Source organism: Pelophylax lessonae, assembly GCF_965119305.1.
Source record: "Pelophylax lessonae genome assembly, chromosome: 2".
NCBI classification, from domain to species: domain Eukaryota; kingdom Metazoa; phylum Chordata; class Amphibia; order Anura; family Ranidae; genus Pelophylax; species Pelophylax lessonae.
The window spans coordinates 629,637,091-629,925,448 of record NC_138769.1 but is presented as its reverse complement, the minus strand read 5'-3'; the positions used below and the strand labels follow the sequence as shown (position 1 = coordinate 629,925,448).

General features: G+C 43.5%; 1 protein-coding gene across 3 annotated transcripts; it reads left to right on the top strand.

Annotated features, from left to right (window-relative positions):
- Positions 1 to 56,170: 56,170 nt before the first annotated feature.
- LNX2 (ligand of numb-protein X 2) lies at positions 56,171 to 281,307 on the top strand. Of its 3 annotated transcripts, none has more exons than XM_082248497.1 (10): positions 56,171 to 56,332; positions 192,247 to 192,733; positions 223,540 to 223,781; positions 253,604 to 253,803; positions 257,361 to 257,729; positions 263,834 to 263,971; positions 271,228 to 271,405; positions 273,354 to 273,582; positions 277,619 to 277,777; positions 279,627 to 281,307. In XM_082248497.1, exons 2-10 carry the CDS (start codon positions 192,333 to 192,335, stop codon positions 279,760 to 279,762), a joined length of 2,052 nt encoding a protein of 683 aa, XP_082104623.1. In that variant the 5' UTR covers positions 56,171 to 56,332; positions 192,247 to 192,332; the 3' UTR covers positions 279,763 to 281,307. The 3 variants fall into 3 exon arrangements, with proteins under 3 accessions (XP_082104623.1, XP_082104622.1, XP_082104624.1); XM_082248496.1 differs by having other exon boundaries at positions 192,243 to 192,733; XM_082248498.1 differs by lacking the exon at positions 263,834 to 263,971 and having other exon boundaries at positions 192,243 to 192,733.
- The last annotated feature ends 7,051 nt before the right edge of the window (positions 281,308 to 288,358 follow it).

The window sequence follows — 288,358 nt, the reverse complement described above, 5'->3', positions numbered from 1 at the left end:
ACCCAAAAGTTTATCGCAGTATTCTGTTTGGGGAAGGTCATTTCTCTTAACCACTTCCCGCCCGCCCTATAGGTAAATGACGGCGGGAAGGTGGTTGCAATATCCTGACCGGACGTCAATGACGGCGGCAGCAGGATAATGTGCTCGGGAGGCGCGCAGAGCGGCGATCAGTGCTGCGGTGTGTCACTCTGACACACCGCATCTCCGATCTCGGTAAAGAGCCTACTGACATAGGCTCTTTACCATGTGACCAGCTGTGTCCAATCACAGCTGGTCACATAGTAAATAGGTAGTGCCGTTGATCGGCTTTCCTCAGTTCGTGCCTGACAGGCACGAGTAGAGGGGAGCCGATCTGCGGCTCTCCTGACAGGCGGGGGTCTGCACTGGTAATCAGAGCATTGATTACCAGTGCACACCCTTGGGGGGTGCCACTAGAACCACCAGGGATGCCCACCCATGACCCCAGGGATGCCCACCATGGCCACCAGGGCTGGCAATCAGGGCTCAGGGAGCCTGCCAGTGCCCTCCCCATCAGTGCTGCCCACCAGTGCCCTCCCTATCAGTGCTGCCCACCAGTGTCCATCATTGCCATCTATCAGTGCCGCCCACCAGTGCCCGTTATTGCCCACCAGTGCCGCCTATCAGTGCCCATTAGTGCCCATCAATGCCGCCTATCAGTTGCCTAGCACTGCTGCCTTTTAGTGCCCACCAATGCTGCATATCAGTGCTTCCTATCAGTGCCACATATCAGTGCCCATCAGTGCTGCATATTAGTGCCTCCCCATCAGTGCCACCCATCAGTGCCTCCTCATTAGTGCCTGTCAGTGCAGCCTTATCAGTGCAGGAAAAAACATCTATTTACAAAATTGTATAACATAAACAAAAAACTTTTTTCCTGATAGACTCCATGGCAGCATACGTTCGGGTAGGCCCCGCCTCCTCTCCTACCTCATAGGACCCCACTCCCATTCAGCATCAGTGTTCCTTTTTTGTCCTCCTCATTCATGCAATGTGATGTTCCTACAAATACGGTCCTATATACACGGAAGCAGGATTGGGTCTTGGAGCCTCCGCTAAGCCCTGGCTATTAGCAGGGTATGGAGGGGGCAATAGAAGAGACCCTTTGCAAGGAGCTCTGTGGTCTGGCCGAGAGAGCCCAGCTGCGGTGGGTGGCCCATCATTGCCCGAAGATTCAGCTGGTGGTGCGTCTCTGGACCCGTCTCTGCTCCGGGCAGGGTGGTAAGCCCTGTTATGGGACCCTTTTCTATCTTTCTTATATGTTTTTACTTTCCTGTTGTGTTTTATCATAGCCCTCCTTCCCCTGATAGCCATTTTTATCTTGTCACCCTATACTGATATGTATGGTTATGGTTTTGGCTTGTGTATGTGGTCTTTCCCTTAATCGTTATCCGCCGGGAGTGTACTGTTGTTATCTCATTTTCATCCAGTATCGGTCCGCGGCCGCTATCCCGGACGTTTCTTCCGGGTTGCGCCGTTGTCTGCGCATGCGCAGTAGCCGCCGGTGAGGTTAGGATGGTGCGCTTGCGCGGGATGACGCGTGACGTCACTCGCGCATGCACAGTACCGCTAACGGACCGCAGAGCGGTCTATTTAAACTGCCGATGTGTCAGAAACTGGTGGGACGGTCGGTTCGTGTTATAGCCTCCCCCAGTTTCTGGCTTTGTCTTTTAAGGTAAGATGCCATACAAAAAATGATTTTTGATCCTGTTTCTGCTAGATGTTGTATCCGATAGCCTGCCTTTCTCTTTTACATGCCAGCTGATAAAACTCTGTTTATTGAAGAGTATGGATGCTTCTCCGCCCCCTAGTGGCCAGCCCGCTCATACAAGGTATGTGCTGGGCAATTTTTGGGGGTAGGGAAGCTGCAGGTTCTTTTAGCTGATGTCTTTCCCTGTCCTATATGTCTGTCTCCAGCTCTTCTAGGTCTGACCAGCAGCCCCACGCACGCACTGAAGACAGACATTCTAAACCGCACCACCGGCGCTCCTCGTCTAGGTCCAGACGCAGCTCTCCCCACGATAAGGGACGCAGTGGTCAGTCTTCTTCCAAGCATCATGGCCACTCAGAGCGTCCGCATGGGAAGAAGTGCTGGGGGTGTAGTACCCTAGTAACAGATGGATCCTCTTTGTGTAAACCCTGCTATGCCCAAGCTACGGGTGAACGGGAAAAGTCGGACCAAAATATCGAGGAAGTTGTGCGTAGAGTCCTCAAAGACACAGACCAAGTACTGCTGCAGGACCATCCCGCCCTCCTGAAAGAGATTTTTTGTTTCAGGATCCGTCTGAATCTCAACCCAACCATCCTTCCATTCTTCCTTCGGATTCTGAATCTGATTCGGATGACTCCGGTACTGGGTTTGAGTTCAACCTTGTCTCTCCTTTAGTCAAGGCGTGAGAGAAGCCCTTGAAAGGGAAGATCCGGCTGTCTCCTCCCCGAAGCAGAAAAAATTCTTTAAACAGTTGTGCAAAGAACGTTTGAACTTTCCCTTTTTAGGGGAACTGGGAGATATAATCTCCGAAGAGTGGAGCAAGGTGGAGAAGAAAAATTCCTTGACCACGAAAATGGCAAAACTGTGTGGTACTTTGACGTAGTGGTGGGCTTGAGCACGATATGGCCATATGGTGGGAACAAAACCCCATTTTTATTTATTCATTGATTGCCTTATATTTGATAGTCATTTCTTTTGCATGTGTGCGCTTTTTTGTAAATATGCATGTCTCTTGGTCTATAGCTGCACCAGCTTTAGAAATGCATGTTCAGGGTGTGCTCCCCCAACCTCTTTTTTGTTTGTAATGTATTCGGTCTGACCAGACTCTGAGGTGAGCACCCCACCCTCCCACACCTGTACTCCATTAGTGTCCATTGACTAGCAGATATTGGATGAGTTCCACATAGTGCAGTCGCACATCTCTCCCAGTTAGGAGTAAGTATCTCCAAGGGTTTGAGAAGTTGGATTCATCCTTTTTTACATGGATAGTGTAGGACCCACTGATAATGGGGTACTTTGAAATAGTGGTGGGCTTGAGCACGATATGGCCATATGGTGGGACCAAAACCCCATTTTTATTTATTCATTGATTGCCTTATATTTGATAGTCATTTCTTTTGCATGTGTGCGCTTTTTTGTAAATATGCATGTCAGCGAGCTGTTGTGCCAGTTCCCGATGCAGAACGAGGTCTGGGAGTCTATTCACCTCTGTTCCTCGTCCAGAAGAAGAACGGCTCCTGGCACCCGGTAATAGACCTTACATATCTCAACAGGTCTATACATCAAGAAAGGTTCAAAATGGAGTCCCTAGTCACAATACAGCACTCGATTCTCCCAGGAGATTGGTTGGCATCGATCGATCTAAAAGACGCGTACTTCCACGTTCCTGTGGCAAGAGAGTACCATCAGTTCCTCCGGTTTGCTGTAGGTCCTGCTCACATGCAATTTACGTGTCTTTCCTTCGGGCTCTCAACTTCGCCTCGCACGTTCTCCAAGACCTTGCTGGCAGTTGTGGCCCTCATCAGGACCAGAGGCGTCAGATTGCATCATTATCTGGACGATCTCCTCCTTCTGTCTCAAGACAGACGTCAGTTAATCTTGCATCTAGAACTAGTGATCTCTACACTTCAGGAATTCGGTTGGATTCTGAATCTAGAAAAGAGCCATCTGGTACCTACGCAGTCGCTGGTGTTTCTTGGGGCACTGTTCAACACGGTGAAGTGCACCATTTCCCTGCCAGAAGAGAAAATTCCAGTAGTCCAGAGCAGGGTGGCTTGCGCTCTCGCTGCCTCTCGTCTCTCTGCTCGTCAGTGTCTAAAGGTAGTAGGGACGCTCGTAGCCACCTCTCCCATGGTGAAGTGGGCTATGTGGAAGCTGAGACCCTTCCAGAAGGGGTTTCTCCAACAGTGGACGACGGAGAACTTGTCACAAGTTATTCACCTGACCCCATTCATGAAGGGATGCCTTCCCTGGTGGTTACGCCGTACAAATCTGACCAACTGCCACTCAATCGCTCCAATTTCCTGGATTACGATAACCTCCGATGCCAGCAGTACCGGTTGGGGAGCCCACTGTCTGTCCGAAGTGGCACAAGGCAGATGGAACTTTCCTGGTCACGGAGTGGTGTCCAACATTCTAGAACTACGAGCTGCCTTCAAAGCCCTTCAGGCGTTTCACCATCTAACGCAAGGGGCCTCAGTCCTGCTAAGGATGGACAACACCACGGCAGTGGCTTATGTCAAGAGGCAGGGAGGAACACGCAGCATGTCTCTCCTCCAAGGAACAGAGCCGATTATGACATGGGCCCAGCATTATCTGGCCAATCTTTCAGCGGTCTTTGTTCCGGGAGTGTTGAATGTGGAAGCAGACTTCCTATCCCGTTTCCAACTAGACAACAACGAGTGGTCCCTCCATCAGGAGGTGTTCGACTGGGTCCTGTCCCTGGGGATTTTACCAGAAGTGGATCTGTTTGCGAGTCCACACAACAAGAAACTTCGGAAGTACTACACGAGGTTCAGAGATCCTCGAGCCTTCGGAGTGGATGCCCTCACGGACAGATGGAACTTCCAGTCTGCTTATGCTTTTCCACCAGTACCAATAGTACTCCAATTCCTGCGGAGACTGAAGATGGAGGAAGTAGAGATCGTGGCAATAATCCCCTTCTGGCCCAACAGGCCATGGTTTCCCTTGCTGACCCTTCTCAGCTTCAGGGATCCAATCCCTCTACCTCTCAGGCCGGACCTTCTATCTCAGGGTCCTACTCTGCACCCATGCCCTGCACGTCTGCACCTCAGGGCTTGGTTCTTGAGAGGGGGAGGTTGGAAGCTCTCGGATGTCCAGAAGAGGTGATCCTGACTCTCATGAGTTCAAGAAGACCTAGCACCAACAGGGTATATGAAAGGATATGGACCAGGTTCATGAGTCATCAGGCCCAGAGGTCAGGTCCAGTAGATACACCTAATATTCAGCAGATTCTAAGTTTCTTGCAATCTGGTCTGGATCTGTCCCTCTCAGTTAGTTCTCTCCGGGTGCAAGTCTCCGCCATTTCAGCCTTCACCGGAATTCAGTAGGCAAGTCATCATCTGGTTCAGCAATTTTTTAAGGGTGCAGTCAGGCTCAGGCCTCAGAGAAGGCCGAGATTTCCAAAATGGGATCTTCCATCAGTTTTGGACTTTTTTTCTTCGAAGGAAGTTGCCTCCATGTCAATCAAGGAGCTTACGTTGAAGACAGCATTTTTGGTGGCCATTACCTCCGCTAAGAGGGTTTCTGAGATACACAATTTAGGTTGCAAAGAGCCTTTTCTGACCTTCTTTCAAGACAGAGTGGTCCTAATCCCTATGCTAGGGTCAAATCCAAAAGTGACCTCTGTCTTTCACGAAAATGCTGAGATAGTTCTGCCCACCTTCAGAACTGATGAGGAATCTCCAGTCCATCCTCTAGACGTGGGCAACACTCTAAGTCAATATTTGGAAGCCACATCCTCCTTCCGCCAATCGGATTTCCTTTTCGTTCTTCTCCATGGCAAAAAGAAGGGTATGCGTGCCTTTCTAGAGCAGTGGCTGCGTGGATTGTTCAGGCTATCCAATGGGCGTATAGAGCAAAGGGCTTGGCTCCTCCAGAGGCGATTACAGCTCATTCTACAAGAAGCGTCACTACGTCTTGGGCAGCTTCCAAACACGTCGCGCCTGATGTGATCTGCAAGGCAGCATCCTGGTCATCTGTCAATACCTTCCTTTCCCATTATTGTATTGAACCTGCTGCTTTATCTTCCTTTAATTTTGGCGTTCAAGTCTTGTCAGTTGACAGTGCCAATTAAAGTTTTCTTTGTTCAGCATCTTCCCACCCGGGAGTGTATAGCGAGTTATTTCCCGAACGTATGCTGCCATGGAGTCTGTCAGGAAAACAGAAAATTGTTATCAAATACTTACCGTAATTTTCCTTTCCTGATGGACTCCATGGCAGCAGGAGTCCCCTCCCAATTCCTGAGTAGGCTAGTTACAGAACACTGATGCTGAAAGGGAGCAAAGATTTATGGGAGTGGGGTCCTATGAGGTAGGAGAGGAGGCGGGGCCTACCCGAACGCATGCTGCCATGGAGTCCATCAGGAAAGGAAAATTACGGTAAGTATTTGATAACAATTTTCCGTTTTTTTTTCAAACTTTTCGGTGTTTTTTTATTTGTTTAGCAAAAAAGAAAAAACCTTGCGGTGATCAAATACCACCAAAAGAAAGCTCTATTTGTGGGAAGAAAAATGACATAAATTTGGTTTAGGTACAGTCTTGAATGACCGAGCAATTGTCATTCAAAATGCAACAGCGCTAAAAGCTGAAAATTGGCCTGGGCAGGAAGGGGGTGAAAGTGCCCTGTATTGAAGTGGTTTGAAGTGGGATTCAGGTGTCATACACAAAATCATTAGAAAGGAAAACAGGTAAAACAAATTAAACATTTGAGCTATAGCATAACATGTACCAGCAAGCAAAAGGAATAAAAAACACACAACAATCTGATATCGATATATGAAAACCAGATAGTACAAGTGTAAAGTATAAATAAGCCAAATCAAATAGGAAAAAAAATATTCACAAATCAGAAAAGCTGAGAACAAAACTTTACACAAAACACCATGCTATACAGTTGTTTATAACTTCTTATAAAGACAAAGAATCTTGTACTAAAAAAAAACATTTAAAGGATAAGTCTAGTCAAAACCTAACTAATGCTAAACCTGCTCTTTGCCCCATTCTGAAACTATTCTATCTAACCCTGTAAAGCAAAAATCGCTGTACTTACCTTTTCTACACCCGATCCGGTCAGATCACCAGTGACAGAAGCTCTGTGCAGGAGAGGACTGGCAACGGCTGTGAATTGCTTGGGAAATGATATCACCAATAGACTTACTATGGGGCTTCCATTGTAAAGTGCCTCTCCTGCATCCGCCTCCACCCTGATGCTGCTGCTGACAGCTCAGCATGGGACCTGACCGGATTGGGTGTAGAAAATGTAAGTACAGTGATTTTTGCTTTACAGGGTTAGATAGAATAGTCTTAGAATGTGGCACAGAGGAAGTTTAGCATTAGTTAGGTTTTGACTGGACTTATCCTTTAATATTTATCCACAGCACATTAGAAGAGCTGATTTCCCGTATAGTGCTATTAATCCAGACAGCAGACAAGCCAAATTACAAGTTATTAATAAAAACAGTGATTACCCATGTCTGAGTTTACAGATGCTCACTGCAAAGGTTCTGCAGGCTGCTTTGCATGTCAGAAAGGAATATTTTTTTGGGTTTTTAGGGCAACCAAAATGTAAATCATTTAAATGATGAATCAAACCTCTTTTTAGGCAAGGGAGTGAATATTACAAAATGTATTTTGCTTGTTTTTTTTTAAGAATGTTAAATTCAATATTTATTAATATTTAAAGAGTGTTATATTTATTAGTATTTATATTTATGTTAGATTTTCTAAAAACACAATATTTTTATTTTTTTAGTCAAGTAAATATAAAATATTGCATATGAATATACAGTATTATATTTACTATTTTAAGTCAGGCATAACATCAACTGCTCTGCTAAAAAAAAGTTTATTATTTTCAGATCTAAATAGTGTTTAGATTCCCATATACGTAGAGAGAGATGGTAATAACAGACAAGTTCATTTTTTGTGGATTTTTCCTTTATTAAATGCCCCCAAAACCTTAAATGCAGACTGCCATGCCATTCAAGCAATCTTCACTATGCAGCCCTGCCTGACACCGCACAGCCCTTCTTCTGAAAACATGCCTGAAAAACATCTGTAATACAGCTTTCATAGAAATGAATAGGGCTACGGAATGCACGTGCCCTCTGAAGAAGAGAAGTTTTCGCAAGAAAGGTTGTACAGCGCTGGACAGTGCCACACAGTGAGGCTTGCTGGAAAATGGAAAAATGTAAGCATTTTTAACAAAACAAAAAAAAGCACAAAAATGTCTCTGCGCTGTGGTAAAGTGGTCGCTGTCACATACAAGCAGTATACACAACTTAAAAAGATAATAAAAAAATATGCGTAGCGCCAAAAATATTATTAGAAAAATAATTATAGTAATAAAAAGACCTTAAAGGGTAACTCCACTTTCATGGGGAAAAACATAGCAAATAAAGTAAAAAACAATATAGCGTATATATATTCGCGACACAAATCAGTTGATTGGAAAAAAGCCAATGTGGTACCAATATTTAAAAAAGGGCCGAGATATATCCAGGGGAACTACAGGCCGGTTAGCCTAACATCAATATTCTGTAAGATATTGGAGGGGATGATAAGGGACTGTATACAAGACTTTAGTAATGAAAACGGTATTATTGGTAGTAATCAGCATGGATTCATGAAAAATCGCTCATGCCAGACCAATCTAATAACCTTCTATGAAGAAGAGAGCTACCATCTAGATAAAGGAAGGCCTGTGGATGTGGTGTATCTGGACTTTGCAAAGGCATTTGATACAGTTCCCCACAAACGCTTACTGTACAAACTAAGGTACGTAGGTATGAAGTGAGTACCTGGATTAAAAGCTTGCTGCAGGGGCGAGTCCAAAGGTGGTGAAAATGGGGAGTACTCGGAATGGTCTGGTGTGGAAAGTGGGGTCCCCCAAGGATGGGTCCTGGGACCAATCCTATTTAATTTATTCATAAACGACCTAGAGGATGGGATAAATAGCTCAATCTCTGTATTTGCGGACGATACTACATTAAGCAGGGCAATAACTTCTACGCAGGATATGGTAATCTTACAGGATGACCTAAACAAAATAATGGGGTGGGTATCTACATGGCAAATGAGGTTTAATGTTAGAAAATGTAAGATAATGCATTTGGGTGCCAGAAATACGAACGCAAGTTACTCCCTAGGGGGAGAGCCTTAGGGGAAATCAAAGATGGTAAAGGATCTGCGGGTCCTAGTAGATGACAAACTCAGCAATGGCATGCAATGTTAAGCCGCTGCAAGCAAAACCAGAATATTGGCATGTATTAAAAAGGGGATTTACTCCAGAGGCAGCGGCGGCCGGTGTGGGGGGCGCAGGGGCGCCGCCCCCCCTATCCATGCGTCTGGCCCCCTAATCTGCAATAGAAGAGAATAGAAGGGAGCAGTGTATAATGTCGCACAGCAGAGCGCAGTACAGAGGAGCAGGTGAAGTGACCCTGCAGAGCGCAGACTTCTTCCACTATTATTCTGTGCCAGCAGCAGGCGGGGGGGGGGGGGGGGGTTGCGGCCTCACGTTGTGATTAGTCGGCTGTAATCCGGGATCGGATCGTGCAGAGATAATCTGTGATCAGAGAGGGATCGGCAGAAGAGGAGCTGCCCGGAGAAGTCGGGGTGTCCAGTGTCGTCCCCTTATTGGCTGAACCTGCCCACAGCACAGCAGTCGGTCCGGTCAAGTGAGCCAGCCCAAGAGCAGGTAAGTGACATGACTGTGACATGCCTGTACCATGACCTGTGACATGCCTGTACCATTACCTGTGACATGCCTGTACCATGACCTGTGACATGACCTGTGACATGCCTGTATCATGACCTGTGCCATGCCTGTACCATGACCTGTGACATGCCTGTACCATGACCTGTGCCATGCCTGTACCATGACCTGTGACATGACCTGTGGCATGACCTGTGACATGACCAGTGCCATCCCTGTGACATGCCTGTACCATGACCTGTGACATGCCTGCACCATGACCTGTGACATGCCTGTGCCATGCCTGTACCATGCCTGTACCATGACCTGTGCCATGCCTGTACCATGACCTGTACCATGACCTGTGACATGCCTGTACCATGACCTGTGCCATGCCTGTACCATGACCTGTGACATGACCTGTGACATGCCTGTACAATGACCTGTGCCATGCCTGTGCTATGACTGTACCATGACCTGTGACATGCCTGTACCATGCCTGTACCATGACCTGTATCATGCCTGTACCATGACCTGTGACATGACTGTACCATGACCTGTGACATGCCTGTACCATGACCTGTACCATGACCAGTGCCATGCCTGTACCATGACCTGTGACATGCCTGTACCATAACCTGTGACATGCCTGTACCATGACCTGTGCCATGCCTGTACCATGACCTGTGACATGCCTATACCATAATCTGTGCCATGCCTATACCATCACCTGTGCCATGCCTATACCATCATCTGTGCCATGCCTGTACCATGACCTGTGCTATGCCTGTACCATGACCTGTGACATGCCTGTACCATGACCTGTGCCATGCCTGTACCATGACCTGTGACATGCCTGTACCATGACCTGTGACATGCCTATACCATAATCTGTGCCATGCCTATACCATCACCTGTGCCATGCCTATACCATCATCTGTGCCATGCCTGTACCATGACCTGTGCTATGCCTGTACCATGACCTGTGACATGACCTGTGCCATGCCTGTACCATGACCTGTGCCATGCCTGTACCATGACCTGTGACATGCCTGTACCATGACCTGTGACATGCCTGTACCATAACCTGTGACATGCTTGTACCATGACCTGTGACATGCCTGTACCATGACCTGTGCCATGCCTGTACCATGACCTGTGACATGCCTATACCATCATCTGTGCCATGCCTATACCATCACCTGTACCATGCCTATACCATCATCTGTGCCATGCCTGTACCATGACCTGTGACATGCCTGTACCATGACCTGTGCCATGCCTGTACCATGACCTGTGACATGCCTGTACCATGACCTGTGACATGCCTGTACCATCACCTGTGCCATGCCTATACCATCATCTGTGCCATGCCTATACCATCACCTGTGCCATGCCTGTACCATGACCTGTGACATGCCTGTACCATGACCTGTGACATGGCCTGTACCATGACCTGTGCCATGCCTGTACCATGACCTGTGACATGCCTGTACCATGACCTGTGACATGCCTATACCATAATCTGTGCCATGCCTATACTATCACCTGTGCCATGCCTATACCATCATCTGTGCCATGCCTGTACCATGACCTGTGCTATGCCTGTACCATGACCTGTGACATGACCTGTGACATGCCTGTACCATGCCTGTACCATGACCTGTGCCATGCCTGTACCATGACCTGTGACATGCCTGTACCATGACCTGTGACATGCCTGTACCGTCACCTGTGCCATGCCTATACCATCATCTGTGCCATGCCTATGCCATCACCTGTGCCATGCCTGTACCATGACCTGTGCCATGCCTGTACCATGACTTGTGACATGCCTGTACCATGACCTGTACCATGACCTGTGACATGCCTGGACCATGACCTGTGCCATGCCTGTACCATGACCTGTGACATGCCTGTACCATGACCTGTGACATGCCTGTACCATCACCTGTTCCATGCCTATATCATGACCTGTGCCATGCCTATACCATCATCTGTGCCATGCCTGTACCATGACCTCAAAGTCACACAATTTTTTACCACGTTTTTTGCCGCGAAGTAATACCTATTACATTTTTCTTTTTGCGACCCCCATAAAAAAAATTTGAGCACCAGCTGCCACTGTTCAGAGGTAAAACAATAATTATCCCACTCTACAAGACTCTGGCCTGGCCACATCTGGAGTATGCTGTCCAGTTCTGGGTGCCAGTCCTCAAGAAGGATGTGCTGGAACTGGAGAGAGTCCAGAGAAGGGCAACAAAGCTAATAAAGGGACTAGAGGATCTCAGCTACGAGGAAAGACTGCAAGTATTGAACTTATTCTCTCTGGAGAAGAGAAGCTTGAGCGGGGATATGATATCCATGTACAAATACCGTACTAGTGACCCTAGCATAGGGAATAAACTTTTCAGTGAACGGGAATACAAAAGGACTCGCGGCCATTTGCTAGAAATTAGAAGAAAATCGGTTTAACCTTAAACTGCGTAAAGGGTTCTATACCGTCAGAGAGGTAAGGATGCGGAACTCTCTTCCACAAGCAGTGGTATCAGCAAGGAGCATCGATAGTTTCAAAAAACTATTAGATGGGCACCCTAACGACCACAACATACAGGGGTATTCAAGGTACTATTGACATAAACACACACACACTCATCATAGCTTAAACTGGATAGACTGGTGTCCTTTTTCAGCCTCACTAACTATGTAAAAATCATATTGTAATTGAATGCTATTAAAAATTACCTTTCCTTTTCAATCTGCAGCTGTCGTAATTTTCTGCAAATGCAATATGGCTACCTGAAGCTGTTCTGTACACAAAATGTGTACTGACCACAGCCCAGAAACATAATTTCCTGCTTGTGTGATTGGCTCACCAATTTTCCAAGAAGTCTGCCTAAGATACAAGTCAGATTTCTGGCATTCTCTGCAACAAACAATGATTACTTCAGAATAACAAAAGGTAGGAATCTGCAACAAAGTTTGTTAAAATCCTTGTAATGTACATAGATCACTCAGAGGGGAACATTTTTTTTATCAACAAAAGTGGAATTACACTTTTAATCAAATCAAGTACTTTGTGATAAAAAAAACAAAAACAATTGAAAACAGTCCAGTGAGACAATGAAAACTTATGTGAAAGTCCAATGAGGTAGTGAAATGAAGAAAATTCCACCATCAAGGGGACCCCTTAATAACGTCCTATCGGATGAAACACGTTGGCCAGGAGTAACTAGTGCTGATGTCACGCCGCTGCTCGATCCCGAGTTGGCAGCAGCCCTATTTGTAAGGTTTTTATGCCTTTTATGGCTTTTTATGTGTACATATATCTAGAATAATAAATATTACACTATGAGGATTACCTCTGGCTCCTGGTGAGCTTTTATTTATTACAGCACAACCCCGAAGAGCACTGTTGCTGGATCGGCTTACTGGTACATTCCTCACTGGATGACAGACACAAAACCAATACGGGCATGCTGCTGTAATGGCAGCCATCATTTCTGCTGCGTGGTCACTTCACTGGGACGTGGTGGCTGTCTTCTGATCATTTGATTTGAACCCATTTGTTCACTTCAGCCAGTGGTGGAATTTGCTTCATTACACTACCTCGTTGGACTTATAATTGAGTCTTCATTGTCTCACTGGACTGTTTTCAATAATTTTTCAACTGATTTTGTTTTTTATCATGAAGGACTTTATTTGATAGCTGGATACACACTATACAATTGTCTTTAGATTTTTTCCTTTAGATTTACCAAAACCATATAATATGAGGTCAAATCTAAACACTTTCAATTTGTATGCAATCAGGAGGGCCCTTGAACTACATAATTGAAGGTAAATCTAAAGTAAATCTAACAACAAAAGTTGTATAGTGTGTATCCAGCTTAAGGTCTTTTTCACTATAATTATATTTAACAAAGCAACCTGCACGAGTGGAGAAGATGAGAGTGGAGAGATTTCTTAAAGAATATGATCTTTTATTTTAAAGTTGATCTCAAGGAAAATACTCTCTTTACCCTCTGTACCTTACAATATACTTTAAATCGCCAATGACATACCTGAAACTTCATTTAACAGGCTGGGCGTGCTAAGGCTGTACGCAGATATAAGCCAATCAGGTATATTGCAGTGCACATTTGCTGTCATTTCTTCTTTGTCCATTCACAGGCTTGCGTGGAGAAGGGACAAATCTGTATTGCTTAACTGCAGAAGAAAAATTTAGTTTACCAACTTTGATGTGTTATGTGGCAGGAATGTGTAAATCTCAGGACTGGATGGACAACAATAAAAATCGTCTGGTAGGTAAAACAGCTCCCACCTATGTATTTCAACTGTATATTGCACATGTCTGTAATTTACAGCGTATGGGCATACATAGTAATATATAGCTGTAGCTATGGTGTCCAGGAGCCACAGTTGCAGAATATTTTTGTAACATGAATGCAATAGAGAAAATGCCAGCACACTTATAAATTTCTAACTGCCAACTCCGGTGTTTGTTCACCCACACTTATGGGTGTAGTTATCAAAACCTAAAAATGTATATTTTGAAAAATATGCTCCTATGCGTGGGCAAGTAAATACCAGTGTAAAAACAATTCTCCTGCGGTCGAGTGATGTATGATGGGGGAAGAACAATGCTTCAGGTGGACTTAGGTAGGTATGACTAATGGTCTTGCTGCCCCCTCAGGATCAAGGGTATCCGAAACACACTGGAAGACAACAACAAAGAGAAGGGCGCACCCACCTAGTGCATTACCACTAAAAACGTTTATTAAAATTATAAAACGTATATATTATACTCACAAAACAGGTGTGGGTATTACACACACCAACATAATCAACATTGGATCTCCAAGGTAGCCAAGGCACTCTGCGATGCTGGATGGCATGCAATGTACCACATGAATCTGCTAGGGCTAGGCTGACGCATTTCAAGGGTGAACCCTCTTCCTCAGAGCCAAGAAGTACTTCACAAACTGAAGGATAGTAAACAAAGATTACTTTCCTTCAGTTATCAATGAACACAGTGAGTGAGCGTGTTCATTGTGTTCATTTAGAAAAGGAAGGGACTGGTAAATCACATATTTACTAGTCCCTTCCCCCACTCTCCAAATTGAAGCATCCCTCATAGCAGCCGGGAGGAGAGGAGGGAAGCCAGCAGTACTTCAGGGTGGGGGGCAACACGGGGGGAAGCCCAGGCACTAGGGGAAATCTGCACCACACATAGTGATTAGGGTGTGCCCACGCACCTGGCACACCCCCTGTGCATGCCTATAAGTATGTGAATGTTTATTTACAGTATATTGGCTGCCTGTAGTCCTTGGTACAGTAGCAATTATATTGAAAGAAGGAAGGCCAGCACTAGAAGCCAGTCAGGGCTCTATTGCTTTGACAATACTGTCAGTCTGACACTGTGACACTGTGTCACTCATCATCAGCAGGCTGGAGGTGGATTCCTGACCAGGCTGTATTGCTTACCCCTAGTACAGGACTCTTCAGATCTCCTAAACAAAGGGGGATTTTACTGTCCTTCAGACTTTAGGGGGGCAGAGTGTGGTAAGTGGGAGAAGACAATGTAAAGCAGATAAAACAAGTATGCATTTATTGTATACAAATCATTAAAATTACAAAATAAAAAGATTTTTCTTAAAATACAGCAGGACTTTTTCAAACACTGAAAGTAACCCAAAATATTGTGTCCCAATCAGTCTACACGTTTTGTGGTTTAGCCTCTTCTTCAGGACTGAGGACGTACTTTCTGTATGCCCACGTGCAAATAATATGATTTGCTTTAATTTATGACAAATATGTTGTTTGTTATTTTGGAGTAGAAAATGTCCTGGCATCAATTGCAGTAACCAATGCCCCATCTTCGGTATTAGTGGGAGGAATAGTGCCTCATCATTGGTGTCAGTGGGGAGAATAGTGCCCCACAGGGCTTTTTTTATCAGAAAATAGGTACAGGAACTCAATCACGAACCCCCTAAAAACCCCTACCCCCTGAATCCAAGGAGTGTATTACGTACAGAGTGCAAAGTTTGGGGGGTGGTTGCACACAGAGTGCAGAGTTTGGGAGTGCGCTTCGTACATAGTGCAGGGTTCAGGGGTGCACTCCATATAGAGTGCAGAGTTTAGGGGTGCACTACACACACAATACAGAGTTCAGTCTTCTCCACAGATGCTTACCTCTGCATTTTCATCCACATCTCATTTTCACCTCTCTTCAGCTCTGACCTCTGTATAAAACCCCCTCTCCACTGCCCCATCTTCTCCCCACCTCTTTAAAAGCTCCACTATCTTCAACATGTCTTACTTTTGTTGCTGTATTAAGCTGAAGAGCTGAAGCACCAAGTCGGCTTTAATACCTGTCCACACACTGTATTTGGCTCCGCCTCTCTCACTCTGAGATATTATCCAGTGAGGGTGTAGGCATCTACACTGCACCCCGGGCACTTGCATTTCCCCTGTCCCCATCCTGCATTCAGTGGGAGCCACTCTGAATATCAGATCTGGGGAGCCGTTGGGAGACAAGCTGTCACTTGTAAACACTGAAGCCGGACTTCTGTGTTTACAAGTGATAGTGGTGAGCAGGGAGCAGATGGCCTGAGCCAGAAGTGGTGGAACTGAGTTCCACCAAGTTCCAGCTGAAAAAAAGCCCTGGTACCCCATAATTGGCATCATTGGCAGGAATTATGCCCCATTGTTGGTGTCAGTGGAGGAATAATGCCCCACAGGCCAGATAGGGAAAGCAAAGGGCCACAACAGGCCCCCAGGCCACAGTTTGGAGACCACTGCTCTAGTAGATAAAAGGGAGGTCAAAAACATAATTATGCTGTCTGGCGACACCCCCTTCATCATAAGAGTGGCTGGACAGACTTGCATATCTTTTAGTAAGTATAACAGCTCCCATGTATGCATTCCTCCCAACTTTTTGAGATGGGAATGGGGGACACCTATTAGCTCAAGTATGTAGGCATAGGTCACACCCCCTGCCACACCTCCTTAAAGAAAAATTACACACACAAAAATGATTAGTTAAACCCACATGTGCTTTTTTTTTTAACCACTACAATAATTTTATACTGGCTTTTGAAAATTACAAATGCAGCAATTTAGAAATTGGATGAAAGGTTTAACATTCATAAACACTTTTTGAAAGGCAAATAGGGCATTTTATATATAACTATATAGATCAGAGCAAAATGAGTGACAAATGAGGAGGAAAGAGGGACAGAGGGGCTTTGTTCCAAATCAGGGACAGTCCCTTCGAAATCAGGGACAGTTGGGAGCTATGTGTATGTGATTCCACTATGTAGCTGGTTGCCTGTACAATATGTACAACAAAAATGAATATCTTGTGGGAAAGATATATATATATACTGTATACCATACATGTTTGAACTGCAGAAGCAAAGCACCTATAGGGAAACAGAACATAGTTTTGGTACCATCTCACAGACCTTATTCTTAAGTAGTTGATTTACAGACAGTAAATTAATGATTAATTGGCTGTGGCTCTCTCCTGTGAATACAAGTCTGTTAGTATTATTAGATTACTATTGAGTGAGCCAAGGCACAGTGGGTAAGGATTTTTCCTCGAATACACACAGAGACCTGTGTACCAAGTCTTCACGCTCGAGAAGACAGTGTATTGACCAGACTGAAGAAATGCAGGCAACAGAAGTATCATTTTACCTCTGAACATTGGTCATTTTTTAAATTGACAGCATTTTGTTTCTTTACAAGTGGAGTGTAATAGATGCCCAGAATAATTCCTTGATTAAAAAATACTATATAATTTATAAACAAAGGCCAGTTAACTACAATTTCCAGCAAGGTATGTAAATTAAGGCATTTTTATCCAGCTTATTTTGGTGCTCATTTCATAAAGTATTGTTTGTATGCACAAACATTTTTTTTGCCCACATATTGCATAACCTTAGAGTGCCAGTGAAAGTATTTATTGCCTTGGAAGTTTTCATGTTTTTTCATAAAGTATTGAATTAAAGTGGATCTAAAATGCATGTCCAGGCACTACCTGAGTTCATCACCAAAACCTCCCTCTCCCCTTCCCTCCTAGATCAGGGGTCTCCAAATGTTCTAAACAAAGGGCCAGTTTACTGTCCTTCATACTTAGAGGAACTGGACTGTGGCCATTGAGAGTAGAAATTGTCTTGGCAGTGGGAGTAAACAATGTAAACAATTCCTCCCCCTATTAAACTTAAAAATGTGTTAGGGGGAGGAATAGTGCCCCATCATTGGTGTCAGTGGGAGGAAAAGTCCCTTATCATTGGTATCAGTGGGAGGAATAGTGCCCTATCTTTGGTGTCAGTGGGAGGAATAGTGCCACAGATTTAGTTAGGACCACAGATAATGGGGTGCATTGTCGGGGCTCTGTGGCTTATGCATGTATTTGCAAATGTGTGCAACTAAATGCCTGTTTTTAACGCATACTGTTGGACAGGTCAATTTGGTTGGTCGCAGACTGGTCGGTAAGGAGAGCTTGGAATCTTTTTGAGTCATGTTATATGCGTTGCCCTTCCAATGCTCCTTGCTGCAGAGACCAGTTACAGGTGTAGGCAGTAACCATTTGTTTCTTGCGGAGGAATAGTGCCCCATTATGGGTGTCAGTTGAAGGAATAGTGCCCCATCATTGTTGGCATTGAGAGGAATAATGCCCCATCTTTGGTGTCAGTGGGAGGAGTAGTGCCCCATTATTGGTGTCAGTGGAAGGAATAGTGCCCTATCATTGATGGCAGTGGGAGGAATAGTGCCCCATCATTGGTGTCAATAAGAAAAATAGCGTGCCATTGTTGATGTACAGTAAGTAGCAGGTACAGTATTATGCCTCATTGTTGGTGTCAGTAGAAGAAATAGCGTCTTGTATCAGTGGGAGGAAAAGTGCCCCAAGGGCAGAATAAATTCAAGAAAAGGGCTGCATCTGACCACTGGGCCGCAGTTTGGAGACTACTGCTCGAGAGCATACTCCAGCATTATTTATTTTCTTTTACATTGTTTCTGTAGTAAATATACTGTAAGCTTTTTTAACTCTCTGTGACATCCTTACCAGGCATGTACAATTTCTGCTGTGGTAGCCCCTGGCAGATTTTTTCCTACTGACATCCACCAGAACTATATCTCCCATGAGCCCTTTCCCTGCACCCGATGTGTGGACAGGCTGTCATCAAGGTAGCAACATTGTTTTGCTGGAAAAACATTTTTCCACAAAAAAAAAAGAAGCTGCTCTTAAGACCTATGCAGTTCTCCGCTCCAGCTAGCAAGTGCTCACTCCTCCCAGGTCTGTTCCCCCGGACCCCCCACACACAATTCAGCAAAGTTCTGGAGCCGCACACCACTTACAGAGGGTAAAGTCAACTATATTGTTTGGCACAACTGCCTACTCTAAGGTTGAGGTTTAGGGTTAGGATAAGGATGATGATAAAAAAAAAAACTATAAATAATGAAACAGAGTTATTGAGCTCTAGCCACGTGACTCTGCATGAATACGGTTTCCTAATGTCTGTCCTAGAGGAGGAATCTGAGAAAATGGTGTCATCAGTCTGCTGCAGGCATGGTTAGCTCTTCCTCAGTATATCCTTTTAATAATAATTCAGAATATATTGATTTAAGTTTTTGACAACTCACAAGGTGCAGGGCAGTAAAAATGGAACTGATTTATATGTTTTTGTACAAAGCCATGAAAATAAAAGCTACCACACTGGCATTAAAAATGTGTCATTTTAGGAAGGCATCTACGTCCAGGAAGGAGATGCTAACCCTGGATGATGCCTGAACAAGAATGAAGAATGGCTCTAGCCATTTTTGTTTTGGCAAGGTGAAGGTCTTTTATGAAAGAATACAGTGTTCTCTGTGAAAGGTAATAAATATCTGTAAGGGCACAGACGCTGCATAAGAATAATGTTTATGGCTAGATTTTTGGATTTCCCTTGTGGTGTCATTGCCATCTTACTTGAAAGACGCTGAACATTTTTTAGCTTGATTGGAAACCATAAGATCATCTTCTGAATGCCTGCTGGCCAGTAGAGATATTGGCTCATTATACAGTATCTCACAAAAGCAAATACACCCCTCACATTTTTGTAAATATTTTATTATATCTTTTCATGTGACAACACTGAAGAAATGGCATTTTGCTACAATGTAAAGTAGTGTACAGCTTGTATTACGGTGTAAATTTGCTGACCCCTCCAAATAACGTAACACACAGCCCTTAATGTCTAAACCGCTGGCAACAAAAGTTGAGTACAACCCTAACTGAAAATGTCTAAATTGGGCCCAAAATGTCAATATTTTGTATGGCCACCATAATTTTCCAGCACTGCCTTAACCCTCTTGGGCATGGAGTTCACCAGTGCTTCATAGGTTGCCACTAGAATCCTCTTCCACTCCTCCATGACTACATCACGGAGCTGGTGGATGTTAGAGATCTTGCACTCCTCCACCTTCAGTTTGTGCTACCCCACAGACGCTCAATAGGGTTTAGGTCTGGAGCCATGAATGGCCAGTCCATCACCTTTACCCTCAGCTTCTTTAGCAAGGCAGTGGTCGTCTTGGAGGTGTGTTTGGGGTCGTTATCATGTTGGAATACTGCCCTGCGGCCCAGTCTTCAAAGGGAGGGGATCATGCTCTGCTTCAGTATGTCACAGTAAATGTTTACATTCATGGTTCCCTCAATAAACTGTAGCTCCCCAGTGCCGGCAGCACTCATGCAGCTCCAGACCATGACACTCCCACCACCATGCTTGACTCTAGGCAAGACACACTTGTCTTTGTACTCCTCACCATCTGAACCAAAAAAGTTTATCTTGATCTCATCAGACCACAGGACATAGTTTCAGTAATCCATGTCCTTATTCTACTTGTCTTCAGCAAACTGTTTGCGGGCTTTCTTGTGCATCATCTTTAGAAGAGGCTTCCTTCTGAGTGGACAGCCATGCAGACCAATTTGATGCAGTGTGCAGCATATGGTCTGAGGACTGACAGGTTGACCCCCCACCCCTTCAACCTTTGCAGCAATGCTGGCAGCACTCATACTTCTATTTCCCAAAGACAACCTCTGCATATGACGCTGAGCACGTGCACTCAACATCTTTGGTCGACCATGGCGAGGCCTGTTCTGTGTGGAACCTGTCCTGTGAAACTGCTGTATGGTCATGGCCACTGTGCTGCAGCTCGGTTTCAGGGTCTTGGCAATCTTTTTATAGCCTGGGCCATCTTTATGTAGAGCAAAAATTCTATTTTTCAGATCCTTAGAGACTTCTTTGCCGTGAGGGTCATGTTGAACTTCCCGTGACCAGTATGAGAGAGTGAGAGCAATAACACCAGATTTAACACATCTGCTTCCCATTCACACCTGAGACCTTGTAACACTAACGAGTCACATGACACCGGGGAGGAGAATGGCTAATTTGGCCCACTCAACGCTCATTAAAACACAGATTGGTGGGAAGCTCCGGCTATATAGACTTTACAGATTATCTGGCCACCAAATTAGCACGATTAACCACTTAAGCCCCGGAAGATTTTACCCCCTTCCTGACCAGGGGGTATTTTGCGATTCGGCACTGCGTGACTTTAACGGACAATTGCGCGGTCGTGCGACGCTGTACCTAAACTAATTTGACGTCCTTTTTTTCCCACAAACAGAGCTTTCTTTTGGCGGTATTTGATCACCTGTGCGATTTTTTGATCACGCGCTATAAACAAAAAAAGAGCGTCAATTTTGCAAAAATAACAATATTTTTCACATTTTTTTATATGAAATTCCCCCCAAAAAAAAGTAAAAATCAAAATTTTTTAAAATTTTCGGCCAATTTGTTTTATGCTACATATGTTTGGTAAAAAAAAATCGCATAAAGCGTATTTTGATTGGTTTGCGCAAAAGTTATCGCGTTTACTAACAAAGGGAAAGATTTTTGTCATTTTTGTTGGTTTCTTTTTAACGCGTAATGGCGGTGATCTACGATTTTTTTTGCGGTACTGCGACATTGCGGCGGACAGATCGGACCCTTGACTGACATTTTTGACACTTTTGGGGTTACCAGTGACATTTCTACAGTAATCAGTGCTATATATATGCACTGTTACTGTAAAAATACACTGGCAGTGAAGGGGTTAACTTTATTTGAGAGGGAGGGGCTGTGTGTGTCCCTAGGGGCGTGATTCTAACTGTGATTGGCTGTGGCTTGAGGTGTAGTTACACTGATCAACGGTTCTACATAGTAGAACCGTATGATAAGTGTTTCTACACAGGGAGGACTGACAGGCAGCTTGTTTACACAAGCTGCCTGCCTTTCTCCCTCTCCCCCGCCGATCGCCGAGTGACCAGCGGACATCGGGTCCGCCGGTCACACGCGCGGGGGGGTCCGTGACCGCGCGGGAGCGCGCCGCCAGCGGCGCGCGCTCACTCCCCAGACCCTCCCAGGCTAGTGACGTACCGATACATCACTCTGCCTGTGAGGGGCTGACCGCCGCAGTATATGTTTGTGCGGCGGTCGGCAAGCGGTTAAGGGACTAGTTTAGACCTTCCCCCTAGACCCTCTGGGAGCAAATAGAATCTTCCTGGTTGCTTGAGACGTCTGTAGGAGCTTCTATTCCAGCTGGCCTTCCTCCTACAATGAAAGTCTCAGCTCAGGCATGGAAAAAAAATAACAGATCCAGCATTACTGTCCTCACACTCCTACAATTTGATTTTCCCACTTCTGAATACTTTACTCATCTACGCGTGGCGTGACCCAATGTCTATCACTCTACCCAAACCCTTCTACTTGCTCCCCTCTAATGCCTTGCAATTTGAAAAGTTTATTTTTTGAGCTTAAAGTTAAAGTTCTACCCAAAAGTGGAAATTCCGCTTATCTGCTTTTTGACAGGTACCTGTCCCCACTTCCGTTAGACTCCGCCGCGGCCAAGTTCCTTGGAAGTTCAGCTGCCCTCCTCTATTCTCCCCTGCCGGGCCACTTAGAAAGCACAGCGTGTGTTGTGCATGCGCAGTAGAGTACCAGCTGTGAAGTTGAAAGGCTTCACTGCCGGTTTCCCTTACCACAAAATGCGGTGGTAGCACCCGAGAGCCGATCCAAAAATCGGCTGGGGTGCCGACATTTCAGGATCCCTGGACAGGTGATATTAAAAGTCAGCAGCTACAGTATTTGTAGCTGCTGACTTTTAATTTTTTCATGGGGGGGGGTGGAGTCCGCTTTAATGCTTCAAACTATTGGGTTTAACCTCAACTCCTCTCGGTCTTTTGTTGTTTTTTTGGATATTGAGATCTCTGTGGATCATGGTGGTAATATATCTTCTAATCCATATTCTGAACCCACTGATAGGAATAGAAACATAGAAGAGTGACGACAGAAAAACGACCAAGTCGTCCATCGAGTCAGCCTCATTTTTTGGATACTTTTTTTTTCTGACTATTGATCTGTTTGTCTTCGGCATGTCTGAATCTACTTACTCTTGACTGACTCACTACCTCTGCTGAAAGTCCATTTCAAGTGTCAACTACTCTTTCGGTAAATTAATATTCTCTAAGATTGAATTCTATCTTGCACTTCACTAGTGCAAAGTCCAAACATCTGCATGAGAATCTCCTGGTCTCACAATTTGTGAGAGTCCTCAAAATATGTTCTAAGCACACTGATAGTGAGTAGGGTTGAGCGGACACCTAGATGTCCGTGTTCGACGGGTTCGGCCGAACTTTAAAAAAAAGTCCGGGTCCGTGTCCCGGACTTTTACCGAACTTTTCCCGGACACCGAACCCCATTGAAGTCAATGGGGACCCGAACTTTAAGGCACTAAAATGGCTCTAAAACACCAAAGGAAAGGGCTAGAGTGCTGCAAATGGCAGCAAAACGTAATTAAGAGCATGGCAAGTGCTCTGCAAACAAATGTGGATAGGGAAATAACTTAAAACAACAAAAAAAAACAGAAAAATAAAACAATGTTCTCCTTCATCTCTGAAGGACGAGGCCCATATGGAGTAGGAGGGAGGTTGAGGTGGTGGTGGATGTGGCGGTGACATAGGCGTGCGCACAGGGTGTGCTGGGTGTGCCTGGGCACACCCTAATCACCTAGGGCACATAGCATTGCCAGTGAGGAGATGGGAAAGATCTCCCTGGGACCTGCTCTGCTCTATTTCTCCTTGCCTACAGGTACATGGCCCCGATACATTACTCTCCCTGCTGGCAAACACATGCATGTGTATTTCAACTTTGGGGTGCACACCTTAATGCAATAGGCTGCGCACACCTATGGGCGGTGTAGGTGGAAGCGGCGGTGGAGGAGGACCAGGGCCGGATTAACAGCATCATGGGCTTGGTGCTGAGGATTTTGAAGGGCCTTAAGGGCCGTGCCTTGCCATGCACCCAGAGGAGGAAGGGTGCAGCCATGCATGCCTAATTCAACATGGGATGCTGTCTCTGAAGCCCATAAACACATCCATGCATCGCCAACTGTCCCTCCTTGTCCGGCCTTCACGCTGTGTGGGGAGGTTCTGAGGGTGCTGCCTGGGGAAGCGAGCATAGAAGCCAGACTTCTGTGTTTACAAGTGACAGAAGAGCGGTAACAGTGAATATGGCCAACCCGGGGCCTATATAAAAGGTAGGGGCCTGGAGCTGCAGCTCCAATAGCCCCTACATTAATCTGGCCCTGAGGAGGAGGACGAGGTAGCCAACACTGCTTCTTTTCAAAAATTTTAAATGAGGGTACACCCCAAAAGAGTGAGAAAGAGCAAAAATGGAACAATGGGTGGGTAAGGTCGGTATCCATTGCTATTCTGCATAAGGTACGGAAAAGTCCCGTGGGATCCATGCCTGGTTCATTTTAATGAACGTGAGCTTGTCCACATTGTCTCTGGACAGGCGGCTGCGCTTGTCTGTTATAACGCCCCCAGCCGTGCTAAATACCCGTTCAGATAATACACTGGCTGCAGGGCACGCCAGCACCTCCAAGGCGTAAAGGGCAAGCTCAGGCCATGTGCCCAATTTGGAGACCCAGAAGTTGAAGGGGGCAGACCCGTCATTCACTACATGTAGGCGTGTGCACACATACTGCTCCACCATGTTGGTAAAATGCTGCCTCCTGCTAAGACGTTCCATCTGAGCTGCTGGTGCTGCTGTTTGTTGTGGCGTGCTGACAAAGCTTTTCCACATTTCGGCCATGCTAACCCTGCCTTCTGAGGTGCTGGCGGTGCCCTGGTTGCGTTGGCGACCTCCTCCTCCTCCTCCTCTGCCTTGTGCTTCCACTGTGGCCCCGCTGTCAGATGGGAATGCCAGCAGCATGGCGTCTACCAGCGTGCGCTTGTACTCGCGCATCTTGCGATCGCGCTCCAGTGAGTGAATTAAGGACGGTACGTTGTCCTTGTAACGGGGATCCAGCAGCGTGGCCACCCAGTAATCAGCACAAGTTAGAATGTGGGCAACTCGGCGGTCGTTGTGGAGACACTGCAGCATGTAATCGCTCATGTGTGCCAGGCTGCCCAGAGGCGACGAAAGGCTGTCCTCTGTGGGAGGTGTATCGTCCGTGTCCTCTGTATCCCCCCAGCCACGCACCAGTGATGGCCATGAGCTGGCCTGGGTGCCACCCTGCTGTGAACATGTTTCCATCTCCTCCTCCAGCTCCTCCTCCTCCTCATCCTCCTCATCCTCCAGAACTGTGCCCCTGCTGGACAATTGTGTCCCTGGCGTTTGTGTGTGCAGGAACCCACCCTCGGAGCCCCTTGCGAATGACTGCCCTGAAAGCCTTTGAAATGTTACCTCTTCATCCTCCTCCTCCTCCTCCTCATCCTGTGCCACATCCTCTTCCATCATCGCCCAAATTGTTTTTTCAAGGAGGCATAGAAGTGGGATAGTTAAGCTGAGAATGGCGTCATTGCCACTGGCCATGTTGGTGGAGTACCCAAAACAGCGCAACAAGGCACAATATATGCAAATGTCAAATATGCAAACTATGCCGCAATTTAATGTTTTTTACACCAAAAGGGTGTGTATTGAATAGCGGAATAGGATAAAAAACTGTGTATCTCACACGTACAAACACAGACTAGGCCCGATTAAATTTTTTCCTACCCTAAAGGGAGGATGAGGAAGAGGAGTATGGAACATGCAGCACCCTCAAATCTTCAGAAGTATGAGATGAACCCCAAAAACTTGGAAAGGTGGATCTCTCTCACACGTACCAACACAGACTATCCCCCAATTTAACTGATCCCCAAAGGTTTTTGATTAAATAGCGGAATAGAAAATATGATCCAAAAAAAGTGTATGTATATCACACGTACACAACCACACTAGGCCCCAATTACTATTGTTTGTACCCCTAAAAGGCTAGATGAGGAGTAGGGGGGGTATGGAACAGGCAGCACCCTCAAACCTTCAGAAGTATGAGATGAACCCCAACAACTTGGAAAGGTGGATCTCTCTCACACGTACCAACACAGACTATCCCCCAATTTAACTGATCCCCAAAGGTTTTTGATTAAATAGCGGAATAGAAAATATGATCCAAAAAAAGTGTATGTATATCACACGTACACAACCACACTAGGCCCCAATTACTATTGTTTGTACCCCTAAAAGGCTAGATGAGGAGTAGGGGGGGTATGGAACAGGCAGCACCCTCAAACCTTCAGAAGTATGAGATGAACCCCAACAACTTGGAAAGGTGGATCTCTCTCACACGTACCAACACAGACTATCCCCCAATTTAACTGATCCCCAAAGGTTTTTGATTAAATAGCGGAATAGAAAATATGATCCAAAAAAAGTGTATGTATATCACACGTACACAACCACACTAGGCCCCAATTACTATTGTTTGTACCCCTAAAAGGCTAGGAGTAGGGGGAGTATGGAACAGGCAGCACCCTCAAACCTTCAGAAGTATGAGATGAACCCCAACAACTTGGAAAGGTGGATCTCTCTCACACGTACCAACACAGACTATCCCCCAATTTAACTGATCCCCAAAGGTTTTTGATTAAATAGCGGAATAGAAAATATGATCCAAAAAAAGTGTATGTATATCACACGTACACAACCACACTAGGCCCCAATTACTATTGTTTGTACCCCTAAAAGGCTAGATGAGGAGTAGGGGGAGTATGGAACAGGCAGCACCCTCAAATCTTCAGAAGTATGAGATTGTGTTCACTGTACCCCACAAAGATTGAGTTCACTGCACCCCACAATGATTGTGTTCACTGCACCCCACAAAGATTGTGTTCACTGCACCTCACAAAGATTGTGTTCACTGTACCCCCCAAAGATTGTGTTCACTGCACCCCACAAAGATTCTGTTCACTGTACCCCACAAAGATTGTGTTCACTGCACCCTAAAAGGATGTTGTTCACTGCACCCCACAAAGATTGTGTTCACTGCACCCTAAAAGGATGTTGTTCACTGCACCCCAAAAAGATTGTGTTCACTGTACCCCCCCAAAGATTGTGTTCACTGCACCCCACAAAGATTGTGTTCACTGCACCCCAAAAAGATTGTGTTCACTGTACCCCCCAAAGATTGTGTTCACTGCACCCCAAAAAGATTGTGTTCACTGTACCCCCCAAAGATTGTGTTCACTGCACCCCACAAAGATTCTGTTCACTGTACCCCACAAAGATTGTGTTCACTGCACCCCAAAAAGATTGTGTTCACTGTACCCCCCCAAAGATTGTGTTCACTGCACCCCACAAAGATTCTGTTCACTGCACCCCACAAAGGATTTTGTTCACTGCACCCCAAAAAGATTGTGTTCACTGCACCCCAAAAAGGATTTTGATCACTGCACCCCAAAAAGGATGTTGTTCACTGCACCCCAAAAATGATTTTGTTCACTCCACCCCAAAAAGATTGTGTTCACTGCACCCCACAAAGATTGTGTTCACTGCACCCCAAAAAGATTGTGTTCACTGTACCCCCCAAAGATTGTGTTCACTGCACCCCACAAAGATTCTGTTCACTGTACCCCACAAAGATTGTGTTCACTGCACCCCAAAAAGATTGTGTTCACTGCACCCCAAAAAGGATGTTGTTCACTGCACCCCAAAAAGGATGTTGTTCACTCCACCCCAAAAAGATTGTGTTCACTGCACCCCACAAAGATTGTGTTCACTGCACCCCAAAAAGATTGTGTTCACTGCACCCCAAAAATGATTTTGTTCACTGCACCCCAAAAAGGATTTTGTTCACTGCACCCCAAAAAGGATGTTGTTCACTCCACCCCAAAAAGATTGTGTTCACTGCACCCCAAAAAGATTGTGTTCACTGCACCCCACAAAGGATTTTGTTCACTGCACCCCAAAAAGATTGTGTTCACTGCACCCCAAAAAGGATGTTGTTCACTGCACCCCAAAAAGGATTTTGTTCACTGCACCCCAAAAAGATTGTGTTCACTGCACCCCACAAAGGATTTTGTTCACTGCACCCCACAAAGATTGTGTTCACTGCACACCAAAAAGGATTGTGTTCACTGCACCCCAAAAAGATTTTGTTCACTGCACCCCAAAAAGATTGTGTTCACTGCAGCCCAAAAAGATTGTGTTCACTGCAGCCCAAAAAGATTGTGTTCACTGCAGCCCAAAAAGATTGTGTTCACTGCAGCCCAAAAAGATTGTGTTCACTGCAGCTCACACACAGAAAAATGGATGTGGATCACTGACACCTGCCTATCTCCAATCCCACACCACACAGCAATATCGATTGTAGTTTGTAGAACACAGTTTCCCTAAAATTCAGCAGACTCTGTCCCTAACAGGATTGAGAAGAGATCGTAGATCAGGATTGAGTGCAGATTCACCCCACCCCCCACACAGCAATATCGATTGTAGTTTGTAGAAGACACTGACCCTATAATTCAGCAGACTCTATCCCTAAAATGCCTACAACTCGCCCTGCCTAAACACTCCGACCTGTCCCTCAATTCTATCCGGACACAAATGGTTTTTTCCTGCCTATCTTTCCCTAATCAGCAGCCAGCACATTGATGTGTGCTCTGTCCCTTAGCTAAGCAGCAGAATGACGCTGCTGCGGCGGCTGCCTCGAACTTATAAAGACTTGGTCACATGCTTCAGACGGCCAATCACAGCTACTAAGACATTTGCAGGCATGGCTGGGATGGCTTAAGGCACACCAGTTAAACGATTGTTGATTGGCTGTTGAAAGCCCGCCATGAAAAGAGCGCCAAAGCATGCAAAACCCGGAAATAAAACGACCGAACACGGATTTTTACCCGAACATACAGTAAAGTGTCCGTGTCCGTGTTCGGGTAAAAAAAATCCAATTATTCGGTACGAACACGAATAATACAGTCCGTGTTCGCTCAACACTAATAGTGAGTTTTATAAGGGAGAAAATACTTTAGAGGGGTTATCCCCCACAGGTCCTTGATGAACTTTCTAAAATGCATTCTGGAGAGTCTCCTATTTACAGATATACAATTCCATGCCAGAATTAGTTAAGAAGATTACCAACAGGCATAGCGACAGGAAAACTGCATACATAGAAGATGGAAAAAATCTTTGTAATTTTTTTGTGACATTTCTACTTTCCTGCAAAGTTGCTCCAAGTGTTTTAATTGTAACATTTTCAGTGATCCTATATGTGGTCCTACATTCACGTATCCTCATACAGGTCAACCTTACCATATTCTGGAGTATTACAATAATTGTTTTAGCATAAAAAGCACAAAAAAGCATGTAAGGACAAAGGAAACAGTGCATGGTATCTTGTCGACATCATACATAGAACAGTTAAAATTTTTTGGTTGCCCATAAGTCATATAAAGAAATACAGAATGTATTCCTATTACATCTATTTAAATGTCCTTCTTCAATAGTTTTTTTCAGTAGAACTATAGGTTTCTTTACATGCAGATTTCAGAAGCAAAGGAGTGATTTTTAGGTTGACCTAAACATGCCCCTGGACAATGACATCACAAGGGGGTGGGGTCACTTGGTAATGTCATTGGGTGGCCCACCCCTTAGTTATTTAAGAACAGTCAGACGGCGGAGCTGTCAGACCATGGAAGCCTTCGTCGGATGCAAAGCTTTTTTTTTTTTTCGGGTCAGCAGATGGCTTTTATCGTGATTAACGTTGAATCTACTTCTGGGGACATTTATTTTTTACTTTTTTTTTTGCTGTTTTTTTAATAAAGGACTTGTCAAAAACTGTTGTATTTTTTTACTTTGCACTTTTTTGGAAATGAGTAAGGGTACATAGTGCCATACCAGACCTATGGGCCTGGTATGGATGGGGGGGACTCCCACGCAGTTTTTTTTTTTATTCAAATTTTTTCAATTGCCTCCAATTGTGCTAGAAGGAAAAGGAATTATGTTACACACTGGACTTTTTGATAATTTGCATTTATATTCTCGTGGGTGATTGTGTAGGCAGGGCCCCAGTGCACTACATTGCCCGGGGCCCTTTAATGGTCTTAAGATGGCACTGGTCCCAACACCAGATCCTTCACTCATGGTGATTGGTGGTGAGTCGTGTACCACAAACAAAGTGCATCACCGATCAGGGTAAAGAGCTGAAGACATAGGCTCTTTACCATGTGATCAGCTGTGTCCAATCACAGCTGATCACATGTAAACAAATGCCGGTTATCAGCATTTCCTTTCCTCAGCACTGTAAGTATCTGAGGAAAGGAAAGCCGAAAACTGGCTTACCAGTTACAGGGGACATTTACACTGATAATCAGGGCCCTGATGATCAGTGCAGCCCCATCAGTGCAGAATATCAGTGCCGCCTATCATTGCCCATCAGTGCCGCCTTATCAGTGCAGCCTCATCAGTGCCCATCACTGCCCATCAGTGCAGCTTATCAGTGCTCATCAATGCTGCCTCAACAGTGCCCATCAATGCCCCCTCCTCAGTGCCCATCAGTGCAGCCTCATCAATTTCCATGAGTGTAGCCTCATCAGTGCTTATTAGTGCAGCCTTATCAGTGCCCATCAATGCAGCCTATCAGTGCCCATCAGTGCAGCCTATCAGTGCAGCCTATCAGTGCCCCTAAGTGCAGCCTCATCAATGCACATCAGTGAAGAAGAAAAATTACTTATTTTCAAAATTGTATAACAGAAAATAAGAAAACGTTTTTTGTTTCTTTTTGCAAAATTTTCGGTCTTTTGATTTGTTTAGCAAAAAAAAAACAAGAGGTGAGTATAATAAAAAAACAAAAAATTCCTACGAGCTACCTTTCAAAATTAGATTTTTAAAATGCCGCAACCACTTCACTTCTCATAAAAAGTGTAAAAATCTAAAATTTGTAAAACTGTGTTGCGCAGAATAAAAATCTATTATTAAAATATCCTCAATAAATAAACTGATGCATATGCAAATACTAGTGGATGAATCCCTACTGTCCCTCTTCAATAAAAGTCTGGTGTGCAAATGATGATCAGTATAAAAATGTACACAGTGATCGGTGAATAAATTAGTATCATAAATAATATAATAAAATATAGTATACTCTCTATTAATCCAATAAAACAAATTTTTTTCAATAACAATTTCATATAAGTGTGTGGTGCAGATGCTGTGCAATATATATCAATATGCATATTGATATATATTGCACAGCATCTGCACCACGCACTTATATGACATTTTTATTGAAACATTTTTTTTATTGGATTAATAGAGAATATACTATATTTGGCAGGAAATGTCCATTGGTTTCTTTTCACCTAGAAACGATCCAAGACCTCACTTCAAGTAGTCTTCACACTTGTTACCCTCCTCAGCTTCAGATCGCTTTAGGAGATCTTCCCCATGCTCACACAGCTTTCAGGGGGCACACGTCTGTCTGTCCTCCTCTCCCAGCCCACACGGCGACAGGAGGCAGCAATCCTTAGACTTCCTTTGGACAAATTATAGGAGCCTTAACTTCCTCATTCCGAACAGCTGAAGGCCTTTCAACTTCCTTAAGCCAGTTCTGGCTACCTTTTCAGCCGACACCCTATAGTAATTGGTGAACTTTCCAATCCAGGTGGAAATATATTTCCTGTCTGTGACTACATTCACAGATTTACCTGACTTCCTGTCACATACCCCCCCCCCCTCTTGTTTCAACCCTAGGGTTGGGACACAGATTTCCAGACACGCATGTGTCAGGCACTTCTCTTGACTCTTACTGATAAGCCTCCTAGTATCCTCAAGCTTCCGGATGAAACTGTTTCTGTCATCTTCATTGACAGATTTCTCGTAAATGTCACACAGTTTGTCTCTTATCTCATATACATCTTCCTCAACTGCATTTTTAGCATCATTTTGCTCCTTCTCAAGTTTCTCTTGCATACAAGTTTGTCCTATCCGCCATGGAGGACCGTGATCCATAGGCAACTCAATTGGGCTAGTCTTAATGTCTTCAACATTCTTGAGCCGCCTCTCTCTGCAATCCATAAATGTTTTCCACAAAACTTTGAGAACCTCTGCTTCACTAAGCTTTGTTCCAAGTAGGGACTCTTGACGTCCCTCTGTGACTTGAGTTGCCTCTCCATACAGCTGTACACAATCATTGACTCTTTGTTTCTTGAGCTTAGCTTGCTCTAAGATGCTGTGCAGAGGGCCTTCCATTTGCCACAACAGGATGTCACACATTTCTTCAAAGTGACCCCTGTTCATTTTTCCAGCGACATCATCAACTTTCCTTCCACCAACATATGGGTCAATGGGTCAAAGGCAACAACACAGTTGAACCCAGCGATCTGGGTGGTATCCATTATAGACCTCCTCTCTGCATCAGTGAAGAAGCATGGAACTGCAACACATTCTTTTACAGATTTCTTCAATGCACTTTCTGCTGAACTATTTGACCGCTCAAGGTCCCCTAGTTCCTTTTCTCTATCTGAATTCCACATGGAATGCATCTCAAGATCACGATCAAACTTCTGCCACCTGTCTTTCACCAGTTCCATTTTGGAAATATTCCCTGAAAGGCACTTGAAATTCATTTGCTTCACGTTTTCACCAACAGCCTTAGTTTTCTCCACTAGGTGGTGTTTGCTTTTTTCTCCCAGATTTATATCACTTGCTTTAGGTTTCTCCGCTTTAGTTTTCTCCACTAGGTTTTCAGCCTGAACTGAGAAATCATCACATTTCTTACACAACTTCTTTGTTTGCTGAAGCTCTAATGATACATTTTCCAATGCTTGAAGTTTTTGAAGGAACGGTTTATTCCAAAGGGGTGATTCAAGCCACATGTCATCAAATTTCTGAGGCTCACTCAGGGCAGACCCCAAAACACTGATCCTTTTAAAAACTGCATCAGGCACACTATCCCCTCTTTGGGACAGATCCTCTGTTGCCTGTAATTCCTCTTCCAGTTCCTGCAACGGAATCTTCATCTCTTCTACTTGCTGTTCTAAGGCTCGCTTAGACTTTTCTAGCTCCTGAACGCTTTTCCCAACATCATCCTTGGAGCTGACCAAATCTTACATCTCTGTACACAGCTGTTTGTTAACTCTCTCTAGTTCAGCCTTAGCCTCTAGAGCTTCCTCCAAGGAGCGAGCCAAGAACAGGGCTTTGCTCTCGTTATCACGCGCCTCCGCTTCTGCACGGTCGCGTTCTTCTGCATATTTTGCAGACACAGTCTTCTCCTCACCAAGCATCTGATCCAACTTCTTTTTCACATTTTCAACACACTCTAATGAACCAACGCTTTCTTCCATGCGCTTTTTCATATCCGCTATCTGAGCTTGCAATGTTGCGACTTGCTCCGATAGGTTTTTCTTTGCTTCCTCCTCCTCTTTTAATTGTTCCAGGAAGCCATTTTTCTCAACTTCCATTTGTTTTAGTTTTGTGCTAAAACTCAGCCTTTGACACCTCTCTTAGAAAAGAAAGGAAGAGGAGGCGCAATCACCTAGTGCATTACCCGTGGTCAATGTTGCAAATATTTTAATAAAAATGCCAAATGCATACTCACAGACGTAAAGATAAAACCATGTTACAAAAATCCACCATGTGTGAACTGGAACAAGTCCTTCAGTCAGGACCGCTAACGCGTTTCGGGGGTCAGGCCCCCTTCCTCAGAGCCTGACCCCCGAAACGCGTTAGCGGTCCTGACTGAAGGACTTGTTCCAGTTCACACATGGTGGATTCTTGTAACATGATTTTATCTTTACGTCTGTGAGTATGCATTTGGCATTTTTATTAAAATATTTGCAACATTGACCACGGGTAATGCACTAGGTGTTTGCGCCTCCTCTTCCTTTCTTTTCTATGTACCCGTGTTGGAGTTCCCTGCCTGAGGAGAGCAGCACGCCAGTCTTCCCCTTCGGAGTGAGCGCTGGGCTGAATTTTTGTACTTTGACACCTCTCTTCCTGTAAGAGTTCCTGCGTGTCTTGTAGCTGCGATTCCAAGATAGAAAAATCTTCCGCAATTTCTCTAGATTTGCTGTCTGCTTGAGAAAGCTGTTTTGTGACATTGTCCAACTCAATCTGCAGTTGGTTTGCCTTCTCTGACAGCTTAGCACACAATCAGTCACCTTCTGACACCTTGACTTGCGATTCCTGCAGCTGTGCTTCTACTTTTTTTCTCTTGTGTTCAGAATCTCCTTTTCCCTGCATAAGAGCTTTCACCTCATTGGCTAGCTTCTGGGAATGAGACTGTAATTCTGCCACACAGGCTTCTTTCTCCTTTAACTGCTGCTGGACACGTTGGACTTCATCTTTCCAACTTTCACAGTCCGTACGTAATTCATCTACCACATTGCTCAAAGTGGTGAGCTCACACACAGTACTCAGTAATTTAGCCTCTCTTTCACTTTTCTCCTTGTTGCTGAGAGACAATGTCGTTTTCAGAGCGACATTCTGTTCCTGCACCCCCTGCAGGTCTATTTTTGTAGCTTCCAAAGACTGAAGACTTTTTTCCAGCTGATTACGCAACTCCAACATATCACACATACTTTGCTTCTGCAAAGTCTGAATTTCAATTTCCTTTTCCATGAGGATGGTATCTTTCACCATTGTAGTCTCTCCACGTTTTTGCAACTCGGAAAAAAGAAGAGCAGTGGATTCTTCCCACTGGAACACCTGGGCCTGCACGTTTCTATGCTCCATCCTAAGCAACTCCAGGGCTTGTTCCTTTCCTTCCATTTTCCGTTTCAAGGCATCCATCTCAGCCCTGCACACATACTCGGTTTGCTCCAAACCGATTGCCTCCATTGGCTGCTGGCGTCTCTGTTTCCAGCCTGCCATGCTCTCTTGGTGAGCCTTTTGTTGAGCTGCAAAGCTCCCCTGTTTCAGCATCTCCCCCATTTTAGGTTTACTTTTCATCTGAGAACACTGCGTCTCCATAGCAGTTTCATTTGCCCCAGTGTTGCTAGGGACAACAACCTTTCTCTTTAGCAGATTCTGTTCAGGCATGGATGGGGCTCGTTCAGACGGTAGCATCCCCTCCATCCATAGAATCCAGTCTCTCATTTCAGCTAGCTTTGCATCTTTCAGGCGTTTTGATCGCCCCATCTTCAATAACTCCACAATAAATTTTTCACAGTCCAGCAAAAAATTTTGAGACCACTGTCCCTTTAAAACTTAGTAGTTTTTCTCGCTCTTGCAGGATCTCCTTTCCTGCAGACACAGTTTGTGCAGTCTCATGCACCAGACACAGTTCATCAAAAATTTTGAGACCTCTGTCTCTTTAAAACACGTTTTTTTCTCTTTCAGGATCTTCTCTCCTGCACACATAGATTGTGCAATCTCATGCACCAGACAAAGTTCATAGAACATATGCACTTCTTTGCAGGGATCTCTGCTTCTGCCCACTGCATACCTCCACCATATGTAGGGATTCACTCAGTGGTAGGCGTGGATGACCCCTTTGGGGGGTGCGTTTACACAAGGAGATAGCCGAGAAGTGGTTTCAAACAGTTTGGTTTATTCATGCAATTTTATTCACCAGACTGCATGTCGCAAAAACATCCAAAATAAAATAAAACACCAAAATAAATCCTTGCCTCTGTGGGCGGCTACCTTCTCACACTGGAACCTACCTAAGAGTCTGTCCCCAACCTACTGTTGGGCAGACTTTCTTATCCTACAGCGGACACTCAATAGTCCATGTGTTATCTTCCCACAGCAAATGTCCATTGAACATGTCCCTGTACTCTTCACATTGAGCATGTCCCTTTGCTTGTCTCTTCACATGGCAAACATTCCTTTATTTCTTCCACATAGAAATAGTTCGTTTTCTCACCTTGAGAAGTCTTCACAACTGGTTAATTTCCCCTTCACACAGGAAATGTCCATTGGTTTCTTTTCACCTAGAAACGATCCAAGACCTCACTTCAAGTAGTCTTCACACTTGTTACCCTCCTCAGCTTCACATCACTTTAGGAGGTCTTCCCCATGCTCACACAGCTTTCAAGGGGCACACGTCTGTCTGTCCTCCTCTCCCAGCCCACACGGCGACAGGAGGCAGCAATCCTTAGACTTCCTTTGGACAAATTATAGGAGCCTTAACTTCCTCATTCCGAACAGCTGAAGGCCTTTCAACTTCCTTAAGCCAGTTCTGGCTACCTTTTCAGCCGACACCCTATAGTAATTGGTGAACTTCCCAATCCAGGTGGAAATGTATTTCCTGTCTGTGACTACATTCACAGATTTACCTGACTTCCTGTCACAACACATAGAAAATACAAACTTCATGATTATCCAACGGGCATGATGTAGGATAACTTTCTTGAAACGCTAAGTAATTTTGACCAGTTTCGCCAAAAAACAGGCTTCCTCAGAAAATTTAGCGCAAGACAATGATCCTTCTATCAGATACAAAAGAATATATGTCAAATACATGAGGTAAGCAAAGCAGCAAACACAGACTAGTTAGCATTATAAGTAGCAAACTAAGTATTTCTATACTCATGCAATATGGAGAGACCCCGTCCCATAGCCACCCAAAAAGGAAAAACTTGATCCAAACCTGCGGGGGCGACGCCTGGATCACGCAGGGCAAGGTAGCCATGGAGACCCAGGATGCCTCTGGCATCCGTACGGGGACCTGATGCAACCTATTGGACCAGTGTGAAACACTATCTAGACCCAATGAATCACACATTGAGCAGACCTAACTCACAGATCCTGCTCCATGGTAGGCAGGAAGCAATATAGATTTGCCTGCTGCTCCTCTGATAGGCAGGCAGAGTCAAAAACTATACTATCTCACTAGCACCTACCTAGGAGGGTGCTACAGAAACAATAAATCAAGATATTTGTATGCAGAAGTGTCATTTTAATAAGCATACATTAGCAAATGCATTTATGTCCTTTTAATATGGTCAAGTAATTGTCCCAATCATTTTACCCACTGTAGTGCACCACTTTTTGCACCACTACACAACTTTTGGAAACTCACTGCAACTACATTGCATGGTACTTCTGTACCATGCTATGTGGTGTGGGCATACACACCACGTTTGGGGTGTCATTAGCGTAATATTGACACCCTCTGCAGATTGCAACTGCACACAGAATGCTGGATTTCCCCACCACGTTCTAGTGTGAACTAGTCCTAAGACTGTAAACTAGTTCATATTACTTGCTATGGGTTACTGTACATTATTAATTTACCTAAAAACACTTGCTAAGCATTCTGGACACAAGGAAATCAACACTCCAATGTGTACTTCACAATGGTATTATTCATTTTGAATGACACCCCAACACATCAATATAGTAGTAGACAATGAACCCACACTGCAGGGCATCACATTCCTTACGATGTGCTTTGTGGTGAACAAAATGGTTGGCGTTTTTTTTTTTGCTGCAATGTGGTGTGTTGGCATCCATTAAGTGGTTTCCCCTAGCAAACAGAAGTGTGCTTTTTTTGCTAGCCCTCCAACACAAATCGCTTTAAAAAGCCATTTGAAAGCAAACCTATTCCATTGCAGTCCCACCACAAGACAAGGCAAAATGCTTTTTCTCTTACGTCCTCCGACAGTCGCCGCCCCTTCATAATCTTCACCAATGGGTTATTGACCTTTGCTCCGTAGGAGTAGCTAGGCAACAAGATTTGTTAATATCAAAGCTTTTAGCATATCACACCCTCTAGGGGGCAGTCCCCTCAGTCAATACCTCCCTGCTTCCAGCACTCTCAACTCCGTTTGAAATTGCCTAGCTTAGGAGTAGCTGGCTGTTCCTGTGCTGGGGCTTTCAGTCTCAGCCTTCTTTCCTTTTTTGATTTTATTTCAAGTATTTTTTCTCTTTCTTTTACTTAGCTGTTATTTTATCAGCCTTAGTTTAGGTTTCTTCGGATGAAGAGGTTTTTGCGGAGCTGGGTCTCGGACTGGCCTCCCTGGATCCCAGGGCTGAGAGCCAGGGGTTTTCCCAGCCTGCCATTGAGCGTTTAGCTTAGGTTTTACCCTGGCATATTGAATGACCCATCCCTGTTCGCTGCAGGGATGCTGCCTGTGAGGTGGCTACCTCACCGGACGCCATTTGCGGTTTCGCACCACAATCCACTGCGTCCTGGCTGCGACACTCCCTGTCCTCAGTACAGCGGTTTGGTCGCTGGAGAAGGCTCCCCACGCCATCCGGAATGGTAAGTAAATTTCTATGTGGGGACCTGTCTGTTTGGGTGTCAGTCTGTGACTGTGTGACCCACATGTCTGTGTTAGTGCGGGCTCCCTGTCAGATTCCTGTGTGGAATAGCTGCCTTTCTGTGGGCTGCAGGGGGGGGGGGGCTCTCCCGCTCTGCTATGTGTAATGTATGGGGCAGACTGGGCTGAGACATGCTGTGCGGCGGCCGCTAATGCGGCCCGCCATTTTTTCGGATAAAACTGTGGTAACCGGCCCTGTTTAATACAGCGGTGTGTTTTGGCGCCAAACGCCGCCATTTTAGCGGCGGTCGATCATACAAGCACATGTCGGCGCCATTTTCTTGTTGCCTTAATTCCTCAGCCGAGCGGCCATGTTTGTGAAGCCTCCAGAGGCTATATAGGTCGGTCAGTCATTGCATCACTTCCTTTTTTCACTGGAACAGCGATCGGTGGCAGCAGTCTGTGTGGTCTCTCCAGGTTTTTACCTTCCCTATCCTGTATTCCTTGCTCAGTGTTCCTTATCCCTGCGGGGGTCGGTACATTCAGTAGTGTGCGGTGGGCTGCGCTCGCCGCGGTGTTAAAGGGGCAGTTCCTTTATATCAGTTTAATACTGGGGCATGGATTCTCAGGATTGCAAGTTTCCTCCCGCCCTGGTGGGGGGCCAAGGGGCTGCTGCATCCCCCGAGGGGGCTGATCTGGCTGCTGTTGTAGTGAACTTGGCTTCTCAGGTGCAGATGCTCATGGCTGATCGATCCGCAAAACGGCCCAGATTATCCATTTCCTCTGATTCAGAGGGCGATGGGGCTGCTATGGCTGGAGTGCCCTTCTCAGGGTCTCGCTCATCTCTGGACCTTGTGGGGTCTGAGGGGGAGGCTGAGGTAGAAGGGGTTGATACTTCCCCCCCTGGCTCGCCTGAAGAGCTTGCACTCATGGATGAGTTGATTACTTCTATCAAGGAAACGCTGCGTCTACAGGATGAACCGAGTCCTCCTGCCTTACTGTCCTCTTATGGGACGCAAAGGAAACGCAAAACAGCGCAGGTTTTTCCCTGCCCTGCGGAATTTCAGCGCGCTGTGGATGAGCAATGGCGCAATTTAAAGAAGCCTTTTACTGTGCCATGTAGGTTCAAACTGCGTTATCCTTTTACACCCACCACTGATGAGTGTTGGTGTGTGCCGCCTCAAGTGGATCACGCGGTGGCAGTTTTGAATAAGTCTACTGCGATTCCTGCTGAGGATACCCCGGTGTTCCGGGACCCTACGGACAGGAGATTGGAGTCTCTTGCCCGTCATGCTTATACGGTTGCTGGTTCTATGCTGAAGCCTATTTTTGCTTCCATTATGGCAGCCCAAGCTATTGCAGATTGGACGCAGGTGCTCAGGCGCACCTGGTGGCTGGCTCTGCCCCGCCGACAACTTTGGCTATGGTGGATCAAATTCATCAGGGTGTTATGTATTTGTGTGATGCGGATTTGGTCCCTTTGGCTGCGCGCCTATCCAGTGTGGCGGTATTGAACCGTCGCCTGATATGGCTGAAGTGTTGGTCGGTTGACCAAACTTCTCGCAAGACTCTGGCTAATTTCCCCTACGCGGGATCTCGCCTTTTTGGCAAATCTTTGGATGCTCTGATAAAAGGAGTTTCCGGGGGTAAGAGCACTCTCTTGCCCCACACTCACAAGAATAAGTCTTTCCGCGGTAAGAGGAATTCCTCGTTTAAGCCCCCTCAGGGGTCCTTTCGTGCCTTTCGGTCGCAATACAAGGGCAAGCCCTTCAAGGGCCAAGGCTCCCAGAAGAAGCCGTGGGCGGGGAAACAGAAGTCCGGCCAGTCCGGGTCCGCTGCCCACGGCAATTCGGCCTGAAGGGGCGCCCTCACCCGTTTCTGGGGTGGGGGGACGTTTGCTCGGTTCTCTTCAACCCTGGCTGGCCCGTATTCGGGACAGATGGGTTCAGGAAACAAGATCGAGTTTCTCTCTCGGCCGGCGGGCAGATTTTTCCCCTCAAATCTTCAGCTATCTCCGGAGCGCTTGCAGGATCTGCACCTGGCGGTGCGGGACCTGCGGACTCAAGGAGTGGTGGTTCCGGTGCCTCATCGGGACAGATTTCGAGGGTTTTACTCCAATCTGTTCACTGTGCCCAGAAAGGAGGGCAAGGTACGTCCGATTCTGGACTTGAAAGCTCTGAACCGCTTTGTGCGGGTTCGCAAGTTCCGCATGGAATCTCTGCGATCAGTGGTGGCTGCCCTGGTTCCGGGGGAATTCATGGCCTCCATCGACTTGAAGGATGCGTATCTTCACATACTCATTTTCGAGGGTCACCAGAGGTACCTTCGATTTGCCATTGCGGAGGATCACTATCAATTCGTGGCGTTACCTTTTGGTCTCACTTAGGCTCTGCGGGTTTTCACCAAGGTGCTTGCGCCGGTCCTGGCTCTGTTGCGAGCCCAGGGCATCTCTGTCTTGGGGTATCTTGATGATATCCTGCTTCGATCTGCGACCAGTCAGGACCTGGTGACCGACCTGTCCACTACGATACAGACTCTGCAGGAGTTCGGTTGGACGATAAACTTTCCAAAGTCAACACTGTGTCCGTCGGTTCGTCTTCCCTACCTGGGGATGATCCTGGACTCTGTTCAAGCGAGGGTCTTCCTACCGGAAGACAAGCTCCGGACACTTCAGGACGAGGTCAGGTCCCTCAGGGACAACCCACACTCGTCTCTCCGGACATGCATGAGATGTCTAGGTTTAATGGTCTCGGCTTTCGAGGCGATCCCCTTTGCCCAGTTTCACACGCGGGGTCTCCAGGCGGAGATTCTTGCCGAGTGGGACGGGCGTCCGCAGTCCCTGGATCTGAGGATCTCATGGAGCCAATGCACCAGAAGGGATCTTCTGTGGTGGCTCCAGTCCCCGGCGGTGTCGGGGGGCAAATCTTTTCGTCCATTGTTGTGGACGGTGATCACCACGGATGCCAGTCTGTCGGGCTGGGGTGGTGTTCTGGGCGCTCTGTCCGCCCAGGGAACTTGGTCGGAGGAGGAGTCCTCCCTTCCGATCAACATTCTGGAATTGAGGGCGATAAGACTTTGCCTTCTGCGATGGACGGACCGGCTTCGGGGCCGTCCGGTTCGGGTTTAGACGGACAATGCCACCGCAGTGGCCTATGTCAACCATCAAGGGGGCACCAGGAGTGCCCGAGCGGCTCGGGAAGTGGCCGCCATTCTGTCATGGGCCGAAACGCACTTCCCGGCGATAACGGCAGTTCACATTCCGGGGGTGGAGAACTGGCAGGCGGATTATCTGAGTCGCCAGACCGTGGACCAGGGAGAATGGTCCCTCCACCCGGAAGTTTTCCGGATGCTGTGCGCGAAGTGGGGTCTTCCAGATGTGGACCTGTTCGCGTCTCGTCCAAACAACAAGGTGGAAAGGTTCGGACGCCTCGGACGCGTTGGTGGCGCCCTGGCATCAGTATCGCCTGATGTATGCCTTTCCTCCGATTCAGCTGCTGTCCAGGTTCCTTCGCAGGCTGACCTCGGAGTCACGTGCGGTGATTCTTGTGGCACCGGACTGGCCTCGCCGGTCTTGGTACGCGGACATCGTCAATCTGGCAGTCGACGCTCCGTGGCGTCTGCCGCTCCGAGAAGACCTTCTGTCTCAAGGGCCGATATTCCATCCTGCTTTACAGTCGCTGGCTTTAACGGCCTGGCTGTTGAGGGCCAGGTCCTGAAGGATAGGGGTCTCTCCCCTGAGGTCATCCCTACTTTGATTAAGGCTAGGAAGGCCTCTTCCAGTAAAATTTACTACCGTACTTGGAAAGCGTACTTTGCCTGGTGTGAGTCCAGGGGGTATTCCCCTCGCTCATATTCGGTGTCGAGAGTGTTGGCTTTCCTTCAAACTGGAGTGGACCAGCGTTTGGCGCTGGCCACGATTAAGGGTCAGATTTCTGCGCTGGCCGTTCTTTTTCAGCGCCCAGTGGCGTCTAATTCGTTGATTCGCACTTTTGTTCAGGGGGTGCGACACTTGGCCCCTCCTAGGAGGGAGCCTTTGCCTCCATGGGACTTGAACCTTGTTCTGTCCGTGTTGCAACATGCTCCTTTTGAAAAGATCAGGGAGATCTCATTGTCTCTGTTGTCCAAAAAGTTTGCCTTTTTGGTGGCTATAACTTCGGCTCGTAGGGTGTCGGAGCTGGCGGCTTTGTCCTGCAGCTCTCCCTATTTGGTGATTCACTTGGATAGGGTGGTCTTACGACCTAATCCTTCCTTTCTTCCGAAGAGGATCTCGGAATTTCACCTCAATGAGGACATTGTCTTGCCTTCGCTTTGCGCGAAGCCTAAGCATCCGAAGGAGGTGGCTTTGCATTCGTTGGATGTTGTTTGGGCGATAAGGGTTTACCTGTCATCGACTAAGTCCTTTCGCAAGTCGGATTCCCTATTCATCCTTCCAGAGGGACCTCGGAAGGGCATGGCGGCGTCGGCTGCTACCATCGCCAAATGGATCAGACAGACGATTGTGCAAGCCTATGCTTTGAGGGGGAAGGTTCCTCCTTTCCCTGTGAAGGCGCACTCTACCAGATCTCTGAGTACGTCTTGGGCCTATCGTCATCAGGCTTCTGTGGCCCAGGTGTGTAAGGCGGCGACTTGGTCGTCCGTTCACACCTTCTCCAAATTTTACAAAGTGGATGTTCAGGCATCGGCAGATGCTTCCTTTGGCCGTAAAGTTCTTAGTGCGGCAGTGCCTTAGGGTCCCTTGTTTGGGCCCTTGGCTGTTGGGGTGTTTTTTACCCCTGGGTTGCTTGTTCTTCCTGGGTTGTTGCTCCTGTTGAGCACGTTTTCCTGTTGCCAGGTTGGTTCTCCTACTTGATAAGGTTCCTTTCTCTGATGTGGGTACTGCGTTGCTTTATGCGCGGCTGCGTTTTTTCCCACCCTTCATGTCTACACTGCTCTGGGACGTCCCATTGGTGAAGATTATGAAGGGGCGGCGACTGTCGGAGGACGTAAGAGAAAATGGAATTTTTGTAAAATCTTACCGTAAAATTCCTTTCTCTGAGTCCTCCGACAGTCGCTGCCCCCGCCCCTCTTTTGGGGTTTGTTTATGTACTCTACTGCTATGCTACCAAACTGAGTTGAGAGTGCTGGAAGCAGGGAGGTATTGACTGAGGGGACCGCCCCTAGGGGGTGTGATATGCTAAAAGCTTTGATATTAACAAATCTTGTTGCCTAGCTACTCCTACGGAGCAAAGGTCAATAACCCATTGGTGAAGATTATGAAGGGGCGGCGACTCTCGGAGGACTCAGAGAAAGGAATTTTACGGTAAGATTTTACAAAAATTCTGTTATCTCCTACCTGGCCAGTTCATATTATTGCATTGCACTGGTGCATGCAGAAAAAAAGTACTGCATACTTACACAGTCTGGTTGAAAAAAGACACAAATCCAACTAGTTCAAATAATAGAAAAAAAAACCCACACAACAAGTAGCAAACCTCCATATACACAATCCTATACCCACAGTTTATTCAGAGGAAGACAAAAATAAACAGTGAATCCTGATCTAATGCATTACTTTTTTTTAGCACAGCGCAGTGCAATGCAATTCACTGCCTCACGCCATGCTGCAGCCTTCAGATAAATAAATGATCCTGTGTGACATCTTGCAATAAAGTTTGTTTTAAACAAAATATGAACAATGTGATGTGCTGCAATTGGTGCATTGGCACTGCTGTCATCCCGCCGCACAACTGCCACTGTGTTTTAAAGCAGTGGTCTCCAAACTGTGGCCCAGGGGCCAGATGTGACCCTTGGGGCACTATCCCCCCCCCTCATGATTGACCATGGTGACTAGCTAACCGAGATGTGGTTCCGTGACTGGGGAGTATAAGGGAATAAGGGAAAACTCCTACTGAGTAATACGACTGGCTGTGACACTTTCACAGCCCGCACTGCCTTTGGCCACCACTAGAGGGAGACTCCACTCCAATCCAGCTGGATGACCACACACAGGCAGATACAAATCTTACATACAATCTGGTGCACTCTAAGGGTTGGTGAGCAGTCTAGCAATTGTTACACACTACTAGGATTCCTCCAGCTATCCTACAAGCTAGAACTCCAGTGTTAATCACTCTTCCCACTGTCCCCACACCCACACACCATAAACGATAGCCTGCCACCACCCAACAGTTTGTCCGCAGACTGGTTTGCTGGGCCACCATACACACACAGATCTCCGTCTGGTTTACAATCTGCATGCAATCTGCCAACACGCAGTGCAATTGCATACAGATTGCCACGTAGCTTAGACCAAGCAATTAGGCACTAAAATGCAACAATCTCTCCAGAGATATGAGTCCTAGCTTAGTACACAGAAGTCACTTATTGATTTAATAATTTAATATCCCAAAAGTGGGCAGCGCATAAGAAATATATACAAAGCAAAAGGAGTTACAAAAATACAAAAAGATCAAAGACACACAATTGGCAATTTGCTATGAAAATAAAATGGAATAAAAACAGAAATAAACTTTACCGAAGCTTATCCCTTGGTAGAAGAATGCCGGAAACCGTGTGGGGACTCCCCAGTTTAGAACTGGCTTCATGGAAGAACCATGTCCATAGCTCAGGTTCCCCAATTTATTGGAATATGGATGTGGGCTGGACTTTAGCCCTTGGCCAATCAACCCCAGGGGGTTGTCCCCGTCCCAGCCCACAGGAGGTTTAGTGTTCTGAACTGACCAGAGTCGAATTAACCCAGAACGGCGCTGACCGCTGAGTCATGGATAGTAATTCTGACACCAGCGCATCGGTCTGATTGCGACAGTACCAAACACTGCTTGCCTGCCGCAATGAGGCGCCATATAACGCTTTTGTGCATTTCTCTAGGATTCTACACACGCTACAGACACAGATTTACATGTACATGTAGCCCAACACGTGAACCTTATGAAGGAATTATTTTCATCTCTCTGCCACTAATATTTCACCTATTATGAGAGATAAAATACATTCCTTTGATCTGATGATACCAATCAAAGCTTGCAGACTGTTTGGAGCCTATCGTCGCCCCCTGCGGATCCCCGGAGCCAAGATGACCAGCAGCTCTCTTTGAGGCTCCAGGAAGGTGACAACTTTTGTTCACTTGCATTGGACACTTTAATTGGCATCCAGGTGTCACCTCCATCCCAGAGACCAGTTCTGTCCTTTTCAAATGCTAATAAAAGGACATATGTGTATGACTGAGTACTAAATACTACAATTCTTAATAACCCAAAATGACACTACATCTACAATTATACTATTTCTACAGATCACTTCATATGTCGCTAAGGCAAAGCTACCCTACTCTTACATTTATGTTACACCCCCCCCCCCCCCACCACTGACACCAACGTAGGGGCGCAATTCCTTCCAATGCCACCAATGATGGGGCACAATTTTTCCCAATGACACCCAACGATGGCGCACCTTTCCTCTCAATGACACCAAAGATTCGGCACTTATCCTCCTAATGACACCAACGATGCGGCACAATTCCTCACCAATGGCATCAACAAATGGGCACAATTCCTCCCATTGACACCAACAATGAGGCAAAATTCCTTCCTGGGCCAACGATGATGGCACACCTTTCCTTACAATGACACCAAGGATGGAGTACCTTTCCTCCCAATGATACCAATGATGGGGCACTATTCCTCTGACACCAAAGATGGGGCATTTTTTTACTCCCGCTGGCCACAATCTGGCCCCCTTAGAGTCTGGGGCACAGTAAACTGGCCCTTTGTTTAGAAAGTTTGGAGACCCTTGTTCTAAAGTATGAAAAAGCTTTTAGTACAAAATAGGGTTGATTTACTATAACTGAAGAGTGTAAAATCTGGTGAAGATTTGCCTATAAACCAATCAGCTTCCAGTTTTTTTGTCAAAGCTTAACCACGTGCCTACCGCCAGCACTACATATACTGCGGCAGGTCGGCTCTGTCCCGCAAAACAACATAACTGTACATCGCTTCACGGGGCTGAGAGTGGGGGCGCATGCGCGTGCCCATTCACCACAGAGGGAGCCAATCAATGGGTCCGGTGTCCACGATTGCCGCCGGGCACCCGCGATCATTCCTTGTGGAGACGTCAGATGTCAGTAATGAATACAGGGATCCTCTGTTCCTCTTTTTTAGGAACACATTCCCCCCAGAGTTAGAAAGCATCCCCTAGGAACATATCTAACCCATTGATTGCCCCTGGTGTTAGCCCCTTCCCTGCCAGTGTCATTAGTACAGTAACAATGCATATTTTTAGCACTGATTACTGTTACTACTGATTAATGTCACTGGTCCCCCCAAAAGTGTCAAAAATGTCAGTTAGGTGTCCGATCTGTCCCCTGCAATATCACAGTCCTGCTAAAAATGGCAGATCGCCGCCATTACTAGTAAAAAAAATACATAAAAATGCCATAAATCTTTACCCTAGTTTGTAGACACGATAACTTTTGCACAAACCAATCAATATACTCTTGGTGGGAGATTTTTACCAAAAATATGTAGCAGAATACAAATTGGCCTAAAATGATGAAAAAAAACGATTTTTTCATTTTTTTTTTATTGGGAATGTTATATAGCAAAAAGTAAAAAATATTGTTTTTTTTTTTTTTTTTTTTCAGAATTGTCGCTCTTTTTTTGTTTATAGCGTAAAAAATAAAAATTGCACAGGTGATCAAATACCACCAAAATAAAGCTCTAATTGTGGGAAGTCTCATGACAAGTCACAGCCTGTTGATTTCAATGACACCCGTTCCCATCTATGCCACTTTGAAATTCAGTGACTTTGAAAAGGTGCCTGCACTACTTTGATGCGACTTTGATCCAGAGGGTGTAAAGTTGGATCAAAGCTGTGCTCAAAGTTGCACTCTAAATCGCACAACTTAAGAGTCGCATTCGTGAAAATGTAGCCACTAGGCTAGAGTGCAACTTTGGAGTGCGACTTTGAGTGCAGCTTTGATCCAACTTTACACTCTCTTGATAAAAGTCGCTTCAAAAGTTGCATCAAAGTAGTGCAGGTTCCTTTTCAAGGTCATTGATTTTCAAAGTTGCATAGATGTAGTGCAAGGGCCTGCCAGATTGCATACAAATTGAAAGTGTTTAGGTTTGACCTCATATTATATGGTTTTGGTAAGTCTAAAGGAAAAAGTCTTCAGAAAATCTTATAGTGTGTATGGCCCATTAGAATGTTGAGCATGCATTTTTTAACTTAGTTTTTTTTTTTGTGCGACAAGCGCACATTTTTTTTTTTTTTTGTGTTTGGGGTGCCAAAGTGAAACTAAACTTACCTTTCTTTTAATGGTCCCTTAATAGTATCTTTTTCTGGGTGCCAGTCTTTGGCCGCCTTCATTGGCTGGCGCAGGATGATGTCACACAGACACAATCCCGGCAAAGAAAACTGAACTGTGCATGCACAGCTCAGTTTACCTGCTGGCATAGGTGTGCACATCCTATTGCATTAGGGTGTGCACCCCAAAGCTCATGCGTATGTTTGTGTGTGTATGTATATATAAATACCGCTGTGGCCAAAATTTTTGAGAATGACACAAATATTACCTTTCAATAATGCCCCGTACACACGTGCAGATTATCTGAAGACTTTTGTCTGCAGATTTACCTTTTCTATGTAGTGCAAGGGCCTGCCGGATTGCATACAAATTGAAAGTGTTTAGGTTTGACCTCATATTATATGGTTTTGGTAAGTCTAAAGGAAAAAGTCTTCAGATAATCTGCACGTGTGTACGGGGCATAAGTCTGCTGCTTCAGTGTTTTTAGATCTTTTTGTCAGATGTTACTATGGTATACTGCAGTATAATTACAAGCATTTCATAAGTGTCAAAGACTTTTATTAACAATTACATTATTTCATGCAAAGAGTCAATATTTGCAGTGTTGACCCTTCTTTTTCAAGACCCCTGCAATTTACCCTGGCATGCTGTCAATCAACTTCTGGGCCACATCCTGACTGATAGCAGCCCATTCTTGCATAATCAATGCTTGGAGATTGTCAGAATTTTTCTTTTTTCACTCGCATCTTGAGGATTGACAACAAGTTCTCAATGGGATTAAGGTCTGGGGAGTTTCCTAGCCATGAACCCATAATTTTGATGATTTGTTCCCAAGCCACTTAGTTATAACTTTTGCTCTATCTAAAGGTGCTGCATCATGCTGGAAAATGACTTAACCCAGTCCTCAGCAGTCCAATCCCTGTACCTTTTGCAGTATATCAGTCTGTCCCTGATGTTTTTCCTGGAGAGAAGCAGATTCTTTGCAGCCCTTCTTGGCACCAGGCCATCCTCCAAAAGTCTTTACTTCACTGTGCGTGCACTGGTGGTGCCCAATCCCGCAGCTGAAACAACTGTAGGAGACGGCCCTGGCGCTTGCTGGACTTTCTTGGGTGCCCTTAAGCCTTCTTCACAAATGCAGTGGAAATGTTTTTAATGGCATTAAGTTCATTTTCATGGCAAATAGGGATAGCAATTATTTGCAATTCATCTGATCACGCTTCATAACATTCTGGAGTATATGCAAATTGTCATTGTGAAAACGGAGGCAGCAGACTTTGTAAAAATTAATATTTGTGTCATTCTCAATACTTTTGGCCAAGGCTGTATATACAGTTAGCACCCTTTAGTGAGTGCTAGATGTAGTATGGGTTTGTTAGTGTAGGAAAGTTTTTAGTTTGGCTCAGGGCTAAGCCTGAGCTATGAATCTGGGTCATGATTCAGTGAGTCAGGGCTGAATGACTCATCCTGACAGCTTCTCTGGTGCCTCCCCCTGGTCTAGAAGGTTGTAGAAACTTCTAGAGCTGGTGGGTGGAGGTGAAGAGGGGCTGGTTGGAATATTTATGAGAGCCTCAGCCAATCCCCAGTGAAGGGCTGGTCGGGGCCAAGGCTTACCTCATAAATAGGCATGAGCCATACCAGCAGGGGCAGTCAGGTAGAATATGGAGATATAGTGCTGTGGAGACTGTTGGTGGCCCTCTAGGGTGCCCCCTAGTCTGCGTGTGTGTGTGTGTGGGGGGGGGTGACTCTGGACTAGGACTCAGGTGCTGGAAGGATTCTGCCACAACACAGGGAGGAAGCACTTTCTGGAGGAACGAAAGCAAGGAGAGAGGACAATGTGAGTACTAGAGATGTATAGAACTGTTCGCCGGCGAACAGTTCCCGGCGAACTTAGCATGTTCGCGTTCGCCGCTGCCGGCGGACATATGCGATGTTCGGTCCGCCCCCCATAAGACATCATTGAGGCAAACTTTGACCCTGAACTTTACAGTCAGCAGACACATTTCCAGCCAATCAGCATACCTCCCTCCCACACCCTCCCACCTCCTATAAATAAGCAAGGGCAGCATCCATCTTAGATCATTCTGAAGCAGTGTGTGTAGTGAGAGTAGGGAGAGAGCTGCTGCTGCTGCTGCTGCTGCTGCTGCTGTTAAGCTAGGGACAGTTAGTCAGTGTTCCTGGTCTTGCAGTGTTCTTGGTCCACTACTGCTGTAATATCAGCACCCCAAAAAGCCCTTCTAAGGGCTGGTATTTGTGTTTTTTTTTTATATATATATATATATATATATATATATATATATACCTAGCGTCCCCAAAAGCCCTTTTAAGGGCTGGTAATTGAGTTGTTTCTTCTTATATATATATATATATATATATCTATATCTATCTAGTGTCCCCAAAAGCCCTTTTAAGGGCTGGTAATTGAGGATTTTTTTTATTTATATATATACATATATATATATATATATATATATAGTGTCCCCAAAAGCCCTTTTAAGGGCTGGTAAGGTAATAGAGTTTTTTCTTTATATATATATCTATATATATCTATTGTACACTGCAGTTGCCTGCCCGCTGTGTGTGAGAGGCCACAGACCTACCACAGACTGTACTGTGTGCACACCACACTCATTTCGGGTGGCACAGGCACAGTACCTTGCATTTTAAAAAATATTTTTTTTTTCCTCTGTCATAATTGCAGTGAGTGCTGTGTCAGGTCCACAGAGTGCACTGTACCCACTGCAGTGCACTGCCCACCACTGATATATATACGGTGGCACAGCATCTTGTTGCAATAAATTGAAAAAAAAAAATATTTTTTATTATTGCAGTTGCCTGGGCTGCCAGTTACTGTCAGGTCCACAGAGTGTACTGTGCCCACTGCAGTGCCACTGTGTGCCCACCCACCACTGATATATAAGGTGGCACAGCAGCTTGCAAAGTAAAAAAAATATATATATTTTTTAATTGCAGTTGCCTGGGTGCCAGTGACTGCTGTCAGGTCCACAGAGAGTGTACTGTGCCACTGCCCACCCACCACTGATATATAAGGTGGCACAGCAGCTTGCAAAGTAAAATAAAATATATTTTTTTTAAATTGCAGTTGCCTGGGTGCCAGTGACTGCTGTCAGGTCCACAGAGAGTGTACTGTGCCACTGCCCACCCACCACTGATATATAAGGTGGCACAGCAGCTTGCAAAGTAAAAAAATATATATATTTTTTTAAATTGCAGTTGCCTGGGTGCCAGTGACTGCTGTCAGGTCCACAGAGAGTGTACTGTGCCACTGCCCACCCACCACTGATATATAAGGTGGCACAGCAGCTTGCAAAGTAAAAAAATATATATATTTTTTTAAATTGCAGTTGCCTGGGTGCCAGTGACTGCTGTCAGGTCCACAGAGAGTGTACTGTGCCACTGCCCACACACCACTGATATATAAGGTGGCACAGCAGCTTGCAAAGTAAAAAAAAATATATATTTTTTTAAATTGCAGTTGCCTGGGTGCCAGTGACTGCTGTCAGGTCCACAGAGAGTGTACTGTGCCACTGCCCACCCACCACTGATATATATGCCTGCAAGAGAAAAAGCCAGCCGCAGAGAAGCCGTATTCCTGAAAATATAAGAAAAATGCTGTTTTTTAGGGGTTCTGGACATGCTACAGAGCTGAAACTTGACAGGTACACTTTTTAGACCCCCCAGACACTAAATACAAAAAATGACATGCCTGCCTAAAAAAATGCTCGATAAATGCCTGCAAGAGAAAAAGCCAGCCGCAGAGAAGCCGTATTCCTGAAAATATAAGAAAAATGCTGTTTTTTAGGGGTTCTGGACATGCTACAGAGCTGAAACTTGACAGGTACACCTTTTAGACCCCCCAGACACTAAATACAAAAAATGACATGCCTGCCTAAAAAAATGCCCGATAAATGCCTGCAAGAGAAAAAGCCAGCCGCAGAGAAGCCGTATTACTGAAAATATAATAAAAATGCTGTTTTTTAGGGGTTCTGGACATGCTACAGAGCTGAAACTTGACAGGTACACTTTTTAGACCCCCCAGACACTAAATACAAAAAATGACATGCCTGCCTAAAAAAATGCCCGCTAAATGCCTGCAAGAAAAAAAGCCAGCCGCAGAGAAGCCGTATTCCTGAAAATATAAGAAAAATGCTGTTTTTTAGGGGTTCTGGACATGCTACAGAGCTGAAACTTGACAGGTACACTTTTTAGACCCCCCAGACACTAAATACAAAAAATGACATGCCTGCCTAAAAAAATGCCCGCTAAATGCCTGCAAGAGAAAAAGCCAGCCGCAGAGAAGCCGTATTCCTGAAAATATAAGAAAAATGCTGTTTTTTAGGGGTTCTGGACATGCTACAGAGCTGAAACTTGACAGGTACACTTTTTAGACCCCCCAGACACTAAATACAAAAAATGACATGCCTGCCTAAAAAAATGCCCGCTAAATGCCTGCAAGAGAAAAAGCCAGCTGCAGAGAAGCCGTATTCCTGAAAATATAAGAAAAATGCTGTTTTTTAGGGGTTCTGGACATGCTACAGAGCTGAAACTTGACAGGTACACTTTTTAGACCCCCCAGACACTAAATACAAAAAATGACATGCCTGCCTAAAAAAATGCCCGATAAATGCCTGCAAGAGAAAAAGCCAGCCGCAGAGAAGCCGTATTCCTGAAAATATAATAAAAATGCTGTTTTTTAGGGGTTCTGGACATGCTACAGAGCTGAAACTTGACAGGTACACTTTTTAGACCCCCCAGACAATAAATACAAAAAATTACATGCCTGCCTAAAAAAATGCCCGCTAAATGCCTGCAAGAGAAAAAGCCAGCCGCAGAGAAGCCATATTCCTGAAAATATAAGAAAAATGCTGTTTTTTAGGGGTTCTGGACATGCTACAGAGCTGAAACTTGACAGGTACACTTTTTAGACCCCCCAGACACTAAATACAAAAAATGACATGCCTGCCTAAAAAAATGCCCGATAAATGCCTGCAAGAGAAAAAGCCAGCCGCAGAGAAGCCATATTCCTGAAAATATAAGACAAATGCTGTTTTTTAGGGGTTCTGGACATGCTACAGAGCTGAAACTTCACAGGTACACTTTTTAGACCCCCCAGATGCTAAATCCAAATAAATTTTTTATTTTTATTTTTTTTAATTTTTCCAATAATTGGCTCTCTATCAAAAAATTATAATTTTTAAGAACTTTTTTTTGCGTGATCCCTCTCCGGCATGCCACAGTCCAGGTGTTAGTCCCCTTGAAACAACTTTTCCATCACTATTGTGGCCAGAAAGAGTCCCTGTGTGTTTTAAAATTCGCCTGCCTATTGAAGTCTATGGCGGTTCGCCCGGTTCGCGAACATTTGCCGATGTTCGCGTTCGCCGTTCGCGAACGGCGAATTTTAGGTTCGCGACATCACTAGTGAGTACATCAGCACTACTGGGGACCTAAAAAAGGGGGGAGATTGTCATAGGTAGTCAGTCCTCCCTGAAGACCGCGTTGTGCCAAGTCTTCATCTTTTCCCTGGGAGATCTTCTGTGATTCAGCCGGGTGGGCTGGAGTGAGACAGTCTTGAGGAGTTGTTGCCAAGTTTTTTTGCTGAAGTCAAGTGGGCATCCCATAACTTCCCATCCCCATCCAAGTTATTAACCATCAATAATCCACAAAAACAAAGTCACTGACGTTTCTCTATCTCTGGTGTGCCTGCGAAAATTTGGTGTGCCTGTCTGTGCAGGGTGGGGGATCCCAGTTTACTTGCAGCTCTCTAGCGGGTGCACCACACAGACACATATAAGTAAATGTAAACAAAAATTGAAAAATGTATTAAAACATGAATGGTGTCAGTAGAGTAGTGGATGGTGTCAAACAGTAGAACAGTGGACCTTGTCAGTAGTTCAGTGGACTTTGTCAGAAGGGCAGAGGATGGTGTAAGTAGGGCAGAGATTGGTGTCAGTCAGTAGGGCAGTGGACGTCTTCAGTAGGCCAGTGGACAGTGTCAGTGTCAGTAGGGCAGAGGACAGTGTCAGTGGGGCAGTTGACTTTGTTATTAGGGCGGAGGTTGATGTCAGTATGGCAGAGGACAATGTAAGTAGGGCAGAGATTGGTGTCAGTCAGTAGAGCAGTGGACCTTGTCAGTAGTGCAGTTGATTTTGTCATTAAGGCAGAGGACAGTGTCAGTAGGGCAGAGGATGGTGTAAGTAGGGCAGAGATTGGTGTCAGTCAGTAGAGCAGTGGACCTTGTCAGTAGAGGATTGGACGGTGTCAGTAGTGCAGTGGATTTTCTCAGTAGGGCAGAGGACGGTGTAGGAAGGGCAGAGATTGGTGTCATTCAGTAGAGCAGTGGACCTTGTCAGCAGAGCAATGCACGGTGTCAGTAGGGCAGAGGATGGTGTCAGTAGGGAAATAGACTTTGTCATTAGGGCAGAGGACGGTGTCAGTAGGGCAGAGATTGGTGTCAGTCAGTAGAGCAGTGGACTTTGTCAGTAGGGCAGAGGACGGTGTAGGTAGGGCAGAGATTGGTGTCATTCAGTAGAGCAGTGGACCTTGTCAGCAGAGCAATGCACGGTGTCAGTAGGGCAGAGGATGGTGTCAGTAGGGAAATAGACTTTGTCATTAGGGCAGAGGACGGTGTCAGTAGGGCAGAGATTGGTGTCAGTCAGTACAGCAGTGGACCTTGTCAGGAGTGCAGTGGATTTTGTCAGTAGGGCAGAGGACAATGTAAGTAGGGCAGAGATTGGTGTCAGTTAGAAGAGCAGTGGACCTTGTCAGTAGAGCAGAGGACTGTGTCAGTAGGGCAGAGGACAGTGTAAGTAGGGCAGAGATTGGTGTCAGTCAGCACAGCAGTGGACCTTGTCAGTAGTGCAGTGGATTTTGTCAGTTGGGCAAAGGACAGTGTAAGTAGGGCAGAGATTGGTGTAAGTCAGTAGAGCAGTGGACCTTGTCAGTAGAGAAGTAGACGGTGTCAGTAGGGCAGAGGATGGTGTAGTATGGCAGAGATTGGTGTCAGTTAGTAAAGCAGTGGACCTTGTCAGAAGTGCAGTGGATTTTGTCAGTAGGGCAAAGGAAAGTGATAGTAGGGCAGAGGATGGTGTAAGTAGGGCAGAGATTGATGTCAGTCAGTAGTACACTGGATTTTGCCAGTAGGGCTGAGGACAGTGTCTGTAGGGCAGAAGACGGTGTCAGAAGGGCAGAGATTGGTGTCAGTCAGTAGAGCAATGGACCTTGTCAGTAGTGCAGAGGATTTTTTCAGTTGGGCAAAGGACAGTGTAAGTAGGGCAGAGATTGGTGTAAGTCAGTAGAGCAGTGGACCTTGTCAGTAGAGAAGTAGACGGTGCCAGTAGGGCAGAGGATGGTGTAAGTATGGCAGAGATTGGTGTCAGTCAGTAAAGCAGTGGACCTTGTCAGTAGTGCACTGGATTTTGTCTGTAGGACTGAGGACGGTGTCTGTAGGGCAGAGATTGGTGTTAGTCAATAGAGCAGTGGACCTTATCAGTAGGGCAGAGGACGGTATCAGTAGGGCAAAGGACGGTGTTAGTAGGGTAGAGATTGGTGTTAGTCAGTAGAGCAGTGGACCTTGTCAGTAGGGCAGAGGATGGTGTAAGTAGGGCAGAGATTGGTGTTAGTCAGGAGAACAGTGGACCTTATCAGTAGGGCAGAGGACGGTGTCAGTAGGGCAGAGGATGGTGTAAGTAGGGCAGAGATTGGTGTTAGTCAGGAGAACAGTGGACCTTATCAGTAGGGCAGAGGACGGTGTCAGTAGGGCAGAGGATGGTGTAAGTAGGGCAGAGATTGGTGTTAGTCAGGAGAACAGTGGACCTTATCAGTAGGGCAGAGGACGGTGTAAGTAGGGAAGAGATTGGTGTCAGTCAGTAGTGCAGTGGATTTTGTTAGAAAGGCAGAGATTGGTGTCAGTCAGTAGGGCAGTGGCTGATGTCAGTAGGGCAGAGGACAGTGTCAGTAGGGCAATAAACAGTGTCAGTAGGGCATATGATGGTGTCGGTAGGGAAGAGGATGGTGTAAGTAGGGCAGAGATTGGTGTCAGGAAGGGGGAATCTGCACCACACAGTTTGGTTAGGGCGTGCCCAGGCACATCCTGTGCGTACGCCAATGCATGCGAGCAGGCAGGTAAGTGTATTTTATTCTAGAGGAGACATTGTATGCCTCTTTTGCAACAAAGCGCCTGCCTGCTTGCAGCCGGTGACAATAAAACTCTAGTTCCCCTGTAACAATAATTAGCATCACAAGAGCAACTCATGTTTTTTGCGCAATTTTTAAAAGAGCACAAAATTGCAGAAATATTAATGAAATAAAATAATATCATGACATATTAAAGGAGACGATGGTAATAATAAAGCAGACATGTTAGCCTTTTCCATTCCCCATCCCCCATTACTAGCCCAATGGTCCTGCATGGCTGCCTACACCATCTAAGAAAAAAAAATCAATTTCATCCCATCTGTCATAGCTAAGCACTGAGTATTAGTGCACATAATGAATTGCTGGCTGTGTGCTACTCATGCCTATGAATGGATAGATGCTAGAAATGCTCAGCTTTGTAGGGTGTGAGCGATCTCTCCATAGGCTGCCCATTGTAACTATGCAATGTATATGTGATGAGTCCAATATTCAGGTAGAGGGAGGGAAGGCTTGCACCATAACAGATGACATCACATAAGTGCACACTCCTCAATGAGCCCTAACCTGTCACTTCACCAGGCTACAGTTACTGCAGGTGCAGCCCAAAGCGCCCAGGACACGCTGATTGGCTGCGGTCTGCTGTCAGTCAAAGCACATCGGCTTTGTAGAGTGTAAGGGGGCGGGTCTGTGGGTTTCCCCGGTAACCATAGTCTGGGCTGAGCTGCAGCGGAGCCCTGGCAGGAGAGTGTGAGCAGCAGCAGCAGCAGCAGTAATAGGAGAGGAAGGAGGGGGACAGTCACCTCTTGTATTAGGAGACCAGGACTCTGGACAGTGCTGCTAGGACATGCATTGAGCTATGAGGACAGCAGACATTGGGGTGAGTGAACTTTTCTGTGTGTGGTTGGGTGGGGGAGGGGGGTGTAGGGGGCTTATTGATGTCATGGAGGGGGGGGGGGGTGCTGTTTCTGTGACATTGGGCTGGGCTGCTGCTCATCAAATGGACAAAACAGTCACCTAGCTTCCTGTCTGTATCCACAGCTGGGCTTTGTTCCTCTAGAAGATGTGACAGTCCTGGATGTGGACTGTGCATGGTGTGAGTGAACTTTCAGATGGTAAAGTCAGAGCATACATGGAGCATACATTGTCATCAGCCTGGCTTGGTGCATTGCAAAGTTCCTCTCTGAATCTCCAGGACACAAGCATGCACTGGAGCCAGGCCTGCAGCACATAGAAGAAGCATCATTGCACTGGAGGTGTGCTGGACATGCATGGTGCTCCTATGGCAAAGTGTCCAGCTGATTGCATAAGATTGGCAGAGCCAGCCTGGGACACCCAGTGATGAATGGCCACCCCTCCATTGATTGGCACTGGATGTCACTGGGAAGCCTTCATGCCTAATTGAATTCTTTTGTTGTGGTCTCCAGGCGCTGTAGCCAGCATCCCCCTTTGATGCAGTGGGTACCTGCAACACATAGCTTGTGCAGTGTTCGGAAGCAGGGGGTGATGGGGGGGAATGTTGGTGCTGTATTAGCAGTATGATTAACAAGTGATAATCAAGTGAGAGGTGCTGATGAAATGAGTGGGAAAAGACACACGGCTGAGCCGGTTTGTTATCCCCCCCCCCCACCCTCCCTTCTGTTGGACTGACTTGACCCGCATCATGTGGCATAGGGATGCTGCAACGAAGGGGTTAAACCTTCGCCCCCATGTGTGAAAACCACTGAAAGGATTCGCTTTCTCCTCCTGTAAGATGAGATGTGGCAGCTGCTGGTCCCGGGGTGCTCACGAGGGACTTGCAGGATTGGTGGCTGAGGTGTATACCCTGCTGCAGATCAGGGGGAAGGCGGCTGCCAAAACTCAGCTGACTTACGGAAACATTTATGTTGGCTGACTCTGAGGGCGACGTCAAACTTTCTGTGCTGCATTGCCCAGTGTTTTCCGTCATAAAACTGAAGTTAAAGCTGAACTCCGGGCACAAAATTGTTCGTTTAAATAAATTCCTCAATACCCACAAAGGTTTCATTTGACTTTGTGTGCACAAAATAAGTTTGCAGATCTGGGTATTACCTTGTAAAAGTAGTGGGGACATCATCACTGTGCTGTACATAGCCTGTGCAAAGTGTAGAGCTCAGCAGGCTCCACCCACTACAGGCTGTCTGCAGAAAACTACAGGAGGGGGGCGGAGCAAGACCAGTCACCCTGCACAAGGGGAGAGAGCAGCAGTGACCGGTCCTTGTTACAATAAAGGATAGGTTCACCTTTTGAACATTTTACACCTACAGTAAAACCTTGGATTGCGAGCATAATTCGTTCTGGAAACATGCTTGTAATCCAAAGCACTCTTATATCAAAGCAAATTTCCCCATAAGAAATAATGGAAACTCAGATGATTCGTTCCACAAGTCCTTCAGTTTATAGTCTATATACAAAGATTATAGCAATGTGATAGGTTGTGTAACCATAAAATGTCCATCCACAATATGCAGCTTTCCCAAGGGGATTAGAAGCAAAATCTAGCAGAGCTACAGAATATAAGAGAGATGAGAGGTGCCTCTAAGTGTAGCAATATGGTTACATTTAATGAAGGTTCAACATTTAGCAACTCACATGGTTGATGATTAAAATAGGCGCATCTAAGTATGCAGGCATCCGGGGTAAAGCTGTCCACATAGACCATCTTCTGAACCACCGGCTCTCACCACTGTCAGTCTGCAATCGTGACCAGGAAGAATAGCCTGCAGTAGAGTGATCTGAAAGTGAGGCTTTGAATCACTCGTGGAGTGCAGTGGGGAAGAGATTATGAAGATGGCTGTGCAGAGGACGGTCTATGTGGACAGCTTTACAACAGATGCCAGCATTCTTAGATGTGCCTGTTTTAATCATCAACCATGTGAGTTGCCAAATATTGAACCTTCATTAAATGTAACCATATTGCAACACCTTAGAGGCTCCTCTCTTTTTTTTAATACATGACGCTACTTGTATATCAAGACATCGCTTGTATATCAAGTCAAAATTTATTTAAAAAATTTGCTTGTCTTCCAAAGCGCTCTCAAACCAAGTTACTCTCAAACCAAGGTTTTACTGTATATTTAAAGTGATTGTAAAGTTTTGTTTTGTTTAAAAAAACAAACATGTTATACTTACCTCCTCTGTTCGGTTGGTTTTGCACAGAGTGGCTCGCATCCTCCTTTTCTCAGGCCCCCTTTGCTCTTATGATCCCTCCCTCCTGTTGAGTGCCCCCACAGCAAGCAGCTTGCTGTGGGGGCACCTGAGCCAAGTCACAGCTCCCTGTGTCCATTCAGACACGGAGCCGTGATCCTGGCCCCACCCCCTCTCTCTCCTGATTGGCTAACTGACTTTGACAGCAGCGGGAGCCAATCGTGCCGCGCTGCTGTCTCAGCCAATGAGGAGGGGAGCAGCTGAGAAACTCCTGCAACGTCGTTGGATAAATATGGGCTCAGGTAAGTATTAGGGGGCTGCTGCACACATAAGAATTTTTTTATCTTAAAGCATAGATTGCATTAGAATAAAAAAACCTTCTGCCTTTACAATCTCTTTATGATATAACATGTCCAAACAAAACCCCCTTTCCCCCTTAGATTGCCCTTACCTATGACAGCGGGCAGGGGTTCCTCTTGAATTTGAAATTGGTGCGGCTGTGCGGGACTTCACCCACACAGCTGCATAATTAATTCACAGGAATCTGTGAATGAATAAACTACAAGTCCCATCTACCATCTCAACAGAGGAACTTGTAATTTCAGTGGACTTCCAATGTTCTGATTAGCGCGCTCGTAGTCCACTTACACTTCTACAGCTCTGTAACTGGCAGTCCATATAGAAGTATGGGCACAGAGCTGCAGGCAGTGTCTGCAGGCGCTTGACGTTGCACCTGCAATCCACTGATCGTGTGTGCAATGCTCTGCAGGTGCCTATGAAAAAAAAATGCACATTTTTTTCCTGCAAAAATCTCTGCATTTATTTATTTTCTCATAAAGGTAAACTTAACCCCTTGGAGCCGACGCCTGCTGGCCCTTTAAGAGGTTTAGAATGCCGGGAGGCGGGGCTTATGGTCACGTGACCACCGGAATTGGCTGTCACGGCGGTCACATGATCAGAAAGGTCTCAAACTCAAGCAGCGTTTGGGAGCTTTCGGTTATCCGCGGTTAATATGCACAGGGCACGCGCTCTTGGCACAGCTGTATTTGCATTAAAGCAAGCAAATATGCAGCCGCTCGGCGCCAAGGCCCACCCACCGAGAGGCTGTATATTTGCATGTGCTCGGCGCCAAGAGGTTAATCTTTCATGTGGTTGTGAACGTTATTTTTATAATAAACAGGTTATACTTACCTGCTCTGTGCAGTTGCATTGCACAGAGCTGCCCTGAACCTCCTCTTCTGGGGTCCCCCATAGGCACTCATGGCTCTTCTTCACTGTGTGCCCCCATAGGAAGCCACATCCTATGGTGGCAGACCTCCGAACTTCCTTCTGAGTGGGCGGTGTGTGTCCCTAGTGTTCTTGTGCAATTTACATGCGATCCGGGTGCAATGCGATTTCTGTCAATTTATTTACATGGGCTAAAATCGCACTGGACTGAACCAAAAGTAGTGCATGTACCATTTTACAAAATGCACAGGAACCGGATTGAATGGTATCATACGATCCGGTGCAGACAATGCACTGTTTGTGACCTGCGTTTGGGGTGTCGGTAGGTTAGGGCTGACACCCACAGAAGATCGTAAGTGCAGTGCATTTTGAACATGGCGAGGTAAAACACGAAAGGAATGGGAGAGAAATTTTTTTTCCCTTGCAGTGGGACCCCCCTTGCACTGCAAGGGTTAAATTGTCATTTATGCCTAGGGCACTGGTAACAAGTACTTTTACCTAACTTATCCCTGGAGCTCCCTGCTTGTACAGCAAACCGGTGCTCCCTTCTTCTCCCTGCCTTGTGGATTGTCCCATGGTGTCATCCTGTACAGTGCAGGGCTATGTGGCAGCTAGGGCAGGTGGTATTACATGGAGGGAGCCTGTGGGAGCAAGGGATAAGGTAAGTAAAAAGTAATTTTCTCTGGTACCCTAAGCATGAACAAGACTGTACACTGTTTAGTGTGAGGGAAGCCCTACTGCAAGGGGGACGGGTCTTAGCGCCTGTTTGAATGAGCCCTAAGATTAGTGGTCTCCAAACTGGCCCGGGGGCCAGATGCGGCCCTTTGCTTGCTTTTATCTGGCCCATGAGGCACTTTTTCATTCACTGACCCAATGAAGGGGCACCAAATCTCCCATTAACACCAAAGATGGAGCACAATTCCTCCCAATGACACCAACAATAGGGCACAATTCCTTTCAATGGCACCAACAATTGGACCCAATGACACCAATAATGGGGCACAATTCCTCCCACTAACACTAAGGATGGAGCACAATTCTCCCACTGACACCAACAATGGGGAAAAATTCCTTTCATTGACACCAACAATTGGGCCCAATGACACCAATAATGGGGCACAATTCCTCTCAATGACACCAATAATGGGGCACAATTCCTCCCACTAACACTAACTATGGAGCACAATTGCTCCCACTGACACCAATAATGGGGAACAATTCCTCCCAAGGACTCCATCAATGGGACACAATTTCTTTCAATGACACCAACAATTGGGCTCAAAAACACCAATGATGGGGCACAATTTCTTCCACTGACACCAAAGATGGGGCATTGTTTTTCCCACTCATGTCGGGATCTTTTCTCCTCTCAATGGCCACAGTCTGGAGCCCCTAAAGTCTGAAGAACAGTAAACTGGCCCTTTGTGTACAAAGTTTGGAGACCCGTGCGTTGGATGAACCTAGTAGAAGGAAAAGGGAGCTGCTCTCCTTTTAAAAGCCTTGTTCCAATTTACAGGCAGTCCCGGGGTTACAAACCAAATAGATTCTGTAGGTTTAATCTTAAGTTGAATTTGAATGTAAGTTGGAACAGGTACATTTTTGTTTTAAAGTATCCAATACACAGACTGTTACACCTGGTTCCTACAGGCTCTAACGCGTTTCACTCCATACGGAGCTTATTTGTAGACTCTACAAAGCTTGTAGGAACCAGGTGTAACAGTTTCTGCATTAGATACTTCAATAAAATGGAAAAGGGTTTTAAATGGAGAGCAGTTTGCTTTTCTTTTTTTTAGATTTATCTAAGGGCTTACTTATGTGGGCACTAAGACCCATCCTCTGTACTGAGCGGCTTTTTGCTGCTTGTGTATCCACCTCGGAGCTGCACACAGGCAGCCTATAGAAGTGGATACAGATGAAGCGGTTGCACAGACATAGTTGCATGTCAAATGTTGACGTGGGTAGGAGTGAGTGTACAGATCCAAAGGTCTAAGGACAGGTAGGTTGCAATATTTTTTGTTTTGTTGTTAATTTTAGATTTATATTTAAAATTATTCTAAGGCTGCATTCACATGTCAGCTTATAATCGCGGGCAGAACCGCCGCGGTTCCGCCCGCGATTCGGAGATTTATTGCAAATCACGGGACGCCTAGCGTTGCCCGTTGATTTGCAATAGCCCCCCAAACGCCGAGCGATGTTGCCGCGATTTACGCCCGCCGAATCGCGGCAACATCGCGCAAACAAAATCGCGGGACGCAATACGCTCCAAAAAAGTACAAGAGCTTCTTTGGAGCGTATTGCGTCCCGCGATTTTGTTTGCGCGATGTTGCCGCGATTCAGCGGGCGTAAATCGCGGCAACATCGCTTGGCGTTTGGGGGGCTATTGCAAATCAACGGGCAACGCTAGGCGTCCCGCGATTTGCAATAAATCTCCGAATCGCGGGCGGAACCGCGGCGGTTCTGCCCGCGATTATAAGCTGACATGTGAATGCAGCCTAAAGCCTTGTTGTTGTTTTTATTTTTTTAAATAATAAACATGTTATACTTACCTCCTCTGTGTAGTGGTTTTGCACAGAGCAACCCAGACCATCCTTTTCTCTCCTGGCCCCTCCCTCCTGCTGTGGGGGCACCCAAGCAGGTGCGCTCCTGACCCGCAGCTCTGTGTGTCCATTCACTCATGGAGCCGTGGTTTGGCCCAGCCCCCTCCATCTCCTGATCCTGCCAATGGCTCCCGCTTCTGCCAAAAGCCAATCAGGAGTGTGAGTCCCAGGAGAGGCAAAGCTCTCTTGAGATCGCTGGATCGAGAGGGTGCTCGGGTAAGTATTAGGGGGGTCTTGGGGGCTCCTGCACAGAGAAGGTTTTTTTACCTACATGCATAGAATGCATGAAGTTAAAAAACTTTCTGCCTTTACAACCACTTTAATCTAGCCTTGTTTAAAAATACATTTGAAGAAATAAGTACTGCCATTGCTGACCCTTTTTCTAAAAATACTGGTACCTGCCAGTATATGGATTTTGTATTCGGCCCCATTTACACGGACGGACTGATCGGGCCCGCCTGTCAGTTTTTTAGTTAGACCTGATCAGACCATCCATTGTCCTCTGAATCGTCTAAAAACAGATGGATGGGAATCTGTCCCCCCTCTGTCTAGCGCAGGGGTCTTCAAGCTATTGCCCCCCCAGTTGTTCAGGAACTACAATTCCCATCATGGCTAGTCATGTCTGTGAATGTCAGAGTTTTACAATGCCTCATGGGAAATGTAGTTCTGCAACAGCTGGAGGGCCGTAGTTTGAGGATCCCTGGTCTAGTGGATCGGATGGCCGTCAGGTGTAAATGGACAGGCGATCCGTTTACTTCCGACCACCCATAGAGGACAGCAGGCTGTGTCTGTATCTGCTCTGCATACGCAGGGCAGACAAGCCATCCGCCTGAGCAGCGGGGGTCAGAGGACAGATTGGGCAAACTTCCAAAGTTTACATGTCAGGTCAGGGTCCATAGTCTAAGGCGACTTTGGACCCTGAGCCATACCAAGCATGTAAACTTTTCCAGGTCTGTATTTAATAAAGTATTAAAGTCACTAGATCAGCATTACGGCAAGACAACCAGCATTTTCAGAAGGAGGATTCAGCAATGTCTACCTACATATTCTCTTAGAAACCAGTTTCCTTGAACCACTTCACTATCGGCGTATGTTTGAAACCAGCAGAGCAATGGCTGTGGTGTTCTGGAACACCACTTTAAAACGACACTTACTCTCCATTGTGTGTGTGCATGCTCTGCGTGTATACAATGCTTATGATCAAAAATTTGTGATAAAAGAATTAGATCACCTCGAGAAATGTACTTTCCAAAAGGGGTCATTTTGGGGGTGTTTTTGTACTGTACTAGCATTTATCTTTCATATTATTTAATAACAGAAAGTAAGAGAGTTTGTTTTCTAAACTTTTGGATATTTTTTTTCTTTATTCTTTTCTTCATAAGGTAAAAACAGTGTTTATTAAATACCACCAAAAGAAAGCAATGTCTGCCCCAACATAATATAAAATAGGGATCGACCGATTATCGGCAAAGACGATATATCGAGGGCCAATATGCACTTTCCCCGATATATATCGGAATCGGCCTTTTGATTTACCGATATTTAGTGAAAGTGCATGTACCGGGGTGATGCCTGCAGCTAGAGGCATCACCCCGGTACCGGTGTCCATAGCCGATGGTCGGCTGTCTTGTAATGACAACCAATGCGGCTGAGAAGCTGCTCGGCTGTCATTCCAAGGAGTGGGAGGGGACGTCCCCCCCCCCCTCCCGCCGCCTTCCGCGGCTTGCCCGGGTCTCCTGTCCCACCGGGAGACCCGGGCATCCTTCCTTCACCGCCGCCGTCTGACCGGGTCTCCATCTGCACCGCCGCTGTCTGACCGAGTCTCCGTTTCTTTGAATTCTGCGCCCACAAGTACCCAGAAGTGATGTCATGACATGACATCACTTCCGGGTACTGGCGGCGCTGAATTCAAAAACTTACAGCATTCAAAACAGCCAAACTTGGCGTTTTGAATGCTTTAAGTGCAGAGGAGGGGTTTGGGGTCTTTTAGACCCCCAGATCCCTCCACCACAGTACCTGTAGACATAAAAAAAAAAAAAAAATGTTAATGTCCGAAAATATCGTCAGATATCGGCCGATACCGATATCTGATGACCAAAATATCGGTATCAGTATCGGCGGTAAAAAAACTATATCGGACGATCACTAATATAAAATTCATTCTGCACAAATAATTGTCAGTCAAACTATCGCAGCACTGAAAATTGAAAAAAATGGCCTGGTAATTAAAGGGTTTTATAGGCTGGTACTCAGGTGAATTATTTTTCAGTGAACACATAACTGGATTAAATTATTTATCTACCTGGAATTGGCTATTGGTTGAGCAACTGTAGCATCAAAGCATGCATTGTCTGTGCCATGAAATGTATAAGTAGACCTGTTTGTATTGCTTGCACCTAGAAGCTAAGTTCCTGGCTGTGATATAGATTCTTTCCTCATAAGGTTCCTTGAATCCTGTTTTGTGGCTGCAGACGTGATGCTGCCTGCCTGTGCTGCTCTCCGGTTCCTCCTCCCCTCTCCATAGACCTAAACTTGCTAAGTTGGCAGAGCCGACCTTGCAAATTTATAGAGTGCTCTGCAATGCTTGGAAGATATGCTGCCCTGAGGCTCTACACGTCTGACTGCCCTCTAATGACTATGGACAGCCTGCGGGTGCTTTGAAGAATGCCAATGCTTGGCCCTCCTAAGTGGAACTCTTTCAGCCTAAAAGTTTATTTCATTTATTTATATAGACGCAGAGGTTCATTGTGCAATTCTTTCTCTGCTTCATCGTAGGAATGAGTGTTAGGTTTCAAATATTCTTCCTAAGATCATGCAAAATAATGGTTGGTTTTGTAACTTACATTTGGTAAGGTTGCGGAGTACCAAAGGAAATAGTGTACTCAACCGTTGTTTCAGCGCTTGTAGAGATAATTGACTGTCTCTACACAAAATCTTGGGTGATCTCTCTCGATGCAACAGGGTGCCCAATCCAAAGTCTACTTGAGTGACATGTGGATGATCAGGTTGATTGTGTGGAGTTCTGAAAAGAACACTAGTGATGTTAGTAGAGGTGGCCATAGGTCTAAGCGGTGTATGTTCTCTGGAGGTGTTGGATGTTTGTATGAAAGGTCCAGGACACTCATCCTTCCTTATGAAGTACATTTTATTGTAAGTTAAACACCTTATGACACGTTTTAGGCTGTCGGCTGTCACTTCTTCAGATATTGGGTGTCAACACAAATTTTTCCAGAGGTTTCAGTAGGTGATCAGCAGTGAAGATCTTCGGAAATCTCCATTGAGTTTACACCACTTGGACCCACGTGTGCCTCTGTAATATCATGACTGTTGAGAAGCATAGGCTCATTTATGATCAACTAATAAACTGATACCTTGCCCCCAAAAAGACACAGTAGCTGAATAAAGAGGTTGTAACCCCCAGGGAAACCAACCCCCCCCCCCCCCAAAAAAAACCTGTAAGACAAAGACATAATGAGCTAGTATGCATCGCTAGTATGCATGTGTCAGCTGTATGGTTTCCCTTAAAGGGCCAGTTGTTTCTGGAGTGTGCTACATACAGAGTGCAGGATTCAGGAGTGTTTTATGTACAGAATGCAGGGTTCAGGGGTGCGCTACGTACAGAGTAACAGGGTGTGCAACCTCAACCCCAACTCCTCCCCAACTGGCCTGGCTCTAGTACCTCCCTGTGTAGGTGGTCCTGCCTTGCTTTGCAGGAAGATCATTCTCTCCATCAGACTCTGGAGATATGTCCCCAATGTGAATGCGTGCAGGGATCTGTTAGATCCAGGGGGCCGCAGAGAACAAAGCTATCCCTTGTAAACACAGAAGGCTTCCAAGGTTTATAAGTGACAGAGGAGATCGGAAGCAGAGGGTGAGACCCAGAGGTGGCGGAATGGAGTTCCACCACATTCCAGCTGCAAAACTGGATGCAAGGGCCACATGACAAGGCCTGGAGGGCCTGATTCGGCCTGCGGGCCTTGTGTTTGACATATGTGCCTTAGAACAAAGCCCTCCAGCGGCACTTGCACACTGCTGAGACAGCTGACATCTTCCCTGCTGTTTCTTCTGGGCTCACGGCGACGTGAGTGGCGATGGCATCCCTTCTGCACATGCGTGCGGGAGCCACCAGTCACGGCAGAGGGCTCTGAAGAAATGGCACGGGCGGCTGTTCCTTCAGAGCACATGCGCCGATGACGTCATTGGCGGCGTATATAGTAAATATCTCCTAAACGGTGCAAGTTTAGGAGATATTTACAGTACCTCTAGGTAAGTCTTATCAGACATCCCAACCTGCAAAAACTAATTTCAATTTTTCTGAGAGTTATTAAAGGAACACTATAACCACCATGACTACTTCAATGATTTGAAGTGGTCATGGTGGTATGAGTCCGAAACACTGCACATGCTGGGATATTTACAATTATGTGCTGGGGGCTAGTTGAACCCCTAGCACATGTGACTTAGGCAGCCAAAAAATGTCATGTCCTTGTTCATACATGTATGAACAAGGACATGACATTTTATTATGACAGAACACAACTAGTTATTAAAAAACATATTGCAACAATTTACACACACAAATGCACAGACTGATCATGTGAAAGGGGCCTAAGGCTGCTTTCACATGGATGCACTGCGGTTTACCTGTACCTCAACCAACCTCAATCTTCACTTCAGAAGTGCTGCTGCTGTCCCCCAGATGAGTATAGCTGGTGGCTGCTGCTGGTTGTCCGCCAGGACTGGTACTCCTGTCTGATACTGTTGGCTGGTACTGTTGGCGGGTACTGCTGGCTGGTACTACTGGCTGGTACTGCTGGCTGGTACTGCTGGTTGGTACTGATGGTGGGTACTGCTGGTGGTTACTTCTGGCTCCTCTCAGACACAAATGGAGTGTGAGAGGAGCAGGGCGGGAGGAAGCATGCGGCTGCATATACAGAGATACAGAGCCAATGCTTCCTGTATCGCTCACAGGTGGAGTGCATGTGATATCACTCCGCCTGTGACAGGAGCTCGAACTATAAAGGAAGCATCAGCTCCGTTCTTCACAGTAAGGGCTGCTCCGGCTGACAGCCGGGATATCTCGCGGCACTTGCGGGTGTCAGGGAGCCGCAGCCCAAATGCAGGAGACTCCTGCACCTCGCAGGAGACTTGGAATGTCTGCCTTCTTATAGGCTTACCTATAGGTGCAACCAAACCAGGAAAGTTGACTTCCTCTTTAGGTTGGAAATAGGGCAAGGCCACAGCTTTATTGAACTTGGCACAAGTAACAACTTTCCAAATGTACCAAACAACAATGGCAGTCACAGTTCTACTGTGAGAATCCATAAAACATAAACTCACATAGTCTAAGAGGCCTGTCCTTACCATCAGTGCCAGACAGACATTAGACTGACCCCAGAATTTAACTTGAGGGCATAGCCCATAAAGCAACATCATTTGCTGGCAATGTCAAAAACGCCAATAAAGCTGTGACAAAACATCGCAGGGGGGCTCAACTCTTGTAACAGCTGAATCTCCTCAGAGCAGTTGGATGTGCCCCAGTGTAGTCTTTTCTAGAGTTCAGGTTCCACCCAGTCACCTCAGGTCTTTGTAGTCAATCCTAAGGGAGCTATTTAAAGCGGAGTTCCACCCAACAGTGGAACTTCCGCTTTAGGTGGTCCTACCCCCCTGACATGCCACATTTGGCATGTCATTTTTTTTGGGGGGGAGCGGGTACCTAGTTTTGACAGGTACCCGCTCCTACTTCTGCTCGGGAGCGCCGCGGCGCCCTGAGCGGAAGTTCTCCTCTCCCCCTCCCTCCCTGCAATCTTCTGGGACATGTCAGAGGTCCCAGAAGATTGCCGGCCAATTAGGACGCATAGCGCAACTCGCGCATTCGCAGTGCGTACCCGGCTGTGAAGCCGCAAACTGTCACAGCCGGGTGCCCACACCAGTGATGCCGGCGCCGCAGAGCAGAGTGGGAGAAGAGTGAGGCTTCGGGCGTCCGCATCGATGGACTGTGGGACAGTTGAGTGTGTGTTTAGGCTGGAACTCCGCTTTAACTTCTTTTTTAGGCTCACACCCACAGTGATGCCATGCTTCCAGCAGTCAAGGCTCCCTTTCCCTAAAGGAGGTTTAAGGGGCCTTCAGTAGTGGTATTTCCAAACTCTGTACATAGGAATTAGCAGACAGATATTTGAGGATATATTCCATTTTTTCCGTGTTTTAGAAGTACTGTCATTACTTTGGAATTAACCCCAGTTCCTCTTTCCTGTACAGTGACTCCACACCATTTCCTGCTCATTTTTATGGGTTTTTATGTGCGTTATCAACAATTGTGTGTTTTCATGTGTTGCCATTGTCATCAGTAGGCTCAACAATGCACGCTGGTGCAAAAAGACATCCACACAGATGTGATCTAGCACTATTTGAAACAATGAACAAACCTGTGTTAGTGCTGTGTGTAAAAAAAAAAAAAGCGTAGGTGTCAGTGGTCTGATTTGTGTAGAAAGAATTGCACTGCTCAATACTAAATATAATGCTGTAGCTTTTAAATCATACCTTGAAATAATTGCATTGTTGTTTTCAGATGCTAGCATAAGGACATATAGCATTGAAGAAAGAGCCAATGGGATTAATTTACTAAAGGCAAATAGACTGTGCGGTTTCACTCTGCAAGGACAGTTGCTCCAGAGCTTAGTAAATGAGGTAAAGCTCAACTTTGCAAAGAATACCCAATCACATGCAAGAAAAATAAGAAAACAACATTTTTGCTTGCACTTGATTGGATGATGAAAGTCAGCAGAGTTTCTGCTCATTTAATAAGTTCTGGGGCAACTGCTATTACAATGTGCAACTGCAGTTTGCAAAGTCTATTTGCCTTTAGTAAATCAACCCCTATGTGTTTTGTAATATCTGCTTTGGTTGTTTTTGACCATTGTGTGCATCTGCAAATGCGTCACTCTGCCTATTTAGGACTATTTCCCTCATTGACACTCACCTTCTCCATGTTCCCTGGCCCGCCATTTGTCTTAAAGTGGTTGATAAATAAGTAAGGTCTTTATATAATCCTCCTTGTCTCATAACGGTAGGTGCTCCTGTGTCTGTGTTTTTATTAAAAAAAAAAAATGCAGTATATACCTCATTTTAGAGTGCCAAGCGGCACTTACGTGACCAGCTCACTCTTTCCTCTTCCCATCTGACAGATGCAGAGGGCAGGGCCGGGGATTCCTGACTGACGTCAGTCGGAAGGAAAGGAAGAGAGAGCCTGCCGGGCACGTGAGCGCCTGTCGGCACTCTGAAATGAGGTATATACTGTAATTTTTGAATAAACACAGACACAGGAGCACCTATCGTTAGGAGACAAGGAGGATTATATATATATATATGATATAAAATGTTATTTCAGCATTAAGAGGGGAGGGCCCTGACATAGGAGCTGACAGGCTGGGAGGGAGGAGGAGAGGAGGACAGGAGAGCTGCAGATGACGGAGGCACGTAAACTGACCACAGTGTCATGACACGGCAGCCATGATACACCGTGGTCAGTTTTAACCACTTAAGCCCCGGAAGATTTTACCCCCTTCCTGAGGAGGGGGTATTTTGCGATTCGGCACTGTGTGACTTTAACGGACAATTGCGCGGTCGTGCGACGCTGTACCTAAACGAATTTGATGTCCTTTTTTCCCCACAAACAGAGCTTTCTTTTGGTGGTATTTGATCACCTGTGCGATTTTTTGATCAAGCGCTATAAACAAAAAAAGAGTGTCAATTTTGCAAAAATAACAATATTTTTCACATTTTATATATGAAATTCCCAAAAAAATGTAAAAATCAAAATTTTTTAACATTTTAGGCCAATTTGTTTTATGCTACATATTTTTGGTAAAGAAAATCGCAAAAAGCGTATTTTAATTGGTTTGCGCAAAAGATATTGAGTTTACTATCTAAGGGAAAGATTTTTGTCATTTTTGTTGTTTTTTTTTTAACGCGTAATGGAGGCAATTTGCGATTTTTTTTTTTGCGGGGCTGCGACATTGCGGCGGACAGATCGGACCCTTGACTGACATTTTTGACACTTTTGGGGTTACCAGTGACATTACTACAGTAATCAGTGCTATACATATGCACTGTTACTGTAAAATGACACTGGTAGTGAAGGGGTTAACTTTATTTGAGAGGGAGGGGTGGTGTGTGTCCCTAGGGGCGTGATTATTACTGTGATTGGCTGTGGCTTGAGGTGTAGGAACAGTGATCAACGGTCCTACATAGTAGAACCGTATGATCACTGTTCTTACACAGGGGAGTAAGAACAGTGATCATACGGAATGACAGGCGGCTTTGTTTACATCAGCCGCCTGCCTTTCTCCCGCTGTCACGGACGATCGCGAGTGCCCGGCGGACATCGGGTCCGCCGGGCACACGCGCGGGGGGTCCATGACCGAGCGGGAGCGCGCCTCCGGCGGCGCGCGCTCGCTCCCCAGAGCCTCACAGGCTAGTGACGTACCCATACGTCACTTTGCCTGTGAGGGGCTGACCGCCACAGTATATGTACTTGCAGCGGTCGGCAAGTGGTTAAGGAGGGGAGGGCATAGCCAGGCAGGATCAGCCAGGTATTTCAGGTGATACAGGGGGATAAATTACACAAAACAAACACTGTGCTGTATAACATGCTTTAGGGCCCTTTCACACGGGTTTTCCGATTAGGTCCGTTTTTCAGGCGGACCTGATCGGATGCTCCGTGCACCCCTATGGAGCAGCGGATGTCAGCGAGTACATCTCCGCTGACACCCGCTGCTATCCGTTCCGATCTTGTCCGTGAAATCCAGACGGATTGAAACCATATTTTCCATCCGTCTGAAGGATCGGATAGGATCGGATGAAAACGGACAGACAGTCTGTTTTCATCTGATCTCCCATAGAGGAAAGCGGGCATCTGACAGGTCTGTCTCTGCAAAGTAAGGACCTGTCATCGGCCTGCTCAGCGGGGATCGGCAGATCGATCCCCCGCTGAGCGAAATAGAGTCCGCCGGGCGGAAAGCCCATGTGATAGGACCCTTAGGGAACAGGATCCAATTATTTTTTTTTAGGTTAACAAACACTTTAAGCCCCCGTTCACATTGACTGTGGCTTTGAAATCGTGCAACTTCATCTGAAATCGCAACTTTGAAGACATCTGTGCAGCTTCATGCACAGATGTCTATTCAAGTCGCACCTGAAATCGCCAAAAGTAGTGCATTTACTACTTTTTAAAATCGGTGCGGCACCACAAAGTTAGCGTCAAGCTGATTTGAACAGTGCAATTGCCCACAAAAGGATGTGGCATCTTGCGACTTGACCTGTCAAATCGAATGACAAGTCGTTCCAATGTGAACGGGGGCTAACAGAGCGTATTGGAACGTGATTATCCATGGCTGAACTGGAATTTTCCCCTCATGTTTTTTTTTTTTTTTTTAGAGTATCACAAGAAGTAAGGCTCAGGGTTTTCGGACACCTGGGAGGGACAGGTACATTGTCCAGCCCCACTGCCAGCAGCCTGTTAAAATCTATGACGGGCTGAAATATTCAGGGGCAGGAAGTACTGACGTCCAGGGCCATATGCGTTCAGAGATGCATGCCCCAAGGCAGAATTCTTTATCAGGGCCAAAATCGTCAATAAAACCTGAAAGTGGGACTGTCACTTTCCCCATTTTATCTAAAATGAAAATATCTTGTCTGGAAATAACTTTAATTGGTGTCCAAATTGGTTAATTAACAAATAAAATAGAATGTATGAGCCAAGCAAATCTAGGAGTGAGCATATATTATACATTGCCCTTGGCAGCAGTAGAAAAGGCTATGAGATATTAGGTGACAGCTGAAATCATTTTATAGATAAATTGTGTGCATGGCCCTTAGGTTGAAACTGAACTTTAAATAATCAGCCAAGTCAGCAGCTGAGCAGCAAGGAGCTCCAAAGCTGAAATAGTGGTGTCACTTGGTGTCCCCTGCCTGGTTAAACAATGTAGGAGAAGGTTTGTGAGCCATAAGGCTGGCTAAACAGAGTTCCAAAAGATTTACCTAATAAAAGCATTCACATACTGTGTATGTCTTTTAACAATGTATTTCCTTTTGAAAAATGTTTTCCGCTTTGATATCTATATTACACTAACTGAATTAAACTCTATACTTTCTATAACCTGTCACTTCTTGCTCATGTGAATAAAAAATTGAGTGATTCTGCTGGTGATTGTCACTTCCTCTGACAGGCAGGGCCAGATCTAGCCTGTCTGATGTTGGGGTGCAGTAAAAAATGTCAGGGGGGCAGAGGAGGTGGGTCAGCAGGGCAGTATTCGGAAGTCAGTAGGGTAGTATACAGGGGGTCAGCAGAGCAGAGGACAGGGATCATCAGTTTGTATGGAGTGTACAGAGGCTAGTAGTCTATTGGGCAATGTACAGTGGGTTAACAGGGCAGTGTACAGGTGTCAGCAGGGCAAAAGACAGGAAGCAGCCAATAGTGTACAGTGGGTCAGCAGGGCAGTGTACAGAGGGTCAGCAGGGCAGAGGATAGAAGGTCAAAAGGGGTACATGAGTCATTAGGGCAGTGTACAGAAAGTCAGCAGGGCAGAGGACAGGGGTCACTGCTGGCAGATCACTCAGCAGAGCTTTTTCTCTATATTCCCTTACAGACACAACTCCAATCTGCACACTGTGTAGCTGGTTACTGCAGCTGCAATGCTGTACTGATCTGGGGATTTCACAAGTCAGAACTGCAACATAGCAGCCAGCTACACACTGCAGGCAGAGGCTGTGTCTGTTAAGAAATCTAATCTCAGCTATGTGGGGAGGAGGATCTCCGCTGCGTCCTGTGCTCAGATTTTTAGCAGTGCAGGGATTGGAGGAGGAGCTCAGTGGTCTGAGCACAGCATCTATGGGAGGCAGGTTTGGGGGGGGGGGGGTAATACACAACTGAAAACCTAGGGGGGTACACAACTGAAATCTGAGGGGAGCGTTGGCCACCCCAGCATCTCCTAGATCCAGCAATGCAGACAGGGTGACAACTCTAAGGTCTCATTTGTACTAGTGATTTTAGGTCCAGCAGCAGATTCCTGCAGCAAGAATCTGCAGATTCTTGTGACTGGAGTGAAAGGTGCTTCTGGACAGCTGCGGCTGCTCAGCATGTATCCACACATCTGGCAGTTAACTGCAGTAGGTACAGATGATCAGTCCTGTACACAGTCTGGCTGAGATTGAGTATAGCTAATTAAAGCCAATAGTGGAACTTACACTCATTTGCTTCCCCCCCCCCCCCCTCTAGTGCCACATTTTGCAATTTCAGGGGGAGGGGGAACGGGTACCTGTTTTTGACAGGCACCCTTCCCCACTTCCGGGAGACAGCACCTCGGCGCTGTCCACCGTAAGTTCGGTCCTCCTTCTCCTTCCCCCGCCGCCGACCCCATGAGAATGTGCAGCGCGCTTCGCGCATGCGCAGTAGGGCACCAACTGTGAAGCCGAAAGGCTTCATTTCCTGGTTTCCCTTAGAAAGAATGGCGGCGGCAGCATCCGGCAGCCGCTCCAAGAATCGGCTGGGGTGGTGACATTGCAGGCTCCCTGGACAGGTAAGTGTCTATATATTAAAAGTCAGTAGCTACAGTATTTGTAGCTGCTGACTTTTTAAATTTTTTTTCCTCCAGGCTGAACTTCTTTTTGAAGGTAAGAAAAAAAATCTTTGTTTAATCAGCAAAGAGGACAGAGAAGGCAGTAAAGGGAAAAAACTGGTCATAGATAGACTGAATTTCAGGCAGATATAAAATATGTGGTTCTGTAATCAGTAATGGAAAATTAAATGTATTTTTTATTTCAAGAAGTGCACATACTTGAATTTGATTTGCTAGTAGCTTTTTGCAGTCCCTCTACAGCAGAGCTCAGACAAACTGTTTAAAATTGGAATACAAGTGTAGCACTACTCCCTTGGGAGCTGCTGGTTATGGGTTCCCCTGGGTTACCCATAGCAACAGCATGACAGTTCAACATCTTCCCAAGTGTTTTAGCTCAGTCAGGAAACAGTCCAGTAGCTTTGGTTTTTGTGTTTTTATTGAGAACTTGGGTAGGAGAAGGGAATGACTGGGATACTCCAACTTGTATAACTATGCAAAATCTGCTGGGACGACTGAATATTGCTGAATGCGGCGAGGCCGCTGCTTCACCTTGTCAGTAGCAGTGAAGAAGTAGTTAATGAACTATCGAGATAAACTGGGCAGACCCTAAGGCAAATCTCCTGGTATTCATGGACACTGTTTTTCCCGAGAGACTCTGCCAGCAGCTCCACTGTCAGCACTTTGAATCCTCTGCAGCTCAGCTCCACACCCGGTTCATTAGGCCAACCGCCTAAGACCACTTTCCTCTCACACTGCAGGAGGAGAGACAGCCGTCCACCTCCTCCTGGGACTCTGCTTCCCGCCAAAGACACCCTGTCACATGTCCCCTCCGTATTTATGGTCAATCCCAGTTTGCATTGCAGGAATGCCCTCCCACTGGGACTGTCATAAAACCTGATGTGTCACTGGCTGGGTTTCTTCCACTATCCAACAAGCTCCCTCATTGGATACAATGGGGACATCCCTCAGACCCAGTGAATCACACCTGGAAACATTTGACAGGCAAATTAATAGATCAGACTCCCCTGATAAGCAGCAGGAGCAATAGATGCTTTTTCCTAGCACCTACCTAGGAGGGTGCTACACAAGTAAATTAACCGCTTGCCGACCGCCCTATGCAGATATAGAGCGGCTTGGCTGCGCGCGGTCTCGGCAGAGCACGCGCGCTGCCAGAACCACGCTCCCGCTGTGTTTAGACACAGCGGGAGGTGGGCGTGGGAGGACCGGTGGCGATCGCCGCCGGCCTCCCGCGGTCGTCAGAGAAACTGACAGAAGACCCGCTTGCTTATGTAAACAAAGCAGACGGATCTTCTGTCACACAGGCAGAGAGAGATCAGGAGTTTCAGCTAAGCTACAACCACAATCTCTCTGTGCCTGTCACATAGCCCTCCCCCCCCCCCCCCCCCCAGTGAGTAAGCACGGTTAGGCATACATTAACCCCTTTGGTCACCAACGCTATAACTTTTGTGCAAACCAATTAAAATATGCTTTTTGGGATTTCTTTTTACCAAATATATAGCAGAATACAAATTGGCTTAAAATGATAAAAACATTTGATTTTTTTTATTTTTTTTATTGGGAATGTTTTATAGCAGAAAGTAAAAAATATTTTTTTCCAAATTGTCTCTCTTTTTTTGTTTATAGCGAAAAATCTAAAAACTGCAGAGGTGATCAAATACCACCAAAATAAAGCTCTATTTGTGGGGATAGACATCAATTGTATTTGGGTATAGCGTCACGCGACCTCGCAATTGTCAGTTAAAGCAACGCAGTGCCGAATCGCAAAAAATGGCCTGGTCATTAAGGGGGTAAAATCTTCCGGAGCTGAAGTGGTTAAAATCAAATCTTTATTATTTTGTGGGAATATCATGGTGTGGGCAGATTTCTGCCAGTCACAGGCTGTGTCATGCCCCTCCAGCCTGTGTCTTATAATAACAGCAAGGTGAAGCCTCCATTAATTTACATGTAAATTCTTGCCCCCCATTGTGTTTAGCTGATTAGTGGGCATGGAGGAGGAGGGAGGAAGTGGGCTTTCATTGACCACTGTGTATGTGCCCACATGTGTGACCATGTATAGTCACATGGGCTGCTCAGATGTGATAGGGAGGAAATGCTCAGCATATAAACTGTGAGCATGTGCAGAGTTGTCACCACAGCTGCAGAATCCCTGGCTGAATTGGGGACATGGTGAGAAGGGGGAGGTAGAGAACAGCAAGATCAACCAGGTTTTTTGCAGAACACAGAAAACAAATCTCATTATGACTGAGTGAGTATGAACAGCATGTAATACACCATTTATTGATAGTTTTTTTATGATGTTGGTTTAGTGACACGTTAGAGCTTCACCATGTGAGTACAATCCAAACCTTCATTCAACAATCTAATTTCTAAATGTGTGCCAACCTCTTTTGACCACAATCTCCCTTTTCTACCCAGGATATGCTTTACATTTTCTACTTATCGCCTTTAACCGATGCCACCTCTTCTATGCTGTAATATCTGGTATTTATTGCAGCCTCAAACGTTTTTTTTTTTTTGATTGTAGGTTTCTGATAAAGTGAAATGAGATGAGGCTTATCATTTATAAATGGATTAATGCAACATAATGGAACCTTTTCTCTCAGTCTGTAGTATTGTGTATTTTCATATTTTCCCCAATAAAGTCAAGTCTACTACTAGCCATACACAGCCAGATTTCTTGTTCTACTTGAGGGCTAAATGATAGAAAATCAATCATGGCTAGTGTTTCTGGACTTCTGCTTAGGTTAGCATCTCTTGTCTTGTGTTCAGCCTCTGCATACAAATGTATTTACATTAAAACTTGGGATGCTTTATAGTACTTTAAAGCAGATTTTTCCCTTCTTATCAACTTTATATAAATCTCTGCTTGCCCTCCTACTAAAACAGAACTAGATATTTTTTTGGAGGGTGCAAGGGACTGAGGGTCTGGAACTTCCTTATTTCCAGCCAAGGCCAGAATGACATTGACTGTGCCTGCAGCCTCCTGGGTCACAAGAGACTTTAGGGTACTCGACTACAGCACATGCCCTGTATCAGGGGTTGGCTGTCTGTTCATAGTTTTTGAAGTCACCCCTCTGATGATGCGGCATGTGCTTTTCATTATAGGACTAGAAACCCCCTGGTCGAAATCTGTGTATCAGCCATGTTTCAAAGTGAAATTATAAGCTTGAGTTACAGTCCTTGCGCGAGGCCATCTCCCTTTGACACGTTTCACCCAGATTGGCCTTAATCTTAATCATACGATTAAGGCCAATCAGGGTGAGACGCATCAGTGGGAAATGGCCTGGGGATTTGTATTACTGTGGATGAACGGAGCGGGACGTGCTCCTTGAGGGACCAGCACCTAGCGTAGAGAAAGGGCCAGCAGGATGATATACAGAAGGCTTTGCATGGTGCCATATCTGTCATGCATCATTACACAACTGCTGTACAATCAGGGAAGGATAACCAGCACCCCTGGGGCAGAAGTTGGTGGCACAGGTCCAGGTGTGCTGTGGTAAAGAGGTGGATCCCTAGAGAGCACTGCTCGATCACCAGGCTTGTGAGTATACTTTTGGGCAACAACCCAGCTATATAGGTGAGACGAGAGAGGAAAAATAGGGAGGGGAGTCGTTTTGTAATGCGTTTACATGTGTTTGCAGTTTGTTTTCAGTGCATTTGCATTGGAATATTTTTTTTCAATCTATTTTTTTTTTTTTTTTTGCTATATTGCAGTAACACTCATTTGTGTCTGTTCATGTGCGTTTGCAGAACATTTGCTTGCATTTATGTGTGTTTGCAGTGCAGAAAAATGAAACATGCCCTGCAAAATTTTTTATTGAAAGAATTTAAATTCAAAACAAAAGTACATAGATAGAAATGACTACCACAGTGCAGTCACTAGTAAAGTAAAGTAAATCCGACTCAGATAAAACAGACAGTATGCATATAAGGATCCATAACATAATGAGATCAGACAAAAGTCTTCTGTCATCAAAATACTGTACAGAAATTAGAGGCAAAGATTGCCCAATCGCATCATACAACTTGATGTCAAACATTCCGTCCACAGCATATCCTCTACTCTTAAAGTGTTACTAAACCCACAACAGTATAAACAGTCTGTATATGCTGTAAGGCATGCTTGTTATACTCACTGTGGAACCCAAAGGGATTATCATCTGCATGGAACTTAAGGGGATAATCATCTGCATTGTGTAAAAAGGCTGTTTGATCCTGTCGCTCTCATCCACCTCATCTTTAACTGACTCCAACCCATCTACTGATAGAACAGAGCATTAGGAGTCAGGCTGCACATGCTCAGTTGGGTGTGTATTGCGAGAGAGTTTTTTTTCTTGGGCGAGTGCATGTGATCAGCATAGGGCCAATCAGCACTATCCAGACAGAGGGTTAGGGGAGAATGAAAACTCCTCCTACAAGCTTTAACCAGGCACTGATAGATGTCACAAAATTACTATATACTGTGGATGAGAAAAGATATTTAGCAGTTTATATTTACTAAAATAATTGCATTTCCATGTTCTGTGTACTGTGGAAGACCAGATATAGTGAACCTGGGTTTATTAACACTTTAAGGGAGGAGAAGAGTAAAATACAGAGAAGCAACACTACTTTTTTTAAATGTCCATGAAAGCACTGCAGTGGTGTAAACTAGGCTCACTGGAATACCTTCATTTTTCTTTCACATGCATTTGTACTGCATTTATGCTGCATTTAAAAATGCACCTGCCTGCATCTGGTGTATATTAACTCTAAATGATGGTTGATTGCATAACCAAGCCAAAGATCCCGGATGATCCTAAAATCTTCTATTTTAACGTGTAAAATAGCGGAGAGATTTTCAGTGATCATTATCATTCAAAGAAAATTGATTGTGAGTTCCATTACCTAGCAATTGTAATTTTGGCAGAAAGAATAATGCAAGAAAACAATATTGTGGACCATCTAGGAAGATGTGGAATCGAGTCGTTAAGGCTACGTTCACATGTAGGCGTTTTGGGGCGTTTTTGGGGAGTTTTTCTGCTCTAGGATCAGCTCTCAAAACGCCCAACAAGACAAATCCTATTCATTTCAATGGCCCCTGTTCACATCTGAGCGTTTTGACACTGTGAGCAAAACGCCCAACGCTCAAAAAAGTACTTGAGCTTGTTTTTGGGCAGATTATAGGCGTTTTCCATTGGTCTCTATTCAATCTAAAAACGCCTGCACAGAAAACGCCTGTAAAACGCCTGCAAAACACCTGAAAAAACGCCCATAAAAACGCCTGTAATAGCAATGCCAAGATGTGAACGGAGCCTAAGGCTCCGTTCACATCTAGGCATTTTGGGGCGTTTTTGGGGAGTTTTTCTGCTCTAGGATCAGCTCTCAAAACGCCCAACAAGACAAATCCTATTCATTTCAATGGCCCCTGTTCACATCTGAGCGTTTTGACACTGTAAGCAAAACGCCCAATGCTCAAAAAAGTACATGAGCTTCTTTTTGGGCAGATTACAGGCGTGTTCCATTGGTTTCTATTCAATCTAAAAACGCCTGCACAAAAAACGCCTGTAAAAACGCCTGTAAATCGCGGTAAAAATCGCTGTAAAAAACGCGCGAAAACGCTACGCTCAGGTGTGAATGTAGCCTTAGGAGAATTACAGAAGCAGATACAGATTATGATATTTTATTAAGGTAAGGCTTGACAAATTTGCTTTGAATCCACAAACCAGCTAAAAAAGTTAGGAGTCAGTTTTTTTAACTAACAAATCTTATGGGTGGACTGTGTAACATGTTCCTTGGGGTGAACTTCTCCTTTAACCCTTTTACTGCCAGAACCGTTTTTGCGTTTTTTTTGCACACGTTTAAAAAATCATTTTAGGTCTGAAGATTGCATAAAACCCCCCAAACATTATATCTTTTCTGAAAGCAGACACCCTAGAGAATAAAATAGTGGTAGTTCCAGTAGTAAATGGCCATTTATGATTACAGAGCCTGATGAAGGAAAAGTTGAATGTTTGAAATGCGTTGGAAGTTTTCCAGCTCTGCACAACATTTATTGTGCCTGGCTGTGCAACTATGATGTAATACCAACAACGAGTAGCTGGAATTACCACATTGGGCTACTTGCTACACATGCTTTAATGTTACAAACGGTGTTCCCCCCTTATTTCTATGAGGATTTTGTCTGTATATGTTTCAAGTGTTTTATGATGTATACCCCATTTTCTGGGGGGTTTTAGAACGTGGTTTAACAGCTTCCCGACCGCCTGCCGCACATTTACTGCAGCAGGCTGGATCCCCTGCACGAACCGACGTAGCTCTACATCGGTCCTTCGCGTGGTGCTGGGGGGCGAGCGCGCGCTGCCGCTGGCTTGCTTCCACCCCCAGTAGGTAGTGGGGATGCCGATGTGCGGGGCTGCGATCGCTCCCCGCTGAGAGAGGACGGTCAACTGTTGTAAACACAGCCGACCGTTCTTCTCTCTGAAATGATCTCAGAGTGCGGCTGGTGATCCTTTTATATAGGATCACAGGTCTCTGTGTTAATTTCACAAGCCCATCCCCCCACAGTTAGTAAACACTCCCCTAGGCTCACACTTAACCCTTTGATCACCCCTAGGTTAACCCCTTCCCTGCCAGTGTCATTATTGCAGTAACAGTGCATATTTCTAGCACTGATTACTGCAGTAATGTCACTGGTCCCCCCAAAAGTGTAAAAAATGTCAGTTAGGGGTCCGATCTGTCCGCCGCAGTGTCGCAGTCCCCCTTAACCACTTAAGCCCCGGAGGATTTTGCTGCTAAACGACCAGGGGGTATTTTGCGATTCGGCACTGCGTGACTTTAACGGACAATTGCGCGGTCGTGCAACGCTGTACCTAAACGAATTTGGCGTCCTTTTTTTCCCATAAACAGAGCTTTCTTTTGGCGGTATTTGATCACCTGTGCGATTTTTTGATCACGCGCTTTAAACAAAAAAAGAGCGTAAATTTTGCAAAAATAGCAATATTTTTCCCTTTTTTTTTTATATGAAATTCCCCCCCAAAAAAATGTAAAACATTAACATTTTCGGCCAATTTGTTTTATGCTACCTATGTTTGGTAAAAAAAATCACAAAAAGCGTATTTTGATTGGTTTGCGCAAAAGTTATTGCGTTTACTAACAAAGGGAAAGATTTTTGTCATTTTTGTTGTTTTTTTTTTAACGCGTAATGGCGGCGATCTGCGATTTTTTTTGCGGTACTGCGACATTTTGGCGGACAGATTGGACCCTTGACTGACATTTTTGACACTTTTGGGGTTACCAGTGACATTTCTACAGTAATCAGTGCTATATATATGCACTGTTACTGTAAAAATACACTGGTAGTGAAGGGGTTAACTTTATTTGAGAGGGAGGGGCTGTGTGTGTCCCTAGGGGCGTGATTCTAACTGTGATTGGCTGTGGCTTCAACTGTATGCAGAGTGATCAACGGATCTACATAGTAGATCCATGTGATCATCTCTCATACAAAGGGGAGAATGACAGGCAGCTTGTTTACACAAGCTGCCTGACTTTCTCCCTCTCCCCCGCCGATCGCAGAGTGGCCGGCGGACATCGGGTCCGCCGGTCACACGCGCGGGGGGGTCCGTGACCACGCAGGAGCGGGAGCGCGCCCCCGGAGGCGCGCGCTCGCTCCCTAGACCCTCACAAGCTAGTGACGTAGCCCTACGTCACTTTGCCTGTGAGGGGCTGACCGCCGACGTAGATAGTCGTGCGGCGGTCGGCAAGTGGTTAAAATCGCAGATCGCCGCCATTACTAGTAAAAAATAAAAATCTTTCCCCTAGTTTGTAGACGCGATAACTTTTGCGCGAACCAATCAAAATACGCTTATTGCAATTTTTTTTTACCAAAAATATGTAGCAGAATAAAAATTGGCCTAAAAGGATGAAAAATTTTGATTTTTTTATTTTTTTGGGGGGAATGTTATATAGCAGAATGTGAAACATATTGTTTTTTTTTTTTTTTTTTTTCAGAAATGTCGTTCTTTTTTTGTTTATAGCGCTAAGAATAAAAATCGCACAGGTGATCAAATACCACCAAAAGAAAGCTCTATTTGTGGGAAACAAATGGCATAAATTTTATTTAGGTACAGCGTCGCACGACCGTGCAATTTCCTGTTAAAATAACGCAGTGCTAAATCGCAAAAAAACGGCCTGGTCATTAAGGGGGCAAATCCTTCCAGTCCAGAACTGGAAAGAAATTAACAGAAAGGAAAGTAACAATAGTACTATTCATATTTAATGCTTAAGTAGTACAGTAAACCCCCCTCCATTGCGGGGGTTACGTTCCGGACCCAGCCGCGAAAAGTGAAATTCCGCGAAATAGAAAAACCCTATTAAAATGCATTGTAGGCATGTTTATTTTACTGTCACTGTACGTGTAAAAGCATTTTAAGGTCTTTAACCACTTTACCACTGAGTACTTGAATAGTACTGCGGCAAAGTGGTACGATCCCGTCTGACGACGTAGACCTACGTCGCCAGACTCCTCCCCTGTAAGCGGCGCTCCCGCTGTTTTCATTCACAGCGGGAGTCGGGCCAGGGGAGGAGCAGCGGCGATCGCCGCTGCTCTGCCCCGATCGTCGGGGATCTAGTGTGGAGATCCGCCCGCCTGTGTAAACACAAGCGGGCGGATCTCCTCAGTGACAGGGAGTGACCGATCGGAGTGTTCAGCATAGCTGGACATCCCATCTGTCCCTGTCTCACACAGTCACCTCCCCCCCCCACACGTCAGTAAGCACCAGGCATACATTAACCCCTCCCTCTCCAATAAAATTAACCCCTTCCCTGCCGGTGTCATTTTTACAGTAACAGTGCATATTTATAGCACTGATTACTGCAGTAATGTCACTGGTACCCCCAAAAGTGTCAAAAATGTCAGTCAAGGGTCCGATCTGTCCGCCGCAATGTCGCAGTCCCGCAAAAAAAATCGCAGATCGCCGCCATTACTCGTTAAAAAAAAAAACACCAAAAATGACATAAATCTTTCCCTTTGTTAGTAAACTCAAAACCTTTTGCGCAAACCAATCAAAATACGCTTATTGCGATTTTTTTTACCAAACATGGGTAGCAGAAAACAAATTGGCCAAAAATTTAAAAAAAAATTGGTTTTTACATCTTTTTTGGGGGGAATTTCATATAAAAAAATGTTAAAAATATTGTTATTTTTTCAAAATAAACGCTATTTTTTTGTTTATAGTGTAAAAAGTAAAAATCGCACAGGTGATCAAATACCACCAAAAGAAAGCTCTGTTTGTGGGAAAAAAAGGACGTCAATTTCGTTTGGGTACGGCGTCGCACGACCGCGCAATTGTCAGTTAAAGTCGCACAGCGCCGAATCGCAAAAAGTGGCCCAGACGTAAAATGCTCTAGTGGTAAAGTGGTTAAACACACTTTTAAAACAATAGAAACTCATTTAAACACATAAAAGATACTAAGAGACATAGCAAGAGCTATGGAAAACACAAAAATATTTCATTTTTAATGATTTATATAGTAAAATAACATTACAAAAAAAAACGCGAATTACCGGGACCACAAAAACTGAACCGCGATGGAGCGGGGGATTACTGTATAACTTAATTGCCCTTCACAATCCCACCAAATAGAGTCCAATTGGGAGTTAGACTTTAAGTACTGGATGTGTATGGATTATTGTTGAAGAATAAAGATATCGTTTAATGTCACTTTAGGTAATTGTACTCTGTGCATATTATTATTATAGACTATGAGTTGTATTTAATTTGAAAATCTATTTTAAGTATCTATTATAGAGCGTATATGACGGATAAGGATTACACAGAGCTCAGGCTATATTCATCTTTATATTCGCACTGTAAAATCTCTGCTCTGATTTTTTTTTTTTTCTAGAAATCCATCCTATTACAGTTAATTTCCCCAGACTGGGATCAATGTGATATAGTAGTATAAAGCGTGCTGACGTTTTAGCGTGGCGGAAAATGCTGTTATGTGATTAGGCTCTCGGTGAGCAGGTTTACCTGGACTGAACAAATGCTTATTGTGTCATTTTTCCACTGTCCAGCTCCTGTAAGTAGTCTCTTGTGAGCCGTAGGTGAAGATGTTTTCATACATATTCTCTGTTCCTTTTCTATGGATGGTGAGCGGGGGCTGTGATCTGTGCAATTGTTGCCTATTACCCTATGTAACACTTTACAAGATGATAGGTAGTGTAACTGTGGCCTCAATTCTTTCTCTCATTGTGCCAAAATACCCTCACGGGAGAAAAAATACATTTCTTCCCTAGCAACAAAGACTCCAGCCGCTAACACCTGAACAACTGCAATCTGGGACATCTCCTCTGTAATTCACACACCTTCTTCATGCTGATAGCGCTGGTGGTTTAGTCAGAGCGAAAGAAGAACAGCTGCACAGATCTTTTTTTTTTTTTTACAGGTTTATTTTACACCCACAATATTATGTGTTGGAGATGTTGAGTCACATTGCTGAGCATTTTTCTGGCTTCTGCAAAGCGTAGCTTTTTACCATCCTAACAGCTAGCTATAGACTGCAGATGCAGCACCGGCTACCGGCTAACTGACATTTTTTCAGACAATCTGCGAACTGACATTTGTGGTCATATCACCCCGGTGTTCTATCAGATCTCCCTACCCCATCAGAAATCCATACCTTCGTCATTTCCGGTTCAGATCAGCTGTGGATTCGTCATGCATCAGCTGTAGCCGCGTCACACGTCCTAGTGCGCATGCGGGTCGGGCAGCGGGCAGGGAGATCTCTTATAACAAATATCCATCCGATTTCCATGCTGCACACTGCACTGACCCGACAATGGGACAATCCGATCTCCATGCCCCACACTGCACCGACCCGACAGTGGGACAATATGCCCACTGTCCATTTGATGGCTATGTCCCATTGTCGGGTCGGTGCAGTGTGGGGCATGGAGATCGGATTGTCCCATTGTCGGGTCGGTGCAGTGTGGGGCATGGAGATCGGATTGTCCCATTGTCGGGTCGGTGCAGTGTGGGGCATGGAGATCGGATTGTCCCATTGTCGGGTCGGTGCAGTGTGGGGCATGGAGATCGGATTGTCCCATTGTCGGGCGGTGCAGTGTGGGGCATGGAGATAGGATTGTCCCATTGTCGGGTCGGTGCAGTGTGGGGCATGGAGATCAGGTGGCTATTTGTAAAAGAGCCTGGCTGCTGCCCGACCGTTGCGATATTATCAAATTTCCCTACCTATTGCGCGCATGCGCACTAAGACGTGACTCGGCTACAGCTGATGCATGACGAATCCACAGCTGATCTGAACCGGAAATGACGAGGGTATGGATTTCTGATGGGGTAGGGAGATCTGATAGAACACCGGCACTGGCATGACAATCAGCCACAAGTGATCTTATGTACAGTGGAAGTGTTTCGCTACATGAATGAGCATTTGTAAATAATGAAAGTCTAAATGTAAACAGATTCAGATGAGATGATAACACATGAAGAAACTCTTGCACTTTAACTACTTCCATACCGGGCCATTTCTGACACTTCATGTACATGTTCCTACATGTAAAAATCATCATTTTTTTTTGCGAGAAAATTACTCAGAACCCCCAAACAATATATATATATATATATATTTTTTAGCAGAGATCCTAGGGAATAAAATGGCGGTCATTGCAACTTTTTATGTCACACGGTATTTGCACAGAAATTTTTCAAACGCGCTTTTTTTGGAAAAAAAAACAGTTTTTTTAATTAAAAAAAAAAACACTAAAGTTAGCCCAATTTTTTTGTACAATGTCACTTCTGTTTTACTCGGCTGCCAATGGCGCCGATTTTAAAAAAGTGTCAGTAATCACGAATGCTGATTTTGACATTTTGAATACTTTTTAGTGCAGTGGAGGGGTTTGGGGTCTTTTATCTTGGGGACCCCAGATAACTCCATAAAGAGTACTTGCCACTGCCTATTACTGTCACAAGGGATATTTATACAGCAATAAAATGGATCAGAGTTTTTTTTTTTTTTTTTAACGGAACCGTGCAAAAAAATAAAATAAAATAAATAGGAAAAAATAAATAAAAAATGTAAAGCGTCCCCATCCTTGTATGCTTGCACCTCAAAGAAAACGCATAAGTAAGTCGTGCCCACAAACGTAAACGGTGTTCAAATCACATATGTGAGGTATCGCCGCGATCATCCGAAGCATCGTTTTTAAAGCGTCGCCTACGGAGATTTTTAAGTACTGTAATTTGTCGCCATTCCACCAGTGTGCACAATTTTAAACCGTAACATGTTAGGTATCTATTTCCTTAGCGTGACATCTTTCACAATATACAAAAAAATTAGTCTAACTTTACTGTTTTATTTTTTTTAAATTCAGTGAAGTGCATTTTTTCCAAAGAAATTGCATTTGAAAGACCTCTGCGCAAATACCCTTGTGCCAAAAAATATTGCAACAACCACCATTTTATTCTCCAGAGTCTTTGCTAAACAAATATATTCCATGTTTGGGGGTTCTTAGTAATTTTCTAGTGAAAAATACTGATTTTAAACAACATGTGTCAGAAATAGGCTTGGTCCTTAAGTGGTTAAAATCCAATTGTCATAGGTACAGAAAGTGAGGGGAAATCTTCTGACCAGGGGCACAGTCAGTAAAACAAATGTTACAGGGGTGTTCCCTATGCTATCCAAAAAATCTCAAAAATATTTTTTTGGGCTGGAGTTACACTTAAAAAAATTACCTGTTCTAAAATACATACAACTTCAACTTAGGAACAAACCTACAGAAACTATCTTGTTTGTAGCCCGGGGACCGTCTGTACTCGCTCCCTGAAAAAAATAAGGCATTTAGTCCTGTCCCTGTGATCACTCCGTGTCTCATCCGTGTCTGATTTTTCTTTCCATCATATTGGAAGTTTTTGGGCCTTTCTCCATGTTCCTTGCATGTTCTTCAATTCCCCTACAAAGTTTTATTGTTGCTATTGATTGTCATTAAAGTGTACATATCACATTAATATATTTTGGTGATTATAGTCAGCAGTGACACAGGCACCATATGTACATCTTTTGGGATACCTGGTTAGTGTACGAGACGTAAATAATGGATGCAATGACAGTTAATACTACTTAAAGAGGAACCCCAGGCACCTTTAAAAAAAAATAAAAGTCATCAGCTGCAAAAAGTGTAGCTGCTGACTTTTAAAAGCAGCCGATCACCTGTCCCATGATCCAGCAGTGAGCTCACTGCAGCCATCTTCTTCCTCCGTCCTTCTTCAGGGGCGCCGGCATCTTCACTATGGGCAACCGGCTGTGACAGCTTGCTGCTTCACAGCCGGGCACCCACTGCGCATGCGTAAGTCGCAGGGCGCTGCCTGTATTGGTGGATGCAGTCTTTTGGGACCTGTCAGTGGGGGAGGGAGGAAGAAGAACTTCCGGCGCTGGGAACGGAAGTGGGAGCAGGTACCTGTCAAAATCGGATACCTGCTCCCCTTCCCCCTCAAAAGTGCCAATTGTGCAAGAGAAGCAGGGAACGAGTCCTTAAAGCGGGAACTTCCCCTTTTGGGTGAAGTTCTGCTTTAAAGTGGAGTTTTAGTCAGGAAATTAAGTCCTGCTAGATCACTTTAGGTTGGCCCCTTTTGCAGGTATAGCTATGTAAAGCATTAAAAATAGGTGCCTTTCTGGTTTAAAATCCAGTTATACACTATTTCACCCCGCTCTGCACATGCTCAGTTGCTCTCCATTTTTAAGCACTTCTGAATTTGAAGAGGCTGTACTTCAGCGTTATCTCGAAATTAAACCCTCCTATCTTTTACAGCCAAGGAAGCTGCTTCTGTTTGATCTGCAACTGCCATGGTGCTGCACATGTGATCAGTGATGACACCAGCCATTGATGGTTTGACAGTTTGGTTGAGGACAGAAGCAAATGTGACAATTAGCAAACTGTTTTCTGAAACTGTTAAATCGATGAGTTTAGTTCCGCTTTATGGTTTACTTCTGTTCAGGGACTCTGGGCTTCAGCAAAATGGCCGCCTCCAGCAAGAAGACACAGGAGAATACTTGAGGCAATTTACAGCACACACTACTTTTTGTAGCATAACTATTAATGTGGATTATATGTTCCACCAGACCTGTTGATTGACAACCCGGCTAGCCAATCACGGTGTGATGGCACCTCCGATGGCACGATCTAGTGGCTATTGAGCGAAAAACGCGTACAGGTACGTCGTTTCGCACAATAGTGCCACTTTGCCGCAGTATATATGTGGCGGCCGGTCGGCAAGTGGTTAACAAATCTATTGGATAATGCACTAGGCCAGTGCGCCATCTTTTCTTTTTCTATTCTCACATTACCGTCGGGACGACCCCAGTCCTAGAGGGCAGCAAGGCATCTATGAGATTATCCACAATAAGACCAGGCGCCTGTGACACTACATAGTCAGCTGATACTAGCACAGGAGTGTGTTGTTCTTTAGGCCCCTTTCACACAGGCGGTGCACCTGGCAGACTCTGTTTTGCTCAGCGGGGATCGATCCACCGATCCCCACTGAGCAGGCAGATGACAGGTCCGTCTGCTCTGTGTGTGCAGAGACGGAGCTGTTAGAGCCCTAATCTCCTCTATAGGAGATCGGATGATAACGGACCACCTGTCCGTTTTCATCCAATCCGATCCTCCAGATGGATGGAAAATAGGGTTTCCATCCATCCGAATTTCACAGACAGGATCGGATCAGATAGCAGCGGACATTTCCGCTGACATTCGCTGCTCCATAGGGCTGCATGGAGCATCCGATCCAGTCCGCCTGAAACACTGACAGACGAACCGGATCGGAAAGTCTGTGTGAAAGGGGCCTTACTATTTACAGAAGACTAGAACAAGAAAAGGAAAAGATGTTTTGTGTTGAGTATCGAATTCAAAGTGCCCACAGTGCTCAGCAGTCATTTTATTTTTTTACGTAAAGCAGTATTAATCCCAGAAACAAAAGTTAATTGTATTGGAACTTATCAAGTCTTAGGTGTAGTGGCTGCATTTGTTTTCTTTTTTAGAATGTTTTCCTTTATTTTCACCAGTTGATCCAGTCAGTAAATCTGTTATTTTTCAACTTCCTTAACAAACCAAGCAAAAGTGCCAGAGGGTTGGGACAAACCATTTACCAATGAAAGGGGTGCTTACAATAGTCAGCTTTTACTCATTTATTCCAAAAGGAAAAAAAAACGATCCTGTAACTGCTTAACCACTTGCCGACCGCTCACATTGAGCGTACTGCGGCAAAGTGGTTTGTTATCGTCCAGCGACGTAGGTCTACGTCACTGAAGTCCTCCCCCCGGAGGCTCGCTCCCGCTGTATTCAGTCACAGCGGGAGTCGGGCCAGGGGAGGAGCGTTGGTGATCACCGCCTTTCTTCCCCGATCGTCTGGGATCGAGTGTGGAGATCCGCCCGCTTGTGTAAACAAAGCGGGCGGATCTCCTAAGTGACAGGCAGGGACAGATTGCAGGATTCAGCATAGCTGAACCTGCGATCTGTGCCTGTGTCACACAGTCCCCTCCCCCCACACACGTCAGTAAGCATGAGGCATACATTTAACCCCTTTATCACCAATAAAAGTTAACTCCTTCCCTGCCAGTGTCATTATTACAGTAACAGTGCATATTTATAGCACTGATTATTGTAGTAATGTCACTGGTACCCCTAAAAGTGTCAAAAATGTCAGTCAAGGGTCCTATCTGTTCGCCGCAATGTCGCAGTCCCGCAAAAAAAATTGCAGATCGCCGCCATTACTAGTTAAAAAAAAAAACCAATAAAAACGACATAAATTTCCCGTAGTTATTAGCTGCAATAACTTTTGCGCAAACCAATCAAAATACGCTTATTGCGATTTTTTTTTTTTACCAAAAATATGTAGCAGAAAACAAATTGGCCTAAAATGTTAAAAAATTTAGATTTTTACATTTGGGGGGGGGGGGGGTGGATTTCATATAAGAAAATGTGAAAAATATTGTTATTTTTTCAAAATTTATATAAATATATATTTCTTCTTGGGGTGTCAGTCGCACTTGAAGCTGCTGCTTTGCTTTTTTGAATTAGCGCAGTTGTTTTTTCTCCTTTATTTTTTCAAAATTGTCGCTCTTTTTTTGTTTATTGCGCAAAAAGTAAAAATCGCACAGGTGATCAAATACCACCAAATGAAATCTCTATTTGTGGGGAAAAAAAGGACATACATTTATTTTGGGTACAGCATCGCACGACCACGCAATTGTCCATTAAAATAACGCAGTGCCGAATCGCAAAATATAGCCTGGTCAGGAATGGGGTAAAATCTTACAGTCTTAAAGCGGTTAAAAATACGCTCATTGAGAATTTTTTCGTCAAAGACATGTAGCTAAATACAATTTGGCCTAAATATATGACAAAAATTGAATATATTGGATATTTTTTAACTGTCAAAGTAGAAAAATATATTTATTTTTTCAAAATTGACGCTTTTTTTTATTAATATCGCAAAAAATGAAAAGCGCAGAGGTGATCAAATACCACCAAAAGAAAGCTCTGTTTGTGGGAAAAAAGGGACGTAAATTTCGTTTGGGTACGGCGTTGCATGACTGCGCAATTGTCAGTTAAATTCGCACAGTGCCGAATCGCGAAAAGTGGCCTGGACGTAAAGCAGGAAAATCCTCCGGTCCTAAAGTGGTTAAAAAGTGTTAGCTGGAGTTCGGTTTTATTGTGGTAATCAAGTCCATCTAAATCTTACAATACCCTCTCCCCAGACTGACATCGCTGCTGCCCAAAGGTGTCTCAGTTGCTCCTCTATGTAGTGTGGAGACACCCTAAAGACAGGAAGTGTGTTACTGGCTGGATCACCAGGGGAAAATAAAGGAAAAAAAGGCTAAAAAAGAAAAGGAATGCAGCCACCACATTTATGGATTGGTGCTCTGCAATATGTAACATTTTTGTTATATAATTTCTAAAGTAAAACTGCTAAGAGCAGAAACCATAAGGGGCCTGCAGTTACCTTTGTTGGCCAGAAAATCATTTTCTGATTATGATCTTGTTACGCCAGGCATAGTTTTCCCACCTTCAGCACTAATGCCTGAACATTTATCATCCCCATTGCCAATCATGGCACCTTCTAATGGCTACTAAGGTGCTTTCATTGGCCGGGGGGGGGGGGGGGGGGGGTGATGGGTGCTTGGGTCTCAGCTTGTGGTACCTTCCCTTGTTCAGGACATTTACATGTAGTAAAATTGAACATTCCATCATAATGTAATAGCGTTTTAAACTAATGTTTAGTGACATTTAGGTCAGTAAGTATAACACAGCACTTGTAATCCTTTCCTTGCAGTAGGGGGGCTTTTAATCATTTTCTAGGAAGTAATACTCTTACACTGTGCATGTGCCTGCTGCCTGCAGTACGTTCCTGTAGATGTAGATATAGAGATGGAGGAGAAGAGCACACTTTGTACATGCATTTTGGGGGCGCAAACCATTTATTTCCAAGTGTTTATTAATCCATAACAGCACAGTAATCAACAAGGCTGATCCTTCAACACAACTCTTGTCAAGTCGCATTCAGGCACACATGCATCGCTGTAAATGGGTTGCAGCATTAAAATGTACCCCATTAGTAGGGCCTGCACACACCTTCCAATGGTTTCTGGATGCATCAGGTACCTGGGACCCAATGAGCTTGCCCATCACAGTGATGGACCAATAGAAAAATGTGGGAGGGAGCAAAGACTGATAAGTGTCAAAATTTGCATATCCAGTTGACCTCTGAAAGATTTACCCTCCTTTATGACCAGACCATTTTTTGCAATCTGGCACTGCGTTACTTTAAGGGCCCTTTCACACAGGCGGACCGTTCAGATCGTTTTTTGGTGGATCTGAATGGTCCCCCCATACATCCCTATGGGGCATCGGATGTCAGCAGAGACATGTCCACTGACATCCGATCCGTCAAATCTGGACAGATGGAAACCCTATTTTCCATCCATCCAGCGGATGGGATCGGATGGGATCGGATGAGAACAAACAGACCGTCCGTTTCCATCCGATTCCCCCATAGAGATGTATGGGGAACTGACAGCTGTGTCTCCGCACACAGTGCCGAGACACAGCTGTCATCCTCCTGCTCAGCGGGGGATCGGCGGATCAACAGATAAACAGAGTCCGTCCGACGGACGGACTGTGTGAAAGGGGCCTTACTGACAATTACGCAGTTATACAATGCCATGCCCAAAAGGCATTTATGACATTTTTTTCCCCACAAATAGAGCTTTCTTTTGGTGGTATTTGATCACCACTTTTATTTTTTATTTTTTGGGCTATAAAAAAAAATACCAACAATTTTGAAAAAACAAAAAACAATATTTTTTACTTTCTGCTATAAAACATATCTAATAAAAAGTTTAAAAATGTAATTTCTTTATACATTTAGCCCAATATCTAGTCTATCATAGCTCGGCGACTTGGGGTCACAGAGACCCCAAATTTGGGGGGGTAGGTATGGGGTTTGGTTGAGGTTTTTGTAAAAAAAAACCCCAGTGAGCGTATATTGATTGGTTTGCACAAAAGTTATAGCGTCTACAAACTATTGGATGTATACTGGTATTTTTTTATACTGGTAATGGCGGCGATCAACGATTTATAGCGGGACTGCAATATTGCGGCGAACAATCAGACACTAATTGGTTTGATTTACTAAAACAGGAGAGTGCAAAAGCTGGTGCAGCTTTGCATAGAAACCAATCCATTCCCAGTTTTTATTGTGAAAGCCTAACTGAACAAGCTGAAGTTAGAAGCGGATTGGCTACCATGCACAGCTGCACCAGATTTTGCACTCTCCCGTATTAGTAAATCAGAACCTAAATGACACTTTTGTCACATTGTGGGAACCAGTGACACTAATACAATGATCAGTTCTAAAAATATGCACTGTCCCTGTACCAATGACACTGGCTGGGAAGGGGTTAAACATCTAGGGCAATCAAAATGTTAAAAGTGTGCCTAGCCAGTGTTTTTGTGTAAACTGTGTGCTGCTTTTACTAAGGGAAGTGGTGGATTTTATTCCCTGCTTTTCAGGGACACAAAATTCATAATTTCCCCGTTAGAATGAAGCTCTGCCTTGTTTACATAGGCCGAGCTCTGTTCTGTGTCTCTGCCCGATGATCGGCGGGTGCCGGTGGACATGCATTGCCTGGCACCTGCAGATCGGCTTCCCCCCTAGGTGGAAGTGCATTTATACGTGATTCTGCACAGAACAGCCGCCCTGTAGCAAGTGGATATTATATTTTGGGGTTCAGGGCTTGGAACATGCATATGAGTACGCTCTTGAAAGCCAAATAGAGTAGTGAGGGATTAGAAGGAAGGAATGTATATGAGCAGAGCACACTCCGGTATGATTGCCAGTAAGCTATTGTAATTTTGTCACCAAAATATCACTTAGGTGGCCAAATATAGAAAGTTGTCATGCCGTTATGAAATGCTTTTCAGCACTTGATTACGGAGTTTCCTCAAAGAACTTCATTCCTCTGCAGAGCACATAAACAAACCATCCAGGTCATGTGGAACTTCCAAGTGAAACTTTCATATTTAGAATAATACACCCAATTCATACGAAGAATAATGCCACTTTTCATAGTGTTCCTAAGGAATGAAAGACATATTGTTTTATAAAGGCCAAGCCCGCCCAGAATTGGTACGAGACACCTGCCTATAGCATTCTGTGACGTTAATGGCAGTATCACACATTTCATGATCCATGATCCAGCTAAATGACTGGCTTGTAAGGGTAAAGACGTTGTCTTCAGATCCTAATGCAAGGATTGTGTTTACACAAGTGCAGACTTATTGGATAAGTAACTCACCCTCCCGAAACCTAAATGTATACCTACCTCTGCCCTGCGATGTCCTGCACTATTTACATCCTTTCATGAAAATCTGTGAGCGATCTGCACCTGTAGAGTAGATCTCCATAAACTTCAATGGGACCATCCCAAGTGTCTCCAATATGGTGACCAAAACTGATCTGCAGATTACAGGTTTGTATAGGGGCAAGATTATGAGGTCAATTCACTAAAGCAGGGGTCTTCTAACTATGGCCCTCCAGTTGTTCAGGAACTACAATTCCCATCATGCCTAGTCATGTCTGTGAATGTCAGTTTTACAATGCCTCATGGGATGTGTAGTTCCGCAACAGCTGGAGGGCCGTAGTTTGAGAATCCCAGCACTAAAGTATTCCGCATGCGATATTAACCGTGTGCATGACTAACTTTTTGGAAAGATTGCATGAGATAATAGGGGAGTGAACTCATCAAAGTAAAATAGCAAATGTGAGGTAATTACTGCAAACAAAAAAAAGGATAAGGCTCCTTTCACACGGGCTTTCCGATCCTGGCCGCCGGCCAGTTTTTCAGGCGGACCGGATCGGATGCTCCATGCAGTCATATGGAGCGGCGGATGTCACCAGTGATGTCTCCACTGACACCTGCTGCTATACGATCCGATTCTGTCCGTGAAATCCAGACGGATGGAAACCCTATTTTCCATCTGCCTGGAGGATCGGATGGGATTGGATGGAAACGGACAGGCGGTCCGTTCTCATGCGATCTCCCATAGAGGAGAGCGGGGATCTGACAGGTCTGTCTCTGCAAAGTAAGCGGAGACGGAGCTGTCATCCGCCTGAGCAAAACAGAATCCGCTGGGCGGAAAGCCCCTGTGAAATGGGCCTAAGTGCCGGTTCACAGTATTGTGATGTGGGAACACTGCGAATATACAGCGTGTTCCCGCATCGCATCCGCAAAACAGGCAGTTCACACTGCCATATGCGATACGCTGGGGGTGTCAATTCAAAGTTAACGACACCCCCAGATCAGATTGCATATCGCAGTGCGATCTGACAGTTCACACATGAATCGGATTGCACTGGTGTGAACCACCATGCGATCCGATTCCGCTGCGGACCAAATAAAGGGTCCTGTATGTGTTCAATGCGATTGCGGTGCGAATTCAGCCATACAAACTGTATGGCTGAATTTGCACCGCACAGACATTGCATGTGATTTTAGGAGCAGTGCGCTCCAAATCATATGCGATGTCTGTGATCGCATTAGTGTGAACCGGCACTAAATCAAAAAAAGTTGACTCTCTAAGGAACAGGAACATTCATTATTTATCACCTAGTAGTGGGCAATATTTTAGCAATGTACAAAATATCAGAGAGGAGCTTTGCAATGGCCAGGAAGGTAAAAGTATACAATGTATCAGTGTGGAAATGTTCTGCCCTTGGCTCAGTAATGAAAATAAATTGTAACATCTCACCAGAGGAAGATCATTGTGAATGAAAGCACACTAGAATGTTTTCAGTTTTATATTTCTGTGCATTTATTTACAGAACTATTTTCCTCTGGTGCAGTTTTAGTATGTAAAACAAAAAAAAAAATGCAAAAAAATAATGCAAAATTTGAGTGATATATATCGCAAAACATTCATATTTAATGCATTTGGTAAATAATGCATGTTTTTAGTGAATTGACTACTTTTGAGATAAATACTGCATGAGTTATTTAACTAAAAAATATATGCGGTATTTATCACTTAGTGAATTGACCCCTATGTGTCTCTCTTTTGAGTATCTTCCTATATAAATACATTAAAATGTTACTAAACCCACACCAGTAAAATCAGTCTGTGCATGCAGTCAAGCATGCTTGTTATACTCACTGAGAAACCAAAAGGGTTAATCCTCCTCTTCTTCCTTGTCCCCAGTACATCTCCTGATAAGACAGAGCCTTTGGAGTCACTCTGCACATGCTCAGTTTGGTGTGTATTGCTAGAGATTTTTTTTTTTTCTTGGGAGAGTGCATGTGATCAACACAGGGCCAATCAGCACTGTCCAGACAGAGGGTCAGGGGTCCTGCAGCCTCGTAGGACAGTCAGTGGAGAATGAAAACTCCTACAAGCTTTAACCAGACACGATGGAAGTCACAAGACTGCTGATGAGAAAAAGTATTTAGCAGTTTATATTTGCTAAACTAATTGCATTTCCGTGTTCTGTGTACTGTAGGAGACCAGTTATAGTGATTGCAGGGTCCTGGGTTTAGTAACACTTTAACTGGCATTGCTAGCTAAAGGGCTCTTTCACATGGGCGGTCCGATCAGATCTGCCAGTCAGTTTTTTAGGCGGATCTGATCGGATCCTCCATGCAGCTCTATGGGGCAGCGGGTGTCAGCAGAGACACCTCCGCTGACACCCGCTGACACCCGTATCCGTTCCTGTCCGTGAAATCTGGACGGATGGAAACCCTATTTTTCCATCCGTTCAGGTATCGGATCGGATGAGAGCGGACAGGCAGTCCGCTCTCATCCGATCCCCCATAGAGGGCAGCGGGGGCTGTGACACCTCCCTCTCCGCACTGCAAGCGGAGACGGAGCTGTCATCCGCCGGCTCAGCGGGGATTGCGGATTGATCCCCGCTGAGCAGCACGGATCCGCCTACGGAGGCGGACCGTGTGAAAGAGCCCAAAAGGTTGGCGTTTTATGTCATTTTTATTACTATAACAAAAGACAAACTAGTTTCCATTGTAATATGCGTGGGCATATTGCTGATGTGTAGTGTGCTTCCACTACTACTACTCCAGTACAGTCAGGAACTATGTTTTAGGGCTTGATTGCCCACTTTTATTAAAAATGAAGACAAAGTTCAGCACAAACAGTTGCCCTTGCAGGAGTTTATACAATCAGTTCAAATATAAAGGAAAAATGATACCACACCTCCTGGCTTCCTTTTGCAGCACCACTGCTGAAGCACCAAGCTATGGCCTTTGGCTGGTCCCTCAGACTGGTATGCAACGCCGATGTGCTCAGGTACAATTCTGTGGCTCGCACAACACTCTCTCTTTTTTGCATTTCTCACTGCTACACAGGCCCACGTGCTGACCTCTCGCTAGGGGAGACTCCCAGATGAAGCTCTCCTGTCTCCTAAATGGAGACCTCCTGGTTAGGGCCCTGAACTGTAGCTAAGCCCTAGATTATAAGGGCTGTCCAACACCTGCACATCCACCCTGCTGGTCTTCAGCAAGAGCCCGGCACAGGGTCTGAGGCTTCATCCAAGACTCTTTGAAACTTTTGAACTTCATAGCCCAATCCAGGATTGGCAGAAGCCAGAGAAAGCTGTGAAAACAACTTTCAGCACATACACTCTAGAGCACATGTGTTAAACACAAGGCCCATGAGCCGAATCCGACCTGCCAGGCCATTTCATGTGGCCCTCGCACCTCTCCTGCGACAGCGGCACCCACTTAACCACCTTGTCTCAGCAGAGAAGAGGACAGAACTCCTCCATCAGATCCTGCAGTTCTCTGAGTCTTGTCTTTGCCCACCCCCATCTTCTCAGCAATCGACAACAGAGAGCAGGACAGGCCTCCTCTTATAGATCCTGCAGCACCCGTTCATCTTTGTCTCCTCTGGTCTCAGCATTTAGCAGACTCTGGCAGCTGACTCCAGTCCTCCTCCAGACCATGCACTTTCTGCTTCTCAGCTCCACTTCTTCTGGGCAGCAGCACAAGGTAAGAGGGAGTGCACTGTGATGCGCCCATGATGAAATCGAGTTTGACACCCCTGCTCTAGAGCCTCTCACTCTGCATACGTGAGAACCTTGTGTCATATTTGCTTATTTTTATATGGTGGCAGAGCCCCGCACTTTCACACCATGTAGAGTTTGCAATATGTTTAGGGTAGCAGCTATATCGGCCTATTTTGAGACTAGGTAATGAATGAAAATAAGAAAATCTGTACTGTGCAATCACTTCTTATGTTACCACACCTTTACACAACATTGCCATTATCAGGCTGTGAGATGCTGGCCTTATTGTAGTGAATCATTTAGATACTCACCTTTTAAACCCATTGTTAAGTGCTCTGACATGCAGTGCCGTTCCATCAGTGAGCCATGTGTGTGCCATAGAAACATGTATAATTCATGGAAATGACAGCAAATGTGTGACCTGCATCATTGAATAAAATGGACCAGTCCCATCATGGTTTTATGCAAGCAGCTCCAAGGACTTAAACCCGTGCACAGACCATTCAGGGCAAAGTTAACATATTTTCCTTAAAGAGGAAGTAAAGTCTTCCTTTTTTTTTTCCTTCCCTGCAGAGTAAATGGTATTATGCATTGCATAATAGCACATTATGTGACACTTACCTGCAAAACAAAGCCCGCATTGTCCCCCCTGGCGGCCACATCCATCTTCACCGGTCTTCCTTCCGGGTTTACAGACTCCGGCTGTATTAATGGCCGGAGCCACGTGACATCACTCCCATGCATGCGTGCGGGAGCCGCCAGACACGGTACAGGTGGCCATTTCTTCAGAGCGCATTCGCCAAAGACGTCATTGGCTGCATGCAATGTAAATATCTCCTAAAAGGTGCAAGTTTAGGAGATATTTACAGTACCTATAGGTAAGGTAAAAAGGTGGGTTTACAACCACTTTAATCCCCCTATACCCAACAGCATATGCTTAGCTATCCTGGTGACTGAAGGAAAAAAGAAATTTGAACTGTGCCCAGTCTATGGACATTTAACTATTTACATATTGTGAACAGTGGTGGCCTGTCCATTGGGGGGCGCAGGGGCGCCGCCTCCCCTATTCAGCCCCCTAATCTACATGCAGGGCACCGCATGCATGGCTCCCAATAGAGGAATTTTTTTTTCTTTTAAGCACGTGATTAGAGCCAGAGCCTCTAATAGGCTTCAAAAAAGGGTGGGCTCGGGGTGCAGAGCACTGCGCCGTGAGCCCACCCAGTTGTATTACAATAGCGAATAAATATTCGCTATTATCACACTGATTTGTCTCCCAGCCAATCAGGAAGTGGGTCGTGAGACCCCTTTCCTGCTTGACTGAACAGAGAAGCGATTTTACTTGCCAATGGCCAGGAAGAGGGAGGAGCCTAACGGCCAGAGGAGACAGCCGCTCAGGGAAGGAGCAGGTAAGGATGCTGGCTGTCCGGCCGGGCAGCCAGCTATCCATCCCGGGGGGGGTCTTAGATTTGACGGACCGCCAGGGGGGGTGTTGGTTTTGCCGCCCCCCCCCCCCCAAAAAAAAAGATTTAATTCACCAGCTGCCAGAACAAGCAGTAAGTAAGCTCTGGGTAAAATCCAAAACCTTTACAGTGGTGCAACCCTACTCTGCAAGGGTCGAATCCTGAATTTGTCTGGGGGGGGTGGGGGGGGGCGACGACATTAAAAAGCAGTTTTATTAATCAGAGTGCTGGTTCACACTATGCGGTGCGGGAATCACAGGGGATTTTGAACAGGAATCGCACCACATTACTGTTCAAATCACATGGAATACTTCACCAGTGCGTTTTTAGCTATTATTCTGCATGGTTCAAATCGTACCGAATCCGCACCAAAATCGTGCAAGACCCTTTTTTTGACCGCACCAGAATCAGATTGCATGGGTGTACACACCCATGTGAATCGATTCTGCAAACCGCACTTCGTTTTGATGATTTTGGGGCTCAGAGACATGCAAAAATCCAGAATATTGCTGCACTTCTTGGTAACTTTATTGAAGCATTAAAATCGCATCACAGGTATGACAGGAACATAAAAGGTAACGCATTTCATGTTTCTTCGGTTTGAGTAAGCGCTGACTTTAGCGTGAAATGCGTTACCTTTTATGTTCTTGTCATACCTGTGATGCGATTTTAATGCTTCAATAAAGTTACCATGGAGTGCAGCAATATTCCGGATTTTTGCATGTCTCTGAATCTCACAGATGAGCTGTGCAGCACCCTGGGTTCCTGTTCACAACATGTGAGAGTCGGTCACTCACCTAGATCGGCATTTCTTTGATTTTGGGGCATCATTAACTTACCATACATGCGGTTCGCATTAACGGGGTGTGATTTAGGTGCAGAATCTGCACAGAATGAGGATTCACAGTGCACAAGTGTGAACCGGCACTTATTCTCCGTTACGCTAGCGGCCGATGCTCTCCTCTCTCCTCCTCTCTTCTCAGACGCTTTAGGTTGGCACTACTAGTTCTACATGCCATGGCATCAGAGTGCTTCCGAATGAAAGAGCGGAGAATGGCTGCAAGTGACATTGACGGAGTAGAGATTGTGATGTCACTGCCTTCCTATACACCTCCTTCATTTAGAGAACACATTAAATTCATTGAAAAAAATACAAGGTGCTAAAAGAATGGTGGTAGTGCCACATAAGCATCCTGAATTCATCTCTCTTGCTCTTCCCAATCCTATCGATCCACCACTGGGAATTCAAGACTTGTTGATATGTGGGTCCGTTTGAAATCCCTCCTTTCTCCCTATAATGAATTAATGAAAAGCACTCAGTCACCATGTCTGAGCTATGTTTATAGGCAGTGCTGCTGTTAGAAATCATGGGGCCCTGTAGAGCCTACCTGACAGGACCCCCAGAGCTTATCAAATTCATATTTTCACAAAGTATACACTATAATCATTATTAGCAGACAAAAACATAACATAACCTACAAAATTCCTGCTAAATGTAAAAGATAAAAATATATTGAGTTAATACAAACACTGAACATTGACAGTGTGCATTCAGGGCCACTTACCCACACCTTTAAACCTGTCAAATTAGGATCTGTGGCTGTGTTCATGCAGCCGCAGCATCCTCATAAAGTAACAAATGGCTCCTGCCGCACACACAGCTCATTCACACTGCAAGGCAGTGGTCGTCTTGGAGATGTGTTTGGGGTCATCATCATGTTGAAATACTGCCCTGTGACCCAGTCTGCGAAGGGGGGGGGGGGGAGGATCATGCTCTGCTTCAGTTTGTCACAATGCATGTTGGCATTCATGCTTCCCCCAAGGAACTGTAGCTCCCCAGTGCCAGCAGCACTCATGCAGCCCCAGACCATGACACTCCCACCACCATGCTTGACTGTTGACAAGACACACTTCTCTTTGTACTCCTCACCTGTTTGCCACCACACATGCTTGACACCATCTGAACCAAATAAGTTTATCTTGGTCTCATCAGACCACAGGACAGGGTTCCAGTAATCCATGTCCTTAGTCTGCTTGTCTTCAGCAAACTGTGGGCTTTTTTTGTGCATCATCTTTAGAGGAAGCTTCCTTTTGGGACGACAGCCATGCAGACCAATTTGATGCAGTGTGCAGCGTATGGTCTGAGCACTGACAGGCTGACCCCCACCCCTTCAACCTCTGCAGCAATGCTGGCAGCACTCATATGTCTATTTCCCAAAGACAACCTCTGGATATGATGCTGAGCATGTGCACTCAACTTCTTTGGTTTGATCGTGGCAAGGCCTGTTCTGAGTGGATCCTGTCCTGTTAAACCGCTGTACGAGATTACATCTACTTTACAGATTTTTGTATTCTATATAACTTCATGAATTGGTCTTTTTATTATCCGGCTTAAGTAAAGTGAAAATATTAATACAACTAATAGTGTGAGTCCATAATTCCCCATTGTGAAGAGTTCAGGCACATTATGTACACCGCCTATTCACTATACCCTATATATTCTATACAGAACCGGCACACTTATACCTGAACTGCATTGACATGAATGTGAATTCAGTGCAGTTGACGGCTGGTTGTACTTTGTATAAGCGACAAGCGTTCTTGAATACTACATTCATTATAAGACTCAGTAAGTGACTTGCTATGAAAGGCTTGTGTCAGTCTTCTGTAAAGCAGAATGTTCAAGCACAATACAATCGCTGTCAAACGTGTTCTCTGTGAAATGAGCTCTCTTCTCTCAATCAATCACCTGCTCCCCTGAGCACTGTCAATGGGAAATATTCCCAGACTCCACTTGTTTACAAGTCTAATGCTTTGTCAAATGTTTCACACAAATCAGCATCAGGTACCTTTCCTGCTAAGCTGCCATTCTGGAAATCTAAATTATCAATTAGATCTATCTGCTTATCCATTCTATCTAAACTGCTTGCTAAAAAAAAAAAAGCTCACTTAAAAAAAAAAAAAGTTTTTAAAAATATGTATACAGTATCTCACAAAAGTGAGTACACCCCTCACATTTTTGTAAATATTTTATCTTTTCATGTAACAACACTGAAGAAATGACACTTTACTACAATGTAAAGTAGTGAGTGTACAGCTTGTATAACATGTAAACAGAGATGTATAGTAACTAAGTAGAACTACTTCACTACTGTACTTAAGTACCGAAAGGCGGTTTCTGTACTTTCCTAGAGTAGAATTTTTTTCTCCTACTTCCACTTTTACTTCACTACATTTTTTCAATGATTTCAATACTTCTACTCCAATATTTTTTTTTTGTGCTGCATAGTTACTCGTTACAATTATAAATATTACCACTGCCAGAACAGTAGATGGCAGGTTTCATGAAGCTCAAAACATGTGTATTATCAGCGCATACGAAAATAAAAGCTACTGTATGTATAAATAAAAGCTGCATTTGAAATAATAAAAAACAATATGATGTTCAAACTTTTGACTTCTTTCTTTAATAACTACATAACACAGTACTTGTACTTTTACTTTCAGTACTTGAGTAGCAATTTTTTTTTCAAAACTACTGGTACTTTTACTTTCAGTACTTGAATAGCAAAATTTTTTAGAAAAACTACTTGCAATACTTAAGTAAAAAAATGTTGAATACTTTAGTACTTCTACTCAAGTCACTTTTTGATCGAGCACTTCCACTTCTACTCAAGTCACTTTTTGATCGAGCACTTGTACTTTTACTCAAGTATGAGTTTCGAGTACTTTATACAGCTCTGCATGTAAATGACATGTTACACATAACATGTGTAAATTTGCTGTCCCCTCAAATAACTCAACACACAGCCATTAATGTCTAAACCTCTGGCAACAAAAGTGAGTATACCCCTAAGTGAAAATGTCCAAATTGGGCCCAATTAGAAATTTTACCTGACCAAAGGAGTTGAGTGCACATGCTCAGCATCATATCCAAAGGTTGTCTTTGGGAAATGGACGTATGAGTGCTTCCAGCATTGCTGCCGAGGTTGAAAGGGTGAGGGGTTAACCTGTCAGTGCTCAGACCATACTCCGTACACTGCATCAAATTGGTCTGCATGGCTGTCGTCCCAGAAGGAAGCCTCTTCTAAGGATGATGCACAAGAGAGCCTGCAAACAGTTTGCTGAAGACAAGCAGACTAAGGACATGGATTACTAAACCATGTCCTGTAGTCTGATGAGACAAAGATAAACTTATTTGAGTCAGATGGTGTCAAGCGTGTGTGTTGGAAACCAGGTGAGGAGTGCAAAGACAAGTGTGGCTTGGCTACAGTCAAGCATAGTGGTGGGAGTGTCATGGTCTGAGGCTGCATGAGTGCTACCGGCACTGGGGAGCTACAATTCATTGAGGGAATGCCAACATTTAGTATGACATACTGAAGCAGAGCATGAACCCCTTCCTTTGGAGACTGGGCCACAGGGCAGTATTCCAACATGATTCTGACCCCAAACACACCTCCAAGACGACCACTGCCTTGCTAAAGAAGCCGAGGGTAAAGGTGATGGACTGGCCAAGCATTTCTCTAGGCCTAAACCCTATTGAGCATCTGTGGAGCATCCTCAAATGTAAGGTGGAGGAGCGCAAGGTCTCTAACATCCACCAGCTCTGTGATGTCGTCATGGAGGAGTGGAAGAGGATATCAGTGGCAGCCTGTGAAGCTCTGGTGAACTCCATGCCCAAGAGGATTTAGGCTCCATGTACACGGGACGTTGTTTAAAGTCCCTTTGAATGCTGGAATTTTTAGGACGTTTGAAACGTCCGTTCGGTTGCGTTTGTACCCGCGTTTAGCGGGCGCTTAGGGGCGTTTGCGTTTAGAAGCGTTCCTAGAGGTCAAAAAAAATTATTCCCCTTTAAAATGGAAAAACGCGAACGCTAAACGCGGGTCATCGTGTTCGGACGCGTTCGGACGCGTTTGTGCGTTTGAAACGCCGGGAAACACACATTCGAACGCAAATAATTGCGTTCTAAAAACAGTCCCTGAACGCAACTGCCTGCAAATGACTGTAAACGACCTGGTGTACATGGACAGATAAGATAAAATGTAGATGGGTTCAGGGGCTTCTGAAAAAAACGCCCAACAGCTCCTAAACGGCCATTTCCAGCGTCCCGTGTACATGGAGCCTAAGGCAGTGCTGGAAAATTATGGTGGCCACGCAAAATATTGACACTTTGGGCCCAATTTGGACATTCCCACTTAGGAGTGTACTCACTTTTGTTGCCAGCGGTTTAGACATTAATGGCTGTGTGTTGAGTTATTTTGAGGGGACTGCAAATTTACACTGATATACAAGCTGTACACTCACTACTTTACATTGTAGCAAAGTGTCATTTCTTCAGTGTTGTCACATGAAAAGATATAATAAAATATTTACAAAAATGTGAGGGGTGTAGTCACTTTTGTGAGATACTGTATATATATATAATGTTTGGGGGTTCTAAGTAATTTTCTAGCACAAAATACTGATTTTAACTTGTAAACAACATGTGTCAGAAATAGGCCTGGTCTTTAAGTGGTTAAGTAGAAAAACGCACATATTCATTAATTTCACATATATTCATAAAAGAATAAAACAAAGCATTCTAGATTCACCATACTCCTACATCTTTAAATATGCCTTAGGCTAAGGGGTTTAGATCTGCGATATGTCCAGCACCCTTGTGTACTCAGTCTATTGCAGATTTTTGTGTTTGATGGGCGTATCGCTGCTGGGTTGAGCAGTTCAAGTGACTGCAGTGTCAGCATTCACAGATGTTGCAGTCTCAGATCATTTTAATGTGAGGCAGAGCACCACTCAGCCAGGGCCTCACCAAGTACTTGTCTCTATTGAGCCATCAGGTTCAATGCTGAGCTTGTACACCATGACCCCTTTTATTGCTTCTGTGCCAAGCCTGAACGTGTAACCTTTTTTGATCATTTTTATCTTTTACAGTTGTGAAGAAATTACGTTAGATCGTTCACACTTGCAGGAATGCCTGACGTGGATCGCCTCTCAGGGGGCAGTATAGTGGCAACTCATAGGCATTCAGGAGGCACTGCAGCCACCTCCTGATGTCTGTTCTTTTTTTTTTCAACTTTTATCTTTTAACAATGCCAAATTTGCATTGTGGTGCAGCGCCGCAACTGTGAGCTGAATTCCAGGCTCGTGCTTGTGGTGTGGCCCCATTTAACTCAATAGGTGAGTTTGACAGGTGGTGGCTCCTGTCAGACTCTGCAGTCCAAGTTAAAAATACCATGGCTGCAAAGTAAAACATTGTGGCCAAGAAATGTGTACAGCCCTGTCCAGCTTTAATGTTACAATTTGGTTGGGCGGCTGAAGACTGTACAATTGTGACTCAACTGCTTGTTGTTACCACCCCCAGGCAACCCATAGGAAAGAGCTCTGAAAGCGGTAGTAAAGCACGCTTTGTGATTTATACCTACAGGTAAGCTTATAATAAGGCTTACCTGTAGGCAAAATGAATATCTCCTAAATGTGCACTGTTTAGGAGATATTCACTCTGGATACAGCCAGTGAAATCACCAGCCCATACACTCTGAAGGTCCGGCATACCTTGCAGGAACATCAGAGCTTTGTGCCGGAACCAAGGGCTCACGCACGCATGCACGGGAGTGACATCATCGCAGCTCTGGCCAATCACACAGCCGGATTGCACGAACCCGGAAGAAAGACTGGGGGAAGCTGTCAGCCCTCTCAGAGCCACTGGAGGGCTTCCTTCTAAGTTAAGTATTTAATAATATGCTAGTATGCAATGTATACCAGCACATTATGCAATTGTCTTACAGGTGTTTTTTTTTTTTTTTTTTTTTATAGCAGCAGCGGTTTACAACTGCTTTAAGGCTCAATTCTAAATAATAACTTAACAAGTGGGTCCACACTAATAAAAGCAGCTGCTATACTTCTGATATATCTGATCTCTGGGATTGTCCCTCATAGTCTCAGCAATGCAGCAATGCGCACCACTCCTTTTTCACATTGAATGATTCCCAAGCAGGGTTGGGTTGGTAACCAAGCTGTCATTTTTAAAGCGGTTCTAAAGGCGGAGGGTCCTAGGGTTCCAGGCTGAAGAAAGCACACAATGAGGATTAAGACCCCATTCACACTACCTCAACTTGGACCGCGACTTGTCAGCCTGACAAGTTGCGGTCCTCAGGCTCCCATAGTGTAGTACAGGAGCTGTTCTAATAGGAGCGACACAAGTCGCTCCGACTTAGAAAAAGGGTCCTGTACTACTTTGGGGCGACCTGGAGGCGACTTGCATTGACTTCCATTATGTGAAGTCCGTGCAGGTTGCGCCGAAGTCGCGCTGCACGCGACTTCACAGGTCGCCCCCGAAGTCGTGCACAAGTCGTGCCGCGGTAGTGTGAATGGAGACTTCCAGTCTTTATTGGCTAAACTCTGGGCTGCGGAGCTCAAAAATAAACGTAATACAGAGTCACCAATACAATTCATAATATTGATAATAATAATAATAAAAGGGGGACAGTCCATAGCTTGAAGTAATGTAAGAGAGAAAAGTAAAAGTCCACTTGTGGTCTGGTGACAAAACAATTAGTGTGACTTCCATGCTCGCAGCTTCCCACCACCAAGCATTATCTGCCTCTCACCTTAATAACGCGACCCTGCAGGGTCAAATCGCATAAATCTCTCAACTTATTCAAGGAACGCAGCTCCAAGCACTCAAACACCAGATACTGTAAAGCAGTTCTTTGTCACAGGATATATGTCAGTGATGAGCGACACACCAGGATATGAAATAAAAGAAAAGGGGATCTAGTGCTCTCTGTATGTAATGCCAAATTTATTAGCCCAAAGAAAAGTATCACACTTACATTGTATCCAAAGAGTAAAAGCATATAAAACTTTGCAGAGCCTGCAGCGTGCTGTGCCGAGCTGTGTTACTTCCTGATTCTGGCCGTGGATCAAATGGACCAATCCCCTGTACGCGCTACGTCCGAGGTGGACGTGGACTTCTTCAGCGGGGATATTGTTGTGTCTCTGATCCAGCTCTTTATAGTGGTAAACTCCGCCCTCGTCCTATCTCCGGCGTACGACGTCGCCATGGAGACTCACTCCTCCTCCCCCTGCGGCGGATATTAGACTGGCATCATCACGTTAATACTAAAGCATGGGTTCCTCTTGAGAAATTTTTGGCTGGTCATAATTTATCTCATGCCCTTTGGCTCTCCCGGGAATATCAAGGCATTTTAGATCTCGTGTCCCCTGTCACCACCCATGTACTGAGATTGTGGGATGCTTTAAATGCACAGGGGTTGCTGTCTCCACCTTCCATTGGTTCACTCCTGAGGAACACCTTTCCTTCTTTCGCTTATGGGCAAGGGATGGGGAGGTATGATGTGGAAAGTTTATACATGACCAGGGCCTAGTCTCTCTGAACTGGCTCTGTGATAAATTTGGCTGTTTCCCGATAGATGACTGGCGTTATAGACCGCTACACCATTTTGTTTGCAGTCTACCTCAAGCCATCAGACCCCCGTCCTCTTTGACTCCGTTTGAGAAACTATGTATGTTGGCTGCTCCTGTCCCTCAATCTATCTCATTCCTCTATGAGATGCTGCAGGCGGCTGAGTAAGGAGTAAGCCAATCTACATATGGGAGTGGGAGTGAGACTTGAAGCATACGTTCATGGAGGCCCAACTGGACCACCTATATAGCTTTACCAATAGGAGCTCTGTGGACACAAAGATGCAGGAGAATAGCTTTAAGTTTTTGACCACTCTGGCCAGGATTTTTCTGCAGGGGTTGTGGGCTTCAGGCTCTTATCTACATATTTGGTGGGAGTGCCCGACTCTCCATCCACGTTTCAGGATATTAGAGCACAGATTAAGGTTATACTGGATATTGAAATAAGTGATTTTCCGTTAGAATTCCTGCTTCACGTGCCATTCATCCCTCTAAGCCACTACCGTAAGTCGGTTCTGCCTCACCTCTTGAATGCAGCTAGGCGTCTGATCCCTATCTATTGGAAAACAGCTCATGTTCCTGGACGAAGTGACTGAATCCTCCTGGTCAATAATATTATGGCGGAGGAGGAATAGGTGACAACGGGTAAGGACAGACATGAGAGATTCTATTATATTTGGGCCACTTGGATACATTATACTTCTAGTGCTTCGTAGGCATCCCAGCCTACAGCTTCTAAGCCCTCTCTGTTTCCATTACAGGGGAATTGAATTGAACTGAATAGATTTAGTATAGCGCTGTCACAGATTTTCGAGGGGCTTTCTAAAGTTCCATGGAACACTTTTGATATCATTATTTCTGATTCCAGTTATAGTGCTGATTGTTTTTGTCTTATCTGATAGTTGTTATTGTTGTTTTCTCTTTAGTTCATTGACGGACACAGCTCCTGATTCTTCTTAACCATTGGGTTATACTGACCCCTACAGAAGTAGGACACTAGGCAGGAAAAAGCTTGACTACACCTATGGGCAGTCCCAGGGGGTATACTTCCACTCTCAGCTATAGTTTTTTTTGTGTCTAGTCAGTTCTAAGTTTCCTTGCTGGGATCTCTGGTCCTGGCGATTTTTTTTATTTTTTAAATGGATATTTTTGCTAGCTTTGTTATTTTGTTTCTGTAAGAATCTACAATTAATTGCCGGACTGGGCGGCGAACTGGATAATCTAGATCCAGAGGGTCCCCCCAGTCTGGTCAGCGAGCACCTCAGTTCATCACTAGGTCGGCCACGGCATAGCCCCACTGGATGGGGGCTGGCCTGTGAGTTAAACGTCTCATGAGGGCGCATACGCCCAGTCTCTGCCTGAGTCGCAGCGTTCCTCCTGGCTGACAGCCACCCACATTCCGATGAAGATGGTCTGTCCGGTGCGGTGCCCACTCTGTTCCTGGTATGGTAAGTAGCTGTCCCCTCTCTACTCCTCAAAGGGGTTTTGGGGTGGACGTGGGCCGCTCCCTGGGATGGTGGGGCCCCCTGGTTCCCCTCCCCCCTACTCCATGGGTGAGGCTTTAAACTGGCTTTTGCCACATACTCTAAAGGGGGGCTTGTTCTAGTTGCTGCTGACTGGGATTTTCCTGGTACGAAACAGGGGGGGTTAAGCAAGGTTCCCTGCCACCCAGGGGGTTTGTGACTAGGGTAGGGATGTCCTCTGGGGTCCCTGCAGCGGCTGCTGGGCTGGGGGAGCGGATAGTTTAGCATCTGCGTGTCTGAGCGTCACGTGGCCGGATCCGGCCCAAAATTTAGGCGGCGGCTTTGCCGCCTTCTGGTCGGAAACTTTGTGGGAAGGCCCCTGTGAGGGTGGCTGAAGCCACTGCCTCCTGTTTGTGCATCCCCCCTCCGCTGCCCCTGGGTGGACGGCTTAGCTGGGGCTCACGTCAAGACGGCTGGGCTCCCACAAAAATTTAGGCTGCGACTTGCGGCTTACTAGGCCATGCAGCCGAGTCCAGCTCCTCTGTTGGAAGGCGGCCTCAGTGAGTTTGGCTGAAGCCACCACTCTTTTGGACCGCGGCTTGCGGCCTGTTTGGGAATGCGGTTAGCTTGGCGCATCCCTTGGAAGGGGTAGCGCTGTGGGGCGATTCATTTTTTAATGACAGCCTTTCCGTCATTATTGTGTGGGGCACCTGCCCCTTTTAGCGCTGCGGGACCATCAGGGGGCTATTTCCTATTATGCGGGCCTCTATGGAGGGGCTCAGAGGGTGACCCCCTTGTCCCCTTTTTGCGGGGTCCAGTAGGTGGTCCATTGGTGGGTCCTCAGACGGCGTCCCCTTTGCGGGTTTGCAGTCAGCAGTCTGATTGTTACATCAGATCCTGAAATTGTTTCGGCCGCCTCGTACGCAAGTCACCCTGCTGGGTCTGTGTCCACGCACCCTGAGTGCTCAGATAGCGAGGATGATTCCTCTGCTCCTCTAGCTGCGCATGAAAAGGCGCTGGTGGATGCACTGTTAGTGTCAGTGCGTGAAATTTTAAAAATAGAGGCTGCGGCTGATGCTGCGTCGGAGGCACTGGTCCCTTTCAGAACCCACAGGCCCTCCAAAAAGCTACCTTCATTCCGGCTGAGGAGTCCCCGGCCTTTACAGATCCAGCTCATAGGAGGGCGGAGGCTTTGGCCCGCCATATGTTCGCGGTGGTTGGTTCGGCACTTAGGTCGCTATTTACTATTGCCCTGGTGTTGCAATCTCTGACCGAGTGGGCTAAACTGTTACGCCGGGACCTGGAGGGGAAACAGCTTCCCCCTGTCTTGCGGAGCTGGCAGATCAGTTGATCCAGGGGCTACAGTTTATCTGTGATGTTTCTTTGGATGCAGCTCCTTTGATTTCTAGGCTATCTGTATCAGCAGTGGTCCTTCAGCATATTATCTAGCTGAAATGCTGGTCTGCAGACCAGACTTCTAAGAAGGCCTTATCTGATCCTCTCCTCGTAGGGGATCGCCTGTTTGGAGCTTCCTTGGATGACATCGCTTAGGGTCTTTTAGGGGGTAGAGTACTCTTCTTCCGCTGGCTACCAAGGGCAAGGAGCCCCGTCATAAATGTGGGCCATTCTCCTCGGCTCATGAGAGGTTTTTTCGTCCTTCAGGGTCTCAAGCCAAGGGATCAAAAGTCAAGGCCTTCAACAAAGGTTCCAAGAGGACCTGGTCTGGCAAGCCACGAGCGGCTCTTCCAGACCTGCGGACAAGGCTGCCTCTGCATGAAAGGATGCCCTCACCTGAATCTGGAGTACAGGACGAGTGGGTCCACAAAATTATTCGGTCAGGCTACAAGATCGAGTTCAGTCTTATCCTCCGAAAATGTACTTCCCATCCAACCTGCACTTGTTCCCAAATCACTTACAGAGTCTCTTTGGGGCAGTACAAGACTTGTTACTTTGAGGAGTGATTGTTCCGGTCCCGACTTCGGAACTTTTTCAGGGGTTTTTTACTCAATCCTCTTTACAGTTCCCAGGAAGGAAGGCAAGGCATGTCCAATTCTGGACCTCATGGCGCTAAACTGCTTTGTGCGGGTATAGAAGTTCCCCATGAAGTCCATCCACGTGGTAGTGGCGTCCTTACATGAGGGGGGTTTTCTTCTCGCTTCTATCAAGATCAAGGACTCCTACCCGCACATTCTAATATGTGCCGGTCACAAGCGCTTCCTCCGTTTAGCCGTGGGCGAGATGCAGTATCAGTTTGTGGCATTGACCTTTGGTCTCGCCTCTGCTCCTCAGGTCTTCACAAAAGTGTTGGCCCCAGTGCTGGCATTGTTTGAGTCAGCAGGGGATTGCGGTACTAGGGTACCTGGGCGATCTTCTGTGAGCAGAGTCTCCGACTGCTCTGATGGACATCTGGAGAGGGAGATCGGTTGGATTCTAGACCTTCAGAAGTCGGCTTTGGTTCTGTTTTTAAAAACTGGATGATCTGGGTCTGACTCTGGACTCGGCCATCCGATCATTTTAGTGGCTCCAGACTGGCCTCGCCGGTCTTGGTACGCCGATCTGGTACGGCTGGTCGCCGATGCTCCTTGAGGACTTCCTCTCAGGGAGGATCTCCTGTCCCAAGGACCAATCTTCCATCCTGCTTTACAGTCGCTTGCTTTGACGGCTTGGCTGTTGAATGCCAGGTGCTGAAGGATAAAGGTTTGTCTGAGTCTGTGATTTCTACGCTTTTGAAAGCTAGGAAATCTACTTCTAGGAAGAGCTACCGTTGTACGTGGAAGACGTACATTGCATGATGTGAGTCTCTTGGGGCTCCTTCTTGGTGGATCGGATCTTTACCTTCCTTCAACGGGGGGTTGAACAGCAATTGGCCTTGAGTTCCATGAAGGGCCAAGTGTCCTACTCCTGTAAGGGGCAGTCTAACCCAATGGTTAAGAAGAATTAGGAGCTGTGTCCGTCAATGAACATCAGAGAAATGGATTTTACGGTAAGTCAAAAATCCCATTTTTCTTTGTGTCATTTATCCACCCCTTTATCCCCCCTCTTCTTATGCTCCTCTTCCTTCCCATTCCCCTTCCCAGTTCCCATACCCACTTCCATTCCAACCCCACATCACCTTCTCTTCATGACTTTGCACATAGACATTCAGCTCAGGTCTGGTACAACATCCCACAATTGCAACCCTCAGTGTTTTTTGGGGCATAAAATTGAGTAATCACATGTTATACGCAAATTAATGTACCAAATGTACTCATTGTACACTGTTTCCTTTTTTTGTCTCTCTTTGAAAATTAAAAATAAAGATTAAAAAAAAAAAGAAGCAGTGGAGTGTGCGCATGTGCTGGGCCTGGAACAAAAAAAAGTTGTTTTAACTTCATGGAAGTGTTGTACAGCTCTTAATAGAGTATTTGAATGCCATGTTATGAAGTAAAGTCCATTGAAAGCCTTAAAAGAGAAGTATGGGATTTGTGATAAAACATTACATTCGCCTAGGTGGATGCAGCATCAGTCCGATGCTGCAGCTGTCCCCCTCAAGAATGAGAACTGAGCAAACACTGCTGATCGCTCAGTTCTTGGTCTTCAGGCTTCAGAGAATTGGAAACTGTCAGCCACCGGCTCTCTGCTCTGCCCCTCCAGCAGAGGAGGGGTGGGAGCGACTGGCTCAGGCTCTCAGTGGCTCGCTGAGAGGCTGAAACAGCTGCTAGTCCAGGCAACTGGGTGAATCCCGACCATAGGATCATGATCTTTTCTGAGCCTGGACCGGCTCTGTGACATCAGCCATCAGGGCACTTAAGCCCGCTGTTGGCTGAAAAAGGGTCACAGGAGTGCAGAACGAACTGCACGCCTGTGATCCATAGGAGAAGCACAGCCAAAAAGCTTTGGCTATACTTCTCTTTTAAAGTATGCATAAAGTTAATAATTAAAGGAGTTGTAAAGGCAAGAAGGTTTTTTATCTTAAGGCATTCTGTGTGTTTTTTCTTTTTCTCTTTTTCTCTATGTCTCTTAAAAAATGAGGGGCACGCACGGGTTGGACGAGCAACCTGATGGTCTATTTTACTGCCAGCCCTGAACTATCACTGTTGTGATGCATATAATTTCATCTGGATTTTCACGCTTGGGCCTCCTGGAGTGGGCAGGCACGACGCTGCATACTTTATACGATTGTCTGGTTTGTACCCTCCTCTGTGTTCTAATAAAGTTATATTTGCAAAAAAAAAATATATATTTTGAAGCTTAAAGATGTAATGTAGTTTTTAAAACAGTTTCAATCATCTTAAATCTGCAACTTTCATTAAATGAATACCTGGCCGTAGAGGTCTATGTTCAGGCATATCTTGTTACAGGTGACCACGCTCTTTGGCATTCCAGTTTACATGTGTTAGAGAGGTGTCATTACCCTTTTAAAATCTTTTGTTGGTTATAAAGAGTAGCCTGATTTGAATATTTATTATTTTAGTAACCCCAATCCTCATAAGAGTACCTTATTCTTGACCGTCATCTTGGGTTCAGGTCGACATTGTAAGTCACATCAAATTTATTTTTTGCCTATGTAAGCAGGAATGCATGTTTTATTTTTTATTTTTATTGATGTTAATGTTTATCTTCGGCTCAGCAGTATATCTGTCAGTGATGTAGAAAACCGGCTATATGGATTATCAATTGCAAGTGTTCTGGAGGGGGAACCTGCCAAACTAAGAATTGATCTCTTTACTTAATGGAACCCAATAAAGAGCATTAGGACATGGACCTTGTGGCTTCTGCCTGTCATACTTGTGATTTTTCAGCCTTGGAAGGTTGCTGATCGTGTATTTTACCTTGTAGCGTACATATGTTCTGTGGGTTAAACTCCTCTCTTTGATTTACCAGTCAATTATTTAAGAGCCCAGAAACTACATACAGTGGATATAAAAAGTCTACACACCCCTGTAAATATTCACTGGTTTCTGTGATTTAAAAGAATGAGACAAAGATAAATTATTTCAGAACTTTTTCCACCTTTTAATATGACCTATAAACTATACAACTCAGTTGAACATCAAACTAAAATCTTTTAGGTGCAGAGAAGTAAAAAAAAAAATATGCTTGAATAAGGGTGCACATCCTTAAACTAATACTTTGTTGAAGCACCTTTTGATTTTATTACAGCACTCAGTCTATTTGGATATGAGTCTATCAGCATGGCACATCTTGACTTGGCAAAATTTGCCCACTGTTCTTTGCAAAACACTCCAAATCTGTCAGATTGCGAGGGCAACACAGCCCGCTTCAGATCACCCCACAGATTTTCAATTGGATTCAGGTCTTGGCTCTGGCTGGGCCATTTCAAAACTTTAATCTTCTTATAGTGAAGCCATTTCTTTGTTGATTTGGATGTATTCTTTGGATCGTTGTCATGCTGAAAAGATGAACTTCCTCTTCATGTTCAGCTTTCTAGCAGAAACCTGAAGGTTTTGTGCCAACATTGACTGGTATTTGGAACTGTTCATAAAGGCTTCCATCTTGCCACTCTACCTCATAGCCTAGACATATGAAGAATACCGGAGATTGCTGTCTCATGTACCACACAGCCAATACTTGTCAGATATTCCTGCAGCTCCTTTAATGTTGCTGTAGGCCTCTTGACAGCCCCCCCCCCCCCCCGACCAGTTTTCTTCTCCTCTTTTTATCAATTTTGGAGGGATGTCCAGTTCTTGGTAATGTCACTGTTGTGCCATATTTTCTCCACTTGATGATGACTGTCTTCACTGTGTTCCATGGCATATTTAATGCCTTGGAAATTCTTTTGTACCCTTCTCCTGACTGATACCTTAACAGAGATCTCTCTGATGCTTTGGAAGCTCTCTGCAGACCATGGCTTTTGCTGTAGGATGCGACTAAGAAAATGTCAGGAAAGACCTACTAGAACAGCAGGGGTGTACTGACTATTTAACCTGAGTTTGAATGTGATTGCTTAATTCTGAACACAGCTATATCTCCAGTTATAAAATAGTGTACACACTGTTGCAACCACATTATTTTTGTTTTTTATTTTTACTCCACCCCCCTAAAAGATTTCAGTTTTTCTTTCAATTGAGTTGCACAGTTTATAGGTCACATTAACCACTTTCCGACCGCCCCACGCAGATTTACTGCAGCAGGGCGGCTCGGCTGTGCATAATCACGTAGATCTACGAGATTATGTGCACGCGGTCTTGGTGGCGTGCCGCCGGAGCCACGCTCCCACTGTGATTAGACACAGCGGGAGCCAGACTGTGGGAGGAGCGGGCTCAATCGCCGCCGACCTCCCGTGATCTTCAGGGAAACTGACAGGAGAGCTGTATGCCTATGTAAACAAAGCAGGCAGGCGGCTAAGCTGAAACACCAATCTCTGTGTGCCTTTCACAGAAGCCCCCCCCCCCTACAGTTAGTAAGCACAATTAGGCTCACACTTAACCCCTTGATTACCCCCAGTATTAACCCCTTCCCTGCCAGTGTCATTTATACAGTAACAGTGCATATTATTTAGCACTGATCACTGTATTGGTGTCACTGGTCCCCAAAAAGTGTCACTTAGTGTCAGATTTGTCCGCCGCAATGTCACAGTCCCGCTAAAAATTGCTGATCGCCGCCATTACTAATAAAACAACAACAATAAAAGTCCAAAAATCTATAACATAGTTTGTAAACGCTATAACTTTTGCACAAACCAATTAATATATGTTTTTTTGGGATTTTTTTTTTACCAAAAATATGTAGCAGAATACAAATTGGCCTAAAGTGATAAAAAAGAAATAGATTTTTTTTTTTTTTGGGAATGTTTTATAGCAGAAAGTAAAAAATATTGCGTTTTTTTCAAAATTGTCACTCTTTTTTTGTTTATAGCGCAAAATCTATAAATTGCAGAGGTGATCAAATACCACCAAAAGAAAGCTCTATTTGTGAGAAAAAAAGGACATCAATTGTATTTGGGTAAAGCATCGCACGACCGCGCAATTTTTCCTTAAAGTAACGCAGTGCCAAATCGCAAAAAAATGGCCTGGTAAAACCTTTCGGAGCTGAAGTGGTGAAAGGTGGAAAGATTTCTGAAATGATTTATCTTTGTTTCTTTTTTTTACATTACAGAAACCTGACATTTTAACAGGGGTGTGTAGAGTTTTTATATCCACTGTACGTTGGTTCGTGTTTTGCAGAACTGGATTTTCATTGTCAATAAAGAGAAACCTCTGGATAAGTAAACCTGTGGCTAGGTTATGAACATTCAATTATTTACATATTTGTAACATGCTTTAAAACAAGCCTGACCTTTTTTATATTTCAATAATTTTTATTGAAGTAAAAAGACAATGCTGGATAAGTCAAAATATTTTAACAATAGTGCAAACAGGTAAAACATCAAATACAAGTACAGGAATGTGTTTCCTTCAATTATTTGTAAATATAGACTCTCCTAACAGTAAACGGGGAAATCCCAGCATTGAGTAATCTCGATAGAATTATCAGTGGTTAACAAGACCATATATAAAAGTATGAGAAGAAAAAAAAAAAGGTTTAGCAAAACCCCACTGTACATTCCTATATGTATCATCAATATAGAACTATATGTTCCATCAAAATAATTTGTTATTATTGAAGAAATCAGACAAGCAAAGAGAGGGAAAACTGTAAGAAAGAAAAATAGATAGGAGTAGATCAGGGAAAAGAAAATAAAGGAAGGAAGAGTCAGTCAAAATTTCATTAGGGTACAGATAAATATCGTATCCATGGATCCCATGTCGCATCGAATTTCTTGGTGGAATTGCGAACAATACAGGTAAGTCTATCATTAACCATTATACTTTAAACCATTACATTAAACATTACATTACATTAAACCATTTTATTCTTCACATACTCAAGGGGAACCATCGACTGCTTCCAGTATTTAGCAGTAGTTACTCTGGCTGCTAAAAATATATAGGTAATGAATTTTGTCAAATTTTTGGGAACCTCCTCAGGAAGTTTTAGAAAAATTGCTGGTTCCGGAGATCGTATGGGTACGTATATTAATCCCTATCACTGAGTATATCAGATTAAATACACAAATCCAGAATCTAGTGACTACCGGACATTGCCACCAGACATGATACATGATTGTACCCATCTGGCCACAACACCTGAAGCAAATGGGGGATGCAGATGGATGCATCTTTGCAATTCTGGTCTGGACCAGATACCAACGTAGGAGCGTTTTATAATTTGCTTCAATTATTGATGTGCTAATGGATATTTTCGGTCATGCATAGGCAATATCTTGCCAGTCAAATAATTCAAAAGTGGTATTCAAATCCTGTTCCCATTGAGACATATAAGGGAGTGCCATACACCGTAGATAACCATCCCCAAAGAAAGTTCTTCGTTTGACAAGGGATGCATGGGGGGGACCGTTCAGATCCGCCAAAAAAACAGACAGGCGGATCTGAACGTTCATATCCGCCAAAAAAACGGACAGGCGGATCTGAACGGTCCGCCTGTGTGAAAGAGCCCGTAAGAGTTTGAACGCTCTCCTTTTTTGAATAGTAGCTTGTGAGATGTTCACGAAAATCTGGATTTCATAGCCTTCAATTCCCAAATCAAGATGCTCCTTAGCATACCGCAGGATTGCTTCCTTGATTCTGAAGAAATGGGGCTTCACAATCATGTCTCTAGGGGGCCTGTCAGGTTTTAGGGGAACTAAGGCCCTGTGAATGTGGTCAATCTCCATATGGATTTCAACAATATCTGCTGGCAGATTGCATCAAGGAGTAAGTGATAGAGGTGAGATCTTTAACTGTTTCTGGCAATCCCCATATATGGAAATTATGCCGCCTGGCACGATTCTCAAGATCATCAATTTTAGCGTTCGCTTCTTCTAGGCGATCTTGAAGATCAAGGATCGTAGAGGAATTTTGCACCACTATGTAGACAGTATCATCAACTTTAGATTCAATGCTGTCCAGGCAATATCCCAATGCCTGTAAATCTTGTTTTAAATCTGAGGTTAATTTTAGTGGTAGCTTTCTTCAAATTCCCTCTGCAGCATGTCAGCAAAGCGGGCAAGAAGAATAGTGTCAGGGGAGTATGTAGTGGTGCAGGTAGAGGAGCTGGAGACCCCTCAGGGCTATCAGCATCTGTATCCTGTCCTCTAGTTTGGCTGAGGTAGATGTCTGCCATATCCTTGTCCAGAGCAGAGGAGGTGTGAGAGGCATGGCCTGGAGATTGCATAGAGGCCTGTTAGGGGGATCTGGCAGGGCTGAAAGGAGTGTAGGGAAGGTCCACTGGCTCACCTGAGGATGGATAGACTTTGGGGGGATCCGGGGGATCCTTGTGTGCCTCTGAGCCAGGGGGCTTCACTTTATCCCTCTGAGGCTGTGGCTGCAGCTGCCCCCTTCCTGCATTCCTGCATATGTGGAGCTGCTGCTGGTCACCATCTTGGGTCCTTTCCGGGGTGCACAAAATGGGTAGCGGGGGTTGGTCTGGGTCTTCCTTGCTGATCGGGATGACATAGAGCGGGTCTCCGTGTAGTCCACCCGCTGCTCCACCACTGTTCCGAAGCAAGCAGGGAAAGAGGGCAGCTAATGAAGGCTGTTTGTGCCAGGAATGTGCAGAGCGGTTCAGGCTTCCATCGTCTCCGGCCCCCTGCGCATGCGCTCTGCCAAGACTGATCTTTTTAGCTGCAGACACTGTAGAGCAATTCATTTCTAAAGTGCACAGAAAAAGTACTGAATTTTCTCAAGTTATTCTCTTAGCAGCTCAGCTCACCTCGCTCCCTCCTCCCAACAGACTTCTAATCTCTAATCACATAGCAGATGCTCTGAAAAGGGAGTACAATGAGCTGCTGAGAGTGACTTCATTGAATGGTTCCCATCTGTTGTGTTGCGGGGCTGTCTTCTACTGTCTGTGAACATCCTAAAGTGAGCCTGTGCTTTGCCCATGCAGGACAAAACATCAGGTTCTCTTAACTTCTACCCTCTGTAGCTGCACACTGTTATCTCCCCCATGTTTTCTATTTGGCCACAAGTGCAACTTGAAGCTTACACAAGACTTAGGCTGGCCATACATGGGTCGAATTCTGAAAGAATTTTCCTTTGAAAATCTTTTCTAAGAATTTTCGTTCCAATTTTGCACCAATAGTGGGCCGCAGCAACACATGTTTTTATGTCTGATCATTACTTTGTTTTGGTATAGCAAATGAGAAATACTTAAAAGTGACAAAGGAAATCTGTCATTATGTTATGCATCATTAAAAGCAGGGTAGTATGAGCTTTGTTCGATAAAACTGCAAAGATAATGGGCAAAATATTTTTCAACCAAGGCCATTGGCTTTCACAGAAGAATTTTAGCTGTAATTTTCCACCCAAAGTAAATCAATATTCACAGTTTTACTAGGAGGAAGAAACGTATCCAGCTTGTGGTGATATCAGGATGTACCTATTATTGATTAAAATGTATATGAAAACATTTTTATTCTTCTACAAGAATGCAGTAAACAACAAAGTGATGTATTTTCTTGGGTGTCATGGGGTTCTGTGGTGTATCATCTGTATAGAGAGTTGGCCAGCTGAAAATGCCATTCTTCTTGGGGTTCTAGGGCTTTTGTCTTTATAGAGCGCCAACATCAACAAGGCAGTTGACAGAGCATGTAGATCCATTCACATACATTTCCTGTTCCCAAAGAAGCTCACATTTGAATGTCCCTACCACAGGGAGACTTACCCAAGAGCCACTTTGGTAGGAAACAAATAACCTGTTGGAAGATTTTATGGATTGTTGGACAACACCAACTCAGACATGAGTAGAACATAAAACTCCATGCAGATAAAGTCCTTGTGACCATTGTAGAGCTTCCTCCAACCGGGATTCTTGAGTGCTTCAAATAACATAATTTCCCAATCAGTGTGAGAACTGTGAAGGAAGCGTTATGAAGGATACCTGCTTTTTTTTTATAAAGGCCTCTTGAAAACTTCCCGACCTTGACCTTAGCAACAAACCTTTCAGTCTCATACCTTGTTACTTGGTAATATTCAGCATGTAACTGTGTGTCCTGCCCATAATTGCAAGCAATAGTCCATTCTGTTCAGCATTTAAGCTGAGAACTCAATGCAGGATTAGGATTAGACCTGGAAATAAGAAAAGTCAAGGTCCACCAGGGACTCCTCTTTGTAAAGGATAAGGGCAAATAAAGTTTGTAATAGGTCCAATATAGATTTTTTTTATTATCCTATAGGTTAAAAACCTATAGGGTTTCCCCTATAGGGTACCCTGTACAATGTTGTGCTCTTTCTTTCAACTGGAGACCCCATCTGATTATTCTTACCTTTGGGTCCAGTGTTCCACCAAAACATTTTTTTGTACATTTTGAACAGAAGTTGGTTGCCACAGTTTTGTGCATGTGGTGTGGCCATTTTGAGGGGTTACCTTATTTCCCTGTTGGATTTTATAAAGTATATTACAGTGAATGTAAAAGGAAATGGAACCATAAAGAGTAGGAATGTGCTTGTGTTTGTTCTGAACCAGGTTTGGGTTAAAACCCAGAAGACATGTCTGGACCATTGAACTGCGGGCAGAGGATTCCAAACCCCACAGCTGACATAAACAAGGGGGTAGGGATGCTTTTAACATCATTGACCTAATATGGTCACATGGCCATATTAGGCCAGTTAGGTGAAGGACTGACAGATAACTTCTGGATTTGGACCTGAACCCCATTTGAAAAAAACACAAGCTCACGCCTAGTAAAGGCGGAATGGGAGCAACCAAATCTTTCAGGTGGAAAACAACAGAGTTGTGATTTAGGGGAGGGAAAGGTTGCATTTAGAGTATACAAGCCACATAGAAAGGGACTGACTCAGCCCATCAAGTTCCACATTTAACTATAAAATGACCCTTGAGTGGACAGGTTTTTTAAAGTGGACATGTCTACACAAATACATTCCTTACACGCCACAATATACAGAAACAGGACACGGATTTAAAAAAGGTACCACCTTTTGTCATTAAAAAGCAGTCCTTGGTGTTGAAGTGACTTTGCCTAGGATGATATCATATCATATTATCAGTCTGCTGCAGACAGGGGTAAATATTTCCACAGTCTCCTCTCCCCCACCTAGAATTCATCCCCACAGTCATACCACAAAGCACCCACAGCAGTTAGAATATAGAGACAGACAGAGGACTAAAGACGAACTCCTCTAATAAGGTTTCATTTGTTTCATTAGGTAGGGTATCTCATTCCATATTTTTGGGATTTTTGTGAAGAAAAATATAATGATAATACCATAGACTGTACTGTACATAATTAAGGTTCAAGGAATACTTGCAAACTGAGTTCAGTATTGTATATATTGTATAATATATAAACGAAAAAAACACTTTTTTTTCGCAGGAGGATTGTGTTGAAGTCACCCCTGTGATTGCGTAGGGTGAGGGCAAAAAAAAAACCCTTTACCCTCAACCCCTCAGGGGATGAATTGTGGAACATCTTGAAATGTTGGGCAATAGGGCCCTTTTCTGGGTTATTCTTATTTTAATGCTGCCTAGGTGTTCGCCGATGCGGATATGCAACTGACCCTTGGTCTTGCCAAAGTAGATTTTTTTGCACGGGCACTGAAGAAGGTAGAGGACCCCTGCAGTACTAAAATTAATGAATTGTCTAATATGTTATACCCTTTGCCCATTCGCATCGGAGAAACTGTTGGTGCGTTCCACATATCTGCAAATGCGGCAATGTGTGTCATCTTATGCCTGAACAAAAATGGTGCCTTCTTTCCGAAGAGAAAAACAAGAAGGTTTTTACCAGGGGGAGTACCGTGATCTTTTGAAGAGCTACTCTAACACATTATTTCTTGGTTGAACTAGGTAGACTTTTTTCAACCAGACTAACTATTTAACTATGTATCATTACTTACGTCGTATGCCATTACATTAGAAATATATCTAATGCTAGGTACATTTTGAGCTCCAGGTTGTGTTTTGGGAATGTGAACTGGCTTGATCCTAGTTCAGATTATACATTTTACCCTATACATGTATAATCGCAGCAACCTAAAGAATTTGTTGAGTTAGATAATCTTTTAGTTTGTATGCTCTGATGAGCTCTAATTCCTCCTGTATTGAATTGTATTGTAACTGTACTATTTTCCGTCACGTTGTAAAGCGATGCGCAAACAGTTGGCGCTATATAAATCCTGTATAATAATATTAATAATAATAAGCTCAGTACTACTGTCCCCATCGAATAGTAGAAGAGGTTGATTTAGTACACAGCTGAAATAGTAGTTTCGGCCCTACTGACATTTTGCTAAAAATAATTGATCATTTGACAGTCTACTGTTGTATGGTTCTGTCGTCTCTAAAGCATAACCCAAGACCTGTGTCATATTTCCATAACAGCTGTTTACATAGGCTGTAATTTCTTAGTTTGACCTCAGCGCTTACTGAGTGTTGACAGGTGGGGGAGGAGGGGGGCATCTCATTGAATCATTGACTGAGCCAAGAACACAACTGCCAAGTAAGCAGCTTCACTACCTGCTCTCTGTTACACTTCCATGTCTTCATGGTAAATGAATGAAATATCCATTCTTGTGGTGTTAATGACCAAAGATCCAGTCATTTAAAGCTGTACTCCAGGCAAATATAAAAGACACGAATGAATACAGTTCTATACGTGATCTGACACTTCCGGGTAGGGGGCATGCATGCACGCCAACGCCGGCTTGCTTCTGCTGTGATTACACACAGTGGAAGCCGATCGGTGGATGCAGGGTACTTGACGTCTGCCGGAACCCGCTGATCGTCAGCTAGAGACACAGAACTGCCATCTGCCTATGTAAACAAGGCAGATTGCCGTTCTGACCGGAGGGAAGGCATGGATTCTGTGTCTCTGCAAAGCAGGGACTAAGATCTGTGTTTTCCCCTAGTAAAAGCACCTTACATATTATAGTAAAACACTGGCTAGGCAGACAGATAACCCTTTGATTGCTTCTGATGTCTAACCCCTTCCCAGCCAGTGTCATTAGTACAGTGACCGTTTATAGCACTGATCACTGTATTAGTGACACTGGTTCCCACAAAGTGTCAGCTAGTGTCAGAATGTCTGCCGCAATATCGCAGTCTCGCTATAAGTCGCTGATCGCCACCATTACTAGTAAAAAAATAAATATGATCCTATAGTTTGTCCCATTGTATCCCATAACTTTTGCTCAAACCAATCAATCTACAGTCCGGTCCATATATATCAGGACATCGACACAATTCTAATCTTTTTGGCTCTATACGGCGCAGGCCCCTCCGTGGGACGGTCAGACTTGTGGGTTCCCTTCAGACCCCCCCTTGATTGTTGGTGGTGGGCTGGGATAGTGATGGGCTAGTGTGCTGCACTGGACTGGCGGGGGGGGCGGCCAGCAGCAGCTTAGCTTCTCGGCTGCTACTTTGGGCCTGTGCCTGATCCCCCTCTCCTTGCTGGTTAATGCCAGGGCTCCCCCCTGAGTCCCGTGGAGCCGCGTGGGGCGGCCTTTTTTCCGTAGCCTAAGTGTTTCAGCGGTCGGGGTCCATGACAGGGGAGCCTCTGGGCGGCGATTTCGGCTGTGGAAGCTCCTCCTTTTCCCCCGTTGTTGACTCTTGGGTTTTTCCTTCCCCTTGAATGCCGCATGTGGAGCAGTGCTATTCCTGGTGCAGACCAGTGCTACTCTGGTGGGGTGGTGAGTTTGGTGGGGTCCCTCTCTCTCCCTGCTGCAGGTTGTGGGGGAGCTCTGCTTGGTGACCCCGTGGTGCTACCAGCATGGTGGGGGTGTCCCATATCGGTGCTGTTTACTTTTTGTAGGGGTCCCCCTCTTTACTTTTGGAATCTCAGGAGCATGTTTCCCACCTGACCTCCTCTCAAAGGCTGCAGGTCCCTCAGGGTCTCAGCCCTCCATTGATGCACTGATGGCAGTCTGGAGTCCCGAGTGGAGGTGGCCTTTGGGTGGCGGGCTAGCAAAAAGCGTCCCCTATCTTCCCCTGCCTCATCTGTCTCATCAGATCCTGAATCTGACTCAACCACTGCAGACATGGCCCACCCTGTGGGGTCTGCAGCCACGCTCCCTGATTTATCAGACAGTGGGGATGATTCTTCCACACCTGTAGCTGCGCATGAGAAGGTGCTAGTTGATGCACTGATTGCATCTGTGTGGGAAACTTTAAAAATTGAGGATACAGCTGAGGCTGCGGCGGATGCGGCGGTTCCCTTTGGCATACACCAGCCATCTCACAGGGCAAAAGGGTTTCCTTATCCCTCCTATTTTGACAAATTTGTCTCCAAAGACTAGGAGCGTCCGAAACGCCCCTTTGTGGTTCCTAAACGCTTTGTGGTGAGGTACCCCTTTGAGGAGTCCATCCTCAAGAAGTGGACTGTCCCACCAGTGATGAACCCCCCTGTTTCCAGGTTGAACAAGGCAACTATGATTTGGGTAGAGAAATCTCCGGGCTTTAAAAGATCCAGCTGACGGGAATGCCAAGTCTGTGGCCCGTATTATGTTCATTGTTGCTGGTCCTGACCATTGCCTGGTGTCGCAAACTCTAACTGAGTGGGCTAATCATTTGTGCCGTGATCTAGAGGGTGAGCAGGTCAAGGGGCTGCAGTTTGTCTGCGATGCCTCTTTGGATGCGGCTCCCCTGATTTCCAGGCTGTCTGTTTCGTCAGACGGTGACTCAAGCCTATTCTATCAAGAGTCAGGTTCCTCCTTTCCCTGTAACGGCGCACTCTACTTGGGCACTTAGTGCTTCTTGGGCCTTCTGTCATCAGGCGTCAGTGGCGCAGGTTTGCAGGGTGGCCACTTGGTCATCGGTGCACACTTTCACTAAGTTCTACAAAGTGGATGTGTTGACATCTGCGGATGCTTCCTTTGGCAGCAACGTTTTGCAGGCTGCTGTTTAGAGGGTCTGTTCCCTCTTTGGGGGTGTATTGTTCAGGTTGGGCTCCAGTTGTTTTTTTTGTTGAGTTCCTGTTTACCTGGTTGTCTATAGTGTTTAGCCTTGAGATTTTTTTGTTGTCCCACCCCTCATGTTTGGCACTGCTCGGGGACGTCCCTGTGGTTCTGAATAATGAAGAGCTGTGTCCCTCAATGAACGAAAAGGAAAATGTGATTTTGTACTAACATTTCTCTGAGTTCATTGATGGACACAGCACCCATCCCTCTATGGAGTTTTGATACTTCTGACACTGCTTGTTGCTAAACTGAAGGCCTATAGCAGAGAGGGGGGAGTATACCACCTAGGACTGCCCATAGGCGTAGCCAAGTCTTTTTTCTGCCTAGTGTCCTACTCCTGTAGGGAGCATTTTTGACCCTGTGGTTCTGAATATGAAGAGAGCTGGGTCCGTCAATTAACTCAGAGAAATGGATTTTACGGTAAGTACAAAAATTGTCGGTATTTTTTTGTTTATAGCGCACAAAATAAATGCAGAGGTGATCTAATACAACAAAAGAAAGCTCTATTTGTGGGAAAAAAAGGCATAATTTTTATTTGGGCACAGCGTCGCATGACTGTGCAATTGTCAGTTAAAGTAACGCAGTGCCGTATCGCAATAAATGGCCAGGTCATGAAGGGGGGTAAATCTTCTGGAGGTCAAGTGCTTATTGTATTGTTAAATGTATTTAATAATATACAGTCAGTCCCTGAATTTGACTTGGTATCGGCCTCTTTCAGTCCCTGTGAAGTAGAGCATTGGAGAGAAAGAAGCATCACAAGGAGCCAATCAGTTAATGTCCTGACAAAGCATACTGATAGGAAAAAAGAGCAGAGTGACAGAGAGATGAGCTCATCACTGTGCTGCTTCTCCATTTACTGGGGGCGGGTCCATGGCATCTTGAGATCAGAAAAGGTGAGCTCAATGATGTTGGTTGATATTTTAAAGGGTTAGGTCACCTTTTCAGAAGAAGTGAAAAGGTGAACACCATACATGCTCCCCACTCCCAGTGCCTTCTATATTTACCTCCATAAGGGATGAGCTTCCAGTGCCCATGCAGCTGATGTAGCGGTTTCGGAATTTTAAATCCCCGCTCTTTATCTTCTTCTTTCTGAAGTGCTTTATTGAAAGATCAGAGCAATGCTCTGTGCTGGTGCTTACCAATCAGAATCACTCTAATCCATCATGGAAGCACTGCAGAAATGAAGAGGAAGAAAAGCGGAGATTTCATATCCCCAGACCGCTACACCAGCTGCGTGGGCACTGACAGCTCCTCCCCCATGGAGGTAAGTTGTAACGTTCATGCGTTTTTGTTTGTGGATGGATTTACAGCTGCAGAATTATTACACTCAGTAGCCTTGTAGAGAATCTGTTGAACAACATATCCAACTCTCAGGACTTCATCACCGTGTACAGCCTGTTATATACTATATATATATTAATAGATGTTTAATGGAGGGATAGAGTATATGAGGATATATAGATGAGAGACAGGCTATTGCATGGTGAGCACTAGAAGTAGTATAGGAGAGTTGCAGGTGATGGTAAGCAGATAGGTTCTGATGTCAAGTATAGTGCAGATGGTAAGAGGACACAGATGGAGTATACTTTAGACAGAGTAACCTAGTGCAAGGATAGTTCAAGGTAGTCCCAAGAGCTAACAGTCTTATGCAGATGATAGTGAATAGATAGATACAGATAGTCTTGGTAATTGCAGTAGATGACAGTAGGAGATTGGTTAGTAAGAATCCCCTGCGGGGTACTTATCACTTAGATAGGTTAGGAATAACAGTGTCCATTGGAGAGGGGTGATCCCGTAGCGGGATACGGATCACCAGCGAGGTTTCCGGCTTTAGTTCAGCAAGGAAAGTATGTCAGCAGCTCCGACTTCTCAGGCGTAGGTGCGATGAACATGTGGGTGAAGGTGAAGACAGCATGCCAGGGGTGATCGGGTGGCGAGACACAGGATCCGAAAACAGGTTCAGGTAGCGAGATACAGGAACGTGTCGAACTGGTATGCTGACTTCAGACAGCGGGACGCTCCAACCATGGCGGTTGAACGGGCGATGAGTGAGAGCAAACCGGCGATTGAAATAGCCGCTCATAGCGGCGCTCGGCAGTGATGTCATCCAGTCTTAAAGGTGTATGCGTCCTTTGTTATACAAGATGGGACGCAAAGAGAGGAGAAATATAGGAACAAGGGTACCATAGGTACCGGAACATTACAGTACCCCCCCCCCCCTTAAGGCCGGCTCCGGAAGGCCTCTAGAACTGGTTTTTCCGGATATTTCGAGTGGAAATTGCGAATCAGTCTAGGGGCATGGATATCGGAGGTATCCAGCCAGGTGTCATCTTGGGGCCCATAATTCTTCCATCGTACAAGATACTGGAGTCTTCTATTGAAACGGGAATCCAAAATTTCTTTTATCTCAAATTCTTCTCCACCCTCCACTTGTACAGGAGGTGGAGGTGAGATAGTAGGCCTTATTCCTTGGTTAGGAACATGGGGCTTCAGTAGAGACACATGGAAGACAGGATGTATCTTGAGGTCTACTGGCAATGTGAGTTGTACTGCAGCTTTTCCAATAAGCTTCTCTATTGGAAAAGGTCCCAGAAATAGAGGTCCAAGTTTTTTACTAGGGATCTTTAGTCTCAGATTTTTGTAGAAAGCCAAACAAGATCCCCAATGGCATATTGGGGAGAGGGTTTCCTACGGAGGTCGTAGTATTTTTTTTGTTGGCTATGAGCATGAGATATGGTATTGTTGAGTAATCCCAGAGAATCCTTTATCTGGGCAAGATAATCAGATGCTACTGGATTACTTGATGGTAAGATACGTGGAGGAAGGAGTGTGGGATGAAACCCATAATTCAGGTAAAACGGACTTTGCTTAGTAGTGCTATGAGTAGCGTTGTTATAGGCGAATTCCGCCAGTGGGAGGAGATCTGCCCAATCGTCCTGTAGATACGAAGTATAGCAACGCAGGTACTGTTCAATGCACTGGTTAACTCTCTCTGTCTGTCCGTTGGTCTGAGGGTGGTAGGCAGAAGTAAGGTTACGCTCTATTCGCAGTATCTGACATAGAGCTAGCCAAAACTTTGAGATGAATTGTGAACCACGGTCAGACAGCAGTGTTTTTGGAATACCATGTAACTTAAAGACATGTTTCACAAGTAATTCCGCTGTTTGTTTGGATGAAGGTAGTTTTCGGATAGGGGTGAAATGTGCCACCTTGGTCAGATGGTCCACTGATACCAAGATGGTGTTTAATCCTTTGGTAGGTGGTAGTTCCACTATGAAATCTAAGGATACCACTTCCCACGGAACCTGGGGTATCGGTAAACTACAAAGTAATCCTGATGGTTTCGTGTTGTCAATTTTAGACCTTGCACAGATATCACAAGATGAAACGAACTTTTTTACAGTTGTCTTCATGTCTGGCCACCAAAATTGCCTAGTGAGTAGATTGAGAGTTTTAGTCATACCCATATGTCCCGCCATAGGTACATCATGCGACAATTCTAAGATCTTGGTTCGCATAGTAGGGGGTATGTATAATTTATCGTTGTAGTAGAGGAAGCCTTCTGCGTCAGTAGTTAGTTGTGGTGGAGGTGAATCCAACCCTATGCTGTGCAAAATCTCCTCCTTCAGTGAGCGAACGACTCCGATAATACGTTCAAGTGGTATTATAGGAACTAAGGGAACCTCAGTGCAATCTTTCTCGGCTAGTCGTGAGAGTGCATCCGCTTTTTTATTTTTGTCTGCGGGCGTGTAAGTTACTAAAAAATTAAATCTCAGAAAGAATAACGACCACTGTACCTGCCGGTGGGAAAGAGTTCTATTAGTCTGAAGGTATTGGAGGTTTTTGTGATCAGTATATATCAGAATTGGCAATTGAGTGCCCTCAAGTAGATGTCTCCAATTCTCTAATGACAGTTTTATGGCTAATAACTCCTTCTCACCTACTGGGTAGTTCACCTCGGGGCTACTTAATGACTTTGAAAAGAAAGCAACTGGGTGAAGAGGTGAGGTGTTTGTTGGTCGTTGTGAGAGAACTGCTCCTACTGCCATATTAGACGCATCTACCTCCAAGATGTATTGAAGGGATGGGTCTGGATGGCATAGTATGGGGGCAGTAGTAAAGCTTGATTTCAGCAGAGAGAATGCTCCATTTGCTTCTTTTGACCAATTAAATGGTCTCTTCGTGCTTGTAAGTTGTGTGAGAGGTTTCACAATCGCAGAGAAGCTTTTAATGAATTTCCTATAGTAATTAGAGAATCCTAGGAACCTTTGTAATGCTTTGCGAGTGGTTGGCACAGGCCAATCCAGAATGCAGGATATTTTGCTCATGTCCATTTTGATTCCACTTTTAGATATAATATATCCTAGGAATAGTACCTCCTCTTTATGAAACAGACATTTCTTTGATTTAACATATAAGTTATGTGCAAGTAGTCTTGACAACACAAGTCTCACATGTTTTATGTGCTCAGGTAAGGAATGAGAATAGATAAGTATATCGTCCAAATATACTACCACACAAACATCAAGCAAGTCTCGGAATATCTTGTTTATAAAACGTTGGAAGGCTGCGGGGGCATTACATAGCCCAAATGGCATTACAAGGTACTCAAACAGTCCGTATCTGGTTCTGAATGCCGTCTTCCATTCATCCCCTTTACGGATTCGAATTAAATTGTATGCCCCTTTTAGGTCCAATTTTGAAAAGAAAGAAGCCCCACGCACCTGTTCGATAAGTTCAGGAATAAGAGGTAAAGGATAACGATCCTTTATTGTGATGGCATTTAATTGTCTGAAATCAATGATAGGCCTAAGGCTAGAGTCCTTATTGCGGACAAAGAAAAGCCCAGCAGCAGTGGAGGAAGTAGAAGGTCGGATGAATCCTTTTGCCAAGTTTTCATCCAGATACTCCTTAAGGTGAGAGAGTTCATCCTGTGAGAGAGGATATACATGTCCGTAAGGCAACTTGCTATTAGGGAGCAGATCGATACAACAATCATAGTCCCTATGAGGAGGTAGCATTTGAGCGTTTTTCTCGAGGAAAACCTCTGATAAATCTTGATAACACTTAGGAATAATGTCATCTGGCAGTACAGACAGGATCCTATCATGTGTGGGGAGGTTACACGTCGTCTCACAATAGTGAGAAGAGAAGGCTAATGTTCTTGTTTTCCAATCGATGATTGGTTGATGTATGTGTAACCAGGGAAGTCCCAAAATGATTGGAAAATGTGGCGAAGTTAATACATCAAAGGTGGTGGTCTCCACATGAGACTCGTCAGCAGTTACAAGAAGTGCCTGTGTCTGACTGGTGATAGGACCAGAGGATAAAGGGGTACCGTTAATAAAACTAACGGAGACAGGTTTGGGTTTTGAAACAATAGGTATTTTATTAAGGGAGACAAAACAAATGTCAATGTAGTTTCCACAAGATCCTGTGTCAATCATAGCCTTGGTGGTGATCCTAGTTTGGTCCCACTGCAATGTTAATTGAACAAAAAGATAAGGATTAGGAAAGGAAGTTGTGAGTCCCCCTAGCAAGACATTTGAACACTCACCCTCTTTTCTGCGGACAAGAGGACAGTCGTTTACCAGATGATTCGGGGATGCGCAGTACATGCAAAGATGTTCGGTTTTCCTCCTGGCACGTTCAGAAAGGGTCAGAGGTGGACGTATCATTCCTACTTCCATAGGAGTAGGGTCAGCAGGCAACATCCGAGAAGGACTGGAAAATGGTGAGCCCATCTTCTCAGCCTTTCTTTCTCGTAGTCGTCTGTCAATATTGATACTGGTCTGGATCAGTCCCTCTAGAGTGCCAGGTAAATCCGCTCGGGCGAGCTCGTCTTTAACGGCCTCAGATAGGCCGAGTCTAAACTGCGTTCGCAAAGATGTGTCGTTCCACCCTGAATCAGGGGACCATCTTTTAAAATTCGCCACAAAATCTTCAACAGGTCTCCTTCCTTGTTTTAGGGCCCCGTAACTGGGTGTCAGCGGTACTCTGCTTGTTGGGGTCTTCATATAAAGTAGCAAGTTGTGCTAGAAATAAGGGATAAGAATTAAGGAGTGGATCATCCTTTTCAAAGAGAGCATCTGCCCAGGCCCGGGGTTCACCCGTTAAATAGGAGATGATGGTACAAACCTTAATTTGGTCAGTGGTGTAGGTTAGAGGTTTTAACAAAAAAAACAATTGACATGCGTTTTTAAATTCACGGAATTTGCTCCGATCACCAGAAAACACTATAGGAGGGTTTATCTTAGGCTCACGGGGCTGAGCAGCAAGAGGCTGTGTGAGACGGCCAAGCTGCTGTCTCAAGGTTTGATTGTCATTTTTTACCTCTGTAAGCGCATGGATCAATGCATCTACTTGTTGTTTTAATTGTAGTACATGAGTGGATAATTCTGCTGAATCCATATTTTTTTTAAAGGCTCGTTCAATCTGTAACGTTCATGCATTTTTGTTTGTGGATGGATTTACAGCTGCAGAATTATTACACTCAGTAGCCTTGTAGAGAATCTGTTGAACAACATATCCAACTCTCAGGACTTCATCACCGTGTACAGCCTGTTATATACTATATATATATTAATAGATGTTTAATGGAGGGATAGAGTATATGAGGATATATAGATGAGAGACAGGCTATTGCATGGTGAGCACTAGAAGTAGTATAGTAGAGTTGCAGGTGATGGTAAGCAGATAGGTTCTGATGTCAAGTATAGTGCAGATGGTAAGAGGACACAGATGGAGTATACTTTAGACAGAGTAACCTAGTGACTCATATACTCTATCCCTCCATTAAACATCTATTATATATTAATAGATGTTTAATGGAGGGATAGAGTATATGAGGATATATAGATGAGAGACAGGCTATTGCATGGTGAGCACTAGAAGTAGTATAGTAGAGTTGCAGGTGATGGTAAGCAGGTTCTGATGTCAAGTATAGTGCAGATGGTAAGAGGACACAGATGGAGTATACTTTAGACAGAGTAACCTAGTGCAAGGATAGTTCAAGGTAGTCCCAAGAAATAACAGTCTTATGCAGATGATAGTGAATAGATAGATACAGATAGTCTTGGTAATTGCAGTAGATGACAGTAGGAGATTGGTTAGTAAGAATCCCCTGCGGGGTACTTATCACTTAGATAGGTTAGGAATAACAGTGTCCATTGGAGAGGGGTGATCCCGTAGCGGGATACGGATCACCAGCGAGGTTTCCGGCTTTAGTTCAGCAAGGAAAGTATGTCAGCAGCTCCGACTTCTCAGGCGTAGGTGCGATGAACATGTGGGTGAAGGTGAAGACAGCATGCCAGGGGTGATCGGGTGGCGAGACACAGAATCCGAAAACAGGTTCAGGTAGCGAGATACAGGAACGTGTCAAACTGGTATGCTGACTTCAGACAGCGGGACGCTCCAACCATGGCAGTTGAACGAGCGATGAGTGAGAGCAAACCGGCGATTGAAATAGCCGCTCATAGCGGCGCTCGGCAGTGATGTCATCCGGTCTTAAAGGTGTATGCGTCCTTTGTTATACAAGATGGGACGCAAAGAGAGGAGAAATATAGGAACAAGGGTACCATAGGTACCGGAACATTACATAAGTACAGTGAAGAGTAGGGGAGTGGGGAGGTTGTACAGTGTTGGTTAATTTTTTTGTCTGAAAAGGTGAATTAACCCTTTAAACTGGAGGACTGAGGACTAGTGATGAGTGAGTATTGAAACAAAAGCTTTTTTACTGGAGTTCTGCTTTGTCAGCATAAGTAACACAGTCCTTAAAAAAGATACAAAAAGTTTATGCACCATGAAAGTGAATGAAGAATAAACAATAAATTTATGCACCATAAGAGTCCATTCAGACTAGCACAACTTGTCAGGCGACTTGGTCGCCTGACAAGTCGCGGTCGGTCGATCGCCATTGAGTAGTACAGGACCCGTTCTAATAGGAGCGACACAAGTCGCTCCGACTTAGAAAAAGGGTCCTGTTCTACTTTGGGGCGACCTGGAGGCGACTTGCATTGACTTCAATTATATGAAGTCTGTGCAAGTCGCGCCAAAGTCGTGGTACACGCTGTGAACCGCGACTTCACAGGTCGCCCCACAAAGTCGTGTCGCGCCAGTCTGAATGGGCTGTAAAAGTGAATGAAGAATAAACAAATAGCTATAGTAGTCAGATTTTTACTTTCATCTCAGAGTTCTGCTGGTCTAAAATCAGAATTACTGAAAAAGGCAGCAGACAATGGCCTTCCTTTAGATGGGTCATGCATAGGGCTCATTTTATTTTATGGGGCTTCATTCAAGTTAAAGCGGAATCTTTTTTTTTTTTTCAAACTTACATTGGTCAGCTTGGCTTGATGTAGGTATCCATATCATATATCCGGAGGGTTGCTGAGTATGCTGAAAACTACTGTAGTATTCTAGACTACATTCAGTAATAGCCAGGATGTTTCGGGTCCTGCTCCAGTGGCTTTACCTCTACATGCTGACCACAGGCAATCGCTTGCTCGGTATTGCCAACATTGATAGAAAGATCCATGATAGAACAATAATGATAAACAATGATATAATTAAGGCAGTCTATTCATTTAAATGGGCTGCTTAACGCTCCAAAAAAAGTAACATGGACTAGTTTTAATAACACAGCGCACCACAATGCAATGTAATATGCTTCTGTGTGTTGCAGTTTACTGGTTGGAGTTGTTAAAGCATTTGTAAAGTCTTTTTTTTCCTTTCAAATAACAAACGTCATACTTAACCTGCTCTGTGCAGTGGTTTTGCACAGAGCAGCCCCAATCCACCTCTTTTCGGGTCCCTCCCTTCCTATAGTGGCACGCCTGCAGGCTCGATCTCGAGCCTGGCTATCTGCATCTATAGACACAGACTGTGAGGCTCAGCCCCGCCCCCACTCTCTCATCACTGGATTTGACTGACAGCTGTAGGAGCCAGTGGCTCTGGTTGCCTGTGAGAGCAAGGAGAAGAGAGAACTGCAGCAGACGGGCACGAGATCGGGCTCAGGTAAGTATAAGGGGGATGAGAGGGTAGTATACACACTAAAACATTTTTTGCCCTAATGCAAGGAATGCATTAAGGTAAAAAAATGTTTAAAGGAGAAGTACAGCCAAAGCTTGTTTGGCTGTACTTCTCCTGTGGAACACAGACATGCAATTCGTTTTGCACTCTTTGACCCATTTTTAGCAGACAGCAGGCTGAAGTCCGCTGTCTGCTGACGTCACAGAGCTGGTCCAGGCTGGGGCAAAATCCCGACCATGGAGTTGGGATCTGCCCACATGCCTGGAACTGTACGTGGCTCAGCCTCTGAGCGAGCGGCTGAGAGCCTAAGCCAACTGCTCCCGCCCCCTCCAGTGAGTGAGGAGTGGGTGGAGCAGAGATCCAGTGACTAACAGTCACCAGCTCTCTGTTCGGGAAGCTGTGATAATCGAGCGATCTACGGTATTAGATCACTCAGTTCTCAATGTCAGAGCCAGCGGGGGACAGATGCAGCATCCGCCTAGGTAAGTATGATTCTAAAAAAAAAAGTCCATACTTCTTTTTTAAGCTTTACAACCAATTTAGGGCCTATTCAAAATGAAGGACACAATAGCGCACCAATATGCGCGGTACTGCAACGCAACTGTGTAAATCCAGTCTAAAAACCTTTAATCAGCGTTTCAATACTTTTATCCCTTTTCTTATTCGAGCTGCTTGGTAAAGAACGTATTAATCAGCTGATAAGATTATATTGCAAGGACAGTGCTAAATAGGCAGCCAGGGGTAAAAAGACAGATCCGTTTTTATTAATTATCATGCAATGGAAAGCGGAGCAGCAGCTCCAGCTGTATTTAATAATGCTTTATAAAGTTAAGAACTCTAAACACAATTTCTGCTGGCAGACGCAGCACAGGAATAGAATAAATGACTTGCTGGCTGCCTGTCGCGAGGTTAGTGTAACACGGGAACATTTGATTACATCTATCCACACAAAATACAGCACCTTTGCTTCCTTGGCCAAGCTTTAATGTGCAAGCTTTAGTATGGTGCACCGAGAGACCGGTAAATAATATCAGAAAATATATTCTCCAACCATTCTTCTTTCCGCTATGGTTTTTGCTTTGTTTTCTTTTCTCTCCGACATCACACCATTGTTGAGCTCGTTCCTATTTTTATTCACTGTTAGGAGTCATTGTTAGTGCAGTTACAGAGGAAGTGCCTTCTGTTCTTGAACACGTACCAGTCCTTCTTTGGAGGTAAGGTCGTATGCATGTTTGACATCCTATTCTGGTCCTAGATCTTAAGTTTATCTAAAGAGAGAAAGCTGTATTCAGTTTAGCTGTGGAAGATTCTTTTAATTGCATGCCAACGGGGTATCCGCTAAAACCCAAACTCGGCTCTTCTCAAATTTCTTATACTGCCATGATGGATTTCTAATGTTTATCTTTGCTAATACTCTCCTTGGCCCAACCACCTACCATTCTCTATTGCTTCTTGGCTGCTTCTTCTGCGGAATCACATGCCTGAGAGCTTGGTTTAGACAGTTGTTTGCCAAGAGGTTTTACTGAGTACTAAAAAACCCTAAACATTCTAATTACAGGTCTAGGAACTCCTGAGCCAGATTAAGAGTAAACAGGGTCCTAGACAGGTTCACAGAGCCACCTCCACATTCTGTCTACAAACTGCACATATATTTTATAATACTTCTACAGAACATTATATACCCTAAGATGAAAGTGCTGCTAGTCAGAGGAGGTGAAGTGGTCTAGATATTGAGGTACACCCATGGATGGTCCAAACAAAGAATTCAAGTAAGACCTTACATCGACATCTACTGCAGCTTAATATAACCACTTGACCTCCAGAAGGTCCCCCCCTTCATGACCTGACCATATTTTGCAGTACGGCACTGTGTTACGGTAACTGACAATTGCACAGCTATGCGACGCTGTACCCAAATAAAATTCATTTCATTTTTGCGCTATAAACCAAAAAAAGACCGTCAATTTTGAAAAAAAAAAAACAATATTTTTTATTTTCTGCTATAAAACATATCCAATTTTATATATATTGTGACAGGAAGTCAGGTAAATCTGGGAATGTAGTCACTGAGAGGAGACACATTCCCACCTGCTTTGAAAAGTTCACTGATACTATAGGGTGTTGGCTGCAAAAAGAGCCAGCAGGAAGTTGAAAACCATTCAGCTGTTCAGAATGAGGAGATCAAGGCCTCTATAATTTGTCCAGAGAAAATCTATTGAGTGCTGCCTCCTGTCGCTGTGTGAGCTGGGAAGAGGAGGACAGACATACGTGTACCTCCCGACGCCGTGTGGGCATGGGAGAAGGACTGCTGCCGCCTGTCGCCGTGTGGGCTGGGAGAGGGGGACAGTCGGATGTGTGCCTCCCGACAAGCTGGTGAGCATGGGAGAAGACCCCCTACAGCGATGTGAAGCTAAGGAGGGTAACCACGAGTGAAGACGTCTCAAAGGTGAGAAGACAAAGTGTTCCATGTGAAGAGTGTGAAGAGTAAAGGATCCTGTTATAAATGAACATGTGCTGTGTGAAAGAAAACAAAGGGACATGTTCAATGGACAATGTTTGTGCTGTGTGAAAAGCAAACAAATGGACATTTGAGTGTCTGCTGTAGGATCAGCAGTGTCGGCCCAACAGTAGGTTGGAAAGACTTCTTAGGTAGGTTCCAGCTGTGAGAAGGTAGCCGCCCACAGAGGCAAGGATTTATTTTGTCTTTTATTTTATTTTGGCTGTTTTGATGCTTGCAATTGTGTTAAGTAAATTGCATGAATAAATCAGTCTTGTTTTTCAACCTCTAATCGGCTATCTCTGTGAAAACGCACCCCCAAAGGGGTCACCCATACGCCTACCACCGAGCTAATCCCTTACATATGGTGGAGGTATGCAGTGGGCATAAACAGAGATCCCTGCAAGGAAGTGCAAATGTTTGATGAACTTTATCTGGTGCATGAGATTGCACAATCTATGTGTGCAGGAGAGAAGATCCTGACAGAAAAAAAAAAAAAAAAAAAGTGTTTTAAAGAGACAGCGGTCTCAAAATTTTTTGATGAACTTTGTTGTGTCTGGTGCAAGTGACTGCACAAACTGTGTGCGCAGGAAAAGAGATCCTGCAAGAGAGAGAAAAACTACATGTGTTGAAGAGACAGTGGTCTGAAAATTGTTTGCTGGACTGTGAAAAATTTTGTTTGTGGAGTTATTGAAGATGGGGCGGTCCAAACGCCTGAAAAATGCAAAGATAGATGAAATGAGAGACCGGATTCTTTGGATGGAGGGGATGTTGCCGTCTGAACCAGCCCCATCCATGCCTAAAGAGAGTCTACTAAAGAGGAAGGTTGTTGTCCCTAGCAACACTGATGAAACTGCTATGGAGACGCAGTGTGCTCAGATGAAAAGTAAACTCAAAATGGAGGAGATGTTGAAACATCTGATTATATCAAATGCAGCTCAACAGCAAGCAAATGCAGCTCAACAGCAGGCAAATGCGGATTTTCAGCGGAGCTTTGCAGCTCAGCAAAAGGCTCACCAAGAGAGCATGGCAGGCTGGAAACAGAGACGCCAGCAGCCAATGGAGGCCATCGGTTTGGAAGAAACCGAGTATGTGTGCAGGGCTGAGTTGGATGCCTTGCAACGGAAAATGGAAGAAAAGGAACAAGCCTTGGAATTGCTTAAAATGGAGCATAGAAACTTGCAGGAAATGAATGAACTACTCAAGTCTCATGTGTTACAGTGGGAAGAATCCACTGCTCTTCTTTTGGTCGAGTTGCAAAAACGCAGAGAGACTATAATGGAGAAAGATACCATCCTCATGGAAAAGGAAAGTGAAATTCAGACTTTGCAGAAGCAAAGTATGGCTGATATGTTGGAGTTGCGTAATCAGCTGGAAAAAAGTCTACAGTGTTTGGAAGTTACAAAAATAGACCTGCAGGAGTCGCAGGAACAGAATGTTGCTCTGAAAGCGACATTGTCTCTCAACGACAAAGAGAAAAGTGAAAGAGAGGCTAAATTACTGAGTACTGTGTATGAGCTCACTACTTTAAGCAATGTGGTAAATGAATGGCGTGCGGACTGTGAAAGTTGGAAAGGGGAAGCCCAACGTGTCCAGCAGCAGTTAAAGGAGAAAGAAGCCTGTGTGGCAGAATTACATTCTTATTCCCAGATGCTAGCCAATGAGGTGAAGGCTCTTATGCAGGGAAAAGAAGATTGTGAACATAAGAGGGAAAAAGTAGAGGCACAGCTTCTGGAATCGCAAGTCAAGGTGTCAGAAGGTGACCGATTGTGTGCTAAGCTGTCAGAGAAGGCAAACCGACTGCAGGTTGAGTTGGACAATGTTACAAATCAGCTTTCTCAAGCAGACAGCAAATCTAGAGAAATTGCGGAAGATTTTTCTATCTTGGAATCGCAGCTGCAAGACACGCAGGAACTCTTACAGGAAGAGAGGTGTCAAAGGCTGAGTTTTAGCACAAAGCTCAAACAAATGGAAGATGAGAAAAATGGCTTCCTGGAACAATTAAAAAAGGAGGCGGAAGCAAAGAAAAACCTATCAGAGCAAGTCGCAACATTGCAAGCTCAGATAGCGGATATGAAAAAACGCATGGAAGAAAGCGTTGGTTCATTACAGTGTGTTGAAGATGTGAAAAAGAAGTTTGATCAGATGCTTGGTGAAGAGAAGACTGTGTCTGCAAAATATGCAGAAGAACGCGCCCGTGCAGAAACGGAGGTGCGTGATAACGAGAGCAAAGCCCTGTTCTTGGCTCGCTCTTTGGAGGAAGCTCTAGAGTGTAAGGCTGAACTAGAAAGTGTTAACAAACAGCTGCGTACAGAAATGGAAGAATTGGTCAGCTCCAAGGATGATGTTGTGAAAAGAGTTCAGGAGCTAGAAAAGTCTAAGCGAGCCTTAGAACAGCAAGTAGAAGAGATGAAGATTCCGTTGCAGGAACTGGAAGAGGAATTCCAGGCAACAGAGGATCTGTCCCAAAGAGGGGATAGTGTGCCTGATGCAGTTTTTAAAAGGATCAGTGTTTTGGGGTCTGTCCTGAGTGAGCCTCAGAAATGTGATGACATGTGGCTTGAATCACCCCTTTGGAATAAACCGTTCCTTCAAAAACTTCAAGCATTGGAAAATGTATCATTAGAGCTTCAGCAAACAAAGGAGCTGAGTAAGAAATGTGATGATTTCTCAGTTCAGGCTGAAAACCTAGTGGGGAAAACTAAGGCTGTTGGTGAAAACGTGAAGCAAATGAATAAGTGCCTTTCAGGGAGTGTTTCCAAAATGGAACTGGTGAAAGACGGGTGGCAGAAGTTTGATCGTGATCTTGAGATGCATTCCATGTGGAATTCAGATAGAGAAAAAGAACTAGGTGACCTTGAGCGGTCAAATAGTTCAGCAGAAAGTGCATTGAAGAAACCTGTAAAAGAATGTGTTGCAGTTCCATGCTTCTTCACTGATGCAGAGAGGAGGTCTATAATGGATACCACCCAGATCGCTGGGTTCAACTGTGTTGTTGCCTTTAACCCCTATGTTGGTGTAAGGAAAGTTGATGATGTTCTGGTTGACTACTTCTGTGAAGAGTTTGGCAAGAAATATAAACTGAATATCAAATCAAATAGTAGGCCTTTACTGCGACTCGCTCAGGAGGGCGAAAAGTTTAAGAAGTTGATGAGTGCAAATGCTTCCGATCTGCCTATGAATATGAAATGTTTGGTGAATGATATTGATATCTCTGGGAAAAGGAACAGGGGTCACTTTGAAGAAATGTGTGACAGCCTGTTGTCTCAATTGGAAAATCCTCTGCACAGCATCTTAGAGCAAGCAAAGCTCAAGAAGGAAGATCATTCCCTTTTACAACAAAAAGTCAATGATTGTGTACAGATGTATGGAGAGGCAACTCAAGTCACAGAGGGATGTCAAGAGTCCCTACTTGGAACAAAGCTTAGTGAAGCAAAGGTTCTCAAAGTTTTGTGGAAAACATTTATGGATTGCAGAGAGAGGCGTCTTAAGAATGTTGAAGACATTAAGACTAGCCCAATTGAGTTGCCTATGGATCACGGTCCTCCATGGTGGATTGGACAGACGGTTATGAGGGACAAGCTGTCTGACATTTATGAGAAAGCTGTCAATGAAGATGACAGAAACGAGAAGGAGCAAAATTATGCCAAAAATGCAGTTGAAGAATGTGTATATGAGATGAGAGACAAACTGTGTGGCATTTATGAGAAATCTGTCAGTGAAGATGACAGAAACAGTTTCATCCGGAAGCTTGAGGATAATAGGAGGCTTATCAGTGAGTCAGCAGTGCCTGACACATGCGTGCCTGGAAATATGTGTCCCAACCCTAGGGTTGAAACAAGAGGGGGGGGTATGTGACAGGAAGTCAGGTAAATCTGGGAATGTAGTCACTGAGAGGAGACACATTCCCACCTGCTTTGAAAAGTTCACTGATACTATAGGGTGTTGGCTGCAAAAAGAGCCAGCAGGAAGTTGAAAACCATTCAGCTGTTCAGAATGAGGAGATCAAGGCCTCTATAATTTGTCCAGAGAAAATCTATTGAGTGCTGCCTCCTGTCGCTGTGTGAGCTGGGAAGAGGAGGACAGACATACGTGTACCTCCCGACGCCGTGTGGGCATGGGAGAAGGACTGCTGCCGCCTGTCGCCGTGTGGGCTGGGAGAGGGGGACAGTCGGATGTGTGCCTCCCGACAAGCTGGTGAGCATGGGAGAAGACCCCCTACAGCGATGTGAAGCTAAGGAGGGTAACCACGAGTGAAGACGTCTCAAAGGTGAGAAGACAAAGTGTTCCATGTGAAGAGTGTGAAGAGTAAAGGATCCTGTTATAAATGAACATGTGCTGTGTGAAAGAAAACAAAGGGACATGTTCAATGGACAATGTTTGTGCTGTGTGAAAAGCAAACAAATGGACATTTGAGTGTCTGCTGTAGGATCAGCAGTGTCGGCCCAACAGTAGGTTGGAAAGACTTCTTAGGTAGGTTCCAGCTGTGAGAAGGTAGCCGCCCACAGAGGCAAGGATTTATTTTGTCTTTTATTTTATTTTGGCTGTTTTGATGCTTGCAATTGTGTTAAGTAAATTGCATGAATAAATCAGTCTTGTTTTTCAACCTCTAATCGGCTATCTCTGTGAAAACGCACCCCCAAAGGGGTCACCCATACGCCTACCACCGAGCTAATCCCTTACAATATATATATATATATATATATATATATATATATATATATATATATGAATTTAGACCAATATGTATACTGCTACATTTTTTTTTGGGTAAAAAAAAAAAAAATCCCAATAAGCACATATTGATTGGTTTACATGAACGTTATAGAGTCTACAAACTATGGGATATATTTATGGAATTTTTATTTATTTATTTATTTATACTAGCAATGGCAGTAATCAGCGACTTATAGCGTGACTGTGATATTGCAGCAGACATTCATACATTAACTGACACTTTTGACACTTTGCTGGAACCAGTGAAACTAATACAGTGAACAGTGCTAAAAATATGCACTGTCACTGTACTAATGACACTGGCTGGGAAGGGATTAACATCTAGGGCAATCAAGATGTTAACTGTGTGTCTAGCCAGTGTTTGTGTGTTAAAGCGTTTATTACCCCAACATTTCATATTCCTGATATGAGCCTGCTGTATTAGGTACTTGTATGAGAAGGTATCCTGTTCTCTTTGTATTGCCTCCTTTATGTGAAATCCCTGGTGTTCCTGTCTGTCCCTCTGCTTTCCTAATAAAAACTGACCACACTAAGCAGGAGAGCATATCGTGGTCAGTTCTCTTGCTATGCTGGGAACTCAGTGTGCTCTCTTCCAATGATCACACTTGTCCTGAAACGCCCTCACTGCACAGACATTCACTGGGAAGCTCAGTATGCTGCTGCTTCTCCCCCCCCCCCCCCCAGCTCTTATGCAGCTGAGAACAGAGGGAATTTGATCACTTTTAAAAAAGCAAAAAAAGGAATTTATAATTTTTTTTATATCTACAGAAAAATGTTTTGCTTTTCATTTCTATTTTAAACTGAATAGGTGGATTTACAAGGTGATCATTTACAATCACTTTAACTGTGTGCTGATTTTACTAGGGGAAGTAATGGATTCCTGTCCTTTCTTTGCAGGGACACAGAATCTGTTCCTCCCCCTCCCCACCAGAACTGAGATATGCTTTATCTACACTGGCAAATCTCAGTTCCCTATGTATTGGCAACGATCGGTGGGTGCCGGAGGACATTGAGTGCCTGGCACCTGCAGATCGGCTTCTGCTGTGAATTATCACCTTAGAAGTGGCTCGCCGATGATCCTTGCTGGTGAAAGTCCAGACTCACTTATATATGTGATCCCGCGCACAGCTGCCGCCCTGTAGCAATAAAACTGCTATAGGGCGGATGGCAAGCGGTTAATTAGCAACAAATTGCTAATTATCCTTTTTCAGTGTTGTCGAGAAACGACATACAGTGCCTTGCGACCTTTTGCCACATTTCAGGCTTCAAACGTAAAGATATAAAACTGTAATTTTTTGTGAAGAATCAACAAGTGGGACACAATCACGAAGTGGAACGAAATTTATTGGATATTTCAAACTTTTTTAACAAATAAAAAAACTGAAAATTGGGCGTGCAAAATTATTTAGCCCCCTTAAGTTAATACTTTGTAGCGCCACCTTTTGCTGCGATTACAGCTGTAAGTCGCTTGGGGTATGTCTCTATCAGTTTTGCACATCGAGAGACTGAAATTTTTGACCATTCCTCCTTGCAAAACAGCTCAAGCTCAGTGAGGTTGGATGGAGAGCATTTGTGAACAGCAGTTTTCAGTTCTTTCCACAGAATCTCGATTGGATTCAGGTCTGGACTTTGACTTGGCCATTCTAACACCTGAATATGTTTATTTGTGAACCATTCCATTGTAGATTTTGCTTTATGTTTTGGATCATTGTCTTGTTGGAAGACAAATCTCCATCTCAGTCTCAGGTCTTTTGCAGACTCCATCAGGTTTTCTTCCAGAATGGTCCTGTATTTGGCTCCATCCATCTTCCCATCAATTTTAACCATCTTCCCTGTCCCTGCTGAAGAAAAGCAGGCCCAAACCATGATGCTGCCACCACCATGTTTGACAGTGGGGATGGTGTGTGCAGGGTGATGAGCTGTGTTGCTTTTATGCCAAACATAACATTTTGCATTGTTGCCAAAAAGTTTGATTTTGGTTTCATCTGACCAGAGCACCTTCTTCCACATGTTTGGTGTGTCTCCCAGGTGGCTTGTGGCAAACTTTAAACGACACTTTTTATGGATATCTTTAAGAAATGGCTTTCTTCTTGCCACTCTTCCATAAAGGCCAGATTTGTGCAGTATACGACTGATTGTTGTCCTATGGACAGAGTCTCCCACCTCAGCTGTAGATCTCTGCAGTTCATCCAGAGTGATCATGGGCCTCTTGGCTGCATCTCTGATCAGTCTTCTCCTCGTATGAGCTGAAAGTTTAGAGGGACAGCCAGGCCTTCGTAGATTTGCAGCGGTCTGATACTCCTTCCATTTTAATATTATCGCTTGCACAGTGCTCCTTGGGATGTTTAAAGCTTGCGAAATCTCTTTGTATCCAAATCTGGCTTTAAACTTCTTCACAACAGTATCTCGGACCTGCCTGGTGTGTTCCTTGTTCTTCATGATGCTCTGCTTTAAACGGACCTCTGAGACTATCACAGTGCAGGTGCATTTATACGGAGACTTGATTACACACAGGTGGATTCTATTTATCATCATTAGTCATTTAGGTCAACATTGGATCATTCTGAGATCCTCACTGAACTTCTGGAGAGAGTTTGCTGCACTGAAAGTAAAGGGGCTGAATAATTTTGCACGCCCAATTTTTCAGTTTTTTATTTGGTAACAAAGTTTGAAATACCCAATACATTTTGTTCCACTTCATGATTGTGTCCCACTTGTTGATTCTTCACAAAAAATTACAGTTTTATATCTTTATGTTTGAAGCCTGAAATGTGGCAAAAGGTCGCAGAGTTCAAGGGGGCCGAATACTTTAGCAAGGCACTGTTTGATATAAACTGAAATTTCCATGTAACGGTAATCTTGTTCTTCTGAAATTATTTTAGAGACAAACAGCACATATTGCTAAGTTTAATATCTCTACATTTTCATTTTTCTCCAGTTAAAACTTCAATAGTCCTAACATTTGTAAAACCTTTTGCACAGTACTTACAATTACTGAAATCATAAAATAGTGAGGAACAGGAAAGCAGGACTCAGTAGTCGAATGTTCTGTGTCTTCAGAAAACAGTTCTTTTAAGTCTACCAGTGCCCAGTAGGCACAACGCAATTATCGACTTTCATTTTTAAGTAGGCCTTTTGTAGTTGCCATTTGTAGCTGAACCTAATAATTTGTGTGTTACTTTGCTATGAGCACACTTTTATAATTCTTTAAATGTATAATATAACTCTTACTGCGCTAACTGACATATACACAAAGCTTTCAGCACATCAACCGACATAAAGTTGTCCAAACAATTATACAAAAAAGTGCAGCGCTAAAATGACTGATACACTGATATAGTCCAGTGAGAGTGTATCGAAGGTGATAGAAAAGTGAAAAAAGTTGATAAATAATGGTGAGTCCCAAGTATTAAAGATTGAAGCATAGATGTGGAACCATCAAAACTCGTACACGTGATCAAAACCAGAAAGGATTCCCACACCAACAAAGTGAATATTGAATGCGCTCACCAGAGGGTATGGACCCAAATACCGTATAGCAAATGGGTCAATCAAGCTTGAAGTTATACATGGATCTCCCAAGAAATGGCTGTCCCAAAGGATATTTCTCAAAGGGTGGGGATATACTCTTGAACAGAGATTGCTATATCTCCCAGTGTAGTATCCATATGTGGAAGTAAGCCTGACAACACAAACATAGTGTAATACCGCTTACAATAAAATGTATTAAAAAAAGGATCAAAGCAACATCCATTTAAAACCACCAAGTAAGGATAGGAATGATGGCAGATAACATGGCACTGACGCGTTTCGTCATATATGACTTCCTCATAGGTTATTGCCTCACCATTATTTATCAATTTGTTTCATTTTTCTATCACCTTTGATACATTGTCACTGGACTGTATCAGTCATTTTAGCGCTGCACTTTTATGTATAATTATATGATTCTTTAAACTACCTTTGCTTGTCATTTCTTCAAGCAGTTGTAAAGGTAAAAGGTTTTTTACCCTAATGCATTCTCTGCATTAAGGTAAAAAAAAAACTTACAACTGCAGTGCCCCCCAGGCCCCCTTCCTAACACTTACCTGACTCCTGTATTGATCCAGTGCTGTGGCCGGGTTAATTTCTTATCTTCTCCTGGCTCCTGCTGCTGTCAGCCAAATCTAGTGAAGAGGGAGCAGTGGGTGGGGCAGAGCCTCGATGTGTGTGCCTATAGATGCAAACTGCCTGGCTCAGTATGGAGCCTACACTAGTGCCCCTATAGCAAATGATTTGCTGTGGCGGCACTCAGAGAAGGGGAGGAACCAAAAGCGCCAGCGGGGGTCCCCAGAAGAGGATGTTTAGGGCTGCTCTGTGCTATACCATTGCATAACATGTTTTTATTAAAAAAAGAAAGCCTTAAGAATCACTTTAATTTTAGTGCAGGACAGTTTTATAAATCAGATGGTGGAAGACCCAAAAGAGAAAAATTCTCTGTTGGATGGATCTATTAATTTAAAACAACACGGAGATCACTACAAATGTGCATGTTAGAGACATTACATTTGCCGTAAGTCACAGGAAAGAAACATGTTGGTATGACAAGAACTCTCAATTTAAAAAAACGAACTTCAATAAACTGCGATCCTTACTGCATGACACTTAATGGAACCAAATATTTGCAACAGAAGAGAGCACACAAGGCAAGCAGGAGCGTTTAATGGTGAATTGAAACAAATACATTAGTCCTTGTGTTCCATTTGCTGACAAACATTAAAATAACAAAGCTAAAACCAATGTGACTACATTCTAGTGTTAAAAATGTGTAAATGAGAAACAAATGGCCTTTAAAACGTACAGAGTAGAAGGGACACCCTCAGCATTCCAGATTTACAAGAAATGCAACAAGAAATGCAAGGAAGCAGTACAAGAAACACATTGCTATAGCATGTAAAAGAAATTCCAAAGATTATTTCAAATCGATTAATTTTAAAATGATTGAGAAAAGCAGATAGGCACCATAATAGATATACATAAATGACAAGCCGACTTCCCCGCTGGCACTTACACATGTAGAAAGAATTGGCAGCAAATAAAATCTCAGGGAAAAAAAAAAAAGAGTGCCCCCCCTCAATCAATACTAGGCCCCTCGGGTCTGTGTTTTCACGTTTTTTTTTTTTTTAAAAGGACTGGCCAAAAACTGATGCTGTGTTTTTATTAATTGACTTTTTTTTGTTGAATAAGTAGAGGTATGTACCCCATATTCATTCACATAGGGGGGGCCCAAGATCTGATTCCAGATTCCGATAAGTCACCCCCCGCACCCCCACAACCAACGGGCCTGATATGGAATTTCAAATTTTTTTCATGCCAGCAATTTTGTTTTCATTTAGCTGTCAGCAGGGAAACCCACTGACATATGATGAGTCACTGTTGTTAAGGACACGTGTAGTGGCAGGCTTCCCAGCCCGCTCCTTAACAACCAGCTATTCAAATCGGTCAATCACTCCTAGTTCAGTTTTAGTCACCAAGCTGCAGGAATTCTGTTCTTGAATTAGAATGTGGTTATAAAAGTGGTTGTGAAGGCTGAAGGTTTTTTACCTTCATACGTTCTATGCATAAGGGTAAAAACCTTCAGGGTGCAGCTCCCCGCTCACCCCCCCCTAATACTTACCCGAGCCCGATCCCAATCCAGCAATGTGCACTAGAGCCGAGGATCTCCCGGTACTCTCTCTCCTAATTGACTGAGACAAAGCAGCGGAAGCCATTGTCAATCACAGCCAGTGACAGAGGCGGCACAGGATAAACAACCTGCTCTGGAAGCAAGGGGGATGGGGCGACAGGGACCCGAGAAGTGAAGGATCGAGGATGCTCTGTGCAATATCATTGCACAGAGCTAGTAACTATAATGTGTTTGTTATTTTAAAGAAAACAAAGGCTTTAGAACCACTTAAAGATGGGGGGTGGAGGACCTATGAGGATCGGTTATAAAAAACCCAAATAAGTTGTGGAGCAGTCCCTTTCAAACCCCTAAAAAAAATCAAACGTATTTTAAATTAATACAAAGACCACTAATCCTTACATGTGTATAGAGTTATAGAATGCAAACTATATACAGGCCTGTTAAAGTAATGTAAATATATAAAAATCAAAATAGTAGTTAATAATCAAAACACACAGCTAAGTTTATATTTCGGCATAGATACTGTGCGCCAGGGTGACTGCACTCCTGTGCATTCTGGCAAGGAGTGATTTGAGGAGTTTGGTGAGGAGGAACTCCAGTTTCCTTTAGGCTCCTTTCACATGGGCGGTGCACCAGAGGGAGTCCATTCTGCTCAGCGGGGATCTATCCACCGATTCCCATTTAGCAGGCGGATGACAGCTCAGTTTCCGCTCTGTGTGCAGAGACGGAGCTGTCAGATCCTCGCTTTCCTCTATGGGGAGATTGGATGAGAACGGACCGCCTGTCCATTCTCATCCAATCCAATCCTCCAGACGGATGGAAAATAGGGTTTGGTTTCCATCCGTCCAGATATCACGGACAGGATAGGATCGGATAGCAGCAGATGTCAGCGGAGATGTCTCCGCTGACATCCGTCGCTCCATAGGGATGCATGGAGCATCCGATCCGGTCCGTCTTAAAAACTGACAGGCGTATCGGATCGGAAAGCCCGTGTAAAAGGGGCCTTACAGAGCCCTGACCTTAACTATATGGAACACATTTGGGATGAATTGAAATGGTGATTGCAAGCTGGGATTTCTACATCAACATCAGTATCAGACCCCACTAATGCTGTTTTGGCTCAAGACACCAAAATCTTGTGGAAAGCCTTTCCTTTGAAGCTGTTATAGTAACTGGTTGGGTAGACTTGGGAGGAAAACTTAATTTTAAAACCCATGGATTTGGAATGGGGTGTCCAACAAGCTCATATATGTGTGATGGTCAGAGTTTAACAAACCTTTGGCCAAGTTTAGTGTTGGGTCCCTTACTTTTTAATATATTTATAAATGATATAACTATCTAACTATGTAACTATATATAGTGTACAGTATAGAGATCTTTCTCTTATAACAGGGGATGGTTTAGAGATTGTGAAAACTACAGCTGTCCACAAGATCCATATACCCATTCAGGGGCCAACCCCACCTACCACTGGACAAACATGATGCAGAAAGGCTTAAAAAAATAGCTCTTCTAGAACATTGAACGTAACAACATCTTGTGATTGTCTTCCTTTTTAAGAAGAAATACAAATTACATGCAATAAACATTTCTAAATTGATTGATGTACTTTTGCACATTACCAAAAAATTGTCAACTGCTTTGTTGGGAACTGGACTAATAATCAAGAATCAGTAATGCACTCACCAGTACTCACATTAGCATTGTTCTAAAACCGGGGTTTCCAAACGTTCTCATCAAAGGGCCTATTTATTGTCCTTCAGACTTCACGGGTGCCAGCAGAAGTGGAAATTTTCCTGGCATCAGTTGGAGTAAACATCACCACATTTTGTATTAAAGAGGTTGTAAACTCATTACATTTTTTTTTTCCCAACCTGAAAGAGAAATGATGCATACTAGCTCATTATGAAATACTTACCTTAGAACGAGCCCCCGTCGTGCCGCCCGCTTACCTGTATGACGGGCGACATGTTCATTAGCCCGTCTGCCGGGATCGCGGCATCCCGCCATCTGATTGGCCGGACCTGCGATTACGTCACTGCCGCACAGGCGGTCACGGCACGGGGCTCTGAAGGAACGGCACCAGTGGCCGTTCCTTCAGAGCGCATGCGCCAGTGATGTCACTGGCTGCATGTAAGGTAAATATCTCCTAAACGGTGCATGTTTAGGAGATATTTACAGTACCTATAGGTAAGCCTTATCATAGGCTTACCTATAGGTAAAAGTTGCAGAGGAGGGTTTACTTCCTCTTTAAGGGGAGGAATAGTGCCCCATCTTTGGTATCATTCGGAGGAATATTGCCCTATTGTTGGTTTCAACAGGAGAAATGGTGCCCCATTATTGTCAGTTGGCAGAATAGTGTCTCATATCAGTGGGAGGAATATTGCCCCAAGGGCAGGACAAGACAAGCTTTCGGCCCCCAGGCTGCAGTTTGGAGACCTCTGTTCTAGATTTTTCCAATGTTTACAAATGATTATAAACCTTATTAGATGCTGACATTTTGTCAAGTCCATCACCAGATTGGAATCAGATCTGGCTGCTATGTCTTGTTGTCACTATCATATCTGCCCATAAATACCCATTTACTGACGAGTGTCTACATTTTACAAGGTACATGTTCTTAGCCCATTCATTCCTTCCTCATGGGTGAGAAAACATGCATCTCTGTTATCATCCATCAAAAAACTTTGTTTTTACAAAGTAGAAGTCTTTGCCTTGAGCTATTCACAATTGTACCAGACAGGAATTCTCCCCAGGAAAAGTGTACCATACAATAACAGTTTATATTTGTTGTTGGCAGCGGTGATTTATGAATTTCATTCTAACAGTGTTTTCCTAATCGACTGTTGTGTGATTCCCTGACAACTGTTATTGGGCCTCAATTCCCCAGAAAGCCCTTTTCCAGGCGTGAGAAACTAGATGCTTTTTTTTAGTTTCAACATCCCCCCCCCCCCAGGCAGAATCTGAACGCTGTCAGGAAATAATCATTGCAAATATATCAGCTTTCCAGGCATCTCCAGCAGGTAAGGAGCCTTGTGTGTGCCCATCTCTGTAGGACTCTGATGGAAGAGGACAGGTGGAAGCAGGGAAAGCCACACAATGATTAGTCTCGAGGGAGTCAGTGCCTTTCACCGCTCCGTTCCTTATACTGACCAGCTGCACAGCTTTGATTTAATGTCTTTGTAGCAAAGATTTCTGTACAAAAAAAAAAAAAACTTTGTCTCGTCAGGACATCTTTCATTCACACGAAGGTGGCAGATTCTCAGAGCTTCATTTTATATTAATCATGCCCTGTGGCAGGTACGAAGCATGGGGCTTTGTTTGGTGCTGGCTGGAAGGGAGAGATGGACAGTGTGCAAATTGAGATGTGACTCTGGTACATGTTCCGCCAGATTGATCTTGATAAGCGAGCAGAGATGTTTGAAGTCATTTTGTAGCTGCATGTACTAATAAAACCCTTTTTAACACCTAGATTGGTCAAGCAGGGACAGGCTAATGCCAGCTGAAGGAACACTACTCCTTTTCTCTTTTGGACTCCAAAAAAATAATATATATATATATATTAGTATTGTAATGGGCATAAAGGGACAACATTAATGCTGACAAAGATATACACCTGCAGTATCTCACAAAGGTGAGTACACCCCTCACATTTTTGTAAATATTTTATTATATCTTTTCATGGGACAACACCGAAGAAATGACACTTTGCTAAAGTTTGCTACAATGTGAAGTAGTGAGTGCACAGCTTGTATAACAGTGTAAACTTCCTGTCCCCTCAAAAAACTCAACACACAGCAGCCATTAATGTCTAAACCACTGGCAACAAAAGTGAGTACACCCCTAAGTAAAATTTCCAAATAGGGCCCAATTAGCCATTTTCCCTCCCCGGTGTCATGTGATTTGTTAGTGTTACAAGGTCTCAGGTGTGAATGGGGAGCAGGTGTGTTAAATTTAATGTTATCGCTCTCACTCTCTCATACTGGTCACTGGAAGTTCAACATCGCACCTCATAGGAAAGAACTCTGAGGATCTGAAAAAAAGAATTGTTGCTCTACATAAAGATGGCCTAGGCTGTAAGAAGATTGCCAAGACCCTGAAACTGAACTGCAGCATGGTGGCAAAACAGCGGTTTAACAAGACAGGTTCCACTCAGAACAGGCCTCGCCATGGTCGACCAAAGAAATTGAGTGCACCTGCTCAGCGTCATATCCAGAGGTTGTCTTTGGGAAATAGACGTATGAGTCCTTCCAGCATTGCTGCAGAGGTTGAAGGGGTCGGGGGTCAGCCTTTCAGTGCTCAGACCATACACCGCACACTGCACCAAATTGGTCTGCATGGCTGTTGTCCCAGAAGGAAGCCTCTTCTAAAGATGATGCACAAGAAAGCCTGCAAACAGTTTGCTGAAGACAAGCAGACTAAGGACATAGATTACTGGAACCATGGCCTGTGGTCTGATGAGACCAAAATAAACATATTTGGTTCAGATTGTGTGAAGCGTGTATGGCAGCAACCAGGTGGGGAGTACAAAGACAAGTGTGTCTTGCCTACTGTCAAGCATGATGGTGGGAATGTCATGGTCTGGGGCTGCATGAGTGCTGCTAGCACTGGGGAGCTACAGTTTATTGAGGGAACCATGAATGCCAACATGTACTGTGACATACTAAAGCAGAGCATTATCTGCTCCCTTCGGACACTGGGCTGCAGGGCAGTATTCCAACATAACGACCTCAAACACACCTCCAAGACGACCACTGCCTTGCTAAAGAAGCTGAGGGTAAAGGTGATGGACTGGCCAAGTCTCCAGACCTAAACCCTATTGAGCATCTGTGGGGCATCCTGAAATGGAAGGTGGAGGAGCGCAAGGTCTCTAACATCCACCAGCTCCGTGATGTCATCATGGAGGAGTGGAAGAGGACTCCAGTGGCAACCTGTGAAGCTCTGGTGAACGCCATTCCCAAAAGGGTTAGGGCAGTGAAAATAATGGTGGCCACCAGTGTTGGAAGTAACTGCGTTTAAGTAAACGGTGTTACTTAACGCAGTTACTTTTCAGGGTAACGAGTAATCTATCAGATTACTCGTCCTATCCCTGTAATGCCGTTGCCGTTACTTTCGGCTGCGTTACTGCAATTACATCTACCGCCACTAGAGGCAGTAGATGTAATTGTATTCCCCCTCTCCTCTATGACCGCTGTCCGCGGTACTGGAGAGAAGAGGAGGAGACTCAGAACGGAGGAGTGAGTCACGAACGATCCTCTCGTGGTGGACGGGGGGACACAGCACAGCAACAGGCCAACAGGAAGCGCGCCATAGAGGGCAGGGCAGCGGATTGGCGAGCCGACTAGGCGGCAGGCACTGCAGTCAGAAGAATCAGTGCCACTGCCAGCCTGGCTGTTATATAATATAAAATAAAACATAGCCCAGGACTCCACCAGTGCCACCACCAGTGTTGCTCAACAATCAGCAAGAAGTCCACCACTGACTCCACCAACGCACAGCCCAGAAGAAGAGGAGAGAGGCTGAGGCACAGACATGCAGGCCTGAGGAGCCAGAGGGACCCGGACAACAGTGTGCCAGCCCAGGCCACACCACCACCACCAGCAAGTCCAGCACAGCAGGTACCAAAAAAAAAAAAAAACTCACAGTCAGTCACAGACAGTCAGGAGTCAGGTCTCAGACCCCCACCAGCCACCACACCACCAGCAGCGTGCCACACTCCCACCACCACTGTTCCACACCGCCACCACCAGCGTGCCACACCGCCACCACCAGTGTGCCACACTGCCACCACCAGTGTGCCACACCGCCACCACCAGTGTGCCACACCGCCACCACCAGTGTTTCACACCGCCACCACCAGTGTGCCACACCGCCACCACCAGTGTTCCACACCCCCACAACCAGTGTGCCACACCGCCACCACCAGTGTGCCACACCGCCACCACTAGTGTTTCTCACCGCCACCACCAGTTTGCCACACTGCCACCACCAGTGTTCCACACCGCCACCACCAGTGTTTCACACTGCCACCACCAGTGTGCCACACCGCCACCACCACCAGTGTGCCACACCGCCACCACCACCAGTTTGCCACACCACCAACAGGCAGCAGGTACCAAAAAACAAAACAAAATACAGTTACTCACAGTCAGGATGACTCAGGACTCAGACCCCCACAGTGTGCCACACCGCCACCACTATTAAAGATCTCATAGAACGTAATTGCATTATAGAATAGTAAAAAAAAGTCACAGTTACTTTGCTGAGTAACGAATTACTTTTTCAATGTGGTAACTGAGTCAGTAACTCAATTACTTTTTGGGAAAAGTAATTTGTAACTGTAACTAATTACTTTTTTAAAGTAAGATGACCAACACTGGTGGCCACACAAAATATTGACACTTTGGGCCCAATTAGGACATTTTCACTTAGGTGTGTACTCGCTTTTGTTGCCAGCGGTTTAGACATTTATGGCTGTGTTTTGAGTTATTTTGAGGGGACAGCAAATTTACACTGTTATACAAGCTGTACTCTCACTACTTTACATTGTAGCAAAGTGTCATTTCTTCAGTGTTGTCACATGAAAAGATATAATAAAATATTTACAAAAATGTGAGGGGTGTACTCACTTTTGTGAGATACTGTATGTTATACGTATTCAAAGAAATAGATAAGACCAGGTCTCTGCAATATAGCATACACAGAAGGAATGAATTACATAGACAATTGGCAAGTGTTCAAATTGCTGATGACAAATGAAATGAGACTCCTAATCACAGACTGTTCGCACGAATAAGTGCAAAATAGTATAGCAAAACCCATATAATTAGAGTGTAATTGGTTGAGAAGCTATGAAAAGCCAAATCAAGAGTGTTGTGTGCTGTTTTAAATATAAGAATATTTTGAAATTAGTAATACCCTTAGACACTGCAAATCACAATTGAGTACTGCAGCCTGATTACCTAAACACATAAGAGCCACTGTCCACAATCAAGAAGGAGCTGTGTCAAAGGGACCGCAAGTAGAAGATTTTACCTGCCAAAAACCCAGATTTTCAGAACATTTTTGGACCAATCTTTGTGGTCACAGAATAGTTTCTTGAAGCTTTTTATTAAACTCTGCTTTCCATTGTTTTAAGGTTGGCACCCCAGCTTGGATCCACGCCTAAGACGCCTTTTCTTTTTACCTAACTGGTATGACTTAATTAAAGTGAACCTCTGGTTTGAACAAGAACTTTTCTAATGTATAATGGCAGACCATTTGAGATCTTTAAAGTGATTGTAATGTCTAGTTTTTTTCCCGTTAAAAATAACAAACACATTATACTTACCTGCCCTGTGCAGTTGGTTTTGCACAGAGCAGCCCAGATCCTGCTCTTTTCGGATCCTTCTTCGGTGCTCCTGGCCCCTCCCTCCTGTTAGGTGCCCCCAAACCAAGCAGCTTGCTATGGGGGCATCTGAGTTGAGCCGCAGCTCCCTGTGTCCATTCAGATATGGAGCTGTGGCCTTGCCCCGCCCCTTTCTCTTCTCATTGGCTGATTGACTTTGATTGACAGCAGAGGGAGCCAGTGGCACTCCACTGCTGACTCAGCCAATGAGGAGGGGAGTCCCAGACAGCCGAGTCTCTTGTGCAACATTGCTGGATCTAGATGGGGCTCAGGTAAGTATGAAGGGGGCTGCTGCACACAGGTTTTTTATCTTACTGCATAAAATGCATTAAGATAAAAAAACCTTCTGCCTTTACAACTATTTTAACCACCTCAATACCGGACACTTTCACCCCCTGCCTGCCCAGATTATTTTGAGCTTTCAGTGCTCTCACACTTTGAATGACAATTACTCAGTCATGCAACACTGTACCCAAATGAAATCTTTATCATTTTTTTTTTTAGACAGATAGAGCTTTCTTTTGATGATATTTAACCACTTGCCTACTGGGCACTTAAACTCCCTTCCTGCCCAGGCCAATTTTCAGCTTTCAGTGCTGTCACACTTTGAATGACAACTGCACAGTCATGTAAAACTGTACCCACATACATTTTTTTACAATTTTCTTTACACAAATAGAGCTTTCTTTTGATGGTATTTAATCACCGCTGGGTTTTTTATTTTTTGCTAAAAAAAACTGCAAAATACCAAAAATGTTGATAACAAAAAAAGTTTTTCTTAGTTTCTGTCAGAAAATTTTGTAAATAAGTAACTTTTCTCCTTCACTGATGTGCACTTTTGAGGCTGCACTGATGGGCACTGATGAGGTGGCACTGAAGACCACTGATGGGGTGGGACTGATGAGGAGGCACTAATATGCAGCACTGAAGGGGAATGATGAGGTGGCATTGAAGGGCACTGATAGGCAGCACTGATAGGCCACACTGATGGTTACTGATAGGCGGCCATTATGGGCATGATAGGTGGCACAGATGCGCGGCACTGATGGGCACTCATTTGTGGCACTTATGGGCGGCACTGATTGGCACTAAAAGGCATCACTGATTGGCCTCACTGATGGGCACAGATTGACCTCACTGATGGGCACAGACTGGTGTCACTGATGGCCACAGAGGGGCATCACTGATGGGCACTGTTGGGGCTGCATTGTAATCAGGGCACTAATGATCAGTTCCCTGATTACCTATACATGTCTCCCCTGTGAGGAGATGCCACTGATCTACTCTCCTCTCCTCACGCTCTGTCTTTGTGAGGCGATGAGAGACGATAAACGGCATCTCCCTGTGTACATGTGATTGGCAATGATTGAACACAATAGTTTGTAAGATAGAGAGAATCAGCGCTCTAATCTTTAAAAGTGATGGACCACCCAATGATAAAAAGACTGAATGTATAAAACTCGAAGTATCAAAGGTTATACAAAAATTGATGATGGCGTGATGTAATAAGATCAATAAATATCCGTAGTGTGGTAAAAAAATTAAAAAACAGGTGTAATGAAATATAATAATGGTACTAAGTCACAGTGAATCTCCAACGTGTGATAGAAGAAAATACAATGATCAATCAGATAATCATGAATAAATAGAAAAAATACATGAAAAAATTTGTAAATAAATAAATATAGTGATGGGTGCAGAAGTGGTGATATAATATTAGACACCAATGGCTGGAAAATGTGACAGTGATTCAGCTTCTTAAAATAATTACAAAATCCGAAAGTGAAGAATATAGTGGAAATAATGATAAGAAGATTAGTAATATAAATCCAGAATAAATAATATATGTGGATATATTCATTAACCTAATATATACAAGTGCTGATATAAAACGTGAATAAATTAAGTGCTAGAAAGTCCATAAAAAGTTGATTGTAGTGAGTGAATAAAGTGCTCAATTGTCCATTTAAAAGATCAAGTGGCTTAAAAGATGAAGTAAAAATTCCAGTGACAGCCAGGTGCAGTGGTAGGTGAGCTAACAATCCAGCATTAAGTGTAATGGCCGCTCACCTCCATTCACACTCAAATGAGCGTTTAGGTACAATCTTTCACTTCTTGATCTTCTCCAATGGGTATAATACTTGTATATATCGACAATCTCCCAACCATATGTAGTGCTTCAAGATATATATATATATATGGGTCTCAGCAATAATATACTGTATACTCCTTTCCTTTTTGGGCGACATCCTCTTTTCACCACGGTATGTCATTCACTCATTCCGATTAAAATATAAGAGGGAAACTCTCATAGTGCAGTAAATCAGTGTATACTTTAATCAAAAATGCAGGTCACTTACAGTTAAGTATAGAACGATGCGTAGAGCTAACACAGAGCCGCTGATGCGGTAAACTCCAATACTTCCTGTCTCGGCCGTAGACCGGAAGTGACGTCCGTATGGCTTCTCCCTGACGCGTTGCGTCACAACCACGTGACTTCTACCCTTTGAAGAAGTTGGAGATTCACTGTGATTTATTAGCATTATTATATTTCATTACACCTGTTTTTTATTTTTTTACCACACTACGGATATTTATTGATCTTATTACATCACTCCATCATCAATTTTTTTATAACCTTTGATACAATCAGTCTTTTTATCATTGGGTGGTCCATCACTTTTAAGGATTAGAGCGCTGATTCTCTCTATCTTACAAACTATTGTGGTATGTGGTGACACTACTGAATTAGCTGCTCTATCCTTGGTGTTCCACTACATCTTTACTTATTTCTGTCATTTTATACGTCTTATACCTACTGGTAGCGCATAGGTTCACCCCTTCTAATGATTGAACACAGCTGATCACATGGGTAAAGAGCCGCTGTCGCGGCTTTGCTGAGATCGGGGTCACGCCATAACAGCCACGCTGCGCGTGATCTCACCTAAACTGGGCGCCATTATATAACGTCATCCCAAAACAAGAGCCGCCCCGCTCCGCCGTCATTTGTCTATAATGTGGGCAGGAGGCAGGTAAGCATTAGACCATTTTTACAGCTGAAAACTCTTCAAACGCAGTAGTTCTTGGGGGAGGGTGGGGGTTCCAGCCTGAAAATGCCCCTGCCAAAAAACGCTTATAACAGCCTATGTGTGCATAGAGCCATAGGATAACATGCTGGGGAGTTTACTGGCTGCGGCAAAAAAACATCAGATGTTCAAAACAGCAGCTGTAAAAATGCCCAGTCTGCAAGAGGCCTAAGTATTCCTATTTGTCTCACTCTCAAATCAATTGAAATCAAGTCAACACAGTTCAAAAAGTAAGTGGTGCAGCAGAAAACATTTACCCTTTTCGCAGCCACCGTTGTATGGAATATGTCAGCAGCAGCCAGGGTTTAACACAGTCTGCAAACTGACTCTGCTGTCAGATGCTGTCAGCTCTATAACTGCCCAATTGCTTCCACACATTTGTAAAAAAAAAAGAGTGCCCCCACTTTTCATGAGCTGAACCCAAAGATCTAAGACTTTTTCTATGTACACAAAAGGCCTATTTCTCTCAAATATTGTTCACAAATCTGTCTAAATCTGTGTTAGTGAGCACTTCCCCTTTGCCGAGATAATCCATCCACCTCACAGGTGTGGTATAACAAGATGCTGATTAGACAGCATGATTATTGCACAGGTGTGCCTTAGGCTGGCCACAATAAAAGGCCACTCTAAAATGTGCAGTTTTATCACACAGCACAATGTCACAGATGTCGCAAGTTTTAAGGGAGCGTGCAATTGGCATGCTGACTGCAGGAATGTCCACCAGAGCTGTTGCCCATGAATTGAATGTTAATTTCTCTACCATAAGTCGTCTCCAAAGGCATTTCAGAGAATATGGCAGTACATCCAACCAACCTCACAACCACAGGCCTCGTGTATCCACACCAGCCCAGAAACCCCACATCCAGCATCTTCACCTCCAAGATCATTTGAGACCAGCGACCCGGACAGCTGCTGCAACATTTGGTTTGCATAACCAAAGACTTTCTGCAGAAACTGTCAGAAACCATCTCAGGGAAGCTCATCTGCATGCTCGTCGTCCTCATCGGGGTCTCGACCTGACTGCAGTTCGTCCTCGTAACTGACTTGAGGGGGCAAATGCTCACATTCGATGGCATCTGGCACTTTGGAGAGGTGTTCTCTGCACAGATGAATCCTGGTTTTTACTGTACAGGGCAGATGGCAGACAGCGTGTATGGTGTTGTGTGGGTAAGCAGTTTGCTGATGTCAACGTTGTAGATCGAGTGGCCCATGGTGGCAGTGGGGTTATGGTTTCATACCTCCCAACTTTCAAACTTGAGAATGAGGGACACTTGAGGGGGGTAGAAGCGTGTGACCTGCGGCGAAGCGTGCTGCAGCAAAAAAATAAAGGCGTGGCCAAACAAAAGCGTGGGAGGGGCTTAAGGGCATGGTTAAACAAAAACCAGGCTTCAGGTATGTGCTGGGAGGGGACGCATTGGGAGGTAAAGGACTTGTGCTAGAATGTGGGGTAGAGTGGGGGATAGATATATACTAGGGGTGTGCTTTGGGAGGGGAGAGGGCTTATGCTAGAAGGCAAGGGGGTTAATTATGTGCTGGGGGGGGCCTTTGGGAGAGGAGGGGACTTGTGCTAGAAGGTGGGGCAGAGGAGATGATTGGATAAATGTTGGGGGGAACTTTGGAAAGGGAGGGGGACGCAGAATTGTACTGGGGGGTCAGATACGTCCCGGGGGGCACACATTTTTAAAAAAACAGAAAAACGAAACTGTTTAATACTGGTCCCTGCTGTCTGTCTCCATCCCAAATTGTTCTGGCTCCGGTTGTAGGGTGGTGGCGCCAAGCACTGGGGTATTGGCGATGCTGCAGGGGCTACTACATGGGGTGCTAAAGGGTAAGGAGTCATCCCTGGAGCAGCAGAGGTTAGGCTGGGAGGAGCAGAAGACCCAGTCCTCTGGATCCCGCTCCAGTGGATGATGCCCGGCACCACCTCCTCCATGCTTGGCCCCATGCTTAGTGACCTTGTAAGGTGGATCAGAGGCAGGGACACCCTCATCAGAGGAAGGGACTCCCCTGGGTGCAGGTGGCACGCCCCCTCCAACCTTCCCCCACCCTGGCCTTGCTGGAAGTGCTCCTGTCCCTGGTCACAGCTGGGTGCTATCACTTAACAATTGACCTGTCAGGACCCAGAGAATAGATCAGCAAGTTGCGCACGATGAGCAGACCCCATCTAGGGGGAGCAGGGCAGTCAGCATGCATGCATAATGTCTCACCAGGGTCTCAGCTCTCTATAGATCCCCACGCAGGCAGCACACACCAAAAGCTCCCTTCCCATCCTCTGCTGTGTATGTGCAGGAAGTTGGGCTTGGGGGCGTGGCTGACTGCGCTGAGCCAATCCACTCCCGGGAACCCAGCTTGCTGACAGCTCCCTGCTGTCACTGAGAGAAGAGTGACAAAGGCTAGGGTACAGCGCTGTTGCTCGGGTGGCACTGCAACTGACAAAGGGAGGCATCAGAGAGAAGGTACATGGGGGGGACCAGGGAGAGAAGGGAGCAGGAGCAGCCACTGGGGATACACCGTGTATGTGATACCACATACCACCATCCAGTCTCTGTATTGCAACCGACATCTCTCAAAAATGACAGGCAGTCGGCAGGGAGAGGTCAGCTGCAATACCGAGACAGGTCGGACTGCACACTCATATTAGGCTTCTGAACTCCCTGAACAGATAGGAGATATGGATGGTAGTGCAGAGCAGGGAGGCTGTTGAAGGAGCCGTGGGAGAGCTGCTCTGCTTTCACTTTCAATTACAGAAGGCTAAGCAGGGGGCTTGGCACCTTTTTCCTGGCCAGCAATGTACAGATTCCTCATTCTCTATGCACTTGTTGCATGACAAAGGGGGCGGGTGTTGGTAGCAGTCCCGTCCATCCTTGACATCACATCTTGGATTTGACAGGTGCAGTCTCTCTTTGAAGCTGCACAATGCACACTCAGCCAACTTTCTTGCCAATCCCTGGCTCTGCTGCATGTACACACTGCTGCAAGTCCTTCTGAGCTAGAAGTTAGGATATAATCAACAGAATAATACGGGACAAAGCCTCTAAACAGCGGGACAGAGGTGTAAATGCGGGAAAGTCCCGCCCAATCTGGGACTGTTGGGAGGTATGTAGTATGTTATGGACAACGAACGCAGGTGCATTTTATTGATAGCATTTTGAATGTACAGAGATACCGTGAGGAGATCCTGAGGCCCATTGTTGTGCCATTCATCCACGACCACCACCTCATGTTGCAGCATGATAATGATCTGTACACCATTCCTGGAAGCTGAAAACATCCCAGTTCTTGCATGGCCAGCATACTCACCGGACATCTCACCCATTGAGCATGTTTGGAATGGTCTGGATTGGCGTATAGGACAGCGTGTTCCAGGTCCCGCCAATATCCAGCAACTTCACACAGCCATTGAAGAGGAGTGGACCAACATTCCACAGGCCACAATCAACAACCTGATGAACTCTATGCGAAGGAGTTGTGTTGCACTGCGTGAGGCAAATGGTGGTCACACCAGATACTGACTGGTTTCCAGCCCCCCCCCCCCCCCCAATACAATAAAAATGCACATTTTTGAGTGGCCTTTATTGTGACGAGCCTGAGGCACACCTGGGCAATAATCATGCTGTCTAATCAGCATCTTGATATGCCACACCTGTGAGTTGGGTGGATTATCTCGGCAAAGGAGAAGTGCTCACTAACACAGATTTAGACAGATTTGTGAACAATATTTGAGAGATATACTCCTTTTGTGTGCATAGAAAAAATCTTAGATCTTTGAGTTCAGCTCTTGAAAAATGGGGGCAAAAACAAATGTTGCTTTTACAATTTTTTTTAGTGTAGTTACACTCAAGCATTAAAATCCCCCAAGAATTTCAGCCCATAAATACGGGTATAACAGGTAACATGGTGCAAAAGGTAGAGTTAGCTTTTAAAACTGCATCAAGGTTATTCTTTGTGATCCATTTAGAAATACAGATACAAATAGTGCTTAGAAAATCATATTTAATAAAAGCACCATACCACTAACAATGGCGTGCCAGCTATTAGTTGGATATAATCACAGCTCAAAAGGAATCAGTTTTTTAGGTGTTTAAAGTTGCTGTTCTTTTTTACTCTTCTGAAACCGAGAAACAAACCTCTTGCAGAAAAGCATTTTAAAATTGTCAGTACATAACATTGTTTAGCGCTCTCTCCCAAATTTCTAGCAGTCTGCTGAGATCTAGAAGTTTAGTATTCTTGTCATACTCAGTTATCGTGCCCAGCGCTGGGAACTCGCCAGCCCTGTCATGTGATGCTCTCAAGAGAAAGATTAAACTCTTCTTCCAAATGGGTAATTGAATATCTGCTGGAGTCCCATCAGCTCGTTTTTGTGCCATGAATATGCTTGTCCTAGGCAGCTCGCTGTGATACTAGAATTCATCTTCCCCGTATATATTTATGGCCGAATCATGAGCCCCTTGCCAGCTCCATTGTGTGGTGTCCTTTCTTGCGTCTGACGTGTAAACAATTAATGCAGATGTTCCTCATGCAAAGACCTTATTTGTTGGCCGCCTTCTATTTATCTGTCATGTGTATAAATCAATATAATCCTTTTAGTGCTGCAGATGCCAGTAAAGCATGCAATATACATTTTCTGTCTTGTGTTGAAGGTTATAGTTGCATCCTTTTCCTGGCCTTGGCTCCAGAAATAGTACGGCTCTGTTTAATCAGTTTATTGTGATCGCTCATACACAGAGTAGAATATTGAGAGGGTTGTATAGATTTAAAGGAAAAAACTCTGTTTTCCATAATCCTCTGTGTACACTTTATCGCAGTGATCTGGACATTTTCCAATATCACTAATGTAGTTTCATTATACTGCCTTTAGCTTGTTTGAAATCTTGTTTACTGAAACTTGGTCCTGTAATACTTTTTCTAAGGGGTGTCAAACTCAATTTAATCGCGGGCTGCATCCGTTTTATGGTTGTCCTCAAAGGGCCAGTTGTATCTGTAAGACTAGATGTCCAGAGCACTCCATTTCCCCCCTTGACTAGATGTCAAGAGCCCCCTAACATCAAAAGTCAAGTAGCCCCCCCCCCCACAGCCCTTAGATCATAGTGCACCCCCTGTTGGGAAGAAGCTGGGGGCAGAGCTGAGAAGAAGAAACTTGGTCCTGTAATACCATATCAGTTTTATGGTTGTCCTCAAAGGGCCAGTTGTATCTGTAAGACTAGATCCCCAGAGCACTTCACTCCCCTCTTCATTAGATGTCAAGCGCCCCCTACCATCAAAAGTCAAGAACCATCCCCCCCCCCTGCCCTTACATCACAGTGCACCCTCTGTTGTCAAAAATCTGGGGGCAGAGCTGAGAAGAAGAGAGGAGTGCAGGGTCTGGAGGAGTACCAGAGGAGGGCTGGAGTCAGCTGCCGGAGGCTCCTGATTATTGAGAAAAGGGGGTGCTGCAGAGAACTGCAGGATCTTCTAGGGGTGATATGTCTTCATCTCTGCTGCCAACTACCTTGACAAGGTGGGGTGGAGACGAGGGTGGTGCTGCAGGAGAGGGGCAGTGGCCACATGAAATGGTCTGGCGGGCGGAATAGGGCTTGCGGGACTTGTGTTTGACACATGTGGTGTACACAATGACAGTTGTGAGACTTTGTATATTTAACCACTTAACGACCGCCTACCGCAGATTTACTGCAGCAGGCAGCCACTCCTGGGCAAAGCGACGTAGGTCTATGTCGCTCGCTCTCAGATGGGTAGGGGGGCGAGCGCGCGTCAGCGGGAAAGCCAGTGCGTGTGTCAGGTGGCTCCGATTGCTGCCTGACACCCGCGATTGTTCCCCGCTGAGAGAGAAAGACGGTCAGCTGTTGTAAACACAGCCGACCGTCCTTCTCCCTGAAATGATCATAGAGATCATGTGATCCTTCTATATAGGATTGCGTGTCTCTATGGTCATTTCAGATGCCACGTCCAGTTAGAATCACTCCCCTAGGCTCACATTTAACCCCTTGATCACCCATAGTGTTAACCCCTCCCCTGCCAGTGTCATTATTACAGTAACAGTGCATATTTTTAGCACTGATTACTAGTAGTAGTAATGTCACTGGTCCCCCTAAAAGTTTCAAAAATGTAAGTCAGGGGTCTGATCTGTCTGCTGCAATGTCGCAGTCCCGCAAAAAATCGCAGATTGCTGCCATTACTAGTAAAAAAAAAACAATAAAAATGACAAATCTTTCCCGTAGTTAGTAGACGCGATAATTTTTGCACAAACCAATCAAAATATGCTTTTTCCATTTTTTTTTTAACCAAAAATATGTAGCAGAAAAAAAATTGGCCTAAAATGTTAAAACATTTTGATTTTCAATTTTTTTTTTTTTTTTTTTTAGAGAATGTTATATAGCATGCATATAGCATAGAATGTGAAAAGTATTGTCTTTTTTTTTCAAAATTGTCGCTATTTTTTTGTTTATAGCGCAAAACATAAAAATCACACAGGGAATCAAATACCACCAAAAGAAAGCTCTATTTGTGGGAAAAAAAGGACATAAATTTTGTTTGGATACAGTGTCGCACGACCGCGCAATTGTCCGGTAAAGTAACGCAGTGCCGAATCGCAAAGTAGGACCTGGTCATTAAGGGGCAAATCCTTCTGGGCTTAAAGTGGTTAAAAGAGGCAAGAATGGGAATAAATGCAATCACAGAAAACAGAAAAATATAATGAAATGGGGCCATGAAAGACTAAGCCTGCATTCACATTGGAGCAACTTGTCATGCAGTTTGACAGGTCAAATTGCATGACAAGTCGCACCCTATTGGCAGCAATCAAACTGTTCAAATTGGTGTGATTCTGACTTTGCGGTGCCACATCGATTTGAAAAAGTAGTCCCTGCACTACTTTTGGCGATTTTGGGTCCGACTTGCATAGACATCTGTGCATGAAGAGGCACAGTAGTCTTCCAAGTCACACCCGAAGTTGCACTGACGATTTCAGATGAAGTCACATGATTTCAAAGTCGCAGTCAATGTGAACAAGGGGTAATAGGGGAACCTTTTCGAGAGGAACAAAAAGGTTCCAAAAAAATAAATAGATTATACTAACCAGAACTGTATTGTATTATGTTATATCTATATCTGGGTTTACACTTTAGTGTAAACTGCCATAAAAAATAAAAACAAATGGGCTTGCAACGTTTTGCCATGGTGTGCAAGTATACAAAGCATTAGTGCACATTATGGCCGCCTTACCCTCCAGTGTTGCAGTGTCTTCCCTGCTCTCCATCACCGGTGCTTCCATCTTTACCCAGCTTTCTTTGGGTTTGGAATCTTTGACCAACTTGATTGGCGGGGCTGGAATGATGTAAGGCCCATGCATATACATAGGAGTTCCTTCCTCCCAACACAAAATCGGGCCCAGACTTTACCTTGAGCTGCGCATGTGCGGCTAAGGCCCCTTTCACACTTGTGCGACTTGTCCTGCGATTTGGGACTGCAAAGTCGCATGACAAGTCGTACTCCATGATTTTCAATGAGTAATGTTCATATCTTTAGTACTTCAAGTCGCAAGGACTTCAAAGTAGTCCCTACACTACTTTGGGCCAATGCGTAAAAAATAAAATTGGGGCAAAATCACAGAAAAATTGCGTGACTTATAGGTCACACAAGTGTGAAAGGGGCCTTAGTGTACACTCAGAAAGAAAATATACTGACAGGCATTTATGGATTAAGCAATTATGACAGAAAAGACATACAGACACTCGTCTTCTGTCATGAAAACTGCAGCTTTCCATCTTCTCAACTACTTCAGTACCCAAGGAAGGCATTCCTAGCAATCGTGTTGTCTGTGATGTACCTCTATTGTCAAGGCATCATCACCTGCAATGGCAGATTTTTGTGCTTAGGCCTCGTAGGCTTTGCCAATAAGGAAAGCACCCAGGGCTATAGTCCATAAACATCTGTTTATTCTGAGTGTTATAGAAATATATACAGTATATATTGTATATATATATATCAAAGAAGGATACAGTCTCCAATATGCAAATTCCTTTTACTTCAAGGTAGTTTCTTCACAAAATTACAAACAATATAGGTAATTATTTGGGTATTTAGATGTAATCTTGTGCAGTAAACAATCACTGACAGCTAGATGAAGTGCAGGGATGCTTGAAAATGTACAGTCTGTAAGCTACATTGTTTGTAACTTTGTAAAGAAGCTACCTTGAGCCCCTGTTCACATTGATTGCGGATTTGAAATTGTGCGACTTCATGTGAAATCGCACAATTTCACACAGCTCAATGCGACTTCGAGTGCCAGTTTGAAAACATATGTGCAGCTTCATGCATGTGCTACTTTTTCAAATCGGTGAGGCACTGCTAAGTCGTCGTTGCGCCAATTTGAACAGTGTGATCAAATCACTTGACAAGTCGCTTCAATGTAGGGGGCTGAAGTAAAAGGAATTTTCAAATTGGAGATTGTATCCCTCTTCTTTGATACCTTTATTGGTGGATGATGGGGACCCCATTGTTGATACATCTCCATGTGTTGGACTTACAGTGCCCTGAAAAAGTATTCATACCCCTTGAAATCTTCCACATTTTGTCATGTTACAACCAAAAACGTAAATGTATTTTATTGGGGTTTTATGTGATAGACCAACACAAATTGGCACATAATAGTGAAGTGGAAGGAAAATGATAAATGGTTTTCAAATTGTCTTACAAATAAATATGTGAAAAGTGTGGGGTGCATTTGGATTCAGCCCCCCTGAGTCAATACTTTGTAGAACCATCTTTCGCTGCAATTACAGCTGCAAGTCTTTTTGGGTATGTTGTCAGAATATTTATACTGCTCTGAATATAACAGTGTCTATTTATGTCAATAAGCAAAGATCTGTAAGGTAGGAGAATCTCCACTTATTTCCACAAATCAATATGTAGCAAATTCTTTTTAATCGATTAATTTCTTTTTAAAAGCATATACCAATCTTAGTGAAAACAGTCTACAGTAGGGAATATATAAGAATATTTATTCACAAGACATGTATTCACAATAAATGATCAGACTTGATAAAACAAAGAGATAACTTTACATAAAATACAAACTTAAAAACGATAAATGCAATGTGATGTGTAAAAATAAAGCAAGATTACTTTTTTCCCAGATGTAGTAGCATAAACCGTAGATAATTGTACTATATAATCAGACCACAATTGTCTGCGAATTGCGCAGCCGACAGTCACTCCACTGCAGATGGAGTGAGAATAGGCCATGCAAAACGTGAGACTAATACGCCAATATGCGCTAAATCTGATATTAATAAAAATGTATAAAAACAAAAATCAGTTTATAGAGAAAAATCTACATGGTACATACGGCTGGGACTGTAATCTCGTTACCCTTTAGCATGAAATGTAAAACATGGAAGGAAATAAACAATTGTAATTAATAATCAAATAAACAGCAAGGTATATTTACCACACTTAAGATGGCTGCTAGCTTAAAATGGTTGTTACCAGAGTCCTTAAGATGGCTGCCTTCTCAAAATGGTGGCCAGTTAGGGAGGAGTTTCGTTTGGCGTCCTTCAAAGTTTCAGATAAATGATGGAGCAAAATGGAGTATGTATAGATGAGTATATGTATGGATGTGAGTAGCATGTGTGTTGTAAGTGTAATGAGTGTTGTCGTAATGTGTGTCTCTCACATCTGGGGTTCCCTTTTTATATTGTATTGAACAAAAGGGCTGTAAAATTACCATAAGTCGAACCCAGAAGGAGTAACTTTATCCCCATTGGTTGGGTTAACTTATCCATTAACTGGTGAGGTCATTGGGCGACTCCTCTTGGTTGTCCAGTATATTGGATATTAAAGCTATATGATTTCTCCATTTAAGAATATCATAAAAACAACATAAAAATCTATCCATACTCTCATCTATTACATGTCCACCTAATATCTCCATATGTATCTAGGTAAGGATTGGATCTGGTAACACCATTTAAAAATATATTATTTATATATATATATATATATATATTGGAAATTACTTTTCAACCTAAGACTTCAATCGGTAGCAGTCAGTCACCAAAGATGGCAGTATTGTATTGCTCTTAGATTCAGTATATAGCAATATAACAAATAAACTTTGAACCTTATATTGACAAAGAGCCTATAATCCCAGACCTTCTAGACTAGACTTCTGGCAAGGTCAGAAAAGTTTTATGATACTTTACCATTTACAATTTACAAAGGTTTACTGAAGCCTTACTAAACATGAAGTGATCAATATCAGTAAAACTAGAATTTAGCAAGAATGACACAACTATAATATATAAAGTTTTCCTACATATCTATGTATGTTATTCATATATATATACTTCATTGTTAATATTCTCTTTAATATGATTATAATTTATTTGTAAATCTTCTTTTTAAATGGGTTTAAACACAGAATACTTGACTAGTGTTTATGATCACCACACAAACAAGATTATCCTGGTATAGCGTCAGCTAGACTTTATCTAAAGAAAGTTAAACAGACTATTTATATATTACCTTAGGTCAACACAGCATGTCTGTTGAAACTTTTTAAGAATCTCCTGAATAGGCATATTGCTTAGAAGGAGATTTGAACTTTCAGTGACCTTCTACAACATGGACGCCACTGCTCAAAATTTCTATATAAAACAGAATATGACATATTTCCATTTTTCTTTTATTTAATCTCCCCAATAATCTTGACAATGTCTCTACCAGCTTTGAACATCTAGAGTGAAATTTTTGCCCATTCTTCTTTGCAAACAGCAATTTTCAAGTCTTGCCACAGATTCCCAATTGGATTTAGGTCTGGACTTTGGCTGGGCCATTCTAACACATGAATATGCTTTGATCTAAACCATTCCATTGTAGCTCTGGTTGTATGTTTAGGGTTGTTGTCCTGCTGGAAGGAGAACCTCCGGCCCAGTCTTAAGTCTTTTGCAGACTCTAGCAGGTTTTCCCTTTAGTATTGCTCTACATTTGGCTCCATCCATCTTCCCATCAACTTGACAACATGACAAAATGTGGAAAATTTCAAGAGGTATGAATACATTTTTCAGGGCACTGTAGACACGGGAGGAGGGACTCACCTTTGATCTCTCTCTATTTCTCTCCCTCTCTTTATAAATATATATATATATATATATATATATATATATATATATATATATATATATATATATAACATTTGTATTTGTTCTTTCTTAAAAGTGGATGTAAACCCTACTCATGAAATCTGATCTCTGGCACAATCTGGCACATATAGTATTTACCTATCTCTCTCCAAAGCTCCCGTCCCGTGTCTTTCTGCTGCTCCGTTCCCCTGTTATCAGCATGATAACCTCTGACAAGTTCTCTGACACAGGAGATAAAGGCAGCTAAAAAATTTGTGTCGGGGAAGGGACTTAGAGACAGATAAGCAGAGAGCTTGTCTATTCACAGCACAGCTCTGCAAGTTTCTTTGTTCCTCTGCCTATGTGGAAGGGGTGTGTGTGCCTTTCCTCCAATCATCTCACAAAGTGTATGCCAAGACTCCCCTCCCACTGCTCAATGAGGAAACAAAATTTGTAACACAATGTGAACTTTCTAAACAGTGTAGATGGCTGAAGACAGCAGATATGCAAGTAAAACTTATGTAGGAGGATTGGTTTCATCTCTGTGTATCATATGAGGCTGTTCACTTCACTGGGTATAGGAGAGGGTTTCCATCCACTTTAAATTGGAGCTATATGTGTTTTTGTCGATTTTGTGTACACTAACTCACATTTTATATTTTTTAGGTGTCTTCTATTAACTATAACATCTATATTTCACACAAAAAATGGTGCTTCCATGACCCATAGAGCTGCAAGTGATACATATGAAACATTCAGATTTAGTATTCTGTCTGACTAAAATTACAATTTATTTCATTTTAAAGAATTTTTTTTTAGCAAGGAACTTAAAAAAAAAATTAAATTCTACTGTATTCTGAGGGTTGTTTTTTGTGTTATACATGTATGCAGCTACTTTTCGGTCTGTGTAAGGACCACTTTATTACGCCTATTGTTTATGGACGACACAAAATACTAATTTTATCATATCAAGAGAACTGAATAAATTTGTTAAACAATGTGAAAATCTCTCAAAGAAATCCATTAGAGAGCACTTACATGAGGTGAAGAATTAACAAGTCTCATTATTGCATATGCTGCCAAAGAGCGTTTTTGAGGTAATAAATTGTTGGAACACTTGCCAATTTTCCAAATTGCAGTTCAAAAAATAGGCATTTACATTGATAACAGACTATCCAGCATGTGCGTACAGGTCTAATCTATTTAGCACATTTCCATCACTTTATTATGTATAAATGCCCTTACATTAAAAGAAGACTCATTACATCTATACCCAGCATTGTTCTCTGACTGTGGGACCATCAACATAGGATCATTCTAACCAAGAAATACAATATAGACAAGGACTGCAATATGGGTAGGGGCCCTGTATCAGATCACAACAATGCAGCCTGGAAAGCTAAAGTGATAAAAATGATCTTATATATCCGGAAGGCCTACAATGCCAAGTAACACCTTCTACTAAACTTTGGCCAGGATACTGGAGCTCTTTCTGTTTAGTGCAGCACATACTTATATATCAGACTTAGTTTTCCCTCCTCCTGACAGGTCCACACGTATGCCTGGAACACACGATAAAATTATCGGACGAATGATCGTCCATGTTTTCCGCATGCTAGTCTCATATCGTCTCGCGCTAGTCTGATAGTCTCATATCATATAAAAAATGAAGAGTTTACTAAAGTTACAAAAATTCTAATACAACAGAATAAAAATTCGGAAGTGATGTAATGTGTTGTAGTGTATTTGTATTGTATTTTTGAACGACAACTGTACTGATTAAACGAAAATTGTACTGATTAAACAAAAATCGTACAATCTGGTATCGTATGAGATACATTTTCTTGCTTGTCCCATCTGATAATTTCACATGAATTGTCATGATCGGCTCTCGAAGGCTGTGTACTAAGGATCAGATTATCGTACGAATGCTTTGATAGTGGTACATTTCATACAATTTTCTGTTCGTGTGTACGGGTCATTAGTGTTGATGCTCCTTCACCACTTCTGCCATCTTCTCCAGCACTTCTACGGCACTCGTGTCTTTATCCTCACCCATTTGGAAACCATTGATAATGGAGTTACATTATCTTGAAATCATGCTCCAATCTCTGTATCTTATAGATGCTAAAATTTTACCAAGTGTGTACATTGCACTAAACTGCAGACAATACATACATCGTTTCTTTCACCAACAAACTTTACCTGCTGGCACTTTTTTTTTTTTAACTCTAGCTCCACTTTAAAGGTATAACTCAGTCAAATAGTCAACTTGAGGCACAACCCCTTTCTGGCTCTAATTTCCATCTTGGCATGCATCATCTTCCACTACAAACAAATGTGCCATTATTCTTACCTGATAAAGTGTAAGAGGGAGGTTTTTAACTCCACAGAAACATGTGACAAGAGAATTCAGTTCTCTGCAGTTGCAGTAAAAAGTCTGTGAACCCAGCTTCACGGCAATGTATAACATGGTAAGCTAAGCAGACTTACAGTAATCTAGATAATCTTAGTGCAATGACTGATTTTTCCTGTTGCTTGGAATTTTTCTTTAAAGTATAAAGTATCTTTTTGGACTGAATAAAATTATGTAGCATAAAAAGCATTAAAATTATATTACAAGAGCAAGAAGGCAGCAAAGGTGGGAGGTGTCCAGGAGAACATTGGCTCTTTACCAACAATTTATACTCTTTTGATATCAGCATTTTGGGGTCGCGGACACAGCATTTTTTTTATCTTGGCAGCATCTCTCCGGCAGTGCCACCATGGCATTATATGCATCCTGGTGTCAGTCTAGCTATGATGGCATGGCAGTGGTAATAGTAATGGTCATAGGTCAATGGTAATGGTCTTGTAGAATGGCACTGATTACATGGCATCTTGTAAAATAGTTTGACTTTCATTAAAGGAGTTGTAAAGTCAGGAAGGTTTTTTTTAATCTTATTGCATTCTATGCATTAAGATAAAATGCCTTCTGTGTGTAGCAGCCCCCCCAGCACCCCCTAATACTTACCTGAGGTCCCTCTCTTTCTGGCGATGTTCACAAGTCCCTCAGCCATCCTGGGACTCTGCCTCCTAATTGGCTGAGATACAGCAGTGCCATTGGGGGGGGGGGGGGGGGGCGGCGAACGGCACCTCCGTGTCTGAATGGACATACGAAACTGCAGCTCGGTTCGGGTGCCCCCATAGCAAGCTGCTTGCTGTGGGGGCACTCGATAGGAGGGAGGGGCCAAGAGCAGGGAAGAGGGACCCAACAAGAGAAGGATCCGGACTGCTCTGTGCCAAACCAACTGCACAGAGGAGGGAAGTATGTTTGTTTTTTTTTTTGTTTTTTTTTTAATTGAGATTTTACAATCACTTTAACATGATGCAGAACCTGCTTAGTGGAACCCAACATTTTTTCTTTTAATAAAGACGAGAAAGGCCAGAATCTCAGCCTAACTTTATTGCTGTCTATATTGCAGTTTGGGATATTTCCCTTTCACATTTTATGAGGTCAGCAGTGAGTAAGTTCAACGAAATCTGCTAAGGGGAAGGGGGCATAGATAATTTTTTTTAAACTTTACAGTTCAATAATAAGGCCGTAACATTCAGTTGTCAGGAGGAATTACACTGTCCTACTATGAAAGCCATTATGATTTTTTCCTGGGCCTATCTGTAGAAAACTGAAGAAATGGATGATTTCATACCAAAACACTTCATACAAACACATTCATTTAAACTTGTTGAGCCCTTGGTCACACCAGTGCCATATCAGGTACAACATGTGATTTACAAATCGTACCTGAAGTAGCATCTAATGTGTTTCTATGGCAGTGTCTTAACCACTTGCCTACTGGGCACTTAAACCCCCCTCCTGCCTAGGCCAATTTTCAGCTTTCAGTGCTATCGCACTTTGAATGACAATTGCGCGGTCATGCAACACTGTACCCAAATTAAATTTTTATCATTTTTTTCAAACAAATAGAGCTTCACTTTGGTGGTATTTAATCACTACTGGGGTTTTTATTTTTTGCTGAACAAACAAAAAAGACCGAAAATTATGAAAAAACAAAAAACTGTTTTTATAGTTTGTTATAAAATTTTGCAAACAGGTAATTTTTCTCCTTCATTGATGTGCACTGATGAGGTGGCACTGATGGGCCCTGATAGGCACTGGTAGGCTGCACTGATGGGCACTGAGGCCGCACTGTTGGGCACTGATAGGCTGCACAGTGGGGCACTGATAGGCTGTACTGATGGGCACTAATTGGCGACACTGATGGGCACTAATAAGGGGGCACTGATGGGTGGCACTGATGGGCTATGATGGGCAGCACTGAAGGGCACTGGTAGGTGGCGCTGAAGGGCACTAATAGGCTGCACTCATGGGCACTGACAGGCACTAATAGGTGGCACTGATGGGCAATGGTAGGGGACACATGATGGGCGCTGATAGGTGGCACTTGTAGGTGGCTATGGTGGGCACTGGTAGGTGGCACTAGTGGGAACTGGCAGATGGCACTGGTGGGTACTGGTAGGTGGTGCTGGTGGGTGACACTGGTGGTCTCTGATCTGTGATCAGGTGAGTCTCATGGACTCGCCGATCCCAGAGCGAGCCAGGCGCGCTCCGTAGGTAGCGCGCAGGCCGCTCGTTGCCGAGAGGACGTCAATGTATGCCCTCCCAGCAATTCAGGTCCCTGCTGTAGCCATCATTCTGCTGTAGCGTGGACGTCAAGTAGTTAATATATACGATTTCAAGTAGTATGATTTGAGAAGTAGTTCATGTATTACCTTTTCAGGCGTTCGGCACAATTTCACTGCCATAGACTATAATGTAAATCGTGCTTCAAATCGTATCTGTGTCTATATCAGCACTACTTGAGCCTGAAAGAAGTTAAACATTAACCCCTTGCTAGTTAAACTTTTGCTCATAACATCACTGTTCCTCCCTGTGACATGGACAGCCTCTCTCACTGAAATAGCACTGAAGTCATATTAAATCATTACAAATCTCACAGAAGTAGTGCTGAAGTAATATTAAATCGTGGTTGAAGTCGGGCTTGAAATCGCACCACTTTAAATCATACCCGGGGTGACCGCAGGCTTCTATGAAAAAAATGTCATAGATGAATGTCTTGTAAAAACTGACCCAAAAATGAACCATCATACACATGTGCCTTTCTTGTGCTAGGAAGCATCATTTTATTATCTGGAACCTTTGCATGTGCATTGTAGCCACTTGCCAACCACCCACTGCAGATATACTGCGGCAGGCTGGCTTGACTGCGCGAACTACCGTACCTGTACTGCGGTTCACGGTAGTCCTCCTGGGGGCTGGTGCCCGCCCCCATTAGGCAGCGGGGAAGCTGATCCACGGGGCCGGCGGCCGCGATTGCTGCCGGGCACCCACAATTGCTCCCTGTGGAGAGGGAACGACAGACTGCTGTTGTAAACACAGCAGACCATTGTTCTCTTTCCGGAATGAACGCAGAGCACTCTTTACGATCACAGCTCTCTGTGTTGATTCCACAAGTCCCTCCCCCATACAGTTAGAAAACACTCCCCTAGGCTCACACTTAACCCCTTGATCGCCCCTGGGTTAACCTCTTTCCTGCCAGTGTCACTATTACAGTAACAGTGCATATTTTTAGCACTGATTACTGTAGTAATGTCACTGGTCCCCCAAAAGTGTCAAAAATGTCAGTTAGGGGTTCAATCTGTCTGCCACAATGTTGCAGTCTCGCTAAAAATCACAGATTGCTGCCATTATTAGTAAAAAATAAAAAAAATAAAACTGACATAAATCTTTTCCCCTAATTTGTAGACGCAATAACTTTTGCGCAAACCAATCAAAATACACTTATTGGGATTTTTATTACCAAAAATATGTAGCAGAATACAAATTGGCCTAAAAGGATGAAAAAATTAGATTTTTTTTTTTGGGAATGTTATATAGCAGAAAGTGAAATAATATTGTTTTTTTTCTTAATTGTCACAATTTTTTGGTTTATAGCACAATAAATATAAATCGCACAGATGATCAAATACCACCAAAAGAAAGCAATATTTGTGGGGGGAAAAAAAGGACATCAATTTTATTAGGGTACAGCGTCGCACGACCGCGCAATTGTCAGTTAAAATAATGCAGTGCCGAATCGCAAAAAATGGCCTGGTCATTAAGGGAGCAAATCCTTCCGGGGCTGAAGTGGGTAATGAATGATTTCTTTTGATACAGAATATCCTTACTGTTTGTGAAACAATTTTTCATGTGAATGATTCTTCATTGGTTTTGAAAGCATTATGCCTATTGCTACCAAAAAAACAATTACAACCTCTTTAAAAAAAAAAAGTCTGCTTTGAAAGGAAACCGTCAGTTTTTTGCTACTGTGCTGTTATCTCTAGTTACATCTATGAGAGTTCAGTAAATATTTAAAAGCAGTTTTCTCACAATTCACACCTTCTGATAGTCTCTGAGCTATATGTTAAGCAACACGGCTGGGAATTATCCTGCAGGGAGTTATATAACTCAGTTCTAAACAGCTATTAAACATATTTATTGAAAAAATGAGAGACACCGCATTCTACACTTTGATCTCAGAGCAGGCCACACAAAACTGTGACATTTGGATACATTATGGGGATCACACCTTTCCTTTAAAATATTCATTTTAATGTTTTAGAATAATTCTAGGAGTGCTGTCACACGTTCACTGTTCTTCTCACATCTTATATTGTTGGCACTTTCTAGCTGGTAAAGCTTTTCTTTTTATTTATAACTTGGAAATACAGCAGTATATTCCAAGAGGAAAGCATGTCTGGAAGAAGAACTCTTTTTGTTGCCCATAGCACGTATTCAGAATCCCCCTTTATTCAGCAACACTTCACTATAACTTTAAGCCCCCCATTCATGCTTAGCGTGAACTAAGTTTTTAGTACTACAGCATAATCATGCATTTTTTTGCCCCCCGTTAAGTGATTCACAAGGGTGCAAAAAGTCATTGAACGACCCAGTACGATCATTTTCTTTTTTCTGTCACAACCGATTGGCTTGGGCTAATTGAAACTATCAACACTATCTGTTGCTCATCGCTCAGTCGTAACTTTTATTTTTGTCTCACCCGCTCGATGTTCCATTTTATCTTTTTTTTTTGTAGTCGAACATCAATCGTTTAGTTTTATTGTACTGTTTATGGCCACTATTATACTCATGCATGACAGATTATATATTACCACCACTGCCATTATTATTAGTGAATGGCTTAAGTGTGAGTTCTTGGGGCAAGAAGTGTGAGGGATGATTGAATGAAGATTACAGAGTGTAAAGTCTAATTTGTGTTGAGCATACAGTATAGCATGAAGTGGTCTGTTATGACAGGGCTTTTAAACTGGGGTGCCGTGGCACCCTGGGGTGCTGCAAAGAGTCCTCAGGGGTGCCGCAGCCATGTCTCTGCCTGAGCGCTACTTTGTTTTAATACCTGTGCGTAGTGATTCTGCGAGGAGAGAGAGCTCAACCCGCACAGCTCTCTCCTCCTCCCTGCAGCTATGGATAAAGACATAGATGAGCGAGTTTGGGGTGGAGAAACTTTACTGGCCTGCACAGAGTCTTGTCCTCAATCTGATAGAACAACTTTGGGATGAATTAGAGTGCAAACTGCGAGCCAGGCCTTCTCGTCTGACCTCACAAATGCTCTGCTGGAAGAATGGTCAAACATTCCAATAGACACACTCCTAAACCTTGTGGACAGCCTTCCCAGAAGAGTTGAAGCTGTTATAGCTGCAAAAGGTGGGCCAACTCAACTTTGAACCCTACGGACTAAGACTGGGATGTCATTAAAGGTCATGTGTGTGTAAAGGCAGGCATGCCAATACTTTTGGTAATATTGTGTATAATACAATAACAAAAACATAGACTTAAAATCTTGCAAAAATGTGAAAGTCATGAAAATGACTCATATAACTCAAAATATACCTTCACAGAAAATAGTGTATGTAAATCGCTACATAAATTGATGGCGCTGTATATGTACCTGTAATAAATTAATAAAAATTTGAAGCATAGGTGTGCTTTAACGTATGCCTGCAATGAGAGATAGGCCATTGCTCACTTTTCCTTCTGAATATGCTAGTTTTGGGGCTGTTGTGCCGATCCCTTGGCTTCAGCACTTTCTGAGTAGCTAATCTAATCAAGTATAGAGATAAAAAAAATCCTAATCTTTTCTCTCACATTCATTGGCTGCCTACTTGTTCAAGGTCAGATACTCAGAAAGCGTTGAAGCTGGAGACAACCAGTCAACAGGAATCTATAGAAGATGGCAAGCAGTGATAGCCAGCTTAATTCTCCAATGACAAGTGCACTTTAATTTCAATATCCATGCTAGTGAGATCATATTACTTTCCGATAAAAGCATTGCATGGATTTTAGCTTGACTCCAGTAAAGCCTTTTTACATTATGCCAGTCCCAACACTAGTAGTATGTAAGTATAAAGTAAGCCTTAAATGTTGTCGGCCGTTTTCTAACGAAAGTTCCAGCCTTCAAGTTGGAAGCAACTCTGTATAGGAATGATGGATTTAAGGCAGGTCTGCTGTATATATTTCTTGCCTGAATGCTCCCTGCCAAAACACAGGTCCAAAGTGTTTATAATGAGATAACGCTACAAAAACCCGTGCACTGAAATCCTATTGCTCGTGTACCCATGCTTCTATTTCCTGCATGTGGACAGAGCTTATATAAGTATGGAGGGATTTACTTGTCTATCATGGAGTGCGCTGCAAAAGTAGAGTTTTATGTTATGTAATCAGCTGGGAAACAATTTTCTTGACATCTGGCTGCCGGATGATTCAAGAATAACGTGGAACTGCTAACTTCAGCGGAAATATATAGCAGTAAAGCTATGAGAAAACAGAAAAAAGATCTGATTAAAATTCAGAAGTAATACAAAAGCTCTGAGCAGGGCCCCAGTGATAGACAACTGTCACCAGAGATTTACCATGAGTTTATACAAATGCATAGCTCACAACTGTCCCTGATTTTGAGGGACTGTCCCTGATTTAGAAAAAGTCCCTCTGTCCCTCTTTCCTCCCTGTTTGTCTCTTATTTTGGTCTGATCTATATAGTTGTATATAAAATGCACTTTTTATCTTAAAAAGTGTTTCCCCAGTGCTAAACCTTTTAATCCAATTTCTACATTGCTGTATTTGTACATTTCAAAAGCCAATATAAGGGAATAGTAATGGTAAAAAAAAGCACTTGTGGGTTTAGCTTAGGGATCGACTGATTATCGGCAACACCGATATATCGGGGGTCGATATGCACTTTCCCCGATATATCAGAATCTGCCCCTGAGGTTACTGATATTGCCGATATTCCAGGAAAGTGCTGTACCAGAGTGATGCCTGCAGCTAGAGGCATCACCCCGATACCAGTGTCCATAGCCAACGGTCGGCTGACTTGTAATGACAACCTATGCGGCTGAGAAGCCGCTCGGCCATCATTACAAGGAGCCGTAGGGGACGACCCCCCCCCCCCTCCCGCCGCCTTCCGCGGCTCGCCCACCGGGAGACCCAGGCATCCTACCTCTACCGCTGCCGCCGCCAAAGAGAATACCCGATCAAAGCCGCTTTCGGCTCTGATCGGGTCTCCATGCGAAAAACCGGCGCCGATTTAAAAAAACTGACAGCAGTCAAAACAGCCAAACTCTGCGTTTTGAATGCTTTTCAGTGCCGAGGAGGGGTTTGGGGTCTTTTAGACCCCCAGATCCCTCCACAAGGAGTACCTTTGGGAAAAAAAACATACCGATATCCGATGACCAAAATATTGGTATCGATATCGGCATTAAAAAAACGATATCATTTGATCACTAGTTTAGCTCATAATTTTTTCTTGTATAATTCTCCTTTAAGAGGGTGTGGCAGGGGGTGTGTCCTATGCCTACATAATTTTGCTGATAGGTGTCCCTTGTTCCCATCTCAAAAAGTTGGGAGATATGCTAATGGAACATCCATAACGTGTCATCATTACCAAATCAGAGATTTGTTATTATTTAGATTTTCAAAAATGACATCTTTGTACCTTGAATAAAATTGAAAGCGTATCGAAACCCAAAAACAAAACTTAAATGTATTGCAGTTTTACCTAACACTTTTTTTCTTTTACTGAAATGTATTGAATTTTACAGTAGTAAGAAAGGTAGAAGCATTACATTGTCAAAATGGTGATAAAAGGCATCAATACACATTGAACAGATAATTCTCCCTAAATTTAGGGCTAGGATGGCAACGACCAAATAACGGATAACTGGGTTAGAATAGAAGAAGAAGGGAGAGAGAAAGAAGAGGGAGGAAGGGAGGAACATGGGTATCCAGGGGTTATAGGCTGTATCACATAGAACCATCACAGTTCTAGGTAATTTGAGAAGGAGGAAAGTGGTCTAACCAGGGTTACCAGATCCGTTGAAATTTGTTGTACTTATCCCCCAGAATCGCTGTCAATCTTTCATTTATAGGCGTTCTGTGGACTCAATTTTTAACCTCCTCAAAACTTAGAAGTGGTGTTTTCCATGACAACGCTTTTGTTTGCTTCTCTGCTATAAAGATATAAGTAGTTAGGATGTGTTCCCGATGGGAAACATCCGCAATAGGTTTATGCAGAAGCTCTTCCCATGGGTCTTTCCCTTAATTTACTTAGAGAATCATATCGACCAGCGTGTACACCCTAATCCATAAACTAAGAACCTTGGGGCAGGTCCACCGGATGTGTTTCATGTTGCTCAAATCTGAACAATATGGACAGATATGAAGATAGACATTTTGCGATCAGCTAACACTTTTTAAGCCATTACAGAAACATTTTTTTTTCCTTTTGGGGTAAAGGCAGGGCTTTTTTTCCAGCAGAAACATGAGGGAACGCAGTGCCGACACTTCCAGTGCTGAATGAATATAAAGGCAAGGGGTGGTGGGGTATGCTGGAGGGTCTACTGATGCTGGCTGCTGGGGGATCTATTGTTGTAGGGGTCTATTTTTGCTGGAGAGGTCTTTTGTTGCTGGTGGGTGATCTTTTTTTGCTGGGGAGTCAATTTCTTGCTGTGAGGGATCTACTGTTGAGAGAGAGGTCTATAGTGCTAGGTGATGGAGGGTCTATTTATACTGGCTGCTGTGAAATCTGTTGTTGCTGGGGGATATTTTGTTGTGGGGGTTCTATTGTTGCTGGGGTGGGTCTATTGTTGCTGGGGTGGGTCTATTGTTGCCTGGTGGGTATTTGGTTTTGGGAGGTCTGTTGTTGCTGGGGGGGTCTTTTATTGCTCGGGGCCTATTGTTACTGGCTGTAATTGGATCTATTGTTGCTGGAGGGGATCTGTTGTTGCTGGGATGAATTAAATGCTGCTTGGAGGTCTCCATATGGTGTTTCATATCATTTGAGATTGATAGACTGTATTGTTTTTAGTCAGATTAAGGGTAAAGATTAAAACACCTCTCTGACTATTACTTTTATTCAACCAAAAACCTTCTTTATTTTCCTAGTTCTATCATTACTGGGACTTAAAGTGTTGCTCAACAGTAATATCAGTCTGTATATGCAAGAAAGCATGCTTGTTATTGTGACGGTATTCACTGTCACTGGAAGTGAAAAACAGATAATTAATGGTTTGAATTGCTTCAGATGGGGCAGTCATATTTGTCAGCAATATCTCCATATAGAAATATGAAGATTTATTCCCATTGCCATGAAATCTGTAATTCCTAAATAATGTGTGTATTACATATCCCTCAATGTCAGACAGATTTTCCATATTGTTTGTGGATGGGGATAATGTGTATTCCAGCTTCAATGTGAGAGAGACACACAGACTGTCACTGGCAGCCTTGTCCTATTGTTTGTGTATGGGGAGGGAATGTGGATTGTGCCGTCACATTGTCTAATGTTAATGACCTCACATTGTTCTGCCCAGATGGCTAGATAATTAGTTTAGGTTAGGAGGGAGGGATTGTGTACACTGTATGGGAATGACTGAGTGTAAAACCCTCTTTCTATTGGATCTATTGAATGTCACGTCCAGTTCTCCACAAGTTCCACCTGGGCGGTAACCTTGTGGGGGAAAACTGTATAAAAGTATGTTTCTTGTTCAATAACGAGTGCTAGTTCATCTTCAATCTAGAGTCCTGTCTCTTATTGGGGGAATATGCTACAAGGGCTTTCTATGGTCTTCCATACTCCCTTGGATAATCACTAAGCTCTTGTAAGAGCTTGTGTAGAGCTTGTTCCTGCTGCCCACTCTGGGAAAAGAGAGGTTCACCCACGGGAACCTGGAGCCTTGTCGTAGGCCCAGGGTGGATAGGAGACGGCGAGACCCTAACCAGGCTGCGGCCGTTCGTGGGGTCTGAGGCAGTTATGGTGTCTGGTGGAGTGCTTGGAGCCCTCAGGAAGCACTAGGAGCATCCGTCAAAGGAGGTACCCGGTCGGGGTGCTGGTTGATCCGTTACAGTTATACTCACTGTAGAGCCTAAGGGGTTAATCCCCTGCATTGTGTACAAAGACTGTTTAAACCCTGTCTTCTCTGATCCTCCCCTCTTTCCACAGTCCCCAATCAATCACCTGATAGAACAGAGCCTTGGAGTCACTCTGCACATGCTCAATTTGGTGTGTTTTTTTTTTCTTCTTGGGAGAGATGGCTTGTGATCAGCACAAGGCCAATCAGCACTGTCCAGACAGAGGGTCAGGGGTCATTGCATTTCCATGTTCTGTGTACTGTGGGAGACCAGATATAGTGAATGCAGGGTCCTGGGTTTATTAATTTAGAAATGTTCTCTGTTACGGGGCTGGGAAGATGGATACAAGAGGGTGTCTATATAATTTCCGAATGACACGGGTGACCTCACAGAACTACATTTCCTATGAGCCTTGTGCCTACAGATTGCCTGTGGGCAGGCTCATGAGACTGAATGGTGATACAGAGAAGTGTCACCAGTGGTGACAATGCTGGATGGCTATGGTGGGGGGGAGTCACCTTGCCAGCTGTAGATTAGTGCACAGCCTACATTTGCCATGGCACATCAAGGAAAAGAGCAGACCTTGCCAGGGACAGGAAAGAGCACTTGGTGGCTCCACTATAGCAACTATTGTAGAGGTAGACATCAATAAAGCCGTGAGCCAATATTCCATTCCCACTTTCAGCAAGCTCAGTCTAAACATTTCCTAGACCGGCATTCAGTGCTGGTTCACATATATGCGATGCGGTAACCCTGCAAATCCACTTCCCGCATTGCATTCAACTAGCAGGCGGTTCACACTGCCATATGCGAATCGCTAAGGGGGGGGGGGTAAAACAAAGTTAATGACACCCCAGATCAGTTTGCATATTGCAGAGCAAACTGTCAGTTTGGACATTAATTGGATCACATAGCTGTGAACACCCATGCAATACGATTCTGGTGCGGACCCAAAAAAGGGTCCGGTGCGAGTTGTGTCCGAATGTGATGCGAATTCAACTATACAATCTGTATGGCTAAATTCGCATCACACAGGCATTGCATGATATTTTCAGAGCAGTGCGCTCTGAACGAATGACATGCGATTTCTGTCATCGCACTAATGTGAACCGGGACTAAAGGCAAAGTTAATTGATTTGTCTGATACTGTATTATCGGTTTGAGCAGAAAGGAACAAAATTAGAGTTATGCATTAACACGAAAATATCCTCTTTTGTCATTGCCATTCATGTCCTGGAATTATTTGCATCTCTTTCAGGTTGTAACATGTCGTTTTCATGCAGGAAACCTTGAAGAAATCATTTCATGCAATGACTTTATCTTGTTAGACACTCCCAGAATCCTTTGCGAATAGCTGTGTCTCACCCAGTGATATTGAGGTGTCTGGGACATACTGACAACATGGTGCCTGTAGAATATAAATAAGCCCCAGAGCCCATGCTGTACATGCTGCATGCTGTGGATAATTGTGACTTTCAAATCGGTGACCTTGGTAATGAGGAGAAAAAAAAATCATTATTCATGTACACTTCTGACTCTTATCAGGATGTGGAATTCAACAAGTGACCTTGAAGTGCAGATGTAAACTGTTATTAATGTGTGGTCTTGCCAGTCACCATAGGAACACACTTCACCAAAATAAAAGATGTGAGGACAATTGCGTTTTTTATATTGCTAGGTGGTGTTTACTCCCCTTGAACAATTTTTGTACATTTTCTTTTGCATTTTGATTCTCCACGAAATTGGTTTTTGATTGCGCTTTGACTCACAATTTCCCTTAGCATTTTTTGATGTACTTTACAATAGGTTGTCAGGGGCAAGGCTAATATGTATTTCTTTAATGGCTGCACACATTATTTCGTAATATATATATATATATATATATATACAGTATCTCACAAAAGTGAGTAAACCCCTCACATTTTTGTAAATATTTTATATCTTTTCATGTGACAACACTGAAGAAATGACACTTTGCTACAATGTAAAGTAGTGAGTGTACAGCTTGTATAACAGTGTAAATTTGTTGTTCCCTCAAAATAACTCAACACACAGCCATTAATGTCTAAACCTCTGGCAACAAAAGTGAGTACACCCCTAAGTGAAAATTACCAAATTGTGCCCAGTTAGCCATTTTCGCTCCCCGGTATCATGTGACTGGTTAGTGTTACAAGGTCCGCAGCGCAGTATTCCAACATAATAGTGGCCCCAAACACACCTCCAAGACGACCACTGCCTTGCTAAAGAAGCTGAGGGTAAAGTTGATGGACTGGCCAAGCATGTCTCCAGACCTAAACCCTATTGAGCATCTGTGGGGCATTCTCAAATGGATGTTGGAGGAGCGCAAAGTCTCTAACATCCACCAGCTCTGTGATGTCATCATGGAGGAGTGGAAGAGGACTCCAGTGGCAACCTGTGAAGTTCTGGGGAACTCCATGCCCAAGAGGGTTAAGGCAGTGCTGGAAAATAATGGTGGCCATACAAAATATTGACACTTTGGGCCCAATTTGGACATTGTCACTTAGGGGTGTACTCACTTTTGTTGCCAGCCGTTTAGACATTAATGACTGTGTGTTGAGTTATTTTGAGGGGACAGCAAATTTACACTGTTATACAAGCTGTACACTCACTACTTTATATTGTAGCAAAGTGTCATTTTGTAACCTAAAAAAATATCTATATTTCCTGTTCCTCTGAAGCAGGTTAAACAGCATAGTGCTGTCTAATCTGTCCCTTTCTATGCTGTAAAATACCTGGTTGATCCTGCCTTTTCCTGTGTCCACCTAGGTGAACTGACCATGGTAATCATGGCTGCTGATCCATGAAAGCATGGTCAGTTTACGCGCCTCCGTCATCCGGCTGTGTTAGAGTCTCTCTCTCCCTCTCCCTCTCCCTCCCTGCCTGTCAGCTCCTAATGTGGGAGAAATCTCCTCCCCGCCCCTCTCCTCCTGCTGCTATTAGTAGCTGGCAGTAAAGTAGGTTATACTGCCCCCTACAGGAGTAGGACACTAGGCAGAAAAAAGTGTGTCTTTGCCTATGGGCAGTCCCAGGGGTATACTCCCTCTCTCTGCTATATAGTTTTTTTCTGCCTAGTCAGAAGTAAGGACCTAGGTCCTGGCAATTTTTTTCTTTTAAGATTGTTTTTTTCTTCTTTTTTTTTTTTTACTTAGGTGTGTACTCACTTTTGTTGGCAGCATTTTGCCAGCCAGTTAAAAACATGGCTGTGACGGCCGGTTCGGAATTGTGCATGCGCAGTTCCAGTCCGGAGCCAGCCGAGGCCATCCCAGTGCCTGCTACAGTGTGTTCGGGCGGCGCCGGCAGGGGCAAGTCTGGCAGAGGTGGGGTCTGAGCATGTCGTGTGATGTCGTGGTGCAAGGGAGGCAAGCGGAGCACCCAGAGCTTCGTGTATGGGTCTGCGGGATGGGAGCAAGACAAGCCAGGAGCAGGACTATCAGTGCTGTTTGGACTGGCGTGGACTGAAGGGACCACCTGGAGTAGAGAGAGACGGTCACTGTGACACAGGAGGGTGGTGTTGGTGAGGTGTCATCATCATCTGTGCTGATCAGAGTTGTATAAAGTACTCAAAACCCATACTTGAGTAAAAGTACAAGTGCTCGATCAAAAAGTGACTTGAATAGAAGTGGAAGTGCTCTATCAAAAAGTGACTTGAGTAGAAGTGGAAGTGCTCGATCAAAAAGTGACTTGAGTAGAAGTGGAAATGCTCGATCAAAAAGTGACTTGAGTAGAAGTACTAAAGTATTCAAAATTTTTTGTACTTAAGTATTGCAAGTAGTTTTTTTTTTTTAAATTTGCTACTCAAGTACTGAAAGTAAAAGTACCAGTAGTTTTGAAAAAAAAATTGCTACTCAAGTACTGAAAGTAAAAGTATAAGTACTGTGTTATGTAGTTATTAAAGAAAGAAGTCAAAAGTTTGAACATCATATTGGTTTTTATTATTTCAAATGCAGCTTTTATTTATACATACAGTAGCTTTTATTTTCGTATGCGCTGATAATACACATGTTTTGAGCTTCATGAAACCTGCCATCTACTGTTCTGGCAGTGGTAATTTTTATAATTGTAACGAGTAACTATGCAGCACAAAAAAAACATTGGAGTAGAAGTATTGAAATCATTGAAAAAATGTAGCGAAGTAAAAGTGGAAGTAGGAGAAAAAAATTCTACTCTAGGAAAGTACAGATACCGCCTTTCGGTACTTAAGTACAGTAGTGAAGTAGTTCTACTTAGTTACTATACATCTCTGGTGCTGATCCACACTGCTGTCAGTGTCACTTTGAGAGTTAATTTCATGCCTGCTTATTCTAATTTCTTGCCCTCCTGTCTCCTCTCCTTAAGTCCTGTCCTTTAGCTACTTACTATAAAGAAAAAAAAAATATATATATATATTTTCTGCCCTAATATCTACCTTAAATCACATTACCAATTGCATATTGCACTTGTTTGTAGCCTAAATACTGAAATTTGCACTTAAAACTGTAATTTTGTAACTTTTAGAAACGGCAGTAAAAACATGGCTATGCCAGTAAATTGTGGGTGTCTTGTAAGTAAATTTTAATCAGGTAGGTTGGCAACACTGACCAGTATGTAGCAATGTCGTGCCTTATTTAAACAGGTATGTCTCATGCAGGTACTTTCTGCAGGACTCTACAGTGCTTCACATTAGACAGGATGACAAATAGCTGTGTTATAATTGGACCAGGGCTAAGACTCCCATGTGCATTACACTTCTTGCAGTGTCTTAGTAACTTTATCACATTATATATACATTAGACCAGAGCAAAGGTGATTAGTGAATTAACGCCAAGTGATGGGTATCACAACATTTCCCAAGTGAATGTAAACCTAGGTAATGTCTGCAAGTCAGCTTAACCCTGATTATACTAAATGCTTACTTGCATGCCTCCTGTCAGATAATGTTGAACTGTCAGCTAAATGTTGGTGCTGGTTCAATAATGACCATGTCTAGTATGGGAGCACAGCATAGAGCAGTGCAAGACTTGGCACCATAACCCCTGGATGTAGTGTGACCCAAACCTCACATCAAATCCCGCTGGTGCTGGAATACCTTATCAGAAGGCTTCAGTACAACATACATGGGTGAAACACAGCTCAGCTGGTGACAGTTCAGGATCATGTGACATAACAGCACTGAACTTTTTGTGGTAGATTCATGTAGTTCTACTGTATCTGTTGTTTTATGCAATCCATCATTAAACCTTATTGCTATTAGTTTTAAAATGATGCCAATCGATTTTGTACAAAATCACGATTGCTAAAACGTTGAGTACCTAAGCTAGTTACTTGCCATGTTGTGTTAGAGGAGATCAATGCATTATAATGCAATACTCTCAATTTATTGTTAACAATTTGTTATCAACAATTTGTTAACAAAATGTTTTTTTGTAGCTACTACCTTTTGTACCATCTCCCCCTCCCTTTAGACCATGGGTGTCCAACCTTTTGGCTTCTCTGGGCCACATTGAGTTTAGAGAAATTTTCTCGGGCCGCATATAAAATATATACTATAGTTAAGGTATATAAGTAATAAAATTCCGCCGCGCCCTTCCCGCGCTGCTGCCAACCCCCCCCCCCAGCACTAATTTAACACAGCTAGAGGATGATCCCTTCCGAGGCAGCCTCTGCCTACAGTTAGTTGGAAGCCGCTGTGGCCTTGCCCCTGACCCAACTTTCTTCCTCCTCAGCAATAAATAAATAAAAATTGTCAGGGGACAGTGGGCCACATTGCCTGCGGTTCTGGGCCGCATGCGGCCCCCGGGCCGCAGGTTGGACATGCCTGATTTAGACTGTAAGCTCAATGAGCAGGGCCCTCCTATTCCTTCTGTATTGTAATTGTAGTGTCCCCTTTACATTGTAAAGTCCTGCGTAAACTGTTGGCGCTATATAAATCCTGTATAAACATAATAATTAGTAGCAACTAAACATTATTGTAAAGCTAATCTCTCAGAAATCAGACATGTTGAGCGCATATTTGGTGGTCCTGTCTAAAATTGAGCAGGCATTGGATCAGAGTCTATGCCCTACTACGTAGACTTCTCCTCTCTAATCTCAAGAAAAAACAATATGCATCTCTCCTTTGTAGACCAACCCTTTCCGCTCGGAAACACCAACTGGCTGCACACTTGTTTACGGCCACCAAACTAACCATTGCTAGGGCCTGGAAATCCCCTATCCTTAACTTCGAGGCAGTAAAAAATAACCATATGAATCACATCATGATCAATGAAATCTGACAGCTATTTTGGCACACTCCCATGACAAATTTCTCAGAATTTGCACCCATGGATTGATTACACCCACCCATCCAGATTTGACCATCTCCTCTTGACAATTCAACTTCTTAACCACCAAGACCCCCTGGGATTTTCTCTTCTCTTTTCTCTTCTTTTCTTGATCTTCTCTCTTCATTCCTCTTCCGGTTTGTATTTTCCTTTTCTTCTCCCTGTTTAGGTAGTCTCCAATTGTCTAGTTCCCCCTCCTGGAGCGGCCTTATCATCATCATCTAAATGCTAGTGCTTTTTTTGACCTTGTGTGGCTGTTTAACTGGTTCGCACAAGACTGCCTTTTGTTTAATGTATTTTTTTCGATTCCCTCTGTATGTTCTCAATTCAGTCTTCTTTGGCTGTATTTCTAATGTTCTCTATAGCCAATGTATGCATTTCACGTTGTGCACCTTATTTTGTCTCAATTGGCAAGTTATGTCTGTACAATTTGATAACTGTCAATAAACCTCTGAAAAATCAAATATGTCTTCAGGGACAGGACTACTAAACATAGAATTGTCCCTGAAAATCAAGGACAATTAGGAATTGTCAAGGGGAAGTGTCTAATCACTGGTTGCTTTAACAACTTAAATCTGTTGAATAGCTTCACCTTGGTTAAGAAAAACTCACGCAAAAAATGTTTAACATTTATTTAACCACTTCCCGCCCGTCATATATCAAAATGACAGCCGGAAAGTGGTTGCTGTATCCTGACTGGCCGTCATATGATGTCCAGCAGAATAGACCATTCTGTGCGCCCCCAGGGGGTGCGCAGAGTTGCGATCGGTGGTGCGGTGTGCCACTCTGACTCACAGCATCTCCGATCCCGGTAAAGAACCTAATGACATAGGCTCTTTACCATGTGACCAGCTGTGTCCAATCACAGCTGGTCACATAGTAAATAGGAAGTGCTGTTAATCGGCTTTCTTCAGTTTGTGCCTGACAGGCACGAGTAGAGCCGAGCCGATCGGCGGCTCTCCTGACAGGGGGGGTCTGGGCTGGTATTCAGAGCATTGATTACCAGTGCATACCCTTGGGGGATGCCACTAGAACCACCGGGAGTTTGCCCACCCATGGCCACCAGGGATGCCCACCAATGGCCACCAGGGATGCCCACCCATGGCCACCAGGGATGCCAATCAGGGCTCAGGGACCCTTTCAGTGCCCTCCTCATCAGTGCTGCCCATCATTGCCATCTATAAGTGCAGTCCACCAGTGCCCATATTTGCCATCTATCAGTGCTGCCCACCAGTGCCCATTATTGGCCATCAGTACTGCCCATCAGTGCCGCCTATCAGTGCCCATCAGTGCCGCCTATCAGTGCCCACCAGTGCCGCCTATCAGTATTCATCAGTGCCACCTATCAGTGATCACCAATGCTGCATATCAGTGCTACCTATCAGTGCCACATATCAGTGCTGCTTATCAATGCCGCTTATCAGTGCCCATCAGTGCTGCATATTAGTGCCTCATCATCAGTGCCACCCCATCAGTGCCTCTTTATCAGTGCCTGTCAGTGTGGCCTCATCAGTGCTCATCAGTACAGGAAAAAACGCATCTGTTTACAAAATTTTATAACATAAACAAAAAACTTTTTTTTTTCAAACCTTTTGGTCTTTTTTTATTTGTGTAGCAAAAAAGAAAAAACCTTGCGGTGATCAACTACCACCGAAAGAAAGCTCTACTTGTGAAAAAAATAACAAATTTGGTTTAGGTACAGTGTTGCATGACCGCGCAATCGTCATTCAAAATGAAAATTGGCCTGGGCAGGAAGGGGGTGAAAGTGCCCTTTATTGAAGTGGTTAAAGTGGAAGAAAAGCCTAGGTATACCTATTCTTACAAATGTTCCCTCTCCCTTCCCTACTCCTACCTATCCTGCCTTACCTTATATAAAGGATCTGTGTATTTATCTAGTAGAGGGAGCCCTCTCCCCTGCAGCAGACGTTTACTGATACAGGGGGGCTGGACGGGAGCACATTAAAAATAGGTATGTACACAGATTTGGGCAGTATACATAGGAGAAGGGTAGGAGGGAACATTTAAAGAATTATTATATTTAGGCTTTTCTTCAATTTTAATCCCCCAGGGGACCAAGTGCACATAGCAATGCACATCTGTTGGCAAGGTGTGTTGGGGTGCCATTCAGAATGAATGCATTTAATGTGCATTGCCATATGTAGCAACGCACACGTTACCACAACTCCATAGTGTGAACGGGCTCTTATGGAAAGGCATACTTCGCCCATTCAGTGTTTTACATCATGTAGCTCTTTACAGAGCCAGATGTAACCAGCCTTCCATTGCTGCACAACCCATTATTGTTTATGTAGCAATAGTCAATTATTATTACACGAAAGCTGTTATTATAAAATATGATGACCTCATGACATAGGTGGAATAGAATTGCAGCCATGTATAGATTTTCCAGTAAAGCCAGCAGTAATTTCTTCCTTGGACGGTGCTTAATATCAGTTTGTTATCTTTCTTCAGTAATGGGAGTAATAACAAGCAATTGCCTCCCAAGTGAATTTATATTTCCTTTGAAAATGCAAATAGATCAGTTTTAACGACGAGCTCTACAGATTTTGAATGTATCTACATTTATAACACCATGGTAAATTGGATGCAGCGAGATGTTGAGTAGCACAGAATGTGTGATTAACATGCTGAAATCACTAACACTTGCTTGTCATTTGTAACTTAGTGAATAGTTGTTAAGGAGAAAAAGCAAGACAAACCCTATTAATATTCTGCTTTCTATGTTCAGAAAACTTAGGCTTAGTTCTAACATTCTGATGTGTACAGTGTTTGGTTGTAGATCTTGGCTATAGACATTAGTGGGACCTGTGGACATAGTCAGGATGTCTTTGCCAGTGTTGCATGGCACACCATAGGCCTGTATGAGGGTCACTACTGACTTAAGACATTTGTGGTAATAGAAAGAGGAGGGTAGGAGGTGAAGGGCACAGCCTGATGGTGCTTTGTTATCTTGGGGTAGAACAGTCATCAGGGTAAGCTTTCTAACCTTATTTATAATCCCAGTAAGAACTTTTAGAAGGCCGGTGTCTAACTGCCAGTATACAGTAAGAGGGTATCCAAAGTGTAAACCTGAATGCAGAGATGTATAGTAACTAAGTAGAACTACTTCACTACTGTACTTAAGTACCGAAAGGCGGTATCTGTACTTTCCTAGAGTAGAATTTTTTCCTCCTACTTCCACTTTTACTTCACTACATTTTTTCAATGATTTCAATACTTCTACTCCGATATTTTTTTTTTTTGTGCTGTATAGTTACCCGTTACTATTATAAAAATTACCACTGCCAGAACAGTAGATGGCAGGTTTCATGAAGCTCAAAATATGTGTATTATCAGCGCATACGAAAATAAAAGCTACTGTATGTATAAATAAAAGCTGCATTTGAAATAATAAAAAACAATATGATGTTCAAACTTTTGACTTCTTTCTTTAATAACTACATAACACAGTACTTGTACTTTTACTTTCAGTATTTGAGTAGCAATTTTTTTTTTCAAAACTACTGGTGCTTTTACTTTCAGTACTTGAATAGCAACATTTTTTAAAAAAAATACTTGCAATACTTAAGTACAAAAAATTTTGAATACTTTAGTACTTCTACTCAAGTCACTTTTTGATCGAGCACTTCCACTTCTACTCAAGTCACTTTTTGATCGAGCACTTCCACTTCTACTCAAGTCACTTTTTGATCGAGCACTTGTACTTTTACTCAAGTATGGGTTTCGAGTAATTTATACAACTGCCTGAATGCATTTAGACCCAAATGTGAGTAATGTTGTAACCGAACAGATAACACCATCAAAGGGCAAGCAGTAGTAGGTCACCAGCACACCAATGCTTCATTCAGTAGAGCTTTGTTTTTACCTAAAGAGGAGCTCCAGGCTCCCCCCAAAAAAATTGAGGTCAGCAGCTACAAATACTGTAGCTGCTGACTTTTAATATGAGGAAACTTACCTGTCCAGGGATCCAGAGATGTCCTCACCCAAGCCAATTCTAAAATTGGCATTGGGTGTAGGAGCCGGCATCTTAAGTAAGGGAAACTGACAGTGAAGCCTTGCAGCTTCACAGCCAGCTTCCTACCATGTATGCGCAAGGGGGGGGGGGGGGGGGATTCTGGCTTAGATCACCGTGGCGCATCTGTCAAAAGCTAATACTTTCTCCCCCCCAAAAAAGTGCCAAATGTGGTGGGGGGGGGGGGGGGTGCTATCAAGCAAAACTAGCTCTTTTAGGTAGAATTGCAAGGGTTCGGCACTGCAGGATCCCCTTGATTAAGCCTTCATGTGATTAATGGGATTATCTCTTGATCGGATCAGACATTTCTAGGTCTATGGGCTGCTTAAGAGTATAATTAATTCAATGTAGAGAGGGTTTATTTCATAGAAGGACACTTTTAAGGGACCATAAGTACAGCTGTTTAGCTACATGCCAACCCACCCCAAGTGCAGCATATCTGGATAAATAGTTTTATCTTCTGCCCTGATCCATCTCGAAGTAGGACTTCCCAGCCTTACAATAAAATAAAAAAAAGGCCTGCTGAGTCCTCTTCTCAATGCACATGCACACTGTGGCCCCAATCTTTCCTATGGAAGAACTGCTGTGAATTCATGTCTGAAATTCATGGCTTTTCTGCCATATTAGAGCCAGATGGAAAACTTGATAACATTCTAAACTACAACTTGCACTCAAGTGAACCTGCTCCATTATAGCAAAAGATGAAGTTTACACTATAAAACTAAGATTTCAGTGTAAAGGGATTTTCTAGTTCAACAGTATGAATTTAGACACGCGCATAAAATATATTCAAACGTGACTGCGCACTGTAATTACTGCATGCACTTGCATATCTAAAAATGTCTTTTAGTGTGACCCATTTCACCAAGTTCCCAGCAGTCTGTTCCAGTTCTTCTTTTCTGTGTTCCAACTATAACATGCGCCGCCTTCTGATCTGAAAATCTGTTTTCTTTTTCCTAGGTAGAAAAGTGACCATGATACTTTTTTGTATGTTGTGCTAATGACCAAGAGAGTGACGGATTGTTGAGTTGCATCCCAGCTGGGGTCAGTATGGGGACGGCGACTGAAGAACTGGTGGTGGCAGAGGATGATTCATCATTGAACCCCCTTTGCTTTGAGTGTGGTCAGCAGCACTGGACAAGGGAGAACCACCTGTACAATTACCTGAATGAAGTGGACGATGACCTGGTTTGCCACATTTGCCTTCAACCTTTGCTGCAGCCGTTGGATACACCCTGCGGCCACACTTTCTGCTACAAGTGCCTCAGAAACTTCCTACAGGAGAAGGACTTCTGCCCGCTGGACCGAAAGAGGCTGCACTTTAAACTGTGCAGGAAATCTAGCATCCTTGTGCACAAATTGCTGGACAAGCTGGTCGTCTCCTGTCCTTTTTCCAATGCATGCAAGGACACCATGCAGCGCTGTGATGTAGAGGCTCATCTCAAAAACAGGTGAGACAAAGTAAAAGTGTACTAGCAGTCAGACTTAATAAATAACCGCTGAAGGCACAAATAGGTCAATGCCACCTAAATCGAAGCTTACTTCCTGGCAAGGTGATTCTCATACCGGCGTCATAAATCTTTCAAGGACTACGGTAATGAGATATCTCCTTCAGAATTCCCATATCTGCCAAATTGACAAGGCCATTATAGTGCCCTATTCTAATAATTTTGTTCTCCCCCCGAGTAGATTTTCCATAATGTAGAAAAAAAATAAAATTGAGGAATCCAGGGGAGAAAGTGTGACATCTGTAATGTGATCTTGTGGGATCCAGATGAGAAAGTCATACCAACGATACAGTCATGTGGGAAGAGGTAGGGGACACAAGCTACAGCTGGCATAGGAGTCTTCTAAACCAGTGTTTCTCAACCTTTTTTCAGTCAAGACACCCTTTAAAATTCTGGACAATGACGAAGCACCCCATTCTAAAATTTAAAAAAGGGCATTAATAGTTTTACATATTGCAGCAACATTCAAACACATAGGACACCCAACATTAGAGGTGATTTATTCTTCCAAAGCAAAACACACCTTTGCACATTGGTACTGATTAATATTCCAATGTTTCTCTTCCTCGCCCCGCTAATGTGTCCTCAGTGCAGACAGAGAGGGGCAGGGGAGGGGCAAACAAGGATGCTATGCAGGAGCCTGACGTTCTCCTTAGCAACCGACAATGTAATTGGTTGTTAGGAGGCCAGCGAATAGAAGGTTGTAATGGTGCACAATAAAAACCTGTGGCTTTCTGTAACTAAAAGTTAGGGTTTATTCCAGCCTTTGGTTTGTATACAGTTTTTGGGCAATTTTTAGAAATTTTACAAAGGCACCTTGAAGAAACCTGAAGGTACCCCAGTGTCCCTGGGCACCCTGGTTGAAAAAAGCTGTCCTAGAATATAAATTGTCGGCTTTTCAACTAGATGCAACTGTATTGTTAAAACTTGTGTAAATAGAGAGAAATAGAAAAAATTAAAACAGCAGGTTATTTTTTTGACTAGGCTAAACTGATCTTTCATTGGAAGTAGCACATATACAATTTTATAAGTAAATTTAGAGGTCATGTCTTAAGCAGGCCATAGACGGTAGAAAACCAAAGGTAAATTCTTGTTGATAGACAGATATTTCGGTTTCGTATCATCGGTATGCCCGGTACCCGAACGGCCTGACCGAGCATGTTGGGTTTTTTTTTTTTTTAAACCAAAAAAATTCTATTTTTGTAATCGTATGAAAAACTAAAATAAAAAGGAATTGCCCATGATCTAGGAAAGTATGTCCTTGAAGGAAAAGAATGTTCACTGTCTAGAATGTTCTTTCATACGTAACATTAAACATATATGTATAGCAAACAACCAGAACAAGCTATGTGTCTGCATGAAGAGGGGAATACACAAAATATGCTTGCATTATAGTGAAAATGGGCTCACATCTTATGTAGTAATGCACTTCCAGCACCAGGAAACATCAAGTCTGCTAATGGAAGGGTAGTACATAAGGTGCCATAGTGTCTGTAAGCAGAATGGAATACTGTAAGAAAAAAATAATGTTTTCGTCCATGCACTATGATTTAACCACTTGCTTACCGCCTTATAGCAGTTTTACTGCTAAAGGGCGGCAGCTGCGCTGGAACCGGCAGCACCAGTTATACCGGTCCTGGGCCCGCAGATTGGAAAGCGCAGCCCAGAATACATTGGGGGGGGGGGGGTACGGGGTGTGTGGAAGCATTTGGGTTGCAGTCCAGACACCAGGGCGCACTTTCTTGTCGCCATGGCCACCTGGTGCCTGGGATTTGTCAAGCCCTGACAATCCTGTTGCATCCCTGAACTCCACACGTAACGCACTCCCAGTATTTATTGCCTCTTTAATATCCTCCCACTTTTAGTGCAGTTTGACCACATCCACCATTCAATGTGGTTTGGTGGGGAAGGGGGGCATGGTTGAGTTCCTGCTCTCTGATTAAAAAGCCCTGGATAAATGTATATAGTCTTACAAATACAACCTTTTAGGGCAACCATAATGCTGATTCGGCCCATGATAAAATTAAGTTTGACACCCCTGTCTTACAATATACCAATAGGTGAAGAGAAACTACAATGCTAGAGAAGATGACATTGTCATGTTAAATATAGCCTATCATGTTCTCAACATTTCAATATGTTATAATCAGTGGCGGCCGGTGCGTTGGGGGCGCAGGGGCGCCGCCCCCCCATCCATGCGTCCGACCCCCTAATCTGCATGCGGGGCGCCGGACGCCTGGAGCTCAATGGGTTTTTTTTTTTTTTTAAATCACCTGAATAGAGCCAGAGGCTCTAATAGGCTTCAGCAAAGGGTGGACCCGGGGCGCAGAGCAGTGGGCCCCGAGCCCACCCATTGTGTGACAATAGCAAATGAAAATTCGCTATTGTCACATGGATCCTCCTTCTGGCCAATCAGGAAGCGGGTCTAATACCCGCTCCCTGATTGGCCGCAAGGCAAACCCCATGCCATTGGCCGAGGAGGAGGCGGGAGGACTCTCGGAGACGCCGGGGGACTGAGGAGAAGCTGCCGCTTCTGCTGCAGGTAAGTGCACTGGTCTCGGGGGGGGGGGGCACACTGCATTGAAGGGGGCACGCACGCTGGTCTCTGCATTGAAGGGGGCACGCACGCTGGTCTCTGCATTGAAGGGGGCACGCACGCTGGTCTCTGCATTGAAGGGGGCACGCTGGTCTCTGCATTGAAGGGGGCATGCTGGTCTCTCTGCATTGAAAGGGGGCACACTGGTCACTCTGCATTGAAAGGGGGCACGCTGGTCACTCTGCATTGAAAGGGGGCACGCTGGTCTCTCTGCATTGAAGGGGGCACGCTGGTCACTGTGCATTGAAAGCTGGCATGCTGGTCTTTCTGCATTGAAAGGGGGCACGCTGGTCTCTCTGCATTGAAAGGGGGCATGCTGGTCTCTCTGCATTGAAAGAGGGCACACTGGTCACTCTGCATTGAAAAGGGGCACGCTGGTCACTCTGCATTGAAAGGGGGCACGCTGGTCTCTCTGCATTGAAAGGGGGCACGCTGGTCTCTCTGCATTGAAAGGGGGCACGCTGGTCACTGCGTTGAAAGGGGGCACGCTGGTCACTGCATTGAAAGGGGGCACGCTGGTCACTCTGCATTGAAAGGGGGCACACTATACCTTAATTACCGAAGGCTCCTTTCACACTTTTGTGACCCCAAAGTCACGCAATTTTTTACAGTGTTTTTTGCCGCAAAGCAATGCCTATTACATTTTTCTGTTTGCCGCCACTGGTTATAATAATGTTGATTTACTAAAGGAGTAGAGCATGTTTCATTTGCAAAGTGGATTTTTTCTTAAATGGTGAAATAGTTTGCATTTCTTTAATTTGGCAGTGCCACTATCATGGCATTGGTGTTGATTTACTAAACAAGTACAGGCTGTTCAGTTAACAAAATGAATGTTAGAGAATTAGGGTATGATGTGTTCTAAGTCATGTAAAGTCCAAATTGTATTAATTGTTCCACAGTAGGACATGCATCGATGCAGAACAAACACTTTTAAGAATGTCCATGGCATAAGTAAAAGGAAAATGAAACTTTACATTTCAGACATCAGACTTTTTTTTCCTTTCAGTTATAAATGTTTATTTCGTAAATCAGTCATACAATACAACTTTCAGTATTGAATGCAGATATTGTGCTCATATCGGCAGACAACAAACTTTTTTAAACACTTTAACAGCTCTATGCCTGACACTTATAGATACTTCTATCTTGAATGTTATTCAAGCATAAAAATTCCAGTCCCACACTTTTTTTAAAAGACTCCTCTGTACTTGTCTAAACATATACATTAACATATGATATTTGTCATATGTGTGGTCATTTTAGTTTGTGTTAAAATATTTGATTACTATCCAGATATCGGAAGCAAGCAGGTTCAATGTTAGCTGTGGGCATCTGAAGCCCTCTTCTTTTCATTTCTGGGATTTTGGTGCAGCTGGCTACCCAGCATGCACCTTTCGATCTCGGGCCTGAGCAGTAAGGCAGACTGGTCCCCAACGGATATGCTCCACTTCCTCCCGGCAGATGCAATTCTTCGAAAATGGCGCCTAACTCCTCCCGTTTGCATCATTACCAGTCTGGAAATAACACAAGATTTTGTTACTAGGCGATTCACAAGGACTCCTGGGATACATGACACTGCTATTCCAGGAGCCCTTGCGAATCGCCTAGTGACACAATCCCCTAGGTAACCGCAGCCAGAAGTGCTGCCGACATAAGAAAGAAAAAGGTATTTACTTACAGAAAAAACAAAAAAACTTTCTATTGGTAAAAGCATTCACAATACATTGCAACAATAACAAAATTGGTGGAACTCCACTTTAAAGATTGTTTTACATACATTTGTGAACAGTATGTGCTTTTTGTGGCGTGACCCTTAAAGAGGACTCTAATGGCGCTTTTCCACTGCATGGTATGGCTCGCTTTGGCGCTTTTCCACTGCATGGTACGGCATGGTACATGTTTGAACGTTTCGGAACGGTTTGGTACGGCGGCGCTTTTCCACTACATGGTTCGGCTCGGTATGGCTCTCTTATGGCGCTTTTCCACTGCATGGTACGGCTCTCTTATTTAGTACCACCTCGGTTGGGGTTCCAAGTGTGCCGTGCCTATACCAAATCCCACAATCCTTCGCATGCAGCCTTAATTGTCCTCACTACTAGCCACTGATTGGTCAGAGAATCGTCACCGTCATTGGATTTGCGACACCACCGAACCATACCATGCAGTTGTGTGATCTCTCCTGTTCTTCAGCTCAAAGCAGCGCCTGTGTGTGTGAACTCTCCTTTCTTCCATTACAGCACACACAACACACACATCACACACACCAAACACACACACAACACGCAACACACACAACACACACAACAACACACACAACAACACACACACAACACACACACAACACACACATACACGCACGACAGTGCTAAAGCTTACCCTTGTGCACCGTTGAGCAAGCCTGTCACCCGTCTGTGCTTTGTTGTAGGAGTTCCCATACTCTCTTGGTTTTTTCTTGTTTTTTTCTGCAGTATTTATTTTTGCTCCCATCAGCCTCCTTTGCAATAACGTTTTCGTTGTGCGGTGAAAAGAATCCACATGCCGAGAATCAAGAACGCCATTCCTTCTATAGGCTCCATCGCTCATGTTGTGTCGCGTTAAGATGATGTCATGGTAGTAGAGGCGGCGTAACTACGTTGTAACCGCCCCCACTTACTACTAAAGTGGAAAAGCAAACCAAGCCGAGTAGAGCCTATACAGTGGCGAAAGGTGCCGACTCGTACCACGTAGTGGAAAAGCAAACCGAGCCGAGCAGGGCCAAGCAGTCCTGAGTGGAGCCGAGCCGGTACTCACAGTGGAAAAGCGCCATAACTTATGACAAGGATATTTAGGAACCTCAGCGAGCACTAGATTGAAGCGGACCTTCGCTTAAAAAGGAAATGACCATTCATCCCCATCCTCCCTGTCCTCTAACAAATTTGGTGGGTTTTTTAACATTTTTTCTGGGAATAGGCACCTCTTTGTGACAGTTACCTGCTTTCTGTTCTGTATTTTTCATCTAGACAAGATCTTATCTTGACCTGGTGGACAATTGTTGGCTGAACAGTAGCTGCATCCCCGATCAGACAATTGTAGTGGGAGTTGTTTTTTTTTTTTTGTTCAGCCTGCAGGATGAAGGAAAGAAGAAGTATTAGTATATGGCCAGCATTAGTATGTGCAGTCTCCTAATTGTGGTTTGAATCTGTAGTTTGAGTGGTTTGACCCCAATTTATGGCAGGGATAAAAAGGCTCCTCAGCATGCACTGGATTAGTGTATGCAGTCTCCATATGGTGATACTTCACATTTTAGTCTTCTGAGGACCAGAGGCGGAATTGCCTTGCCACTCTGATGCTTCTGCCACAAACATGCCTAAAGGCTTCCTGGTGAAGAGGAGTAAAAGTCCCTGCCAGTGTTCTACCGAGTGCAGGACAAGGGCAGAATGTAGGCCATCCCCCGACATGGATGGTGTAAGCCATGTCCCAAGCAGAGGCTGGCTCCATGCCCCACCAGAGACTCTCCTCTGGCCAGTGCCAACTTAGCCATCCCGGCTCCCCCCCTGCATCCACAGTTTGCCCCCTGCCGGCCAGTTCGGGAACCCAGAGTGAGTGCAGCAGGCGCTGTCCAGTCCGACCCACCCGGTGAGCAGAGAGTCTATGGAGCCGAGATTCAGTCTAGGATAAGGATTGAGAGATGGCAGGGAAGAGGGAAAGCAGGAGGGGGCCGAGTCGCTGCACCATGGGCCTCAGGGTGGTACTTACCCCCTGGGTCAAAAGTTGCCAGTCAGCCCCTGCTGAGGACCCTAACTTATAGCTGTGATTAGCAGGACACTTAGAAAGCATGGGATTCGTTTATAAAGTCTCCCTACAATGGTATTACGTTTTTGAGTCTTCTGAGTTCCTCAAGTCATAGCAGGGATCAGCAGGAGCCATACCAAGCACTGGATTAGTGTGTGTAGTCTCCCTATAGCAGTACTGCAAATTTGAGTCTTCCAAGGACCTCCAAATCATATCCGAGGTCAGAAGGAGCCATAGCAAGCACTGGATTAGTGTATGTAGTCTCCCTATAGCGGTACTGCAAATTTGAGTCTTCCAAGGACCCCCAAATCATATGAGTTCAGCAGAAGCCATAGCAAGCACTGGAGTAGTGTGCGTAGTCTCCCTATAACAGTACTGCAAATTTGAGTCTTCCAAGGACCCCCAAATCATATCTGAGGTCAGCAGGAGCCTCAGCAAGCACTAGAATAACATGCTTAGTTTCCCTTTAGTGGTACTTCACATTTTAGTGTTCCGGGGACCCTCATTCATGTAGGGGATCAACAGGAGTCTTCAGCCTCCCTGTTGGGGTAATGGTTAGTAGTCGCACCTCATCTATCCATACAAGTCTGAGACACCGGTATTATCTCTGCTAATGATGGGTGCTTACCCTCATTAAGAAAAACTGCTTACAATGGTGGAAATAAATTAGTTTTACCCAAGACAATAGGCAAAAGTTTGAACATTTTTTAATGAACACAAGTATTTCAAGATCCTTTAGAACCATAATGAGAAAATGGATTGCCATTAATTCAAATTACAAAGATGAGGCTTCGTATATTCAATGTGTAGGATTGAAATAAGCATTTTAAGTTGCTAATTCTGCAAAATAATGTCACTATACTTTGCAACCAATTGTCTTTATATGTCAGCTAGTGAATACTGTATACAGTGCCGGGACAAAGTCATCCAGCACCCAGGGAAAGATGCCAAACTGCTCACCAGCCGCCCCCCCCGTCACTACTCCTGTCCGCCTTGTACCAGAAGCATCTGGCACAGGGCTTCCTTCCCATGTCTGCAATAAGCCATTGTGCCCAGGGCAGCCCTCCCTCCTGCCCACCCCTTGTCCCGACCCTGACTGTATATAACAGAATTTGCCAAGCAGTCCCTTGGTAAAGAACTACACGTCACAGCATACCCTGACAGGCAGAATTTGATAAGTCATGGTAGGGTTCTCAGTTCCTCAGCTGGTGGGCTGACAGTTTTCTGTGTCTGATATAAGGTGCTTCCAATGTCTCATTGCAGAAATTAGGTTTATCTGAAGAAAACCAGACAGCAGCCAGACAATAATAAGTGGTGCTTGAATAAAATGAAGCTGCAAGTTTCTATTGTGTGGATGAGACATGCTTCATTACCTGTTTTAGAACCATTGAAGCTTCGATGTTATTACACTGCTGTGCTCAGAAATTCACCTCTGATGTTCGTGGCAGACTCTCATTTCCAGTACAGGAAAAGTTACTTAGGTCAGATGTGCGTCAAGCGTTTTTTAATCCTGTCTTCATTACAGAGCCCCAAATGCCTTGACCTGCTTCCAGCCTCGGAGTTCTGTGGTCTTCATTACTGATTGCAGCTGGGGGCCTGTGATTTTATATATAGACAACATACCACAGTGACTTGTTAATATAGCTATCTTTTTTTTTTTTTTTTTGTGCAAACCGCACACAAAAAAGCTATTATATAAAATCCCAATGATAGGAAATGTGTACAACCCCGTAGCAACAAACGATATAGCTCCCGAATGTCCTTGTTTTGGTGGACTGTTGTTGGAACTGAAACGCTCTGCCCCTTTTTTCTCTGCACTCGCCTCTCCTGTTAGTCTGATGCTAGTATCAAAGAAATACTAAATATCCCAAATACATCATGATAAAACCTGTAGCTCTTTTATTATCTCAGGAAGTTTGGGATCCTTTTTTCTTAGCAGCACTGAAACATAACAGCTAAAAAATTATTTGTTTTCTACACCAACACAGCCAGCTTTTTGTATGCCATATATGTTTCTTGAACAGAGCCTAAAGCAGCATTAAACCACAAAACAAAAAATGTAATATCTATAAAAGGACTGAGCACCAAGCTAAGCTTAAAACTCAATCACCCAGCGCTCTGCACTCCCAATAGATGGTGTGCAATAACACACAAACAATTTGACTCAAACAGCTGCCGCCCAAAACAACTCAAGGAATAGATAAAGGTGCGTATCAATCATGAAGGTCTTAATCAATATGCACAAGCAGCGCTATGATCATAGTAAAAACATAGTCTAAATAAATAAATAACTCTAAAATCACATGTGTCAAACATAAAATAGAGCAAGAGTCCAATTATGGAAAAGTCTGTCACTAACAGAGTTCTTGCGGGGTCCCAGTAAGGGGTATATCTCCGGTATGGAACATAAGTAGTCAGTATGTCCCTCCACCTCACCACGTGTAAAGCACCCAAAGTATAAACGCTTACCAGATCCCTCTGCAATATAAGCCTGTAAGGATAATGAAATCACGTCCGGACCATCCAGATAATCCAAGCTCTGTGAGCCCTGCTCACGGTTGCGATATCCTCATAGACGCAATGCATAGGAGGGAGTAAAAAATGCACATAGAGAAGTACCGCTTGATACAACATGCACTTTTTATTACGTTCTCCCCCCCCCCCTCACCCATTACACTCACATCAAAAAGGTTAAAACACAGCATGTAGTCAAACAGTGTCGGCACCACGGTCTCTGCCGGCCGCTTACCTGTCTCCTGTCCGCTCGTTAGCATTCCGGAAGTTCCCGATCTTAGTCGAAGTTGCCGTACAGCATACCGTTGCCTAGGTGACCGCGCAAGTCACCGCCCCCACCGCGTTTCGTCAGAGGACTTCAGCAGAGAGTCTGGAGTGTAATGGGTGAGGGGGGGAGAACCTAATAAAAAGTGCATGTTGTATCAAGCGGTGCTTCTCTATGTGCATTTTTTACTCCCTCCTATGCACTGCGTCTATGAGGATATCGCAACCGTGAGCAGGGCTCACAGAGCTTGGATTATCTGGATGGTCCGGACGTGATTTCATTATCCTTACAGGCTTATATTGCAGAGGGATCTGGTAAGCGTGTATACTTTGGGTGCTTTACACGTGGTGAGGTGGAGGGACATACTGACTACTTATGTTCCATACCGGAGATATACTCCTCACTGGGACCCCGCAAGAACTCTGTTAGTGACAGACTTTTCCATAATTGGACTCTTGCTCTATTTTATGTTTGACACATGTGATTTTAGAGTTATTTATTTTTTTATTTAGACTATGTTTTTACTATGGTCATAGCGCTGCTTGTGCATATTGATTAAGACCTTCAAAAAATGTAATATATTGCAGCTTACCAGCTCTTAGACGTGGTGGCTGCGTTAGTTTGTTTTGTTTTTTTTAAGCTTTTTTGCCTTCATTTTAATCTGGTAATCTGGCCAGTGTCTGTTATTTTTTAACTTCCTTTAACAATCCAAACTGTCCAACAAAGTGGCAGTTAGAGGTTAGAGACAAACCATTTAACACGGACGGGGGGGGGGGGGGGGGGGCGGTCTTACAATGGTCAGCTTTTATTCGATTATTTATGACCTTTATCCAAAAAGAAAAAAAATGTTGCTGTAATAGCTTACAAATTGTGAGTTTAGCTTTAATTCTGCTAGTCAGCCATACATAATTCAATTTTCTTGTACAATTTTCCTTTAGATTTACCAAACCCATACAATATGAGGTCAAACGTAACACTTTCAGTTTGTATGCTATCAAGCAGGCCTTTACACTACATAGTTAAAGGTAAATCTAAAGGAAATTGAATAAGAAAATGATATAGTGTATGGCCAGCTTAACACCACTCTCTCCACAAGTAGATAATGTTGCTGTCTAAAGGTGTCTTCGTTGCTCTTCCTTCCAGAGTGGAGACACCTTAAAGCAGGCCACAGACTGATCAAAATTTAGTTGGTTTAGCAGGGACTGGCCGAATTTCAATTAGTGTGTGGCCTGTTTGACAGAAATGGTCACAAATACTTTATTTATAATTTTTTTTTTTTTTCTGATCAATGTGCAATTTGATCAAAATTTAGATTTAGACTAAATTAGATTCGATCAAACTGAGTTGATATTATTGATTGTATTGCATAAACAGCACTGATATCCTTTATTCTTGAGTACGATCGTATTTTGATCAATCAGAATTTGAGGTCACATGATGGAAATAGAGTTGCAATTGATAACTCATGATCGCAACTCACAATCGTATCTTGATCGATCGATATTCACCTTCCTGTATGGGGCATATCCAAGGAATAAGTGGCCAACTATAGATTATCTCTATCAGAAATGTCCCACTGGAAAAAAAATTGATCATTTATCGTGTATGGCCACTATTAGGCTGAGGCCTTGTATATACAAGGTGTACCATACGTACACCCGTGCAGAGCTGTGCTTACCCACATGGGGGTGTTTCATGCATCCCTGTGCAGGCAGACCCATTGATGTCGATTGGACACTCACTCACACTCACATGGATGTCATATTGGGACTCAGTGGCTGTGTCTATGCAGCTGTGCATCTCCACGTGGGTCAACATGGCCTTTTACAGATTACCACAAGCACGACTTTACGTGTGAAACGTGTCTACCTTTTTGTAACCTGTCTGTTGGTTTAATAAAGAAGCATCATTATATCTTTTCTTCTGTTGGAGTGCGGCCATTTTCGTTGGTATTTTCAAGTTGTTTAAAATATAGTGCTTTTAGCAAACTAAATGTCATCCAGGTAGGATTTGTATCTATTTAAATAGACCCTATCAGGTCTCTAAGGATTTAAACTATCGGGTCCCTGGAAGGAAAGAGCCGTTATGCTCTTGGTGGTCATGGTGTCCTATATCCCCCAGCTCTGGCACTATACCTTACATCAGTGACTTGGCATTCAACGCTTATTAAAGTATTGGAAACCATGGCTTCTTCCTCCAACTCCTAGTTCTTTGCTAAAACTTGTATCAACATAGGGGACAGAGGAAAGAACCATGGTAGGAGATATAGGCATACGACACTCCAGGAAGCGTTAAATACTGAAAACACTGACAGAGGCTGTATCTCTTGAACTGAGGTCCGATAACACACAGACCTCTGTAAAGGTGAGTATAATGGCTCATCTCTTTTAGGGACATGATGGACTCATTTCTTTAGGGATCTAACAGGGTCTCTTTAATGTTCATAACTTACAGAAAAATAGGGATTCCCCACTGATACAATTATTCAAAAGTAAACATTTTGATGAAAAAATGATAATGAGATAAAATACTGACCACATATAAAATACATCCTGTAGCTTTGAATGTGATTTGTTGCACTAGATAGCATTTCCACCTTTTTCCTCAGTGCTGGCAAAGATCATTGCGGTGCCCCCAGTTCACATTGCTGCCTTAATGAACGAGTGTTCGCTATTGAATAAACCGTTATTTGCCCTTCACTGGCATCATTTTTCTTTCTCTCTGCAGCCTGGGAAACGTTAAGTGAATTCTGAATGCAATGACTGGCAGACTGCTTGGGCTCTTTTTTTTCTTATCAGACTTTTGGGAATTTGCAATTGTTGTTCAGCACAGCCAGTAATACTAAGCTGTATTAAATCCAGGATTTCTCTACTGCTAGCTGTTCCAAAGGTGAAATAGTACAGATCAGATGTGATTCTTAAAACGATTAAAAGATGGTGTGGGTGTATTAATATGATCCGAGAAATACTTATTGTTCATTTATTGTGTTTGCCTTTCTCTATACTGTTTGTCATCTGGCATCTAAAATGTTTAAAAAAGATTTTAATGTAAAATTCAGTAGGTCTGGATCATTAAAAATATACATATATACTCGTGTGTAGTGTATAAATATATGTATATATGTACACAGTATCTCACAAAAGTGAGTGCACCCCTCATGGCTAATTGGCCCCAGTTTGGACATTTTGACTTAGGGGTGTACTCACTTTTATTGCCAGTGGTTTAGACATTAATGGCTGTGTGTTGAGTTATTTTGAGGGGACAGCAAATTGACACTGTTATACAAGCTGTACACTCACTACTTTACATTGTAGCAAAGTGTCATTTCTTCAGTGTTGTCACATAAAAAGATATAATAAAATATTTACAAAATGTGAGGGGTGTACTCACTTTTGTGAGATACTGTATATATATATATATATTTAATATATAAATATTTACCCACTGTGGTACGCAAAACCAAAACAGCTATAAGTGAACAAAAAAAAGTACATGTGAAAAAAAAAAAACACACAAAAAGTGCACTTAAGGGTGTGTCTCTAGTCCCAGTCCTGAAGAAGGAAGACCTTTCCTGACCCCGCCAGGGCACAAGACTCCTGACCGGACATGACCCTCCTCTACAGGCTGCCTATAGAAAACTACAGGAGGGGATGCAGACCAGACTATCACCCTGCACAAGGAGAGAGCAGCAGTTGTAGTGGATCTTTTTATTACAGGAAGCTCCTGCACAGAAGCAAAGTTATACACTGAAAGAAATGCACAAAGCAACCCCAAATTTTGGTATTTGTATTTAGTAAATATTTTCGTATCCTGGAGTTTAGCTTTGCTCTTACCATTGACGTCCCCCAAGGTTCTGTCCTTGGACCTCTCCTATTCTTGATCTACACAACCTCCCTTGGTCACCTAAAAGCCTACCATGGCTTCCACTACCATTTCTATGCTGATGACACCCAAATCTATCTATCTTATCGTATCCTTACGCATCACTGATTTACTAACAGACATATCTAACTGGATGTCACACCACTTCCTCAAACTCAATCTATCTAAAACCAACCTCATAATAATTTATCCGTCACGTCCTCCTTCCCCTGACTTCTCTGTCAAGTTCAATGGCACAACTATCAGTCTTTCCCCAAATGCCAGGGTACTAGGGGTAACCCTGGACTCTGAACTGTCCTTTCAGGCCCACATCCAAACCCTGTATAAAATATTGCCACCTTAACCTCCACAACATCTCCAGAATACACTCCTTTTTAAAGGAGATGTACAGCCAAAGCAGTTGGTTCTGCACTCCTGTGACCCGTTTTCACACAGAAGTCTGTCAAGGCACCGCATCATCACGACCACGGAGTCGGGATAACCAGGTGACTGGACCAACACCCGGCTCAACCTCTCAGCGAGCCCCTGAGAGCCTGAGCCGGCCGCTCCCCAACCCTCCACAGCCCAGCACTCCAATGAGCCAGAAGGGGGCAGAGCAGAGAGCTGCTGACTGTCAGTCAGCAGCTCTCTGTACGGGGAGCTGTCAGAACCAAGCAATCGGTGGTGTTTGATCACTCAGTTCTCAGTGTAGGGGCGTCGGAGGACAGATGCAGCATTAGACCGAGGTAAGTATAAATGGGGGAAAAAAACCCAACCCATACTTCTCTTTTACCTAATGGTACCACAAAGCTTCTAATTCACTCCCTGGTTATCTCTCTCTTCGGCTACTGCAACTCCCTCCTTATTGGATTACCTTTACATAGGCTTTTTCCTATTCAGTAGATCATGAATACTGCTGCAAGACTCATCCACCTTACCAACCATTCAGTGTCCTCCACCCCTTTCTGCCAATTCCACCACTGGCTTTCGCTCGCCCAACAAATACAATTCAAAGTACTAACAATAACTTACAAAGCCATCCACAACTCCTCCCATGCTTGCCTCCAGGATTTCTCCAAAGCTTCTCCCATCCTTTGAAACTCCCTACCCCAATCTGTCTGACTGTCTCCTAATCTATCCATCTTTAGACAATCCCTGAAAACCCTTCTCTTTAAAGAACCTTATCCTGCTTCTAACTAATACACTGTTTTTCTTTCTCCATCAGCTCATCCCCCACAGCTATTACCTTTTGTATCAATTGACCCTCCCTCTCAGATTGTAAGCTCTAACGAGCAGGGCCCTCTGATTCCTCTTGTATCAAATTGTATTGCAACTGTAATGTCTGCCCTCATTTTGTAAAGTGCTGCACAATCTGTTGGCGCTATATAAATCCTGAATAATAATAATAATCTTATGTGGCATAGGGCCTATTCATGACATTAGCGGTGCATGGAAATCCATTGTTGATATCTCCTGTAAAAATGCATGAAAATGTACACTAAAAGAAGTTAACCCAATATAATTGTTTTTTTAGAGTATTCTTTTTTATAGATCTTGATCACTTTAAGGCTCGGTTCACATATATGCGAATTGGATGCGTTTTGAACCGCATCGAATTCGAATGACATGTGAACCGGCAGCCTTCTCTATGAATCTGGTTCACATATCTGCGGGCCCACTTGCGAACCATTTTTAAAAAGAGTCCTGTGCTTTTTCAGTCCAGTTCAGGTAGGATTTCAAGTAAAAATTTGCACCTGAATCGAACCTGAACCAGTGAACAAAACTGCTCTGGACTTGGAAGTGTAATGTATATGGAGCATAGAAATCTGCCTCCACACTGCAAAGTCCCAGCGCAGATTCACTGTCTGATAAGTGGGAGAAGCGGGCCTTTATCTGTTCATAATGAGACGCTCGGCTGACAGTCCCACAATGTGATTGGAGTGAAGTAAATCACTTAAGCCTACAAGCACAAGGAAGCATGTCATACATCTCGTGCTTGATTGCCAGGTTATGTAACACAGGACAATGCAACAATTTATTTCAGCATTGCTTAATCCTTTCCCAGTCCCAGAATTGGGGGGCCAGATTATCAACCTAATTGCAGCGAGGTTAGCTAATATGATGGGTCTGTTCAGGAGTCTGATGAAATCAACACAAGCTGTGCTGGCAATCATTATGCTCATCACAGTGACCTCGTATCAGGACACAAATTGGGATTTATAAACGTAGCCTTGTTTAAAGATTTAATTACTGAAACTCTAAAAAGTTGAATTCCTGTTTTTCTTTGCATGCTTTGATATTCTAGTCGCATATTGAAAATTAAGAGTTTACTAAAGTTCCGAAAATTCTCGTATGACAGAATAAAAAATCAGAAGTGATGTAATGCAGACATCCCAACCTGCAAAAACTCATTTCAGGGAGGTGGCAAACTAATTTCAGGGAGGTGGCACTTTGCCCCCCCCCCCCCCCCCACCAATCTAACACAACTTGAGGATGATCAAATCAAATGGAATCGGTATACAGAGGTTTACTTCTGAGAGATATTAAAGGAACACTCTAACCACCATGACTACTTCAGTGATTTGAAGTGGTCATGGCTGTAGGAGTCAGAAACTGCACATGCTGGGATACTTACAATTATGTGCTGGGGGGTAGTGACACCCCTAGCACATGTGACTTAGGCAGCCAGAAAATGTCATGTCCTTGTTCATACATGTATGAACAAGGACATGACATTTTATTATGACAGAACACAACTAGTTATTAAACATATTGCAACAATTTACACACGCTAATGAACAGACCAATCATGTGAAAGGGGCCTAAAGCTGTTTTCACACGGATGCACTGCGGATTACCTGCACCTCAACTGACCTCAATCTTCACTTCTTCCTCAGGATTCCTGCAGGTATTGCTGGCTGCTGCTATCCCCCAGGTGAGTATAGCTGGTCCCTGCTGCTGGCTGTCCTCCAGGGCTGGTACTGCTGGTGGGTATTGCTGGCTGGTACTGCTGGCTGGAGCTTCTGGCAGGTACTGTGGGTGGGTGCTGCTGGCTGGTACTGCTGGCGGGTACTGCTGGCTGGTACTGCTGGCGGGTACTGCTGGCTGGTACTGATGGTGGGTACTGCTGGCTGGTACTGCTGGTGGGTACTGCTGGCTGGTACTGCTGGCGGGTATTGCTGGCTGGTACTGTTGGTGGGTACAGATGGGGGGTTTTGCTGGCGGGTATTGATGGTGGGTACTGCTGGCTGGTACTGATGTCGTGTACTGATGGTGGGTACTGCTGGTAGGTACTGCTGGCTGGTACTGATGGCGGGTACTGACGGCGTGTACTGCTGGTGGGTCCTGCTGGCGGTTACTGCTGGCTACTCTGAGACAAACGGAGCGTGACAGGAGCGGCGCTGGAGGAAGCATGCAGCTGCAGTAGAGAGCAGAGCCGATGCTTCCTGTATGGCTTCTGTCATAGGTGGAGTGCATTTGATATCACTCTGCCTGTGACAGGAGCCAGAACTATACATGAAGGATCGGTTCTGTTCTTCACAGCAATGCTCAGGGATACTGCCTCGGGCTGCTGCGGTTGACAGCGGACAGCCGGGATATCGCGCGGCACTTGCGGATGTCAGGGAGCCGCAGCCCACATTCGGGAGACTCCTACACCTTGAGAGAGACTTGGGATGTCTGTGTAATGTGTTAAACAATTTATCTGCAGTATCTCCTCCTTCCTTATCACCCCATAAACTTTCATCCCAGGTTGATTTCTCAGGTTATTAAGTTTGGTTTTCACTCAGTGGCAGACAGGTACATCCATTACAGTGGTGGTAGGTATCTGGTCCTTTTTTTTTCACAAAATAGTAATGCTATTACATTATGGCATTTTTTCCTTGGCTTTTTTCACTCTTAAGCATCTTTGAAGAAGAGTGTAGATGCAGCTTCAAGCCATATATGGCTCCACAGTCACTGCTTGCAGATCACTGTAGACCAGTCATTCTCAACCTTTTTACCATGGAGAAATCCTTGAAATAACTATGTTATTATATAATATATATAATCATCTGTAAAAATAAATAAAATTAATCTGAAGTCTGGGCATAAATGCACTTTCTGTTGCCCTTCAAAATGTGTGCTTCTATGTAAAAAAATATTACAAGTGTATTTTTTTTTTTACCTGCATAGACCCTGTGACAGCATCAAGAGCCTCAAGACCTTCACTGCATCATGGCAGCTGAGAGAGAGTGCAAAATTAGGCGTAGAGTGCTCTTAGCTAATTAGCACAGACACCAGCAAATCAGTGAATGCCAGAGATCTCATACACAGGGCAGGGCTGGTGTACTTGTGTCAAAGCCATCTTAGGAAAAGTGAAAAGGAGGTTCAAGGCTGGTCACCCAGTGTTTGTTGAAGCCACAGCAGTGACCGGTCCCTGTAACAGGAAATGGTTTAGAAGAAGCCATTTCCAGTGCTAAAATAAAGATTTTTTTTTAATACAGAGAGGAATACCGTCACTGGTCAGGACTCTTCATTTGCATACAAATTACATTTGTGTGCCAGCTTTTATAAAATCACCCATAGAAACGTACACACACACATATATGTAGTTAGGACACAGCTTTTTTTTACTTTCAAAAGTGCATGCAGTTTTAGTTCTAGATGTATTTGATGTTTATTAATTCAGCCCATTTTCACCTTTTTCGTTTAACTGAAATTTTGGAGATTTTTTATGTTTTTGTACAATAAAATTGAATGTATTTCTTTCCAGAAATATAGCTTTGAAAAAAAATTTGTATCATGGGGCATACAGAATCAAAGGGAAATTTTCATAATGTCTGTATGGGGAGTTTTATAGTACATGTGACAAATGCAAAAATTGGGGTGGCAGTAAAAGGTTTAATATAATTTTCTTCATCGCTAAAGAATATTTCTGTTGGCTCACGGGAGTATTTAAGTTTATGCTAGTTGAATCTGCAGAAAGTATATTAAAGAAAGGACAGAGGTCATATCTGTAGATCTGGGAAAGCTGTTACTGTGCTCACATTTTCTTTTCTTTTTTTTCTTTTTCTCCCTGGGAAAGCTGAAGTAGAGATTAACAGCAGGTTATGGTTCCACACATGAACTTAAGCTGAAAATGAAAATGTAGATTTCACCAAGAAGACGACAAGACAAAATGCCCAATGTATACAGATTTTGCGGAATTTGTTTCATTATTTTTAGTAGTTTGTTAAAGTATATCTAAAGCCAAAACCTTTATATTCCATTCTGGTTAGAGTAGGGAATGCTTAAAACCCCTGATTATTTTTTTCCTTTTGCCATCTGTATCCCATTCAAGAGATTTCCCTTTTAGTTCCTGACCTATATGCTGTAAGGGGTTGGCTCAGTAGCGAGTGTGGGTGACCCCCTGGGTGGGTTCGCTACACAACAACGGTCTATGGTTTATTCTTACAATTTGCTGGAAACAAGTGCAAGCATCCAAACAGCATAAATCAAACAAAACATAAAATAAACCCTGGCCACTTGGGGCGTCTACCTTCACAACACAGGAACCTACCTATGGAGTCTGTCACAACCTACTGCTGGGCAGACACTGCTGGTCATACAGCAGAAAACCAATAGTCTATTTGTTTTTCTTTTCACACAGAAAAAGTCAACACCACCTCACCTTCAGAAGTCTTTCTCAGCTCACTGCTCTCCTTAAAGCGGAGTTCCGGGCAGAGAAACGATTTTTTTCTGAACATACCCCCGGGACAGTCAGGGCTAGCACATTCCACAATGGCTAGCCTCTGATCTGTCCCGGTTCGCACTTACCTTTTAGAAGAAATACTTACTTAGAAATTTTCTTCCACAGCGTTTCCATCTCGGTTGTGGGCAGCTGAAGCCGGCGCGGTCCTCTTCTCTGTCTTCTTCCGCGTCTTCGTGTCCCAGAATGCACTGCACCGGCCCCTCTCGTCACTTCCGGTGCGGCGCCGCATTCCTAAACAGCTTCTGGGCATGCCCAGAAGCTGTTTAGCAGGGGAATGCGGCGTCGCCCGGAAATGACGAGCGGGGCCGGTGCGGCGCATTGATTCCTGGGAGCTATGACGTTTAGCTCCCAGGAATCATCGCGAGGCAGGAAGTGACGGGGTGAGCCTCGGCGCTGGAGGAGGAAGCTGTCATAGGTGAGTATTTACGATCTTCAATAAAAAGGTGAGTAAACAAAAAAAAAAAAATAACTATCCAATTCCTTTTCAGGTGAGGCATACCTAGCGGAGGGGCACAAAAATAAAAAATCTTTTTTGTGCCCGGAACTCCGCTTTAACGCAAAAAGCTTCAGGATGCAGCAATCAGTAGTCATCCTCTGGATAACTTATAGAGCCCTTAATTGCCTCATTCTGAATAGCTGAAGCTTTCCAACGTCCTAAACCTTTCTGGTACCTCCGCAGCCGACACCTGATAGTAATTGGTGAATTGTCTAAACAAGGCAGAAATGTATCTCCCGTCTTTGACAACACCCACAGATTTACCTGACTTCCTGTCACAATGCTCAACAGGAAATAGGACAAAATCTCCTTTTAGACAGTTTTCACCGAAACCGGTGTCCCCTGTTGAAGATTCCTCTGCTTTTACTCTTCTGGGGGCAACTCAAAATTTAAAATTTTTCTTCACTTTCACTTCTTATGACATTGGGTACCAAGACAGAGAGACTGAATATCCCTAGCAGGGATACAGACAGTAAAGCCTACAGGGGTTCTAATCTTTCTACACTCTATCCAAAGCTAAAAAAACAAAAAACAAATAAAGTTTTACCTATAGATCTACTTTAATTTACTTTGGAGCTACATTGTATGGCCAGAAAATGTATGTATATGTGTCAATCACATCTCTATGAGCTTGCTGGATATCTCATTCGATAACCATGGGTATTAATTTAGGTGGCTCACCCTTTTGTGACTGTTAACCACTTAAGCCCCGGAAGATTTTACCCCCATTCCGACCAGGGGGTATTTTACGACTCGGCACTGCGTGACTTTAACTGACAATTGTGCGGTCATGCAATGTGGTACCCAAACGAAATTTACGTCCTTTTTTTCCCACAAACAGAGCTTTCTTTTGGTGGTATTTGATCACCTCTGCGCTTTTTATTTTTTGCGATATTAATAAAAAAAGAGCGAAAATTTTGCAAAAAAATGACATTTTCAACTTTGTCTTTTAAAAAATATCCAATATACTCAATTTATGTATTTTTTTTTGGCCAAAATATATTTAGCTACATGTCTTTGACAAAAAAAAAATTCAATGAGCGTATTTTTATTGGTTTGCGCAAAAGTTATAGCGTCTAAAAACTATGGTGTAAATACAGAAATTTACGCAGCTTTAATTTTTGACTGCCTATCTCATTTCATGAAGTGCTAAAATGGCAGGGCAGTACAAAACCCCCCCAAACTACCACTTTTTGGAAAGTAGACATCCTAAGGAATGTTCTGAGAGGCATGTTGAGCTCATTGAATATTTCATTTTTTTGTCACAGGTGTTTGAAAAATGACTAAAAATTTTTTCTTTTTTTTTTTTTACACAAAGTTGTCATTGAAATGATATATTGCTCACACATGCCATGGGTATATGTGTAATTACACCCCAAAATATATTCTGCTGCTTCTCCTGAGTACAGGGATACCACATATGTGGGACTTTTTGGGAGCCTAGCTGTGTACGGGACCACAAAAACAAATCCCCACCATCAGAATTTCAAAGGGCGTACATTTTTCATTGCATTTTCTCACTACCTCTAACGGTTTAGGAGGCCCTGAAATGTCAAGATACCACAAAACCCCCCCAAATGACCCCATTTTGGAAAGTAGACACCCCAAGCTGTTTGCTAAGAGGCATGGTGAGTCCATGGAATATTTTATATTTTACCACAAGTTTTGGGAATATTACTATTTTTTTTTTTTTATTTTTTTTTTTTACACAACGTTGTCACTAAAAGATAAAATTCTCACACATGACATGGGTATATGTGGAATTACACCCCAAAATACATTCTGCCACTTCTCCTGAGTATGGGGATGCCCCATGTGTGAGACTTTTTGGGAGCCTAGCTGTGTACAGGACCGCGAAAACCAATCAACACTCCCAGGTTTTCTAATGGCGTAAATTGTGCATGTCACCTCTGCACTACCTGTCACAGTTTCGGAGGCCCTAAAATTCCAAGATAGCACAAACCCCCCCCAAATGACCCCATTTTGCAAAGTAGACACCCCAAGCTATTTGCTGAGAGGCATGGTGAGTCCATGGAATATTTTATATTCTGCCACAAGTTCCGGGAAATACATATATATATATATATATATTTTTTTTTTTTTCACAAAGTTGTCAGTAAATGAAATATTGCTCACACATGCCATGGGTATATGTGAAATGACACCCCAAAATACATTCTGCTGCTTCTCCTGAGTACAGGGATACCCCATGTGTGAGACTTTTTTGCAGTCTAGCCGAGTACAGGTCCCCGAAAACCAGTCCCCGCTTTCAGGCTTTCCAAGGGCGTAAATTGTTGATTTCACTCCTGACTACCTATCACAGTTTCGGAGGCCCTAAAATTCCAAGATAGCACAAAACCCCCCCAAATGACCCCATTTTGGAAAGTAGACACCCCAAGCTATTTGCTGAGAGGCATGGTGAGTCCATGGAATATTTTATATTTTGCCACAAGTTCCGGGAAATATATATATATATATATATTTTTTTTTTTTTCACAAAGTTGTCAGTAAATGAAATATTGCTCACACATGCCATGGGTATATGTGAAATGACACCCCAAAATACATTCTGCTGCTTCTCCTGAGTACAGGGATACCCCATGTGTGAGACTTTTTTGCAGTCTAGCCGAGTACAGGTCCCCGAAAACCAGTCCCCACTTTCAGGCTTTCCAAGGGCGTAAATTGTTGATTTCACTCCTGACTACCTATCACAGTTTCGGAGGCCCTAAAATTCCAAGATAGCACAAAACCCCCCCAAATGACCCCATTTTGGAAAGTAGACACCCCAAGCTATTTGCTGAGAGGCATGGTGAGTCCATGGAATATTTTATATTTTGCCACAAGTTCCGGAAAATATATATATATATATATATATATATATTTTTTTTTTTTACACAAAGTTGTCAGTAAATGATATATTGCTCACACATGCCATGGGTATATGTGAACTGACACCCCAAAATACATTCTGCTGCTTCTCCTGAGTATAGGGATACCCCATGTGTGAGACTTTTTTGCAGTCTAGCCGAGTACAGGACCCCGAAAACCAATCATCGCCTTCAGGCTTTCCAAGGGCGTAAATTGTTGATTTCACTCCTGACTACCTATCACAGTTTTGGAGGCCATGAAATGCCAAGACAGCACAACCCCCCCCCCCCAAATGACCCCTTTTCGGAAAGTAGACACCCTGAGCTATTTGCAGAGAGGCATGTTGAGTGTTTTGCAGATCTCACTTTTTGTCACAAAGTTTTGGAAATTGAAAAAAGAGGAAAAAAAATGCATTTTCCTGTTTTTTCTTCATTTTCCAAAAAAAATTAGAGCTGCAAAATACTCACCATGCCTCTCAGCAAATAGATTGGAGTGTCTACTTTGCAAAATGGGGTCATTTGGGGGGGGTTTGTGCAATCTTGGCTTTTTATGGACTTCAAAACTGTGATAGGTAGTAAGGAGTGAGATCAACAATTTACGCCCTTAGAAAGCCTAAAGGTGCGCATTGGTTTTCCGGGTCCTGTACGCGGCTAGACTGGCAAAAAGTCTCACACATGGGGTATCATTGTACTCAGGAGAAGCAGCAGAATGTATTTTGGGGTGTCATTTCACATATACCCATGGCCTGTGTGAGCAATATATCATTTACTGACAACTTTGTGTAAAAAAATAAAAAAAAATAAAAAAATTTTTTTTCCTCGAAACTTGTGGCAAAATATAAACTATTCCATGGACTCACCATACTTCTCAGCCAGTAGCTTGGAGTGTCTACTTTGCAAAATGGGGTCATTTGGGGGGGTTTTGTGCCATCTTGAAATTTCAGGGCCTCTGAAACTGTGACAGGTAGTCAGGGGTAAAATCAGCAATTTACGCCATTAGAAAACCTGAAGATGTGGATTGGGTTTCGGGGGCGCGTACACAGCTAGGCTCCCAAAAAGTCTCACACATGTGGTATCCCTGTACTCAGGAGAAGCAAAAGAATGTATTTTGGGGTGTCATTTCACATATTCCCATGGCATGCATGAGCAATATATCATTTAGTGACAACTTTCTGTAAAAAAACAACAAAAAAAAAAATAATAATTTTCCCGAAACTTGTGGCAAAATATAAAATACTCCATGGACTCACCATGCCTCTCAGAAAAAAGCTTTGGGTGTCTACTTTTCAAAAAGGGGTCATTAGGGGGGTGTTTGAACAGTTCCGGCATTTTATACTCAATCTTATCCACACATCACCCACTCTTCTAACCACTTGAAAACCAAGCCTTTTCTGTGCCTTTTTGTTTACATGAAAAAATATTTTTTTTTTACTAGAAAATTACTTTGAACCCCCAAACATTATATATTTTTTTAAAGCAGAGGCCCTATAGAATAAAATGGTGGATGTTGCAAATTTTTTTGTCACACGGTATTTGCGCACAGATTTTCCAAACGCAATTTATTGCACAAATACACTATATAATTCCAATTTTTTTGGTAAAATTTAAAAGATGATCTTATGCCGAGTTCATAGACACCTAACATGACATGCTTTAAAAATTGCGCATGCCTGCGCAGCGACAAAAACGTATGTACATTTTTGAAAACCTTTAAAAGTCTCTACAGGTTACCACTTTAGACTTACAGAGGAGGTCTACTGCAAGAATTACTGCACTCGATCTGGCGATCGCGGCGATACCTCACATGCATGCTGCAATTGTGGTTTACATATGACACTAGACCACCGCTTGCGTGCGCCATTGCGCGCAAGCATCGGGGGTAAGGGGGGGGGCTCAATTTTTTTTTTTTTTTTTTCTTTTTTCTTTTGCTTTTTTATGTTATTTTGACACCTTTCCTTTAATTTTTTTTTTTTTTAAATCATTTTTATTGTTATCATAGTGAATTTAAATATCCCCTATGATAGCAATCTGTAGTGACAGGTACTCTTTTTAAAAAAAATTGGGGTCTTTTAGACTCTAGATCTCTCCTCTGACCTTAACGCATCTGACCACACCAAAATTGGTGTGATAAAATACTTTCCCAATTTCCCAATGGCCCTGTTTATTTCTGGCGAAACAGAAGTCATAAAATGCTCGTAGCCTCCGGCATCTTAGGCCATAGAGATGATTGGAGCCATTCTCATCTCCAATTAGCTCTATGGTTAGATAATTGAACCACCGGCTGCACTCTCGGGTTAACCGGTGGGACAGGAGAGCCAGAGAAAAACCATGGAAGGCTGCGGAAGGCGGCGGTGGGGGGGGGGAGGCCCCTCCCACTGCATGTAAAAGCAGTCTAGAGGCCAATTACCTGCTAGAATTGCTTTTACATGTAAGCCGACCGCTGGCTGTAAAAAACGATACCAAGATGATGCCTAAATCTGCAGGCATCATCCTGGTATAACCACTCAAAGTCCAGCAACGTACCAGTACATTGCTGGTCCTTGTTTGGCATATAGGTTTTTTTTTTTTTCATGCAGCCTGTGGGCTGAACGGAAAAAAAGAGAACCTATCAGAAATCAGCACAGGAATAATGCGTAGTATTACTCATCATTAACCGCCCAAACAACCACCCACTGAATTTAATGATGGGTATACACGACACTATCCACGTATACCAAAATAGGATTTTAACTGCAGTGCTGAAATCAGAAAATCACCACAGCTGCTATCAGCAAAGGTATCCATATATGCTGAGCGCAAACGCTGTTTGTGTCAGAATATATAAAATCAATGCGTGGTAGCCGACGAGGGACCTGCAAGAGAAACAGGTCACAAAAGAATGAAAAAACAAACAAAGGACATTGAAAAAAAGTATAGTAGGAAGGAGTAGAAGGACATATAAAATGACTGACAACAACAGTTTTTGGATCTTCATCATTAACCGCCCAAACAACCACCCACTGAATTTAATGATGGGTATACACGGCGCTATCCACGTATACCAAAATAGGATTTTAACTGCAGTGCTGAAATCAGAAAATCACCACAGCTGCTATCAGCAAAGGTATCCATATATGCTGAGCGCAAACGCTGTTTGTGTCAGAATATATAAAATCAATGCGTGGTAGCCGACGAGGGACCTGCAAGAGAAACAGGTCACAAAAGAATGAAAAAACAAACAAAGGACATTGAAAAAAAGTATAGTAGGAAGGAGTAGAAGGACATATAAAATTACTGACACCACAACAGTTTTTGGATCCTTTTATTTTTCTTTCTAACTGTTCCTTTACTTCTTGATTTGGGAGGGACTGCGATCATCTGCGATCTTCTCTTCCAGCTTGGGTCTCTCAAAATGTCGATGGACATCCAACATCCTTCGAGACCCTGTGTTTATGTGCCCTACACTGTGTCGTGCTGTACCCTACGCTAATAATCCACTAGTGTATGGTAGCGCTCGAAACATTCCCCGATGCAGAGACCAGGTTGGTCAGGACATTTGGGACAATAATAACGGGTGTCACGCCTAAATCCGCGCTTGCTACAGACACGACATCTTCTTTGGGGCCATCTTTGGGTAGGGGTACTCGGGAGGACATGTGAAAAATGCCTCTCATGCAGCCGGCTCACTGCATCTGGAAGGGGAAGTTGGGCAGGCATGCCTCCTGGGTACAGGTAGGCAAGGATGATCTCTTCCTGGAATTCCCGGAAAGATCCAGTTCGTCCTGACGCCCTGTATAGGACAAAGGCGTTCAGCATAGCCAATTGGTATAGGTAAACAGACACTTTTTTGTACCAGCGTCTGGCTTTACGGGCAACTAAATACGGCGCCAAAAGCTGGTCGTTAAGGTCCACCCCTCCCATGTTAAGGTTATATTCGTGGACACAGAGGGGTTTCTCCACAACGCCAGTTGCCGTAGGAATTTGGATCGTCGTGTCTGGGTGAAGGGAGGACAGAACATAAACATCCCGTGTATCCTTCCACTTCACCGCAAGTAATTTGTCCGTTTTCAAGCAGGCTCTCGCCCCCCGACTAAGACGGGAATCTACAAGCCGTTGGGGGAAGCCCCGGCGATTAGGTCGCACGGTGCCACATGCGCCAATTTGTAAATCAAGAAGGTGACTAAATAGTGGCACGCTTGTATAAAAGTTGTCCACGTACAAATGGTACCCCTTTCCGGATAAGGGTGACACCAAGTCCCAAACGATCTTACCGCTGCTCCCTATGTAGTCTGGGCAGTTGGGGGGCTCCACACAGCTATCTTTTCCCTCATAGACCCGGAAACTAACTGTATAGCCTGTGGCCCTGTCACACAATTTATACAGTTTGACCCCGTACTTGGCACGCTTGCTGGGGAGGTACTGTTTCATAGCAAGGCGGCCAGTAAATTTAATCAGGGACTCGTCAACGCAGACAACTTGTTCGGGGGTAAACAAGGCTGCAAACCGCTGATTGAAGTGGTCTATGAGGGGCCGAATTTTGTGGAGCCGATCGTATGCAGGGTCTCCCCGAGGACGACAGAGTTCATTGTCGCTGAAATGCATAAATCGCAGAATTTGCTCGTATCTCGTCCTGGACATAGAGGCAGAGTACATGCGCATATGGTGAACTGGGCTAGTGGACCAATATAGCCGCAATTCACTCTGTTTAGTTATGCCCATGTGGAGGGAAAGGCCCAGAAAGATCTTAAATTCGGAAACCGTTATAGGTTTCCAGCCGAATTGTCTGGCAAGGTGTGAATTTGGGTTGGCGGCGATGAACTGTTGTGCATATAAATTTGATTGATCCACAATAGATCTGTAAAGATCTTCCGTGAAGAACAGCTCAAAAAAGTTCAGGGGCGTAAAACCAGCTGTCTCCACGTGGATTCCAGGTTGGGCGGTGAATGGGGGAAGTACTGGCGCTGTAGTATCAGTGGGTTGCCAATTAGGAAATGCCAGCGCATCAGGGAGGGCACTATGGGCTCTACGGGCCTGTCTTCGAATACGCGGTGGCTGCGGGCCACTACTTGTGCTAGCCACCGCACCAGCTTCAACTGCACTTAGGGGACTCGCCACGTCACTAGGTCTTACTGCAGTGCTGGTTGTACTAGGTCCAGGTTGTACTAGGCCGCTGGCGCTTGCCAGGTCGCCAGAAGGATGAGCGGCACTAGTACCCACACTCTGCTCCATACGAGCACCCTGCGATTCCTGCATCACAACAACTTCAGAATGGGGTCGGGTACGCCTGGGTCTAACAGGGACCCATCTGTCGTCGGAGCTATCTGTCAGGGAGCCGCTGCCGTCATCAGGTTCATATACTGACACTAATTCGGTCATTGTAGCTTCCCCTTCGCTATCAGATGACTCGGTCAGCATATAACTGAGAAGCTCTTCATCCCTGTACGAACGTTTGGTCATTTTGGTAACTAAATTTACTCGTACAGTGATGCGACTCACAGGTAATAAAAGCACCTGGTTGTCGAAGATTATTTCAAGCGCTACAAAAAAAACTGCTAATGCTAGCAGGGATCAGGCCTGACTCTGCTAACACAGCGGTTTTGTGTCTTGTGTTTTTTTGCAAGTGACAGTAATCTATTGATTACTACACTTGCCTGGGTGAAAGGGTTAAACGCAGGTGCTGGCCGGAATCAGTACTGATCGTGCAAACACCGCGTTTTGGGAACCCTAAACTATGGGGGCGCTAGTATAGTTCTGATCAGATCAGATATTGATATGTTCAAACACTATACTAGAAATGGAAGTGTAGGTGCGTGCGTGCGTGCGTGCGTGCGTGTGTGGCAATCAAGGGGTTACTTCTAAACTATGCGCTGGGGATCTGGGGGGGGTGGCGGGGACCCTAAACCTCCTTTGGGAAAGAAACTAGCTAGCTAGCGCAACCTCAAGTCACAATGACACCAATACAAAATACAGTAAAAACAGTATATTATGTGTGTATTAGTGCTAATGTGACAGAGGGTGTAGGGGTTAACGGGATGTGATCAGGGGGGGATCAGGGGTTTAAATCTTTATTGGAAGGGACTGGCGGGTATCCTAAGGATAAAAGGAACGGTGGCAAGCGCTAAACCTGGTCACAAGTCACACTTATACGGGTATATAGAAAATGCTATATACTGTATACAGTGTGCGTTGTGGCAGGGGGTGTAGGGGTGATCAGGAGGGGATCAGGGGATTAAATCTTTATTGGGCGGGTGGGGGGGACCCTAAACCTGCTTGGGACACAAACTTAGTCGCCTGCGCTAATTCTGATCACAATGACACTAATACAAAAATACAAAAACACAGTATATTACGTTTGTATTAGTGCTGATGTGACAGAGGGTGTAGGGGTTAACTAGCGGTGATCAGGGGGGGATCAGGTGGGATCAGGGGCTTAAATCTTTATTAGGGGGGGGTGGCGGGTAATTCAAGTGGAAAAAGGGGGGTCGCAAGCGCTAGACCTGACCACAAATCACACTTATACGGGTATATAGCAAAATGCTATATACTGTATACGGTGTGTGTTATGGCAGGGGGTGTAGGGGTGATCAGGGGGGGGTCAGGGGCTTAAATCTTTATTGGGCGGGTGGCGGGGACCCTAAACCTTCTTGGGACAGAAACTTAGTCGCCTGCGCTAATTCTGATCACAATGACACTAATACAAAAATACAATAACACCGTATATTGCGTTTGTATTAGTGCTGATGTGACAGAGGGTGTAGGGGTTAACGGCGGTGATCAGGGGGGGTTCAGGGGGGATCAGTGGGTTAAATCTTTATTAGGGGGGGGTGGGGGGTAATTTGAGTGGAAAAGGGGGGGTCGCAAGGGCTACACCTGTTCACAAATCACACTTATACAGGTATATAGGTATATGCTATATGCTGTATATAGTGTGTGTTGTGTCAGGTGCTGTAGGGGTTAATTGGGGGGGCGATCGGGGGTGAAATGTGCCTATCTAACTGTGTGTGGGTGTGCTTGGTGCAGTACTCACAGTAAGATGTGCTCTCCTCTCACGCTGGATCCAAAAAGACCGTTGTGGGGGGAGGGCACATCTCCTCTAAGCCTGTGTTTACATTTCACAGGCTTAGAGGATGATCTGATTGGGCAGGACCGATCAACAGGTCCAGACCAAAAATGATTGGCCTGGACCTGATGACTGATCGGTTCTGAACCCAATCGAGTCATCATCGGCGGCGGGGACGCGCGGGAGCGCGCACAGGGCCGGCAAATTGTGCTGACGTAGGCCTACGTCAGTTTGCCTGGCCGGGGCTGAGTGCCGACGTAGATCGTCGTGCGCCGGTCGTAAAGTGGTTAAAGTGGTTGTAAAGGCAGAAGGTTTTCTTTATCCTAATGCATTCTATGCATTAAGATAAAAAGCCTACTGTGTGCCTCAGCCCCCTTTAATACTTACCTGACCCCCCTCTAGATCCAACGATGTTTCAAGAGCTGTCCGGTACTCCCCTCCTCTTTGGGTGAGACAGCAGTGTGGCGCCATTGCCTCCCGCTGCTGTCAATCAAAGTCAGTCAGGCAATGGGAAGAGAAATGAAGCTCAAGCGCCCCCATAGCAAGCTGCTTGCTGTAGGGGCACCCAAAAGGAGGAAGGGCCAGGAGAGCCAAAGAGAGACCCAAGAAGAGCAGGATCTAGGCTGCTTTGTGCAACCCACTACTGCACAGGGAAAGTAAGTCAAATATGTTTAATAAAAAAAAAAAACGAGACTTTACAACAACTTTAACTGCCTTCACTCTTCTGAAAAGGCTTTTCACAAGATTTTGAAACATGTCTGTGGGAATATGTGCAAATTCAGCCATAATAACATTGGTTGGTCAGGCGCTGATGCTGTATGAGAAGACCTTGCTCAAAGTTGGTGTTCTAATTCATACCGAAGGTTTTCAGTAGGATTGAGGTCAGCATTCTGTGCATGTCGCTCGAGTTCCTTCATACCAAATTTTGCATGCCAAGTCTTTATGGAACTAGCTTTGTGTACAGGAGCTCAGTTATGCTGAAAATGAAAATGGCCTTTCAAAAAAGTGTTGGCACAAGTTTGGAAGCAAACAATTGTCTACAGTCTTTGCATGCTGTAGCATTAATAATATCCTTCCCTGCAAACAGCTGAATTTAATCATTTGGAGTGGTGTCTGCCTATTTTGGCCATATGTGGTCAGGTGTCCACAAACTTTTGTCTATATGGTGTATAAACAATTCAAGTAATCAAAAGAGGCACAGAGTACATATAGGTATTGGGAAAACTTTTTTTACTCCTATTTCCTACACAAATCCACCAGCAGTATAATGGCAGCTGCACATAAAAAGTGTTTAGAAGCCAAGACGTACCAGACATTGAAGTCCTTTTTTATCCATACTGATTTGCTGTGACAAAATGACAATTGCAAACTGAGCTGATGGAACTGTCCTAGCTATAACACACTATTGGCCAGTGTTTCTGTCACTTACTGGTTTGCAGTAGACCAGTTGTCTGAAACATTTGCTGTGTATTATCTTCACACCATTTGAATTGAACAACAATGATCTTGATTGTGAAACATACTGACTCAAGTGACTGGTACCAGTTTTTCATATTGCATTGGTGTATTCATTTCAAACTTGCATGGTAAAGATATCCTCTGCTTCCAGGTGTCCAGGAGCTTCACATCGGAGACAGGTGTTAGATCAGAGAAGAGCCAGCAAGCTGCAAATAGACATTGAAGCAGAAAATATCCCAGCTGTAATTGATCATCCAACAACCGTATCTCCAGATGTGGACAAGGCTGGGACAGCACTACTGGAGAGGAACTCAACTCCAACTGTGCTTCCTGTATGGTCAGATGAACAAGGATTTGATAATCCTGCCTTCGAAGAAAGCACCGTGTCTGACAGTATGTATAGCAAAACACTCTTGTCTTTAATTGGGAAAAACCACAAGATTAAAAAAACACATTTGTACCGTTGTGAGGCAGGAAGCTGAAGTGAAAATTCTGGCAAAAATCATAACCTCGGGATTGTGTCTGGTGCTCAATGGTTTGATTCTCTGTTCTCTTATTAGTTTTAAATGTGCAAAGGTCTATACCATATGACCAAAACTTTGTGGACACCTGACCATTACACCTGTATGAACTTTTTAGAAATCCTTTTCCAAAACTATGGCCACTAATATGGAATTGGTCTCTAATCTTCTGGGAAGGCTTTCCACAAGAGTTTGGAGTGCGCCTTTAAGAATTTGTGTCCATTCAATCAAAAAAGCTTTTGTGAGGTCAAAACTTAACTTTCAATTGGTATTCTAATTCATCTTAAGAGTGTTTAATAGGGTGAAGTCAGGGTTCTGTACAGGTCACTTGAGTTCCTCAAACCATGTCTTTACGAAGCTGGATTCAACTCAATGTTTAAAGGGGTGTCCACGTACTTTTGAGTGGTAAGTTTAAGTGTGATGTTCAGGTGTTCACAAACTCTTACCCATATAATTTACTTAGATCTATCTATCCTGTTTCAACTGGCTATGTTCAGGGATACTCTATGATTGCTTAAGCCTCAACTGACTGATTTTGTTTGAATCAAGACCTCCAAATCTCATCCCCACGAGCCACAGGTGATGAAATCTCAAAAGCAATGTCAAACCTTTTTTCAGTCATTTTACTGTTGTCATTAAAGAGTTATTATGCTTAAGCTACTTGACTTCCAGAAGATTTACCCCCCCCCCCCCCGCCATCATGACCAGGTCATTTTTTGCGGTAAGGCACTGCGTTACTTTAACTGACAATTGCGCAGTCATGCAACGATGTGCCCAAATTATATTTATATCCTTTTTTTCTTACAAATATAGCTTTTTTTGGTGGTATTTGACCACCACTGCATTTTTTATTTTTTGCTCATATAAATAAAAATAGACCGAAGAGAATAATGAATTTATTCCATTTTGGAATAAGGCTGTAACATAACAAAATGTGGAAAAAGTGAAGCGCTATGAATACTTTCTGGATACACTGTATACTGGATACTAGAAATTTTATTTATTTTTTGCACTAGTAATGGGGGCGCTCAGCGACCTATAGCAGGACTGCGATATTGTGGCAGACAGTCTGACAGTTGACTCTTTTGACACTTTGTGGGAACCAGTGACACTAATACAGTGATCAGTGAAAAAAATGTGCACTGTCACTGTACTGACACTGGCTGGTAAGGGGTTAAATATACTCACTAGGGTGATCAAAGAGGTTAACTGTGTGCCTAGCCAGTGTTTTTGTGTAAACGGTGTGCTGCTTTTACTAAGGGAAGTGATGGCTTTTATTCCTTGCTTTGCAGGGACACAAAATCCATCACCTCCCCTTGTCAAATCGAGTTCTGCCTTGTTTACATAGCCAGAGCTCCATTCTGTGTCTCTGCCCGACGAATGGCAGGCCCCAGCGGACATCCAGTGCCTCGCACCCACAGATCGGCTTCCATGACAACCCTGTCAATGCACAGTGACCAGCATGCCCCCTTTTAATGCAGAATGACCAGCGTGCCCCCTTTCAATGCACAGTGACCAGCGTGCCCCCTTTCAACGCACAGTGACCAGCGTGCCCCCCTTTCAATGCACAGTGACCAGCATGCCCCCCTTTCAATGCACCTTTCAGTGACCAGCGCTGCGTGTCCCCCTTTCAATGCACAGTGACCAGCGTGCCCCCCCTTTCAATGCAGAGAGACCAGCGTGCCCCCTTTCAATGCACAGTGACCAGCATGCCCCCCTTTCAATGCACAGTGACCAGAGCTGCGTGCCCCCCTTTCAATGCACAGTGACCAGCGTGCCCCCCTTTCAATGCACAGTGACCAGCGTGCCCCCCTTTCAATGCAGAGAGACCAGCGTGCCCCCCTTTCAATGCACAGTGACCAGCGTGCCCCCTTTCAATGCACAGTGACCAGCGTGCCCCCCTGTCAATGCACAATGACCAGCATGCCCCCCTTTCAATGCACAGTGACCAGCGCTACGTGCCCCCCTTTCAATGCACAGTGACCAGCGTGCCCCCCTTTCAATGCAGAGAGAACAGCGTGCCCCCTTTCAATGCACAGTGACCACAGCATTGCCCCCAATCATTGCAGAGTGCCACAGCATTGCCCCCAATCATTGCAGAGTGTCACAGCATTGCCCCCAATCATTGGAGAGTGCCAGCGTTCCCCCTGCGAGACCCGTGCACTTACCTCACGGACGGTCACGGCAGCTTCTCTTCAGTCCCCGGCTCCCCGCGTCTCCTCAGTCCTCCCGCCTTCTTGGCCAATGGCACGGGGTTTGCCTTTCGGCCAATCAGGAAGCGGGAGGACCCGCTCCCTGATTGGCCAGGAGGAGGATGCGTGTGACAATAGCGAATTTTCATTCGCTATTGTCACAGAATGGGCGGGCTCGGGGCGCACTGCTCTGCTCCCCGGCTGCCACGTCTGCGGCTGCGCGGGACCTTCAATTGTACTGCGCGTCCGCTCAGGCGCGCAGCTTAGAGGGAACAGCCGGTTCTGCGAACTTGCAGAAATTGAGTAACCGTTTCTATGGAACCGGTGCGAAACGGCTGAATCCCACCACTGCCTGGGGGTCCTAGTGGACAACAGGCTTGGCAGTGGCATGCAATGCCAAGCTGCTGCAAGCAAAGCCAACTGAATACTGGCATGTATATAAAAAGGGGATTCACTCCAGAAATTAATAGATTATTCTCCCACTCTACAAGACTCTGGTCCGGCCACATCTTGAATATGCCGTCAAGTTCTGGGCACCGGTCCTCAGAAAGGATGTGCTGAAACTGGAGAGAGTACAAGATAATTAGGGGAATGGAAGACATCAGCTATGAGGAAAGACTACAAGCATTGAACTTATTCTCTCTGGAGAAGAGACGCTTGAGAGGGGATATGATATCAATGTACAAATACTGTACATGTGACCATAGCAAAAGGAACAAACTTTTCAGAAAAAGGGAATTCAATAAGACACGTGGCCACTCACTAAAACTAGAATAAAAACAGTTTAACCTTAAACTACATAAAAGGTTCTTTACAATCAGAGCAGCAAGGGTGTGGAATTCTCTTCCACAAGCAGTGGTATCAGCAGGGAGCATCGATAGTTACAAAAAACTATTAGATGGGCACCTTAAAGACCACAACATAAAAGGATATTATATAATGAACGATTAGCAGCAAACACACACACATTATGGGTTGAACTGGATGGACTGATGTCTTTTTTCAACCTCACTAACTTTGTAACTATGTAACCCTTGAAAAACAACTCCACACTATAATCCCTCCTCCAGCAAATAATTTGTACCAGCGCACAAAGCAGGGTCCATAAAGACGTGGTTGAGCGAGAAACTTGACTGGCCTGCACAGAGTCCTGACCTCAACCAGACAGAACACCTTTGGGATGAATTAGAGCTGAGACTGTGAGCCAGACTTTCTCGTCCAACATCAGTGCCTGACCTCATAAATGTGCTTCTAGAAGAATGGTCAAACAATCCCATAGACAAACTCCTAAACCTTGTGGACAGCCTTCCCAGAAGAGTTGAAGATGTTATAGCTGCAAAGGGTGGGCCAACTCAATATTGAACCCTACGGACTAAGACTGGGATGCCATTAGATTTCATTTGCATGTAAAGGCAGGCCTTCCAATACTTTTGGTAATATTGTGTATAATACAGAAACAAAAACATGAACGTGCAATCTTATAAAAAAAGTGAAAGTCATGAAAACGACTCATATAACTCAAAATATACCTTCACAGAAAATACACATGGTTTATGAGAATGCACTATACTTTCCTTTGAAACTACTAAAAATAAAATTGTATTATGTTAAACACCAATTGTAAATGCCTTTGTTCAGGCCATTTGTTGGTATACTGGGCACAGGCAATCTATATTGGAGAACAATATACTTTGTTTTATTGGAGGGTACTATGGCTAAGTCTTGTTTCCTTTTAACATCGTATAAATCTATCCCAAAGTTGTGTTTCCATTCTTTAGTGTACATTTATGTATCCATTGTTTGCTCCTTAGATGGGAAAGCAGCTGCAGTTGTAATTATCGTTCCCTTGTCTTTCAGTGTGTACACAAAGCAGTTTAGATCCCAAGGTCAGGTGCCAGAGACGTTTCCTTTCCTGTTTACACTGCAGCATTATATATTTAGGAATACACATTGTGGGAAACTACAAAAGCAATTATAACTAATCACCATAGTCATATTCATCTGATACAAAATAATGCCTCTAGTTTATGCTATTAAATGCAGTGCCAAAATAAACACACCATTGCCTTTATGCCGATAAGGCAGTGTAAAAAATCGAAAATGATTTTTTGGACCCCAAAATACCTAGTCTTATCACTGTTATGCTAAAATCAGAATGGCTATGTGACTATACATGTCAGCTAGGCTCTTGCCTGAGTTAGCATTCCAAACTGGGTGACTTAGATGGCCAGAGAAGTGGGATAATCATCACCAATCTGGATCAGGGATTTGGCCACCTGCAAAAATGGAAAGTGTATATATATATATATATATATATATATATATATATATATATATATATTGTGACAGGAAGTCAGGTAAATCTGTGGGTGTTGTCACAGACGGGAAATACATTTCTGCCTTGTTTAGACAATTCACCAATACAATTCACCAATTACTATTAGGTGTCGGCTGCGAGAGGTTGCCAGAAAGGTTTAGGACGTTAAAAAAGCTGCAGCTATTCAGAATGAGGAAATTAAGGCCTCTATAAGTTATCCAGAGGATGACTACTGATTGCTGCATCCTGAGGCTTTGCGCGTCAAGGAGAGCAGTGAGCTGAGAGACTTCTGAAGGTGAGGTGGTGTTGGACTTTTTCTGTGTGAAAAGAAAACAAAGACTATTGGTTTTCTGCTGTATGACCAGCAGTGTCTGCCCAGCGGTAGGTTGGGACAGACACCATAGGTGGGTTCCTGTGTTGTGAAGGTAGACGCCCCAAGTGGCCAGGGTTTATTTTATGTTTGTTTGATTTATGCTGTTTGAATGCTTGCACTTGTTTCCAGCAAATTGAAGAATAAACCAAATAAAATAATAAACCATAGACCGTTGTTTTCAACCACTCCTCGGCTGTCTCTCTGTGTAACGAACCCCCCCAAGGGGTCACCCACACCCGCTACCGAGCTAACCCCTTACAATATATACAGTGTAGAAAATAATAATTTGATCCCCTGCAGAGTTTGTAAGTTTGCCCACTTACAAAGAATTGAAGGGTCTATAATTGTTATCATAGGTGTATTTTAAATGATAGAGAGAGTATATCAACCAAAAATCCAAAAGAAAAAACACATGATGCAAATGTTATAAACCGAGTTACAGTTCAGTGAGTGAAATAAGTATTTGATCTCCTACCAACCAACAATACTTTCTGGCTCCCACAGACTGGCTACAGTGTGTGTTCATGTGGTACATAGATTAGTCCTGTCAATTTAAAGTGATTGCAAAGTCTTGTTTTTTTTCCTATAAAAATAACAAACATGTTAGACTTTCCTGCTCTGTTGCAGTGAGTTTGCACTAGGGATCGACCGATTATCGGCAAAGCTGATATATTGGGGGCCGATATGTACTTTCCCCGATATATCGGAATTGGCCCCTGAGGTTATCGATATTGCCGATATTTTGGGAAAGTGCTGTACCGAAGTGATGCCTGCAGCTAGAGGCATCGCCCCGGCACCAGCGTCCATAGCCGACGGTCGGCTGTTTTGTAATGACAACCAATGTGGCTGAGAAGCTACTCGGCTGTCATTACAAGGAGCGGGAGGGGACAAACCCCCCCTCCTGCCGGCTTCCGCGGCTCGCCCGGGTCTCCTGTCCCACTGGGAGACCCGGGCATCCTACCTGCATGGCCACTGAAGAGAAGACCCGATCAAAGCCGCATTCGGCTCGGACCGGGTCTCCATGTAAAAGCCCGGAAGGGATGTTATGACATCCCTTCCGGGTATTCGGCGCCAGATTCAAAAAAATGACAGCATTCAAAACAGCCAAACTTGCAGAGGAGGGGTTTGGGGTCTTTGAGACCCCCAGATCCATCCACAACAGTACCTGTGACAAATAAAAAAAAAATTTATTTTAAATGTCTGAAAATATCGGCCGATACCGATGACCAAAATATTGGTATCGGCACTAAAAAAACGATATTGGTCGATTACTAGTTTGCACATAGCAGCCTGGATCTCCCTCTTCTTTGCTCCTGGCCCCTCCCTCCTGTTGAGTTCCCCCACAGCAAGCAGCTTGCTATGGAGGCACCCGAGCCAAGTCACAGCTCCCTGTGTGCATTCAGACACGGTGCCCCGGCCTGGCCCCACCCCCTTCTCTCTCCTGATTGGCTAGCTGACTTTGATTGACAGCAGTTGCAGCCAATGACGCCGCTGCTGTGTCCCATCAAATCAGGAGGGAGAATCTCAAGCAGCTGAGACACTCATGGACATTGTTCAGGTAAGTGTGAGGGGAGCTTCTGCACACAGAAAGCTTTTTATCTTAATGCATAGAATGCATTACTCCTCAGTTTATAACAACATTTTTCTAGCTTTGTTTTTTGTTCTATTGTAGAAGAAAATGAAACAACCGCTTTGATTTTGTTTTGGTACTCAATGCGGTTATTCGAAAAAAAGCTCAACATACAGCATTTATAGGGAAAAGGTCAACTTTTAGAGCTTTTTCACACCAGATGCAGTCCAGTGCATTTTATATTCTGCATCAAAAATGCATGGACCGTGTTTACCATGGATTTAAATTAGGGATCGACTGATTATCGGCAAAGCCGATATATTGGGGGCCGATCTGCACTTTCCCCGATATATCGGAATCGGCCCCTGAGGTTACCGATATTGCCAATGTTTCAGGAAAGTGCTGTAACGGAGTGATGCCTGCAGCGGCGTCCATAGCTGATGGTCGGCTGTCTTGTAATTACAACCGATGCGGCTGAAAAGCCGCTTGGCTGTCATCACAAGGAGCAGGAGGGGACGTCCCCCCATCCCGCCCCCCCCCCCCTCCCGCCACCTTCCGCGGCTCGCCTGGGTCTCCCGTCCCACCGGGAAACCCGGTCATCCTATCTGCATGGCCGCCGAAGAGAAGATCAGAGCATTCGGCTCTGATCGGGTCTCCATGTAAAAACCCCGAAGTGATGACATCACTTCTGGGTATTCGGAGCCAGATTCCAAAAATGGCAGCATTCAAAACAGCCAAACCTGGCTCTTTTGAATACTTTAAAGTTCAGAGGAGGGGTTTGGGGTCTTTTAAACCCCCCAGATACCTCCACAACAGTACCTGTCAAGTGTAAAAACAAAAAAAAATGTGTAAACGTACAAAAATATCGGCCGATACCGATATTCAATGGCCAAAATATCAGTATCGGTATCGGCAATGAAAATCCGATATCGGTCGATCACTAATTTAAATTGCCCTAGTTCACACAAGTGCCGTGCATTCCAGTGCAGTCAACAAAAGTAGAACATGTTACTTTTCTTGTATGGAACGCATCTGGAATGCAGCAAAACGCATACAAAAATCACAGGAAAGCACTCAATTTAGATGAATGAAAAAAGATAGGGAAAAAAATACAAGGGAAGAAACCAAAAAACGCATAAAAAACATGCGCCTGGAACACAGAAATTGTGGTGTGAACCGGACCTTTAAGCCCATGGACTTTACACACCATGTCTGGAGTGACACAGCAAATTCTGCCCTTTTGTAAATATATGAATCCTAGCCCCAATACCATGCTTATGTTGCATACTGATAGCATTGGAGTTGGTTTACTTAAAGAAGAAGCTGTTCACCAAGAAAAATGAATGTTCACCTTGCAAAATAAATGTTAGTGAATAGGATGAAGATGTGTCTCCTAAAATACTCGAAACAGGCTAACAAAAAGCATTTTTTTTTAATCTCTAGGTAACATTTCTAATTTGGAAGCACATAGCACCCTACCAACTAAATACTAAAAATTAACCTTTATTAGTACTTCAATAAAAATCTTTACAATAAACCATATAACTACTATTGGTCCCTGTGTTTTTTTTCCCTCTGCACATAAATCACATCATCTGTCTCAAAATGAGAACCGTGCACTTTTACATTTTACTAGCAGCATGAACTCTTGTTTCCTTAATCTTATACCATCTCATACTGCCTTAGTTAATTGATTCTGCCTGTAACATACTATGTACTTTATTCCTATACTGCTTCTTCTATCTCTATTAACTAGATCAATTATCCTGCTAGTAGTTTACCTCTCTCCACTCATTCTCAAACTATATTGCACAGTTCACATCACTTGTATATATTAAAGTGCCTCTAAAAGTGTACCCAACACGTTCAGCCACAATATCGGTGCCTTTGTCAGGGGTTAAAGTACCTAAATCATTCATGCATTGTGCAGCCTATACAGATAGTCCGCATAGGTATAGTCTGTATAATGATTTAAGTTCAGAGAAAAAAAAGAAACCGAGACCAATAGTAGTTATATCATTTAATTTAAAGTTTTTCAACAAAGTTTAAGTGGGTAAGGGGTAATGTGCACATCCAATTTAGTGATGCCATTTTTTCTCCCATGAGGATATACCTAATTAAATGCGCATATTATGATTGTTAATCTGTCCCATTATTTTTGGTCCCTTAAAAAGTGGGAGGCACATATACAAACTGTTGTAATTCCTACACCTTTCACCTGATTTGGATGTAAATACCCTCAAATTAAAGCTGAAAGTCTGCAGTTAAAGCACATATTGTTTGTTTCATTTCAAATCCATTGTGGTGGTGTATAGAGCCAAAAAGATTAGAATTGTGTCGATGTCCCAATATTTATGGACCTGACTGTATGAGAAACTTGGTCTTCAAATATATAGAAAGTGGCTTAAATTTTTTTTTTTTTTCAGTAATCAAAAAGGGAAGAACAGCCAAATCAGTACCAGTGCTTAATTGGGAGAAAGACCTCAGCCATAGTTTTAGTGTCGGTTCAAACTATGGCGATCCGACTTCGGGGGCGACCTGTGAAGTCCCGTGCACCGCAACTTCGGCGCGACTTGCACGGACTTCACATAATTGAAGTCAATGCAAGTCGCTCCGATGTCGCCCCGAAGTAGTACAGGAACTATTTTCTAAGTCGGAGCGACTTGAGTCGCTCCTATTAGAACGGTTCCCGTAGCACTGAATGGACGCGACTTGTCAGGCGGCCAAGTCGCCTGACAAGTCTCGGTAGTGTGAACCGGGACTTACAGACATGTAGTGGGAAATGGCCTTTAAATCTCTTTTTAAAGTGTGCCATTGCACCTCCCACTGGGAAACTGCCCTAAATATAGCTTACCATTGGTATTTTACACCATGCCAACTAGCAAACATGTACTCTTACCTTTCTTCTGGTTGATTGCATGGCTATGGGCAGAGGGAAAATCTCTTTCACATACTATGGCAGTGTAAATCATTAGTTAGCTTGTGGAATTCTGTTTTTACCCTGATCTCTACCGTTACGGGCATACTTACTCCACCTAATCCCCAGTTAGCATCATTAGGTCTGGAAATAGAACACTTCCCCACACAATTACGAACAATCACATATATTAACAGCTGCACTTCTTACAATACTGAGCAAATGGAAACTTGACGCTGCACCTAATTTGTCAGAAGTCATTCAAACGATTCACTTGCACTGTTCTTATGAATACTTCTTTGCTGCTCATACTGCGAACATTGAAAAATTTGGCAAAGAGTGGGAGCCTTGGATATCTACTTATAAGCTTAAGCATGTTCCATAAGATTAGTGGTTTATATCTGTGCAAAGTTGATGTTTGACGTATTTAATAGGATCCTACCTGACATGTAGATCTAGTGACGACAATATTATTAGTGCTCAACAGCAACTCCTTCTTCTTCTTCTTCTTCTTCTTCTCTTTCCACTTTTATCCCCTTCCTTTGTTTGTCTCCATTGGATTCCCTGTGTTCTCCTTTATATTACTTATACACATCTGTGGTCTATGGCTGGTTGTAGCATTGGATGCACACAGAAGGGTGAGAATTACTACATTATATACTGGATGGATAATATTTTGTTACATCTTTATTGCTCTTTGTAACCTAAGCACATGTACCCAAACAGTTTTTGTGCTAAAAAAAGAGATTCTGTCTTCGTAAAAATTTTAATAAAAACTTAAATGTGTTAAAAAGTTATAATTTAATGGCACAGAGGTCTGTGTTAAATGCAATATTTGTTTAAATTTGTTGTCATGAAGCCAGCAAAGGTCTATGTAGAGACGCAGATGCAAGCTTTTTCTTGCAGTAATCAGAGTGAAATACATTTTCATTTTCCATTGTGCGTCAGCATTTTTGCATGCTGAGAGCATCTGCATAAAAGTTAAATACACCGGTGTATCTTGTGGCCTTTGGAGATAATCAATCCAGTTTTCCATTAGTATTTTCTGGTGTGTGTGCTTCACAAAGCTCATACACTGCATACAATGTTACAACTCCCCTGGCTGTCCTCAGTTTTATATATTGGTAATAAATTACCTGTCCTTGTGTTTCAAGGGAGTCATTAAGAGGAGAGATGATTCCTGGAATGCTGTATATATGCCTGCTGTGTGATGAACATTAAGGCTGATTCTGTGTTTTTTTTGACAACCCAAAGATAATCTTTTGATGATTATATTTTCAACGTCATCCAGTCTTTATTTAGACCATACTCAGGTGAAGAATTATAGCCATAGAAACCCATGCATCTGCTAGAGGGTCCAGCTGCAGGGGGTTTACAACATAGTATTTTGGCATCAACAACCAGGGCTGCCGGCAGTGGGGTACCACCGATTCTCCTGTAGGGGGCTCAGGCACACAGGGACAAGGACAGGGGGGGTCAGTTTGGTGGGGGGGGGAGGTTAATCACAGTAACGATGCCCTGTGTAGCTCTGTGCAGCAACTGAAAGCCGGTTTCTTCCCCTCTGCCTTCTGCCGGCTTTCTGCTGCTGGAGGGAGAGATGCACAGGGCATAGTTGCTTTAATAGGCCCCCAGTTTAGCTGTACTGATCCCCCTTCCTGTTCTGCCTACATTGTATTCCCTCCTGTGTGCCCCCCTTGTGTGTCCGCCCCCCTGTCCCGCTAGCGGCTATGGGTACACAGAAGCATTTTTTAGGATAGAAAGCGGTGGAAGGGGCCAGTACTGATTACTCCTGTGTCCATTGAGAACTGAGCATAGTAAACTGCTTCAGTTTATGAATGAACAGGAGCCTCTGTCTCTTGTTCGTTCGTCTGCAGTGCAGCTGAGGCTATAGAGAAATGAATTGAAGAACATATCCTCAATTAATTTCTCTATCTCAAAGGTGAGATGTTAAAGGTCTATTTAGACCCCTCTCACCAAAGACCCCCCCCCTCCCCTTAATTCACTTTGTTCTCTAGGTCATACAGTGTGAATGAGCGGTTTGCTGGAACCGCCTATTACTTAATGAGGATGCTGTATGAACAGCTTCAGGTCCTAATTTGTCAGGTGTGCAGGTGTGGGTAAGTGGCTCCGAATGTATACAGTACTGTCTTTGTTTGGAGCTGTACAGCTGCATCCAGACACCTGTTAAATTACGACCTGCGTCTGTGTTCATACAGCTGCTGCATCCCCATAACGTAACATAAACTGCCTGCACACAGCAATAGCCCCTTAAAAAAAAAACACTGATTCACACTTTACAGGCCACAGCACCTATGGGAATGAGCATGAGGAAGATATGGGATGGGGGAGATGAGACTAGAGGAGGAGGACGTGGGATGGAGGAAATAGGGTTGGAGGAGGAGGAGATGGGACTGGAGGAGGAAGAGACGGGACTAGAGGAGGAGGACATTGGATAGAGACTATATTAAGTTGTAAGAGTGTTAAAAGAAAAGTGGGTACACTGAAGTACTCGGTGGGATGGCAAGTGGGGGGATTCAGTAGGACGGTCAGTGGGCTGGTCCTGTTAAATATTGGTGGTCAGGCCCGCGGGGGGTCCAGGCCTCAAGCAGTGTAAGGGGCCCCAAGATTTCTGATGGCTGCCCTGTCAACAAGGCTTGGAATAGAACTAGCACAAACTGTTATTATGTATAGTTTGACCATTTATGCTAGATGCTGTAATTTACAAAGATATATATCCTGTTGAACTTTTCAACATTTGTAGTGTAAAAAAAATAAGCACTCAGACGGTGCAAAATGTTTTATATTCTATCAGAATCAAATATTTGTTGGTTGCAAAAGTTCTTAATTTAACTATTTTTGTCTGAAATTTCGGCTGCAAGTCATTTGAGTTAAGCCTACACCAACGTTGCGCATCTGGATCTATTAATTGGTACACAATCTTCTTTGCTGCAGTTCTGTTAGGTTGGATAGGTTCCATTCATGAATTGCAAATAAAAAGAAAAAGAAAATCACACATTTTCAGTAAGTCTGGGCTTCGACTGGCCAATCATCATTTAGGTTTTCGGTTTTAAGCCACTCCAGTATGTAGAGGGTGATTATCCTACTGGGAGATGACCCCCCCCCCCCCAGTCTCCTGTAGACTAAAACAAGTTTTATTTAGAACTGCAATATTAGGCTCCATCCGTCCTGTCCCCATGTCTGGATAGTTCCCCAGTCCTTCTGATAACACACATCCCCACAGATTGATGCTACTACCTACTGTGGGAATGGTGTTCACTGTGTGATGAGCACTGTTGACTCTCATACAAAGCAATTTTTGCCATGTATAATTAACAGAACTACATCTTTTTTTCCATTTCATCATTTATAGCAAATTTTAGGTAGATCAGTGCCTTGACATCCAATCTCATTACAGGTTATACCAATAGAAATTTGGAAAAGCTTTGATCTCATCAGACCATAAAAATTTTTTCTACTTTTTTTCTTCCATTAACATTTTTATTCAGAATAAGTCAACAACAAGTATATATATATATATATAGCAAATATGTATATATATATATATATATATATATATATATATATATATATATAGCAAATGTGCTATATATATATATATATATATATATATATATATAGCAAATACAGAGCTCTGGATACTATGAAAGAACCAACGAGCACCTTCAAGGAAATATATAACATCAGGGTACGCCATAAAAACTGCATTGGAGATACATCTAGTGTAAGGAGTACCGGTTGTGCACTTAACAAAAATTGACAGGATAGCATTCATGACATTTGTGGGCAGTCGCCTAACTGGGAAATGTAGGGTCCGACATATGTACCACAGCGGTACCACAGGGGAATAAAGCGGAGTTGATCAAGCTTGTGCACTCTAAACAGAGCGTAAGTGGTAGGCGTATCAGTCGCAGCTGGTGCTGGAAAGTAGGTGTAACCCAGGGAGTAGCGTAGACTCGTTAGGAAAGAATAGGAGGGAAAGAAGAAAGTGGGAGCACAGAAAGGAGGAGGCGGGGCACAGATATAGGGAAGAGGAAGATGGAGTTTGAAAGAAAGATGGAGCGGAAGAATGGCAGGAGGGGGAAGGGAGAGGGAAAAAAAAAGGGGGGATCAGTGAATAGGGGGCGGAGGAAGGGTCCGGAGCAAGGGCCCCCCTCTACCCCCCCTACCCCCCCCCCCAACACGATGGGCTTTTGTAGTGTTGAACTGGTCAGGGCTTCTCCCCTTAGAGGCCCATGAGTGTCTGATAGGGCTTAGTTTCTTTGTAACTTATCCAGTTGTACCATGTTGCGGTGAGCTTCAAGAGATTGTCATTAGAGATGCAAACCAGTTCCTCTATCTCTTCAATATGATTCAATCTGTGGAGCCACTCTCGGGTTGTTGGCGCAGAGGTAGATCTCCAGTGCCGTGGTAGGTACAGCTTTGCCACTGTCAGCATAAACATGGCCAGAGATTTCTTATACCGATCGTTCGGCGTGTCCGAGAAGTGCAACAAGAATTGGACAGGAGAATATTCTAAGACACACGAAGTGACTTCTTGTATAATCTGGTGCACTGTCTTCCAAAAAGGTTGAATGACCTCACAGGACCACCAGATATGCAGCATTGTACCAGTGGTAGTATTGTTTTTCTACTTTTTTTCAGCAATGGCGTTCCTTGCCACTCTTCCTTAGAGTCTAGCATGACCCATGGGGAGCTTTGCCCTTCTCAGCTTTCAATCTGTGAAGCTCCTTCAGTTCAGTCAGTTGCCTCTTGCTTGCTCCACTCAATAATGTCCTCTTGTCACATTTTTTGAATTAATTCTCAACTCCTTCAGTAAATTAGCCTTTCTCATGAAGTATTAATGCAGAGACAGTCAGGTAACTAGCATTTATTAGGATGTCAGTAGCCTCTATAGTCCTTTTAAAAACAGATGTAATTGATTTTGAGATCATGTGACACTTAACCTCCCTGGCGGTATGATTGTTTCCGATTTTAGGTGCTGAAAGCGGTACCATTATTTTTCTAGTAATTCTTAAAGGACGAGCAGCCCAAACCAACTATTTACATATGATTTTTTTTTACTGTGCGTTTTTCTTTATAATATCTCAGGTATGATAAGTATGATAAAGTTTGAATTTATAATATAATAAATAACTATAAATAAGTTAAAGTATATATATACAAAAGGGAGCAAAGAATAAAACTCAAGAAACCGACAATTTGACTTTGCTCACCCGGCGCTAAAAGGTCCTAAAATTCCAATAAAAATAAAGTTGCTGCTATAATGATAAATAAACATAAATAAGGTGCATAAAGATCCAAACAGTCCGAGGGCTCAGAGACTTCTTCACACACTAGCAGCGCTGTGGTCCATGAATGAACACGAATCAATGAATAATCTCAATAAATAAAGGGAAAGTCCAAGCATGCAGTCCCAAAGAAGTTTGCTGGAGTAGGTGTATCCTTGCAGAGAACCCAAACAGACCTTCACCACACCGCTGTGTGCACCCTTATGTGGGAACACTTACCAGATCAAATCTGCATATGTGCCAAACATATCAGCCAGTGGGATCGCCTTATTCTCCTTCAACCTCCGTATTAAATTTCAAAGGGACCGCCGCCAGGTAACAGATGGAAACATCTCACCAGCATATGGACCGTCTGCTATCCTCAGCATGTAAACAGTGTTCACCCGATCTCAGAATAACGATGTAAAGATTAGATCAGACCAGCAGTCTTTATTTCCAATGGCCGGCACCAGGAGCCGGATCCCCCGGCAAAGCCAAACTCTAATGGACGGACCACAACTCCCCCGTCTCCCGGCCGGCCAGTCACAGACAACTACCGCTACAATCACCTCACGCTGGGAACCCGCCTGATATATATATATATTTTTTTAAATTATATATATATATATATATATATATATATGTATATATATATATATTGCGAGGTTGATTAGCTCGGTGGCGGGCGTGGATGACCCCTTGGGGGGATTTGTTACACAGGGAGACAGCCGAGAAGTGGTTGCAAACAACAGTTTGGTTTATTCATGCAATTTTCTTCACACAAGTGCAAGCGTCAAAAACATCCAAAATAAAATAAAACACAAAATAAATCCTTGCCACTGTGGGCGGCTACCTTCCCACACACAGGAACCTATCTAAGGAAGTCTGTCCCCAACCTACTGTTGGGCAGACTTGGCTGATCATACAGCAGACTATCAATAGTCCATTTATTATCTCTTTACATAGAGAATGTCCCTTTTCTCTTTACACAGCACATGTTCATTGGACTTTCCTTTCACATAGAAAATATCCATTGGTTTTTCTCTTCACACTCTTCACATAGAAATAGTTCATTTTCTCACCTTGAGAAGTCTTCACCCTTTTTACCCTCCTCAGCGCACATCGCTTCAGGAGGTCTTCCCCATGCTCACACAGCTTCAGGGGGCATTCCTTCTCCCATGCCCACACAGCGCCGGGAGGCACACATCTGACTGTCCTCCTCTCCCCAGCTCACACAGCGTCAGGAGGCAGCAATCCTTAGACTTCCTCTGGACAAATTATAGAGGCCTTAATTTCCTCATTCTGAACAGCTGAAGTCTGTTCAACGTCCTTAGACAGTTCTGGCTACCTCTGCAGCCGACACCCTATAGTAATTGGTGAATCTTCTAAACCAGGTGGATACGTATCTCCTGTCTGTGACTACATCCACAGATTTACCTGACTTCCTGTCACAATATATATATATATATATATATATATATATATATATATATTTATAATGTGTGTGTGTGTATATATATATATACGTATATATATATATATATATAAAGTACAGTAAAACTGCAGGAAAGGGCACTGGGGGGGGGGGGCAAACTAATGTCAATTTATTTTATTTTGTAGTGTAATCCAATAGGATTACAATATATCAGTGTGTTTGTGTGTTTTACTTTTCAAATTTGCCGCCGGTTCCACCCCCATGCGAGCGTCACGACGCAGGAGACGTAAGCCGGGGCTCACAGCATCGGGCGGAAGATCCGGCTGCCGTATGCTGCAGTGACACATCGCGGGATCCCGGGGACAAGGTAAGTAACCTCTACCAGGATCCAGCGATGCTCCCTGGCAGTACCCCGAGTGTGGCTCGGGGTTACCGCTAATGTCACTAAAATTCCACCATTAGGTTAAAGTGGTTGTAAACCCTAGACATGAAATATGAGAAAAGCATATCCCTCTAATGCATGTACTTGTCTCAATTAAGAACACTAAGTGTAATTTCTGTTTGTCATTTTTCCCTGCTTTGTTGGGTAAAGTTTCCTGACACCAAGAGAAAAAAAGGTGACAGGGTAGGAAGCTCCAGCTGATTGACAGCCTCAGCTGTGTTGCTGTGAGCTCTATGAAGGGGGGTGTGTCTGTTCCCTCCAATCAGCCCTCAGAACTTTCCTCACTAATATCTACAGTGTCGCTTCATCTCTCTGCCCCATTTTTTCTGATATCTCAGACAAGCTATATCAATTCTGGACTTTGAACAGATATAGGAAAAAGAAGAGTGCAGATAAACATGTACAACTTATATAGGAGGATTTGTTTAATCTCTGTGGATCACCTGAGGCCAGTCACATTAATGGGTATATTACAACCACTATAAATTACACACAGTTGGACTCTGTGGCAAACCCAACCTGGACAGGCGCTTTTGGAGTGGACTGCAGGGTAGCCTCCCCTCCTGCCTACTGACTTTAGGCCCTGGCTTTTGAGAGGGCTCTATTCTTGGGAGATGTGTGCCTTGGGGACCCTTGGAGGGGTTTTACTTTGGATTCACGTCCATGTCTCCTCGAAACACACATACTCTGGGAACCTAGGACCTAGATACAGATTTAGGGGCCTCTGTGCCCAAACCAGCAATGACGACTTCATCCCCTCCAAGACTCAGAGACTCAAAACAGATTTTAATATAATCAGCTCAAAATAACCTGATGCTGTGGTCTCCCGCTGTAATCTGTTTATTAAGGTGTCTTTCTCTCATGGTATAATTCCCCCAATGTGTGCCTCCTAGGTGTGAATTTCCATTGTTAATTGAGACACCTATTGTTTCTGTCTGTCTGCTAGTCCTCATGTAGATGTAATTAGCTTACTATTAATTAGATCACTGTTAGCTGTTTATTAGATGTCCTGTCAATATTACTGTTTAGATTTTGCATTGTGTAGGATAATCTGATCAAGCTCTTATCTGATTTTGTGTGGTATAAATTCTGTGGGAACTTACAGTAAAGGGTTCCAGTTTGCATCTAAGCTTGGGTAGCCTGGTTCTTGGGTGCAGTTTTCAGCTATAATACCTGGTTCCTAGTTCCAGAGTGGAGGAAGCTGTATCATGGCAAAAGCACCCAACGGTCCGTCACAGACTCCTTTCAGCTAAATATGTACAGTAACTGGCATTTGCACTTGAATGAACCAGAACTTATTTAGTGCTTTCACGTCAAGGAGGCTGAATACTTATGCAAAAAAAATCACTTTGAATTTGTAAAAATTTGGGGTAATTACCTCAGTTTTTCTTCTTAAACTTTATAGAATAATTTAAGTAGATCAATAATGTCCTGGATCTTAATGTAAACTCGATGCGCAAATGACTTTTGGATATTAATATACGCCAAGCGCAATTAATCGCGTTGTGCTAAAAAGCGCGGTTCTCAGCTCTTTTGTTTAAGGTATTGGAGCGCGCTCAGCAATACCCAGTAATACAGACACACAGGTTGTTATCACATTGGATGCTCAATAGAATGTTCTACCTAAAGCATTCAGCTCCGTTTATTTATGGCACAACACAGGGATAACAGCAGGAAGTAATGGCTATACAACATCAGCCAATCAGTTCCAAATGTACAGTCACATGACATAAGTTACTCACATAGAATCAGCCAATGACACACCTATATATATTCAAATATACAATAGAAGTACAAGATTGTGAATGAGCAGAACAGCGTGCACGGCTTCCTGTGGTTGGTGTGTGGAAATCCGCACACCGTAGTTTACAATGAAACCCACGTGCAGCGGAATTTGCACCTAACACTACACAATGAGACCAGCATGTAGAACCGTGAACGCTGCTCTAATCAAACTCGTGCATGCATTCCTGCCACTACACACTGTCGTGAATACCACTCAGCAAGGCTCACAGAACAATGCCTGATAGGATTATACTACTGTTACCATAGAGGTGAGGCTATCCACAGTGAAAGAGCCATGCTGTTTCCACTATGGTGATCAGGCACAGTAGAAAGACATGAGCGTGTATCCCTTCATAAAGGCAGATAGATATCAAAATGATATTGACTTCACAGAGCAAACATATCCCCGCCGAGCCAAAAAATCTGCACATTATACAGGGGCCCCCGCTGGTAGTCATATCTTTGAATCCTTGAACTCCGCACCGCAATACACATAGATCTCTACTGGCAAACAGACCCGCGCATATCGCTTGGAGTGTTCGCCTGCGGATATGTCTATGTAGAGCGAATGCGTCTACACATCTAAGGGAAGGTTTTTACTGTCAGTATTCTTTCCTCAATGCTCGTTTGCCCGTACACACTCTAATAAGTGTATTGCAAGCAAACTGACAACAGGAGCCATAATGACCAGCTAAAAAAAAAAACACATCCTGCAAAATGTCCACACTAGTCCTAATACAATTTTCACAACAGTAAAAACACAAAATGTTCAAAAGCCCAAGGGAAAGAGGGGTGGGTAAATTCCTACACAAAGCACTGAAGTTATGAAAGCAGTCAATGGGGTTGATTTACAAAAACTGGAGAGTGCAAAATCTGGTGCAGCTGTGCATAGAAACCAATCCTCTTCCAGGTTTTCTTTTTGTCAAAGCTTTTTTGAGCAAGCTGAAGTTAGAAACTGATTGGCTACCATCCACAGCTGCATCATATTTTGTACTCTCCAGTTTTAGTAAATCAACCCCAATGTGTGCGGTAAGGCCCCTTTCACACATAGGTCCGTTTGTCCATTTTTCATCCATCCGTTGACGGATGAAAAACAGACATCAATGTATCTCTATGTAAAAACGGATGACAACGGATGATCATCCGTTAACATCCATTTCCATCCGCTTACGTCAATTTTCGGTTTTTTTTTAACATTTTCAAATATTTTTCATTTGTCAAAAAAATGGATCGCACGAAAAACGGATGTAAACGGACAAACAGTCCGTTTTTCATCCGTTTTTGCATTGGTAGTGGATATAAAAAAAAATGGGTGAAAAATGGATGAAAAACGGATGAAAAAACGGACGACAAACGGATGAAAAATGGATGAAAAACTGATACATTTTGACGTGACTGAACTGATGAACTGAACGGACCGTATGTGTGAAAGGGGCCTAATAGTTATTGCTTTAGAAAGGTAGCGATTTTATGTACAAACCAACTTTTCCTAATTTAGAGGAGCAGTCAGTATTTTTGGACTCTAAAAGTTGCAGGAATTTGTTAAATATGTTTGTGATATTTGCCCAATATGTCTAAATTAGGGTACAGTTTTGGCAGACCTGGCTAAATTAAGTCAAGTAATCAAAGTTATACTGGAATTTAGTAGTAGATGGTGCTTATTTTTATTTCTACAGCTAAAAGGTTTGTGCTCTACAGCAGAGGCCCAGCTACAGTCAGTCGATAAAGCAATGGCCAGAAAAATAGGTCCATCTGAGGCCTGGTAGTGGTTGCTTTTTTTTATTGGGGAGTAGGGTGAAGTGAAGCAACATTTTTTAAATAAAAAAAGTTGTAATGTGTTTACAAACTTAATATTGAGCATTTTTTTCCAGTAAAACTGTAAAGAGTAACTCGGCTTTTGTTGAGAAAAAAAAAAAAACAATCCCCTCTGGGTGATCTATGTACATTGCAAGGATTTAACAAACTTTGGAGCAGAGAATTACTTGTTTCTGTTCTTCACAAAAAGCTGTATGTTCCACTCTGTACTTGGAATATTGTTTCCTGAATGGGAGTGTTTGTGTTCAATTTAATCAGCTGATGCACTTGCACTGTTCTCATATGAAAAGTTGCAGTATTTGCATCCCTTTAGAACTAATTAAAGTGTTTGTTACCCCAACATTTCATATTCCTGATATAAGCCTGCTGTACCATGTACTTGTATGAAAAAGTATCCTGTTTACTTTGTATTCCTACTTCTGTGTGAAATTCCTTATGTTCCTGCCAGTCCTTTTGCTTTCCTATTTAAATACTGATCACACTATGCAGGAGAACACAGCGTGGTCAGTTCTCTAGTGCAATTTCATTTGCAGCTTGCTGATATCTGTGAGACTTCATTTAACAGATGGCAATGCAAGTCACACTGAAATCCCACAGAAATAGTGCAGGAATTGGGCTTATGCAGCTGAGAACAGAGGGAATGTGATCACTTGAAAAAAGAAAAAAAAAGGTATTTATATATATATGTATATATATATATATATATTTTTTTTTTTTTTAAATCTCTATACAAATGTTTTGCCTTACATTCCTGTTTTGAACAAAATGGGTTGTTTTACAAGGTGATCATTTACAATCACTTTCACCTGTAGGGAGTATCCCACCAAAAATGTAGTTCTATTGCAGAGGATGCCTAAAACCTTAGGCACTGTTCACACCTGAGCGTTTTTCAGCTCGTAAAACGCTCATCTCTGAAGTTCCAAAACGCCCAGCAAGCAAAATCCCATTCATTTCAATGGCCCGTGTTCACGTATGAGCACTTTGTCGCCTAAAGCTCAAAAAAGTACACAAGCTTCTTTTTTGACAGGTTGCAAGAGTTTTTGGTCAGATGTCAATGCCGGACTCCAAACACCTGCAAAAAACGCCCGCAAAATGCCTGCAAAATGCCCAAAAAAAGGCCTAAAAACGATACGCTCAGGTGTGAATGGATCCTAACTTGTATCTTAGTGCAGGAAAATCAGTGAGCCAATCACTCAAGCAGAGAATTACATTTCTGGGGGCATTCTGTACACCAACTGTGTACAGAACACCTCCAGGTATTACGTTGAAATTAGAGAAAATTACAAATGCCGCAGACTGAAAAGGAAAGCTAATTTTTAATAACAATAAATTATAATATGGCTTCAGTGGCAAGTGTATATGCCATATATATATATGTAGCACGCCCCCTACAGGGGCTGCAGAGTTCATTTCCTCCTCACTTCCTTGACCCTGAGGCACCTCCAACCCACTTGACACTATGGGTTCTGACATAATGGTTCAGAAAACACAACAATGACACCTAGATATAGGTATATCAGTTTTACTGAGTTTAAATGAAAAAGGAACAAATGCGATTTCAACACAACAGGAATTATGACAGTCTAGGACCAGAGTGAGATTCCGAGTCTTGAAGTCCCATAAGGAACAAGGCAACCCAAGACTCAGAATCCTTTACTACAATACTATCAGAAACAAATAGATATAATGATATCTATCTGAAGAAACATATAACTATGGTGGCAAGAACAGTGCAATTCTGCTTATAAGAGTGTGAGAGTGACAAATCAGATATCTGACTCTATATTAATTGATAATACGACAGTCAGATCTAACTAATTCAGCTGCATGAATAACTTATTGGAATATACTTCAATAACAAGTGTATCTTGACAGAGTGCACTCTATCACCTATAGGGGGGGCCCCCTTTGTCCCTGATTTAGGTGAGTTTCTTCCTGAGCAAGGCCTTGCTGGTCTTCGCCGGCAGTAGGAGCTAAAATCATTCCAAGAATGATATTTGTAACCCAAAGGGGGAACTGGGTACTTGTATCCAGGTCTTGACTAAAATAAACAGTATGATCTGCTGTATATATGTAGAGGTGGTCTCTTGGTTCACCACGCACTAGGTAGACTCAGTAGTGTCCCATGGCAACCACTCCGCTAACTCCTAGTTCTTACTGTAATTATACTGCGTCACAGGCCCTCTCTCTGTGTCCGTGAGCTGCTGTGCCCACTGCAATGGGATATCTCTCACCCAACTCCTGAGTACTCCTCTCCAGCAGTCCTCCGCACTGGGCCGGTCACTCCTCTACAATGCTCGCTGCCACTCGCAGGTGTTGTCACTCTCGATCATTCACTTCTCAGTGACATCCGCCACCTCTCGCTAGAGCCTCCGCATTAGGCCTCAGTTTCACACCCTCTGCTCCCTGCAGCAGGTCTCTGGCTCTGTTCCACCTCACACGCGGTCCCCGAGGCAAAAGAGCGAATCTCTGACCCGCCCCTTATCTATAGACCTCCCCACAATCCCCTGTGGGACCTGCGGCTCCCTGGGAGTATAGTTCCATCTGGCCATCTCACTCAGTCTTCATCCTCTTCTGGACCATATATCCCATAATCCAATATGCCACTCTTCAGGAGAACCTCAGAACAAACAGCGCACCTGTAAGGAGCAGTATGTCAGCCTTAATTATTCCTCACTTGACTACATATATATATATATATATATATATATATATATATATATATATATATATATATACACAAACCCAATTCCAAAAAAGTTGGGACACTACAAGTTGTGAGTAAAAAAGGAATGGACTAATTTACAAATCTCATAAATGTATATTGTATTCACAATATAATATAGATAACATATCAAATGTTGAAAGTGAGACATTTTGAAATGTCATGCCAAATATTGGCACATTTTGGATTTCATGAGAGCTACACATTCCAAAAAAGTTGGGACGGGTAGCAATAAGAGGCCGGAAAAGTTAAATGTAAATATATGGAAGAGCTGGAGGACCAATTTGCAACTCATTAGGTCAATTGGCAACATGATTGGGTATAAAAAGAGCCTCTCAGAGTGGCAGTGTCTCTCAGAAGTCAAGATGGGCAGAGGATCACTTATTCCCCCAATGCTACAGGGAAAAATAGTAGAACAATATCAGAAACAAGTTTCTCAGAGAAAAATTGCAAAGAGTTTGAAGTTATCATCATCTACAGTGCATAATATCATCCAAAGATTCAGAGAATCTGGAACCATCTCTGTGCGTAAGGGTCAAGGCTGGAAAACCATACTGGATGCCTGTAATTTTCGGGCCCTTAGACGGCACTGCATCACATACAGGAATGCTACTGTAATGGAAATCACAACACGGGCTCAGGAATACTTCCAGAAAACATTGTCGGTGAACACAATCCACCGTGCCATTCGCCGTTGCTGGCTATAACGCTATAGGCCAAAAAAGAAGCCATATCTGAATATGATCCAGAAGCGCAGGCGTTTTTTCTGGACCAAGACTCATTTAAAATGGACTGTGGCAAAGTGGAAAACTGTTCTGTGGTCAGACGAATCAAAATTTGAAGTTCTTTGTGGAAAACTGGGACGCCATGTCATCCGGACTAAAGAGGACAAGGACAATCCAAGTTGTTATCAGCGCTCAGTTCAGAAGCCTGCATCTCTGATGGTATGGGGTTGCATGAGTGCATGTGGCATGGGCAGCTTACACATCTGGAAAGGCACCATCAATGCTGAAAGGTATATTCAAGTTCTAGAACAACATATGCTCCTATCCAGACGTCGTCTCTTTCAGGGAAGACCTTGCATTTTCCAACCTGACCATTCCAGGCCACATACTGCATCAATTACAACATCATGACTGCGTAGAAGAAGGATCCGGGTAATGAAATGGCCAGCCTGCAGTCCAGATCTTTCACCCATAGAAAACATTTGGCACATCATAAAGAGGAAAATGCGACAAAGAAGACCTAAGACAGTTGAGCAACTAGAAGCCTGTATTAGACAAGAAACATTCCTATTCCTAAACTTGAGCAACTTGTCTCCTCAGTCCCCAGACATTTGCAGACTGTTATAAAAAGAAGAGGGGATGCCACACAGTGGTAAACATGGCCTTGTCCTAGCTTTTTTGAGATGTGTTGATGCCATGAAATTTAAAATCAACTTATTTTTCCCTTAAAAATATACATGTTCTCAGTTTAAACATTTGATATGTCATCTATGTTGTATTCTGAATAAAATATTGACATTTGAAACTTCCACATCATTACATTCTGTTTTTATTCACAATTTGTACAGTGTCCCAACTTTTTTGGAATCGGGTTTGTATATATATATATATATATATATATATATATTTTTTTTTTCTTTTTTTTTCCCCCCACTAAAGCAGGGTTACAGTTTAAGACAGAAAAGGACAAGAAAATTTAGCAAACTATCATAATGACAAATCAGATAGATGCTTGATTGGATGATTTTCCAGGTTTGATGTCTTGTTGATCCACTTTCCGTCACACTGCTGGTTCTCAGTTGATGATTTCCAAGACTTCAATGCTGGGCCATTTATGGATAATAGAATGGTGCTTCTATGAGCACTCGTAAATTGCTATTGATGAACTTAGTCCTCTCTACCAAATTAATCAACAGCCGGCTAAGCAAGAGTGATGCAGGAAGTTCAATCGAAACAACCCATCCCCCATCCATTCTATGTTCATTCACTTCCAGCACAGATATTTTTATCTTCTCTAACAAATCTATTTCATTATTATCCCCAGCAACAAAGATAACTTAAGAACCCAATAGTCCATTACACTGCAATAATGATATTGTAGAAATGATAGAGAAAGACGGTAATAACATCAGAACCTGAGATTGCTAAACTTTTAACCTTTGACATGCTGCAAATTTCTACATTACTACCTCCGTTATTAGAGAGCCATAGAGATCATAATTTCAGTACATATTTATTGGTAACCCTACAAGCCCTTTCAATGCAATTTGTATTTGTTTCCATAGCTACCTGCACATGTTCTATAATACCATTATACTATGCTCATTTTACTAGAGATGTGTCCAATTACTCATATTTGTATTTCCACTGCAGTCTATGGGATGTTAGTGCGCCCGGCACTAGATTTATAGCACCGGGGATGTAGATGCTTATGCCGTTGGAGGGACCTGCATTTAGGGGTTATTGAGGGGGCTAGGAAGGGGGGCTGGGGGAACTTTGGCTAAATCCTGAACACATACTCTAAAAAAAATGAAACTGAGTTTCTGAGATTCATCATTGATGAAAACCCCTAAGCTTTAAAAGCAACTAAAAATGTCTTACATAACAGAAGCGCTTTGTAACCATGAAAACCTATAACTCCCTATTTTTTTTTTTTTTTTTTACGTAAAATAATTGTAAATTCTTTGTTGTTTGCAGGATTGCAGCATTAATGTGTGCACTGTCTTCATATCAACACATGCAAGCTAAATAATCAGGCTCTCAGCATTTCCAGGCTGGGCTCTTTTAATCAAAGGGCATTCACCAACCAAAACTGTAATTGAACATAGAAAGCAAGTGTTCTATGACTTTGTATACTTCAGTCACTAAGAGTTAGCCCTGGTTTACACTGATGCAAATTCAGATATGACTTGGATCGCATGACAAGGGAAATACCATTGGTTTCTATGGAGCCTGTTCACATCAGTGCAGCACGACTGTGATCCAACTTTGGCAAAGGGTCCTGTACTACTTTGGTGCAAATGCAGTGCGATTCTGGCAACATAGAATATGCAAACCACATCCAAAACGCAACCAAATTTGAATAAGGGTCACACTACATAATTGCATCAAAAATCGTGTCAAAATCTCATGGCACTAGTGTGAACCTAGCTTTACAGAGAATTATTTTGTTGAGTTCTTTTTAATATTCATACAACCTCCTCTTGAAGTCTTCCACTGGCACTGTCCGCTTCTCCTTGTCCTGGTCCCTTCTTAGCAAGCCATGTGCTATTTTTGCACCCATGAAAGCACACTCCCTAGTCAGGCTGTGTGCGTCCATGGACACACAGAGATCTGGTAAGCAACGCCCTCACTCGCTTCTCACTGAAGTTTGACTGACAGCTTACCAGTTCTTAGATATAATGGCTGCATTTGTTTTCTTTTTTAGACTTTATTTTATTTTCATCTGCTGATCCTGCCAGTAAGTCTGTTTTTTCAACTGAGCAAGCTGCCCAGTAGATGTAGCAATTAGAAGGCTGAGACAAACCATTTACCACTGACAGGGGTTCTTACAGTGGTCAGCTTTTTATACTTTTTTGTAAAACTTTAATCCCAAAAGGAACAAAACTGTTGCTGTAACTGCTTAAAAAGTGTTAGCTGGAGTATGACTTAAATTTGTTAGTGTATCTACATTTTCTAGTACATCTAACACTCCCCTCAGACTGAAAATGCTGATGTACAAATGTGCCCCCTGTGCTCCTTTATCCAGAGTGGGGGGCACTCTAATACAGGAAGTGTTTTACTGACAGGATCACCAGGTGAAAACAGAGGGGGAAAAAGCCTAAAAAATAAAACAAATGATTGGTAAGCTGCACTATGTTACATTTTTTGCTTTGGGTTTAATACTACTTAAATTTGTCCCATTATGAAAGATATCACAACTTTTTTTTCTAGTAGATTTTTTTCACATAAAAAAATAGTAATAGGATGAGTTTTTATGAGGATGAGGTTATTTCTTCACCCAAGTTGTGGCGACCAGCAGTAGGGCATCCCGATTGGGACCAGGCCATCCCACATCTAAATAAATAAGTGGTGCTCCAGATGAGCAGAGGCAAGGAGGAAGACAAGAAAAAGAGGGATTAAAAGCCACAAGAAAGATCCTTCTGAGGGTAATATTCAGTTGAACATATGGGAAAAGTACGTCAAAAAGTGTAGTAAGCGTATACTCACATTCATAAGGTAGGGCCAAGCAACCTATTATAGCACATGAGTGTAGGTGGTCGCACTTAATACTCGTCTGGGTTTTCCTGGTAATTCTTGAACCACTCTAGGCAGGGCCGTTGCTACACTATTTTACACCCTAGGCAAGACCAGCTACTTGCGCCCCCCAAATAAATAAAAAGGGAAGGGGTTAAAAACTCCTCTATGTCATATCCAGTGACCCTGATCTGATGGCTCCTCCATGTAATGCTGTTATACCCAGGGACCCCCATATTCCTCCATGTCACTCCTGGGGACCCTGATGTCCCCCTATATCACAACCAGGGACCCTAATGTTTTTCCATGTCACATCCTGGGACCCCAATATTCCTCCATGTCATGCTGTCATACCCACTGACCCCGATGTTCCACCATGTCACATCCAGGGACCCCTGTGTTCCTCCATGTCATGCTGTCATATTCAGTGACCCCAATGTTCCTCCATGTCACACCAGGAGCCCCTGATGTTCCTCCATGTCATACCCAGAGACCCTGATGTTTTTCCATGTCACACCTAGGGGACCCTGATGTTCCTCCATGTCACACCTGGGGGACCCTGATGTTCTTCCATGTCACACCTGGGGACCTCAATCCCCCATGGCACACCCAGGGATCTCAATTCCTCATTGCACACCTGGTGACCCCAAACCCCTGTTACACTCGTGACCCCTATCCCCCATGTCGCACCTGGGGACTCCGATTCTCTATGGCACACCTGGTGACCCCGATTCTCTTTCACACCAGGGATCCTCCATGTCACACCCAGGGACCCTGATCCCCTGTTCTGGGGACACTCACTGGGCAGTATGAAGAGAGTGGCCTGCACTATTCCCTCCTTGACCATGATCCTGCTGATTCCTTCTTCCAGGATGCTCCTCTCCTGGACCACAGTGCTCACCACAGCTCCAACCGGCTCTTGGTGGAGGGAGAAGCAGCAGTCAGAGAGCTCCACACATCCTTCATCACCAACCTCCTTAGACCATTCCGGTGCCTTGTCTCTTCTGCTCCAGTAAAGGTGTCGCCCTCCATTGCCGAGCTCTGGCTCAGGTTCAGCTCTCCTCCGCTCCCTGCTTAATACCGACCCAGGGAAATGAATGGCTGCCCACCAGCTCAGTGTAGAGAGTTACATCCTGCCCAGGGTTTATGCAGGCAGCACTCCGGTGGGCTCCCTTCGCTTGCTCATGGATGCGCCCCTAGGTGGCAATGCGCCCTAGGCGGCTGCCTAGTTTGCCTAGTGGAAGCACCGGCCCTGACTCTAGGTTGTGATCAGATCCGGTGAACAATGGTAGATAGAATAAGGCCCTAAAAAGGAACCAGTGTGTGGTCAGCAGAGGCATCCATTCAAAAAAAGAAGCTTCCAAGTGGATTCTTCAGGAAGGTTGCTATTTATTGATAATGAAAGCAGGTTTAAATACCATCAACATGTTTTGTGGCTCTTTAGTGGCCACTTTATTAAGGAAAAGGTGTGAAGTACACTTTAACCTGTGGGATCTGTGTGCATTTCTTCAGCCAAGAATATAAGTACTGTACTAAGTAAACAGTGTACTGTGGACTGAAGGAATGCACACAGATCCCACACATTAAAGTGTACTTTACACCTTTTCCTGATGAAGTGGCCACTAAAGAGCCAGAAAACTCGTTGATGGTGTTTTAACCTTTTTTCATGATCAATAAATACCAAGCTTCCTGAAGAAGGTTGAAAGCACCTTTTTATTAAATAGCCACCTCTGCTGACCACACAATGGTTCCATTTTGGGGCCTTATTCTTTCCCATATCTATGGGTATCTTTTAAATGGCCCAGATCTCATACCTTTGTACCATTGCCTGGCACTGGGTGACATAAATATATACCTGCATGCAAACTAGGGCTGCACGATATTGGGAAAAAAAGTACATTGCGATATTTGGTTTTCAACTATATATATTGCGATATTTCTCTAGCCCTCCCAGCTCTGCCTCTTAGTCTCCAGCTGACCATTACTCCGCCCTGCTCCGACCATTGTCTATCCATGTCTGAATCTATTTACAAAACATTTCAGCCTGATTCCGCCCCCGTGCGCGCCCCCAATGCAGCCAGGAGAGACAATGGGCGGAGCAGGGCGGAGTAATGGTCGGTTGGATACTAGAGTCAGAGCTGGGAGGGCTGGATTGCATCGGGCTGGAGGGGCGGAGTTCCGATCAAAGCCGAAAGCAAAATGGATGTGTCGGCTGCCAGCACTGTGAGTCCTCCTCCTCCCCCGAGTCCCGACTTCTCCCTGCCTCCTTGTCTATGCTAAATATCGTGTCTTCGGCGATATGAATATCGCCCACGCCCGCAGAACGATAGTCGATATCACATCAACTATCGTTCAGCCCTAATGCAAACATTCATACCTGTATACGATTCAGAATCCTGGCTTTTGTGATACAACACAGAATATTACATTAAAGATGCTATTATGCTATAGAGATGTCTTTGTAGTTGTTTCAATAAATAAAACAGCTGGGTAGCAAAATATGTAGTATTGATCCCTGCAGTGTATTGATCCAGGAAGGCACTGAGCCATAAACATACCACTGATATTGTTTTACGTTTTCTTTCACTTGACAGCTATGCACCCACCAGCAAGCCTGCCAGAAGGAGAGATTACTACCATTGAGATTCACCGCTCCAACCCTTACATTGAGCTGGGAATCAGCATTGTTGGGGGGAACGAGACTCCTTTAATAAACATTGTCATCCAGGAAATATATCGCGATGGCATCATTGCCAGAGATGGAAGGTTGTTGGCTGGTGACCAAATCCTTCAAGTAAGCTTCTGAATTATTACCTTTTAATCCTTTTCTAGCTGATACAATAGAGAACACAATGGCCTTTATTTAATCAAGGTAAAAGAGCAGTGTGCAGCATGGTAATCCACAGAAATAAAGTCAGAAATCAGCTTTCAGTGTGCTGACCACCATAACCCGTAGAAAGTTTGTTTCTGATTGGTTGCTAGGTTATTGACAATAGATTTTTTTTATTACTAATGCTAAGGATGCCCACAAACCTACCTTCTAACATTTTGTTACTCTACATCTTACTGCTTAGAAAAAACACTTGGATGCCCACTATGTTGTGGACAAAGTATGAACTTTATTTAATATATCTTTCATTTATTATCTACTTGGAAAGGTATTCCCGCTGGTTCAACCCCTACTAAAAAAAAAGGGGGCCCTATATGTGCGTTTGCATCTGGGTGTGTGAGTAAATTTATTTTGATTTTGATTTATTAAACTTTTTTTTTTCTTTTTTTGTTCTCTATTGAACTTTTTTGCTATCACAAGAGGGCTGACAAATCCTCTATTTGATAGCATTGAGCAGGTAAAAGGTCCTTTTCATGGAGCCAGTGGCAGTCTATTAGACCCCCAATGTCTCTTCTGCCTTCCACTGCAACCAATCATGCACAGATCATGAACCCAGAAGTGACAAAATCCTTGTTACTTCCAGGTCCATTCATTTCAGAGGTGATTGGGGATCTCCTCTTGCTTGGTATCCTAAAGCTGTTTACCTTGTCCAGGCCTCCAGGGAGGGTAGGAAGTGGGGGAAAGTCTGTACTGTAAAAGTGATCGGACGGCTCTACAGCCACCCAGATCACTTTTACATGTAAGGCAAGAAGAATCAATACCAAGCTCTCAACTGCAGCAGAACCTCCTCTCTCTGCTCCCCGACAGCCATTCTGAGCATTAGGGGTCTAGACTCATTATTAGACCACTATATGTCTCAATAAAATAGGCCTGTCACCTGCAAAATGCTATCACAAAGAAGCTTGTAAAAAAAAATATATATATATATATATATATGAAATCTAATAAAATAAGTAGTAAAAAAACAAATTAGAAGACCCCTAGGCACACACATACATAAAAAATTAGCACTTAGGATGCATGTACATACAGACTGCACAACACATATTAGGTATAGCTGCACATGCCATAGTGAGAATAATAATTCAGGGACCATCATTTACGATTACCTCTGATCTGATTAACTGTTGAGTTTTTTAATGCATCACCAATGTATAACTTTGAGTATCGTAGTTTTTCGCTGTTTTGAAGGGGCACGCATATTTGAGACATGTCCTATTTGGTATCTACATATGCAACACAATCCCATCTTTAAAAAAAAAATGGGTATTAGGTTGTGTTTCATTAATATCTGGTTTAACGTATTTGTTTACTAAGTATATAAGTTTAACATACAGTTGCAAATGTTTAGGTTGCACGCAATTTGTGCAGCTACCATCTTTTCACTTACAGGTTCTCCAATGTGAGAAAATATATAATGTTTTGGGGTTATAAATATTTTTAAGGCCAAAAAGGGCCTGTTTAGCATGTGTTTAAAACTAAAAAAAAAAAATGGTCCTCTGGTGGCAAGGTTAGATATGACAATGATAAGTGTTTCAGTATGATCAGCAGAAACCTGGTGCACCAGAGCTCAATTATAAGTGTCATGGCAAAGGCTGTGTATACTTATGTACAGTATCTCACAAAAGTGAGTACACCCCTCACGTTTTTGTAAACATTTTATGATATCTTTTCATGTGACAACACTGAAGAAATGACACTTTGCTACATTGTAAAGTAGTGAGTGTACAGCTTGTATAACAGTGTAAATTTGCTGTCCCCTCAAAATATCTCAACACACAGCCATTAATGTCTAAACCGCTGGCAACAAAAGTGAATACACTCCTAAGTAAAAATGTCCAAATTGGGCCCAAAGTGTAAATATTTTGTGTGGCCACCATTTTCCAGCACTGCCTTAACCTTCTTGGGCATAGAGTTCACCACAGCTTCACAGGTTGCCATTGGAGTCCTCTTCCACTCCTCCATGATGACATCACGGAGCTGCTAGATGTTAGAGACTTTGCGCTCCTCCATTTTGAGGATGCCCCACAGATGCTCAATATGGTTTAGGTCTGGAGACGTGCTTGGCCAGTCCATTACCTTTACCCTCTGCTTCTTTAGCAAGGCAGTGGTCATCTTGGAGGTGTGTTTGGGGTCATTATCATGTTAGAATACTGCCCTGCGGCCCAGTCTCCGAAGTGAGGGGGTCATGCTCTACTTCAGTATGTCACAGTACATGTTGGCATTCATGGTTCCCTCAATAAACTGTAGCTCCCCAGTGTTGGCAGCACTCATGCAGCCCAAGACCATGACCCTCCCACCACCATGCTTGACTGTAGGATAGACACACTTGTCTTTGTACTCCTCACCTGGTCCTCACCTTAGTCTGCTTGTCTTCAGCAAACTGTTTGCAGGCTTTCTTGTGCTTCATCTTTAGAAGAGGCTTCCTTCTGGGACGACAGCAATGCAGACCAATTTGATCAAAAAATACCCTGATCTTTTGGATGCTGGTATCACTGGATATTTCTTGTTCAGTGTATGGTCTGAGCACTGACAGGCTGACCTCCCAACCCGTTCAACCTCTGCAGCAATGCTTCATACGTCTATTTCCCAAAGACGTATGAGTACATGCACTCAACTTCTTTGGTCGACTATGGCGAGGCGTGTTCTGAGTGGAACCTGTCCTGTTAAACCGCTGTATGGTCTTGGCCACCGTGATGCAGCTCAGTTTCAGAGTCTTGACAATCTTCTTATAGCCTAGGCCATCTTTATGTAGAGCAACAATTATTTTTTTCAGATCCTCAGAGAGTTCTTTGCCATGAGGTGCCATGTTGAATTTCCAGTGACCAGTGTGAGGGAGTGAGAGCGATAACACCAAATTTAACACACCTGCTCCCCATTCACACCTGAGACCTTGTAACACTAACAAGCCACATGACAGCGGGAAGGGGCAATGGCTAATTGGGCCCAATTTTGACATTTTGACTTAGGGGTGTACTCACTTTTGTTGCCAGCGGTTTAGACATTAATGGATGTGTGTTGAGTTATTTTGAGGGGACAGAAAATTTACACTGTTATACAAGCTGTACACTCACTACTTTACATTGTAGCAAAGTGTCATTTCTTCAGTGTTTTCACATGAAAAGATATACTAAAATATTTACAAAAATTTGATTTTTTTCATTTTTTATTTTTAATAAATTGGCAAATATTTCAAACTTTTTTCACATTTTCATTATGGGGTATTGTTTGTAGAATTTGGAGGAAAATAATGAATTGAATCCATTTTGGAATAAGGCTGTAACATAACAAAATGTGGAAAAAGTGAAGCGCTGTGAATACTTTCTGGATGCACTGTATCATTTCTTACAATCAAACCCATTATTATCCATTTTTATTTGTTTTTACTGCAACAGAGATTTTTTTTTTTTGCCGATAGTTCTCTTTGCTGAATAATAAAGTCTACTTTCTACTTTCTCTAGGTGAATAATTTTGATATTAGCAATGTATCACACAACTATGCCAGGGTGGTCTTGTCTCAGCCGTGCACTGTGCTGCATCTCACTGTGCTGCGGGAAAGGCGCTTCGGAAGCAGGCTCGTGAGCCACATGGACAACGGCTTACAGAAAGAAGAAAGCTTCCACGTCACTTTGAATAAAAGAGGAACCAACGAGCAGCTTGGTATCAAGCTTGTGCGCAGAACTGATGAAGCTGGAGTTTTTATTCTAGATCTCCTGGAAGGTGGACTCGCTGCTCAAGACGGGAGACTTCACAGCAATGACCGTGTCCTGGCAATCAATGGGCTTGATCTGAAACATGGTACCCCAGAACTTGCTGCTCAGATTATTCAGGTAATTTAAACATCAGATCACTAAAACGCATATTCTCTGAGTGGTTTTGAGTTAGGCAATTGAAGTGAAGCTGAAATGTTAGTGACACCTACCTCCAAACTCTGTTCTTCAAAGTAGGTATAAACCCTAGCTGAATTACATTTTTTTTTATTAATTTTCTTTTAAATAAAATACTGTTTTCAACTTTTTTTTCATCTTTTGTTGCATCTCAGTGCTGCTGATCTCATGCAGCCTCTTTGCAGCCCTTTTTTGTCTACATGCTCTGCATTGATGGCTACAGGGCATTTTAAAGGTGAGTTAAAGTAGAACTATAAGCAAAACTTTTTTTTTCATTTTGGATGGAGTAACGAAGGGTTATAATCCCTGTCAAATTTTTTTCCCACCATCTGTGTCCTATTGTGGAGATTTCCCTTCACTTCCTGTTCCATAGCCAAACAGGAAATGAGAGGAAATCCCTGTAAATTTAGGAAATTCCTTGGGAACCCCAAGGTCACCAGAAGTAGTGTCCCTATTGGAAGATTTTCCCTCTATTACTTTTCTGGGGACAACCCAACATTTTATTCTACTTTTCACTTTAAAATGATAATGGTAAAGAGAATAAATGGAGAGAGAATCTCCTTAACAGTGGCACAGACAGCAATAAAAACCTGACATGCGTTCTGCACTTTATCAAAACCGAAAAAATACGTTTTGCCTTTAGTTACACCTTAACTGAAATAACAACAAATTCCATCAGAAGTCTGTGTGACAGGGTGACTACGCAGGAGCACATCTGGGAGGCAGGGACAGACCACTGTCACCCTACAACAGAAACTGCCACCTAAGCAAGAACCTTAATGGCAGGATCATCAGATGTAATTTTAATGAACCCCTCAAGTTTAAAACATTGAAAATGGTTTTTAAAATTATAATAACCTATATTATATTAATTATATGTAAGTAGCGAATCACAGTTGCTTTGAATTTTTTAATGGCAGTTCAGTGCACAAAGGCAACGCAGCTCTGACAAACGGGCTGTAGCATGGTAATGCACCAGGGATAAGAGGTGATCTGTCTTCCATCCACATAAAAGTCTGCAGGGTCAGACAGAGCAGACATGGGCGTTGGATTAAGATACCAGCAGAAGGATGTAAACAATGCAGTGTAACTTGGAGGGAGGAGTATAGCAATTTGGGGGTTCTATATCTACTTAGGGGGAGGAAACTTTGTGAGAAATCTACCTTAGCTTTATATTAGTTCTTTGGTATACATACCTAAAGCGTATTTCCACTTTTACCGCCAGATTTGAATCCAATGTTGGTAACTCGAACATCAGCTCTAATGTCTCCAGACAGTCCATTCACAGATCTAACACTCCTGTGACTTCAAAAAGGCAAACCTCTGAGTCCTCACCCACGTTAAGGGACACATAAATACAAGACAATGGCTTCACATAGTGTAATATTGTTAAACTATTTCATTTTTTTAGTAAAATATGGCACTATTGCCCATGATGACGTCAATTCTGATGAAACGCGCAGGGCGGAGCCACGCACATACACCACAGTGCATACGCGATCGTTATTCGGCCATCTTTACTATTGGAATTAGACTTGTTTGCAATATTTTACTAAACAAATCAAATAGTTTTACAATAATACACTATGTGGAGCCTTTGTCTTGCATTTATGTGACCCTTGACTTGGGCGAGGACTCAGAGGATTGTCTTTTAGGAGTCACAGGAGTGTTAGATCTATGAATGGGCTGCCTGGAGCCATTGGAGCTGATGCTTGAGTTACCAAAACTGGAGTTATCTGAATAAGCGCTCATTGATCTCTCTGAATAAGGGTGATCACTGGCTATTCGTTAAGCCTCCTGTGTGACTATCTCATGGGTGTCATTTTCATTGGAATCCTCCTTTTCACACTTGGCAGAGGACTTTTATAGGACCTTTTTATTTACTTTATACACTGTCACACTGGTGTTTAACTCATTTATGGACGCAATTCATAATTTATATGTTATATATGTTATTTGGTAATATCTTGTCATAGCGCTGCACTTTTTTTTATTTCAAAAGTAGAAATGCACTTTAATGAGAACCTGCATTTTGCAGCTTCACTGCATAAGAGGAACGATAGACAAACTGTACTTACCATTCCCGCGCTGCCTTAGTACTTTAATTCACTGCCAGAAAATTGCTTGATACTCAGTACATAAAACCTGAATGGCCAATAGACAGGCCCAAGCACTGTCATGTGATTAGGGGGGTGAGTGCATAATCCTATGTAGGTTTTGACTTTTATAGGTAAACTAGTAGGGACAAACTATGGATTGGCCTTTTTTTCCTTTTCAGGCTTATTCAGTAAAAAAAAAAAAAAAAAAAGAGCAAAGTACAGTAATTCATTCCAGTTACAATGTAATTCTTGAGTGGATCTGGGTTGCAGTACTTTATTGCACTTGCTTACTGAACATTTGTAGAAACTGGCAATTAACATTTAATTTATAGGATGTATTTTCCTTTAAAGCATAAATTATGGGTTCAGAAGCTAGATTAAATAACACAGAAATAATTCTTCATGACAGATGGACCCATTAAATCATCAAATCTGGCTGCACGTAGATCTGAATTGTTTTTAAAAAGCATGCCAGCATTGCGCAAGTGTGCCAGAACAAGCTGTTGTTATGCCTCATGAAGACGATCTGCGCTAAACTAAAATGATTGCTAAAATGACTGTTCTCTGGTTTTACAGATACGAGTGATTCAAGCTCCATTTTTTTAAAAATGTCTTTCTCAGTTATTATTACTGACCAATCATCTTCCAAAAACCATTACTCCAGTGAAAAAAAAAAGTATTTGTGGACTACAAATGGCATAGTTTGTTCTTCTTTCAGACAATCTGAAGCATTTATTGTTTGTTTCTGTATGGTTCTGGGCTTAGTAAATAGTACCGATGTCCTGGGTTCAGTCTCCACAAAAAAAGTTATTAGTATTATACCCATGTTAAAGTAGGTTTCCTTACCAAAACATACTAATAAGATAACTGGCTTTGCCCACAAATTTTCCCCAAAGTGGGAGTGTCTTTATAGCTCCCAACTGTCCCTGATTTTGAGGGACTGTCCCTAATTTGGAACAAAGTCCCTCTGTTCCTCTTTCCATCTCATTTGTCCCTCATTTTGGTCTGATTGATATACTTGTATATAAAATGCACTATTTATCTTTCAAAAAGTGTTTCCCAGTGCTAAACCTATCATCCAATTCCTAAATTGCTGCATTTGTATATTCCAAAAGCCAATATAAAAGAAAAGTAGTGGTAAAAAAAAGCACCTGTGTGTTTAATCTTTTGTGTAATTCTCCTTTAAGGGGGTGTGGCAGGGGGTGTGTCCTGTGCCTGCATACTTTTGCTAATAGGTGTCTCTCATTTCATCCAAAAAGTTGGGAGATATGCTTTATATAGAAAAATTATGAAGACATAAATCCCAATACATATCTTAAAACTGCTCTGAGGTCCTGTGCCTCTCTCCCTTTACTTGCCCCATTACTTCCCCACGCTTACTGCATATGTTTGCATATTGCAAAGTAGTAAACCTGCACACCACTGATTCCTCACCTAAAACAGCTTTATTCTGTCAACAGTAACAAAGGCACTCCAACTGTGTCCTCCCACTGACGTGTTTCACCCTCTAATGGGCTTAGTCAGAGCAGATGTAAACCCTAACTACATGACATTTATTTACCAAACCACTATTTATTATAAACAATTTCCATTTTTCATCAAACAAAATACTTGTTTTCCCTTTTTTTCATCTATTGTCCCACTTCAATGCTGCTCCTGCTGATTCTTGCAGTAATTTTATACCTTCTTGCACTGTGGGGATGGCTGCATGGCATTTCCCAGGCCAGGTTTTCTAATGATGATAACAGTGGATCATGCCTGTTCGGGTTTGCTGAAATGACCACTTGTAGTCTCTGTTGGAAACCTGTGTGACAGGATGAAAACTAAGAGGCAAGATCAGGAGACAGGGCCGCGGTTGGTAGTCTGTAGAGCCACTACTTCTCCATTGACTAACACAAGCTACCTGAATGCAGCCCCACTCTGCTCCCGAAAAACATTAATGGATCTTTACGCCGTACAAACCTTTGTGCCCATGTGAATAAGCCCTACCAATAAATGTATGAACAAGAACCTTTATGGTAGGATTAACGGGCATTATTTTAATGAAAACTGCAGATTTACAAATATTGAAAATTACTTTTAGCAGGCTCAAAATAGAATTCTACAATATATTCTACCATGTTTATGGGAGATTTTCACCTTTCTGTACATGTTAGATGTTAAACCGCTTGATCCCCTCTTCCTGTGACAGCGGGCCGGAGATCTTCTCCTGGCACCCACTGTCACTATTCAAAAAAAGCGTGGCTCCACCCACACTGTCCCGTCATTCATTCACAAAGTTCTGTGAAAGAATAAACTATAAGTACTGACAGCCTTTGCAGCTTACGGCTTGTAGTTCTCAAAACTACCAGGGCATTAATGAGCTCTCTAAGCAGTTCACTGATCTTCTTGTCACTCAGTAACTTTCTGCCCATATCGGAGCCTGGCATTACACCTGTGATCTGCTGATCGTGGGTGCAATGCTTTACAAGCTCCAAAAAAAAATCATAATAAATGCCTAATTAATTTTTTTTTACCTGCAAGGTGAACTTATCCTTTAAACTGTGGCCATTTAAATGTGTATTGCATTATTTGCTGAATATGGGGGCCTTCTTTAGGGTTTTATTGTGAAAATGTACATTTGGAGTGCCCTTCTCTTATATGCAGTAAAGTCTATTTCAAAATGTAGCAGAATGACAGCTGGGCAGGGGGTTTTATTGTTCTGACCTCCTTCAGAGCAGGCCATTCCCTCGGACACACCGCATCATTGATCTCGGTAAAGAGCCTATGCCGTTAGCTCTTTACTATGTGATCAGCTGTGTCCAATCTGTAAATAGGAAATGCTGGTTATCAGCTTTCCTCTCCTCACACTGACAGCACGCGAGGAGAGGAGAGCCAATAAGTGGCTTTCCTCACAGGGGGGATCTTCCTCATCAGGAATGCCTGTCAGTGCTCACCAGTAATGCCCACCAGTGATGCCCACCAGTGTCCACCAGTGATTCCAATCAGTGCCTATCAGTGATGCCAATCAGTGCTGTCTTTGAGTGCAGTGATGCCTGTCAGTGCCACCCATCAATGCCTCCTATCAGTGCTGCCTATCAGTGCCCATTAGTGCGGTATGTTAGTGCTGCCTATCAGTGCCCATTAGTGCTGCATATCAGTGTCGCCTATCAGTGCCCATCATGCTGCATATTAGTGCATCCTCATCAGTGAAGCCTATCAGTGCCTGTCAGTGCAACCTTACCAGTGCACATCAGTGAAGGTGAAAAATTACCTATTTACAAAATTGTATAACGAAAACTAAGAATATATATTTTTTCAAAACTTTTGGTCTTTTTCTTGTTTGTTTAGCAAAAATGTTTAGCAAAAAATAAAAAACCCAATGGTGATTAAAACAATCAAAACACCAAACAAAGCTCTATCTGTCTCAAAAAAATGATAACAATTTTGTTTGGGTACAGCTTTGCATGACTGCACAATTTTCATTGAAAGTGTGATAGTGCTGAAAGCTGAAAACTGGCCTGGGCAGGAAGGGGGTGAAAGTGCCCAGTATTGAAGTGGTTCAGATACTTCTACACAGTTAAGTAGCTTTATGTCTTTAGTAGTCATAAAGTTCTTTATTTTACATATTTTAATAAAAGATTTTCTGCCATTTAATAAGTGTAAAATTTTAAAGGTTCTTATTGACCTGTAAATGCTCTTTTCCTTATATTAGCTTCAGTTAATTACAGTACGTTTACACGCCATTTGATTTCTGAAGAGCCCGGATTTATTGAGCGATGTGTGACAGAGTGCTGCAGAGTATTTCTGATTTATATATCCAGTAGGCCAGTAAATTCAGGACTTTCTCTGTAAAGCTTTATATCTTCAGGCAGTTGAATATCATTCTTACATAAAAATTGCACATTTATGAAACTTGCTGGATTTCGATCCGGGTGGCATCACCTTGTGTTCTCTGCTTTCCCAAAGGGTAGTGGGGAACGAGTTCATCTGACTGTATCTCGCCCTGTAAAGCATCCTGCTCCTAATGTGTCACGTGAAATAAGCAATGGACAATCTCACCACCATATGCAGCCCGTCTACCATCACAGACCTACTGCACACAGGGTGAGTGCTTCCTGCCATTTTTCTCAGATATAGGAACCTTGAAAAATATACTTTCTGTCTTGAATTCCTTCTAAAAAATAGCAGTGCGCCCCTTGTTCCTTGAGCTTCATAGCTGTGTATCTACAGCAGGGATCCTCAAACTACGGCCCTCCAGCTGTTGTGGAACTACACATCCCATGAGGCATTGTAAAACTCTGAGATTGACAGACATGACTAGGCATGATGGAAATTGTAGTTCCTGAATAACTGGAGGGCCATACTTTGAAGACCCTTGATCTACAGTGTAAAGTAATATAAGGCAGGGTTTGTTAAAATGCATTTTACATTGTCACAACCTAAATACTAAAACTGTTATTATTCTTGGATCTAAAAAAGATAATTTTTACCAAAATGTCAGAAAATTCATACAAAGACAAATAATACTGGCCATATAAAAACAAAACCACACACAAACAGTAATTATGTTTAATCTGTATTTATTAAAAGCTATTGCACATACTAACAATACAAAATAGAACATATCCATTTAAAGGATGGATTACATGAGGTATGTAATGAACTATCTAGACAACATTATATATCCAAATCAAGGAAAGTGAACACAAGGTACAGTATGTGTAAACGGAGTGCAACATTTGAAAAAGATAACAAATACAATGCCACAAAATTGGAAAAATAGTAATACAAACAGTGAAGGTGAGTAGTGATATATCCTGAACATCGGGGGCGTAGACCCCATAGATCCTAAGTCATAGGGGAGAATAATGAAGAACCAAACTTAAGAGAATTGAAAGGTCTCCAAAGGAGGTATGGTATATCGTTTTTAAAAGAAATCAGCTGCAAATACAATATGAGGACAATTACATCTTCAGGTGGTAAGCAAGCAAACAATGGATATGAAGAAAAGAAAGGAGGGAAGAGGAGCGAGAAGAAGGGAAAGGAAGAGAGCAGAGAAGAAGAAGTGAAAAAAAAAGGGGGGATAAAGGAAGCTCTGAACCCGGAAGCCCAAAGCCACTCCTATCACGCATCCACGTATCACTTAGGATATAAACACTTAGGTGATAGTAGAATAAAGAAGGGCTCTTAAGAGAAGTACTTTAAGTGTCTGATTTGTCATTTTCCCAGGAGACCGTCTGTTCCATGTGACTTAGCGAGTCCATCTCACAGGCCCAGTCAACCAGAGGCGGTGCCCGATTTACACCATTTTCTGCATATAACAGTACGTGTTTCGGTTAAAAAGTGGCAGAGTAAGCCTTTTTTATTCTGCTTATAGGACCCAAGCATCATAGATAACAGCGTAATCATAGGATCATTAGGAATCCGATCTCCGACCAGTTTATGATATAGTTGAAGGATTTTGTCCCAGAATGGGGTGATTAATGGGCAGGTCCCCCATATACAGTGGGTACGGAAAGTATTCAGACCCCCTTAAATTTTTCACTCTTTGTTCTATTGCAGCCATTTGCTAAAATCATTTAAGTTCCATCTTCTTCCTCATGAATGTACACATAGCACCCCATACTGACAGAAAAACACAGAATTGTTGACATTGTTGCAGATTTATTAAAAAAGAAAAGCTGAAATATCACATGGTCCTAAGTATTCAGACCCTTTGCTGTGACACTCATATATTTAACTCAGGTGCTTTCCATTTCTTCTGATCATCCTTGAGATGGTTCTACACCTTCATTTGAGTCCAGCTGTGTTTGATTATACTGATTGGACTTGATTAGGAAAGCCACACACCTGTCTATATAAGACCTTCCAGATCACAATGCATGTCAGAGCAAATGAGAATCATGAGGTCAAAGGAACTGCCTGAAGAGCTCAGAGACAGAATTGTGCCAAGGCACAGATCTGGCCAAGGTTACAAAAAGATTTCTGCTGCACTTAAGGTTCCTAAGAGCACAGTGGCCTCCATAATCCTCAAATGGAAGACGTTTGGGACCACCAGAACCCTTCCTAGAGCTGGCCGTCCAGCCAAACTGAGCTATCGGGGGAGAAGAGCCTTGGTGAGAGAGGTAAAGAAGAACTCAAAGATCACTGTGGCTGAGCTCCAGAGATGCAGTCAGGAGATGGGAGAAAGTTGTAGAAAGTCAACCATCACTGCAGCCCTCCACCAGTAGGGGCTTTATGGCAGAGTGGCCCGACGGAAGCTTCTCCTCAGTGTAAGACACATGAAAGCCCACATGGAGTTTGCTAAAAAACACCTGAAGGACTCCAAGATGGTGAGAAATAAGATTCTCTGGTCTGATGAGACCAAAATAGAACTTTTTGGCCTTAATTCTAAGCGGTATGTGTGGAGAAAACCAGGCACTGCTCATCACCTGTCCAATACAGTCCCAACAGTGAAGCATGGTGGTGGCAGCATCATGCTGTGGGGGTGTTTTTCAGCTGCAGGGACAGGACGACTGATTGCAATCGAGGGAAAGATGAATGCGGCCAAGTACAGGGATATCCTGGACAAAAACCTTCTCCAGAGTGCTCTGGACCTCAGACTGGGCTGAAGGTTTACCTTCCAACAAGACAATGACCCTAAGCACACAGCTAAAATAACGAAGGAGTGGCTTCACAACAACTCCGTGACTGTTCTTGAATGGCCCAGCCAGAGCCCTGACTTAAACCCAATTGAGCATCTCTGGAGAGACCTAAAAATGGCTGTCCGCCAACGTTTACCATCCAACCTGACAGAACTGGAGAGGATCTGCAAGGAGGAATGGCAGAGGATCCCCAAATCCAGGTGTGAAAGACTTGTTGCATCTTTCCCAAAAAGACTCCTGGCTGTATTAGATCAAAAGGGGGCTTCTACTAAATACTGAGCAAAGGGTCTGAATACTTAGGACCATGTGATATTTCAGTTTTTCTTTTTTAATAAATCTGTAACAATGTCAACAATTCTGTGTTTTTCTGTCAGTATGGGGTGCTATGTGTACATTCATGAGGAAGAAGAATGAACTTAAATGATTTTAGCAAATGGCTGCAATATAACAAAGAGTGAAAAATTTAAGGGGGTCTGAATACTTTCCGTACCCACTGTATATATCATAGTACCCGGGGCACTCATACACCTCGAGCAGACGTTTGGTATAGAGACATCAATGTTATGCAGAACCGAAGGGAAACAATACCATCTGGATAAAATCCTATAATTACACGCCTGAGCTCTGGTAGATATGGAAGCCTTTTGAATAAACACTAGAATTTTATCCCAGTCTGTGCCATCCTCAAAAGGAGCAGGATCTTCTTGCCACTTAGAGAGAAAGCGTGGGCTGGACGGATGTGTCTCATTCAGGAGAAGTTTGTACACTGAGAATCGGGCAAGTACAGGTCTTTTAGATTAGAGAAGTAAGTTGTATAGATCAAAAATAATGATGGAGCTACAAGTATATAAGCCAAGTAGTCAAAGGATTATGACAGTGTAGCAGGAGGCTGGAAAGAGGAGGAACACTCTAGAAGTACACAAACAGTAATTAAAGTTATACTAAACAGAGAAGTGTTAATTGCCATAATTCATTCACATAAATCATACAGTATATGTCACTCTGGATTAGGGTTTGTTTTTTAAAATGCAGTGCCTTATTTCTGCAACGCTGTTGTGTGGTCACATGATCTCTCCCTGTTCTTTGACATCTGCAGGGAAAGATCCTTGGGAGGGGCTTCTATTACTCTGCTGATGTATGCTGTCTACAGTGTGAGTTAGTGAGGTTCATTTACTAAGGGCAAATAGACTGTGCACTTTGTAATGTGCGGTTGCACTCTGCAAGTGCAGTTGCTGCAGAGCTTAGTAAATGAGGTAAGGCTTCACTTTACAAAGAGTACCCAATCAGATGCAAGGAAAATAAAAAAAATAGCATTTGCACATGATTGGATGATGGAAGACAGCAGAGCTTCTGCTCATTTACTAAGCTCTGGAGCAACTGTTCTTGCGGAGTGCAACTGCAGTTTGCAAAGTCTTTTTGCTTTTAGTAAATAACCCCAAAGCTTCACTTTGCAAAGAATACCCAATCACATGCAAGGAAAAAAAAAACTGCATTTTTTTTTTTTGCTTGTACAAAATTGATGATAGGAAATCAGCAGAGCCTTCCCTCATTTCAGAGCTCCCTCTCAAATTTAGAGCAACGGCATTGCACAGTAAATTTGCCTTTAGTAAATCAACTGCTGTGTCTGCACAGCCCTGATTGTTGCTGTTCCTGTCACATAACAAAAACAGATCAATTTAAATTAAATTATAGATATCAAATAACTGTTTTACAGCTCCCAATAGATCTTTATTGAACACCAAATGTGTATTTTTTTGTCCATTAATATGGTGTAGGCATCAGTGATAATTGACACTAGCGGTTATTCTGTTCTGAAGGCATCTGAATCCAAGGCTCTTTTTTACTTTACAGGTATTAGCAATTACCTTTGATATATTTAATATATTAAAAATAACATTTGTAAATTTCTTAGGAAATGTAATCAATCAGCATAATATATCCTGCCCTCATAGTGTTTAGCAGCAGGAGGACAAGAAGGGAGGGGAGTATATCTTAGCACTGTGTATATGCCCACTTGTGTGACTCTACAGTCACATGGGCTGCGCAGATAAAAAAGGATGAAATTAAGAGCTTAGAAGCAAACTGAAACAGAGCATGCTCCATAGAGGACACTAGCTAGTTTACACAATATCAGCCTGCAATGGGGACACAGAGAGGATGGGAGGGGCAACTGAAGGCAGGATTAACCAGGTATATATTACCCTATACAAAAGAAATTCTTTAGTGGCTTTGTGAGTATGTACACTCTGTTATATAGCATGTAATGAGAGTAAGGATTGCACATGAGAACCACTGCAGAAAATTGCCTAAACTGTCACTATGAGGCTAGCTACCTACCCACAGCTACTGTGTTACAAGCTGGTTCAGCCTAAATTACTTACCCTTTCATTGCCAAAGCAGTTTGTTGAAGGGTTCTGATTTGCCATCAAATAACTTTTGGGGTTTGTTTTCATGCTGGGATTATTTAAAAAAAAAAAAAAAAAGTTTTTTAGCTTGTTAAATTGAAGACTTTCATTATTAAAGTGGGAGTAAACTCCTATCTCTGACTTTTACCTATAGGTAAGCCTATAATAAGGCTTACCTATAGGTACTGTAAATATCTCATAAACGTGCACCGTTTAGAAGATATTTACTGTACATGTAGCTGGTAACGTCACCGGTGCATGCGCTCTGAAGGAATGGCCACCCGGGCAATTCCTTCAGAGCCCAGTGCTATAAATGGAGGCTCTCACGGCAGTGACATCATCGTGGCTTCAGCCAGTCACACAGCTGGAGTCCGCGGACCCGGAAGAAAGCGTGGGTGAAGATAGAAGTGCCTGCATCGGTGACAGCTCGGCGCTGGAAGGCTTTATTTTCAGGTGAAATTAAATCTTAGGTTTTTTTTACTTTTAGTAGTAGAAGACATTTCCAAATAATGCTTGGCCTTTGTCTGTGCTACCATTCATAGTGTGCTGATATTGCACTGGGACACAAAGTCAAGTGGTGACCCTTCTCAAACCCATTGGTTATCTGCAAACCCATTTGGGTCATGACCCAAAGTTTAAGATCTAAGTCACTGCTACTCATGACTGCTAGTCTGACTAACCATAGGTAAGGCATGGTAGAGGTTCTCTTGAGATTTAGCACCATGTTTTAAGTCTCTTGGTGTGCTCTGCAAGGTATATGACAATGCATTTTTTCCATAGTAGTAATTTAGAAGCTTTAGATTTATGATAGGTTTACTGCAGTTTCCCAAAAACCCTGAGCTTTATTGTGAAGTCAACCAGTATTTGAAATGGCAGGTGTACGGTTTCTGATACATATCATCAATATACCTAAGAGTTTCTTTGGAAATTTGGAGCATATCACCACTATGCATCAGTTAGTTGTTTATACAGACCTGTAAATTTAATAAACGATTCTTTCTCTTTCTCATTGACAGACATAGCTCCTGATATTCATAACCATTGGATTATACTGCCCCCTACAGGAGTAGGACACTAGGCAGAAAATAATTCTGGCTAGAACCAGGGGGTACACTCTCTCTCTCTCTCTCTCTCTGTTATAGCCACTCAGTTTTTTTCTGCCTAGTCAGGAGTAAGGACCTTTTTCCTGGCTGGGATCTTTGGTCTTTGCAACATTTTTTAGATAGAACATTTTTTTCTCCTGGATTTTTTCCTGTGAGATCTACAATAAACTGCTGGACTGGGCGATGGGCTGGATAATCTAGATCCAGTGGTCACCCCAGTCTGGCCAGCGAGTGTGCGCAGACCTCAGCTCCGCTCTAGGTTGGCCGCGACATAGCCTCACTGGACGGGCGCTGACCTGCAAGTTAAACGCCTCGCGAGGTCATATACACCTGGGTCTCGGCCCGAGCCGCAGTGTTCCTCCTGGCCAACAGCTCCCCTATTTCGATGGAGAAGATGTGGAGCGGTGCCCGCCTGTTTCCTGGTATGGTGAGTAGCTGTCTCACCTCTCCCCCTGGAGGGTTTTGGGGTGGACATGGGCCCCTCCTTGGGACGGTCGGACCCTCCTTGGGGGCCAGGGGGGGTGCACCACCGGCGACCAGACCATTGTGCGTAGGGGGGTTGCAGGTTTGCAAGGCGGCCACTTGGTCATCGGTGCACACTTTTACAAAGTTTTATAAAGTGGATGTGTTGGCATCTGCGGGTGCTTCTTTTGGCCGTAAGGTTTTGCAGGCCGCTGTTTAAGAGGACCTGATCCTCTTTGAGAGTGTGTTGTTTTTTTCAGGTGGGCTCCAGTTGTATGGTTGAGCTCCTGTTGCCTGGTTGGCAAATGTTTAGCCTTGGGGATTTTTTTGTTGTTCCCACCCCTCATGTTTAACACTGCTTTGGGACGTCCCAATGATTATGAATATCATGAGCTGTGTCCGTCAATGAACGAAAGAGAAAATGGGATTTTTGACTTACCGTAAAATCCATTTCTCTGATTTTCATTGACGGACACAGCACCCACCCCTCTGTGCAGTTATAATTCCCCTGAAACTGCTTGTAACAAAACTGAGAGGCTGCAGCACAGAGAGGGAGTATACCCCCTGGGACTGCCCATGGGTGTAGCCAGAATTAGTTTCTGCCTAGTGTCCTACTCCTGTAGGGGGCAGTATAACCCAATGGTTATGAATATCAGGAGCTGTGTCCGTCAATTAACATCAGAGAAATGGATTGTACGGTAAGTCAAAAATTCAATTTTTTTTAATCTTTTTTTTTTCACCTTTAGGATCTTGCCCAGTGTGTTACCTGCCGTGAAAAACACATTACAGTAAAGAAAGCCCCCATGGAGTCATTAGGCATGACAGTAGCTGGGGGCAGAGGGAGTAAAAGCGGGGAGTTGCCAATCTTTGTGACCAGCGTGCAGCCTCATGGATGCCTGGCACGAGACAGCAGAATTAAACGAGGTTTGTATTCACATCTTCTTTCCAGAACACAGTTCAGGTTTTGATAAGTACAGATTGAATGATGCGTTTGACAGGAATGTAATTTATGAAACTGCAAATATCCACAGCTCACACTAAAATAGATCCTGATGATCACATTTAATCATCTGCTGTTCCATAGTTTGCTTCCTGTACATTTCAATACAGTAAAAATGGTGGTGGAGACATTTTAAAATGAAGGGTATAGTTTATTGATTAAAAGAGAACTCACAAATATATTCAGTAATGGGAATGATGTGTGGATGTACAGTTAAGACACAAAAGTGGTTCTTCTTTCTTTTTGTATATCCTTTGTTTTCTATTTATATAAAATCTTTGTTCCGCTAATAAACAGTAAATACAGGCTACACCCATGTCAGAGGATTCCCAGAGCACTGTGGGGTTTCTAAAGAGAGAGAGAGAGAACAGAAGAAGCTGTGTCCTTTTAGACTTTCTCTCTCACTCACATAAACCTGTGTGCAGAGCTGTCTTAACAGGCAGAGAAAGAGAAGGAGGGGAATAAGTCATGGCATGTTGCGAAAAGGGATTGCTGGCTTTTTGTATTTAATGGAATTCTCTTCTTTTAGCCAAATTTACATTTTTCATATTGAGCAGTGAGTAAATTGGTTTTCACATATAATGTTTAGGAATGCAAGCTAGTTCACTGTGATCAAAAGTTTTGGAAGATCCCCTTTGCAGTGTGCTCTTAGTAAACTGGTTAGTGGAGTACTTTTACCAGTTCAATAATACCCTGGAGGATAGATTTACCTAGCAAAACTATTAATAAACACTTAGCCAAATCACTGGTAGAGTGGGTTTTCCATTACTTGCTCTAATGAGCAGCATATGAAACTGAAAAAGAAAAACAAGGAAGGGTATGGGGCAAAAGTCGGGACTTTTAGGGTACCGTCAATGACCAATAATAATAGTTTTCTAGACGACACTAGTATAATATATTTTATATAAAAACATTTATTTTATTGAACACAATTGACAAAAAAAGACAGGAGAAACAAATTACATACAAAGAACATTAAGGACAATTGGTAGCCCAAGTAAAAAAGCAGATCAATAAAGTTGTGAACCTCATATATTTGTTGGATTGTGTTTTAAACCATAGGGAAGTACCAAAGGACCAAGATAACCTGGTAGATTCCAGAATACTTCCTCAGGTTAACAACTACCCACTACCCTACATGTTTCGCGGGGTGATCACCGCATTGAATTTATCTTATTAAAGTGTGTGCATAGCCTAAACTTTTTTATAGAGTAGAGAAGGGTTAAAACACTTCTCATGTTGTTTTTTGCAGTCTGTGTCCTGCTGGTAAATTTCCCTTTACTTCTTTCTTGGAGAGGCAAGAGGCTAGAAGAAGTCGCTTGAAAGTGAGGGAAATTCTCTTAGACAGTTGTTACCAGAACATTTTTCTCCATTTGAAATACCCTTTCACCTCTTGCTTTCATCACAGCTTTACAATTTAGGATTTCCTCTTGTTTTCTGTCTCAGTGACAGTGGTCATCAGGATCAGCAGAAGGATGAATATCCTAAGTGGCGATGCAGAGTGCAAAAAAAAAAAAAATAGCAGAACACCTAATCTTTCCCCACACTTAAAAAGACAAAATTTAGGCCTTTATATACACTTTAAGTTCACGTTCATATGTTCTTGTATCTGTTAGGAACCCACCCTGGAGATTTTTAGCTCTCTCTCCTTCTCCTATTGTATTCCTGCATTATGGAAAACCTGTAAACCCTGGTGCACATATATAATAGTCGTTTTTTTTGTACATCTAATGGATTACAAGTTGCTCACACAACATATACTGAAGAATATGGCCATGCCTATTGATAGCTCTCTTTAAATGAAGTACGTATGCAAATAAGTACATGGTATTAACAGGTATTTGTCTGACTTGTCCCTGTTCATTCTACCAGGTGATGTTCTACTGAGTATAAATGGCATTGATCTCACCAACCTAAGTCATAGTGAAGCAGTGGCCATGCTGAAAGCCAGTGCTGCCTCCTCAGTCATCACACTGAAAGCCCTGGAGGTGGAAGTTCTTGAAGAGCAGGCACAAATAAATGAAGAAATGAGCACAATCAGTGAGAATGAGTATGATGCCAGCTGGTCTCCATCATGGGTCATGTGGTTGGGTCTTCCCAGGTATGTAACAATTAAAGAAAATTTATTGGTAGTCTCATACTGTTTCAAAACAATAAAAAATATTGTAACTACCAAATGTAATATGTTTGTCATTAAAGAGGAAGTAAACTTTCGCTGCAAACATTTACCTACAGGCAAGCCTATAATAAGGCTTACCTATAGGAAGTGTAAATTTCTCCTAAACGTGTATTGTTTAGGAGATATTTACATGAAGTGCAGCCAGTGACATCACTGGTGCATGCGCTCTAAAGGAACGGCCATGGGTGGCATTCCTTCCGAGCCCCGTTCCATGAATGGCGGCTCTCAGGAGCGACGTCATCGCGGCTCTGGCCAATCACAGCGCCGGAGCCCCCGAACCCAGAAGAAACTCTGGGGAAAATGTCAGCGGTGACAGCAGTGTGATGAGTCAGTCAGATTTAGATAGCTTTCGAAGAACAAGTGACATATAATAAATTAAAATATATTAAGTATTCTTTGTTCATTTGTGAGCAAAAATAAACTGTAATAAGGATAAGTAAAGAAGGCCAGACAAAATGGAGAATTGTAGCTAAAAGTAGGCTCTCACTCAGAATTGCAATATAAGTGGTACAGTACCATATCATAAATAAAATCAGTATTGTATTTCCAGAGACAGAGCAGTACTATGCTTCCAGAGTAGTGCACAGTGGTTTGGAACCGCTGCTACATTTAGCACTCCTAGGGCAACACACCCCAATGCACCTTAGTGAGCCGTAACACACCAGCTTGCATTATTACATTAGGGTGCACTGTGTTACCTGAACATACCAAAAACTATTTTTGATCCAATTATAGGGTAATAATGTATATATCTTCAGGTGTCCTCCAAAAATCTTCCAAAAAAAAAAATGAAAAATATGCAATCGTCAATCAAAGATACCTAAGATGTCAAAAAGCTTTATTCAAATTACTGTAACCATATACCCCACAACCAGAGATAAAACCCACAACAGTAAAATAGATCCATCAGGGATTTTATCTTGGGTTTAGGGTATGTAGGGTTAGTACCTTAAAGTCAAGGTTGTTCCTCTTATATTTCTTTTATAGGGTAGTTGGGGTTTCTATTGGAGTGATTTACCTCCCCTATGCTTGATTTTTGATCTGGTTCCTTGGGCAGCCCATTAATGCGGCACCTCAGTTGATCACCCTGGTGCAATTGGGCCCTAAGAATTAGAAGTAGTAAACCATTTGTTACAGTTTCCAACTAACCTGGACAATTCTTAAATAATTTGCCACCTAAGTCAGTGCTTTTTCTGCCCTACCCCTCCCTGCTGTCTAACCTCACCCCTTTCAGTTGTTGCTCCTTCTTTTTCTTATACTATTTTTTTTTGGATACAGACTGTTTTTGTAGGGTACATAGCTATAAGGCTATCATGGACACATTTTTATGCTATGGCATATTAGGAAGTGCACACATTTTTCTCCATATCAGTTGGAATTTATGATGGCAACACAGTTTGCAGTGTATTTGCATTTATTCCACATTCATCGCTGTTTTACTTACTACATAAGAGGAGATGGGGAAGTACTGTATGTAAATGGGACAGAACTCTAGCATATGATTTGCTATAAGCCAGTTATAGCACAGCAGTCTGCACTGTTTAGCTCTCCATTTAACTGAGTGAAGAGCTTAAAACATAAACTGCTGAATAAGCAGGAATACTTTGCTCAGATTTCCTCGTTTCTTTCCCCTTTTTTACATGCATTCATAAATTCCATTTACTTGTTCCAGGAAACATATATTCAGTTAGATTTAACATTCCACTGAGCAGTGTTTCTACCTTTATGCTTCTGGCTGCCAAGTAACCATTGAACAGCAAATGCATTTAAAAACAAGTGACTCCTGTCTTTCCAGATCGCTATAATGGCCACTTCCCACCGATAAAACCTTCATGTGTTTAGAATGGAACATGGATTTCTACTTTAAAAGTGATGCTTTCACAAAATATAATGTGACCAAAGACCCTGTGTCTACAGCCCATATCCATTTGTTTTGTTTAGCAAAGCTCTGAAAATTCTCACTCCACATAGTCCTATTAGGCTATTACTAGTCAATGGGGATTTGTAGAAAACAGGAAAGGGTTGAAGGTTTTGGTGCTGAAGGTGTTGGTGCTTTGCTTTAGTTTGCCTGTTATAACGACCTGGGAATCTGCCACAGCAATAGGGTTTTATTCTGGACAAACTGGTGCCCTTCTAGAATGCTGCTTTTTGACGTGTTCTCATGTGATGAAGTGACAGATTGGAAGTTTTAATGTAGGAAAGTGTTTTACCCTTGCAATGTAGCACCATCATGTACACAGGAAAAACAAATCAGTCTGTGTAAATTGTTAGGCTAATAATAACGTAAGATCAAGTTGGATTTGCGCGGACAGAAATTAGAACTATGGCGACATTGTTACAAGTTTGCGATCATTAAATATCCAAATGGCATTGAGCCTGCTTATTTTCACACAGTCAAAGCAAATGTCATCCAAAATATTTGCTGGGACCATGAAAGAAAAAAAGAGAAGGGATTTTTTTATTTTTAGATAGTTTTATACATAGCAATCAAGTGATATATTGTTATTATAATGTACTAAATGTAAAAAAATACTTTTTTTCCTTTCTTTATGAGGGCTCCAGTGATATATTGTTGGCTGTTATTAGCTCTGTCCAGTCTAAACATTAAAACGACATTGTAAAGCGCTGTGCAAACTGTTGGCGCTATATAAATCCTGAATAATTATAATAATAATGCTAACAGGGCACTTCTCCTTTAAGCACAATGCCACGCATTTTGTTCTCATATGGTACTCTTAACCCCCTGTACACACGCGTCGAAAATTGGCAGGAATTTTTCGGCCAACGTCCAATCTGCCGATTTTCGGCTTGTTAGTATGATGCTTCCCAACCAACTCCGACTTTTCGGCCGAAAAAAATCTGGTGTGCAGACAATAAAATTTTTGTTGGCCATCAACATAACGGCCGATTTACGTGCAGTCAGTACAGATTTCGACAGGGAAAAATCTGATGAGCAAGTCTGGGCATGCTCAGTGAAGAAAAAACACAAAGAAAACTAACCAACACATGACATCACTTCTGAAGTAGAATTTTGTTGGCCGAGAAAATTCGTGTGCAGTCTAGGCACATTCCAACCAACAAAACACAACTTGGACAAAAGTCGGACGATCGGTCGGCCGATAATCGTTGCGTGTGTACGGGGCTTTAGTGAGTTCTGTATAGCAGGTTAGGAAGCCTCGGAGTTTGACTGCAGCTGTATTGAGCATCAACGACATTATAGATAATTCCTGACAGCACTTCATGCCCATGTTTTCTGTGTAGGAAACCAGGCCTGTCCACTCCAAGTAAAATCCCAAAGGAAGATCTTTGAAATAGAATCTCTTTTGCGCAGCTCTCTTGCAAAATGTCTTTACCCGCACTCCATTCCAGCGCTGCAGTCTCCATCAAGCTTTTCAGCATTTATCAGTTCTGGGAATGCCTATGTTCTCCACCATGAGCTTTGGTTCCATCCACCAACCCCTACGTCGCTACAGGACACAGCAGTGATGTAGGAGTCATTGAATGGAATCACAGCTTTTGGTGGGGGACACAGGAATCTGAAATTCCCAGAAGTGCCAAATGCTGAGGAGCCTGATGGAGATTGTAACTCTAGAATGGAAAGAAGATACATACAACCAAAGAGCAGCTCTTCTACTGCATCTTCCCTTAGCCTGACAGGGACACTTTAAGGATTACAGGCCGTTATGTGCAGCTGAGTTTTAAGAGAAGTGCAGCAGTGTTCAGGTGATTATATTAAAATTAAGATTTTAACATTTTGAAGATATCTTATGGGTCTTCTACAAAATGATCTTCTATTTAACCTTTACCAACCTGACTGTAGCTATTCCCAAAACGGTTGTGAAGTACATGGTACCTGAAATGTTACTTGTGCATAAATATGAGCTGCTGATGATAAGTACTGAGCAGTTAGTGAAATGTCACTGATGATTATAACTGCCTAATTATGTCTCCATTTTAGCTGTCTCCATCGCTGCCATGACGTGGTGCTGCGGAGGAGCAATATGGGGAGCTGGGGCTTCAGCATAGTTGGCGGTTATGAGGAGAATCACACAAACCAGCCTTTCTTTATTAAGACCATCGTGCTTGGGACACCAGCGTATTACGATGGGCGACTGAAGTAAGTAATAGACATCATTAGAACTCAATAAACAGTCAGATGTTTTGCTGAAACAATTAAAGATTTAAAAAAAAAACTATATGTAGTTATTGTAGATACAAATACTGTTTATCTGGATTCTTCTTCATTCTCAGTCATCTTACTTTTAGTCCAAAAAGAGAGAGAGAGAGGGCCAAGCGCCGATCTAAGTGTAGCAATCACTTAGATTGGCGCTTGGCCCTCTCTCTCTCTCTTTTTGGATTCATACAGGGTTGCTTCACCCTCTACAAGCCGGCAGCCATCAAAGTGTTCAAGCAATCTCACTGGACTTTACCATTTGCCCATATCATAGACTATTGCAGCAACACACACGGTCCGATTGCGCCAATCTCTCTCCCCCTCTCCTTATCTTACTTTTAGTCACCTCCCAAAAATGTTGTTTATATAGATGTAAATCTTTTGACTTTCTTTTGCTTTATAGAAACAAAGGTACAATTATGGCTTGCTTTCTCTCCAGTACATTCTGTCACCATTTGAGACATATATTGTATGTGTACAATAATTTCTTGCATCTGTCAGTGAGGTTTGCCCCTAATGCACTCTAATGGGTTACAAATTTGCATCCACTGCAACACGGCAATAAATGCAGCCAAAACTTCAAGGCAAAGGTGTTTGGTTCACTGTATGGCAATATTATCACATTTATGAAACACATCCCTAAATGTCACATTCGCTTCAAAGTGAAGCTCCAGGAAGGAGCGCAGAAATTCAGGACATGCCATGTGATGCTTCATAAATGTCTGTAATGTCACAGCTGCACCAAGTGAAACAATCCTTTGTCATCTGACCAAGAACTTTAACCCTTTTGTGCCCAAGCAGCACTGATATTTGTTGTTTTACGTGTCTATAACTCAATGACTTATTTGCCCACCAAAATAATTTTTTACATTTTTTTCTCAACATTTCGCCGTAAACCTCTACAGAATCATTGTAAACATGCAGAATCATGTCAAAGGTCTCTGTGGCAGATTTTCCCAGTTTCACACAGAATGTCACGTTTTCTCTTTGTTTTAACTTGCTGTCCATGATGAAACAGCAGACATTGCAATGCACATGGTCAGAATAGCACCAGTTGCACAGCTCCCAATGTACCCAGGATGATGTCTTTTGGCACACTGACTTCTAAAGTTTGGGGCTCCCTGTGACTGTGTGTGCAGCCTTGTGCTGCCATCTGTTGGTGTGTTACAAAACTAGTCTCTAAACCTTTTCATACCACCTCGTATATATAAATAATCTGCTTGTTTTAGACAGTTACAGCATTAAACAGAGGCACACTGCCATCTAAAGGCCGCAGTGGCCTGTAGCCTTCAGCTTTCATATGATTACTATGTCATTGCTGGCATCGTTACTGCGTATGTTAACATGTTTAATCTGTCTGACAACTTTGGCCCCCACAAAGTGCCACCTGCCGGCTGTCAAGGGCTTCAGGCTGAGGAGCATTAATATAAATATTGCTGTTGGGAAAGAGCTTAAAGGAAGTCTGTGGTGGAAGACATGCTTAGATAGCCATTGTAGCCTTTGTTCTAAAAATATTAGTTACCTGGCTGTCAGTGGTTTTAATAATGGCTTGGGCACTGATCCAGAACTAGAATGTAATGTAGATCGGGGTTCTTACTTGCTGCATACTTATTCTGTGTCAGTGATTCAGAAAACACAAAAGCTAGAAAAAGCAGAAGAAGCAGCTTTACAGAAGGTCCAAGTTTGCATTAACACCTAAATGCTGTGTGTTTGGCTTTCTTTTAAACACAGCTAAACTATTGACTGGCTCTTTTGCATGTATATTAATATGAGTTGAACTTTCTGCTTACAGATGTGGAGATATGATTGTTGCTGTGAATGGTTTATCTACGGTGGGAATGAGTCATTCTGCTCTTGTCCCGATGCTGAAGGAACAAAGAAGCAAAGTTACCCTTAGTGTGATCTCTTGGCCTGGAAGTCTTGTGTAAATCACTCTACACAAGAGCATTGCCTTCAAATATCTCCTGTGCTCCAGAATTGGCGAACAGTTGTGTCACCTATCTTCAGCAACCCAGACCGCCGACAAGCGAGTCTGTGGTCAAGAGGCGAAACTCTCACTGGGGAGGCCCAAAACTCACCCATTACCTGCACTGGGCTAGCTGAGGCCTTCCCTTGCTTCTCTTCCAGCCATTGAAAATACCCTGCAATGAGTCTGTAGTTTGTACCTTGTGCAACGCTGTCAGCATAAAGTTTCGCTGTGAAGATTGTGTAAAGCCATAGAATAAAGCGCGTATGTGTGCCAAGATGACAAGGCTTTCAATGGCCCTTGCCACGTCTGCAGTATGACCAACTTTAGTATCCTACCATACTTTTTGTCAGTGTGAAAAATGGATTCCTGCTGCAGTCAGAATATTGTGCTGCTATAAGGCTGGTATTGGTTTACCTCACAGAATCATTGCCAGTAACAGAGGTCCTTAAAATAATATCAATCATCTGCTCGTGTTCCCTTTCACTAAAATACAGGGGGCCAAAGCCAACTCTTTCACAGAATGGATTTTATACTGTGCAATAATTGATGTTTCTTTTTTCCCTTCTTCGTTTGTCAAAGGGTAATTTAATAAAGAACGTAGCCTGTAAAAACGTTAACGGGGATTCGTTGCAAGGTTCATCTTCCTGATAATGAATGTTTTTGTTAGCATAAACAAATTTTGATATTTTTATTGCAATATTTCTATGATAATGTGCTTGTGATTGTGAGCTTTTTACAAAGGTAAACATGAAGATAGTTTGCTGAAATAGTGTTATGTATAAAACAAGAACAGAATTTGAGCTTCCCTACACACTACTGCCAGAAGGGTTGTATTACAGCTTCTGCTAGGCATCATGGGAAGGAGTCCAACGTGTAACTTACATTAAAGGTGGAGTTTAGCACAGTAGAGATTGATGTTCATGGAGTAAAGAGGTGTTACATATTGTACACACATTGATTAGCACTTCTCAAGAAGAAGCAAAGTTAATGAAACTGCCAGTTTAAATGTAATGCCCAGAATTTTAGAAACCCACATCCCATAGTCTACGTCTTTAGCGAGCCCTTAGAAGCACTGTATTTTTATAGTTTTACCACACTTGAACTTTAGGTAAGACTGAGAATTGTAGCTTTCATAAAATTGGAAAACTGTTGGCGTGCTCAAATCTGTTATTTATTGATTGATATCAGGTATTTCAAGTTATGCTGGGTTTAAAGAATCATGCAATACAAAAGGCTAAATGAATCACCAGGGCACAAGCCAACAACATCAAATAGCAAATGTGCCATTTGGCTTCAGTCTTGTATGAGGGATGTGAGAACAGTGCCTACAGCTTGTAAGGGATGGGTCTATTGTTATTTAATCATTCCCATTTAACCGAACTGTGTTCCTTCCAAAACAATCCTAGTCCTCCAAGTGTATAACAGATACTCTCCTTTAGTATTATAATTTGTGTTTTGTCTGTGGCCCTAATCCAGTTTGCAGTTCCTGCATAATTTCTGGACTGACAATAGTCTGATGGTTGGCTTTGCCCGCTGCAAGGCAGCCTCTCCTCGACCTATGTGACAGCAATTGGCATCAAAAGAAAAAGACTGCTATGTGGCCATGTATGTCGATCTGTACATAAAGACACCTACGTCCCCAATGAAATATAGAAAAAATGCTAAAAGGGGGTCACCATGAGACAAGTGCAAAAAAGTGTAACCCAACTTGACATGGGAGACGCCCATGTACCCAATAGTCAATGGGCTACTGCACTCGTGACATGGAAAACTCCAAGAAGCATATAAGGAGGGGGGGGAGTGCAATTTATGGGACTTTAATGGTGTCATACACAAAAATGGGTAAAGACAGTTTAGTAAAATTTGAAAAAAAAGTTTTTATTACATCAACAAACATATTTATAAAAATATACAACGAACAGGATAAAATACACCCATTCAGAGGACATAGAATGTGATATATCACATTCTATGTCCTCTGAATGGGTGTATTTTATCCTGTTCGTTGTATATTTTTATAAATATGTTTGTTGATGTAATAAAAACTTTTCTCAAATTTTACTAAACTGTCTTTACCCATTTTTGTGTATGACACCATTAAAGTCCCATAAATTCCCCCCCCCCCCCCTTCATATGCTTCTTGGAGTTTTCCATGTCGCGAGTGCAGTAGCCCATTGACTATTGGGTACATAAGCGACTCCCATGTCAAGTTGGGTTACACTTTTTTGCACTTGTCTCATGGTGACCCCCTTTTAGCATTTTTTTCTATAGCAATTGGCATCACTTGTTCTCCTATACTCATAATATTTTTGAGAAAAATATTATGGCTAAAGTGGTGTTCAAGGTGGCAAACAGGGGAAGTAGAGGTAAGTTGCTAGTGGATGCCTGCTATACACTGGGAGGGGCTACTTTATAGACACCCAAATTTGACTATACCCATTTTTTCCTACAGCACACTATGCACACTGCCATTGACCCCTTTACCTAGTGTAGAAGGTCAATTACAATGCTATAAATGCCCCTGCCTTGTAAGCTACCACTCTTCTACAGAGGTGGTGCTGGATTCTAGCAACACACCAGTCTCCATTTTCACAGGCTTGGTTTTGGGGTCTTTCAAAAAATTATGATAAAGGAAGCCATAGCTATTGAGTGAGTGGGACAGCTGTTTGGCGGGTAGGCTGTGTTCCTTGAATGAGGTAAAATGTTTGGCAGGAGTATATCTTTAATATCTATATAATGATAAAACCAATAAGCACACATTTTCTTATAAACAAATATACAGGTATGGGAAGCAACAAAAGTGGCATGAACTATGGAATGGTACATATTTTCCCCATTAGGTGATAGTGTCTCTTCAAACAAGCCCTACATTCATGGCTTCTAGTATTATTAAAGCAAGTTGCCATAAGTTTTGAGTAAGCCTAATGTATGGGCTACAGGTGCTCTTTAATGTGACCCTGCCATGCCACATGATATCTGGTAGAGACAAATCGAATGCCTTCTGCTAGAAACAGCCCTTATCTGACTCCCTTATCGTATTCTACACAAAATAGCCAAAAATTTATCAATCCCTCACCATCACACTCACTATATGGCCAAAAGTATATGGACACCCCTGCAATGTCCTAAATTCAGCTGATTCCAGTGAAGAGTACTATTAGACCCCGTTCACACTGGGGCGACCTGTCAGGCGACCTGGTCGCCTGACAGGTCGCCGTAGGTCGCCTGCCATAGAGAAGCTGTGGACCCATTCTAATAGGAGCGACACAAGTCGCTCCGACTTAGAAAAAGGGTCCGGAACTTCTTTGGGGCGACCCGGAGCGACCTGCATTGACTTCAATGATATGAAGTCCATGCCGGCCGCTCCGAGGTCGCGGTGCGAGCTGCGCACCGCGACCTGTGAGGTCGCCCTGGCAAGTAGCGTCGCCCCAGTGTGAACGGGGTCTTAAAGATATTTTTAAAGCTGTGTGCTATCAACCTTTTTGCAAAAGTTTCAGGAAGGTTCGTTTCTGTTCCAGCATGACTGTGCACAAAGCCATGTCCATAAACAAACACTTTGGCAAGTTTGTTGTGGAGGAATTTGAGTGGCCTAAACACCTCATCCCTATTGAACATTTAGGATCAATTGTAATGCCATCTGGGAGATTATTCTTCTCATCCAAAATCTATACCTAATTTTTCAAACGCTCTTTTGCATTAATACAAAAAAAATCCCTCAGACACTTCAAAATATTGTGGAAAGCCTTCTTATGTTATGGAGGAAGGTCAACTCTTTCTTAATGTCTGCAGTTTTGAATGGGATGTCTAACAAGTGATGGTCAGGTTTCTACAAACATTTGGCCAAAAAGTCTAGTTTCTTTGCCATTTGTGGCATCACTACCCTAGAACTAAAATGTGGCCCAGGCGTCAGACAAAGGCTGCATCCAGCTAAGTACATTGGCCTTGGTAATGTGGCAGGGTCCCTTTAACATAATAAATTAGTAAAGCATGATTATAAAAAGAAAAACTCTTTTGCTATTTCCAACTGAATGTCAAAAATGAAATGCCACCTACCTTGGCAGATAATATGGGGTATATATTTATAGGTAATAAAACCGTGTTCATATTTAGGCCTCTTTATTTTCTTGTATGTTGTTCATCTAGGCATGGATATTTCTTTACTGTGTTGACTGGACAAAAATCTGAAAGATGTACAAAATGCTTAAATAAACTTCAAAGTGGGTCAGTTACACAGATGTTACTTCTTTTTATTGAGTACTTGTTAAAAAAATGAAATGCATTGATATGTGAGACCAAAATGAGTTACCTGGCACTAAGGTTATGTGATCTGAATATCAATTAAGTAAAATAATATCAAACAATCAAAACAAAAATGGTTTTATATGGAAAAATACTTTTCAAAGTCCTAGGTACAAGCAATATTCCACAAATTTAAATAGTACAAGTAAATTGGACCTCTCTACCAAAAAATGATTAAAATGGAGATGGGTAAACATTTCATATCCAGTCAGCAGATGGAGCCCCATACTCCATTTAACATGTCTACCTGTTTGTTCTTGACAAACAATTACTAAAGTCTGTATACAAAACTGAATGAGTCAGAGCAGTGACAAACATTCTGTGCAGTCCATGCTGAATGATGACGCATCCCCAAGGGCATGCCCATGACCACAGGAAGTGCTTGAATGATGCTGGGGCACAACCATTAGCAAAGAGAATGTGAAGGTAAGTGTTGGAGTGTGGAGGGGGCTAGTAATTCTGTACCACCAAGAAGCAGAATCTTGGTCCTGAAAAAGGAAGCCATGGCACCTACTGACTTTTTTGAATACAGATAAAGTGTTGTGCACTTGTTCAGCCAGCAACCCTTCCAACACATAGTAAGCTATAGTATACTGGCAAAGTCATAACTAGTGGTCTAGTAGTAGAACACCTGCAGTCTGGTGAGAAACTAGTAAAGCATAAATCCCTTTCTTACAAGAATGAGGTAGTTTGTAAGGAAACTTATAGATACATAGATGAAATCCACATAGAAGAAGCAAGGGAATGGAACACCAGAGTGCTGCCCTGCAACAGGGACTGTTGTGTTGCTACTAAATTATTTTGAATAACATCCCGCCTATGCAGAACCTGCAGTATCCTTCTTTATGGGTATAATGTTCTTTGACATACCTTGTTTTAAATAAAAATACACTGACAATGAATGTCAACTTAGAAGTCTCTCCCCATTTCCACTATTTCCTTTTCAACGCTCAGAAATTCTGAGTTACAAAAGATAAAGGTAAAAGTTGTTTTTTGGCACTATATGGTGGTGGCAGGTCATCATCCACCATTGTGTTTCTCATCCAGTAGCTTGATGAAGGTTTTCCTTTATCAAAGAGAGTAATGAGGCCCAAAGCCACCATTTTTCAGGTAATTTTAGGAGCCCTTTAACACTAAGACACTTCTAAACTGCCCATAAAACGCTAAGCGCTTTTGCATTGCTTTTGCAGTGCTTTTCAGGTGCTTTGGAGGCATTTGCGGTGCACTTTTTAAAGGACACGTAACTCAAAAACTTCTCCAAAAAACATTTTGAGGTGCTTTTCAGGCGCTTTTTGGGCGCTTTCCATTCATTTCAAAAGAAGAGGGGCGTTTTTGAGGTGCTTTTTTTTTAGCTCTGCAAAGATGCTGCATGCCGGATTTTTTTCACCACACTGCCAGCGCACCGCTCCAGTCTGAAAGCATTCATTGATTTTAATGGGAACCTTTTTTTCATGAGCTTATCAGATGCTTTTCTTTTACGCCAAAGCACTTAAAAAACTCCTAAGTTTGAAAGGGCTCAAAGAGGCAGTCAACACCTTTATCTGTGACAGTAGCAGAAACATTCAGTCTGCAGAGCCCTTCTAAACTTTTTATTTTGCACATCAAAAAAATAAATGAATTTGAGCTTAGAGAAATGAAAATAAATTTCTAAAAAAAATCTCTGTAGAGAATTTTTTAAGGAAAAGGAAAATCTGGTCACTCATCCACTCATCAGTAGGGATGTTGAAAATAATCGTATAATCGATGCATCGCAATTCAGCCTTAAACAATTCTGCATCGATGCAATGGCTGAATCGCGATTGCATCAATGACATCATCCCAGCCCACCCCTGTCAGAGCCCTCCCTCCTCCTCTCTGTGCCTAAAAGTGTATGTGTAATCACACAGAGAGGGGACCTCCTGCTGTGACACTGACCTTGAATCTGAAATGCCAAGCGGCTGCTGTAACAAATTCCTGCCTCCTAGACTGGCTCCTATGATAGCACACTGATCCAATGCCGAAAAATTGAATCAGTGTGACGTGTATCACAGGAGCTGGTCCAGGAGGCAGGACTTTGTTGACAGTGTCTGCTGGGCAATTCAAATTCAAGCTCCATGTCACAACGGGAGATCCCCACTCTGTGTGAACAGGGCACTGGTAGGCTGCATTCATGGGCACTGGTAGGCTGCTGCATTGATGGTCACTGATAAGGCTACATTGATGGGCACTGATAAGGCTGCATGAGTGGGCACTGATAAGGCTGCTTTGATGGACACATTAAAAGGCTGCACTAATGGGCATTGATTGGCAGTGATAAGGCTGCAATGATGGCCACTGATGAGGCTGCACTGATGGCCACGGATAAGGCTAAACTGATGGCCACAGATAAGGCTGCACTGATGGCCACTAATAAGGTGCATTGATGGCCACCGATGAGGCTGCACTGATGGCCACTGATGAGGCTGCTCCGATGGCCACTGATAAAGGCTGTACTGATAGGCTCCACCGATGGCCACATAGAAGGCTGCACTAATGAGGCTGCACTGATGGCCACATATAAGGCTTCACTAATGGGCACTGATAAGCTGCATTGATGGGTACTGATAAGGCTGTATTGATGGGCACTGATAGGCTGCACTGATTGGCAGTGATAAGGCTGCACTGATGGAGCTGCACTGATGGGCACTGATGAAGCTGCACTGATAGCCACTAATAAGGTTGCACTGATGGCCACTGTAGAGGCTGCACTGCTGGCCACGGATGAGGCTGCACTGATGGCCACTAATAAGGCTGCATTGATGGCCACTGATGAGGCTGCACTGATGAGGCTGCACCGATGGCCACTGATGAGGCTGCACTGGCAGGCTCCACCGATGGCCACATAGAAGGCTGCACTAATGAGGCTGCACTGATGGCCACATAGAAGGCTGCACTAATGAGGCTGCACTGATGGCCACATATAAGGCAGCACTGATGGGATGGGCACTGATAGGCAGCACTGATGGGTTTTTGATGAAAACAATGGCAGTAATTGTGATGCATTGCTGAATCAAATGGAAACATTGACAGGATAATCGGAATTGAATTGTGAGACCAGTGAAGATGTGCAGCTCTACTCATCAGTCAATTTGACCCTGCTCACTTCACAGTGGCAAGAACAGAGGTATATCCATAGTGTCTACAATGTGTGAAGTATGAGCTGGAGTGGCCCTGGCAGGTCCTTCACAGAAAGAAAATGGTAAACAATTAAATCAGTGTTTCACCCTCACTGGCATTAATCAAAAATACTATCAGGTTCAGAGTAAGTTGAATGTTACTTGGACCTAGATATCCCATTGAACAATGGGAATTTTAAATATATGGCAAATGCAACCCAATCCGGTAAATATATTAGAAACATATAAACGTGATGGCAGAAAAAAGTTGTCCATCGAGTCTATCAATTTTTCTTTTTTTTAACGTTTTGAAATCTTTTTTTTTCGTTACCTTTTTTTGAGTATACAGTAGATCTATGTTTGTCTTAAGCATGTTTGAAACCACTTACTGTTGACTGACTCACTACCTCTGCTGAAAGTCTTTTTCAAGCATCAACGCCCTTTCAGTAAAATAATACTTTCTAAGGTCAGTTTTGAACTTTCCTCCAGTTAGTTTGAGGTCATGTCCCTGTGTTCTTGATTATGGTTTCATATTGAATATACTGCCATCCAGAACTTTGTTCATCCTCTTGATGTATTTAAAGGTTTCAGTTGTGTCTCACCTTTTCCTTCTTTCCTCCAGGCTGTACATAATAAGTTCCTGAAGCCGCTCTTGATATGTTCCAACCCTCAGACCTTTCACCATTTTTGTTACCCATCTCTGGAGTTTTTCTATGTTAATATCTTTTGTAGATGAGGTCTCTGGACACAGTATTCCAAATGAAGTCTCACTAAAGATCTATATAGGGGAATCAGGACCTCCTTCCTCCTGCTGGTGATCCCTCAAGTGATGCATTCTAGAATTATTTTCGCATTTCCAACTGCATGGTCATACTGTTTGCAAAAACTGATGGTTTTGCAATCATCTGAAATAAGTACCCCCAAATCTTTTTCCCCTGCACTGCTTGCCAACACTGTACCCCAAATGTTCTATATTGATAGTAAATGTGATTTTAAAAAGTGCATAGAACTATACCGCGCTATGTAGTAACAAAGTAGGGATCCCTCTCCATCCCCACACATGCACAGGTTGCAGGTTTCCTGGGTACAGGAGTGTACAGGGCCGGTGCTACCACTAGGCAA

Coding starts and splice junctions, on each gene's coding strand:
- LNX2 (XM_082248497.1), top strand. CDS start 192,333: ATGGGGACGGCGACTGAAGAACTGGTGGTGGCAGAGGATGATTCATCA. Junction 223,782..253,603: donor AGAAAGCACCGTGTCTGACA/GTATGTATAGCA, acceptor TTCACTTGACAG/CTATGCACCCACCAGCAAGC. Junction 257,730..263,833: donor TTGCTGCTCAGATTATTCAG/GTAATTTAAACA, acceptor GCTTTCCCAAAG/GGTAGTGGGGAACGAGTTCA.